We start from the raw sequence: 288358 nt of genomic DNA, 5'->3' as shown, positions 1-288358 counted from the left end.
AAAGTAATTGAGACATTAAAGACACCGAAGTAGAGCCCTGCACTCCCGCGGGAGTCCCGCGGGACCCGCCGCAAAGCAGTGCGGCGCGGGACAAATTTTGAAAGCTCATTGCGGGCGCGGGCGGGACCGGAAGTGCACACATGCGCGCACAGGTGGGAGCGCGCACACATGCGCGCGCAGGCGGGAGCGGGAGTGCACATATGCGGCGCGGGCGGGAGTGGTGATAAGCTGCAGTCCCGCTAACTAAAAATGTGTTTGAAATAAAATTTATAAATTATTAATTTATGTCTATCATATATAATTTGTGCTGGATATTTTATTTGGCATTAATAAAAACATTTTAAGATACCTAAATTTGCAGAGAGAGTCAGATTGCCAGAGGAATGGCATCTTAAATTTGCCATTGATCATCCTAACGGGAAATCCTTTGATCACTCTAATGACTCGCAGTTCACACCCAGCTAGCAAGAGAACCATGAGTGAAGTGATTTACTGCTTGCGTTAGTCTACAACTTTAATCAAAGAGACAGGTTACACAGTGACGGTAGGCTTGACTCAATGCTATCCCAGAAATCCTTCCTGTAATATGCAAATTTGGCTGTCCAATCAGAGGCGGCCAAATTTGCATATTACAGGAAGGATTTCTGGGATAGCATTGAGTCAAGCCTACCGTCACTGTGTAACCTGTCTCTCTGACTAAAGTTGTAGACTAACGCAAGCAGTAAATCAATTCACTTCTCTTACTAGCTCTGCTTTGCGATATTAAAAAACAAAACATTGTTACAAAGCAAGCCCATTCACTTTTTTATGCTGATCAGAGAATTACAATGGTTTCTCGTATGATAAAAATGTGCGATTCGCGATTAAATATTTTAATCGCTTAACAGCCCTAATTATTATTATTAGAGACAGTACATGCTGAATTCAGAAACAAGGTAAATAATAACGGGAGCTGTAGATATTTATGCTCAAATCCACTCAAAGTAGGGGGCGAGGCACCATCACGCTGTGTCAAGACAAGAACTTTCCTGAGAAATAAATGCGAACGTCTGCATCATGCGGGATTTACGGGCGGGAGCGGGACAAAATATGGCAGGCGCGGGCGGGAGTGGGACTGAAAATCATAATTTTTTTGTGGGTGCGGGTGGGAGCGGGACTGAAAATCATAATTCTTTGCGGGCGCTGGCGGGAGTGGGACTGCACAATGCGGGCGCGGGCGGGACTGAAAAATCCTACCCACGCAGACCTCTACACCGAAGCATCATATCACATGACGTTACGCATAGCTAAGGCAGGTAAACCCACAACATTGCCGAAACATTACTCCTCCCTGCTGCTAAAGATGCGTGTTTGGTAATGATTGGAAGAAGCTGCTGCTGCCAAGCTAAATGCGATCCCAATGTCTGACAATACTATCCAGCGCTGCATCTCAGACATGGCATCTGATGTGAAGGAACAGGTGCTGGATGGGATTCGTGACGGCCCTTTCTTCTATGGATGAATCGACAGACGTCGCTAACCATGCTCAGCTAATGGTGTACGTGCACCATGTTAAAGAGCTCAGTATCCAGGAAGAGTTTTTGTTTTGTCATTCTCCATCAGCTCACACTGCAGCAGAAGAAATCTCCAAGTCTTTGAATTATTTTGTTCAGGAGAGTCATACTGATTGGGGCCGCTGTTGTGGAATATGTACTGATGGTGCAAGGGCAATGCATTAACCCTTTGGTGACTGACCCCTTGAAAATGGTTCCTCCAGGAACGATGACGTTTCAGTTGTCAAGACAACGGAAAAACTAAAATACAAGAGCATTTTGTTTTGTGCACAAGAGCATTGTGACATATCTTTCTGTTTTTGTATTTTAGTTTTTCCGTTGTCTTGACAACTGAAAAGTCATCGTTCCTGGAGGAACCATTTTCAAGGGGTCAGTCACCAAAGGGTTATTAAAGCGAGGCGGCCTTTCGATTTCATAAAATCGGTGAAATTTAGTTCCCTCTGAAATTTGGTCATCGTGATACATGTTTATTTCTGTAATATCTCACAAAAAAGCAGGCCATTCTGTGGCTGGGAAGTGATTTAACTTGAGGGGATTCCAGATCAAATAATGTGCATGAAATCACTCGCTTTGCACAGTCAAATAGACAGAGGAAGTCCATGTGCGCATGCGCAGGTTTACCACCACCTTCTTTTGGGTTTTACTGCAGCTGGCATCCACAGTGTTGCATTACTGCCATCTACAGGTTTACCTTGACCGTGCACTGACAGTTACATCATTCTGTTGCTAAATGAACAGCTGATCACACCGAGGTGCTCACTGACCGCCGATATTTGTTAGTTTGGTCCTGCGTTTCCTTTCCTTCGCAACATAACGTCTTTTCTTCTCGCTGCCAGTCTTTCATGTTTCATTCACATCCTGCATTTTTCTCTCGTTTCAAATTTGTATCCCACAATGCCTTGCATGAACGGGGAAAGCCCACCACATGATGCAGTATCTTGAATTGGGTCATGGTGAAGCAGGAAAAAATAGCGAAGAATTTAGGGCCATATGGCCCTAAATTCATTAACTGTTCTGTTTAAAAAAAAAAAAAAAACCTAATAAAATTGGAAGTCTGTGATTCGAATTCAGTAGCTTTCGGTCCATTAAACAAAAATAACCGGGTGTTGGAGAAAATTCTTTTTATGACCTACACTTGAAAAATCTGAAAGGCAGTACAGCTTTAATGCAGTCCGCTTTCGGCCGATTATATTGCAACTGGATGAAATATTTTTAGGTAAGGGTGGCCCAGAATTTAAGCATAAGTTTGGCTAAATGTAAGATGTTTTTTTTTAACCCATGTTAAGGCCTCCAGAATGAAATTACCTTCAAAAAGTGTGTGTTCTAAAAAAGCTTTTAAATGTTTAAAAAGATAAAGATTCAATTTGTTTAAGATATTTGTTTAAGATATTTAAGATATCAGCCCATGTAAAGCACCATTGTTGAAAAAACAACACGTGCAGAATCAGTTAGTATTTGCCAAGGAACACATCGATTGGCCTAAAGAGAAATGGCATAACATTCTGTGGACTGATAAGAGTAAAATAGTTCTTTTCGGGTGTAGCGGTCATTGACAGTATGTCAGACGATCCCTGGGTACTGAATTCCAGCCACAGTACACTGAACACAGTCAAGTATGGTGGCGCAAAAATCATGGGACTGGGGATGGTTTTCATACGATGGTGTTGGGCCCATTTATCATATACCAGGGATCATGGATCAGTTTGAATACTTGAGATCATCAGAATACTTGAGATTATGTTGCTGTATGCTGGAGAGGAAATGCCCCTGAAATGGGGGTTTCAACAAGACAACGATCCCAAACACACGAGTAACTGAGCAACATCTTGGCTCCAGACAAAAAGGATTGAGGTAATGGAGTGGTAGCTCAATCCCCTAACCTCAACCCCATTGAAAACTTGTGGCGGCGTGACATTAAAAATACAGTTTCTGAAGCAAAACCCAAAAATTCACAGGAACTGTAGAACGTAGTTCGTTCATCCTGGGCTGAAATAGGTGTTTATCGGTGCCAGAAGCTGGTTGACTCGATGCAACGCAGATGCGAAGCAGTTATCAAAAACAACGGTTATGCAACTAAATATTAGTTCAGTTTGAGATTGGGAAGAAAATGTCAACACTGCCATTTTTTTTTTAACAGATTGATATTCCTTTGCTTTCTGTAAAAGAAATACACAGACTTCATAAAAGTTGCTAATGCTTTGATTTGGAATTGAACATGTAAAGCTTCCAATACATTTGAAATAGGGAAATAAAAGCTATTAAAAATATTTCACTTTATTCACTTACAACCAAACAAAAAAAAAAAACAAACCCTCAGTATTGTTTATTTAAACATAACTCTAAATGCAAATGATGCAGCATTGATGCAAGAATGTAGGAAGGTTTTTTTTTTTTCTTCCCCAGATCACTTTAAGACCACTTATGACAGACCTGGGCATTTTACGGCCTGCGGGCCGCATCCGACCCTTTGGTTCATTCTGACTGGCCCGCGTAAGGTTAATTAGAAATTACAAAATAAATGTATTTTCTAATTTTACCTCATGCATGGACTGAATGAGCATTGCTTTTATTTTGAAGTTGTGTTCAACAAAAACGCAATGTGCGTGACATGAACATGACATGAAATCCCACGAAACCTAATCCCGTGATGACTACTTCCGTAATTTGTCCAGACCAACCACAAACTTGTACGTCATCCTTCAAATGGTCCAGCCAATCACATAGTGTGACGTCACCAGCAGGCGCCGGAGCCCGAGCCGATCTGTAGATCTGATACCTACACCGACTCGACACGGCATCATTAGTATAATATGATGCATCTTGCTTGATATTTGGAGTAGAAAGACAATATTGTGATGTCTTTATTGTGTTTTGGGGTGAATGTGACTGAAAAAAAAAAAAAGGTACAAACGTTCACATTTTGTTAACCATTGTTTTGGGAAATTTGATTGAATAAATGACATTTTTTGTAAGCCAACCTCGTTTTCTCCATACTCTTACCAGTCTTAGCAGCTTGTAAAAACAATGTTATTTACTGATATAAAGAAATACAATTAATATTATGCAGAATTTAATTCAGCCTTTTGGTCCGGCCCTCCACAAAATTTTCTGTTTCTCATGTGGCCCCATGGAAAAAATAATTGCCCACCCCTGCCATACGGGATAACATCATTGAGTATTACCTTTCATCCAGATCCTGAAGCCCAGCCTTCACACCGTGTTTCTGTTCTCTGATGCTGTCGAGCAGCTTCATTAGCTGGTCTTTCTGAGAAACCACTGCTTCCTCCAGCAATAAAAAACTGACAGTAAACAAAAAACAAACAATTTTGTTTTGAGAAGTAGCAGCAGTAGATATTCTAGATAACTGAGGAGGCATACCACAAACTGCCAAAGAGGTTCCACACTTTCACAACTTGCAGCCGACACAACTGACTGCAAACGCAACAGCAAACCCGAAAACGAGAAAGAACCAACCTGTTTCAAAACACCCAAACATCACTGGCATTCATAGAAAACACTTGCGGAAGCAACACTGTGGCCTTTCAAAAAAAAAAAAAATCTCTCAGCTGCTGAAGAACTTTCTCTATGTAATCTTGAATCACTCAGAATCCACACAGCTAATCACCTGAAAATCTTAAAACTGTACGACAAATTAGCAAAAGGGACTAAATGGCCAGTCTCAAACGAGTCAGTAATAGTGAACCCGATATTTGTGATCCACAGTGCACAAGTTTTCAGTGGAGATCGCACAAAAATGTCCAAAATTTATGTATTTACAGCAGCGTTTCTCAACCTTTTTTCAGTCATGGCACCCTTCAGAAGTATGCAAATTCTCAAGGCACCCCCATATAAAATATACAGTCACACTGACCATACGCTGACCCCGGCAGTGACATTGTGACATGGGAAAGGGGGCCGTGAGACAAATTTTGATGATGCATGAGGCGGCGATGATTGTTTTTTGGAATTTTAATTCATTTATTTCAATGTTAGAATATATAATTTTTTGACGGCACCCCTAACAAAGCCAGACGGCACCCTGATTGAGAAAGGCTGATCTACAGTACCAGCCAAAAGTTTGGCCACCCCTACCAGGGCTCGAAATTTGTGGTGGTCCGGTCGCCCGAGGCGACTTAATTTGTCATTTGGCGGGTAATTCCTGTCACTAGGCAGCCCGGCTGGCTAGTTGAAAAAAAAAAAAAATTTATATATGAAGCGAAGATTCAGACTAGGGCTGTGCGATATATCAAATATACTCGATATATCTCCGAAAATTCTGTGAGAGATACATCAAATTATTATATCGTAACTATCGAGTATTTTATGGTCATCTGCCGACTTGTGTTTGTTTCGGGTTTGTTGCATTTGTTTAAAACCTTTTCCGGTGGTTTTCTCCCTGTCCCTCAGGCAGTAACATGAGAGGCTGCCTAAGGGTTAAAAAAAAAAAAAAAAAACAAAAAAAAAACGTCACACACTCGCCAACCAATTCTGGGCGACATCTAGGTGCTGAAAGGAACTTGCGTTGCGGGAAGATTTCCTAGTTTCAGTTTACTGCACTGACTCAGTTCGTGCAATCGCTGGTGCTGCATAGGCTACCGTGTAAGCTCTGTCAATTTCAGCGACAAATTAAAAATGGAAGCGGACGAATTGGTTCCTAAAAGAACTAGTAAGGGGTCAGTCATCTGGCATTTTTTTGGATATCGCAAGGAGGACGTGGAACAGCAAATGCCAGTTTGTAAAGTGTGCAAAAAAAAAAAAAAAAAAGGATCAAAATACTCAGGTCTTGAAATAAATGCACATTAGTCATGAGCAATGGTAACTACTCTCTTTTGTGTTATTTTTGACAGAAGTAAATTTCATACATGAACAAATTTTGGCGAGTTGATTTTCTGTTTGGCGAGTTACTCTGGAAGGTCACTAGTCCAGCTGGCCGGTTAAAAAATATGAATTTCGAGCCCTGCCTACTCATTCATAGGTTTTTCTGTATTCTGACTATTTTCTACACCGTAGAAAAACACTGAAGACATCAAAACTATGACGCAACATATGGAATTATGTGGTAAACAAAAAGTGTTTACAAAAACAAAATGTGTTTCATATTTTAGATTCTTCAAAGTAGCCAGTGTTTACCTTGATGACGCTTTACACACTATTGGCATTATCTTAACCAGCTTCATGAGGTAGTCACCTGGAATGCTTTTCAATTAACAGGTCTGTCTCGTCAAAAGTTAATTAGCGCAACTTCTTGCCTTCTTAATGCGTCTGAGATCAAATAATACATAATAAAATACAGTAAATAGCTCTATTCCACAACTGTAGTCATCCATGTTATGTCAAGAACCGCTCAGCTAAGTAAAGAAAAACGACATCCATCATTACTTTAAAGGAGAACTGAAGGCAAATTTATCATCAAAATTCTATTACTCATTTTATTAAATATAGGAATGCATTCTTGATATCTATTTTGTCACTTCTATAGCAAGTTATGAGTGTTTGAAATATGCTCTGTAATATATATATCAGTCCATATGTCAAAGCAATGGCCGTAAACAAGATTCATTGAGACCTGTGCGAGACATCATAGGACGGAAGTAAAACATACAGCGGAAATCAAAGTGACCAACATCTGCCAACGTTGTCAAAAGACACACACGCCCTCTTTCGAATGCTGATGTGATCAAGCTGGAAGTTTTATTTGTTTTGATAGCAATCAGTTTTCAAAATGGCAGCACTGACACCTGGCTGACACTTCACGTTTCGAAGTCTCGCACAAGTCTTGAAGACCGAGCGGATAAGCGACGCCTGCCGTGTATGGAATCAATTTTGTGCCAAAATGTTCATACAATACTTTTGAAATATCAAACAAAAACGACAAATCAAAATACAAAAAAAGAAAAAAAGTCAATTTTTTTTTGACTGGCAAACAAATTATTCGTGTAATCGTGCAAAATATCAGTCTATTACTCTTCAGAAACCTTTTATTTTTGTTCCGCGTCTTTCTCAGTTTTGTTTGACGTAATTTATTTTGGTTGCGATTCCAGCTTTCTCGTTTGCGCTCCCTGACTTTTTGCTTGCAGTTTTGGCACAAACTTCACGTGTGGGTGGGCTGTCCAGGAATGCATTCCCATTGGCTAACTTGTGTTTGACTGACAGCTACGCTCAGCCATTCCCTACTCGGATTCTGGCGGACTGTTTGACGAGTGACCGATCCATTGACGGTAAATAAGGATCGAGTGGACTTCAGTGGCGACTATGATATTGAATTAATTCAACAAAGTGTAAATTCAATATCATAGTCACCACTGAAGTCCACTCGATCCTTGTTTACCATCAATGGATCGGTCACTCGTCAAACAGTCCGCCAGAATCCGAGTAGGGAATGGCTGAGCGTAGCTGTCAGTCAAACACAAGTTAGCCAATGGGAATGCATTCCTGGACAGCCCACCCACACGTGAAGTTTGTGCCAAAACTGCAAGCAAAAAGTCAGGGAGCGCAAACGAGAAAGCTGGAATCGCAACCAAAATAAATTACGTCAAACACAATTGAGAAAGACGCGGAACAAAAATAAAAGGTTTCTGAAGAGTAATAGACTGATATTTTGCACGATTACATGAATAATTTGTTTGGCAGTCTAAAAAAATTGACTTTTTTTTTCTTTTTTTGTATTTTGATTTGTTGTTTTTGTTTGATATTTCAAAAGTATTGTATGAACATTTTGGCACAAAATTGATTCCATAGCCGTGGACCAAACGAACTCAACATGGCTAAAAACCGAACAGGCCGATAAGCATAATATTTAATTGCAATTAGCTGCCGATATGAGTTACAGTACAAGGTTACTAAAACCGAAAACGTAATTGAATAACACGTTAATTAAGAAATAAAGCAAGTTTAAAAATTACTTCAGTTCCCCTTTAAGACATGAAGTGACTTACTTAATACATAAAAGGAAAAAACACTGAATTAGAAGGCGTGTCCAGACTTTTGACTGGTACGATACGTGTCTGTCAAGTCTGGAGGCTTGGCTGAGATCAAAGTGAGATCAGTAGAATTAAGAGTCAAAAACACAACTTTGCAGCAGATGATCAGAGCCCGGGGTGGATGGAAAGCCAATGCACAAATGTTTGTGAGGTTCTGGGATTTATACAGAGGTGCCACAAAGTGTTGCTGCCTCGCCTCATTCAGTGCTGGTGAAAAAGGAGGCCAAGAGTGACCTTAGACCTTTTTTTTTTTTTTTAAATGTTGAAAGAAAAGTGATCTCATGATACAAGAGCAAAGGTTTAAATAACTTATTTTTTTCACGGCCCAGTTTCCATCAAATCATGAGCTCTGATTGGCTGGCGAGTGGATCCGTATCCTACGATACGGACCCCGGTTACGGACCTCTGGCGACTCGCTCGTTCACAACAACAAACATAGTAGCATTTTTTGTCAACGTTTCTTTTTTTTTTTTTTAAATAAGATTTATTTATAAGATTATCAAAAATCTTATAAATTTTTGCCAGCATTTATCAGCATAATAGCATTCATTTTACCAGCATGGATAGCGATAACAAGAGTGTTCACAGTGAAAGCGAGTTTTACTACCCTGAGGAAGAAGAAATAAAATAAAACATTTCAGGAGAAAGATAAAAACCTCTAACTGTTGCTAACGCTGAGCAAAAACATGGCTGAATCCTGAATGACTCCTATTTGTATAAATAGGGGACTACATAGGCGGCAAAATGTAGTTTTTTTTCCTGCCATGGAAGTGCACTTGTATACCAAGGAGGAAGCCATTTGCATTACAGCCGTGAATGAGGATTCAAAATGGCGGCTCGGCTCGGTTTTCCCTTTCGGGCGCTCTCGTTTTCTGTTAGAATTTGGTAAAGAAAAAAATTAATATATTATTTAAAAAAACCTGTAACTGTTGCTAATGCCGAGCAAAAACATGGCTGAATGACTCCTACACTTGTGTTCAAAATAATAGCAGTCCAACACGACTAACCAGATCAATCACTGTTTTTGGTGGAAATTATATTACTACATGGCAAATAATTTACCAGTAGGTGTAGTAGAGTCATAGAAAACCAACAGACCCAACATTCATGATATGCATGCTCCTGAGTCTGTGTAATCGAATAATTAAGTGAAAGGGACGTGTTCAAAATAATAGCAGTGTGGAGTTTAATTAGTGAGATCATTCATTCTGTGAAAAAACAGATGTCAGTCAGGTGGCCCTAATTTAAGGATGAAGCCAGCACATGTTGTACATCCATTTCTCTCTGAAAATCTGAGAAACATGGGTCGTTCCAGACATTGTTCAGAAGAACAGCGTGCTTTGATTAAAATGTTGATTGGAGAGGTAAAACGTATACTGTAAAGAAGTCCAGAAAATGATGGGCTGTTCAGCTAAAATGATCTCCAGTGCTTTAAAATGGACAGCAAAACCAGAGAGACGTGGAAGAAAACAGAAGACTACCATTCGAATGGATCGAAGAATAGCCAGAATGGCAAAGACTCAGCCAATGATCAGCTCCAGGGTGATCAAAGACGGTCTGAAGTTACCTGTGAGTACTGTGACAATTAGAAGATGCCTGTGTGAAGCTAATCTATCGGCAAGAAGCTCCCGCAAAGTTCCACTGTTAAAAAAAAAAAAAAAAAAACGTGCTGAAGAGGATACAATTTGCCAAAGAACACATCGACTGGCCTAAAGAGAAATGGAAAAACATTTTGTGGACTGATGAAAGTAAAATTGTTCTTTTTGGGTCCAAGAGCCGCAGACAGTTTTTCAGACGACCCCCGAACACTGAATTCAAGCCACAGTACACTCTGAAGACAGTGAAGCATGGTGGTGCAAGCATCATGATATGGGGATGTTTCTCTTACTGTGGTGTTGGGCCCATTTATCGCATACCAGGGATCATGGATCAGTTTGCATATATCAAAATACTTGAGGAGGTCATGTTGCCTCATGCTGAAGAGGAAATGCCCTTGAAATGGGTGTTTCAACAAGACAACGACCCCAAACACACCAGTAAGCGAGCAGCATCAGGGTTCAAGACCAACAAAATGAAAGTTATGGAGTGGCCAGCCCAATCCCCGGACCTTAATCCGATAGAAAACTTGTGGGGTGACATCAAAAATGCTGTTTCTGAGGCAAAACCAAGAAATGCAGAGGAATTGTGGAATGTTGTCAAATCATCCTGGGCTGGAATACCTGTTCACAGGTGCCAGAAGTTCTCAGAAACCATGGTTATACAACTAAATATTAGTTTAGTGATTCACAGGAATACTAAATCCTTAAGATATTTTCAGTTTATACAGTAAATATTTGGAGTTTGTAATGAAAAATGCAGACACTGCTATTTTTTTGAACAGCCCAATGTTCATTTTTCTTCATTTTCTGTAAAGTAATTAAAATATTGATACATTTTTCTTCATGTTTTGATGTAGAATATAATGTGCATTGTTCCCAATGCATGGAAATAAAAACTATTATAAGGATTTTGAGCTTTACTCATGTTTTTAAAAACACTGCTATTATTTTGAACACAACTGTATTTGTATAAATAGGGGACTACATAGGCGGCAAAATGTAGTTTTTTTTTTTCCCTGCCATGGAAGTGCACTTGTATACCGAGGAGGGAGCAGTTTGCATTACAGCCGTGAATGAGGATTCAAAATGGCAGCTCGCCTCGGCTTGGTTTTCCCTTCCGGGCGCTCTCGTTTTCTGTTAGAATTTGGTAAATAAATACATAAATATATTATTTATCAGCTTAAGGTCAGTCTGTATGGTGAAATACTGTGACCTCGGCCTTGAATACTGACCTCGGCCAATACTTTCGAGACCTCGGTCACGGTATTTCACGATACGGACCTCCCAGCTGGTAAATAACATACATGTCCTCTGTCATTCTGGAGACAGTATTCGACCCCTGCCGGAGCAGCAACTTGCTTTGATTTACCTGCTCAAGTAAGCTTCAGAGGGTGGTTTATGGCCTTCCCAGGCAGGCAGAAAACGGAGTTTATATAAATAAGTGTCAACCTTTCTTGGTATGGTTTATGGCTGGAAAGGAAAGTCATACTTTAGGGGTTATATCGCTGGACAAGTTCTTTATATTGCATGTGGTAAACCCAGAAGATGGCTTGATCAGTCAGTCATACTTAAATCACACACACAGTTTGATCTTTTTCATAACACTTTAGTTTAGTGACCGTCTCCTCACCCTGTTCAATTATTCACAGCAAATCATCATGACTGTTGCTGCTGATACTTTTAATCTTGATATTGGTAACAATTGCTTTATGAGGTTTTTTTTTAAACATAAAATAATTTCATAATGAAATCTTTCTACTGCTGTTGCAAGACAGTTTATAAACTACACTGCAAAAAAGCTTAAAATGACGCAGGGCAATGTGCTGGTTCAGGAATCATTTAATCCACTATCCTTTCTGAATTGTTTGAACTGATACCAATCCCCATAGCTGGGATGCATCATCGTTTCGATACATTTTATTTCCTAATGCAGGATGTCCTAACCACGTGTTAGTCGGTTTACGAACCACCCGGCAGCGAGTTTGGAAAAATCACACAAAGTCATGCGTGGGTCAGAGGTCGTGACCGCGGAGCCACAGCAAACATGGCGGATCGCCCAGATCGAACGAAGAGTCCTAAATCGAGACAAATTGAAATATTTAGAAAAATAGTTTTATAAAAATGGAGAATTGAAATATTCCAAACCTAAACACACCTGTGAGCTTGAAGGCTCTCGAGTGCTTGCTTCTGTGTCGGAGGCCGCCGGTTATGCCATGTTTGTTGAGACCTCGCTCATTATAATATACTATTCAAAAAAAAGTAGGGGATATTTTATTTTGAGATCCAAATTTTCACATATACAAAGGGATACGAAAGCATGTTGTATAGTTCCTTACTGAGGAAGCATTTCCAAAGAAATTCATCACCCAAACACATCAATGACACTCTCATGATCAGCACGGGATGCTACTGATGATCAAGGGGGTCGTGCCACAAATTTGCATGACTCTGAATTGGAAGGTTAGAGCCACTCCAAAGGAAGATTTTGAAGAGAAAGCATCAGATTATCAGTGGTTGAAGTCGTTAATTAAACAGAGACCATGCACCGTCTAACACAGGATGAGAGGTTACGTGCCCTTGGCATGCTACAGGTTGGCACAAGACAGGTCGTGGCAAGAGCATTGAATGTTTCCCAGTCTGTCATCAGCAGATTATGGTCCAGACATCGTGCTACAGGGTCTGTTCAGGGTAGACCACGATCCGGTCGACCAAGGGCAACAACTCAGGCTCAGGACAGATTCATCCGCACTATTGCCTTGAGAAATCGTATGGTAACAGCAAATCAGATAAGGTCTCAACTTCAAAGGGATACTGGCTTGGTAGTGAGTGGCCAGACCATCAGGAATCGACTGCACAGATTTCACTTACACGTCCGACGTCCTCGTGTCATTCCCTGTTTGAGGGATCGTCACATTAGGGCCAGACTCCAATGGTGTCGTCATCATCAACGCTGGGATAATCGCCGATGGTACCACGTAATGTTCTCAGATGAATCGAGGTTCACTGTGGACTTCCTGGACAGACGCAGGAGGGTTTGGCGCCGACGTAACGAACGTTTCCATGACGTTAACTTCATTAGACATGATCCGTATGGGGGTGGCTCTGTAATGGTGTGGGGAGGCATCACTGCTGCCGGCAGAACAGACTTGCATGTTGTTGCTGGACGTGTCACAGGGCAGTACTACCGGGACAACATCTTGGCACCCCACGTTGTGCCGTTTGCACGTCGTTATGGCCGCCGTTTCATTTTCCAAGATGACAATGCCAGATGTCATAGGGCCAGGATCGTTACAGATTACCTCCATCAGCAGAATATCACCAGATTACCATGGCCAGCACTCAGTCCGGACCTTTCCCCCATTGAGCATGTCTGGGACATGCTTGGACAGCGGCTACGCCAACGTCAACAACCTCCTGCCAATGTCCAAGAACTTGCTGCAGCATTGCAACAGGAATGGAATAACATTCCCCAAAATGACCTGGGACGTCTCGTTAGGAGTATGCCACGCCGAATTCGAGCTTGTCTAGCCAACCGAGGGGGTTTTACCCGCTACTGACTCGGTTTCAAAATGGTGGTAAATTTGCTGTGTGACCCTGTGTTTGTGTTGACCCGTATTCTGGAGAATCTGTCCTTTACTGACTGTACACAGGGTTTCGAATAAATTGACAAATGTTTCCTTAATGTTTTTCTGTCATTTGTTTCCTTCCTGACCTCATGATCTGCATTTCATTCTACTTGTAAATCCAATATCCCCTACTTTTTTTGAATAGTATATTATAAATGAGGATAAACTTTGGCCGTTTCCGTACCCAAGTGTAAACATTAGCATGCTGTGTTTTTCCAGCTCATTCTCCTCCACAGGCATGAGGCAGTGGGCAATACACCGTGTGATTCAAGTACCTGGGGTTATTCTAGCTCCACAGGGTACTATTCATCTTTTTAAATACATTGACCTGTGTCACTTTAAGACAAATTTTAATAAGCAAGTTGTTTCACTAAAACAGACGACTATATTAGGTGGGCCATTTTATGTGTATTGCTCCCAGAAATGAGGTTGGGTCCAGTTCCTAGAGTACCTGTGGTTTCTGTGGTCAATCAGTTGACAGTCTCTACAGGTGAGCTGTTCACAGGTGACACAGAAGAACTTGAGTCGCTCCCGTTTGTGTGAAGTACAGCGCAAGCTTGTACTCGAGCCTAAAGAAGAAAAACATGTTAAGCAACCAAACAGGAGTTTAATTAAAAGGTCATACCCTATTACATATCGTGTCCAATTATTCGTAATCCCTACCTTCAGTTATTCAATTATAACAGAATGACTATGATAATTTTATATAGTACTGTACTTGTATATACACTTTTATAAAACATTTTACTGCTGAAAGGAGTTCTTATCGTTGCCTCACCACATATCCCCGTTGTCTTATTTCTCTTTTCTTTACTTAGATAGGACTACGCTCAGGGCTCGACATTAAAAAGTGCATATCACGGGTAAATTCAGGAGCAAGATCAATGTAATTCTCCTATTTTATATTAAACTTTGGTCAAATGTGTGTCACATTTTGCATTTTGTGCAATTTTTTTTCCTTGCACAATACCAGAAAAATTCAGTTGAAATCAAGCCATTTGAGGCGAATTGGTCCGCTTCTGAAAAAACTTGGCATTTGGATTTCCCGGCAAACATAGATTTTCTTGACGTCATGTGTGGGACGCCTCCTTCTGAATCCTACGTCAGCGCTGGTTTGTTTATGAGAAAACGACCTGGTGGTTTTCTGCAAATTTCTTCAACGTTATCACGTAATTATTAAAATGGTTAACAGATGTATCGTACGAGGGTGTAGCAACACCAATCTTGATGGGATTAGTACTCATCGTTTTCCAAAAGACCGGACAATGAGGGAGAAATGGGAGCGCTTCGTGCGAGGCACCCGGAAGCCGAGGACCAAAGCAGAGCCGAGAAAAAGACCAAGAAAATCAACAATTCATAAGTTGACTGTTGCCAGGGTACGAAATAATTCTGACATCTCATTATATTCTTCATCCAAAGGTGAAGTAACACTGTGCTCAGGTGACAATTCCATAGATTTCAATGCAAAAATCACTAGCTGCTAAACTTGGTCTACACAGGCTGTGCACTGAAACCGTGCAAGCTTTCTCAGCCTGCTGGTGGTTCCGCAGGTGACGTCACGAATCTGGCTCCAAACTCCCTTGGGATCTTTTCAGATGCGTTTTTTTTTTTTTTTTTCTGCTGTAGACAGATGGCCTTGTGCAAAATTACCCTTCTGGATGAATGTGTAAAGGGACATACTTTCGTATTAAAAAAAAAAATTGGTCCAGGACATGCACTTTAAGGACTGCCCGATTGCCCGGGGCAAGTGAAACATGCATCTGGGCAAGTGGGATATGTCCCCGACATGCCCAACCGGGCAAGTTGGAATGAGCATATATTACGAATTAGCACCACAAAAATGAGGCTTTTTGATCTTTTTTTATTTCAGTTCCTAAAAGCATCCCTCACTCCGTATCCACCATTACATCTTGGCTGTTTTCTTAGTCTCGGTTTCATTTACTGCTTTGCAAGTTATTTTATATACCCTGCTGTTGTAGTATGGTACACGTACTGTTTATAGATCCCTTGTGCATGACATCACGTGATAATTACAGCTGGGGTCAGACAGACACCGTCCTTCATGCAAGCAAGGCTTAATCGGTCTTCCATATGGTTAATTTTTGCGCTGTTTTTGCTTGTTCAAACAGAGAAATAGATAAAAGGCATTACCGTCTCCCCGCTATCAAGAAAAATGTTAACAAATGGAAGCAAATGCTTCAAGAACAACGAGGAAATGAGTGGTTAAAGAATACGAGGAGAGGAGCTCAGCCTGAAAACTCCAGAGAAATTCACGATTGCATTTAAAATGCATTTTACAAAAACAAAGTCGGAAGTGAGTATGGAAGAGTTTACTTAAGAATCTCATTTTATTTTTTTCTGCTCGCATTTGAGTTGGCTCCTTCATGAAAGTGTCTGATTTTCTTACAGGTGAAGCTGCTTCCTTATTCGACACAGAAAACCCAGATTGGTTTCAAACAACTCTGGTATTAAAAAAAAAAAAAAACTCAAAGAGCGACATGCACAATAAATCCTGAAAGAACAGAACAGATTAAGAGCAGAGAGAGCTGGAGCTTTGTTTCTGTTATCAGAGGAACACAGTCCTGTGCAAAATATTTATATATACATTTTTTTTCTGGTTACATCATCCACCTCTAGGTTAAAAAACCTCCCACAAACACTGCGCTGCGTCATGACAGACTGGCTGCACTGATTCAGTTACAGGTTGCCAGCTCTGTATAAAACACCCACAACCTACACACTAAACAATGACTTTAAACTCAAACATTATTCTGTCTGTCATGACGCAGCGCGTTTTTTTTTTTTTTTTTTAAACCTAGAGGTGGATTTAAAAAAAAATTGTATATTCTCAAACATAGTACTGTTCAAAACTCTTGGCACCCTATTGTTTTTTTTCATACAAACTTCGTTATAGATTTCTATTTTATGATTTCTACATTATCAAGTAATTACGGTTGCCGACAAGGGTCAAACGGACGGCAACGGCCCAATACATCTCAGTTCGAGAAAACAGCTTCAAGTACAGAAACGATGCAAAATCACAAACTCAAACACAAGTCTAAACGAGGTCTAAATGAAAAAACGTGCTGCAAAAAACAGACAAATGCATCATCAAACGCGATGCAAATCGAGAAATGATCTGCAAACGAAAAACGCTGCATTACCCGTCACTACAAACGGAGATGCTCCAAACCTGCAGGGGGAGCTCTCAGCGCAACAGCTCAATAGAGACACACACGGGATGGAGAGAGACAGAACAGCTGACTGAACCACAACGGTGGATGAAAACACAGCGGGAACGGTAATGTGACTTTTACTTGATAATATATATTTATTATGTTTATATCACTGTACAACGCTCTATTAAGCCGTTACGCTGAGAGTGCCCCCTGCAGGTTTGGAGCATCTCCGTTTGTAGTGACAGGTAATGCAGCGTTTTTCATTTGCAGATCGTTTCTCTATTTGCATCGCGTTTGATGATGCATTTGTCTGTTTTTTGCAACACATTTTCTTCATTTAGACCTCGTTTAGACTTGTTTGAGTTTGTGATTTTGCATCGTTTCTGCACTTGAAGCTGTTTTCTCGAACTGAGATGTATTGGGCCGTTGCCGTCCGTTTGACCCTTGGTGGCCACCGTAAGTAATAAACCTACAGTCAGATAGTTCTACACAAACAGACCGAACATTACAACAGCTGTATGCATGTGAAATGGAAATAAATCGACGAAGGCAGGAAAAACTATTTTGGATAAAATTGTTATTGTCCCTTACAAGTAAAAAGTAATCAATAACCAAACTATCAAATAAACTTCATCAATAACCAAACTTCAACACAATGTGTGATCATTTTATGTTGCAATTTACAACTATTCTATGGCTTTCCTAAATAAATAAATAAGTAAGTAGTACTCGCAAAATAGGGGGCAAGTGGAAATTAACCCTCACTTGCCCCCCAGGGCAAGTGGGTTTAAAAGTTAATGTCGAGCCCTATATGCTTATGTACAGCAGGAAATCAACTTAAACTGCTAACCTCAGTTTAACAGAGGCATCAACAGACTCACGACAAAGTTTATCCATGTTCCATAGGTCGCGTTAACCGACAATTGTCCGTCATTGATGGATTTTTTTTTTTAGCTATGAAAGAAAAATCTGAAGGCCGTCCGTCATTTTGACGGATGTTTACCGTTACCATTACCAATAACAATAATAGTCTAATAATAACAATAATAAAACATAATGAAACACACAATTGAAATGATTGGCAAGTTGTGGCAGAGTTTTCTTACATACAGTATACATAGTCTTCACTGCCGTCACTTTCAATCTGAGCCGACGTTGCGGCGTCTTGATGTTCAGTGCATAGGCTACTCATGTATACACTGTAGCCACTGCGCAAGGCTGTTCCCCCCATCGCGCTCCTGACCGCGCTAGGACTTTTCTAACCACTAGCACAGTGAGATGGATTAATGTTTCCCTTCTCTGCAGAAGACACGTCATTTTTGCTATTAAAAAAAGAGATGCATTGGGTTGTGTCGTTTCCCTGCCTGTACGTCTTAATGCAATAGCGCTCATTTAGGCTAGTTGTTTTCTTGTTTTTAAAATGAAACAAATGTCGATTTATTGTATTCTTCCCCAGCAAGCTTAGGAAGCTTAGGAACATCACTGCTCGAATATCTGCTAAACTATCATTTTAATGAGAGCACGGGTAGACAAACTAACATTTAAACATAACTTCATTTTATTTAAGACCTTCCGTGTCAGGTTCCAGGCTCCGCCGAGCCGAGACGCGGGGTGCAGCTGCACCACTGGTGCAGAAAGACCGCATGCTGCAGGATTTCCTCCCTATGAAGAGAGTACTAGCAGGGTCGGGAAATCCAACTTTCAGAGGCTCTTGCCGGCTTCTGATCACTTCCCTGGGAGAAATGTTTCCCGACTTCAGAACTTTGGCTGAAGTGGCGCTGGTTATTCCAGTCTCCAGTGTCGCAGCAGAGCGCGGGTTCAGCCTTCAGAATAAAATTAAAACGTCAATGAGAAGTCGTCTGTCCGAGGCAAAGACGCAAAATTGAATGACAATTGCCTCGGCAGCAGTCTCCATTGACGACTTTGATTATGCACAAGCGAGCTCCCAATTTAAATCCATGCGGGCCAGAAGGAAGGTTTGAGCTCACGCAAACAGGTCAAATTAGATTGTCACTTAAATCGTTGTAGTGGACTGTTCATATTTTAACTGCAATTGCCTTGCTACGTTGTAAAATAACATTTTCCGTATGCCCGTTAAGGCACAACAGCCGCAATGTTTTTAGCGGAGGGAAAATGGGTTCACAGTGACCGAACGTCAGAATCTCTGTTCATCTTTTTGCATCATAAATACATAAATAAATGATTAAATAATACAAGCTTGTTCTGTGAATTAATTTTTAAATGAAAATGAGTCCATGAAAACACAAGTTATTAAATATATAGCATTTATAGCCTATATACATTGTCATTTAAAAGTTAAAATAAAATGACAGATAATAATGGACAATGACGGAATTTTTACGACCCTGTCCGTCAAAATGACGAACAATGAAAAAGTCTAACGCAACCACTGCCATGTTCACAGATGTGCTATGCAACCGCTGTATTTTGTGTGACTCAGATGAAATGAAATGACCAGTGTGTAGTTAGTCTGAACAAGTGTACTGGATGTCCTTGAGTAACACTCTCAGGGAAAGGGTTTGTTTGTTTTTTTTGTGTCTTGATCACATTATGTGGGTGAAATATGATATTGCTCGCAAGCAACGCAAATTGAAAGCAAAAGGACAATTTTTAAGCACTTCAGAGCAATGGGATAATAATGAAATGAGAAGAAAGACAAGTTTATTATAAACACGAGAATAACTCAATATAGTCATGGATGGGTCATGAAGAGTCTGGTCAGAAAATCACGTTGGTTTGCTGTCTGCAGGTTTCTCTCAATTTATCAATATGGAATCCAGCCACATTAAATGGGTGACCATTCTATAAAACACCACTTGAACATCGCTTTGGATTAGAGCGTCTGCTAAATGTCTGTAATGCAATGCAATGTAAAACAACAGCACTCTTCTACTTCTAATAGAAAATAAGAGTGAATGATTTTAAAATATATGCATTGATTTAAAGGGCAACAACTGAAAATCATTGCAACAATCATAAATCTATTTTTTATTTATATATATATATATATATATATATATATATATATATACACATACACATACACACACACACACACACACACACACATATATATATATATATATTTTTTTTATCTGATGTGTAAATAATTTAATATACAGGGCAATTTGCTAATCATTATCTCCAGATGTAGGATTTGGGTATCTATGCTCAGTGTTGTTTCAAAATTCCCAAACATCTTTCAGAAATCTAACATTAACCTGATTATTGTAGAATTATTAGGCATCTAATCAAGATCACAAAATTGTGCAATTACAGCCAAGAAACCTCTGTCTGTCACACGTACACTCAAGCACAGACTTGAGCACACAGTGAAATTTAACCTCTGCATTTAACCCATCCGAAGCAGTGAACACACGCACAAGTGAGCAATGAGCGCACACATGTACCCAGAGCAGTGGGCAGCTATGCTACAGCTCCAAGGGAGCAGTTGTGGGTTAGGTGCCCTTGCTCAAGGGCACTTCAGCCTAACCTTCAGACCATGGCTGCCCCATGTTAACCTAACTGCATGTCTTTGGACTGTGGGGGGAAACCCACGCAGACACGGGGAGAACATGCAAACTCCACACAGAAAGACCCGCGTCGGCTATAGGGCTCGAACCCAGAACCTTCTTGCTGCGAGGCGACAGCGCTAACCACTACACCACCGTGCCGCCCCAGGCCTATTTCAAATGTCCCTTTTCTGTTTGAAGTGCTGGAGAAAGTGGTTGTGGTTCAACTGCAGGATCTCAAGCTGATCAAACTGTAAAAAAAGTTCCGCTTTGGCTCTGCACACAGCACCAAAACTGCCCTGTCCAGAGTTACAAATGACCTGCTGAAGACAGCTGACTGTGGGTCACCATCCATCCTCATTTAACTGGATCTTTGTTCAACATTTTACATAATAGATAACAGATTTAACAATACACAAGCTCATGCCATGTTTATGTAGCACGACCGGAGATTGTATTTCATGATCAGAGTTGTATTATTATTATTATTACTTCACTATATTTTACAGTGGGCTCCTAGTATACAATCCCCAATAAGTTTGATTTGGATCTCATGTGACCAGAACACACACACACACACACACACTTGTAGTTCTAATGATGCTTGGTGAACTTCAGGCACTTCATTTTGTGATGGGCAATTCCATGTAAACGTCAACCTCACCATGCAAAAATAAAGCAACATGTAATACATCAAAACCACTCCCAGAGATCTCACCTAGGCCTGTATTTTACAGATGTGAATAAGTTGAACCAATTTGTAACCAACCTAATGTGTCACTGTCAGTCTTTCTTTCTTATAATGTAAAACCCAAGCTAAAATCAACTTTGATGATGTACAATTCTATATTATTGCCACAAGCCACAGAAATGTATGCTAAAATCCACAAAACAGCAAAACAATAGCCATCCTAAATATTATTTAAGAACTTTGATAGTTTTAGCTGATATTTAGAGAGTTTTTCAAAGGGTTATGGTGGTTAAATTGCTGATTTTCTAAACATATGCCATGTCTATTTCAGACGCGTCACATCCATAACGGAATTTCGTCACATCCATAACGCTGACTTTTCCTTCCAAAACTCCGCATGAAATACAAAATATTTTAAACAAAGATTTTTTAATATTCACCTTGGACCCCTCTATCAAATGGATATCTCCATTTCGACATTAGGTTTACGATTTCACAGAGTTTGATAAAAATGTACAGTCACCCAAGAAAAGTGATACTTTTTCTGTCACGTCCATAACGCATCTTTTATTGGCATTTTCTGGCATGCCCTAGATGTACTATGGGAATTGTTCTTGTTCTATCACTTCTCCAGTATGGTACAGCCTTAAAATATGCAACACCTGTTTAAATACTGGGAGACAATAAAACATGCACTGGGTCATTTGTTGCCATTTTGAGTTCAAGTGTCACGTCCATAATGCTGGAATTGCTCTGATGCTCTCATGAAGGGCTTCTTTATGCAACACTTATGGACAGCTTGTTTTGAAAGTTGCACTGAACAGCTGATTTTCAAACTTTGCAACCACAAGAAATCAACTAAATTGTGCAATTCAAAACATGTGGGCTCTTTTTTTTTTTTGCCTCTGTCATTTCTAACCGTGTAAGGGAAGAGTGTGCTCATTTCCAGTTGTTTGAGACATTAAACTTTTTTTTATGGACTTAATTGTGCTTAGAGATATTTTAATTGATTGTGAATCAATTAAAATCCAATTTGTGCAGGTCAAAAACTTTGTCTCTCTTGCTTTAAAACAGGGGTTCTCAACCTTTTGCAACCTGGGCCCCACCAAAGCTGGTTCATTGCAGTTGGGGGCCCCTCTTCTCGCCCCGCCCCCATCCCCCCCCCCCCAAACACACTCACCCGCAGTGACGCCACCCGACCTACAGCACCTTATATCGACCGATAGATAGATAGATAGATAGATAGATAGATAGATAGATAGATAGATAGATAGATAGATAGATAGATAGATAGATAGATAGCTAGCCCTGGGCTAGATTATTATTATTATTATTATTATTATCATTATTATTATTAGTAGTAGTAGCAGCAGTAGTAGCATTATCCATAGTAGACTAGCAGTAAGAAAACAACAAAAACAACAAATTATTTGGGTAGAGCTGAAATGGGGAAAGCAAAAATACAGTGTGGGGTAGTAGTCTTTAAAAAGACTGTTTGGGTTTTGCGCTGTATCGATGGATTGATGATAGTAGACTAGCGAGAGTCGGCACGAGTTAACTCGGCAAGAAACCAGACTAGTGTGTGTGTGGCAAGCACTCACACGGTGGCCACGGTATGCAGACTCACTCACGTGACGTTGCGTCATGTTCGCGTCACGGGCTTAAAATAACCTACACACAAGATTTTATGATAGATTGATGATAGATTTTATAATAGTATTGATTTGTATGTAATAGTCCAATGTCCTGCATTTTGACATGGGTAAATGTGTTGCATCTGCTTAGCTACTATAGCCTGTTAGCCCCAGATTTTTTTTTTGCCTCCATACATGAAGCCTACTCGCGACCCCCCTGGAGTACCTCCGCGCCCCACCAGGGGGGCGCCCCGGTTGAGAACCACTGCTTTAAAAGATTAAAAAGTAGGGTGGTGCATTGTGTAGCACTGACTCAAAGCTCCAGGGTCCTGGCGTCAAGCCTGAGCTCAGGTTATGTTGTATTTAAAGGAGAACTGAAGGCAAAATTTTTATGATTGAAATTCTATTTCTCTCATTTTATGAACTATAGGAATGCATTTTTGATAGCTATTTTGCCACTGCTATAGCAAGTTGAGTGTTTGAAATATGGCCGTAAACAAGATTCGTTGAGACCTGTGCAAGACTTTGTAGGACGGAAGTAAAACATACAGCGGAAATCAAACCCTGTGTCTGAAATCGATCACTTGTTCACTACGCCCTACATAAGGAATTACTCTATATTGGACTATATAATGAGCTCATTGGTAAAATGGAAAAAAAAAAAAACGCTTTCGGACACTAGTCCGTCGCGCTGGTATTTACGTCATTACTGTCGTACAATTAAACCGTGCCAGATCAGTTGGCTGGTGGGTTTTCAAAATAATAAATACACGCATGTGTTTTGGTGATAAATCTATTGGCCCTTTTCCACTACCCTTTTTCAGCTCACTTCAGCTCGCTTCAGCTCACTTCAGCCCGACACGGCTCGCGTTTCGACTACCAAAAACCAGCACGACTCAGCTCGCTTCAGCCCTGCTTAGCCCCTAAAACTCGCACCGTTTTGGAGTGGGGCTGAAGCGAGCCAAGCCGTGCCGAGTGAGGCTGGGGGCGTGAGCAGACACTCCCCTGTGCACTGATTGGTGAGGAGGAGTGTCCTCACATGCCCACACACGCCCCGCGAGCACGCTGGGATCTGTAAACACCGCAAACCCGGAAGAAGAAGAATTATGAATTACGAGAATTTCTGAAGCCTTATGCGCCTCGCCTCATCTATACGCTCTTGCCAGTATCTGTTGGCGTTGTCGGTGACAACAAGCCACAGCACCAAGACCAGCAACACTAACGACTCCATGTCCTCCATGTTTATTGTTTACTATCCGGGTCGTGAGACTACCGCTTAAAAGATCACTGAATCAGTGACATACAGAGCATCGTGGACGAGTTCGCGGAGCCCAAGGCTCGTCGTATGCCCTTCAAATAATGCGCGCAGTAGGCTATTGATGTTTTATTATGAGCCATGTACAGTATGTCGCCTAATGTTTTTTTGTTTCTGAGTTACATGTTCGTTTGAAGGACTTAATGTACAAAATAACATAGTTGCACCCCGGAGTGTTGAAATTGGTAAACACAGTGCATTCAGTGAGGTTTGCACCGCCCTCCGTTTATTTCTGACTCTTCCTGTCACCGTTGCAACCTCTGAGCGCTCATTCGTATGCCCTTCAAATAATGTGCGCAGTATAGGCTATTGATGTTTTATTATGAGCCATGTACAGTATCCTAATGTTTTTTGTTTCTGAGTTACATGTTCGTTTGAAGGACTTGATGTACTAAATAACATAGTTGCACCCGGTAGTGTTGAAATTGGTAAACACCGCAGTTGCGGACATTTTGTAGCCTAAAATGATGTTATGATAAGCTTTAATAAAGGGCCCGGTCATTTGCCCCGCCCCCGGCCCGGCTCTGACTTGTTCCGCCACTGTCACTGATGTCACTGTTTGCGCTGCTTAACGACATCACGTGACGTCCACCCACTTTCGCTAACTCCACCCAATGTGTCCACCCACTTCCAGCCAGCACGGTTCAGCGCGGTTGTAGTCGAAATGCAACTTCAATAGCCCCGCTCAGCTCGACTCAGCACGGCACGGCTCAGCCGCGTTTGTAGTGGAAAAGCGGCATATATTATACCGAGTGCATTTCCCACATTAATAAATACAAAGTACCTGCATCTTTCAGTTCTTTTAAATCAAGGCTGAATACTTTCTTCTTTGCTGCTGCCTTTTATTAAAACAAATTTGAGACTTGTAATTTGATTTCTTTCAGCACGACCGCAATGCATGATGGGATATATTGCTTTGGTAAGTGACCATCATTGTATACTACTTTTCGTGATGCACTGTGGGATACTTTGAGCGCACTATATAGGGTGTAAATAATTCTCACTAAGGTTTTGGAAAGCACTACAAAATGGCGTCCCCACTATATGGTGCCCTGCATAGTGAGTAGGGAGTGATTTCGGACACAAGGAAAGTGACCAACATCTGCCAACGTTGTCTTTCGAATGCTGATGTAGTCAAGCCGGAAGTTTTGTTTGTTTTGATAGCAATCAGGAAAGTTGGGGAAAAAAAGTAGGCAGTAACCATCATTTAAACTTGTTTTTGTGCAATATTTCATTTGGAAAACAGTTTTCAAAATGGCGGCACTGACACCTGGCTGACACTTCACGTTTCGAAGTCTCACACAAGTCTTATGAAGATCACGCAGATAAGCGACGTCTGCCGTGGACCAAACGAACTAAGTTCAACATTGCTAAAAAACAAATAAGCCGATAAGTATAATATTTAATTGCCAATACGAGTTACGGTATAAGGTTACTAAAACCGAAAACGTAATTGAATAACACGTTAATTAAGAAATAAAGCAAGTTTAAAAATCACTTCAGTTCCCCTTTAATGCACAGTTGCTCCTTGTAATTCCCTGCCTACAACCAGTAAAAACAAAAACAAAACAAAAAACACAATCCACCAAACACACCCCCTCAAGCTGAAATCTCAACCCATCAACTTGGAGTAGTCTTCCCAACTACCAGTACCATGTACACGGAGCAACGTCGAAATCAACATGGCCACCCACACTGAACAGTATAACGTCCCCCTTCTCTACTTGTAAATTCGTTGATAGCAGTACGTGTCTTTAGATCAGTTAATATACAGGCACAATACTTGGCTAAATCTACAACACTGACCTTATTAAATCACTGTTTTGAGAAGGGAATCAAACATTAAACTTATCACTAACATTGGCTGGTTAGTTTGTTACTAATGCTACTCATTTTTGTCCGCTACTGTCCAAACTGTTGCCTGAATGTTTGAAGTTTACTGTAGTAGTATACTAGTACTGTACCAGTGGCCACTCATGAAATCAGTCCTGTAACTCTAAAAGCACCATTAAAGGTTACTTTTATGATCTTTACTTGCTCTGACAGATGAAATGAAAGACGTGTTCATGGAAACATCCATGTCTTCTCCTCCCCCCATTTCAAATGCTGAACTCCCTACATAGGGAATTACTATATAGTGAGCTCACTGGTAAAATAATAAAAAATAAAATAAAAAAAATAAAAAAAAACCTTTCGTACACTACTCCATCGCGCTGGTATTTACATCATTACTGTCGCACAATTAAAACGTGCCGATCAGCCGGCTGGTGGGTTTTCAAAATAATAAATACACTTTTTTTTTTTTAAAGATTTTTTGGGGGGCTTTTTCCACCTTTATTGGATAGGACAGTATAGAGACAGGAAATGAGCGGGGGAGGGATCGGGAAATGACCTCGAGTCGGAATCGAACCCGGGTCCCCGGATTTATGGTATGGCGCCTTATCCACCTGAGCCACGACGCCCCTACGCGCATGTATTTTTGTGATAAATACATATTATACTGAGTGCATTTCCCACATTAATCAATACAAAGTACCTGCATCTTTCAGTTTTTTTTAAATCAAGGCTGAATACTTTCTTCTTTGCTGCTGCCTTTTATTAAATCAAATGAGACTTTTGATTTCTTTCAGTGTGACCGCAATGCATGATGGGATATATTGCTTTGGTTAATGACCATCGGTTGTACACTACTTTTCGTGATGCGTTGTGGGATACTTTGAGCGCACTATATAGGGTGTAAATAACCCTCACTAAGGTTTCGGACAGCACTACAAAATGGCGTCCCCACTATATAGTGCCCTATATAGTGAGTAGGAAGCGATTTCAGACCCAGGGTACAGGTAATTAAAAATCACTCGCTCCTTAATTCGACAGTGGTTTGAAATTACAAGTGTATAAACTACTTCTGGATTTTAGAGCCTCCTTCTTATAATTCTAGACATAATATAATGTTTTACAAGCTGTTTGAAAAACATTTGGTGAGATGGCACACCAAGGCCATGTCACGGTTTCATCTTATCAACACGCTAGAGAACAGTCAGAGCTTTTTTTTTTTTTAATCAATAAACTCGACATGAGGACGGGTTGAACCTACAAACCTGATTGAGACTCCTGTGGTATGACTGTATGGTTGCGCGTCACCTTCACTCGCTGATGAGCTGATACACAATCTGAACACAGAGCTTCCTCGCACTCCTTACACCATCCACTAAGGGCAGCGTCGTCACATCCTCCACACTTCAGACAGACAGAAAGAATGCATTCAACATGTCAACAAGTTGAGTGACAACATATAAGAAAATAAAACATTTCAAAGGCCATGGATTGATCTGGTTCATATCGTACTTCTGAGTAACAGTCTCATTTGCGAGCCCCTAATGTTAGTTCTGCTTCCAATGTTTTGGTCTGTAGTGTACATACTGCAGTAATAAACAATCAAATCCTGACATTAATATTATCGGACATCGAGATAAAATTTTACAGTTTTGTTCGCTGGAATGTTAAAGTACTATAACTCGCATTTACAGCTCAAAAAGGTATATGGGACCGTCTTAGAAACTGGTCTCTCATTTGGGACATTACGGTCAAAAAAATACATTTTCTAATTTTACTTTTTTTTTTACATTTACCTAACACTCAATGTTTCTTTTGTCATGTTTAATAAGAATAAAAGATAGCATCTTGCTTTATCTGGCCTCCACTGTGGAAAATATTTTTGATTACAATTCAAATGCTTTTGTAAAATTGATTTACATATAAAATAACTCCATCATGAATTAAAGCTCCTTCACAGAGGAGTGAAAATATTGAATAAATTTCCTCTTTTTGATTGCTTGGGTTAAAAATGGCAAGTTATGATGACTGAATTGATTATTCACTTAAATATGAATAATATGATACATTTTGGGTATTTGATATGGCGAAATAGGACACAATGGAAAAATCAAGAACACACCGGAAAGATGAGAATAACGGCGGTGGTAAAAGAACAGCGACTGCACCGGCTGAAGGTCGCGTGGGTCTCTGCTGCGGCGCGCGAGCAACGGGACATCACTACCGCACCGGACGGAGTGCGAGGCAGAGGCGGGGCAAAATGACTGGCCGTAGATTCTATCAAAAGCTCGCTCTAAATTGACCATGGTTGCAAAATATTGGCCAAAAATACACAAACACTACGAAATATGAAAGAAAGATGAAAAAGAAACATTCTATTGCCTTATACTGCAAGACTAAAACAAAATAAAACTGTCAAAACTCACCTTTTCAGTGATAACGTCCGAACAGATCACCCGCGTAACAAAGACCGCAAATGGAAGCACGATCAACTTCTAACTGCTGGAGTGGAAAATTCCATTCTACACATGCAAATTGTTAATGTGTGTCCTTCCCCGCACACACAACACGCTACGGTAATAAATAGACCACAACTCGTTTTATAGCTCAGAAATTCATACAAGACCAGCTACCATCGGAACATATTCTGTAAGAAACATATGTGGCAGATCACAAAATCCAGGGACACATGTCGGCCCGGGGGCATTTTGAGTTATTGACAGATTCAGAAAGTACAGTTTCTAAGCTTTCCAATGATGCCTTCCATGTGGAGATCTGACAATATTTGAAGAATGTGTGGCCTTTTGAAAAAGTGTATACTTCTTAAAACAGAAAAGGGAGAAAATCGCCCTCAAAGTTTTCCATCTCAGCTACTCTGGGTGTAGGGCGGGCACATAATGCTGCTCATTTGCATGACATTAAGGAAAGCCCTACCCCCTACTAGCTAGCACGATACTACTTTCATGTCAACAAAGATCACCACGTCAATTTTCCTTCCATGCAAAGTATGCCCAACACAATTATGAAGTACAAAAATAAGTCCTAAAGTATACTTTAACGTTTTGTGGTTGAAAAATTACTCACACTGTAAGAAAGAAAGATAGCACGATGATGACACAACTAAAGGCCAATTTATGCTGACAACCCAGTCCTCACAGACGGTGTCGCAGACAGTGTCTGCGTAGCCCCCCCCCACCTTCGCAGACGCTCTGCGCGCACCTCCCAAAAATTGTGACCACCGCAGAAGCCTCGCAGACAGCGCCGCAGACAAGAGGGCTCTGATTGGTCCGCTGTACACGCACTTCCGCTTCTCTACTTTCCCGGTTTGGTTTGTTTTCACGACCGGCATTTTTAAAAACACGAGTGAAGATGGAGCAGCACGAAGAGCGGTTGATTGAGGAAGTACGGACATCTATACGACTCCAGTTCTAGTCATTATAAAAAAAAAAAAAAAAGTTCTAGTCATAAGTAACCGGAGGATAAACACTCCACTAACCACACCCACCAACTACTCCTAGCGACTTCGCACCCCCTTGCGTTGTGCCGGTGAATAACATCGCGCACGCCTATTATCCCCGCTCAACAATAAATTACAACTGTCTGCAAAAAGCTATCTGCGAAAGCCTTGTCGCACGAGCATGCAGAGGCCTTAACACAACACTAGTTTCATGTAAAGCCTCGGTCACAACCAACCGTACAGTACGCGCTCCTACAGCTGGTCTACACGCAAAAAACGCAAGAAACACACGGAGAGCGCGCATGAAACGCACGATAGCGCGTGTGATGTGCTGATTTTCGAGCCGCAGACCGGCCGCAGAGGTTCTTTGTCATGTCAAACAAACTCTACAGGCGCTTACGTTTTTTTCAGGTTGCAAGACAAACTTACGGCCAACGCGCGTCTTTCTCCGTGGAAAAAAAAAAAAGCAGCGATTTGGGAAACGCCAAAAATCACACAGCCAAAAAATCGTACGTCCGGTTGTGACCTAGGCTTAACCAAACCACAACACTCTCCGTTACATGCAAAAATAACCACACAGCCTTAGATTAATAAACTCACCCCATCAGAAAGAGAAACGGCGCCTTGCACACACCAATGCCTCCGATGGAATGTAATCCTAGAACGGTCCGTGTATCATCCAATCATTCAAGTATTCCATTCAATCTGGAAAACGAGGTTGCATGTTTTTTTTTTGCTAGAAACGGTTATCTCCGATGCAAATACCGAGTGTCTGTTTGCTTCGCGGTGTTTCAGCTCCTCTGCGCTCTGTTTAGTAACTCATTCCATAGTGAAATCACACGCCTGTATGCAGGTTAAGTAGCCATGCACTCAACTCGGATCATACAGCTGATTCGCGGGGAAAAAAAACAAAAGACTTAAATCATCATGTGAATGGCCCATATGGTAATTACCCACACCCCCCAGCAGGCTACAGTCCTGACAAAAACGAGACAATTTGCAACAAAAAATGTATGCTTTTCTAACAAAACAATCTATTATCTGAAATACTGATTGCATTCTTCAAGATCTCAACTTGCACATGATGGAAAAAAACAAAAATCACAAATTTTGAAAAAAGAATGCTTCTTTTGCGATCATCTCAGATTCGTTTCGGCCGACACGTGTCCCTGGATTCGGTGAGGGGTCACATATTCTATACCTAACTTTCAGCTTTCGTTTTAAAAAACAAAAATCGCAGATTTATAACTAAATTTTTATATGGCGTAGTGATTTTAAGTTACTACTTTTGGTGAGGTAGTGACCTCGACCCTGAGGCTTTCCGTTTAGATCAAAACACACGATCGTATTGGTTTTGGGTCTGCGGAAAATGGAGTCGGGTGGTTCTCCACTATAGTTGCAAATTGGGATATGGACCTTGAGCAAACTAAGTTCATAAGGCAGAATTCTGGTAGCCAATTTTGGAGTTTTATCAAAGTATCTTCTTATTCCTCGATATGGCAAAATTCAAGGTCAAAGGTCAAGGTCATTTCAAGGTCAAGGTTGCCCTTGTCTCTGAAATGCCTAATAAATCCATAATCTCTGACCAAAATCAAAATGTAATTGACCCCAATTACAAATCTGGGCCTTATTATAAATAATTCTATTTGAAAATGCATATTTATCACAATAGAACAATAAATATATGTATTAAAAGGGTGCAGCGTTTGTGTACTGACAGCATGTTTGTGTACTGACATGTTCAAAAATAAGACAACGAAGTTGATTATTTGAGCAGAACAGTAAAGATCAATCATTCAACCAGGTAGTAAGTAGGGGAAGCTGGAAGTAAAATTAACAGTTTGTAAAAGGTGAGTACCGGGGGGGGGGGGGGGGGGGGGGGACGACACCAAATTCAAATTTTTAAGTCAGTACACAGACACTCTCAGAAATTGACTAGGCCTAATCAGAAAACCTTTAAAGATATCCTGGTAGGATACATGTACTAGGTATAGGCCTATATACTAGTAGGTTGACGAAAGGGATCGAGAGACATCAAACTGTCATCCTATCAAACTGGTCAAAACACAATAGTCAGTACACAAACAGACCCCGGTGTGAGTGTATGGACAAATAGTTCATCATCTGGTCACCAGGGTGCAGATGTGTATATGATGCCTGTGCATTGTAGTCTAGTTGAAAGGTCTTCTAACTCACATTCATGGCACAAACATGTTTTCATGACAAAGCTGGGCCTACATCATTCTAGAAGTGTTAGTGTATTGACTGCTATTATAAATTCTGTTAAAAATTGCCATACAAACCTGAACAATGCTGGAAAACTACCACAGTATGAAATTCAATGTTTCCCTCCCTTGAACTTGTGGGATTCCCACAATGCACTGCAGTCATCTCATTAGAATAGTTCTGTCCATTTTCCCCAGGTGTCTCTAGTAGTTAGTACTGTTAGTGTACTGACTTAATTACTTGGGACACCAAAAATCAATTTCTTGGCAGAAAAATTTCTGACTAGTATTGGAAATATTTTCAAAATGTGCTTTTCTTCATGCTGCATGGACAATATTGATCATATTTAAATGGGTGACACAAAATAACACCAATAAATATTTTTCAGTAAGGGTTTATTTTCCTTCTGGGATGTATGAGACATGCATTTTGGACCCCCTTGGGTACTTCCAATGAAAAATTCTACCAACACTATTATATTTGAATGGATAAAATTTAATATCAATTAATTTTTATAATCAATAGGAAGGCATATGAACACAGACACCCTGATTTTATTTAAAGGCCTGGTCTCAGAATACTTGTTACGTGAGGTGACACCAATTTGCAACTATAGTGGAGAACCACCCAGTTACAAGGGGGATCAAATATTTTGCATGATGTTTTATTACGGTTATGATTATTCTGTGAGCGCATCAATCCTTAGGTGTATAAAGTTACAACTTAAAATACAATTAGTGATAACTGTAGACTTTTCAGTGGACTACAACCTTTTTAAGGGAATGCGATGTAGTCAACCATTTATCATGTCCCAGATCAAGCCGCCATTTTTCCACAAGTTTGCAGAGTTTTTGCCAAATTCTGAATATTCATATCAAAGATTTAGTTTTATCTGTATTATTTCTTTCATTTTATTTCAAATTAAAACCAACATCACCATTCAAAACCGTATAGTTTATTGACAGTATATTTAGTGGGCTACCCCCACAGTACCCGGTTTCTCAGACCCATATCCTTAAAGCTGTTGGAGGACTTGAAAGTAAAACAATCTGCAGCAAAATACATTTTGTGCTTATTAAGGCCACTTTTTGACATCAAATGTTTATTAAATCATTAAAGCAGCTTATATTATTTTTACTCGTTTAGAGCAAGTTACCCTAGGCTGACACTTGCACGACTTTTGGCCACGATTTTGTCGTGGCAAGTCGTGCCATTTTGGGGCACGAACTGGGAGGCTCCTGCACTGTTCACGACTAGTTCACGCATAGTTCACGACGAGTTCACGCATAGTTCACGACGAGTTCACGAATGTATGCCCGTCCACATTCACGAACTGGCACGACGAGTTCACGCATAGTTTACGCACTTCCCGCATTGGCACGACGAGTTTGCGCAATTCGGACGGTGTCGTGCCAACTTGGGCACGCCTGTGTCATGCACAACCTCATCCTCATCAGATACCCACATGCAATTTCAGAAGTGGACCGCGAAGATCCGGACACACATGATCTGATCCCTGGTGGATGGAGGACTGACCGACACCTGCAGGGGCTGCTGCCTCTAACCGGCCATCATACCCAGAAGGATGCAAAGGATCAGCGAGACTACCTGTCACATTACTACATGTCCCCTGCTGGTGCTGTCCCTTGGCAAGAAAGAATGGTAGTAGCTTCATGAGCTGCATCCACAGTTGTTCCATTTTTTAAATAAAAGAAATGAAACTCCCCCCCCCAAAAAAAAAAAAGTCATGAAGGAATAGAAAATAAAAGACATTAAAGAAAAAAGCAAGAAAAAAAAAACAAAAAAAACTGCGAATGGCGAGAAGTGTCCGGGAAGCCCTATATATACCCCCGCACCGACGCGAGCGCCACTGTCGCGCAGTAGTCGTGAACTGCTCGTGAACTCGTAGTGAACTGCTCGTGCCATGCGCAAACTGTTCGTGAAGTGCGTAAACTAGTCGTGAACTGCTCGTGCCATCAATGTGTGACCGTGTCAGTGGGAAGGCACGGCCACGCTGCGACGCGCACCAATTCGTGAACATGTCGTGAACTACTCGTGAACTCGACGTGAGCTGTTCGTGAACTATTCGTGGCAGTTTGTGACAGTCATGGCATAGCGCGCACTTCCACGCACTGGCACGCATCCTCCCGCATCGTCCCGACGAGTTCACGACGTGATCACGAACAGTTTGCGCATAGTTCATGACCCGGTCGCGAAATTTTGTCGTGACCAAAATTTTGAACATTTCAAAATTCTCGTCCCGGCATGGCACACAGTCACGACGGGTTTACACACACTTCACGCCAGTTTACGACTAGTTTGCGCACTGGCACGACTCGAGTCGTGCCAATGCGTGCCACGGAATCGTGCAAGTGTCAGCCTAGCCTTAAATCATTTACGCACTTTCTCAGGGTTCTGTCTGCTATTTTTGCACTAATTAAATTTTTACATCTCTTTGAACGAGTGTACAACAGTAGCACAAGAATTTCAGTGGATACAGATGCTTACAGCACTCATGCACAGGACAACAAGACTCCAAACTTGATTATATATGCTTTTTTTTTCCTTCTTCCTGAATGCACTCTCAAATACAAAATATATTTCACCTTTTTAAAAAAAAAAAAAAAATTGTACCAAAACAAGACAATTTACCTTGATATTTAACACTATGAAAATACACTAGAACATGCAGTGGATCTACACAGTACGATTCTGTACAACTACACAAACATCTCAAGTCTGTCATTGGACCTTCATCTCCAGTTACACTTAAGCTTCAGTTTATCAAGCATGTTGCGTGTAGCTTGGAAAGGTCGGCGATACTTAATGCTAATATTATCTGATACTAGTCACAATATTAGGTTTCTGCTGTGCTTTCTACATTTCTATATCAAACCAGTACAGATTCACTGAACTCACTGTACACTGAATTTTTATTCCTCTCATATAATACAGTACCGGTGTGTGTGTGTGTGTGTGTGTTTGTACACGCCTACACTACCGTTCAAAAGTTTGGGGTCACCCAGACAATTTTGCGTTTTCCATGAAAAGTCACACTTTTATTTACCGCCGTAAGTTGTAAAATGAATAGAAAATATAGTCAAGACATTTTTCTGGCCATTTTGAGCATTTAATCGACCCCACAAATGTGATGCTCCAGAAACTCAATCTGCTCAAAGGAAGGCCAGTTTGGGAGCGTCGTGGCTCGGGTGGATGGGGCACCATGCCATGGATCCGGGGACCCGGGTTCGATTCCGACCCGGGGTCATTTCCCGATCCCTCCCCGTCTCTCTCTCTCCTGCTCATTTCCTGTCTCTACACTGTCCTGTCCAATAAAGGTGAAAAAAAGCCCAAAAAATATCTAAAAAAAAAAAAAAAAGGTCAGTTTTATAGCTTCTCTAAAGAGCTAAACTGTTTTCAGCTGTGCTAACATGATTGTACAAGGGTTTTCTAATCATCCATTAGCCTTCTGAGGCAATGAGCAAACACATTGTACCATTAGAACACTGGAGTGAGAGTTGCTGGAAATGGGCCTCTATACACCTATGGAGATATTGCACCAAAAACCACACATTTGCAGCTAGAATAGTCATTTACCACATTAGCAATGTATAGAGTGGATTTCTGATTAAAGTGATCTTCATTGAAAAGAACAGTGCTTTTCTTTCAAAAATAAAGACATTTCAAAGTGACCCCAAACTTTTGAACGGTAGTGTAATTCATGACGGAGGTCGTTTCTCTTTACTTAGTTGAGCGGTTTTGGATATAATATGGATTACTACAATTGTTGAACAGGGCTATTTACTGCATTTATTATTATTTACTGTTTGATCTCAGACGCATTAAGGCGGCAAGAAATTGCACTAATTAACTTTTGACGAGGCAGACCTGTTAAGTGAAAAGCATTCCAGCCCTGTGTCCGAAATCGCTCCCTACTCACTATATAGTGGGGACGCCATTTTGTAGTGCTGACCGAAACCTTAGTGAGGATTATTTACACCCTATATAGTGCACTCAAAGTATCCCACAGTGTATCATGAAAAGTAGCATACAACCAATGGTCACTAGCCAAGGCAATATATTCCATTATGCACTGCGGTCACGCTGAAAGAAATCAAATTAAAAGTCTCAAATTTGGTTTAATAAAAGGCAGTGGCAAAAAAGAAAGTATTCAGCCTTGATTTAAATTAAAAAAAAAAAAAAAGAAGCCGCAGGTACTTTGTATTGAGGGTCATTCCATGTCAAAATCAACCAAAATTAAAAGGTTTTCCCACCTCAAATTTTTTATTTTGATAATTTTTCTTCCAGTGATAGATACACATATATGATGACCAAAGCCCAAATATTAGGTCTCTGTGATGATCTATGAGCTCATTTCAGCCCAGTTTGCATAAGGAGGGGTCAAAATTACCATTTTCACCTGTGATCTGGAGCAAAATTAAAAAAAATATATATATATATATATATATATATATATATATATATATTATATATATATATATATATATATATATATATATATATATATATATATATATATATAAAAATAAAATTATGATGGCCATATCTTCATTATTTTGCTTGTACTGCAAGTTTGGGAGGTATATTTTAGGATTTGGGCATCATTATCATCAGCTTTGAACGTGTGTATGAAGGGCAGCATGTTAAAAATAGAAAAAATAATTTACCCAGTCATGATTGTATTTTCTAGTAAGTTAGAGTGCTTATTATGAAAAAATTACACCACAGCTGTTCATATCTTTAACACCATACTGTTGTGGACCAACTTCTTATGCCCTTCATGTATTTGCATGGCTGTAGATGTTATCTCTCTTAAAAGGAAGGAACACGCAAACTTCACCCAGAATGAAAATGCCAAATTATGCCTTATTTTAAGGGGTCAAAATCTATGGAGGGACACAGTACATAGCTGGTATTTTATATATTTAAAAGTAGGTTAATAATATCAAATAATACATAATTAGGTATGTAATAGCTTTCCTTCTTAGAAAAATATTGGCATAATTTATACACAAAAAATGCTAATTTTCTCTTCTGAGCAAACTTTGACCTTGCATAAATAGTTAATTATGATGATCTGGGATCTAAATTTGGGGTAATTTATTTTTAGCTTTGCTGACTTCAGCAGCAAAGCTGTTCAAATAGCTTAGTCCGGCGTCCGTCTGTCCGTTAACAGGGCATGTTTTGACACCGTAAGAGCTAGGAGACTAATATATGGCCTGAATATACCTTGGGGGACCACAACCTAGCTCACCAAAAACTAGGTCACTGTGACCTATTTTACTGACTATCGGCCAAAGTTCGTTGTTTTGGGGGCAATTTACATGCATTCCCAATGGGGAGGATTTGGGCCTGTATTTCAGTGGCCTTTTCAAGTTGCATTTACTTTGCGATATGATTTAACAGACTTTGACAAGACCTTTTGACCTATATGACCTACTTGACCTTATTTTCAAGGTCACAGGAGGGTTTTAAATCAAACAATAAAGTCTTTATAGTGGCTTCTAGGTTGAAATAAAGCATGTAGTCACGGCAAATCACCACGTGATGGCATTGGGGGTATCGTAAAAAGGCTTGCTGCTCGGGCAAGCCTCCAAGCTACAACAAGTAACCACATTCTCTCGCCTATTACGCTCTATGAACGGGCTGTCAGGGAAATCCAAGGTATCAGGTTCTTGTACGTCTCTAAGACTACGTTCAGACTGCACCCTGAAACGACCCATATCCGATTTTTTTGCCCATATGCGACCTGTATCCGATTTGTTATTGACAATCGGAACGACACCGATCCGATTTTTTCACATGCGACCCAGGCCGCTTGGATATGTGGTCCTAAATCCGATGCATATCCGATATTTTCACATGCGACTGCAGTCTGACCGGACAGGTTGCATTCATGCGACCTACACGTCATCAACAAGAGACAAACGTCACTATTCTGCGTTGGCTAATCCTGCCTCTTTGGTGGAAAACAACATTTGTACAGTTTTCAGAATTTAAATAGACTTTTATAGAATTGATCAAGCTAATGGTGGATTTGGTAGGGACCTGGATGTTAGTCTGTTAGCCTGATTAAATAAAACAGTTTCTATAACTGATTTATAACTTAAACCATCCTGTATTACAAGATTATAAGATTGTTCTGGAAATTTCCAGTAATTTGATACCTTCGGTCTCATTAGTCTGCTGTTAATCAGATTATTGTGCGAGTTCCGCCGCCGCCACAAAAACCACATCGCCAGGTCTCGCCTCATCTCCATAGCAAACTGCACTGGTGTTCATGCACCTTGAGCCAGCGCTGAGAGGCGCTGCAGAATTCAGCTGGCTATAAACAATCTAAATATTTATAAAAATGTAGAAAAAGTTTATTAATATGACGAAATAAATATGTGCAAATTATTAAGCCTGAATTAAGAGCTTGGTAATACAGCGGCCGTATCCCAAATGACTGCCTACTGAAGCTCGAGTGCACTATATAGAGTTTAAAAATCCATTACTTCCTAGTAACATGTAGTGCACTTATATAGAAATTAGAGACATATTTAGGAGTCAACCCTCGTTACCAGGCTACACGTTTTCATTTCAGTTCAGAAACAAAAACACACACGAGACCTCACACTTTAACACTAACCAGATAATTAAACAAACAAACAAAAAAAAGAAATCATTAAACATGAAGAGTGCGCTTTTTTTTTTTGTTTACGTATTACGTAGATGTGCTTATTGCGTGTCAATTTGCGCATGCGGGACACTTTTGGGTCGTCTTCCGTTCATATTGAAGATCGCATACAAGTCTCATATAATTGGTAATGTGAACGGCCTAACAAAAAAATCGGATTTCACAACAAATCGGATATGGGTCGTTTCAGGTTGCAGTCTGAACGTAGTGTAAGGAAGATGTAGCAGAAGCATCACAGGCCCAAGAAGAACAGTACAAAGAAGCAAAGAAAGTGCCTGGCATTAGAAGCCATCACAGCTTCATACCTGATGGGCCTAACCTGAGAATGTACAGGATCTCTGCAGATATTTCCATGACAAGTGGGACTCTAGCACATTCTACTGCACATCATGATATCCAAGAATACAAGCCTGGTGTATATGTGGCAGCCGTCGACAACCAGGTCTGGTATATAGGAAGTGTGCTAGCGGTAGACGAAGACAAGGATGATCTACTCATCACTTTCACGAGGCAAACACAGAATCCTTGCATGTACAAATGGCCCAGGCAGAAGGACGAGTGCTGGGTTCCTGTGGGCCATGTGCTGTGCTCACTGCCACTTCCCAGTACAACTACAGGCAGACAGTACAAGTTCCAACAGATGGACATTGACAAAATCAGAGACAGTTTTAAGTTGTTCACAAGTGCGCATGGATGAACTCTTAGAAACACTACCAGTGTATAGACTGGCATTAGTAATATATAAACGTGACTTGTTTTGAACATTACCTAGAGTTTTTTGGAAATTATCATATTTTGCTGTGATAATTAATGCATGTTGATCAATGATCTGGCTTGTACTGAATTTATCTTTGATAGTTAGATATGTCTGACTTGAAGTATGGCTAAACTGTTAGTTAATAAACATTGTGTTGAACAAAAACAACAGTGTTCCCTTTTTCAGAGGATTTCTAGCAGTTGGTTAACGTCAGACTCCGGGTCCAATTGTCTTGTTGTAACTTCAAAAGGGAGAGCATTACATCTTCCATTTTTTCACACATTATTACCAAGGCACATATTTTCAAGCACAAAAAAACTGAAATTGCAATAACGTGCCCCTTTTGAGAAATGTACCCAATTTTGACAAAAAGAGCACTTTTCATTCTGGGTCCAACTTCAGGGGTTAATAAGTCAGTGACTATAGACACTGGGGCCTCGAGTTCGTTTAATATGCTTAAGTAGTTTACTGGCAGTGTACATTAAAAATTTTAGGTCTCTATCATCACTAAGCTAAGAGTAACGAAGAAATCAAAATCGTAAAAATACACTAGCGAATTTTTGTTGGTGATTTTTTTTTAAATTAATTAATTAATTAAATTTATTTATTTAAATACCACCCGAGGGCTAAACTGGACAAAAAAAATATGTAGACAATGATGGTTAAAATCAGGAGAGGACCAACTTTTCTGATAATAAAATCTGTGTCATAGGCCTAACACTTCTGCAAGTACTTTTTCTAGATGCACAAATGCCGCTTTTCCACTACCAACGCGGCTGAGTCGGGCTGAGCCGTGCGGTGCCGAGTTGGGCTGAGTTGAGCTGAGTGGGGCTATTGGAATTGCATTTCGACTACAACCGCGCTGAACCGTGCTGGCTGGAAGTGGGTGGACACATTGGGTGGAGTTAGCGAAAGTGGGTGGACGTCAGGTGATGTCGTTAGGCGGCGCAAACAGTGACATCAGTGACCTTTTAAGCGGTAGTCTCACGACCCGGATAGTAAACAATAAACATGGAGGACATGGAGTCATTAGTGTTGCTGGTCTTGGTGCTGTGGCTTGTTGTCACCGACAACGCCAACAGATACTGGCAAGAGCGTATAGATGAGGCGAGGCGCATAAGGCTCCAGAAATTCTCGTAATTCATAATTATTATTCTTCCGGGTTTACGGTGTTTACAGATCCCAGCGTGCTCGCGGGGCGTGTGTGGGCATGTGAGGACACTCCTCCTCACCAATCAGTGCACAGGGGAGTGTCTCCTCACGCCCCTAGCCCCACTCGGCTCGGTTTGGCTCGCTTCAGCCCCACTCCAAAACCGTGCGAGTTTTGGGTGCTGAGTAGGGCTAAAGCGAGCTGAGTCGTGCTGTTCTGAGGTAGTCGAAACGCGAGCCGTGTCGGGCTGAAGTGAGCTGAAAAAGGGTAGTGGAAAAGGGCCAAAAGTTGCTCCAGAATTGAAGCATTCAAGAAGGAAATGACCCCTACTTCAAAAACAAGGCTGAATCTCAACAGTTAGCAATAATTAAGCTTAAATACTTGGCCTTAGTACTACCAAGGCATGCTACTTGCGGTGTGCAAAGTTTAAGCAAAATCAAAAATTTGAGGTGGGGGCTCTGGTTGAGTTGACATGGAATGACCCTTGATTAATGTGGGAAATGTGCTCAGTATAATATGTATATATCACAAAAATACATGCGTGTATTTATTATTTTGAAAACCCACTAGCCAACTGATCTGGCACGTTTTAATTGTGCGACAGTAACGACGTAAATACCAGCGGGATGGACTAGTGTCCGAAAGCTGCTTTTTTTTTTTTTTCATTTTACCAATGAGCTCACTATATAGTCCTCTATATAGTAATTCCCTATGCAGGGAGTACTGAACAAGTGAGTGATTTCAGACACCGGGCAGGTGATTACCTCATGAAGCTGGTTAAGATAATGCCAATAGTGTGCAAAGCGTCATCAAGGTAAACAGTGGCTACTTTGAAGAATCTAAAATATGAAACTAACACTTTTTTTGTTGACCACATAATTCCACACATGCTCCAGCTGTTATTTCATAGTTTTGATGTCTGCAGTATTGTTCTACAATGTCAAAATACACAAAAGCCTATGAATGAGTAGGAGTGTCCAAACTTTTGAATATGTAGAACATTTAGAGCTAATAAGTTACGCTCTCCTTCAGCTTGCCGTACTGAGGCTTTAAGTATTAACTGTCTTAAGTGGTTTTCTGTGAGAGTGTAACCAGAACGTGGATATCGATTGCCACTTAGTGGTGCTTGACAGTTTGTGAACCCTTTAGAATTTTCTATATTTCTGCATAAATATGACCTAAAACATCATCAGATTTTCACACAAGTCCGAAAAGTAGATAAAAAGAAGCCAGTTAAACAAATGAGACAAAATATTATACTTGGTCATTTATTTATTGAGGAAAACGATCCAATATTACATATCTGTGAGTGGCAAAAGTATGTGAACCTTTGCTTTCAGTATCTGGTGTGACCCCCTTGTGCAGCAATAACTGCAACTAAACGTTTCCGGTAACTGTTGATCAGTCCTGCACACCGGCTTGGAGGAATTTTAGCCCATTTCTCCATACAGAACAGCTTCAACTCTGCGATGTTGGTGGGTTTCCTCACATGAACTGCTCACTTCAGGTCCTTCCACAACATTTCCATTGGATTAAGGTCAGGACTTTGACTTGGCCATTCCAAAACATTAACTTTATTCTTCTTTAACCATTCTTTGGTAGAATGACTTGTGTGCTTCAGGTCGTTCTCTTGCTGCATGATCCACCTTCTCTTGAGATTCAGTTCATGGACAGATGTCCGGACATTTTCCTTTAGAATTCGCTGGTATAATTCAGAATTCACTGTTCCATCAATGATGGCAAGCTGTCCTGGCCCAGATGCAGCAAAACAGGCCCAAACCATGATACTACCACCACCATGTTTCACAGATGGGATAAGGTTCTTATGCTGGAATGCAGTGTTTTCCTTTCTCCAAACATAACGCTTCTCACTTAAGAAAGTTCTATTTTGGTCTCATCCATCCACAAAACATTTTTCCAATAGCCTTCTGGCTTGTCCACGTGATCTTTAGCAAACTGCAGACGAGCAGCAATGTTCTTTTTGGGACAGCAGTGGCTTTCTCCTTGCAGCCCTGCTGGAATGCAGTGTTCTCCTGATGGTGGACTCATGAACATTAGCCAATGTGAGACAGGCCTTCAGTTGCTTAAGGCCTCTGCATGCTCTTGCGACAAGGCTTTCGCAGATAGCTTTTCGCAGAGAGTTGTAATTTATCGTTGAGCGGGGAGTAAATAGGCGTGCGCGATGTTATTCACCGGCACAACGCAAGGGGGGCGCGAAGTCGCTAGGAGTAGTTGGTGGGTGTGATTAGTGGAGTGTTTATCCTCCGGTTACTTATAATGACTAGAACTTTTTTTTTTATAATGACTAGAACTGGAGTCGTATAGATGTACGTACTTCCTCAAATCAACCGCTCTTCGTGCTGCTCCATCTTCGCTCGTGTTTTTAAAAATGCCGGTCGTGAAAACAAACCAAACCGGGAAAGTAGGGAAGCGGAAGTGCGTGTACAGCGGAGTGGACCAATCAGAGCCCTCTTGTCTGCGACGCTGTCTGCGAGGCTTCTGCGGTGGTCACAATTTTTGGGAGGTGCGCGCAGACCGTCTGCGAAGGTGGGGGGCTACGCAGACACTGTCTGCGACGCTATCTGCGAGGACTGGGTTGTAAGCATAAATTGGCCTTTAGAAGTTACCCTGGGGTCCTTTGTGACCTCGCCGACTATTACACGCCTTGCTCTTGGAGTGATCTTTGTTGGTCGACCACTCCTGGGGAGGGTAAAGGCCTCTGCATGCTCTTGCAACAAGGCTTTCGCAGATAGCTTTTCGCAGACAGTTGTAATTTATCGTTGAGCGGGGAGTAACAGGCGTGCGCGATGTTATTCACCGCCACAACGCAAGGGGACGCGAAGTCGCGAAGTCGCTAGGAGTAGTTGGTGGGTGTGGTTAGTGGAGTGTTTATCCTCCGGTTACTTATAATGACTAGAACTGGAGTCGTATAGATATAGGATGTCTATGCGTACGTCTATGGATGTACATACTTCCTCGATCAACCGCTCTTCGTGCTGCTCCATCTTCGCTTGTGTTTTTAAAAATGGCGGTCGTGAAAACAAAACAAACCGGGAAAGTAGGGAAGCGGAAGTGCGTGTACAGCGGATGTAGAGTGGACCAATCAGAGCCCTCGTCTGTGACGCTGTCTGCGAGGCTTCTGCGGTGGTCACAATTTTTGGGAGGTGCGCGCAGAGCATCTGCGAAGGTGGGGGGGCTACGCAGACGCCATCTGCGACGCCATCTGCGAGGACTGGGTTGTCAGCATAAATTGGCCTTAACAATGGTCTTGAATTTCCTCCATTTGCACACAATCTGTCTGACTGTGGATTGGTGGAGTCCAAACTCTTTAGAGATGGCTTTGTAACCTTTTCCATCCTGATGAGCATCAACAACGCTTTTTCTGAGGTCCTCAGAAATCTCCTTTGTTCGTGCCATGATACACTTCCACAAACGTGTTGTGAAGATCAGACTTTGATAGATCCCTGTTCTTTAAATAAAACAGGGTGCCCACTCGCACCTGATTGTCATCCCATTGATTGAAAACACCTGACTCTAATTTCATCTTCAAATTAACTGCTAATCCTAGAGGTTCACATACTTTTGCCACTCACAGATATGTAATATTGGATCATTTTCCTCAATAAATAAATAAATGACCAAGTATAATATTTTGTCTCATGTGTTTAACTGGGTTCTCTTTATCTACTTTTAGGACTTGTCTGAAAATCTGATGTTGTTTTAGGTCATATTTATGCAGAAATATAGAAAATTCTAAAGGGTTCACAGTCTTTCACGCACCACTGTATGTTGCATTCATCCTGGATAATGATTGGCTGATGGACAGAACCTTATAAAACTACATTTAACTGTGAGTTCAGGGAGAGAACTTGGACATTTTAAAACATTGTACCAAAAGCTTTGCAAATTAGTAACAACAACAACAAAAATCACCTTACCTTTGGGGCAGAGTCCTCAAAAATGAAGCAATCTGTAACTTCAGACAGGTTGAAAGCCTGCCCACACATTGGGCATTCTAAAGGGAGAGAGTCTGATAAATAACACTATTCCACATAGCAACCTACAAACTTGTTTAAATTGGCCTCGGGTAAACTAAGCCAACATGTTACTGTCAGCTGAGCTGATATTCAGTTATTCAGTACAACAGCACTCTTGCTTGTGCGTTATTGCTTAAAATGATACATCACAAACATATCTAAACAATTCTACAGAAAGCTTCAACATTAGCGTGAGTGACACTGAGCACATTTGTCCAAAAGCATATGCTGTCATAGTAACTGAGCAGGGCTTAAGATCAGCTTCCTTTGTTAAAGGTAGACTGCCTTTCAGATTTTAAGTATAGGTCATAAAAAGAAATTTTCCCCGACACCCAATTATTTTTGTTTAGTGGACTGAAAGCTACTGAATTCGAAATCACAGACTTCCAATTTTATTAGTTTTTTTTTTTTTAAATAGAACAATTAATGAATTTAGGGCCACATGGCCCTAAATTCTCCGATATTTTTTCCTGCCTGTGATGACCTGGCGACTTGTCCAGGGTGTACCCCGCCTTTCGCCCATAGTCAGCTGGGACAGGCTCCAGCTTGCCTGCGACCCTGTAGAACAGGATAAAGCAGCTAGAGATAATGAGATGAGATTTTTTCCTGCTTCACCATGATGCAATACAATATACTACGTCATGCATCACGTGGTGGGCTTTTCCCGTTCACGCAAGGCATTGTGGGATACAAATTTGAAACAGGAGAGAAACATGTACGATGCAAGTGTGCGAATGAAACGTGAAAGAGCGACTACAGTAACAGAAAGCGAGAAGAAAAGACATTATGTTGTGAAGGAAAGGAAACGCAGGACCAAACTGATAAATATTGGAGGTCAGCAAGCACCTCGGTGTGATCAGCTGTTCGTTTAGTGACAGAATGATGCAACCGTCAGTGCACGGTCAAAGGTAAACCTGTAGATGGCAGTAATGCAACACTGTAGATGCCAGCTGCTGTAAAACCCAAAAGGTGGTGGTGGTGGTAAACCTGCGCATCCGCATACAGACTTCCTCTGTCTGCTTGACTGCGTGAAGTGAGTGATTTCATGCACATTATTTGCTCGGGAATCCCCTCAAATTAAATAACTTCCCAGCCTGGTTTGAGATATTGCAGAAATAACCATATCACAATGACCAAATTTCAGAGGGAACTAAATTTCACCCATTTTATGAAATCGAAAGGCCGTCTAGCTTTAAGCGAAATTGTAGAAAAGTATCGAGGTTTGTTGAAACACATAAGCTTATCACATTAATTCACTGAGTGGATGTTCCACCAGGAATATCAACAAGCCCTTAAATCTTGTAATAGTGTGTGTGTGAATATCTTACTTTCACAGTTCAGTGTTAGACCCGTTGTTTGCGTTTATGCCCCTGCTGTCAGTTATGCTATAGACATGGCTACACCTTTACTGGGGAGATTTGCAAACATGATGGATTTTTTAAATTTTTTTTTAAATGACTGTCATAAATGGCTAAGAAAAACGAGATGAACAATGCTTTCACACTTGTTAACCAGACTGGCCATCATGATCTGCCAGTTCTGAGTTCCCAAGGCATCCAGTGACATCAGATTCAATCAAAATACGTTGATTAAAAGTTTTGACCCAGGCACCCTCATTACCTCCGTTTCCACCAAATCAGTTCCAGGGCTGGTTCGGGGCCAGTGCTGGTGCTGGTTCACAACTCGTTCAACTTGCGAACCAGCTGAGAACCAGTTTGCTTTTCCATAGCTCGGGGTGCTAAGGGGAGCCACGTCATTACGTCACTGTATACATCAGTTACGTTGCTGCGTTTGCATAAACCTTGGCGCAAACATCGAAGCAACAACAACAAGGAGAAGAAGAAGCAGCAACAACAATAATGGATGACTGCTGCTTTACTGCATCCATGATATCTCGTCACTTATTTAGAAATGGCGCCCTCTCGCGGTCTTGCTATTGTTGTTGGTCTTAACAACTCTCTCCCCCCCACTGACGTAAGCGGTTCTTTCCTCTAGCCCAGCAAAGAGCAGGTGCTACCCTGGAACCGGGTTTTCTGGCCCAGAGCCAGTTCTTTGTCAGTGGAAACAGAAAACCCGGTTCCAAACCAAGCACTGGCCCCGAACCAGCCCTGGAACTGATTTGGTGGAAAAGGGGTAATTGATAGCTTAGATAACTAGATCAATACCCATTCCAAATTTACTTTTTAACTCAATTTTGCGGAATGTTAAACTGACAATTCAGTCATTTATTTGGTAGGTCAGTATTTTTTTGTTTATAGAGCAATTCCATGCATAGGTCATCCTTACCATAAAGAAGAAGAAGAAAAAAAAAACGTTGTGCACACGCAAACAGAACTGCTGTTAAAATATTCACTTAGGTCCATAATTTATTGTATATAACACCTCTAATCTAAATTTTATAAATAATTGTAGGTTTTTACATCATAATACAGGTGGTGCACCAATACAGAAACAAGTTTTTTAAATTACAGTTTCAAGATTAGCGTTAACGTACTCAAACTTTCAACAAAATGTTATCATTTGGCAATTTCCAAATCGACAAGAGCATCATAAAACGTGTTTGGTCAGTTTGCTTTAACAGTACAGTTCCATAAATTTAAAAGCCATTTGTTGAGGAGTTCCACGGTCAAGTCACGTCCATGATGTTTTAATGGATAAGTTTATGCTGGTCAAAAAGGGTTGACGCAAGAAATGTTCAAACTTTCTGTGCAAAACTTGTTTACATCAACGTTACGTGTGATGAAGAAATCCTGCCTGTTTGTTACTTTTAAATACTTCAATGACGCGTTATAGACGTGACGTTATACGAGTTTGTTTTGCTAATGAGCCCGTAAAACCTACGTAGAACAGCTTAAAATCAAACCACACATATATAACGTGTATTCCAGTCGGCAGCGTAACTATTTTAACAGTTTTCCTCCGTTTCAGTGAAACGCAAGGTCATTAACTTACAATCACAATCATGGGTAAACGTTACAAAAGTGTTTAACATTTAGCCTACTCATGATTGCGATAATGAATATTTTCAGCAATCAACATCTCAAATGATAATGAAATGCTCAGTGCCTCTTCTCATCTCTGCCTTTCGACTGCATGTTTTCAGTCTTTGTTTCCTAGCAGACAGCCATCCTGAAATGCGCAAGGAACCCGATTGGTTTAGGCGTGGAAGCAGGCACCTTCTAATTAGCTCACGCTACCTGTCAATCAAGCTCAAGCTTTGACAGCTTCGCTCAGAGAGCATACATCTTGGGTGGGTTATGATCAAGTGGTCAAGGTTCTTAGTCCTGCTGTGGACAACAGAGGAAGATGCCACTTTGCCAAAGCAGTGCTGGTAGATTGATTAATTTAGTTAACAAATTATTAGCTACAGACTTAGCTATAGAGATCTTGCAGTCACGTGACCGGAAAGTACACAACCGCCATCGTGTCGGTCAAAAACACCGCTGAATACTGCTGCACTGGTGTACAGAATGGATCAATTCCAACCGACGGACTACACGGCTCATTTTTCTAATGAACAGATAACTAGATATATGTCTAAAATAAACGATCTACAGATTTGTGACCCTTATGGCTTACCGGACGGAGTTTTCACGACCGGATTTTGAACTGCCAGCGGAATACCCGGACGTGTATAATTACCTCATTAACTTTCCCTCGCTGTTCAGTGGTGAAGCACTGCGTGCTTATAAATCTCTGCACAGTTTTCTTTACAGAAATTCAGGATTTGTCAGCGACTCAGATGTGGCATCTTGTAAACAAGAATCCTCATTGGATGGGTAAGTCACTTAAGTATTGAGTATAGCACTGACCAGCCGATTATAGAATAGAATAAGGTAATTCCAAATCGTCCGTCTTGTTTACATGGATCTGGCGTTGGAGAGGTAGAGGCTTGGCAGTGGAGGTTTGAGTGGCTGTTTTCTGAACTTAGTCAACAGGCCGGCTCTGCAGCCTCGCTTTTGCTTCCGCTCCCGGCACCGCCTCCTTCGCTTTACTTCCGATAACAATCCATGGAGACCCCGCTGGTCTCGCTATCTCGTCCGGAATGGTTTTTTTTTCTCGTCCGGAATGTTGAGCATGCGATGGAAATCGCTACAAACCGTCATTTTCTGCTGGAAACCAATGCCCAGTAAGTCCATACGGTTGTAGTGGATATTGAAGTCCGGTACAGACGAACAACACGCAAAAATACACACAAAAAACATAAAAACCGTGCACAGGTAGGGAGAGCTTGTAGCCGCAGCCGTTGTAGTAGAATTGTATATAGTAGGGTTTTCCAGAAGAAAAGGTAGAAGTAAAAGCAGAAGTAGAACCAGAAGTAGAAGTCGGAATATGGCGTTTGACCGACAAGATGGCGTCTGTCACAATCTGGATCGGCTGTGACTTCACATGCAAGTGCTCCATAGGCCTACGTGAATATACAATATAAAAATTTTTTTCTCCTATCCTATTAAAATAAATAAACGAGATAGATCGATAGATAGATGCATTACACTGTTTAAGACCTTGTTGTCCTCAGTCCTGTACTTTGCTTATTGTACAGCGGTGGTCTATTAGAGTGAGTGAAATATTTAAATAATATTGGCTTTGAGTGGTATGCCAGATATATTCCATTCAGCTAACATGATATTGAACAAGTCGGAAAGGAATTCAATATCATGCTAGCTGAATGGAATATATCTGACAGACAACGAAAAAAAGCCAGCCAATATCATTATTATAGTCAAGTTTATTTGTATAGCGCTTTTAACAATAAACATTGTCACAAAGCAGCTTCACAGAATTTGAACGACTTAAAACATGAGCTAATTTTATCTCTAATCTATCCCCAGTGAGCAAGCCTGTGGCGATGGTGGCAAGGAAAAACTCCCTCAGACGACATGAAGAAACCTCGAGAGGAACCAGACTCAAAAGGGAACCCAGCCTCATTTGGGCAACAGGAGACAACATGACTATAACATTAACAGTTTTAACATGAAGTCAGTTTCGTTGATGTTATAAACTCTTCATTGATGGAAACTTGAGTGCAAAACTGCTCATGACAACTGCAGTCCTAAAGCTAGCAAGTCAACTGTAGTCCTCAGCCATAAAAGCATTACTGTAAGTGTCCAGAGCGTCTTCCAAGTGCGACTTTCAACTGTCCATATGGGGCCGTCCTCCACATGAGCGATGTGATGAGACTCCAACCAGACACAGGGCACCAGGATGGATCAGGCAGGTCCGAGGAGTAGAAGAGGTCAGCATCTCGATCCCAGGACCGACATGTGACTCAGAGGGACAGATGGGGGCGAAAACACAGGTTGTTAGGTATGGCCTATGTCACCTGAATAAGTAGGAACAGTATACATATTGCGCTGAGTACAAGCAGGGGCTCTGGCAAAACTAACTATGACCGCATAACTAAAAGGGGAGAGCCAGAAGGTAACACAGGCATGAGGGAGCCCCGGGACATAAAGCAGCAGCCACTACACTGTCAACAAACTCGAGTGAGCAAGCAAGTGGGGGACTGACAGCATCCATACATCCCAGTTTACCAAAACACTATGTCTGAGGACCCTCCAGATCTACACCTTTACCTCATAAACACCATTAACAAAAGGCTTGACTAAACAGATATGTTTTCAGCCTAGACTTAAACGCTGAGACTGTGTCTAATTCCCGAACATTACTTGGAAGGCTGTTCCATAACCGTGGGGCTTTGTAAGAAAAGGCTCTGCCCCCTGATGTAGCCTTCATTATACGAGGTACCAGCAGATAGCCTGCACCTTTTGATCTAAGTAGGCGTGGCGGGTCATAAAGGACCAGAAGTTCACTCAGGTACTGTGGCGTGAGACCATTCAGTGCTTTAAAAGGTCAATAGTAGTATTTTATAATCAATACAAAATTTGATTGGGAGCCAATGCAGTGTGGATAAGACAGGGGTGATGTGGTCATATTTTCTAGTTCTAGTAAAGACTCTTGCTGCTGCATTTTGAACTAACTGGAGCTTGTTTATGCACTTATTGGAACATCCAGACAGTAAGGCATTACAATAATCCAACCTGAGCGGTAACAAAAGCATGAACTAGTTTTTCCGCGTCATGTAGTGACATTAAATTTCTTATCTTAGCAATATTTCTGAGATGAAAGAAAGCTATCCGGGTGATGTTATCAATGTGAGTTTCGAATGAAAGACTGGGGCCAATAATCACTCCGAGGTCTTTTACTGCTGCACGTGAAGAAACAGAAAGGCCATCCAGAGTCACTGTGTAATCAGAAAACTTACTTCTAGCTGCATGTGGTCCTAGTACAAGTACGTCAGAGTTAAGCAGAAGGAAGTTAATAAGCATCCAGTGTCTAAAGTCCTTCACACATTCCTCAATTCTATTAAGCTGGTGTCTCTCATCAGGTTTTGCAGAAACATACAACTGTGTGTCATCAGCATAACAGTGGAAACTAATACAATGTTTACGAATAATATCACCCAGAGGTAACATAAGAAAAGCGCAGTGGACCCAAGACAGAACCTTGTGGAACACCAAACTTTACCTCAGTATGTCTAGAAAACTCACCATTTACATCAACATACTGACAGGGATCAGTTAAATAAGAGCTGAGTCAGGAGAGGGCCGTTCCCTTAACTCCCACAGCATTTTCTAGTCTATCCAGAAGAATGGAATGATCAATGGCATCAAAAGCTGCACTAAGGTCAAGCAACACAAGCAGCGAGACACAGCCCTGATCAGACGCCAACAGTAGGTCGTTTACTACTTTAACCAGAGCCGTCTCTGTGCTGTGATGAGGTCTAAATCCTGACTGATGCATTTCATGGATGTTATTCCTATGTAAAAGATGAGTATAACTGCTGTACCACAGCTTTTTCAAGGATCTTGGAGATAAAGGGGAGGTTTGATATTGGCCAATAATTGGACAGCTGACAGGGATCGAGGTCAGGTTTTTTAATCTGTTTTGATAACTGCTAGTTTAAAGGATTTGGGTACATAGCCAATCCTAAGAAAATAATTTATTATTTTTAGAAGCGGTTCGATTACTTCAGGTATTATCTGTTTGAATAGACGTGTAGGTAAGGGATCTAGTACACAAGTTGAGGCTTTTGATGCAGAGATTAATTAAAGTAATTCATTTTCTCTAAGGGGAGTAAAACATTTCTAATTTGCTGATCTGACACAGTTATGTTGTTAACTACAGGGTCACTTACATCGTCTGACAAATTAGTAGTTTGAATTTTTTGTCAGATATTCTCAACTTTGTCATTAAAAAAATTAATGAAGTCGTTGCTACTACATACTACAGGTGTGCATGTGTCTATAGTGGACTTATTCCTGGTTAACTTTGCTACAGTATTAAATAGGAATCTAGGATTATTTTTATCATCATTATGTATACACACACACACACACACACACACACTTCATAACATTCTCGAAGGCCGCTAGCTTACCTACGACTTGGTGCGGTTAGCGCGGCAGTCCAGTTACCTTCTAGCTGGTGTACTGCTAGCAAAGGCCAATACTAGCACAGTCAAGCTGAATATTATTTTCCCTGCGTAATTTACTTAGTTCCTTTTAAAATCAACATCTACATACAACAGAGTGGCCTGGCAGCCAAAATTCTCTCAAAATCTTCCACTTTTAACAAAGCAAACCTCACGGCCATGTTTGCTTACAAACTCTCACAGTCAGTCGCTAGCGTGGAAGTTTTACATCTCCAACGTGTCTCTTTTCCAGTTTTTCGATGTCCACTGGTATGTTTTTCTCTTGTAAATATGCGTGAAGAATATATAATGTTGTTTCGGTAGCCTTTCGAGTGTTCAGCGGGTCTTTAGGTTTCAGTTTATTTATTTAGTGCTTAAACCTAGCACTGGATTAGCCTCGTCTTCTCTCTTTCCCGACGGACAAAGAAATGATTGTGCGCATGCGCAGCAGAAAAGTTCTGTCATTGGATCTTCGCATGAGAGCCGACGTGTTGTCTTGACAATGTGCAATATTATAACAATATTGCACACTAATTCTCGATTGGGGAGAGTGGCATAATGCATGGAGGATAAGCGGTATTATAACAGTCCACGCCATCAATAAACCCGCTAGAAGGGAATAGAATACATGCTTTTATTCCATGGAAAAAGTGTCCTGTATGGATAATTAATTATATATATATATATATATATATATATATATATATATATATATATATATATATATATATAAAAATTTAAAAAATTTAATTGTATCCTCCTGGTTCTTCTGTGGAGAAAAGGGTAAAGGTAACTGGTATTTAGCAGACACATTTATCCAAAGCAGCGCAAGCTCAAAACAAAAGGCTTTGGGAATCAAACCCAGGCCAAATAATTGTCAGACGACAGCGCTACTCCGCTCCAACACACCTGATGGAATTCTGTAGGCACAGAGTAATGCAATAACTAGCTTACTGGGTTTTCTTTTTTTTTACCATTTCAATTGTTTCAGGTTAAAATTCACTACTCAGGGTTGTGCTACTATAGTTTCTGGAGGCCTGGTTCAGACATGTCACATCCATAACGCAAGTTTTCCCCAAATAATTTCTTCCAAAAAGTATAAATATTTTTCAAAAACATTGTGTTCATTTAAATTTAAAAATTCACAGAGTTTGTAGAAAACCTGTAACCTCCCATAAAAGTTTGCCTGGTTGATGTCGTATCCATAACGCTGATAAAATGCTGACATTTTTACGATGGAAATGAGTATATGAATGTTAAGGATGTGTCTGTACTCAGCTGTAGAGGTTACATTAAAAAAATGTAATTAAATAATACCATGTTCATGTTCTGAGGCATTTTTTTAAAAAAATCAATGAGTCCAAATGTCATACCCATAATGCTGGAAATGCCCTGGGGCAAAGTTTGATTATCAACTTGTCCAGTTATGACAAAACACAAAAAATAAACTCCTTTATACTCAGAGCCGGCCCGTGGCATAGGCAATATAGGCAAATGCTAAGGGCGCTGCGTCCATCCAGGGGGGCAGAAACGGGGGGAGAAAAATTATGACTTCCACTATTCTGAAAACGAGTCAGCATTATAATGTCTTAGCCTAATTTAATTGTACAGCAAAGCATGTAGTCAGGGTGCGATTTGTCAAAAAAAGCGGGGTGGGGTGTGGTGGTGGTTGTTAATCATGAAACAATAAGCGCTCAACAGTGGTTCGCCCTGTCTATAGTGTGTCTTCGGGCGCGCAAGTGCGCATCCGCGGCTATTCTCTGTTTTGGCCATGTAATAGCCTAAGTGCAAAGTGTGCCCAGGGGCGCCAAGGGCGACCAAAACCCCACCAAAAAGGAGGGATGGAGTTAGGGGTGGGCGATATATCGAGATTTGCGATATATCGTTATGTTTTATGAACACGAAAAAGATTTTGGCATATCGTATATATCGAGATAATGCTCTAAATTAATATGATTTCGCCACTGTGCTTAATTTCCTTCACTGTGCTATGGTGCTGCCCGCCCCGCCTCCTTCGTGTGTTTGTACTCCCTCCCCTCGCGTGTAGGCGGCGTGTTAACTCATTCAACATGGCGGCACCCACAGAAAGCCCGGAGGCGGCAGAACTCGCACCAAAAAAAGGACAAATGGCTCCATTATATGGAGATATTTTGGTTTTAAACCGTCGGACGAACAACAGAAAGAGGTCTACTGCCGGAAATGCAAGAAATTGGTGGCAACCAAAGCGTCGAGCACCACGAACCTGTTCAACCATTTACAGGTACGCCACAAACTTTTGTACGAGGAGTGTGCCAGGCTGAGAGTTAATGCAGTGAGATGAGTTTGAGTTTTGTTTTTAAGGAAAAGGAAGGGAATATGTATCATTTCTATAAGTCAAATTATTATTTATGAAATGAGGTTTTTTTTTTGTTATCTTAAATGTTTAAGACACACTTTATAAGAACTGCCTACCCTCAGGTTTTATGTTTGTAATTAAAATAAGGCAATACACTACTTCCTTGGTTTGATAATTCATGTTAAAAATGGTGCACAAGCACTTTGTTACTAGTACCTGTCTACCTCTAGGCACTTGGCTGCCTACCTGTTTGCACTTCAATAAAAAAAAAAAAACACCTTGCTGAATTTGGTGTGTCTGTTTTTTGGGGGTTGTTTTTCCTGCATAGATATCAAGATATATATCGTATATCGAGATGTAGCAAAAATATATCGAGATATTTTTTTTCTCTCCATATCGCCCAGCCCTAGATGGAGTTATTGAATGGAGATGTTACCAAGTGCATCAGTGGTGTACAGTGTTTTCAACCACTGTGTTGCCGAACTCTAGTACCGCGGAACACTAGTGTGCCGTGAGAGATCACCAAGTGTACCGTGGAAAATTATAGAATGACTGTATATTGTAAATATTGGCAACAGCGTTTTAGTTTCAGTCAACATTTTCTATTGGTGATGTGCCTTGAGATTTTTTCATTGAAAAAAGTGCGCCCTGGCTCAAAAAGGTTGAAAAACAAGTGTAGCCTACGCAGTAGTGGTCGGTGATTTCCTTATGCCTACTAAAAATGCACAATGATAGGTTATAAGGGGGGGCGGGGGAGCGGTGTTCATCGGGGAATGAGAATGGCTATCCACTGCAAATAAGTAGCCCAGACTACAAGTGCTTAAATGAAGAAATCCAAACTCTCGGGTGCGCAAGGGCGCAAACGAAGGCTACAGGAAGAAACAAATAGAGCGAAGTTGTAAGTCTGATCTAATCTCTCATATCAACCATTATAGTGGCAAATTAATATTTTAGACGCCTGAATCAATGTCTGCCTAGCTAACTAGATGCAAACAGCAATAGACTTCAATAACAAAGTACCCATAATAGCACTTTTGTTTGAAAATACAGCCCATTGATGTCCTAACAGGGTGCTTAAGTTTGCACAATTTAGAAATGTAGAATTTTTTATTCATTTAATTTGTTAATTCTTCAGAGATGACTTAACTTTTAATAGCAAAAAAGAAACTAAAAATAATTTCTTGTTTATTGTCCATGCACTACACTTTGAACAGGGTGCGGAAGAGTTTTTGCCCATTATATGGAGATATGTATTGAATTTGTGTGGTCATTTTACTTTGTGACACTTTATGTTAATAATGATAACAATAATGAAAAAGATAAAAATGACTTCTTGTTTATTGTCCATGCACCGTACACTGTTTAATAGTAATAGAATAGAGTGATTAAAGTGTTATTTAGATGTTAAGAGGGTTTTTTTTTCCTGGGGGGGGGGGGGGGGGGGGGGGGGGGGGCGCCAAAACTCATTCTCGCCTAGGGCAGCCAAAGACCTAGAGCCGGCCCTGTTTATACTGACAGATAATATCCACACAACTTGATTATTCACCACACATACACAAGCATAGTGAAATTCGCCCTCTGCGTTTAACCCATCTGAAGCAGTGAACACACACGCGCACAAACACATACCCAGAGCAGTGGACAGCTATGTGACAGCACCCAGGGAGCAACTGAGGGTTAGATACCTTGCTCAAGGGCACTTCAGCCCATGGCCACCCCATTTTAACTTAACCGCATGACTTTGGACTGTAGGGGAAACTGGAGCACCCGGAGGAAACCCACGCAGACACGGGGAGAACATGCAAACAGAGAAGATCCACGGTAGTGTAGTGGTTAGCGCTGTCGCCTCACAGCAAGAAGGTTCCGGGTTCGAACCCAGCAGCCAGCGAGGGCCTTTCTGTGTGGAGTTTGCATGTTCTCCCCGTGTCTGCGTGGGTTTCCCCCACAGTCCAAAGACATGCAGTTAGGTTAACGTGGGGCGGCCTTGGGCTGAAGTGCCCTTGAGCAAGGTACCTAACCCCTGACTGCTCCCCGGGCGGTCTGGTGTGGCTGCCCACTGCTCTGGGTGTCTGTGCGCGCGTGTGTTCGCTGCTTCAGATGGGTTAAATGCAGAGGATGAATTTCACTGTGCTTGAAGTGTGCATGAGACAAATAAAAAGGTTTCTTATTCTTCAATTCCTGAAAAAGCGAATCATCACTAACCAATACTGGGCTCTCTAGGATACTTACTGAGAACAACTGGTGTAAGAAGCTGCACAGGAGAATCCCAATTAGTTCCTTTAAGGAAAGCAACTTGAACCTACAAAGCTGAAATCGCTTAATGCTTGTAGGTGTAATTAATGATTGTGTATTTAGGATTGGATAAGTGATCAATCTTTAATAATTACATGAAATCAGTCTCATTAAATTTGAAGGTTAATAATTAAAATTAATCAATCCTATTGAATCGTTTAATTTGACTCATTTGAATTGAATCATACCATAGAATCAGTCTCATTTGAATCGTTTGAAGTGAATCATTCAGTGAATCGAATCAGTGAATCATTTAGTGAATCAGTGACTACGTTTACATGCACATCCAAATCGAGCTGCTGTCGGTAATCGAGCTAAGGGTCCCAGCAGGGGTGCCAGAGAAATCCAATCCTACATGCACACGATGAAATCGAGCTATTGCGTGAGGTGCATTGTGCACCCGAGCCACAGGTGGCGCTACACGCCCCATCGTGTTGGTACACTTCCGGTTGTCGTCATGAAGAAGAGCTATTCAAAAGTATAAACAAAGTTATCAGCAGTGTTGCCAGATACTACTGACGTTTTCCAGCCAAAAACATGTTCAAATCCGCCAAAATGCACTTAAAACTGCCCAATCTGGCAACACTGGCAGTTCCGTGTTCACAAGTTCCGTGCTCAAGCTGTGAGGCTTGCTCTAACAGACTGTAAGGCTACAAACTGTCCTGCGCAGACCACTGTTTTGTAAGACAACTTATTTTGCACAATTGTATATTTTTCTAAAGTCCATTTTTTGCTTACAAAAAATATTTTTTTTGCTTACAATTTAACGTGTCTTAATAAACACACAAAGTTCAATTGTTTTGCTTTTATTGACATTCTTCAGATGTTGCACATTTTTATATATATATATATATATATATATATATATATATATATATATATATATTAGGGCTGTCAAAAGATTAATTTTCTTGATCGCAACTAATCTCAGAAATTTCATAGTTAATCGCGATTAATCTTGATTTACTTTGCATGTGTAAAATTGATATTTTGCAGTAAGACCGTTCGAATCTAAAGTTAAACCCACAATGCAAAGTATTTCTGACCATTGTGTCTTAAATTGGAATAAAATGAAGACAGAGACAAAAGCAGAATTTATCTTTTGGCCTTTTTTATTTCAAAAAGAGTGTAGAGAAAGGAAAACAAGTATTAAGAATGAATGACTGGCTACTTTGGAGAAATTGTAAATAAATGAACACAAGAAAAAAAATCAGAAAAAGCGCCACGTAGACCCACTTGTCTCTACTTCAGATTTGACTATGAACAATGTAATGTCACCATAAAAAAATAAATAACCATACAAAGCACTTCATAACTTAAATTCAAACAAACCATTCAGAGGTCCAGAAAACCGTTGCTTATCCATCACAAAAGAGGACTAAACTGAAGACAACAGCGTGTCCTTCCATGCCAATGCCAACGCCTCGATGGAAACCACACGCTTCCGCTCGAGCTGCCTACGGATGCGTAGAAGGAACAAAAGACTAGCAAACTCGAAATAGCGCATTTAACTGAAAATGAGTTTAATTAATACAACCAGAGGAGCTGCATGTGGATGGTAGAAGTGCAGAAAATGCTGGTAAACTCTGATCGCGATTAAAAAAAATATTCGCGATCACAATTTACATTAATCTAATCGCGATTAACGCGTTAATATTCCCAGCCCTAAAATTATAATTATATATATATATATATATATATATATATATATATATATATATATATATATATATACACACACATATATATATATACATGTATATATACATATATATATACACACACACACACACACACACACACAATGACTTGTTTATGTACACAATTCACAGCTATGCAACAGCTGTACAGATGTATTTGGTGATACAGTAAGTGAGCTAAATTTTAACAGTGCAAACAATGCCACAAAAAGAAAAGATTCATGCCGTTGTCATGATTCGTTGTCATGCCGACCGAGGCTGTTGTGTTTCCCACTTGTGGTCTCGTCACTCCCGGAAGGGGCAGTGCTGAAGTAAGTAGCTGGACTACGTAGCTCGATAGGGTATACATGCACTAAGTAGCTCGGCAGAAATCGCATAATCTAGGTTGTGTAGCTCGATTCCGAGAAATCAAGTTTGGTTCAATTTCAGCCGAATTAAGGTGTATACATGGCATTTTGAACTTCAATTTCAGTCGAGCAACGGCAGAAATTCGATTCTTTTTATGTGCATGTAAACGCACTGACTGAATCATTTAGTGAATCATACCATTAATCCTGGTACTTAACAATAAATTACCAGACAGCTAAAATGGTATCTTCCAAATTATTATTGATCACTTACCATATTACATAAATTGTCTACACCTTTCCTTGAATTCTTTGCGATTGGGCAACTTCAAAATATCGAAACAGCAGATGAATACACACAGCTTTGATAATAAATGAATTTATTATTATACAAAGATCAAAAATGGATAATCAGTTGGAATACATACAGTGAGGTGTGTGTATATGAATGTGTGTGTGTGGGTGAAAGAGAGGGAGAGAGAGAGAGAGAGAGAGAGAGAGAGAGAGAGAGAGACACCTTGGGTCTCTCTTGAGAAGGTTGGCTCTTGTGGCTAACTCCATGTGTTTGTGGGGGAGGAGTTAAGGCCCAAGGAATGTGGTCTGTGCAAGGACGAGCCAGGGTGTGTGGAATGTTTATCTGATGGGTTGATATATATCAGGCCTGCTCAGGCCTGCTGGGCACGTGTTTTCTAAGTAACAAAAGAATTCCACACTCATAACATTATCAAACCCCCTGAAATCTTAATAAGGTCAAAATGTGTGTTAAGGAGATTGAGGATATTAGTAAAAGAATGAGAGAGAGAGAGAGAGAGAGAGAGAGAGAGAGAGAGAGAGAGAGAGAGAGAGAGAGACACATGCACAAACTTATGGATTAACCAATTTTAAATCAACAAACAAATGATAGAGAACCAAAATTCAGTGTATACACTTCATTTAACTTCAGATAACTTCACATTAAGTGAATAACTAATTCCTAAGACTTAAAGGCGTCACGCAGTGGCGATAAAAGTCGCATTATTCTGCACCAGAATGCTTTCGAGATTCGAAATAAATTGACCGTCGATTTTTCAAAAGCTTCCCGCGGTTGTAATCGGTCCTTATTTGATCATGCCTATCACTTGAAATTTTCCGCGTTCGCAGCGCCCCCTCTCGGTCAGTGGAACAGCTGCGTGACGTCATACCAGTAACCACTCAGTGCAGTTGCAATGACGGACACACCAGGAAATAGGAGCGATGCTGAGGAAATTAGCTTTGATTTTACCGATACAGAAGAAGAAAATGGCCCACAAGTAGAGATTTTGACAGCTGAATGTCCTGGTGGTATCCAGCCTTACAGATTTGAACCTGAGCGCTCATCTTCAGAAGAAAACGAGGACAGTTCTGACGACGACAGAAACGAAGACGAGAATGAAGACCGGCGACTTGAAGACTTGTTTTGGTTGGTTTCTCTGACTAAATCACTACTTATGTGTATTTTTAAAGACCATTTTCACTTGAATTAGAATGCTGTGTGATTAATCTATGATTATGTGTAATACTTATAGCTGTAGGGGGTGAAAGTATAGCTAGAAAGATTGAATTCTAGCAACTTGACAGCTTGCGATCTCGCAAAACGCAGTGGGCCTTCTGATACAGTAGACCCCTTGATATTCCAGTTTTCATCATTTTCCTTTTATTGCGGTTGATTTTAACTTGATATTCAGTATGTTATAGGCTGGGAGTATTGAGCTTTGTATTGTATTGTTTAGTAAACGTACAATCGTCAGTAATAAGTGATAATTATAAGGCAGCTCTGTGGCATAAATCTTTCAATTAATCTTCTGTCATCCATTTGCTAAAATTATGTGCCACGTGTTATCAAGACAACACTTCATGTGACAAAGAAAGATATGACAAATACATAAATGTATGAAAATCATTTTGTACAATTAATGATTGATACATAGAAACACTTAAAACATGTGTGTGGCAGCGGGGGCGTGGTCAAGCGCCGGTCTGTGACAGGAGGGCGGAGCCAGGGAAGGTGAGTGGCAGAATCATTACACCTGACGGTAATTAACCTGTGTTTTGTGTGTTTTCCCAGTAACCGCGCCCTATTTAAGGAGGCAGAGGGAGAGCAGAGAAGAGCTCATCCCGGGACAAGAACACAGTGTGTGTTTCGCTATCAGATTAAAACTGGCGGTTATACTGAAAAGTCTGGCAATAAAAAGCCTATTTGCATCTGAAGCGTTGTCCTGCCGTCCTCTGTGCTCCACCCACACTTCAGAGAGCTCTACAGTACAGTGGTGCCAAAACCCGGGACAAGGTGGAGCACCAACCTCGCAGCCCCATGGAATCCTCCCCGTTCGCGGACCTGGTCCACGCCCTCGCCACGGCTCAGCAAAGCCAGCACCAGGCACTCGTCACGCTCCGAAAGGAGCAAGAGCGGCACTTCGAAGCCCTGGTGCTGGCCCAGCAGGAAGATCGCGAGGCGTTCCGGCATCTCCTCGCGTCAGCGGGGTCCACCAGCGCCCCGGCCGCGGGCCCGTCTCCCCTCACCGTGACCAAGATGGGCCCGCAGGACGACCCCGAGGCGTTTCTCACATTGTTCGAGCAGGTCGCCGAAGCCTCGGGGTGGCCGATGGAGCAGCGCGCGGCGCGCCTCCTCCCCCTCCTGACGGGAGAGGTGCAGCTGGCCGCGCTATAACTCCCCGCCGGCTGGCCTACGCGGACCTTCACCGGGCCGTCCTCCAGCGCGCGGAAGCGCTGCGCCCCACACGCTGGAGGACGGCCCGGCGAAGGTCCGCGCAGGCCAGCTGCGCCTCTCCCGTCAGGAGGGGGAGGAGGCGCGCCGCTCCATAGGCCACCCCGAGGCTTCGGCGACCTGCTCGAACAATGTGAGGAAACGCCTCGGGGTCGTCCTGCGGGCCCATCTTGGTCACGGTGAGGGGAGACGGGCCCACGGCCGGGGCGCTGGTGGACCCCGCCGACGCGAGGAGATGCCGGAACGCCTCGCGATCTTCCTGCTGGGCCAGCACCAGGGCTTCGAAGCGCCGCTCTTGCTCCTTTCGGAGCGTGACGAGCGCCTGGTGTTGGCTTTGCTGAGCCGTGGCGAGGGCGTGCAGGTCCGCGAACGGGGAGGATTCCATGGGGCTGCGAGGTTGGTGCTCCACCTTGTCCCGGGTTTTGGCACCACTGTAGAGCTCTCTGAAGTGTGGGTGGAGCACAGAGGACGGCAGGACAACGCTTCAGATGCAAATAGGCTTTTTATTGCCAGACTTTTCAGTATAACCGCCAGTTTTAATCTGATAGCGAAACACACACACACACACACTGTGTTCTTGTCCCGGGATGAGCTCTTCTCTGCTCTCCCTCTGCCTCCTTAAATAGGGCGCGGTTACTGGAAAAACACACAAAACACAGGTTAATTACCATCAGGTGTAATGATTCTGCCACTCACCTTCCCTGGCTTCGCCCTCCTGTCACAGACCAGCGCTTGACCACGCCCCCGCTGCCACAATGTGTTTTAAAAAATAATAATTTTTTGCTATCAATACCTAGCCATGACCTTGAAATCAGATCCATTGATAACAGTCACAAATAGTGTTCAGTGTTCGCTGTTACAGCCAAACACAATACACCGATTAGGCATTTTGTATCACAGAATATTAATACATCATTTCATAGTGTTTTGAGTGTTCAAAACTATCCACAAACTGAATAAATCCACAAAATCCGCAATGTAAACAACTCTGGTAAACGCACGCTATAGAGAAAACATGGGGACAGGCCAGCATCACCCAAGGGAGGTTACTGGTATGACGTCACACATAAGTTGACCTAGTTAACGGCTGGCTGCCTAAATTTGGCTGTGCGCGCCAACTTTAAATGCTTGTAGCGGGCGCATTGTGACACTGAGATCGCGGGAAACCGAGGGGCTTGAATAACCCACCAAACCCGACATTTTGACACATGATATAGCCTGATTGCTGAAATTACCGCACGACGCCTTTAAACTTTTGCCCAATGCCGGTTCTTACTGCAAAAAGTATCGTCTTCTGTAGGAAGGCAGAGTCTGTGTAGAAATGGCAGGCTGGAGAGGTTGTGTGGAAGCGCTTCGGTGGAGGAGAGAGAGAGAGATTGCTCTGAAGTTTTCTTTGAAGCTCTTCGTAGCTCGTGAGAAGAAAGTTCTGATCAGACAGGGTTTGGACAGTCCAGCCGCTCCCAACACCAATAAAACTGCCTATTTGGTTGCAGTCTAGTACGTACTGAAAGAATAACTGAAAAAAACGGTTTATAACTCAAGTTAAAGCTCGCGTGTTTCCGGAGTCCACTGTGATCAAGGGTGGACAGAAGGAGGAGAACGTTCTAAAACATGTCTCTTGCAAGAAAGAGTCGTGGTTTCGGACGGTCCGATGGTGAGCGTCCCTCTATGGTCTGTTCTCCGCTGAGTTCAGACACCAGAGACGAAGAAAATGGAGTTTCCAAGTCTCTTATGTGAACCTGAGGAATGTGATGTACGTGATCCCGCCCAGGCGTGACGTAGGTCTTAGACACAAGATGGCACATGGTACCTACATGCTGCTTGATAGATTGAAATTAAGTGGATGGGAGCGAAGATCAACTCATTCTCAGTTAAGAAAATAATTGTTTACGGTTGTTTTAGAGAGATTGTCATTTCACCTGCAATTCTTGTACACCCCGTTCACACTGAACACCACTTATTTAGCACCGTTATACTGCAGTAGTGTTGCGTGGGAATGGGACCAAAATGGGAAAGCTGAAACATTAATTTATCCCCTGGCAACCTAGTAACATTAACGATAATCTTTTGCCGCAGCTCCAGTGGGAACCGGACCCACTGGATTAATGTGTTGAGACATCATGACGGTGATGTAAAAGATTATGTGGTGATATTGCAACGGAACTAGTGACACGCATTCACACTGGCTCACTGTAAAGTGACTGGTGACAAATTCAAAACAACAAGGAAGGAAAAGATCAGATATGACTGGAAATTGGAATGAATACTAAATCATAACCGGTCTTGCATGTTTTATTGTCTCATGGAGGTTTATGCTCTGTAGCATCCTGTTAAATAGTCAGGTGGGAATACACAACTTTACTATTATGGATGACTGAGTGGGATTGAAAATGCATCTCTCTCATGTTGTTTTTATCTGACACATTCATGGGTTTTGTCTGTGAGGGGGGCTGCAGAACATAGACAGCATGTGAAGCAGAACAAGAGCGCTCCGGGAGCACAACATCCCACGCTGGCAACTAGATCCAAGTGCTTAATACACCCTCATGAAACCGTCAAAGTACAAGTTTGGTATTCAAAGGCCATAACTCTGGTAAAATGCGACTGAATTGAACAAAATTACAATATGAATATTACAGACAAAGAATCCTGTCAAGTTTTGTGAAATTCCTCCAAAAATTGTGAGAGGAGTTGATTTCAGAAGGTCAGTACCCTTCCCGGGACGGACGGACAGACATTGCCATGACATAATCCCTCTTCGAGCCTTTCGGCCAGCGGGGGATAAAAAAGGAGGATAAGAAACCAAGTTTAAGAATGCAATTTGTTAATTTTTTAAAATATAACTTAATTGATTTAATAAAACACTTTATTTTTGTAGTAGCAAGTTAAGACTCAACTGCGAGGTATTTTATTAAAATGACCTACCTGATCTACATTTATACTGTTTTTTTCATGTATAACCACACTCGCATTAAAACAGAGCAATGAAGTTGATTTTATTAAAAATAACGAGACTGACAGTGACCGCATAGCTCACCCCAGCCCTGTGTAGTCCAGAAGGAACGATCTACAGTGAACTGGCAAACTGAATGCTTAGGAGTCAACGTTCCACCATACTTTAGATAATGTAGCTCCTCTTAAAAGGAAAATGGTCAGAGACAAAAAATTAGCAGCCTGGTATAATGATGACACTCGCACTTTAAAACAGACCACTCGAAAATTGGAACGTAAACGGCGTCAAACAAAATTGGCAGCGTTCAAATTAGCGTGGAAGGAGAGCTTCCTGAAGTATAGAAAAGCTCTTAGTGCTGCGAGATCAATATATCTCTCCTCCCTAATAGAAGATAACAAAAATAATCCTAGATTCCTATTTAATACTGGAGCAAAATTAACCAGGAATAAGTCCACTATAGACACATGCACACCTGCAGTATGTAGTAGCAACGACTTCATTAATTTTTTTTAATGACAAAATTGAGAATATCCAACAAAAAATTCAAACTACTAATTTAAGGTCAGACAATGTAAGTGACCCTGTAGTTAACAACATAACTGTAGCAGATCAGCAATTAAAATGTTTTACTCCCCTTAGAGAAAATGAATTACTTTAATTAATCTCGGCATCAAAAGCCTCAACTTGTGTACTAGATCCCTTACCTACACGTCTATTCAAACAGATAATACCTGAAGTAATCGAACCGCTTCTAAAAATAATAAATTCTTCTCTTAGGATTGGCTATGTACCCAAATCCTTTAAACTAGCAGTTATCAAACCCGATTAAAAAACCTGACTTTGATCCCTGTCAGCTGTCCAATTATTGGCCAATATCAAACCTCCCCTTTATCTCCAAGATCCTTGAAAAAGCTGTGGCACAGCAGTTATGCTCATCTTTACATAGGAATAACATCCATGAAATGTATCAGTCAGGATTTAGAACTCATCACAGCACAGAGACGGCTCTGGTTAAAGTAGTAAACGACCTACTGTTGGCGTCTGATCAGGGCTGTGTCTCGCTGCTTGTGTTGCTTGACCTTAGTGCAGCTTTTGATACCATTGATCATTCCATTCTTCTGGATAGACTAGAAAATGTTGTGGGAGTTAAGGGAATGGCCCTCTCCTGGCTCAGGTCTTATTTAACTGATCGCTATCAGTATGTTGATGTAAATGGTGATATTTCTAGACGTACTGAGGTAAAGTTTGGTGTTCCACAAGGTTCTGTCTTGGGTCCACTGCGTTTTTCTTATATATGTTACTTCTGGGTGATATTATTCGTAAACATTGTATTAGTTTCCACTGTTATGCTGATGACACACAGTTGTATGTTTCTGCAAAACCTGATGAGAGACACCAGCTTAATAGAATTGAGGAATGTGTAAAGGACAGACACTGGATGCTTATTAACTTCCTTCTACTTAACTCTGACAAGACTGACGTACTTGTGCTAGGACCACATGCAGCTAGAAGTAAGTTTTCTGATTACACAGTAACTCTGGATGGCCTTTCTGTTTCTTCACATGCAGCAGTAAAAGACCTCGGAGTGATTATTGACCCCAGTCTTTCATTCAAAACTCACATTGATAACATCACCCGGATAGCTTTCTTTCATCTCAGAAATATTGCTAAGATAAGAAATGTAAATGTCACTACATGATGCGGAAAAACTAGTTCATGCTTTTCAGGGCTCTACATTAACTTTTGAAACCACTTATCCTGTTGGGCAAGTTGAAAGGAAATTTACTTGTCCGAAGAAATATTTGAGGAAAAAAACAAAAACAAAACACTATTTGTAACCCAACAATTCACAACATATGCATAATATCTATGAATCAAAAGTAATCAATACTTGATATACTGAGGCAAAAGTTCAAAAATATAGTAAAAAGACTGATTGATATCATAATTCACCAATTATTATGCTGAAGTTCAGAAGCAATATATTCCAATAGAGTAGAAATTATGAACATAAAATTTTAAGAACAAAATAACTATACTATGAGATCCAGAAACACTAACCATTATATATACACACACAGACCAGTAACAATCACAAAAAGTAACATTATCATAAAATTTATGACTTGATGAGATCACTCGTTTGGATAAGAGAAACAAGTAATGCTACAAATAAAAACAATTGATAAAATTGACCAATACTGTAAATCACTGATTATTATACACTGAAATCTAGTTATCAAATGACAAGATAATATACCTTATGAAAACCTCCACACCTCTATTGACTCACAATAAAGAAATCATTTCAACAGAATTACTTTAACACAAAAATCTATTCACTGCAGAAAAAAATTGGACTCCATCAATCATTAATTTATGAGAAATTGAAAACCAGAAAATTAAAATTATATATATTTTCATTTTTAAATTATTAACTTTGAATATATATCCTCCACTGATTAATTGTTGTTGTCTAATTATTCAGTGTGGCTCCTGTATGGTATTTAATGGTCAAAAAAAGATTAAGAATTTCAAATAATCCATAATTATATCTAAATTATAGAGCCCTATGTTTCAAATCCCTAAACTCCCATTACTAATTAGTTAATTAATACAGCCAGTAACCTAATTAGCAGCCATTTGACAGCTTGGTATTTCATAGATAACTTTCCCCACCCCTACCTCACTCCCTCACTACGTTTACATGCACATCCAAATCGAGCTACTGTCAGTAATCGAGCAAAGGGTCCCAGCAGGGTGCCAGAGAAATCCAATCCTACATGCACAGTGTTTAAATCGAGCTATTGTTATGAGGTGCATTGTGCACCCGAGCCACAGGTGGCGCTACACGCCCCATCGTGTTGGTACACTTCCGGTTGTCGTCATGAAGAAGAGCTATTCATGAGTATAAACAAAGTGACTACAGGCGGAAATTAGCATGTACTGCTATAACCTGGGACAGACATCTGTCCTTACCACAAGGATAATGTTTAATTTGTACACTGTCCCTTTTAAAAATAAAATAAACTCTAAACTCTAAGGAGAGTGTTTGTAGTTTGTATGTATGAACAGAAGTGTTCCTAATAAAGTGGGTGGCTAAGGTGAAGTGTCATGCCGACCGAGGCTGTGTTTTGTTTTGTTTTTCGACCGAGGCTGTTGTGTTTCGTCACTCGTCACTTCCGGAAGGGGCAGTGCTGAAGTAAGTAGCTGGACCGCGTGGCTCGATAGGGTATACATGCACCAAGTAGCTCGGCAAAAATCGCATAATCTAGGTCGTGTAGCTCGATTGCGAGAAATCAAGTTCGATTCAATTTCAGCCTAGCTAAGGTGTTTACACGGCATTTAGAGCTTCGATTTCAGACGAGCTACGGCAGAAATTCGATTTTCTCTATGTGCATGTAAACGCACTGCCTGTCAATCCACACGCCTGTAAGCGCACATTCCAAGCCCAGCACACCCCGCCACACACGCTCGGCTATATAATTAACACCATCAACAACAATTCGGAAATTACCACATACTCAACGTAAATACACAGTTGAATAATGATCCCGCCAACAGAAATGTCAACAAATTCACGTGTATGACACAATTAAAACCAATCATAAACGACCGTTTACTTTTCAGCTCAAACACACGAAGCGGTATTGGCCGGTTTCGCAAGTGGAATATTGCGCATGCGCACATCGCTCTTTCTGAATAGAAACATCCGGCGATTCATCAAAACGATATGTCGAGTGAGATGCTTCGGAAACCATGTGAATAAACTGATAAATTTGATGTGTAACCCGAATATCGGCGTATTTTGGCACTGGTCAGATCAGACAAGTAACTGAGACGATGAACTTGTCCGACATAAAGTATCACTTGTCCCGGACAAGCGTTAATGTCGAGCCCTGGCTTTTGTTACCTCCAGGTTGGATTATTGTAATGCCTTACTGTCTGGATGTTCCAATAAGTGCATAAACAAGCTCCAGTTAGTTCAAAATGCAGCAGCAAGAGTCTTTACTCGAACTAGAAAATATGAGCACATCACCCCTGTCTTATCCACACTGCATTGGCTCCCAATCAAATTTTGTATTGATTATAAAAATACTACTATTGACCTTTAAAGCACTGAATGGTCTCGCACCACAGTACCTGAGTGAACTTCTGGTCCTCTATGACCCGCCATGCCTACTTGGATCAAAAGGTGCAGGCTATCTGCTGGTACCTCGTATAGTGAAGGCTACATCAGGGGGCAGAGCCTCTTCTTACAAAGCCCCACAGTTATGGAACAGCCTTCCAAGTAATGTTCAGGAATCAGACACAGTCTCAGCGTTTAAGGCCCTGTCCACACGGCAACGGATTCAGGTGAATCCGATACAATTGTTTATCGTTTCGGCTTGGCATCCACACAGCACCGGCATTTTGGGTGCCCAAAACGAAATCTTTTGAGAACGGGTTCCAGAGTGGAAAAATCTGGCAACGTTGCCGTTGCGAAGTTGTCTGGATGAGTAGAACAGATTTGTTTACGATGACGTCACAACCACATGACTGTGAGTGCTTCACGCCGGGTAGAAGTGTAACGAACTCGATGCGAGTTGTCAACAAATCCTATAACTTGGTTCATGAAACGCGCTTACAAAATATTTTCACTGTGAATATTTATTGTGTAATGGTGCAAAGTGAGAGAGAGAGAGAGAGAGAGAGAGAGAGAGAGAGAGAGAGAGAAAAATAGTCCTTAGGGCAGAGTCAATCCCGCCAGCAAAAATAGGGAAAAAAAAAAAAGGAGCGATCTCACCTCTTCAGATGTTGGTTTAAGTCCTACAATACATTCCTCAAAAATGGCATAGAAGAACAAATTAATCCATCAACGTGTAGCATTCAATTTATTCCGGACCATTAAAGACGCCACCTTCCGCGTAGAATCATATGTCATCCTCGCCGCCATATTGGATGGGTCAAAGCGGAGAATAAAGATGCCTCATTCATGTGCTGCGTTTAACTGTACCGACAGGTTTACCGTCCAAACGAGATCACATGGGATTACCTTTCACAGGTGAGACTGGAAAAATACTTTTCATTGCATTTGGTCATTATAATGTAATTTTACGAACAGATTTTTCTGACTTCGTGGCTAATATGAAGTCTCGCGCATAATAGTTTATGCGCATGCGTCCTTACTTCTTCTATTGTTCTGGTGTCTCCGAAGGGACCGTCTTACAGCGCCCCTAGAGGTGTGGCATGTGTATTGCATCGTTTTCAGCAAGCGTTGCGTTGCCATATGGACCTGATATTTCACTGATCGTTGCCCATGTGGACGCGATATTTTTTAAAATAACATCTCGTTGCCGTTGTGTGGATGTAGCCCAAGTCTAGGCTGAAAACATATCTGTTTAGTCAAGCCTTTTGTTAATGGTGTTTATGAGGTAAAGGTGTAGATCTGGAGGGTCCTCAGACAGAGTGTTTTGGTAAACTGGGATGTACGGATGCTGTCAGTCCCCCACTCGCTTGCTCACTCGAGTTTGTTGACGGTGTAGGTACCATGCGCCATCTTGTGTCTAAGAACTACAACTCCCAGCCCACTTCCGTGTTGACTACGTCACGCCTAGGCGGGATCATGTACATCACATTCCTCAGGCTTCACATAAGAGACTTGGAAGACCGCGTTTTCCTTTGTCTCCAAGTCTGATCCCGAGCGGAACGGACCTAAAAAGAGACACTCACCCTCGGACCGTCCGAAACCACATTTCAGCGCGTTTCCCTCTTCTGGTCTACTCTTGATCACAGTGGACTCCGGAAACACGCGTGCTTTAACTCAAGTGAGTTATAAACCGGTTCTTTCAGTTATTCTTTTAGTACGTACTAGACTGCAACCAAATAGGCAGTTTATTGGTGTTGGGAGCGGCTGGACCGTCCTAACCCTGTCTGATCAGAACTTTCTTCTCACGAGCTACGAAGATCTTCAAAGAAAACTTCAGAGCAACCTCTCTCTCTCACCGAAGCGCAAACTTCTCCAGCAGCCTGCCATTTCCACGGAAGAGACTCTGCTTTCTACAGAAGACGAAAGTTTTGCAGTAAGAACAGGCACTGGGCGAAAGATTAGTCTTAGGAATTAGTTATTCACTTAATGTGAAGTTATATGAAGTTAAATGAAGTGTATACACTGAATTTTGGTTCTCCATCATTTGTTTGATGATTTAAAATTGGTTAATCCATAAGTTTGTGCATGTCTTTCTCTCTCTCTCTTATTCTTTTACTAATATCCTCAATCTCCTTAACACACATTTTGACCTTAAGATTTCAGTGAGTTTGATAATGTTATGAGTGTGGAATTCCTTTATTACTTAGAAAACACGTGCTCACTAAATCATGAGGATTCACACACATACCAAGATTGCAGATAACAAACACACTTTAGCTAGACCATAGGGCCTCCCCCGATGCGCGCACACATACCAAGATTGCAGATAACAAAATTCCTGTGTCTCACATAGCTCACAAGCTAAAACTGCACACACACACACAGTTTACAGAAGATTTCAATTCTGCTGCTATTAAATTGTTCAATTTTTCCTTTTCTTTTTATTAAAATTTTTATTATCTTTGTTATAATAAACTCCACTATTATTGAAATTGTGTGTGGTGTCTATCTGCTGTTTCGATACTTTGAAGTGGCCCAATCGCAAATAATTCAAAAGGTGTAGACAAATTTTATGTAATATGGTAAGTGATCAATAATGATATACCATAATTTAGCTGTTTGGTAATTTAACCAGGATTAATGGTATGATTCACTAAATGATTCACTGAATGATTCACTTCAAACTATTCAAATGAGACCGATTCGATGGTATGATTCAATTCAAATGAGTCAAATTAAACGATTCAAATTAAAACGATTCATTAATTAAAAATTCATTTTAATTATTAACCTTCAAATTTAATGAGACTGATTTAATGTAATTATTAAAAGATTGATCACTTATCCAATCCTAAATACACAAAATCATTAATTACACCCACAACGGTGTAGCGGCTGCTGCTTTATGTCCCGGAGCTCCCTCATGCCCGTGTTACCTTCTGGCTCTCCCCTTTTAGTTATGCGGTCATAGTTAGTTTTGCTGGAGTCCCTGCTTGTACGCAGTGCAATATGTATACTGTTCCTACTTATTCAGGTGACATTGGCCATACCCAACAACCTGCGTTTTCTCTCCCCCCCCCCCCCCCAATCTGTCCCTCTGAGTCACATGTCGGTCGTGGGATCAAGATGCTGACCTCTTCTGCTCCTCGGACCTGCCTGATCCATCCTGGTGCCCTGTGTCTGGTTGGAGTCTCATCGCATCGCTGCTGTGGAGGACGGCCCCATATGGATAGTTGAAAGTCACACTTGGAAGACGCTCTGGACACTTAGTCATGCTTTTATGGCTGAGGACTACAGTTGACTTGCTAACTTTAGGACTGCAGTTGTCATGAACAGTTTTGCACTCAAGCTTCCATCAATGAAGAGTTATAATATCAACAAAACTGACTTTATGTTAAAACTGTTAATGTTATAGTCATGTCTGTTCTTGCCCAAATGAGGATGGGTTCCCTTTTGAGTCTGGTTCCTCTCGAGGTTTCTTCCTCATGTTGTCTGAGGGAGTTTTTCCTTGCCACCATCGCCACAGGCTTGCTCATTGGGGACAGATTAGGGATAAAATTAGCACGTTTTAAGTCGTTCAAATTCTGTAAAGCTGCTTTGCGACAATGTTTATTGTTAAAAGCACGATACAAACAAACTTGACTTAAGTGGGCCACCTTGCGCAATAAAACGTTGTAAACTATATACAACAGCTATATCCACCCTAGGAATACCGACCTATTTGCCAGAAAGAATCCAAAACGGCGAGGAATTGACCGAGAAGAAGCAATTTTTGTTGAACTGCTCATTAATTAGTCAATAACTTCATTAATAATTGTAATTAAGCAAATCTGGGTAGAAGGTTATATGACCCCAAGTACTCCCACCTTCATGCCAGAAAGAATCAAAATCAGGGAAGAATTGAGGGAGAAGAAGCAATGTGTGTGGAAACTGCTCGTTAGGACTTAATTACTCCATAGCTTCATTATTAACTGCAATTATGCAAATCTGGGTCGAAGCCATATGCACCCCAGGCAGACCCACTTTCCTGCCAAAAAGAATACAAATCGGTGAAGAACTGAGAGAGAAGCAGCGTTTTTTATGAAACGTGGACGACGGACAACACGATGGCATGAGCTCATTACCTGTCAGCCGGCTGGGAAAAAATAAACTGATTACTGTAACTGTGATCATATGTAAAACAAGTAAATGCAGTAAAGAAACTCACTTCATTCAAAGGTTTATATTGCTAAATATTTTTTGCAAGTCATTCTGAATCATTTATTATTTTGCATCATGTGTTGTGTTGGTTTTGCATGTCATTCTGAAACGTTTCATCATCATCATGCGAGGGTTTGAAAATATTGGTGGAGAACAAACCTGGTGAGTTACACATGCCAGCGAGAAACTGGTATTGCATAAAAGGCATAACTGATATGTGAACTGTATGAAAAGGGAAAACCCAATGATGAAAGTTTGGATCTACAGACTGACCCAGCTTTTATTATTTGATTTAATTAAAGTCTCTTTTCTACAACTCCTCAACCTTTGATTCTCTCTTTTGTGAACAACTTTCCATGACACATTCTTCATAAACTGACTGTTTTTAGCACTTTACACTGATATAGAAAAGCGGTAGCAGTTCAACACCTAAAACTTCGCCATTCCCAGCATTCTCATCTTATAGCGGAGCTCCCCTATATGCAAAGCGCATTTTTGATGGCTTGAACATACGACATCTGTACGAACATGTACCACCACAAGGAACCCAACTGTTAGTGCAAGGCAATGTATCTCAAACACCTGACAAAGAAATGTGTATCTTTATTTACACAAGGTAGATGGGTTTTAAAATCCAGCACTTAGTTTTAATTTGCTTTAAAAAAAAATACTGTGGGATTATTTACTAACACATTTTATGGAAAATATTCGACAGTTTCGTATAAAACTAGTTAAAATAGTTTTATTAGTCCACTTTATCTACTTTTAGGATGTGTGTGAAAATCTGATGTTTTAGGTCATATTTCTGCAGAAAATTCTAATTCTGTGTACAGTGGTGCTTGAAAGTTTGTGAACCCTTGAGAATTTTCGATATTTCTGCATAAATATGACCTAAAACATAATCAGATTTTCACACAAGTCCTAAAAGAAGTAGATAAAGAGAACCCAGTTAAACAAATGACCCGGTTTCCTCCGGGTGCTCCGGTTTCCCCCACAGTCCAAAGGGGGAAAGTTGACTGTCGGTGTGAATGTGAGTGTGAATGGTTGTTTGTCTCTGTGTGTCAGTCCTGCGATAACCTGGCGACTTGTCCAGGGTGTACCCCGCCTCTCGCCCACAGTCAGCTGGGATAGGCTCTAACCTGCCCGCAACCCTGTAGAACAGGATAAGCGGCTACAGATAATGAGATGAGATGAGATTTAATTTTGTGCTGGAAAACGAACGTTTGGAATCTAAAATGTTTTTGTACTGACCTGATAATGGAGAAATCATAAAATAGAAATTTATAACAAAGTCTGTATGAAAAAGAAAATGGGGTACCTAAGACTTTTGCACAGTACTGTATATAGTTTATATACTACTACAGTGGTGCTTGAAAGTTTGTGAATCCTTTAGAATTTTCTATATTTCTGCATAAATATGACCTAAAACAACATCAGATTTTCACACAAGCCCTAAAAGTAGATAAAGAGAACCCAGTTAAACAAATGAGACAAAAATATTATACTTGGTCATTTATTTATTGAGGAAAATAATCCAATATTACATATCTGTGAGTGGCAAAAGTATGTGAACCTCTAGGATTAGCAGTTAATTTGAAGGTGAAATTAGAGTCAGGTGTTTTCAATCAATGGGATGACGCCCTGTTTTATTTAAAGAACAGGGATCTATCAAAGTCTGATCTTCACAACACATGTTTGTGGAAGTGTATCATGGCACGAACAAAGGAGATTTGTGAGGACCTCAGAAAAAGCGTTGTTGATGCTCATCAGGCTGGAAAAGGTTACAAAACCATCTCTAAAGAGTTTGGACTCCACCAATCCACAGTCAGACAGATTGTGTACAAATGAAGGAAATTCAGACCATTGTTACCCTCCCCAGGAGTGGTTCACCAACAAAGATCACTCCAAGAGCAAGGCGTGTAATAGTTGGCGAGGTCACAAAGGACCCCAGGGTAACTTCTAAGCAACTGAAGGCCTCTCTCACATTAGCCAATGTTCATGAGTCCACCATTAGGAGAACACTGAACAACAATGGTGTGCATGGCAGGGTTGCAAGGAGAAACCCACTGCTCTCCAAAAAGAACATTGCTGCTCGTCTGCAGTTTGCTAAAGATCATGTGGACAAGCCAGAAGGCTATTGGAAAAATGTTTTGGGGACGGATGAGACCAAAATAAAACTCTCTGGTTTAAAGGGATACAGAAAGGACCAACACAAGTTCATTTATTCGTAAAGATTATAATATTTTGTCCACCAATACACGGCAGTTTTTATCAGTAAACACATCGTTTTTTTTACAAATCGACACAATAGTTCGAAATATCACAGATTCAAGCACCCCGCCGAAAACCGTTCTACTCGCCAGGAAGAAGCCGGATATGACGTCAGCGCAGTAACCAGGAAAATTCTCGGATGAATGTTTACATTCCTTTATACGCGTTGAGTTGCAGAATCGTTTTTTTTTTGTTGTAGATTCCCCTACATATTATGTGAGAATGCCAAATCGATGTGTTGCTGCAGGTTGCTGTAATATTCCTAGTCACAATGTGACACTTTTTAGGTTTCCAAAGGACTCGCATATGAGGAATCTATGGACAAAACAAGTACAACGAACCTGTGCTCAATGTAACATTCACAAAATATTATGTTAAAGGGATAGTTCGGGATTTTTGACATGAATCTGTATGGTATCCCCATCAATAGTGTTGTGCAAACACACTGACTTACCCCTGACAGCATCCTGTGAGTCCAGTTCTTGTCCAGTTTTGGTCCAGACGAAAGTAGTCCGGCAAGTTTGTTGGGGTCACGAAAGTAAAACGTTTTTTGTCTCAAAACAGTATGTGTTCAAAAGAGTGATATATTTGCATCACAAAACCGTTGCCAAATAAAAAGTCAGACCTCGCAATCGCTTGGCACTATTTTCTCTCCCTTCTTATCACTGCACGCTGCCGGCTTCATCCAGCTGCAGCTCCAGCTTCAAGGATAAGCTGGAGCTGCATAAGTAGGAGTCCCGGTGGGTGGTTTGTATTCGATTCGTTTATATCCCGACCTTGTCAGCTGTCAGATTTATGTTCATGGAACCGGTAAGCTGGTAAATAATTTTTTTTTTTTCTTTACCAAATTCTAACAGAAAACGAGAGCGCCCGAAAGGGAAAACCGAGCCGAGCCGCCTCACGGCTGTAATGCAAATTGCTTTCCTCCTCAGTATACAAGTGCGCTTCCATGGCAGGGAAAAAGAAACTACCACTGCTGCCTATGTAGTGCCCTATTTATACAAATAGGAGTCATTCAGGATTCAGCCATGACACGGAGCAAAACATGGCTGAAAGGACATTGCATGGAGCAAAAATCATCACCAGACACTTCGAGTTCTGTATCAGGCACATATGGTTCAAATTGATATGGTTGAATATCTCTAGGTTGAACCTGTGAAAGTTCTCTTTCTTCTAACCCATTATCATCAGATAATTCTTCTGAAAATTCGGACAAATCCACGCTAATTTCACTGACATCCGAGTCAGACATTGCTTTTCCTTGTTGTTTACACGGAGTGGATTACTGCGCTGACGTCACAATATGGCGCCCAGATTATCGTATGGCAGCAAAAAAAAAAAACGAACTGGGATAGCGATTACTGCCGATGTTATTGTTAAATATCTTGGATTTTGTGATTTGGATACTAGCTTGCCGTATATCAAAAGAAAGCAAATTTTCAGTGATTCATTTTGCCCTGCGTCATGCGTATTTTACGCAATTTTAAAATAAATGACGCAGATGTTTTGCTTGTGGTGCGTATTTTTGACGCAAGGTCGCACTCGGAACATCCTCGAGTTACTTCTCTTCATTCAGGATATAGAGCGAAGGGATGTAGCTCGAGGTTGTTCCGAGTGGCAAGGTCCTAACGACGCTATATTTTTCTCGTTCAACATGACTGAACTGTTATAATGCTTCATTTATCGACTACTATAGTCTTTTTTACTTGGCGGGCCTATATTTAGCTTCGTTTAATTCCGTCAGCAACGTGTCGGCAATTTCATTGGCTGGAAAGCTTCGGCATATGCAAATCCTTTCCAGCCTCGATTTGAAGCAATTGAAAATAGCTCTCTCGTACTAATCGATAAAATTTATGTTTGCCAAAGCATTTCTTTGCCTTAACCTCTGCAGTGCATACTGCTGGCTGTGAAAGGGGCTTCTCAGTGCAGAACCAGATTCTCACTAAAGGCAGAAACAGACTAACCATTGAAAAGCAACATCACTTGATGAACATAAAAACAAGCATCCTTACTAAGTCAGACATGATTGAGATGAGTCTGGATCATTTGAAAAAAAACAAGCAAAGAAGAATTTTCTCAGTGAAGAAATGTTACAGTAGCTAAACCATAAACATGATAAACGTCATTATTAATTGTGAAAAAGTTAATCTTGTCTGATGTCACAAAAGTCAAGTGCCAAAGATATTGACACTTTTTTTTTTTAATTTGAATTCTAGTCAAAACAGCCATAATAACTATTCTGTTTAATTCCATACTTTTTTCTTTTTTTATTCTGAAAATTGTTATTGTTTGCTTAGATGAATAGCTCACACAATTGTTCACATGTTGGAATTAAATGATTTAAGTGTAAACAGTGATAACTATTGTGTTTTTTTTTGTTTTCAAAGTGTGTATTGTAATTTTGACTCACTTTGGAAATTTTTGACTCACTGATTTAATATGTGGTGAGTCAATTTGACTCCTAGTCATTAGGAGCAAAATGAATCACTGAATTTTATGCTAGATCGCGATATGGAAACAGTTTTAGGACAAATTTTAATGTCCATTCCCCTTTAAATGAGAAGCGTTATGTTTGGAGAAAGGAAAACATTGCATTCCAGCATAAGAACCTTATCCCATCTGTGAAACATGGTGGTGGTAGTATCATGGTTTGGGCCTGTTTTGCTGCATCTGGGCCAGGACAGCTTGCCATCAGTGAAGGAACAATGAATTCTGAATTATACCAGCAAATTCTAAAGGAAAATATCAGGACATCTGTCCATGAACTGAATCTCAAGAGAAGGTGGGTCATGCAGCAAGACAATGACCCTAAGCACACAAGTCATTCTACCAAAGAATGGTTAAAGAAGAAGAAAAAGTTAAATGTTTTGGAATGGCCAAGTCAAAGTCCTGACCTTAATCCAATGGAAATGTTGTGGAAGGACCTGAAGCGAGCAGTTCATGTGAGGAAACCCACCAACATCCCAGAGTTGAAGCTGTTCTGTACGGAGGAATGGGCTAAAATTCCTCCAAGCCGGTGTGCAGGACTGATCAACAGTTACCGGAAACGTTTAGTTGCAGTTATTGCTGCACAAGGGGGTCACACCAGATACTGAAAGCAAAGGTTCATATACTTTTGCCACTCACAGATATGTAATACTGGATTATTTTCCTCAATAGATAAAATGATCAAGTATAATATTTTTGTCTCATTTGTTTAACTGGGTTCTCTTTATCTACTTTTAGGACTTGTGTAAAAATCTGATGTTTTAGGTCGTATTTATGCAGAAATATAGAAAATTCTAAAAAGGTTCACAAACTTTCAAGCACCACTGTACATTATGGCTAGGAAACCACTACAGTTTGCGCCAATTACAGTGGCCCCATTGTACCGAATCTGCACATCTTTGGACTGTAGGGGAAAACGGAGCACCCAGAGGAAACCCACGCAGACACAGGGAGAACATGCAAACTCCACACAGAAAGGCCCCTGTCGGCCACGAGGTTCAAACCCGGAACCTTCTTGCTGTGTGGCAACAGTGATGACCGCTACACCACCATGCTGCCCAAGCTTACACACACACACACACACGTTCAAAAGTTTAGGGTCAGTTCGAAATTTCCTTGCTTTCCATGAAGAAAAAAAATGAAATGGAGTTTGAATAGAAAATATTACAAAATGAATAAGATATAGTTATTGACAGTTAGAAATTATTTTTATTTGAAAATGTTTTCCCCCAAAATTTTACTTTTGTCAAAGAACCCTCCATTTGCAGCAATGACAGCTTGACAGACCTTGGGCATTCAATTTGTTGAGGTAATCTGATGAGATTTCACCCCACGCTTCCTGGAGCACCTTCCACAAGTTGGATTGGCTTGATGGCCACTTTTTACATACTATTTGGTCAACCTGCTCCCCTAACAGCTCAGTTGGGTTGAGATCCACCCAACCATTACACCACCGTGGTTGGGCGGCACGGTGGTGTAGTGGTTAGCACGGCTGCCTCACAGCAAGAAGGTTAGCGGCCGGCAAGGGCCTTTCTGTGTGGAGTTTGCATGTTCTCCCTGTGTCTGTGTGGGTTTCCTCACGCTGTCTGTGCTCCGGTTTCCCCCACAATCCAAGGGCATGCAAGTTAGGTTAATATGGGACGGCCTTGGACTGAGGTGCCCTTGAGCGAGGCACCTAACTCCCAACTGCTCCCCAGGGACTGTTAGCATGGCTGCCCACTGCTCTGAGTACGTGTGTGTGCTCATTGCTCACGTGTGTGTTCACTGCTTCAGATGGGTTCAATGCAGAGAGGAAATTTCACAAGTGTGTGATGAATAAAGTTGTAAAAGGGGAAAAAAAATTAAAGCCGCAAGCGGCCTCGACGGGCCCTCGCGCCAGCGGCCAAGGGGGGCGGGGGCATGCGTCCCCGCGAAATACCTTCCACAGCTTCTTTGGCAAGAGACATTACTCCCACAATGGTGACAAAGCACAGAATTGGACACAGAGTACACGGTGCGCTGAGATGTTGTCATGGACAGAACATTTTATGCCATGGCTTCCCAACCAAATTAATGTATTTACCTCATCAGTCACCAAGCTATAGCTACATAGGATTGTCTTCTGTTAGACATCTATTAGTCTGTATGTAACGCTACAACACTTGCTCCCGACTGCCTACCCATTCCCCACAAGTCATGTGTGTTTAAGGCAACCAAAACAACATACTCCTGGTGCCTCATGATTGTAAAGAGCTCTCCTGCAACTGCTACAGTGCAATGAGCGCCCCCAGTGGTCCACAAGTCATGTGTGTTTAAGGCAACCAAAACAACATACTCCTGGTGCCTCATGATTGTAAACACCTCTCCTGCAACTGATACAGTGCAATGAGCGCCCCCAGTGGTCCACAAGTCATGTGTGTTTAAGGCAACCAAAACAACATACTCCTGGTGCCTCATGATTGTAAACACCTCTCCTGCAACTGCTACAGCGCAATGAGCGCCCCCAGTGGTGAAAGTTCACCAAATTTGGTATACATGTCAAGGGACCTATGAAGAGTTGTTTTGTAAAGTTTGATCAAGTTTGACCAATCAGAAGCCGAGATATAAATTGTTGCCTGAAAACAGCGCCCCCAGTGGCAAAAGTTCACAAAATTTGGCACATATGTCAGGTGACCTGTTAAGAGTGTGCGTATCAAGTTTGATCAAGATTGAGAAAATAGAAGATGAGATATTGATTTTTGAAGAATAAATTTTTTGGTTTCTCCCATGTCAGTAGGTGGCGCTATGCTACAACACTTGCTCCCGACTGCCTACCCATTCCCCACAAGTCATGTGTGTTTAAGGCAACCAAAACAACATACTCCTGGTGCCTCATGATTGTAAACACCTCTCCTGCAACTGCTACAGTGCAATGAGCGCCCCCAGTGGTCCACAAGTCATGTGTGTTTAAGGCAACCAAAACAACATACTCCTGGTGCCTCATGATTGTAAACACCTCTCCTGCAACTGCTACAGCGCAATGAGCGCCCCCAGTGGTGAAAGTTCACCAAATTTGGTATACATGTCAAGGGACCTATGAAGAGTTGTTTTGTAAAGTTTGATCAAGTTTGACCAATCAGAAGCCGAGATATAAATTGTTGCCTGAAAACAGCGCCCCCAGTGGCAAAAGTTCACAAAATTTGGCACATATGTCAGGTGACCTGTTACGAGTGTGCGTATCAAGTTTGATCAAGATTGAGAAAATAGAAGATGAGATATTGATTTTTGAAGAATAAATTTTATGGTTTCTCCCATGTCAGTAGGTGGCGCTATGCTGCACATGAGCGATTATTAGTTGGAAAAATAAGTGTCTACAACAGCAACGTACTATCACAAGGTAGTGGTGTGAAGGAGAAGCATTATGGAATTATTTACCAAAAACCTGTTTTGGAGCAATTGCGTTGGCCAAAAACAGCGCCCCCCATGGACGAAAATTCCCAAAATGAGGTGTACATGACATGGGAGGTAGTAAGAGGGTGGCCGTGAAGTTTGACCAAATTTGAGGAAAGATTGGATTTTTTGCCCAAAAATAGCGCCCCCAGTGGCGAAATATCACAGAAATTGGGTAACATGTCAGATGCCCAATGAGTGATTTGCGTGTGAAGTATGAGCAGTTTTGAGCAATTTGAAGATATGTTATGAATTTTTAAGCATGTAAAATTTTGCATTGAAAATTGATTGACGTATAACTTCTGAACGGTTTATTCTACGTGAAACGTATTTAGGAACTTTTGTCAGCCATGTCTGTAGATGATGTGTATCAATTTTGGTGACATTCCTATGAACGGTCTAGGAGGAGTTGCGCCGTTTTCGTGGCCATGCATTTCGCACAAAAGTGAAATTACCTTACTTCCTGTTGGGCGTGGCTAATGCATTGGCATTACATTTTTGTCCGGATTAGTGAGATACATATGCGTACCAAATGGCATGCCACTACTACAAACTACATGGCAACCAGGCACCTTAATGTGGGAGGCCAAAATCACAATGAGTTAGGGGGCGCTATAGAGGCCCTGAGGCCCGCCTGGATCTGGGCTTCTGGTTCTCAGTAGCGGTGGGAGTCTAAGAAAAAGGAGCCAAATTTCGTGCGATGTCGACCATGGCAAGCGCCCCAAAAAGGGTCTTGTAAAGAGTTTGCTTGCCAAGTTTGACAAATCAGAAGCTGCAATATCATTTCTGCCATAACCCGCACCCCCAGGGGCGAAAGTGCACAAAATTTGGCGTACATGTCAGGTGAGCTATGAAGAGTTTGCGTATGAAGTTTGATGACAATTGAGTAAACAGAAGATGAGATATAGATTTTTGAAGAATAAATTTTTTGGTTTTTCCCATGTCAGTAGGTGGCGCTATGCTGTACATGAGTGATTATGAGATGGAAAAATAAGTGTCCACAACAGCAACGCACTATCACAAGGTAGTGGTGTAAAGGAAAAGCATTATGGAATAATTTACCAAAAACCCGTTTTGGAGAAATTGCGTCGGCCAAAAACAGCGCCCCCCATGGACGAAAATTCCCAAAATGTGGTATACATGACATGGGAGGTAGTAAGAGGGTGGCCGTGAAGTTTGACCAAATTTGAGGAAAGATTGGATTTTTTGCCCAAAAATAGCGCCCCCAGTGGCGAAATATCACAGAAATTGGGTAACATGTCAGAAGCCCAATGAGTGATTAGCGTGTGAAGTATGAGCAGTGTTGAGCAATTAGAAGATTTGTTATGAATTTTTTAGCATGTAAAATTTTGAAGTGAAAATTGATTGACGTATAACTTCTGAACGGTTTATCCTACGTGAAACGTATTTAGTAACTTTTGTCAGCCATGTCTGTAGATGATGTGTATCAATTTTGGTGACATTCCTATGAACGGTCTAGGAGGAGTTGCGCCGTCTTCGTGGCCATGCATTTCACACAAAAGTGAAATTACCTCACTTCCTGTTGGGCGTGGCTAATGCATTGGCATTACATTTTTGTCCGGCTTAGTGAGATACATATGCATACCAAATGGCATGCCACTACTACAAACTATATGGCAACCAGGCACCTTAATGCGGGAGGCCAAAATCACAATGACTTAGGGGGCGCTATAGAGGCCCTGAGCCCCGGCCAAGTGTGGGCTTTTGGTTCTGAGTAGCGGTGGCAATTCTCGGAAGTGGCGCCAAATTTCGCGCGTTTTCGCCCATGGCAAGCGCCCCGAAAATGGCCCAACAGCGGAGAAAAATAAAGAATAATAATAGTGAACTCTTACAAGAACAATAGGGCCTTCGCCCTATAGGGCTCGGGCCCTAAAAATGATCCAGTGACTGTGCTGGCCACTCCATGACAGACAGAATGTACAGCTGTCTGCTTCTTTTCCAAATAGTCCTCGCATAGTTTGGAGGTGTACTTTGGGTCATTGTCCTGTTGTAGCACAAAATTGGTTCCCATCAAGCGCTGCCCACAGGGTATGACATGATGTTGCAAAATCGAGTGATAGGATCCTTGAAGAAGGAAGGCTTTCACCTTGTACAAATCTCCCACTTTACCACCACCAAAGCAGCCCCAGACCATTACATTGCCTCAGATGGTGTCAAGCGCTCCTGCAGCATCTTTTCATTTAGTCTGCATCTCACAAATGTTGTTCTTTGTGATCCGAACACCTCAAACTTGGATTTGTCGGTCCATAAGACTTTTGTCCAATCTTTCTGTGTCCGGTGTCTGAGATGAGCAAACAATCTTTTCTTTTTATTGGCCATTCTCAGATGGGGCTTTTTCTTCACAACTCTCCCTAGAAGGCCAGCTTCCTGGAGTCACCTCATCACTCACTACGTTTACATGCACATAGAGAGAATCGAATTTCTGCCGTTGCTCGACTGAAATCGAAGTTCAAAATGCCATGTATACACCTTAATTCGGCTGAAATTGAACCGAACTTGATTTCTCGGAATCGAGCTACACGACCTAGTTTATGCGATTTCTGCCGAGCTACTTTGTGCATGCATACCCTATCGAGCTAGTTGTCAAGCTACTTCCGGAAGTGACGAGTGACGAGACCACAAGCGGGAAACACAACAGCCTCGGTCGGCATGACAACAGTAGTAGCGAGCAGCAGAAGAGGTCAGGAGGAACAAACGAAGAAGAGAAAATGGCGATGTAGAGCTCTCTGAAGTGTGGGTGGAGCACAGAGGACGGCAGGACAAAGCTTCTGGTACTAATAGGCTTTTTATTGTCAGACTTTTCAGTTTAACAGCCTACTTTTATTCTTGAGAGAAAAACACACACGCGCGCTGTGTTCTAGTCCCGGGATGAGCTGTCCCCTCTGCTCTCCCTCTGCCTCCTTAAATAGGGCGCGGTTACTGGGAAGACACACAAACAGGTTAATTACCGTCAGGTGAAGTGATTCTGCCACTCACCTTCCCTGGCTCCGCCCTCCTGTCACAGACCAGCGCTTGACCACGCCCCCACTGCCACAGGCAAGCAGAAACGTGCACTTCTGGAGCAATGAGGAGACAGAGTTCATGCTCATTCAGCTTAAGGAGTTGAATATATTAAAATTCATGGACGGGAGAAAAACGCGCAATGGAGAACACGGAACTGATAACTTTGTTTACACTCTTGAATAGCTCTTCTTCATGACGACAACCGGAAGTGTACCAACACGATGGGGCGTGTTGCGCCACCTGTGGCTCGGGTGCACAATGCACCTCACACAATAGCCCGATTTCATTGTGTGCATGTAGGATTGGATTTCTCTGGCACCCTGCTGGGACCTTCAGCTCGATTACCGACAGCAGCTCGATTTGGATGTGCATGTAAACGTACTGACTGTAGATGTTGAGATTGGTCTTTTTCAGGTCCCATTTAATGAAGCTGCCAGTTGAGGACCTGTGAGGTGTCCGTTTCTCAAACTACACACACTAATGGATTTATCCTCTTGCACAGTTGTGCATTGGGGCCTTCTATTGCAGTTAGAGCTGCTCTGTGAAGGGAATAGTACACAGCATTGTAGGAGATATTCAGTTTCTTGGCAATTTCTTGCATGGAATCGCCTTCATATCTCAAAACAAGAATAGACTGCTGAGTTTCAGGAGAAAGCTCTTTGTTTCTGGCCATTTTGAGTCAGTAGTTGAACCCACATTTGCAGATGCACCAGATACTCAACAAGCCTGAAGAAGCCCAGTTTTATTGCTTGTGTAATCAGTGCAACTGTTTTCACTTGTACTAAGATAACTGCAAAAAAGTGTTTTCTAATGATCATTTAACCTTTTAAAAAGTGACAGACTTGCATTAGTGAACACAGCATTCCACTGGAACTCAGGACAAATTGCTGCTGATAATAGGCCTCTCTAGGTTTATGCAGATATTCCATTTATTAAAGGAGATACGCAGAACCATGGCCTCACTTTTTGTTTATAAATGCCTTGAGACTTCAAGAATGGCACAGGAATAGTTTTAAGCATTAACAAATGGGTCAGTCCATGAAATGGGGTTACCAAAATGTGACATAGAGGGAGTCACTTAAAACAATTTACAACTGAAAACAACTTTCATTTCCATGAAGCATTGACCATATAAGAAAATATAACATAGTTGTTAAGATAACTCCTGCTCTACAATGTATGATAAAATCCATAACTATTTACCCGGTTGCTAATGTAACAAGGACACGAACAAGCTTTTAAAAATAAAGGAAAAAATATTGATAAAATCAATTTTTTGCTTTTATTTGCTTACTTTAAACATTAACACTGAATAAGAATTCATTAGAAATATTAGTTCAACATCATAAACACTGAAAATATGAAATACCAGTATTTCACAAACTTCATAAAATCTCTAAGATTTGAACAATAACAAGTCATTAACAGGAAACAATTTCATCCTCATGTTATACAAGTCACAATAACATAGTAGACTTCCTTATCACATAATATCCCCAACTGTCGGTCGAACGCAACATGGTTTTAAGCGTAACTTTGCTGGACACGCTGATAATATCACCTACCTGCTCTTGCTGGCCGCCATTTTGATGCCATTGATAGCGACGAGAGCACGTGTTGTGGTGTGTGAGATCCCACGAGAAGTTATCTCGCGTCAGTTCAGCTGACCTAGATTGAGTAAATAGGTCTCGCAGGTTGTGAACGAACCAGGAAGTGAGTGGACGCTAAGTTAGGATGTGAGAAAAAACATCGATAATTTCTTTTATTGCCGTTTGTTTAAATTTCTTTCTACCTACATCGTTTTATAGTATATTCTTCTTTATATTAAAAACATCAATCATGATTTCAACTCGTTTTATCATTTTTTATAAGCCTGGTTTCTAACGTAACACGGTAGGACATCACAATGTTACGTTCACAACCTATTTTTAGTGGATGAATTCGAAGCTAAATAGTTTATAGAACCTTCTTAACTTTATTATGTGAGTGTAAAACTAAATTGCAAGTACCATGAAACTAATTTTACTGAAATTCTCAGAAAGTAATGGTTTATTTAAGCTCAAAGTCAGCAAATATTCCATGTCACCCGTGTCCAGTCACAGGGGAAGAAAATGTTTCACATTTCTTTATTTCAAAAGAAAACTTCATTTTTTTTCATTTATTTTATTTCTTCAAACAATATTTATGGATAATCTGCTAAATATTTCTTTAAATCATGGAAATTAAAGATGAAATGATTATGTAAACCCGGACCAATGAAAAGTAACATCATTTCATGGACTGACCCAAATCTAATATAGTAATTTTTACAATTAAAATGATTCATATAGGTTTATGAATCATTTATAGTAAAAATATGAATCATTTTAATTGTAAAAATTACTATATTAGATTTGTTAATGCTTAAAACTATTCCTGTGCCATTCTTGAAGTCTCAAGGCATTTATAAACAAAAAGTGAGGCCATGGTTCTGCGTATCTCCTTTAATAAATGGAATATCTGCATAAACCTAGAGAGGTTTCATGACCAGTCTGAGTGATTGACCTTGACATCTGTGACGTCACAACAGGAAGTCTATCGGTCTCGTCACCATTTCCGCTATACTAAAACACAGAGCTGACTGCAACTCCAATCCTCCATTTTGAGCTAATTTATCGCCATGCCACGTAGATGTGTTGCTGGCAGGTGCAGCAACGCGACAGAAGGTGGATTTACATTGCATTCATGGCCCAAGAATGTTCAAACTACAAAGACTCAGGTGCATTTTGCGAGTAGTTCACGGGCACATTGGGCACCTACAAAGTGGTCTCTCCTCTGCTCTGCACATTTTACTGAGGACTTGTACGAGACCTCTGATCTGTTGAGGAGCGTTGGCTATAAGCCCGTATTGAAAGAGGGTGCAGTACCAACAATTAAAGGAAAAGAAAACTACAAGAAAATGAAAAGTTCAGCTGCACCAGTTCTCCTGGAGCGTGAGCCGAGCAGTAATGGCAGAGTACTCAGTATGGAGAAAATGGAGAATGAGTGGACCAGTCGTCAGATTTCTCCACTGGATATGTATTTTTCCCCCCCTGTTGGATATGCTTGCCTCAGCAGCAATATCTCGCCCTTACATGGAAGAAGCGGATGAACCAAGAACTGAACGAAGAACTGAAAGTCAGATTATTTCAAAAACAAATCGGCCACAGGATCGGCCTTCAAGAAGCAAGAACACAGATGGGTAAGATGCGACTCTCATTTGTTTACTTGCATTTAGATTAATACATGTAACTTGTATCGTGTGTTTAAAGTTACCGGTATACGATTATTTCATTTGCTTCAGAATGTGATGGTCTCAGTTCATCTGATTATTTAATTAGGCTTTTGTGTTTTATCAGTGAAAATGCATGCATGTTGCATAAGTTATAACACCTATCCTGTTTTAATGAGCGTCACATGAGACTGTCAGTTCAACTCCATCCAATTCTCTAGACGGCTTTGTTCTCTGGCTTTATTTCGTAAGGTGGGGGCCTCCGTGGCTGACGTGTTACTATCGAATTCACTTTCTGATGGTTTGAACTGATACAGTTCTACGTGTATAGCAGTAGCATGTACATGCACGACAATTTCAGGACTATCACAGTCAGATGTATTACTATATGAGGAATCCGAAGACTCTCCAATAAATCTGAACGAAGAGGCCATTGCAACCACTCTCGTCTGCCAAGTCTGGCTTTTGGTCTATCTATCTGTCTTTTGTCTAGCTGTCAAAGGCCTCAACCTTAAAACCGGTTACCGCTGTGACGTCATGCACCCAGGGCTGGCTGGCTCGCTCAGCGGGCCAGCTTGAATGCCAACTTTGTGGTCGATTTTAACTCTCAAAAATATATATTTTTAATTCCCATTTATGCAGCATACAAGAGTCAAGGATGGAGATACTATCCACTCAGAAATGTATGTAAAAAATAAAGGTTCTGCGCATCCCCTTTAACAGTCATTTCCAGCTACTATAGTCATTTACAACATTAACAATGTCTGGACAGTATTTTTGATCAATTTGATGTCATTTTAATGGACAAAATTTTCTTCTCTCAAAAATGAGGACATTGTGAATTAGTGGTGTTTTATCTGCTTCTTACTGGACTGTTCATTCAGTATGGCACTGCTTTAACATCTTACAACAGACAGGAGCTCTTGGACATTGGATCACGAAATTCTGACAGTTTTATTGCCAATCTTCAACTCATCCCGGAGACCTCCAGAACACCGGAGGCTGCTCACTCCTTCCAGCCAGGCGGAAGTGCTCGCAGACGGCGTTGGGACCGTAAACAAAGGCGGGGTAATAGAGGGGGGCTACGAGCTAAGCTAAGGCTAACACCACATCGGCTCCCTTTACCCAGCATTTTCCTTGCTAATGTCCGGTCTCTGGCGAACAAAATGGATGAACTACAACTCTGCATCACCAACAATAAACAGATTATGGACTCCAACATCATGATCTTTACAGAGACATGGCTAAACAGCAGTATTCCAGACAGTGCTATTGAGTTAGCAGGACACCACACTCTCCGTGCAGACAGGACTGTAGATGACTTCGGCAAAACCAGAGGCGGAGGTTTGTGCATTTACATAAATAGAGCTTGGTATACAAACTCTGTTATAGCCGAGAGACGCTGCTCACCTAATGTGGAGGAGTTTCTCATGGTTAAGTGTAGACCTTTTTATCTCCCATCAGCTCACATCAGTTATAGTTACTGCTGTATATACACCACCAGACGCTAATGCTAAGCTTGCAGAGAATTGCATGCAGCCATTAGCAAACTGCAGGAAATGCACCCAGAGGCCAAGTTTACATTAGACCGTATCTGTCTCGTTTTCTTTGCGGATGTACTGTCCGTTTACATTAAAACGCCGGGAAATGGGAATCCGCCAGGGTCCACGTATTCAATCCAGATCGTGTCTGGTCCGGTGCTGTGTAAACATTGAGATACGCGGATACGCTGAGCTGAGCTCTAGCTGGCGTTGTCATTGGACAACGTCACTGTGACATCCACCTTCCTGATTCGCTGGCGTTGGTCATGTGACGCGACTGCTGAAAAACGGCGCGGACTTCCGCCTTGTATCACCTTTCATTAAAGAGTATAAAAGTATGAAAATACTGCAAATACTGCCCATTGTGTAGTTATGATTGTCTTTAGGCTTGCCATCCTTCCACTTGCAAGTGGTAAGTGACGCGCATACCCGACATGCACTGGGATCACACACACAGCGGCTCAGTCCCGAATCACTGCTTGTGCACTTCACTCGCGTGCTCTGTGAGCTGTGCAGGGCCGGAGTGCGCACCCTCCAGAGGGCACTCACTGTTCAGGGCGGAGTGATTTGGAGCGCAGGATGCCTGCGGAGCCGAGCGTATCCGTGTATTGGCGTTGCTGTGTGCACGCGAATCGTGTATTGGCATTGCCGTGTGCACGCTAATCGTTTTAAAAACGTTAATCTGATGATACGGTCTAATGTAAACCCCACCAGAGGTTGCCTTTATTTTTGTAGGTGACTTTAGTCACTTCAACTTGAAGACAGTACTTCCCAGACTGCATCAACATGTTACCTGCCAGACAAGAGGAAATAAGACATTGGATCATGTTTACTCCAACATAGCTGGAGCTTACAAAGTTACACCCCTCCCCCATATAGGACAGTCAGATCACCTTTCTCTGTTTCTCACCCCTAAGTACTCACCACTCATCCAACGTGTGAAACCCATAGTGAAGACAAAAAAGTGTGGCCAGAGGGGACAGCCTCGGTGCTACAGGACCAATTCAAACACACAGACAGGAATGTGTTTGCCATTCAAGCAACCTGTCACTCCCACACAGACAGTGACTACGTTTACATGCACATCCAAATCGAGCTGCTGTCGGTAATCGAGCTGAAGGTCCCAGCAGGGTGCCAGAGAAATCCAATCATACATGCACACAATGAAATCGGGCTATTGTGTGCGGTGCATTGTGCACCCGAGCCACAGGTGGCGCAACACGCCCCATCGTGTTGGTACACTTCCGGTTGTCGTCATGAAGAAGAGCTATTCAAGAGTGTAAACAAAGTTATCAGTTCCGTGTTCTCCATTGCGCGTTTTTCTCCCGTCCATGAATTTTAATATATTCAACTCCTTAAGCTGAATGAGCATGAACTCTGTCTCCTCATTGCTCCAGAAGTGCACGTTTCTGCTTGCCTGTGGCAGTGGGGGCGTGGTCAAGCGCCGGTCTGTGACAGGAGGGCGGAGCCAGGGAAGGTGAGTGGCAGAATCACTTCACCTGACGGTAATTAACCTGTTTGTGTGTCTTCCCAGTAACCGCGCCCTATTTAAGGAGGCAGAGGGAGAGCAGAGGGGAGAGCTCATCCCAGGACTAGAACACAGCGCGCGCGTGTGTGTGTGTGTGTGCACGTGTGTGTGTGTGTGTGTGTTTTTCTCTCAAGAATAAAAGTAGGCTGTTAAACTGAAAAGTCTGACAATAAAAAGCCTATTAGTACCAGAAGCTTTGTCCTGCCGTCCTCTGTGCTCCACCCACACTTCAGAGAGCTCTACATCGCCATTTTCTCTTCTTCGTTTGTTCCTCCTGACCTCTTCTGCTGCTCGCTACTACTGTTGTCATGCCGACCGAGGCTGTTGTGTTTCCCGCTTGTGGTCTCGTCACTCGTCACTTCCGGAAGTAGCTCGACAACTAGCTCGATAGGGTATGCATGCACAAAGTAGCTCGGCAGAAATCGCATAAACTAGGTCGTGTAGCTCGATTCCGAGAAATCAAGTTCGGTTCAATTTCAGCCGAATTAAGGTGTATACATGGCATTTTGAACTTCGATTTCAGTCGAGCAACGGCAGAAATTCGATTCTCTCTATGTGCATGTAAACGTAGTGACTGAGAGCTATGCTTCCTCTGTACTGGACTATAGACCCCTTTCACTAACGTCACCCGAAACCGGAGGTAAACAGACCCTGCGCCATTTTGGAAGACCAACAAACTCGTGATAAGGGGATAATGGAGCACTTGCATGTGACGTCACAGCCGATCCAGATTGTGACAGACGCCATCGTGTCGGTCAAACGCCATATTCCGCCTTCTACTTCTGCTTTTACTTCTACCTTTTCTTCTGGAAAACCCTACTATATACAATTCTACTACAACGGCTGCGGCTACAAGCTCTCCCTACCTGTGCACGGTTTTTATGTCTTTTGTGTGTATTTTTGCGTGTTGTTCGTCTGTACCGGACTTCAATATCCACTACAACCGTATGGACTTACTGGACATTGGTTTCCAGCAGAAAATGACAGTTTGTAGCGATTTCCATCACATGCACAACATTCCGGACGAGAAAAAAAAAAAAAAACATTCCGGGCGAGACCAGCGGGGTCTCCGTGGATTATCATCAGAAGCAAAGCGAAGGAGGCGGCGCCGGGAGCAGAAGCAAAAGCGAGGCTACAGGCAGAGCCGGCCTGTTGACTAAGCTCAGAAAACAGCTACTCAAACCTCCACTGCCAAGCCTCTACCTCTCCAACGCCAGATCCATGTAAACAACATGGACGATTTGGAATTACCTTATTCTATTCTATAATCGGCTGGTCAGTGCTATACTCAATACTTAAGTGACTTACCCATCCAATGAGGATTGTTATTTTCTTGTTTACAAGATGCCACATCTGAGTCGCTGACAAATCCTGAATTTCTGTAAAGAAAACTGTCCAGAGATTTATAAGCACGCAGTGCTTCACCACTGAACAGCGAGGGAAAGTTGATGAGGTAATCATACACATCCGGGTATTCCGCTGGCAGTTCAAAATCCGGTCGTGAAAACTCCGTCCGGTAAGCCATAAGGGTCACAAATCTGTAGATCGTTTATTTTAGACATATATCTAGTTATCTGTTCATTAGAAAAATGAGCCGTGTAGTCCGTCGGTTGAAATTGATCCATTCTGTACACGAGTGCAGCAGTATTCAGCGGTGTTTTTGACCGACAAGATGGGGCTTGTGTACTTTCCGGTCACGTGACTGCAAGATCTCTATAACGGCAGCGGTATGTGAACCCACGAGAATAAAGTGGAGTGGCAAACGACTTAAACAAATCTGAGCTGTTTTATTTATGATTTATTGGCCCAACAGTAGACTTGAAAGAAACCTGTGTGAGACTTGGCAAAAAACTGTGGATATAATGGATAAGTCTGTGCATGATCTGCGGACACTTTGAGGTAAGCAAACGCAAGAAATTCAGATTTAAAACATGCTAAAGTGACCCCAAGTTGATAACTATGAGGAGCAAGCCTCCCAGACTTCTACAATTTAATAATAATAATAATAATTTAGGATGGTTTGGGGCTTGCTCGCTGCTGCCAGGTTGGTTGTTGAGTAGCCTGACTTTTTTTTTTTCCTTGCGTGTGGCATCATTGTTGACGCGAGGTTGTTTTTTGAACATGCCAATGCGGACACGATTTCCCCTGATGAGTTATGACTTCAGACGCGATGCGTGTGTGGAGATGTGGAGTCCGCGTGATATGTGCGTAAGATAGGCTTCTCATGTGTTTGGAGATCCGCGCTCCGAGACAAGCGCAAGCACACACACCCCCAAGGGAAAAAAAAGGGGCCCCCTGAAAATATCGGCATAGTTCGAACACTGAGTGTAGGCACTGGGTGTAAACAACAAATAGTTTACACTGTCTGGGTAGCAAACAGATGGCAGAATTGGTGTCAGGTCCTCCTCATGTTTCCATTCTCCCTTGCCCCGAGTCTTATCATATGGGTTAAACCCATCAATCACAGCCAGTTTCTCCACATACCGTGCCCTTTCTGCAGCTGGTAATGTACTCACATAACCAGAATTATCATCCATCGTGTCACTTTACTCTCGCTCGTAGTTTGTTTTATATTGTGAGTGCATGTACTTGGTCTTCCAATAAGGCACCTAACAAAATCTCGTGGCGCGGTGACGTCATGTGAAAGGGGTCTATATCTCCACCACCATAGACAGCGTCACCATCCAGAAAATGATCACCTTGTACCCAAATCAGAAACTCTGGATGAACAGAGATGTCCATCTACTGCTGAAAGCTCGCAACACTGCTTTCAGATCAGGAGATGTACAAGCCTACAGTACAGCCAGAGCTGACCTGAAGCATGGCATCAAGAAGGCCAAGCACTGCTACAAACAGAAGGTTGAGGAGCATTCCTCCAACTCCCGACGTATGTGGCAAGGCATTCAGGTCATCAGTGACTACAAGTCCATCAACCCTTCCCACCCATCCTCTGATATCTCCTTTCTCAACAAGCTCAACAATTTCTATGCTCGATTTGAGAAGGACAACCAGGAGTCTGCATCCAGGGCAAGGCTGACTACAGACCACCAACCCCTAACACACTCCCCCACTGATGTTAAAGCAGTGCTGAGCAGGATTAATCCACATAAAGCTGCAGGCCCTGATGGCATCCCCGGACGTGTGCTCAGAGCATGTGCTGGGGTCCTGACGGACTTATTCAACATGTCTTTGGCCCATGCTATCGTTCCGACCTGCTTCAAGACCACCTCCATCGTGCCAGTACCAAAACACTCCACTCCAACATGTCTTAACAACTACTGTCCAGTAGCACTCACTCCCATCATGACAGTGTTTAGAGCAGCTGGTCCTGACAAATCTCAAATCCTGTCTTCCTCCCACCCTGGACCTCCACCAATTTGCCTTCCACAAGAATAGGAGCACAGAGGATGCAGTCTCCCTAGCACTGCACTCTGTCCTCTCGCACCTGGATAATGGCAACACATACGCCAGAATGCTGTTCATAGACTTCAGTTCAGCATTTAACACAGTCATCCCCTCTAAGCTCATCACCAAACTCACAGATCTGGGCATCAGTGCCCCCACCTGCAACTGGTTGTTGGATTTTCTAACCAACAGGCCCCAACATGTTCGTTTAGACCAGGGTTTCCCAAAGTGTGGTGCACGAGCTGCCACTAGGGGGTGCACAAGATAAAAAAAATTTAATGGCGATTTTTAACTCTTCTTCTACACTGTAACGGTTCTGCAGTAGTTTGTGGCTTCATTTAAAACTAAACATCGGCAAAGACTGGGAGATGTTGAGAAAGATTTGAGGCTGAGACTGTCTTCAATTACCCCAAACATCGGAGAGCTCTGTGCCAAGATGCAGGCCCATCCGTCGCATTAATATTGGTATGTATTTGGCTAAATGGCATTGATCTTGCTAAAAATATATACTGCTACTGAAAATAGGACCTATATAGCCTACTGACCCACCCACCGTCCGTCTGTCTCTTGCTGCAGACTGAGCCGCCAGCGCTGCACTTCACAATCAGATGGATCCTCTTCTTTATCTGTTCCTGATATGCTCCTTAATTGTTGTATCTCTTTAAAATGCATATGTTCATAATTATCATTGCTATAGAGATCTTGCAGTCACGTGACCGGAAAGTACACAGCCGCCATCTTGTCGGGCAACAACACCGCTGAATACTGCTGCACTCGTGTACAGAATGGATCAATTTCAACCGACGGACTACACGGCTCATTTTTCTAATGAACAGATAACTAGATATATGTCTAAAATAAACGATCTACAGATTAGTGACCCTTATGGCTTTCCGGACGGAGTTTTCACGACCGTGTCAGTGGATATGGAACTGCCAGAGGTGGAATACCCAGACGTGTATAATTACCTCATTAACTTTCCCTCGCTGTTCAGTGGTGAAGCACTGCGTGCTTATAAATCTCTGCACAGTTATCTTTACAGAAATTCAGGATTTGTCAGCGACTCAGATGTGGCATCTTGTAAACAAGAAAATGATCCTCACTGGATGGGTAAGTCACTTAAGTATTACTAGTACTGCACTGACCAGCCGATTATAGAATAGAATAAGGTAATTCCAGCTGTAATTCCAAATCGTCCGTCTTGTTTACCATGGATCTGGCGTTGGAGAGATAGAGGCTTAGCAGTGGAGGTTTGAGTGGCTGTTTTCTGAGCTTAGTCAACAGGCCGCTCTGCAGCCTCGCTTTTGCTTCCACTCCCGGCGCCGCCTCCTTCGCTTTGCTTCCAATAACAATCCACGGAGACCCCGCTGGTCTCGCTATCTCGTCCGGCATTTTTTTTTTCTCGTCCGGAATGTTGTGCATGCGATGGAAATCGCTACAAACCGTCATTTTCTGCTGGAAACCCATGTCCAGTAAGTCCATACGGTTGTAGTGGATATTGAAGTCCGGTACAGATGAACAACACGCAAAAATACACACAAAACACATAAAAAACGTGCACAGGTAGGGAGAGCTTGTAGCTGCAGCCGTTGGAGTAGAATTGTATATAGTAGGGTTTTCCAGAAGAAAAGGTAGAAGTAGAAGGCGGAAATATGGCGTTTGACCGACAAAATGGCGTCTGTCACAATCTGGATTGGCTGTGACGTCACATGCAAGTGCACCATTTCTACTGTTATTATATGTTAACTTTTTTGCAAATTAAATTCACTCTCAATTCATTTTCATAACCTTGTAATGACAGGGTTGTGTTGCTAGTGTTTTAAACACGGATGAAAATCATATATTTTCCCCATATCTGGCTGGTAGACTACATGCCTCAATGTGATCTCCCTTTGTAATGAATCTGCGCATTTACTGTGTTGCAACGTTTTAAAACTGTTACATTTCAATCAAATTCTATCTAATTCAAATACGAGAGCGCATAATATGTTAATGTGATTCGATGTTCTCATTCGAGCACGACGTGCTGCCTTTGTGAGAAAGCTTTGGTGTTTTTGTTTTTTTTTCACTTTTGTGGTTTCCTGCAGATGTGGCAAACGATGTTTGTTATTTTAGCACGATTAAAGATGCTGCCTTTATAAGAAAGCATGTGTTTTTTGAAACTGGGGAAATGGGGGTGCATCGACCTGGTTGGAGTATAGAAGGGGGTGCGCGGCCAAAAAAAGTTTGGGAACCACTGGTTTAGACCATCACTGCTCCTCCACCCTCATACTAAACACTGGCATACCACAAGGCTGTGTGATGAGCCCATTCCTCTACTCCCTTTTTACTCATGACTGCAGACCTGTACCTTACACGAACACCATCATCAAGTTTGTGGATGACACCAGTGATGGGCCTCATCAAGGACAACGATGAGTCAGCCTACAGAGAGGAGGTGGACCGCCTGGCTGTGTGGTGCAGCGAGAACAACCTGCTGCTCAACACCAATAAAACCAAGGAGCTCATCGTGAACTTCAGGAAGAATGTTGACACACATTTTTTTTATATATATTATATATATATATATATATATATATATATATACACACACACACATATATATACACACATTAGGGCTGCACGATTCTGGAAAAAATGTGTACCACGATTTTCTTGATAAGAATTGATATCACGATTCTCTGCACGATTTTTTTTTTTAAACAAATTTAAATCTTTATTCAACTCAAATCTCAAATTCAATTTACTATTCAATTTGCATACCAAAAATATTTAAAGTAAAATACAGCACAACTAATACGGTCAAGGCAGCTGTGGTAATGTGCAATGTAGGGCTGTGCGATGTCCCCTTAATTGGCATCGACGATGTTTACAGTGCAAACATCGTGATGGACGATCATATCGTGGGCGGGGGGGATTTTAATACCACATTATTAAATATATTATTAAAAGTATTAGATACTCATCTGAGGCTTTGGCACGTAAAGAAAAAAAAGCGCTAGGTGATGTGGAATATTTGGCCTTGATAACGGATATGTGGTCCAGCTGCAACATGATGCCCTATATGTCAGCTACCGTACATTATGTGGACCGAGAGTGGGCAATGCAGTCCAAATGCCTGCAGACGAGTTTCATGCCAGAGACACATTCAGTGGACAATTTAGAAGACGCATTGCGCGAGACACTTGCCGAATGGAAAATAGAGGAGAAAAAGATCGCCTGCATAACAACGGACAATGGAGCGAATATTGTCACAGCCATCAGGCAATTGAAATGGCCGTGGTTAAGTTGTTTTGGGCACAATTTGAACCTGGCCATAACCAACTCGCTTGCGCAACAGAGGGCCAGTAGAGACCGAGCGTTTGGAGTTTGCCGAGCAGTCAACACTGCGTTTGCGCACAGCTGGCTTCAGAGAAATGAGCTGCGCAAAGCGCAGGTGGAAATGAACCTCCCCGAGCACTCACTGATCACGGCAAGATATTAATCTGCTCTAACAATGAAAGACTAGTATTCAAACTATGAGAAGAAACTACACTTAAGCTATTACTCATTGTTTATTTACACCATATCAATTGAAGATGTGTTTCGGCCTTTAGTGCGCACTTGAACGCGCTAATTTTTCCAATTTATTAGTGTTTGAATTATTGCACCAGCTTTTAAAATCATGATTTAATATTGTTTTTTTTTAACTGTCTTTACATTTATCAGAATCACCTTCATTCTTCCATTTGGTTTGACATTATGGCTTAGAGTGGACCATTTTGAGTCTGAAAGTAGGCCTATTTACCAGATTAAAGTTATTTGACTTCTGCCGAAGTCTGCGCTTCACTGCCGTTTGATAAGGTGCAATATTTCCCGACTGAAGTCGTTAATAGTGGCTATTTGTTTGAACATGACATGACAAATTTTACATTAAAAGTATAGTGTAGGCTAAAAAATGAAGTCAAAATTTATTATTAGTAGCATACTGTATTTGTGTAACCACATGTCATGTTCACTAGCATGTCCCTGCACCATAGCCTACGTGAACAAGCGGTAATAGGATATTACTTTATAATGATTTATATAATTATGTATTTATATATAATGTTATATAATATATTTATGAGTGATTCCACGCTTATGGGTACTGAAATGGGGACATGAACTTATTTTTAAAAATTCACCTAAAACCATTTCTTTTTTTACCATCAGGTCACAAAACATGTAATCTTTAATGAATGATATGTTAAAAGATAACTTTAATTTTCTGAGATGTAATAAAAACATATTTATATGCCAAAGTCAGAACGTAACAGAAGTGTTGTGGACATATAGATTCTCAATTTTAACAATGTAGAATTACTTTTTGAAACATAGGAAGGTGATGTTTTAGCAAATATAATTAATAAACATGTGTAGTAGAATAAACATGCACATTCTTTCAATAAGATTAACATGGTATAGAGCTAGATTGTAATTAATTTGTAACAGACGCGAGATGGACAATCGTAACAGAAGTAATGTAACAGACATCATTTTGGAACTCATAGGCTTGACTTTGGCATATAAATGTTTTTATTACATCTCAGAAAATTAAAGTTATCTTTTAACATATCATTCATTAAAGATTGCATGTTTTGTGACCTGATGGTAAAAAAAGAAATGGTTTTAGGTGAATTTTTAAAAATAAGTTCATGTCCCCATTTCAGTACCCATAAGCGTGGAATCACTCATATATTAAACAAAACTAACTAACTAAACTAACAAAAAACTAACTTTTTAGGTTAAATAGGCCCAGATGATACCGTATATGCATGTTTATGACAGGAGGGGGCGTGGTATCACGATGGTGGCTCTCCATCGTGATGGATGACCACCATCGTCGATGGACGATGGCATCGTCTATCGGCACAGCCCTAGTGCAATGTGTACAATGTCCATGGCTATAACCTCCATGAAGTTCACCTAGAACAGATATTCACACATTCTGTTAGCCAGAACACCAATAAAATAAAATAAAAAACGCAGAGAAGACCCAATTACTTCTAAAATGAACTGCAATGAACTCTATGAAGTTCACCTACAACAGGCATTTACACACATTGTGTTAGCCAGAACACTGTAATAAAAACAGAGAAGACCCATTGACTGAACCATAAACAACAATTATGACAAAAGGTTGCCGTCATGCTCTACCGTGTTTATGGGGGCCATATCTTTAGCTAGGTGGTAAGCGATTGCTGCAGTTATTTCCTTTTGCCTGCTGCAGCTGGGCAGATATGGTGTCGCGTTGCGTATAGTCTCCGTTATAGACGTCTGTTTTTTTGGACATTCATTTTCAGGGGTCTTATTTTGTACAGTTTCATACTGCACTTTGTGGTGGCGTTTGAGGTGGCTAAACAGGTTGGTCATATTGCCCTGCTTTGCTGCTACTCGGGCAGAACATATGGTGCAGTGTACATCGCACTGGTTGTCGTCTGGTTTAAACCCGAAATATTGCCACACCAATGGTTGTCTGTGTCTATGTGTCAGCCCTGTGATGACCTGGCGACTTGTCCAGGGTGTACCCCGCCTTTCGCCCGTAGTCAGCTGGGATAGGCTCCAGCTTGCCTGCAACCCTGTAGAAGGATAAAGCGGCTAGAGATAATGAGATGAGATGAGATGAGATGAGATATTGCCACACCAAAGAATGCGAACCTCTCTTAGGAACAAACTGTGTTGGACGACTTGCCTGGCTCTCTTCGCTAACACCTGGGTTTTCATCATCCTCCATTTTCCTCATGCAGACTTCGCATATCTCTTCACTCACTCATGCTGCTGTGTTTCGAAAAAACAAGCATCTCTTTCTGCCTTGCTTGCTGCTGAATCACGTAACATGCAAGTCCATTCATGATTGGTTTAGGGAGAAAGCCTGCTGCTACGCGCAACCACATGACATGCAGGTGCATTTAGGATTGGTTGAGGGAGAAAGCAACTACAGTGGACTTTACGGGAGCACAGAGGGAAACTAAAGTGTGACGCGGCTCGTGATGGGAAAAAAAAAAAAAACTTAAGAATCGTCTCTAATCAAAAAGTGAATCGCATGTAGGTGTGAACCGAGATCGCGGTTTTTTAACGATATATCGTGCAGCCCTAACACATACATTCACATCAACAGTGCAGCAGTGGAGCGCGTGACTAGCTTCAAATTCCTGGGGATCCATATCTCACAGGACCTCACCTGGACAACCAGCTGCTCTAACTTGGTCAAAAAGGCTCACCAGCGTCTCTTTTTCTTAAGGACTCTGAAGAAAAACCACCTCTCTTCAGACATCCTGGTGAACTTCTACTGTTGTACCATCGAGAGGATCCTAACCAACTTTATTACAGTGTGGTATGGGAACTGCTCTGCCTCGGACCGGAAGGCACTGCAGAGGGTGGTGAAGATCGCCCAGCGTGCCGTGGGAGCCTCGCTTCCTGCTATTGATGTCTACAGGAAGCGATGTCTCAGGAGAGCCATAAATATCAAAGACTCCTGTCATCCAGCACACAAACTGTTCACTCTCCTGCCCTCTGGAAGGCGCTACGGGAGCCTTCGGACCAAAACCACCAGGTTCAGGAACAGTTTTTTTCTTTCAGCTGTCTCACTGCTGAACTCCACCCCCCCACGGTCCCCTCCCCTCCCCACACACACACACCCCAAACAAACTGAATTGACTTGAACCGACTTCATTGCACCATCACTATTTGCACTACTGTTTATTCATACCGTGTTTTGTATATAGGTCTGTCTGAGAAACTGGGTACTGTGGGGGTAGCCCACTAAATATACTCTCAGTCAATAAACTATACGGTTTTGAATGGTGATGTTGGTTTTAATTTGAAATAAAGTGATGAAAGAAATAATACAGATAAAACAATCTTTGATATGAATATTCAGAATTTGGCAAAAACTCTGCAAACTTGTGGAAAAATGGCGGCTTGATCTGGGACATGATAAATGGTTGACTACATCGCATTCCCTTAAAAAGGTTGTAGTCCACTGAAAAGTCTACAGTTATCACTAATTGTATTTTAAGTTGTAACTTTATACACCTAAGGATTGGTGCGCTCACAGAATAATCATAACCGTAATAAAACATCAGGCAAAATATTTGATCACCGTTGTAACTCCATTTTCCGCAAACCCAAAACCAATACGATCGTGTGTTTTGATCTAAACGGAAAGCCTCAGGGTCGAGGTCACTACCTCACCAAAAGTAGTAACTTAAAATCACTACGCCATATTAGTCTGGCTAACGCAACTTCAAAGCTCTGCGAGCATTTGGTCTGGCAAAGATATTAAGCCCAACCATTTCCCAAAGCGTGTGGTTGACCCACCTCCCTGAAATGCCTCAGTTTGCTACTGGTCGAAGCCAGAAAAGGCTGTGACGAAGCTTAAACCAATCACATCGCTCTTTCCTCTGACGTATGTGACACGACGGCAACTGCTTGAGTAACAGGAAGATGATAAATACCTCCAGGGCTGCTCTTTGCTCCGTTTTCAATGAGAACTTCCCGTTGAATGCTTTCAATACAGCATCTACCGCTGTGTCAAAGGCTTGCCGCTGCTCCATGTTCGTAATGTTTCTAGTGAATGAAGCGCTTCTGGCATAGATTCTGTAAACAATCTATGGCTTCCGGTCGCAGTTCTACTACGTCAGTGCCTTGAACACGCCTCTACCCAGGGCCGTTGGAGATGCTCAAAGTTGATTGGCTCCTGATTTTTCAGGAGCTTGGAAGAGCTGTAGATAGCTTGCCTGGCCAGACTAAGCTCGCAACAGGCCCTCGTGTTGCGTCACGCTTAGGATGGGCGGGCCCAGGCTAACGCCATATAAAAATTTAGTGATTTTGTTTTTTAAAATGAAAGCTGAAAGTTAGGTATAGAATATGTTTCTTACAGAATATGTTACGATGGTAGCTGGTCTTGTATGAATTTCTGAGCTATAAAATGAGTTGTGGTCTATTTATTACCGTAGCGTGTTATTTGTGTGCGGGGAAGGACACACATTAACAATTTGCATGTGTAGAATGGAATTTTCCACTCCAGCAGTTAGAAGTTGATCGTGCTTCCATTTGCGGCCTTTCTGTTACGCGGGTGATCTGTTCAGACGTTATCACTGAAAAGGTGAGTTTTGACAGTTTTATTTTGTTTTAGTCTTGCAGTATAAGGCAATAGAATGTTTCTTTTTCATCTTACTTTCATATTTCGTAGTGTTTGCGTATTTTTGGCCAATATTTTGCGACCATGGTCAATTTAGATTGAACTTTTGATAGAATCTGCGGCCAGTCATTTTGCCCCGCCTCTGCCTCGCGCTCCGTCCGGTGCGGTAGTGATGTCCCGTTGCTCGCGCGCCGCAGCAGAGACCCACGCGACCTTCAGCCGGTACAGTCGCTGTTCTTTTACCACCGCCGTTATTCTCGTCTTTCCGGTGTGTTCTTGATTTTTCCATTGTGTCCTATTTCGCCATATCAAATACCCAAAATGTATCATATTATTCATATTTAAGTGAATAATCAATTCAGTCATCATAACTTGGCATTTTTAACCCAAGCAATCAAAAAGAGGAAATTTATTCAATATTTTCACTCATCTGTGAAGGAGCTTTAATTCTTCATGATGTAGTTATTTTATATGGAAATAAATTTTACAAAAGCATTTGAATTGTAATAAAAAAAAAAAAAATTCTTCCACAGTGGAGGCCAGATAAAGCAAGATGCTATCTTTATTCTTATTAAACATGACAAAAGAAACATTGAGTGTTAGGTAAATGAAAAAAAAAAAAAAAAAAAGGGTAAAATTAGAACATTTATTTTTTGACCATAATGTCCCAAATGAGAGACCAGTTTCTGAGACGGATCCATATACTGCAAATATCTAGATATCATACCATTGCACTACAGTTCATTCATATTGCACATTTTGAACATACTGTAAATATCTATCATATCATTATACCATTCCATACCCTATAATTCCTGTACATTTATATTTATGTATATTACACTTATGCTATTTACTGCTATATAATTCTGGTTAGATGCAATGTGCATTTCGTTGCCTTGTACCTGTGACATGTGCAATGACAATAAAATTGAATCTAATCTAATAACTGACCCCAAACTTTTGAACGGTAGTGTATGCGCACTATGATTGCGCTCTAATCAGGAACAGGTACATGTGCATTGGTGCTCAGAGCACATTACCATGGATGTGACAGATGTAACCAGACAACTGTTTGACATATCAAGTTTAATATTTGATCATAACTATATAGCAACAATGTAAAGTGAAAGCGCCGGTTCCCAGCTGTCCACCAGGCACCCAGCAGAGTCACACCATAATAAATGATAAATGGTGGTGTTTCTGGTGCATGGCATACGGAGTCAAAGAAAGGAATAAACATGTATCGTAACTGTGATACATCTCTCATTATTGGCCTCACTGTCGCAAGATAATGCAGTAATTTATTGACGCAAAATACACGACACTACACAATTCGATGATTCATATGCTTCATATTATTCTATTCAGGTTGATTTTGTGCCCTTGTAAATATTTTGCTCATATACTTATCAGGAGCTCTGCTTTTAGGCAGTGCCTATATACCACACACACACACACACACACACACACACACACAATCACTTACTACACATCTCAGTCTGATTAAAAACAATTTATTTTATTGTTCCAAGCTACTTTCTGAACTATAGAAACCCAATTTTCAATGGCCTTACACTTTTCAGATCAGTAAGGTCTCTTGCACTTACATACACACACAATTTTAACATAATACACTAATTAAAAACCATGTAATTGAATTTAAAGTAACAAGAGTGTAGGTACCATGCGCCATCTTGTGTCTAAGAACTACAACTCCCAGCCAACTTCCGCGTTGACTACATCACGCCTGGGCGGGATCACGTACATCACATTCCTCAGGAATTCACATAAGAGACTTGGAAACTCAATTTTCTTCGTCTCTGGTGTCTGAACTCAGCGGAGAACAGACCATAGAGGGACGCTCACCATCAGACCGTCCAAAACCACGACTCTTTCGTGCAAGAAACACGTTTTAGAGCGTTTTCCTCCTTCTGTCCACCCTTGATCACGGTGGACTCCGGAAACACGCGCGCTTTAACTCAAGTGAGTTATAAACCGGTTTTTCAGTTATTTTTTCAGTACGTACTAGACTGCAACCAAATAGGCAGTTTATTGGTGTTGGGAGCGGCTGGACCGTCCTAACCCTGTCTGATCAGAACTTTCTTCTCACGAGCTACGAAGATCTTCAAAGAAAACTTCAGAGCAACCGCTCTCTCTCTCTGTCTCTCTCCCACCGAAGCGCTTCCACTCTCCAGCCTGCCATTTCTACAGAAGAGACTCTGCTTTCTACAGAAGACGAGAGTTTTGCAGTAAGAACCGGCATTGGGCAGAAGTTTAAGTCTTAGGAATTAGTTATTCACTTAATGTGAAGTTATATGAAGTTAAATGAAGTGTATACACTGAATTTTGATTCTCTATCATTTGTTTGTTGATTTAAAATTGGTTAATCCATAAGTTTGTGCATGTCTCTCTCTCTTATTCCTTACTAAAATCCTCAATTTCATTCTTATTATACATTTTGACCTTATTAAGATTTCAGTGAGTTTGATAATGTTATGAGTGTGGAATTCCTTTGTTACTTAGGCCCTGTCCACACGGCAACGGATTCAGGTGACTCCGATACAACTGCTTATCGTTTAGGCCTGGCGTCCACACGGCACCGGCGTTTTGGGTGCCCAAAACGCAATCTTTTTGAGAACGGGTTCCAGAGTGGAAAGATCTGGCAACGTTGCCGTTGTGAAGTCGTCTGGATGAGTAGAACGGATTTGTTTACGATGACGTCACAACCACATGACTGAGTGCTTCACGCCGGGTAGAAGTGTAACGAATATCACCAGGAAAAAGCCTTACAGAGCACTAGTGAGAGTGAAACACGAGCTTGGATATTATTATTATTATTATTATTATTATGTTCAGTGTTAGTTCACAGTAGTAATGCAAGAAGCAGAATAGTGACAGTAATAGTGAAGCAAAAACATGCAATTGTACAAACACTGCAGCTCTACAGCAAAATATTCATTTATGAAATGGTCTGATTCTTAACACCAGTAGTGCCAATGATCTTCTCATTGCGATGCGAGTTGTCAACAAATCCTATAACTTGGTTCATGAAACACGCTTACAAAATATTTTCACTGTGAATATTTGTGTAATGGTGCAATCCCGCCAGCAAAAATAGGGGAAAAAAGGAGCGATCTCACCTCTTCAGATGTTGATTTAAGTCCGACAATACATTCCTCAAAAAGGGCGTAGAGGAGCAAATTAATCCAATTTATTCCGGACCATTAAAGACGCCGCCTTCCGCGTAGAATCATACGTCATCCTCGCCGCCATATTGGAGAGGTCAAAGCGGAGAATAAAGATTAGCTGCGTTTAACTGTACCAACAGATTTACCGTCCAAACGAGATCATATGGGATTACCTTTCACATGTGAGAAACAACAAATTAATTCCATCAACGTGTATCATTCACTTTATTCCGGACCATTGAAGACGCCGCCTTCCGCGTAGGATCATACGTCATCCTCGCCGCCATTTTGGAAAGGTCAAAGCGGAGAATAAAGATTAGCTGCGTTTAACTGTACCAACAGGTTTTCTGTCCAAACGAGATCACATGGGATTACCTTTCACAGGTGAGACTGGAAAAATACTTTTCATTGTATTTGGTCATTATAATGTAATTTTACAAACAGATTTTCCTGACTTTGTGGCTAATATGAAGTCTCGCGCATAATAGTTTATGCGCATGCGTCGTTACTTCTTCTATTGTTCTGGTGTCTCCGAAGGGACCGTCTTACAGCGCCCCTAGAGGTGTGGCATGTGTATTGCATCGTTTTCAGCAAGCGTTGCGTTGCCATATGGACCTGATATTTTACTGATTGTTGCCCATTTGGATGCGATATATTTTTAAATAACATCTCGTTGCCGTTGTCGTGTGGATGTAGCCTTAAGGCCAATTTATGCTGCCAACCCAGTCCTCGCAGACAGTGTCGCAGACAGTGTCTGCGTAGCCCCCCCACCTTCACAGACGCTCTGCGCGCACCTCCCAAAAATTGTGACCACCGCAGAAGCCTCGCAGACAGCGCCGCAGACAAGAGGGCTCTGATTGGTCCGCTGTACACGCACTTCCGCTTCCCTTCTTTCCCGGTTTGGTTTGTTTTCACGACCGGCATTTTTAAAAACACGAGTGAAGATGGAGCAGCACGAAGAGCGGTTGATTGAGGAAGTACGTACATCTATACAACTCCAGTTCTAGTCATTATTAAAAAAAAAAAAGTTCTAGTCATTATAAGTAACCGGAGGATAAACACTCCACTAACCACACCCACCAACTACTCCTAGCGACTTCACGCCCCCTTGCGTTGTGCCGGTGAATAACATCGCGCACGCCTATTATCCCCGCTCAACAATAAATTACAACTGTCTGCGAAAAGCTATCTGCGAAAGCCTTGTCGCACGAGCATGCAGAGGCCTTTAGAAAACACGTGCTCATTAAACCATGAGGATTCACCTCCCCCAAGATTGCAGATAACATTCCACACTAGACCCCGAAGCCGCCGCCAGGCGCCGCTAAAACCGCCATTTAGAATTTGAGCCGCCGCCAGCCAATAATTTTGTAAGCCAATTTGAGCCGCTATCTAATAAAATTTGGCTGAGCCACTAAGAATTGTGTACATCAAATAATGGGTTTATCCACATCATGAGCTACAAGAAAAGTGACACAAACATGATCAACTGTACACACTACTAGTAACACAATAGAGACGTATACACTGTAGAGATTTAGAACTGATATCACAGCACAGAGAGCCACCACAAGCTTGCCGTTGTGACTACCTGTCTGGCTTCCCGCCCCTCACACCGTTACCACGATACACTGGGGAACCCGGGAACCCACCCAGAGCATCAATCGACTCCGATATCGACGAGATGGCTGCATTCTTTACCGCTGCTGAGGGAAAGTGTAAAGGTATTTTTTTTTGTTTGTTTCACATACTTCGAGATTTGATAAAAATAAAAATAAAAAAGTACTCCACCACTCTACTTTCATCATAGTAAGATAGCTGCCAGTCCTTCACTGGTCATTGCTAGTGAGAGTAGATAGCTAGATGCCTTCCTCGAACAATCCAGACTAGCTTATTATTAGCATTGAACTACAATCTTGCTAGATTTATATTTACAATGAAGTAAGAGACCAGGGGACCTGTGGTAAATATGATTTCACGTTAAATGACCCGTGTGTGTGTGTGTGTGTGTGTGTGTGTGTGTGTGTGTGTGTGTGTGAGAGAGAGAGAGAGATAATAATAATAATACATCTAAGTACTTATAATAAATAAATGTAATAAATAAATAACTTATAATCAATAAATGCTATCATAAATACACCATTTGTTGTAGTACAATCAGTTTTTTAACCAAACTGTGTTGTGGAAATAGCCTATGTATCTGTGTAACCAGTACACTGCATCTTATAATCAATTGAACGTAGACCATAGGCGTGAAGAAACAGTATCAGCCATTTGTAGCCATAAACATTTTGGTGGCTGCAGCAGCCATTAAGGTTTTGGCTGAGTCAGCTAGCCAGCCAATAATTTCATCAGCCAGCCATTATCCTGAAAACAAACGGCTTCGGGGTCTATTCCACACACCCTGGCTCTTCCTTGCACAGACAACATTCCAAACTTAACTCCTCCCCTACAAACACGTGGAGTTAGCCACAAGAGCCAACCCTCTCAAGAGAGACCCAAAGGTGTGTCTCTCTCTCCCTCTCTTTCACACACACACACTCATATACACACACACACACACACCTCACTGTATATATTCCAACTGATTATCCATTTTTGATCTCTGTATAATAAATTCATTTATCATCAAAGCTGTGTGTATTCATCTGCTGTTTCGATACTTTGAAGTTGCCCAATAGGGCTGTCACGATTACCGGTGTACACGCTAAAATATTTTGACGGTGACCATAACCTTCTGAGTGTCAAAACCGCGATAGCTTCCATTTTCGCGAGACTTTGAACTTTCGTGCGAGTTTTCCCGCCGACGCCACTCAAGTTCACTCACTCACTGTCCAAAGTTCAAGCATGGCGGAAGGAGGGGACTGTGGTGGTCATCAAGATGAAGACATCTATCCGCCTTCCAAGCGGATAAAATCGGAAGTGTGGAAATATTTTGGATATTTCAAAAATTCGGAGGGACAACTTGTTGATGACGGTGCTCCTGCATGTAGAGTGTGCAGAAAAAAGGTGTCAGCGAAAGGCAGCAATACATCAAATCTAATGACTCATCTGCGAGACCATCATCAGCAAGTGCAAGGCAGGTTAACGTGTATGTTTTAGCTGAAATGCGCAAAGTAACTTTTGACTTTTGAAGAGGGAAAATGAAACAATTATTTCCGACTGTCAATAATGTTAGACCTTGATGATAATCTTTATTGTCGAAAGACGGCCACTGCTAGCAGTTTTAAAATGCATCTAGCACTAGCTGTGGTTAGCGCTATTCTGAGGTAAACATCACCATTCTAAGCTAAGTTACACAGCTAAACTTTCATTCGCCACAAGACGGTGAAAATGGATCAGTGAAACACACGAAGTAATGTAAATATATTAATGTTGACAGCATTTCAGATGAGACATTTGTTTACACGGTTAGGTGGTTGTTTGTGCTTCTGAGTGGTTTGTTGGGTATAACTTGGTAGTAGTGCACCCTGTGCAGATTTTATGATAATGCTTCTTCCATAACCAGTTTTGCTTTACCATGATGTTGAAAATGGCAGTTTTCATTAGAATTTATTATTTTTTATATATATATAAAAATAAAACATTATATAATAAACACTGCACTTTTTAACCCATTGCTGCATGCTCCCTATTTCCACATACTGTACTTGCATCTCCAGGTCAGGATCCACTTGTCCACAGTCCAAACTTGAAAACCTGAACCACGCCCACTCAACCTGAGCCACGCCCACTCAAATAACCGTGATAATACCGTACACCGCGATAATTTTGGTCACAATAACCGTCATGTTAAATTTTCATACCATGACACCCCTATTGCCCAATCACAAAGAATTCAAGGAAAGGTGTAGACAATTTATGTAATAGGGTAAGTGATCAATAATAATTTGGAAGATACCATTTTAGCTGTTTGGTAATTTATTGTTAAGTACCAGGATTAATGGTATGATTCACTAAATGATTCACCTGAGTGATTCACTTCAAACAATTCAAATGAGACTGATTCTATGGTATGATTAAATTCAAATGAGTCAAATTAAACGATTCAATAGGATTGATTCATTTTAATTATTAACCTTCAAATTTAATGAGACTGATTTCATGTAATTATTAAAGATTGATCACTTATCCAATCCTAAATACACAAAATCATTAATTACACCTACAAGAGTACCTGAGCCCTGTACTAGGTTTTTTTTTAAATTGTTTTATAATTGAATATTAAACTATGTGACTTTTAGAGTTGATTACTTAATTCAATAAGTGTCATAAATAATAAATCAATCAATTCTACTGGACTGTCAAATGCTTTTTATCATGGATAAATACTAACTGAAGCATACAGGTTGCTTTTTCTTCTAAATTATGGTACAACAGAAATGTTGTAATGAAAACAAGTTTCAGTTTTCACCCATACTGGAGCGCCAATATTTCAGTATGTAAAGGTTGTATACAGGTTATCCTTCAGGTCTAGTTCACCATCAATTTTGTTGAGTTTAAGCTGTGTATCATAAATTCAGGGCGTTTTGTTAGCATTTGAAAATGCTTTCATAGACCATGAATGCTGTGCGTGTCTGTGAACACCACATTTTCAAAAAATCATTTTGCAAAAATAAGGCAGAACACCATCGCAAATTTGGATGTGTTAAAAACAGACATCTAATCTTTCTAAAACAGTCAATTTTATGTTGGTGGATGCTGTCATTTTTTTTGCTATAACATGCCAAAAACGTCACCAAATTAATTTTTTCCATTTTTAAAGTTTGATATCTTCCAAACCGGCAGCACGGTGGTGTAGTGGTTAGCGCTGTCGCCTCACAGCAAGAAGGTCCAGGTTCGAGCCCCGTGGCCGACAAAGGCCTTTCTGTGCAGAGTTTGCACGTTCTCCCCATGTCCGCGTGGGTTTCCTCCAGGTGCTCCGGTTTCCCCCACAGTCCAAAGACATGCAGGTTAGGTTAACTGGTGACTCTAAGGCCCTGTCCACATGGCAACGGATTCAGGTGACTCTGATACAATTGCTTATCGTTTAGGCCTGGCGTCCACACGGCACTGGCGTTTTGGGTGCCCAAAACGCAATCTTTTTGAGAATGGGTTCCAGAGTGGAAAGATCTGGCAACGTTGCCGTTGTGAAGTCGTCTGGATGAGTAGAACGGATTTGTTTACGATGACGTCACAACCACATGACTGAGTGCTTCACGCCGGGTAGAAGTGTAACGAACTCGATGCGAGTTGTCAACAAATCCTATAACTTGGTTCATGAAACGCGCTTACAAAATATTTTCACTGTGAATATTTATTGTGTAATGGTGCAAAGTGAGAGAGAGAGAGAGAGAGAGAGAGAGAGAGAATAGCCCTTAGGGCAGAGTCAATCCCGCCAGCAAAAATAGGGAAAAAACGGAGCGATCTCACCTCTTCATATGTTGGTTTAAGTCCTACAATACATTCCTCAAAAAGGACGGGCGTAGAAGAGCAAATTAATCCATCAACGTGTAGCATTCAATTTATTCCGGACCATTAAAGACGCCGCCTTCCGCGTAGAATCATACGTCATCCTCGCCGCCATATTGGATAGGTCAAAGCGGAGAATAAAGATTAGCTGCGTTTAACTGTACCAACAGGTTTACCGTCCAAATGAGATCACATAGGATTACCTTTCACAGGTGAGACTGGAAAAATACTTTTCATTGTATTTGGTCATTATAATGTAATTTTACAAACAGATTTTCCTGACTTTGTGGCTAATATGAAGTCTCGCGCATAATAGTTTATGCGCATGCGTCCTTACTTCTTCTATTGTTCTGGTGTCTCCGAAGGGACCGTCTTACAGCGCACCTAGAGGTGTGGCATGTGTATTGCATCGTTTTCAGCAAGCGTTGCGTTGCCATATGGACCTGATATTTTACTGATCGTTGCCCATTTGGACGCGATATATTTTTAAATAACATCTCATTGCCGTTGTCGTGTGGATGTAGCCTAAATTGACCGTAGGTGTGAATGTGAGTGTGAATGGTTGTCTGTGTCTATGTGTCAGCCCTGTGATGACCTGGCGACTTGTCCAGGGTGTACCCCGCCTTTCACCCGTAGTCAGCTGGGATAGGCTCCAGCTTGCCTGCGACCCTATAGAACAGGATAAAGCAGCTAGAGATAATGAGATGAGATCTTCCAAACCACTCATCACAGAGGGGCAGTTTTAGAATACAAAGTACACAGTATATATGGGAAGGTGTATGTGCAATATCAAGCCTCTGTCTTTGAAATTGCACTTTCCAGTCCTTCAAATGTGCTGCCAGAGTGTAGTGCAGAATTTCTGAGCAAGTTCAAGCCCCCAGAATTCTATGATAAACCAAAAGCACACATGTAAAAGTCCATATTCTACAAGTAGTGGTGCCAGATTTTGGCCCTTGAAAAAGTGAAGGACCTGGCTTAAATACTGTGGCTCCCCAAAAAGCTCTGCTCAAAACGGGTCCGAGGTTAGTTGCAAAAATATTTTTTTAATGACAAAACTATAAGGAGTTGGGAGCTAAAATTTGGGACTTTTCCTATAGAGTGCTTCGAGGTCAGCGCGAACCCGGCGGCGGCCATATTGGAAGTCAAAGGTCGCTGTGTCAGTGCATTGTTGTTGTTCAGCGAAGCAAAAAGGGGTGACAATGCCGAATACGTGCGTCATTGTTGGCTGTAGTAGCCGAGGGGAAAAGGGTGGCAAAAGCTTCCACAGACTCCCTAAAGTCGTGACTAACCAGGGAATTGCAGCACAGGAGAAAAGCAAGCGGAGGAGACGACAGTGGCTGGCTGCCATTAACCGATCAAATTTAGGACAACTTGACTGTATCCGGATTTGTTCTGATCACTTTGTGACAGGTAGGTTAATATTGTCTTGAATTTCGTTCTTTCCCTCAGTCTCGTGGCCGCTTCAACATAAAACAACAGGGAAGCAACATGGGAGCAACCTTCCCCAAGTCCAGCAATGCAGTTGCAATGTGCACACAAAATAGCATGTCTCTTGTCAACTATCATCCAGGGGTGTAGACTAGGCTGGGATAGACTCTGCGAGTGTAACACTTTCTCTCTGATCACTTTTGTCTCTCCGTCTTCAGCAGTAAACACCGACACATCGCGGACCCAACCGGACACAAATCTATCGTATGCTTCCATACTCTTGTAGTTCTGGAAATCCTTTAGTTCACAAAATGGACTTGGGTGAAACACTAGATAGTTCACAAGATCTATTGCCGCTTTTCCACTACAAACGCGGCTGAGTCGGGCTGAGCCGTGCGGTGCTGAGTCGAGCTGAGTGGGGCTATTGGAGTTGCATTTCGACTACCACCGCGCTGAACCGTGCTGGCTGGAAGTGGGTGGACACATCGGGTGGAGTTAGCGAAAGTGGGTGGACGTCACGTGATGTCGTTAAGCGGCGCAAACAGTGACATCAGTGATCTTTTAAGCGGTAGTCTCACAACCCAGATAGTAAACAATAAACATGGAGGACATGGAGTCGTTAGTGTTGCTGGTCTTGGTTCTGTGGCTTGTTGTCACCGACAACGCCAACAGATACTGGCAAGAGCGTATAGATGAGGCGAGGCGCATAAGGCTCCAGAAATTCTCGTAATTATTCTTTTTCCGGGTTTGCGGTGTTTACAGATCCCAGCGTGCTCGCGGGGCGTGTGTGGGCGTGTGAGGACACTCCTCCTCACCAATCAGTGCACAGGGGAGTGTCTGCTCACGCCCCCAGCCTCAGCTCACTTTGGCTCGCTTCAGCCCCACTCCAAAACCGTGCGAGTTTTGGGTGCTAAGCAGGGCTGAAGCGAGCTGAGTCGTGCTGCTCTGAGGTAGTCGAAACGCGAGCCGTGTCGGGCTGAAGTGAGCTGAAAAAGGGTAGTGGAAAAGGGCCATATGTATGTCACATGCGGCAACAAGCTGGGGTCAGCTTTCCATTCCTTCTCACTAACAGTGTATGGATCTGCATTCCCAATGAAACGTACCTTCTCAGCATAACGCTCCCGTACCTGCTTATCTAAACTTTCACAGTAGTGCTCCATCACTTCAGATGTCTAAATTCTTAAAAAAATTCAAGCTTTTAAGCCCTCTAACGCGGAAACGAATCGCTAAATGTGTACTCTATGATGTGGAACTCTATGATGTGGAACTCTATGATGTGGAACTCTATGATGTGGAACTCTATGATGTGGAACTCTATGATGTGGAACTCTATGATGTGGAACTCTATGATGTGGAACTCTATGATGTGGAACTCTGGAGCGAGTGACTTCCAAGATGGCTGCGCACGCGCAGTGTTACTATTTTTAGCATCATCTCGGAGCCCTCTATTGGGAAGTGTGTGAACCTCCTGGAATTTTTTCAGCCAAACCTGAGATGGTCGAGTGGAATGACCCAAGAGTAAACCTGCTGCTCTCGGGTTTAAATTAAACAGAACTTATGAATCCGAGTTAGAAACACGAGCATGGCGTTTACCTGTGGAGTGTTTGTCCTCAGAGGTGTTCAGAACACAGCCTTTACACATCATGTGGAGACACGGGAGAAGTTTGGGCTCCGTGCTGGAGCTCAGTTTTATTGTACAAACCGCACAGGACTCGGCTCTCTCTCCAGCCGCAGAGCCCGGCTGTGTGCGCCCCTCCTGCACACTCGCACCTTCTCTTTCCTCCTTCATTCTCCCGGACACCAGAAACAAAACCTCCTTCAAATAAACCACCTCCAAAACGCTCGCTCTTCCTCCCAGACCAGGCGCTCACTTCACTGTTGACCGCTGAAAAAGCATAACTTCACTCGTTCTTTTCCTCTGTCCCGAACAGGTTTCTGCCCTTTTGCTGAAGACCCGGTGCTGAGTGAACCCAGCCTGCCCCAGCGCTTACACCCGCGATAACCGCTTCACTTTATTATTCACTACAACACTACCTGTGGACTTTTTGTTTAGTTTCGCGTGCACGATTTGCAGCACGCATGCGCAACATTCTTGCGCATGCGTACATCTGATTCACTTGAGTTCGGAAACTACAGTGGGCGGGAACAAGGGTGAGGAATCTGTCAATCAGGTTTTGCATCAAGTAACAAAGTAACTGTTCATTTCCATTAATCTTAATCTCTCTCTCTCTCTACCTCTCTCTTTCCATCTACCTCTGTCTGTCTTTGACTGTCTATCCCTCTCCCTCTGTCTTTCTGTCTCTCTGTCGACCTCTCTCTTTCTTTGTCTGTCTGTCTACCTCTCTCTTTCTGTCTCTCTCTATCTTTCTACCTCTGTGTCTGTCTGTCTATCCCTGTCTCTCTCGCTGTCTTTCTATCTGTCTGTCAACCTGTGTGTGTCTGTCTACCTCTCCCTCTCTCTCTTTGTCTGTCTGTCTCTCTCTCTCTACCTCTCTCTCTGTATGTCTGCCTCTCTCTCTCTCTCATTAGTCAATCTCAGATTAACATTAGCTGTAGATCTTTTTTTTTTTGCATCAGTCAACCTAAAGTTTAGCTTGTTACCACCCAGTTACTAAGGCTCCCCAAATACCACACGTTTTTTATTTGTTAATGCAATTTTTGAGTGACAATCAAAACTTATTATATAAGACATCTAATGATTTACAGTGTCTCTGCCTATGCAGACTCTACCACCCCATTTACATCTCCAGGTTATGCCACCTGCAGAAATTTTCTGATGACTCGGCTGTTGCTGGATGTATAAGTGAGAGATGTATAAATTTAGTCCTGGGTATGACTTTAAACTGCAACCTGTGGTGAGTCTCAGGTCCAGGAGGACTTGAGTATTGGGGAAAGTGAAGTTACCCCTTAATCACCATTGCTTTCAGGTCTGCTCTGACCCGGAGTGGTAGCACCTCCCTGGGTTTCAGCTATGGGTTAAAGAGTACATCACCAATAAGGCACTGGCAGCAGGGTGCTTTTCGGTGCAATGTGGCAGATGAACTCAACAGGGTCAATGGCACACCACTAGATGGCATGAGGAAGAGCCACGCAGATGGCCAACAGATGGCATCACTCAGCAAGTCAGCTGTCACTGCAGGGCAATTTCCATACCTGTCAAGTCTGTGGCACTTTTGTGCACCACTTGGCATCAGGTCTGGAGGTCCGGAGAGTCAACACAATGGGGGCACGACATCATTTGTCTTATCTTACCGTGCAAGGCGCTTCGTTAGGAGAGGAGAATAGCATACTTGAGCTCACAAGGCCAGACATTCCATAGCAGCTCAGCTGGGCCGTTCATGCCACCGCTGCGGGCGGCTCTGTTCATCCTAATGAAGCAGTCATCGTTGCTAGCAATGGACAGCTGATGACGAAGTGAGGGACGGGAAAGAAAGTACAAAGCTCTTGTAAACAACTTTGTGGAATGGGCTGGACAGAATCACCTGCAGCTGAATGTCAACAAGACCAGATAGATGGTGATCAACTTCAGGAAGAAGAGGATGGCTTCACAACCACTGTGCATTCTGGGAGAGGATGTGGAGGACTACAAGTACCTGGGTGTTACCATCAACAACAGACTGGACTGGAAATCCAACACGGAAACTGTGTACAAGAAGGGGATGAGCAGACTCTACTTCCTGAGGAAGCTGAGATCCTTCAATGTGTGCAATAAGATGTTGGAGATCTTTTATCAGTCTGTTGTGGCCAGTGTGCTTTTCTTTGTGGTGGTTTGTTAGGGAAGCAGCATTGGAGCCATTATTTTCTTCAGCTTGTTGGGAAGCTAGGGTCAGAGCACAGGATCAGCCATGATACAGCAGCCCTGGAGCAGATAAGGTTAAGGGACTTGCACTCCAACCTTCTGATCAGTAACCCAGAGCCTTTAACCAGCACTATCTGTCACCACATTAGACTTTCTTTATAGGCCTACCGTACTTTTTTAAAGTTATTGAGATTTGGATTCAACTCATTCAATTCAAGAAAGCAGTCAGAAAGGCTTAATTAAAGTGAAACAGGATCAATCTTAATTATTAATATAATAGGCCTAAAACTGGTGTAACAAAATCTAAAAATCATTGATCCCTTTTACGATGCTTCATGATTCCTGGGGGGGGGGTCCCTGAAATTTGAGAAGCAATGACATAGGGGTTGTCACTATAGAAAGATATTTGGTCTGAAATAAATTTAATGTACGGTTATTTTATGGACAACACAGTGGTACACTGGTTAGCATTGTCACCTCACAGCAACATGGTTCTGGGTTCAGGACTGGGGCCTTTCTGTGTGGAGTTTGCATGTTCTCCCGTGCCTGTGTGGGTTTCCTCCCACCTTCCAAAGACGTGCAGATCAGCTACTCTAAATTGCCCATAGGTGTGAATGTGAGTGTGAATGGTTGTTCTTCTCTGCGTTAGCCCTGTGATAGATTGGCGAGCTGCTCAGGGTGGACCCTGCCTCTCGCCCAGTGTTAGCTGGGATTAGCTTCACCCACAACCCTGATGGATAAGTACATAATGGATGGATGGATTATTTTATGAACAAAATGTAATCAAATATTGTTTAAATGTGTGCCATAATATCTTGTCTAATTTTTTGTGTTAGTGAAAAGTTTACCAAATATGTGTTGTGTATGCAGTTTGTATTAATTGTGTCAGGCCAGTAAAGTGACCAGTACAGCTGGCTTGTAACTAGAAGAGAAGTAGTTATACTGTTATCTTTTTGTAGATGATAATATTTAAACTGGGGCGGCACGGTGATGTAGTGGTTAGCGCTGTCGCCTCACAGCAAGAAGGTCCGGGTTCGAGCCCCGTAGCCGACGAGGGCCTTTCTGTGCGGAGTTTACATGTTCTCCCCGTGTCTGCGTGGGTTTCCTCTGGGTGCTTTGGTTTCCCCCACAGTCCAAAGACATGCAGGTTAGGTTAACTGGTGACTCTAAATTGAGCGTAGGTGTGAATGTGAGTGTGAATGGTTGTCTGTGTCTATGTGTCAGCCCTGTGATGACCTGGCGACTTGTCCAGGGTGTACCCCGCCTTTCGCCCGTAGTCAGCTGGGATAGGCTCCAGCTTGCCTGCGACCCTGTAGAACAGGATAAAGCGGCTACAGATAACGAGATGAATGGAATATTTAAACTGGCTCATTATGATGAAAACATACAATCAAGCGTTTTGGAATGAACACCTTACGGCTCAGTTGTTTTGTCTATCATGCTTGTTGAGATTCATATTGAGAAAGAGACTCCTTCACTAATGTCGCTCATGAGAGATGTTAAAGAGAAAAGTCAATGTTGTGAATAGGAATATGCACAGAATTCCCAAAGACAAAAAGGGCCATTGTAAGAACAAGCAGCAGGAAATGATAACACAAGGCTTACTGGAACGTGAAGGACACCGCTAGCTCTCTGAAGATAACTGACTGCCATAAGGAAAATGAACATGACAGCCCCACAGGATACCTATAGCGTGTCTTATTGATAACATTTTGTAAATCACTTGTGTGTGCAGATTATATTAATTGTGTCAAGCTACAAAGAACCAAGCAGGAAAGAAGAAGAATCAAGAATGAAGAGACTAATCCTTGTGCATAAAATAATGTATACTTTTTCAGATTCACTAACTTGCTGTAACCAAGAAGAGTCTTCTGTTGGTTTACTGGGTAAATGTTTACAAGATTATAAGTTACATTTATGTGTAAAGTAGGAAAGCTGCTGCACTGGAACATAGTTGTTGTAGCTACGAAAAGGCTACACTGACCCCTGCTGTAAACACAAACTTACTGCTGCTGTGGCACAGAGTCAAACCTCTGAAGCTATTCTGAGAGCAGAAACATATGGTCAGCATAACTATTGTGGTATCATGATACTTTCTAAACAGAGTACTGGTACTTTTTTAACAGAGTAAGACACCCTAGTATGCAGGTAGGAGGCAACTAAGAAAGATTTCCCCCACATGTCCAAAGACATGCAGGTTAGGCTAATTGGTGGCTCTAAATTGACCGTAAGTGTGAATGTGAGTGTGAAGGGTTGTTTGTCTCTGCGTCAGCCCTGTGATGACCTGGCGACTTGTCCAGGGTGTACCCCGCCTCTCGCCCATAGTCAGCTGGGATAGGCTCCAGCTTGCCTGCGACCCTGTAGAACAGGATAAGCAGCTACAGATAATGGATGGATGGATGGATGGATGTTAACCCCGAACTGCATGCAAGTAAATTTTAGATACTCACTGAAATGTTCCAGTACTCATTTCAGTAACATGTCATTTTACTGGATGCCAACATATATTTTTGTATTATTTTACATACTTATTTATATTTTTACCATGGTACAAAAGTGTATTAGTATGTATAAAAGAGACACTTGTCAAAAAAAACCCAACAGAGCGTCATACAAACACAATAATTGCAGATATCATCATCATTGTACAAAACATATGATGAGAAGGTTAAATCGGAAACATTTAACCAACAAACCTGCAGCACCAAAGCATATTAGTAAATATTAAAAGTTGCTTCTTCATATATCGTTCACTAAGTCATGTGTATATGACCGTTACAATGCTGGCAGTTTTTAGCCATTCAGGTTACAGGTGTGGCTGAGATTTTGTTTTGAGAATCTGATAAGTGAATGATAAGGCAGAGGAATTCTGAACAGGAGCCTGCAGGGGCAGCAACGCACCTATACAAACTGGGAGGGGCTGATGGGAGCTCTTTGCTTCGCTTAGCTTATTCACTTGCCTGGGTTTCAGAGTAACAGGCAAGTGCATTTAACACTTTTGTCTTTCTGGAGCAGCCCATACTGAGTGCTGGCAAAGGAGTTCACTAGCTTCCAAAAGTTCTCAAAGGTGATTCCTTGCCCCTCTGCCACATCCATCTCCTTCAGCATCTGGTTAAGACCTTCCTGGTCCTTGGGAGCCTGTTAAAGAAGCAAATATAAAAAAAGTTTTACTCTTGTCATGTTCATGAAACGGCTTGTTAGCTCACATGCTTGCTGAAGACACTACAGCAAGTCCGTTGTGAACGTCTTACGTGAATCAAAATCTTTTGCCTGGAAGTGGGTGCAATTCTGAATATCATATAGTAAGGATTGTAATCAAATCTTACTTTAGGAGAACAAGAGCTTACTGTAATAAATGCTACCTACCACTGAAGGCAGCTCTTTAGAAAGCATGCCCTGGAACTCCTCTACAGTCAGGGTGGGACCTTCGTTAGCAGAGGCTGCATGGAACTGGGTTACTATGGTGTTGATGGCCAGTTCAAGATCTGTGTACTAAAGAAAAGGAGTCTTTTAAAGTTTCACAAAATAGTCAGTCAGTGCTACTACAGTATTCCACGTTTATAACTTGCAGAGCAATATTCAGAGTCAGCATCGTTTCAGTTTAAATTTAAAACAGCACTGCTAGAAATTCTTAAATATCTTGTATATAGGAATATTCAATGCACATCTCTTTATTAGATCTTTAAACAAATACTAGTTGTTTCTACTCCCTTCAAGCTTGAAATGAACTTATTCTACTGGCAGTTCATTTTGCTTATTTCAAGCATTTATTTCTAAATAAATGGCCCTCACACACACACAATTCTACATTGAATCTAGACTGAAAACTTCAAGATCCATCACCGGGTTAGGCTGCTGTCTGATCCCGTGAGATTGCATATCTTCTAGTACTGTGATGCTACTTTAAAATCAACCACAATAACTTTTGTAGCTTACTCAGAAAAACACCCAAAAGATTAACAGCTGTTCTCAAGTCATACCCCAAATTCTTTTGTAGTTGGATAAGCTCTCCCTGTGCTATAATCTTTTAACATGTGCTTCAAAACAGAAAAACATGAACTACCGAGTGAGTATTTGATAAAATTATTGCTGGACAGAAACGTTATGGCCATAACGCCGAAGACAATGTTGGAATTTGATTTTTGATGTACGGTAATCCTGCCCTTTTCCTAATAGTCAAAGCTCAGTTCTGATGCACTGATGTAAAACAGGATTCATGCCTTCTTGCTGTGTTACTCGTAGAATGACCAGGGGGAAGGGCTTCTTTACCTAACCAGGTAACTGAGCCTAGACAATGAAACTCAGGAAGCAGCTACACCAGGTTGAGCTTGAGTCTTCGCAACAAAGCAGTACTATTTGCTTTATGGGCGTGGGCCAGCAACCAATTCTAACTCTGGTATGGCCATAGTAGTAGAAATCTGCCCTAAGGTGAATCAGATCACAGCTTTTGTTCAAACAACAACATTATATGTGTGATTCCTTATTGTATGTAAATAAGCTTGAGGATAATATGTGTTATGGAAAGAATTGTTTTAAACTATGAGGGGGGAAATCCTATAGGTACTTTGAGGATTATTATAGTGTTTGCTTTAGACAAGCAAGCCTAAAGCAAAGAGGTGGGCTATTTATGCTGTTTTTCATAGCATGCATTAGCTACAGGTGGAAGTGGTTCTAAAAGTTTACACACTGATTCAATTCTAATAATGAAATCCACTCTGATCAAAGTCTGATCAAGTCTATTTCAAAGTGCTGAGCAGACTGATTTAGGAAACTAGTTTATGAATCATTAAAGCCTGCAACTGCAAAGATGTTAGAGCAGGGAAGAAAAAAAAATACACAATAATTTACCTTTGGTGCCATTCCGTCCGTTTAGTCTCCTGATGTCGAGGGAAACTACGTGAGTAAAGAGTGACAGTGTTTTCTCACCGCCCTGTGTGTGTGTGTGGAGACTCTCCTTATCTTCCTCCCTTTCCACGTCAGTCCTTCTGACTTTAATGACGGGCTTCACGAGTCACTTCACTGAGTCGATTCTTTTGAATTATTATATTAGAATGATGTTCGTGTGCTGTGTGACCGAGTTCTGATTCTTTTGATTCAAAACAAAAAAAGTTGTTCCCTTATGAAAAAGAAGTATACTTCAAGTTCATTTTATTAAATATACTTAAGTAAAGTTAAATTTCCTTCAGTATACTTTTGTGTACCAAGTATACTGATATCAATGTACTTACAGTATACTTGTAAGTAAACTAATCTAATACTTCTTGGGACTAAATTGGCCCACTTTTAATTTATAAAAAGTATAAGTCCAAGAGAAGTAAACTTTGAGTATACAACTATTATTTTTTATTTTGTACTGCAAGTATACCACAGGTAAACTTATATACTAATAGTTTACTAGTTCTATACTTGTAGTCCACTCTTTAGTTTACAAAAGCATACTTCATAGTATACTGGAAATATACTGTGAGTTTACTTGTTTTATACTTCTAGTCCACTTATTAGTTTGCTAAAGTATTCTTTGTAGTATACTGGAAATATACTGTGAGTTTACTTGTTTTATACTTCTAGTCCACTTATTAGTTTACTAAAGTATACTTCGTAGTACTAGTGCATCTAAAAAAATTAGAATACCATGAAAAAGTTCCTTTTTTCATAATTTAATTCAAAAAGGTAAACTTTCATATATTCTATATTCATTACATGTAAAGTGAAATATTTAAAGCCTTTTTTTTATTTTGATGATTATGGCTTATAGTTCATGAAACTCAGAAATCCAGTATCTCAAATTATTAGAATATTCCTTAAGATCAATCAAAAAAAGGATTTACAATACAGAAATGTCCAACTTCTGAAAAGTATATTCATTTATACATTCAATACTTGGTTGGGGCTCCTTTACCATGAATTACTGTATCAATGCGGTGTGGCATGGAGGTGATCAGTCTGTGGCACTGCTGAGGTGTTATTGAAGCCCAGGTTGCTTTGATAGTGGCCTTCAGCGTATCTGTATTTTTGGGTCGGGTGTTTCTCATCTTCCTCTTGACAGTACCCCATAGATTCTCTATGGGGTTCAGGTCAGGCAAGTTGGCTGGCCAATCAAACACAGTAATATCATGGTCAGCAAACCATTTGGTAGTAGTTTTGGCACTGTGGGTAGGTGCTAAGTCCTGCTGGAAAAGGAAATCAGCATTCCCGAAAAGCTCGTCAGCAGATGGAAGCATGAAGTGCTCTAAAATCTCCTGGTAGATGGCTGTGTTGACTTTGGACTTGATAAAATACAGTGGACCAACACCAGCAGATGACATGGCACCCCAAATTATCACAGACTGTGGAAACTTCACACTGGGCTTCAAACACCTTGGATTCTGTGCTTCTCCACTCTTCCTCCAGACTCTAGAACCGTGATTTCCAAATTAAACGCAAAATGTACTTTCATCTGAAAAGAGGACTTTGGACCATTGAGCAACAGTCCATTTCTTTCTCTCCTTAGCCCAGATAAGACACTTCTGACATTGTCTCTGGCTCAGGAGTAGCTTGATATTAGGAATGCGAAAGTTGTATCCCCTTTCTTGAAGATGTCTGTTCATGATGGGTCTTGATACACTGACACCAGCCTCAGTCCACTCCTTGTGAAGCTCTCCCAAGTTCTTGAATCAACTTTTCTTGACAATCCTCTCAAGACTGCGGCCATCCCTGTTGCTTGTGCACCTTTTCCAGCCACCCTTTTCAGCAATGACCTTTTGTGGCTTACCCTCCTTGTGGAGGGCATCAGTGATCATCTTCTGGACAACAGTCAAGTCAGCAGTCTTCCCCATGATTGTGGTTGTGTGTACTGAACTAGACCGAGAGATACACTGTGTTCATACTGTTTTACTCAAACTCGAAATGAAATATACTAATATTTTGAGATGTTTTTTTTTTGTTTTTGTACTGTATGCCATACTGATTAAAATTAAAATAGAAAAAATGCTTGAAACATTTTAGTTTATGTGTAATGAGTCTATAATATATAACTTTCACTTTCTTAAATAACTGATGGAAAATATTGAACTTTTTCACAATATTCTAATTTTTTGAGATGCACTAGTATACTGGAAATATACTATGAGTTTACTTGTTTTATACTTCTAGTCGACTTTTTAGTGTACTAAAGCATACTTTATAGTATACTGGAAATATATTATGAGTTTACTTGTTTTATACTTCTAGTCCACTTTTTAGTTTACTCAAGTATATTTTGTAGTATACTGGAAATATACTATCGGTTTACTCGTTACACACTTCTAGTCCACTTTTTAGTTTATAAAAGTACACTTTATACCATATTGGAAATATACTATTAGTTACTGGTTATATACATCAAGTCCATTTTTTAGTTTTGAAGTATACTGCAATTACCCTTCTAGGTATATGATTAGTTTTCTAGCCCTAACCCTTACCTCATGCACACTACCAGTACACAACTTAAGTGTTTTGTATCTGAAGGTACAATGAAGTTATAAAGGTAAGAATTCACAAAATAACAACAGATACTCAGGATTAAGAACATAATTCATTTTCTTTAAAAATCAAAATTTAAAGCAACATTGTATTAAATGACAAAGTATAAAAATATGGCAATAAAAGAAATATTTTATAGGCTACTATCAAAAGGATAAGCGCAAGTACACTTAAACATAAGGCATAAATATTTTAATACTTTATTACACTTTTGTTAAGTATATCTTGATCAAAAGTTTAAGTATAAGCTTAATATACTTAGACTTTTCTATATACTTTTCAGTATAAGCCAAGATACTTATGTATAACTTTATTAAGTATATCTCTGATAAGTAAATAAAAAGTAAACTGAAAGCATACTCTCTTATTTTAAGTTTAGGAGAAGTATACTTGAAGCACACTTGAATAAACTTCTTTTTTGTAAGGGTTGGCTTCACAGATGAATTAATTTATACTAGTATTTTATTTAATAGTTTTCTATTTGGAGCAGCACGGTGGTGTCGTGGTTAGCGCTGTCACCTCACAGCAAGAAGGTCCTGAGTTCGAGTCCCGTGGCCGGTGAGGGCCTTTCTGTGTGGAGTTTCTGCCTTTCGCCCGTAGTCAGCTGGGATAGGCTCCAGCTTGCCTGCGACCCTGTAGAACAGGATAAAGCGGCTAGAGATAATGAGATGAGTTTTCTATTTGTTCTGGTGATAGGCTAACAGTTGCCTGAAGTTCACAGTCTACAATTTTATTGACTTTGGTTTTCCAAAAAATCTTGGACAACAACAACAGTGAAATAGTTCAAATGAATGAGACAACAAATCGATTCTGGTTGTAAAATGGTAAGTGGTAAGTTTGGTCAGGAATTGTTTGTGATGTTCTTCTGCCATGTCAAAGCACAAGCCTAAGATGGATTTGGTAATCCTGAGATATGTTTTAGTGCAGAAGTGCAGGACGAACAGACTCAAAAATTCCTTTGTCCCTCATGCCATCAGACTGTACAACTCCTCTCTGGGGGGGGGGGGGGGGGGGGGGGGGGGGGGTAACAGGAGGACAGAGGACGGGAAGGAGCAGTAGCCTAGTCTAACAATAAGCAATACCGGACAATGTGCAATATAAAGTGCAATATCTCTCCTGCTGCCCCCCCTCCTTCCTCTCTTCCCCATATCTTATTTTTATATTTGTAAATACTTAATTTATTTAGAACTTTTCTCTATTTCTTTTCTCTGTTTATCTGTAATGATGCTGCTGGAATCTTAATTTCCCTGAGGGAACCCTCCCAAAGGGATCAATAAAGTTTTATCTAATCTAATCTAATCTAATCTAATCTAATCTAATCTAATCTAATCTAATCTAATCTAATCTAATCTAATCTAATAAGAGAATCCCACTGGGAAATCCACAAAGCCAGGGGTCATGAAAAAGTAGAGCAATAACTCAAAACCCAACAAACCCAACCACATTCTTAAAGAATATCTGAAAAAACAATGACATTTTCAAATTTTATAATGAAAGCACAAACCCTATAGTGATTAACATACTTTTATATGATTTATTGGGTTAAAGCAACAATGCTGTTCTTCTAGATGATGGTGGACTTGTACTGGAATGTGATTAGAGTGGCCTCTGTCTTGCACAGGTCTCAAACTATGCTTTCAAACATTCATACGTATGAGGTATGGCACTGGTCTTCATCAGCTCTGTCAATGAAATACACACACACACACACACATGAAAACAGAAAGGTCCCATGATATGATGTGATATGATCCCCATGATATGATATATTTAAATAATATTGGCTGGCTTTTTTTTCATGGTATATCAGATATATTCCATTTTGCTGCCCTGCGATAACCTGGCGACTTGTCCAGGGTGTACCCCACCTCTTGCCCATAGTCAGCTGGGATAGGCTCCAGCTTGCCTGCAACCCTGTAGAACAGGATAAGCGGCTACAGATAATGGATCGATGGATTCCATTTTGCTAGCATGATATTGAACAAGTCAAAGACGAGTTGAATATCATGCTAGCTGAATGGAATATATCTGATATACCACGAAAAAAAGCCAGCCAATATTATTCTTATTATACATACACATTTCTTTTGGGTGTTCAACGTGTCTTTCTCTTACAAAATTCTCTCAAAATCTTCCGTATTTAATGAAGCAAACCTGGCGGCCATGTTTGGTTACAAATTGTCACAGTCACTCGCTAGCATGGAAGTTTTACATCTCCGACATGTGACGTCATGTTGTCTTGACAACCATGCAATGTCGTAAACCATATTCAACGCTCATTCTCCGTTGGGTAGAGTGACGTAATACATGTAGGATAAGCGATATGATAACAATATTGCATGCTATCAAACAAAATGAACGAAACCTGCTAGAAGGGAATAGAACACATGTTTCTTTTCCGCTGGAAAAGTGTCCTGCATGTATAATAAGATATGACATGGTGTACCTTCTGTGTCAAGTGTGAAAGTGACTTCACTACCTGAGCTCAGAGTTGCTGCTGTGTGAATCACTCCAGTCCTCATTAGTTACAGGCTTCTCACTTGCCATGGACACACGTCTCCTCATCAGTCTTATCCTGTCAGCATTCTGATTGATGTGTGATGTCATAGCCACATCTGACAAATTCTCTTGCTCCTCGTCACTGGAGTCACTGTGACACAATGTACAGTATTTTGTTTAGATGGTAACACATGGGGTGGCACAGTGGTTCGCATTGTTGCATCACAGCAAGAAGGTTCTAGGTTCGAACCTGCTGTGTGGACCTTTCTGTGTGGATTTTGCATATTCTCCTCGTGGGTGTGTTCTGGTTTCCTCCCACTGTCCAAAGACATGCGGGTTAATTGGCTACTCTAAATCTCCCATAGATGCGAATGGATATCTGTCTCACTGTGTTAGCATTGTGATAGATTGGCGACCTGACCAGGACATACCCCGCCTCTTTCTCGGTGTCAGCTGGGATTGGCTCCAGCTCACCCACGACCCACAATGGATAAGCAGTATAGAAAATGAACGCATGATTGAATGGTAACACGTGTTTGCTCCTAACACAGTTTCAGTTGTTGCATTCTTGATCAAATGAACTCATTCATTCATTCATCTTTAGTAAGGACTTTATCCTGATCAGGGTCATGGATCTAGAGCCTATCCCGGGCACTGGGCACAAGGACATACCTTAAAAGTGATGCCAGTCCATTGCATGGCAAAGTGCAGTTGTACCTAGACACAATTATTTATTCTTAGGGGCAATTTAGCATAACCAATACAATGTTTTTGGAAGGTGGGATTAAACCACAGAATCTGGGTCAACCCACATGGACAGAGAGAGATCATTCATAGAAACTCCACATAGACAGTAACCCAGGCTTAGGATTGAACCAAGGACACTGCAGTTTCGTCACATTGTCACCTTGAATGAACTCAAATAGCACAATTATCTATACAGTATATTTCAAACAATAATTTTTTACAACTTAAAATACAGAGGAACGAAGCAGTATTATTGTAGTATAACCTATAACAATACAGAGTCACACAAAAGCCAACACAATACATAAGCATGAGAACTGTGAGTACCTGAGAACTATTCACTCATGCCCCTTGAATTTGTGAATGGCATCAGCATAAAAACATAAAATCATAAGATGAATATATTTTACCAAAGCAGTGTTAGTTAGTCCATAACTGCATTAAAATTTGGTCAAGGACCTTTGAAATGTAATGTTGAAATGTCATTTCTGATTTGTTTTCCTTATGCTTTTGAGCACCAAATGTAAACTTCAGCTTTCGCTAAGTGCTAGCTTGTGCTAAGTTCAATAACAGTTGACTCACAGCTCATACTGGGAGTCTTCTTGGAATGTCAGGGGCCCCATACAGACAGCACAGATGTTCCCCATTACCCTGAAGCAGTGCATGCAGAAACACCCTGAAAACAAATATGTATATACACATACAGATATTTGAGAGGTTATATACAGTACTGTGCAGAAGTCTTAGACACATGTAAATAAATGCTGTAGACCAAAAATGGCTTAAAAATAATAAAATGAAATGTTTCAACATTATCTCATCTCATTATCTCTAGCCGCTTTATCCTGTTCTACAGGGTCGCAGGCAAGCTGGAGCCTATCCCAGCTGACTACGGGCAGAAGGCGGGGTACACCCTGGACAAGTCGCCAGGTCATCACAGGGCTGACACATAGACACAGACAACCATTCACACTCACATTCACACCTACGGTCAATTTAGAGCCACCAGTTAACCTAACCTGCATGTCTTTGGACTGTGGGGGAAACCGGAGCACCCGGAGGAAACCCATGCGGACACGGGGAGAACATGCAAACTCCGCACAGAAAGGCCTTCGTCGGCCACAGTGCTCGAACCCGGACCTTCTTGCTGTGAGGCGACAGCGCTAACCACTACACCACTGTGTCGCCCGTTTCAACATTATATATACAGTGGGGCAAAAAAGTATTTAGTCAGCCACCAATTGTGTAAGTTCTCCGACTGAAAAAGATGAGAGAGGCCTGGAATTTTCATCATAGGTACACTTCAACTATGAGAGACAGAATGGGGGGAAAGAATCCAGGAAATCACATTGTAGGATTTTTAATGAATTAATTGGTAAATTCCTCGGTAAAATAAGTATTTGGTCACCTACAAACAAGCAAGATTTCTGGCTCTCACAGACCTGTAACTTCTTCTTTAAGAGACTCCTCTGTCCTCCACTCGTTACCTGTATTAATGGCACCTGTTTGAACTCGTTATCAGTATAAAAGACACCTGTCCACAACCTCAAACAGTCACACTCTAAACTCCACTATGGCCAAGACCAAAGAGCTGTCAAAGGACACCAGAAACAAAATTGTAGACCTGCACCAGGCTGGGAAGACTGAATCTGCAATAGGTAAGCAGCTTGGTGTGAAGAAATCAACTGTGGGAGCAATTATTAGAAAATGGAAGACATACAAGACCACTGATAATCTCCCTCAATCTGGGGCTCCACGCAAGATCTCACCCCGTGGGGTCAAAATGATCACAAGAACGGTGAGCAAAAATCCCAGAACCACACGGGGGGACCTAGTGAATGACCTGCAGAGAGCTGGGACCAAAGTAACAAAGGCTACCATCAGTAACACACTACGCCGCCAGGGACTCAAATCCTGCAGTGCCAGACGTGTCCCCTTGCTTAAGCCAGTACATGTCCAGGCCCGTCTGAAGTTTGCTAGAGAGCATTTGGATGATCCAGAAGAGGATTGGGAGAATGTCATATGATCAGATGAAACCAAAATAGAACTTTTTGGTAAAAACTCAACTTGTCGTGTTTGGAGGAGAAAGAATGCTGAGTTGCATCCAAAGAACACCATACCTACTGTGAAGCATGGGGGTGGAAACATCATGCTTTGGGGCTGTTTTTCTGCAAAGGAACCAGGACGACTGATCCGTGTAAAGGAAAGAATGAATGGGGCCATGTATCATGAGATTTTGAGTGAAAACCTCCTTCTATCAGCTAGGGCATTGAAGATGAAACGTGGCTGGGTCTTTCAGCATGACAATGATCCCAAAGACACTGCCCGGGCAACGAAGGAGTGGCTTCGTAAGAAGCATTTCAAGGTCCTGGAGTGGCCTAGCCAGTCTCCAGATCTCAACCCCATAAATCTTTGGAGGGAGTTGAAAGTCCGTGTTGCCCAGCGACAGCCCCAAAACATCACTGCTCTAGAGGAGATCTGCATGGAGGAATGGGCCAAAATACCAGCAACAGTGTGTGAAAATCTTGTGAAGACTTACAGAAAACATTTGACCTCTGTCATTGCCAACAAAGGGTATATAACAAAGTATTGAGATGAACTTTTGTTATTGACCAAATACTTATTTTCCACCATAATTTGAAAATAAATTCTTTAAAAATCAGACAATGTGATTTTCTGGATTTTTTTTTTCTCATTTTGTCTCTCATAGTTGAGGTATACCTATGATGAAAATTACAGGCCTCTCTCATCTTTTTAAGTGGGAGAACTTGCACAAATGGTGACTGACGAAATACTTTTTTGCCCCACTGTATATAAAACAGCAGGGCAGCACGGTGGTGTAGTGGTTAGCACTGTCGCCTCACAGCAAGAAGGTCCTAGATTCAAGCCCAGCGGCTGGGGAGGGCCTTTCTATGTGGAGTTTGCATGTTCTCCCCGTGTCTGCGTGGGTTTCCTCCGGGTGCTCCGGTTTCCCCCACAGTCCAAAGGGGGAAAGTTGATCGTAGGTGTGAATGGTTGTTTGTCTCTGTGTGTCAGTCCTGCGATAACCTTGCGACTTGTCCAGGGTGTACCCCGCCTCTCGCCCATAGTCAGCTGGGATAGGCTCTAACTTGCCCGCAACCCTGTAGAACAGGATAAGCGGCTACAGATAATGAGATGAGATGAGATTTAATTTTGTGCTGGAAAACGAACGTTTGGAATCTAAAATGTTTTTGTACTGACCTGATAATGGAGAAATCATAAAATAGAAATTTATAACAAAGTCTGTATGAAAAAGAAAATGGGGTACCTAAGACTTTTGCACAGTACTGTATATAGTTTATATACTACTACAGTGGTGCTTGAAAGTTTGTGAATCCTTTAGAATTTTCTATATTTCTGCATAAATATGACCTAAAACAACATCAGATTTTCACACAAGTCCTAAAAGTAGATAAAGAGAACCCAGTTAAACAAATGAGACAAAAATATTATACTTGGTCATTTATTTATTGAGGAAAATAATCCAATATTACATATCTGTGAGTGGCAAAAGTATGTGAACCTCTAGGATTAGCAGTTAATTTGAAGGTGAAATTAGAGTCAGGTGTTTTCAATCAATGGGATGACAATCAGGTGTGAGATGGCGCCCTGTTTTATTTAAAGAACAGGGATCTATCAAAGTCTGATGTTCACAACACATGTTTGTGGAAATGTATCAGGGCACGAGCAAAGGAGATTCCTGAGGACCTCAGAAAAAGCGTTGTTGATGCTCATCAGGCTGGAAAAGGTTACAAAACCATCTCTAAAGGGTTTGGACTCCACCAATCCACAGTCAGACAGATTGTGTACAAATGGAGGAAATTCAAGACCATTGTTACCCTCCCAGGAGTGGTTCACCAACAAAGATCACTCCAAGAGCAAGGTGTGTAATAGTTGACAAGGTCACAGAGGACCCCAGGGTAACTTCTAAGCAACTGAAGGCCTCTCTCACATTGGCTAATGTTAATGTTCATGAGTCCACCATCAGGAGAACACTGAACAACAATGGTGTGCATAGCAGGGTTGCAAGGTGAAAGCCACTGCTCTCCAAAAAGAACATTGCTGCTCGTCTGCAGTTTGCTAAAGATCATGTTGACAAGCCAGAAGGCTATTGGAAAAATGTTTTGTGGACGGATGAGACCAAAATGGAACTTTTTGGTTTAAATGAGAAGTGTTATGTTTGGAGAAAGGAAAACACTGCATTCCAGCATAAGAACCTTATCCCATCCGTGAAACATGGTGGTGGTAGTATCATGGTTTGGGCCTGTTTTGCTGCATCTGGGCCAGGATGGCTTGCCATCACTGATGGAACAGTGAACTCTGAATTATACCAGCGAATTCTAAAGGAAAATGTCAGGACATCTGTACATGAACTAAATCTCAAGAGAAGGTGGGTCATGCAGCAAGACAATGACCCAAAGCACACAAGTCGTTCTACCAAAGCATGGTTAAAGAAGGATAAAGTTAATGATTTGGAATGGCCAAGTCAAAGTCCTGACCTTAATCCAATCGAAATGTTGTGGAAGGACCTGAAGCGAGCAGTTCATGTGAGGAAACCCACCAACATCCCAGAGTTGAAGCGGTTCTGTACGGAGGAATGGGCTAAAATTCCTCCAAGCCGGCATGCAGGACTGATCAACAGTTACCAGAAATGTTTAGCTGCAGTTATTGCTGCACAAGGGGGTCACACCAGATACTGAAAGCAAAGGTTCACATACTTTTGCCACTCACCGATATGTAATATTGGATCATTTTCCTCAATAAATAGAAGACCAAGTATAATATTTTTGTCTCATTTGTTTAACTGTGTTCTCTTTATCTATTTTTAGGACTTGTGTGAAAATCTGATGATGTTTTAGGTCATATTTATGCAGAAATATCGAAAATTCTAAAGGGTTCACAAACTTTCAAGCACCACTGTATATACTCTATCTAACATTTCCTGCAGATATCACCATCATGTTCCTTCTTTCCAAGCCTAAAGCTAAAGCCGAAAGTCATCAAGCTAATCAAGGCTTTCTGGATCCTCTGAATACTAAAGCAAAAGGTTTTACACTCCATATGATTGAGGTTGCGGATACCTGGGTTGTAATATTCAAGGCAATATTTCCTTTAACACGAATACTAATATGACCTGTGCAGTTCTGAGTAGAGCAGGTGTACACATTAGAGCGGTTTTTGACCTTCACAGCTTTCCCACAGGCCAGGCATGACTTATCATACAATCCCAGGAATCTGGCTATGGTGACTCCACCTGGCACACTGCAAGCATATACAGACACATAAATCAGACAGTGAAGGCTCTACTATATACAATGCACACACACAATTGCCAGATCTGGCAGTGCTCCTTGATTCCTAAACTCCTCATGCACAGACAATTATAGAGTAATCACAGCTTCGTAATTAACAATTCATTATAAAAAACACGGATTAAATCATTTTAAATGACACAACTAACAGGTACTATTTAATTCTGGCTGCGGTTGTTTACTGAGTCATATTATCTGTATGCATCATTCCCTTAGCCACCCAACATTAAGCTGTTCTTAGAGCATGTTTTCCACCAGAACAGTATCTACTTGTGTCTGACTAATCATTAGCTAATTCCACTTCAAACAGTATATGGTGTGACTCACCGCAGTGCCAAAGTTTGCAGTACACTGCCATTTCCCTGGTTCTCCTGTTCCCTGGCCACCACCCGCAGCAAAGCTTTCCCCAGCGAGCCACGCTGAGAGAGGATACGACTGCGGAGTTGCAGAATCCTCACCTGCAAAACGTGAAAAAGGATACACACTTATCTGTAACCTGACCTTGAAATCACAAAATTCAAGAGAAAACAAAGAAATAATTATTAGGGGAAAAAAAGAGAAAAAAACCCTCTGGTTGCATAAGTATTCACACCCTTTTATAATGGCTGCCCTAATTGTGTTCAGGTAACCATTCAATAAAAATTATGTCCAAAAGCCTCAGGAAAAGTGATTTTCTGATTTACTCTAAAAAAAAAAAACATTGCTTGTAGGATTTCTTTGACACTATTATGCTGGTGTAGCTATGGTTCACAAGGAGCTGACAGTGGAATCTTATTGTCTAAAGGAGAATGGTATAAAAGAATACCAGGGTACTGGATGTAAAATGGAGCACTCTGAAGATTATTATCAATAAGTGGAGAAACATTTACCAAGATCAGGACAACCCTCCAAATTTCTCTGTTTTGTTTTTAAAGGTGAAAATATCTGACATCATTTATCTTGCTTTCTGGCTTTACATCACGAACCCCCCCGCTATTTCAATAAGGGGGAGTAAAGATTTTATATCCATTGTACCAAATAGTTTAGTTTACACACCTGATGTTTTGTCTCTTATCTGATTCTTCTTCTTCTTCCCTTGGTTAGTGGTATTCTAACTTTTTGGAACTCATTTTGTGAGACAACAGGAACAGATTCCAGAGTTAAAAGCAACTGGCAAAAGTGACTCGATCTTTGTTGGCCATCAGAAACCAACTCAACAAGTAAATTTTATGTTTCACCTAATATACAGTAGATTTAAAATACCAGTGTACGGTACTGATTAGCTAGATAGATAGATAAAATATTTAATTTATATACGGTACGAGTCAAAAGGATACACCTTCTAATTCAGTGGGGTTTTTTTTCTTTATTTTTATTAATTAAGACACTTCATGTCTTAAAGTAATGATGGATGTCGTTTCTCTTTACTTAGTCGAGCAGTTCTTGACATACAGTAATATGGATTACTACAGTTGTGCAATAGGGCTATTTACTGTATTTTTATTATTTCCTATTTGATCTCAAACACATTAAGAAATTGCACTAATTAAATTTTAACGAGGCACACCCGTTAACTGAAAAGCATTCCAGGTGACTACCTCATGAAGCTGGTTAAGAATTATAACATTCTTGAAATAGCTGAAATACATTTGTTTTCCTCCTTCACTGAGGTCAATAATGGATGCAGCTAGATGTAAAAAAATGTCAACGTTATCACACACCAGTATTGATAGTCCACAGCACATATAATCCACACAAAACAGAATACTGTCCCATTAGCCTATGGTGGGAAAATACCTTTCTCAAAATAAACAAACCTCGAAAAGAAATTAAACCAAATAAAAAATGAATGTGACTCTCTCTCTCTCTCTCTCTCTCTCTCTCTCAAAAAAAGGATCTTCTGAGCCAAGATCTTGCTAATTATGCTCATTATGCAGCCATGTTGCATACAACTGCTAGAGAATGGGATAAAGTGGTACACTAGATGGCCAATAGTATGTGGACACCTGACCATCACACCCATATGTGGGCCTTACCCAAACTTTTGCCACAAATTTGAAAGCACACAATTGTCTATAATGTCTCTGTATGCTGTATCTTGAAGATTTTCCTTCAAGTGGCCTAATACAAACATGTTCCAGCATGACAATACCCCTATACGCAAAGCAAGCTCCATGAAGACATGGTTGCCAAGGTTGGAGTGGAAGAGCTTGAGTGAACTGAACACTTTTGCAATGAACTGGAACATTGACTGAACACTAGCCCTTCTCTCCTAACATCAGCATCTGACCTCATTAATGCTCTTGTGGCTGAATGGGCAGAAATCCCACAACCACTTTCCAAAATCTAGTGGAAAGTCTTCCCGGAAGAGTGATGGCTGTTACAGCAGCAAAAGTGGACCAACCTTGGAATGGGATATTCAACAAACACATATGTGTGTGATAGCCAGATGTCCACGTACTTTTGGCCATATTGTGTATTATGAATGCAGGAGGTTTCATTTTTTTTTAAATGTGAAGGTTGTATCATTCACCACCACTGATTTAGCTAGGTGGTTTTGCACCCAAAAAATCCATTATAATGTCTGATCACCCAAACGGTTTTCCAGTGAGGACAGAAATCTTTAGCTAAGATTTTTGAATACTGTGAAGGGGATTACCAAGGAAAGAAAATTTGTTGACTATTGCAAAAAAGAGGGGGGGGAAAAAAACCTTAACTGCGGTTATGTGGCTGGTGATGGTGGTCTTACTTTTTCCCGCTGAGGGTGGTAACGTGCGCACACAAACCTCTGCAGTCGTTTCGCATAACTTCCAGCAAGCACCACGAAAAAGGCAAGACCATAAAGAAAGCCTGTGAATTAGCATAAAGTGTGTTACACACGTAATACAGGTTAAAATGTAAACAGCAGATCATGAGGGTAGTGGCTAAGCCAAGCAGTTCTCTTCCAGTGAGGGTAGCCATCATTTTTGGGCTGGGAAATGTCAACAAAAAGCCTATAATGAAGAAGCCAGATAGCTGGATGCATTGCAAGACTATATTACATATTGTATACATTGTGAGCTCTATCATAAAATTGAAACTGTCAGTCAATTAATTAATCAATCAATCAATCATAGCTTTATTTATCTTCAATATGTACAATGAGTCAAAGACTCGTAACAACTACATTCGAACTAATAAAAGATCTAAATTAAAAATATACAAATCCAAACATTAAACTACTATAATAGTTAAATATCCATCCATTCATCCATTATCTGTAGCCGCTTTATCCTGTCCTACAGGGTAGCAGGCAAGCTGGAGCCTATCCCAGCTGACTACGGGCGAAAGGCGGGGTACACCCTGGACAAGTCGCCAGGTCATCACAGGGCTGACACATAGACACAGACAACCATTCACACTCACATTCACACCTACGGTCAATGTAGAGTCACCAGTTAACCTAACCTGCATGTCTTTGGACTGTGGGGGAAACCGGAGCACCCGGAGGAAACCCACGCGGACACGGGGAGAACATGCAAACTCTGCACAGAAAGGCCCTCGTTGGCTGCTGAGCTCGAACCCAGGACCTTCTTGCTGTGAGGCAACAGTGCTAATCACTATACCACCGTGCCACCCATAATAGGTAAATATCAAATACTGTATATATTATTATATCGGTGGCACGGTGGTGTAGTGGTTAGCGCTGTCGCCTCACAGCAAGATGGTCCGGGTTCGAGCCCCGTGGCTGGTGAGGGCCTTTCTGTGTGGAGTTTGCATGTTCTCCCCGTGTCTGCGTGGGTTTCCTCCGGGTGCTCCGGTTTCCCCCACAGTCCAAAAACATGCAGGTTAGGTTAACTGGTGACTCTAAATTGAGCGTAGGTGTGAATGTGAGTGTGAATGGTTGTCTGTGTCTATGTGTCAGCCCTGTGATGACCTGGCGACTTGTCCAGGGTGTACCCCGCCTTTCGCCCGTAGTCAGCTGGGATAGGCTCCAGCTTGCCTGCGACCCTGTAGAACAGGATAAAGCGGCTACAGATAATGAGATGAGATGTCTTTAAGTTGAGAATATAACTAAATACAATTTAACTCTATTGTTCACAAATATTACATTTGCACAATGTGCTACTAGTAAGATTAATTTTCTTCACGGTGCTTTTAAACTTGATTAAAGAATCAAGATGTCTCAGTTCTGTAGGGAGATTGTTCCACATACGAGTCACCAGATAGGTAAATGATCTGTGAGTCCATTTGCTGTTCGATGTTGGTTGTGCTAGTCTGAGGTTACCCCCTCTTAAATTATAAACTGTATATTATCACCCCATATAATACAGTAGATTTAGCAGGAACATCACGTAGGCCACAATTAGCTGAATGTTACCTATATTGTACCTAGTGACCATCATTTTTATCTTATAAATAATTTGTATGTTATCATAAAGTAACACACAAGACTAGGCTGAATAAAACTCCAACCATTTAAAGAACTTAATCTATCATGCATCAACAGTTGTAGCTCATAAAAATACATAGTTACATACAAAGTATGACTTTAAAATGTCACTGCAGGTTTACTTCCTGTTCCTCAGCCATGGCAGGCATTCATTTATTGTTCTAGAAGTTCATCATTTTGATAAGTTCCCCTCGATCACTTCTCCTTCATTATTTTTGGACTACTCCCAAACTTGACACCAAATTGGCATAAATATTGACAGCATGTGTAGTCCCAATCCTAACCACTAGATGTCCTTAGATATCTGTTGGTCCATTCACACACAAAGCATTCATACTGTATGTACCTATGAATAGGTAGACCATGTATTCTGGCTCCAGAGGTTCCATAAGGCACTTCTTGTTCAGTATTGTAATATTCCCTTTCTGCAGAATGTCAAAGGAGGCCAGAATATCCTTAAAGATGTCAGAAGCATATCCTGAGCCACTCACTTGTAAGTCCACAACCAAAGGAGCTGGAGAAACATACAGTATTAAACAATTATTAGAAGACTATGCTATTTAGAAAAGGAGGAAACTGAGATTTCAAATTGTGCCAAGTATCGACATTGACAAGTTGGTGAAATCTCATTCTCACTCACTTCTTCCAGCTTGTCCCACTTATGAGTGTGGGGTCGCTGCCATGTGGACCCTATTGATGCACATGCCATATATTAATTGAAGCATAGTTTTACGCCAGATGCCCTTCCTGCCAAAATCCTCTCACTTCCAAGTTTGGGAAACAACCATTCACACCTATGGATAATTTAGAGTAGCCACTTAACCTAACTGACCGCCTGTTGGCCTAGTGGTTAGCGTGTCCACTTCTTGATCAGGAGATCGCCAGTTCTACTCACGGTCGGGTCATACCAAAGCCCATCATAAAAATGGTACCTACTGTCGTCTGGCAAGGCACACCGCGATACAGATGCGAGTGGGGAAGTCAAACTCTCGCCGTTATCAGAGGACTAGCCCCCCACTATAACCCTAACTGTATAGGCGAGAAGCCAAGGGCTATCGAAACGGAGGTTGGCGCTGCACCCATATGCCTTAAAGAGCTGGTTACTACTTGGACAGGAGACTGCCTGGGAAGACCGATCCTGGCGTGAGAGGACTTTAACTTGACTGCATGTCTTTGGACTGTGGAGGAAAACGGTGCACCCAGAGGAAACGCATGCAGACACAGGGAGAACATGCACACAGAACTCCACATAGAAAGGCCCCCATCAAACCCAGAATCTTCTTGCTGTGAGGTGACAGTGCTAACCACTGCACCACCGTTCCGACTGGTGAAACCTCATTGTATTGGTAATTATTTGTGTCACAACATTTTAAAGGAGCAGTTTGTAACTTTTATAGTATATTCCTTCCCTGCTATGATCAACAAATGTCATTGACAAGCCTTGTCCTATCCCCCATCTAGAGGTGTGTATCAGGGCTGGGAACCCATGGGACCCACCAATTTTCATTTGAGCAAGCAGTCAGATGTAAAAATTGCAGCACAAATACGTGCAACATAATGTCGTTTTTTGTTGTTGTTATTGTTTTTAATAGAGCCACGTACAACCCCGATTCCAAAAAAGTTGGGACAAAGTACAAATTGTAAATAAAAATGGAATGCAATAATTTACAAATCTCAAAAACTGATATTGTATTCACAATAGAACATAGACAACATATCAAATGTCGAAAGTGAGACATTTTGAAATTTCACGCCAAATATTGGCTGATTTGAAATTTCATGACAGCAACACATCTCAAAAAAGTTGGGACAGGGGCAATAAGAGGCTGGAAAAGTTAAAGGTACAAAAAAGGAACAGCTGGAGGACCAAATTGCAACTCATTAGGTCAATTGGCAATAGGTCATTAACATGACTGGGTATAAAAAGAGCATCTTGGAGTGGCAGCGGCTCTCAGAAGTAAAGATGGGAAGAGGATCACCAATCCCCCTAATTCTGCGCCGACAAATACTGGAGCAATATCAGAAAGGAGTTCGACAGTGTAAAATTGCAAAGAGTTTGAACATATCATCATCTACAGTGCATAATATCATCAAAAGATTCAGAGAATCTGGAAGTGCGTAAGGGTCAAGGCCGGAAAACCATACTGGGTGCCCGTGATCTTTGGGCCCTTAGACGGTACTGCATCACATACAGGCATGCTTCTGTATTGGAAATCACAAAATGGGCTCAGGAATATTTCCCGAGAACATTATCTGTGAACACAATTCACCGTGCCATCTGCCGTTGCCAGCTAAAACTCTATAGTTCAAAGAAGAAGCCGTATCTAAACATGATCCAGAAGCGCAGACGTCTTCTCTGGGCCAAGGCTCATTTAAAATGGACTGTGGCAAAGTGGAAAACTGTTCTGTGGTCAGACGAATCAAAATTTGAACTTCTTTATGGAAATCAGGGACGCCGTGTCATTCGGACTAAAGAGGAGAAGGACGACCCAAGTTGTTATCAGCGCTCAGTTCAGAAGCCTGCATCTCTGATGGTATGGGGTTGCATTAGTGCATGTGGCATGGGCAGCTTACACATCTGGAAAGACACCATCAATGCTGAAAGGTATATCCAGGTTCTAGAGCAACATATGCTCCCATCCAGACGACGTCTCTTTCAGGGAAGACCTTGCATTTTCCAGCATGACAATGCCAAACCACATACTGCATCAATTACAGCATCATGGCTGCGTAGAAGAAGGGTCCGGGTACTGAACTGGCCAGTCTGCAGTCCAGATCTTTCACCCATAGAAAACATTTGGCGCATCATAAAACGGAAGATACGACAAAAAAGACCTAAGACAGTTGAGCAACTAGAATCCTACATTAGACAAGAATGGGTTAACATTCCTATCCCTAAACTTGAGCAACTTGTCTCCTCAGTCCCCAGACGTTTACAGACTGTTGTAAAGAGAAAAGGGGATGTCTCACAGTGGTAAACATGGCCTTGTCCCAACTTTTTTGAGATGTGTTGTTGTCATGAAATTTAAAATCACCTAATTTTTCTCTTTAAATGATACATTTTCTCAGTTTAAACATTTGATATGTCATCTATGTTCTATTCTGAATAAAATATGGAATTTTGAAACTTCCACATCTTGCATTCTGTTTTTATTTACAATTTGTACTTTGTCCCAACTTTTTTGGAATCGGGGTTGTAAATCCATTAGAAACTTCTGGAGCAGATGGAATGGTGAGAATTTCTTCAGGAGTTGATGAGAGTAGCAAAAACAGTCAGTACACTTCTACCTCTAAATAACTACACCCCCTCTGTTGCAACTATGTCACATAGTGTTTGTTTGTTTGTTTGTTTGTTTTTGTTTGTTAAGGATAAAGGGCCAAGCCAAGCAGTTCTCTTCCAAGCTAGAGCTCATTTCTGGGCTGTAAAAATGTAGATGCATTGGATGGCTTTATTGCAAGTTTTTCAAGATATCTAAACTCTCTTTCATATATTATTAACTGCTCCTTTAAAATGAAATTTGAACATTGGAAATATCAATGATGAAAAGGTGTTGTGAGCATGTCACTGTCTATTGGAAATAAGGCTTCTTCTTTTGGCTACTCCCATTAGGGGTCGCCACAGCAGATCATCATGATCTGCATATTTTGGTTTGGCATAGGTTTTTACACCGGATGCCCTTCCTGACACAACCCTCCCCAATCTATCCAGGCCTGGGACTGGCACTAAGTATGCACTGGCTTGTGCAACCTCAGCGGCTGGGTATTTTACCTAATCTGCATGTCTTTGAACTGTGGGGGAAACCGGAACACCCAGAGGAAACCCACCCAGACACGGGGAGAACATACAAACTCCACACAGAAAGGCCCCCGTCGGCCATGAGGTTCGAACCCGGAACACTAACATTATAGTAAGATGTCAGATCTAAACTTTGGTTGAATTAAGCCCTGTCTGCTAAGAAGGCAGGCGTATTTTAGAAATGATCATATGATCTAAATGTTATCATGTATTTGAATTTGTTTTTCTCAAATATGTCAATTTTTTGTTTAAATAATCATCAATATCAATTTCCAATTATGTAGGCAATTTACAAGGCCTGCATAGAATGTATCAGAGTATTTAAGAAGTGAGCAATCCAAAGCCTCTTACCGCTAGCCACAATCTCTTCTTGAGCATGGTAATGCAGAACATCAAACACCCAGAACACCATGAGGTCTAAGACGATCACCACACAGCCCATTACCACGTGCTTAAGCATAGACACCAGGTTGGTCACGATTCTCTGCTTCTCTCGAGCCGTCAACCGCAAACTATCTGAGACAGTATGCAGAAGTGATTTATATAAATGTTATAATCTACAGATCCACAGTTTTGGCTCCTCTTTAACAATTATTGAGCCTGGCATTGTTTGTCTTTATCTTTTTTACATCAACCAAACACACACAAAAATTCTCACAGGGTGTGATGTAGGTCAGAGCCTCTTTCTCACTGAGGGGCAGAACTGCTGGTTTTCCTTGTCTAGAGAACTTGTGGTCCATCTCTACAAATTGCTCTGTTATGTAGAAGTTGTCAAAATCGTCTACATGAAGGTAATGGTTTTTGTACAGGACTGCCCTGTTCACAAGTGCAAAATGTACAAACAAGGTATCACACACTACACAGTCAACAGATTACACTGTATTATACAAGTACTTTCATTTACTTCATGTAAAACGTGCATACAGTAGGTAATAAACACATGCTTCGGGGTTTCTGCAGAACCATTTCTATAATAACTAAATAAATAAATAAACCTCAAACTGTATGTATGTATGTATGTATGTATGTATGTATGTATGTATGTATGTTCAATTTGCCTCATAGAAAGCCAGGTTTATTTTTTGCCTGTTTGAGTGAGTGTACCACCGTATTAAACTCCTGAACCTCAACAATGTATTTTCTAATTCTATTTTTTTCCAAGGACTTTTCTGGATCTTTATGTCTAAAGGACAGTAATTCACAGACTGAGGTCTTTGTTAACTACTAATGGCAGACTCACTGCAGGTACATGAACAGCAGCAGAAACAGGCCCACGTAGGTCAGTAGACCCATGAGGTCCAGGACATGCTCTCGGTCCCTTGACACTTCCTCCATGATCTTCTGAACCATATGCTGCACAGACTGACTGCTGTTCAGATCCATCTCAAAGTGCACAGAGGCCGACATGTTGAACTCAAACTCTTTCTTCATTTGATTGAATGCTGCAATAATTGCTAGAGTGAAAACAAACCAATTAATAAAAGACCCAGCTTTAACCATAAACCATATATACAGTGGTGCTTGAAAGTTTGTGAACCCTTTAGAATTTTCTATATTTCTGCATAAATATGACCTAAAACATCATCAGATTTTCACACAAGTCCTAAATGTAGATAAAGAGAACCCAGTTAAACAAATGAGACAAAAATATTATACTTGGTCTTCTATTTATTGAGGAAAATGATCCAATATTACATATCCGTGAGTGGCAAAACTACGTGAACCTCTAGGATTAGCAATTAATTTGAAGGTGAAATTAGAGTCAGGTGTTTTCAATCAATGGGATGACAATCAGCTGTGAGTGGGCACCCTGTTTTATTTGAAGAACAGGGATCTATCAAAGTCTGATCTTCACAGCACATGTTTGTGGAAGTGTATCATGGCATGAACAAAGGAGATTTCTGAGGACCTCAGAAAAAGTGTTGTTGATGCTCATCAGGCTGGAAAAGGTTACAAAACCATCTCTAAAGAGTTTGGACTCCACCAATCCACAGTCAGATTGTATACAAATAGAGGAAATTCAAGACCACTGTTACCCTCCCCAGGAGTGGTCGACCAACAAAGATCACTCCAAGAGCAAGGCATATAATAGTCGTCAAGGTCACAAAAGACCCCAGGGTAACTTCTAAGCAACTGAAGGCCTCTCTCACATTGGCTAATGTTAATGTTCATGAGTCCACCATCAGGAGAACACTAAACAACAATGGTGTGCATGGCAGGGTTGCAAGGAGAAAGCCACTGCTCTCCAAAAAGAACATTGCTGCTCATCTGCAGTTTGCTAAAGATCACGTGGACAAACCAGAAGGCTATTGGAAAAATGTTTTGTGGATAGATGAGACCAAAATAGAACTTTTTGTTTTAAATGAGAAGCGTTATGTTTGGAGAAAGGAAAACCCTGCATTCCAGCATAAGAACCTTATCCCATCTGTGAAACATGGTGGTGGTAGTATCATGGTTTGGCCTGTTTTGCTGCATCTGGGCCAGGACGGCTTGCCATCATTGATGGAACAATGAATTCTGAATTATACCAGCGAAGTCTAAAGGAAAATGTCAGGACATCTGTCCATGAACTGAATCTCAAGAGAAGGTGGGTCATGCAGCAAGACAACGACCCGAAGCACACAAGTTGTTCTACCAAAGAATGGTTAAAGAAGAAGAAAATTAATGTTTTGGAATGGCCAAGTCAAAGTCCTGACCTTAATCCAATCGAAATGTTGTGGAAGGACCTGAAGCGAGCAGTTCATATGAGGAAACCCACCAACATCGCAGAGTTGAAGCTGTTCTGTATGGAGAAATGGGCTAAAATTCCTCCAAGCCGGTGTGCAGGACTGATCAACAGTTACCGGAAACGTTTAGTTGCAGTTATTGCTGCACAAGGGGGTCACACCAGATACTGAAAGCAAAGGTTCACATACTTTTGCCACTCACAGATATGTAATATTGGATCGTTTTCCTCAACAAATAAATGACCAAGTATAATATTTTTGTCTCATTTGTTTAACTGAGTTCTCTTTATCTACTTTTAGGACTTGTGTGAAAATCTGATGATGTTTTGGGTCATATTTATGCAGAAATATAGAAAATTCTAAAGGGTTCACAAACTTTCAAGCACCACTGTATAATCTAATACTGTATCTAGATCTTTTATATAGTCTTTGGTCTTAACTGACTACGTTACTACATCCTAAAAGAACAGGGTGCAATAAGGTTTGGGGAGAACAGGACGAAGAAATTGTAGAACTTACGGTAAGCCAGTTTTCTCTTTAGATGGTTTCCAATATATGAGGGTAAGAGACATAAGAACTCGCCAACTGTTGGGATTAAGATGAGGAGAAATATTACATCGTATTGCATTAAATATTGGAAATATTTTGAAGTCAGTGATTAAAAAACAGATAAGGTAAAAGCACATAGTACTCTCCATATCAGTAAACTTTTCAGATGACACTTGCACTTTCTGAGTTAATATTAAGAACTTCTGGACATTATTCGTATTCTTATTTTTACTTTTCAACCCCTGATATTTCCTATGCAGCAGCATTCAAGCTGTAGAGCTCTGTTTGTCTGAGGCTGTGTTTGTACTCTGAGGTCATGTTTGGATTTAAAGGCAGCACTGGCACTAAGTTAGTCTTGGCGCAGAGGCAGACATAAAACAATAATTTATTCAAAATGAGAGCGTGCTGGCAAAAGACGGAAGTGAATGAGTCATGGCCAGCCAGCACAAGAATGAGAAGGGAAATGAGAAAACCATCGTGCAGGCTCGGCGTTTAGGGCAGCTCTTATACTAAAACATTGATCCCTACATGGATCACAAATTTTAAACCATTTATGGTGGCTGACACGTAGCACTAACGGCTGCACAAACCTACTACAGCCACTGACCCTGAATGTATTCTTACATGGTGATGTTGTAGGGGCATTATTATGAAGACTTTAATCTAAAGTGCTGTACTATATAATACAACATGGTACATTGTGTATGTAAACACACAGTAATCATATATACATTTTTTATATTACAAAACCAAGTTGGAGGAGGGGCGGCACGGTGGTGTAGTGGTTAGCGCTGTCGCCTCACAGCAAGAAGGTCCTGGGTTCGAGCCCCGGGGCCGGCGAGGGCCTCTCTGTGCGGAGTTTGCATGTTCTCCCCGTGTCCGTGTGGGTTTCCTCCGGGTGCTCCGGTTTCCCCCACAGTCCAAAGACATGCAGGTTAGGTTAACTGGTGACTCTAAATTGACCGTAGGTGTGAATGTGAGTGTGAATGGTTGTCTGTGTCTATGTGTCAGCCCTGTGATGACCTGGCGACTTGTCCAGGGTGTACCCCGCCTTTCGCCCGTAGTCAGCTGGGATAGGCTCCAGCTTGCCTGCGACCCTGTAGAAGGATAAAGCGGCTAGAGATAATGAGATGAGATGAGATGAAGTTGGAGGAGAAAAAAACAAGGAAAAAACAAACTTCACCACAGTAATGAGTCAGAAAGCAATGATTAGAAGCTTCCTGTAAAGATGTTAATTTTAGGACTGCAGAAGGTCACAATAATATGTTTGTGGAGAGGCTGACCGCGCGTGAGGCCACAGAGAGGTCTGAAGCCATCCAAGATGTGGCAGAGGAAAGAGAACACTGAGAGCAGCTCCATACAGTCAGCACGGCCCTCGTCAAACACTGTGTTACATTTCTTATACGGTGTTCCCATCTTCTCATTACAGACATCGCCGATGCTCACCAAGAAGTGTAGCACGTTCCTCAGAGAACGAGCTGAAAAAGGTTCGAATAAGAGAGGACGAAGTGGTTACCATGGAATACTATGAATCATTTCAGGAGTCAAGACTGTTTGCTTTGTCCATCTGTCACTGAAGTACACTGAAATTCACTCACAGACATGGCGTACAGACTCAGTAAGAGCTCTGATGAAGTTCTGCACTCTGCCTGCCAGTGAGTAGGCGTTCCTGCTGACCTCCCTTACCTTCTCCAGCACAGCTATGTTCACAAATCAGAAACACAAAGGCACCAGTGTCAGTCATTTTTGAATTACGGAATACCCTTTCCTTTCAGACAATAAACTTAGATGTATTGTATCTCAAATAAGAGAACGAAGAGCACCATGCTCATTTGCTCTTTGAATTTAGGAACATATAATAAAGGCTAGTGAAGGCATGACTTACGCAGCAGAGGAGTGGCAGCTCGCTGCATGAGTTCCTGGGTTTGGTTCATGGCTAACTCGGCTCCGCATACTATACTGGCTGCTGCTCGGTCAAAGTTTTCCAGAGTGTTGTTCAAGGGGCCTTGAACCACAAGGGTGATGATGAGGAAGAGCAGGATTTTTTTGCCCTCCCCTTCAGAGGTAGAATACACACATGAGGAGAGAGATCTAGAATTATCCTATCCACATTCACTAGACATGAGCAATTGCGCGCTCTGATTAGCTACTCTACTACTAGGATATCAGCTCATATACTGTGAGTAGAGAAAAACAAAATGGCGGAGCGTGCTGCTCAACCAACTGAGGACGAAATAAAAACTCTACTTGAAAACAAAACCACATAAAAGCAGCAAAATATGGAATAAAAGTATTTGATGGTAAGAATTTACTTTTTATTTTTCAAGAATTATTATTATTATTATTATTATTATTATTACTGGCGGCATGGTGGTGTAGTGGTTAGCGCTGTCGCCTCACAGCAAGAAGGTCCGGGTTCGAGCCCCGTGGCCCACGAGGGCCTTTCTGTGTGGAGTTTGCATGTTCTCCCCGTGTCCGCGTGGGTTTCCTCCGGGTGCTCCGGTTTCCCCCACAGTCCAAAGACATGCAGGTTAGGTTAACTGGTGACTCTAAATTGACCGTAGGTGTGAATGTGAGTGTGAATGGTTGTCTGTGTCTATGTGTCAGCCCTGTGATGACCTGGCGACTTGTCCAGGGTGTACCCCGCCTTTCGCCCGTAGTTAGCTGGGATAGGCTCCAGCTTGCCTGCGACCCTGTAAAACAGGATAAAGCGGCTACAGATAATGAGATGGGATGAGATGAAATTTGCAAAAAAAAAAATACTCTCTCAAAATCCAGTGAATGTGGAAATAATAAAACAGTTATTCTATCAATCTCATCGTACATGGCTTATGGCCGACTCGGCGCTACGCACCTCATCAGATATCAGCTCATGTATGATTCAATTTCGTGGAAAAACTGTTAAACATTCAATGGGTCTAATGAATAGTTTTATGAAAGTAAACAAGTGAAGGGGATTTGTCATTGAACCTAAGAAAGAGTGGCACTAGTTACAGGGGCGCAGATAGGATTTTTGAACTGGGGGGACTGAGCTGTCAGCAAATTATTCCATTTTGTGTATATATATATATATATATATATATATATATATATATATATATATATATATATATCTGTGTGTGTGTGTGTGTGCATATATATATATATATATATATATATATATATATATATATATATATATATATATACACATACACATATATACATACATACATACATACACTACCGTTCAAAAGTTTGGGGTCACTTTGAAATGTCCTTATTTTTGAAAGAAAAGCACTGTTATTTTCAATGAAGATCACTTTAAACTAATCAGAAATCCACTCTATACATTGCTAATGTGCTAAATGACTATTCTAGCTGCAAATGTCTGGTTTTTGGTGCAATATCTCCATAGGTGTATAGAGGCCCATTTCCAGCAACTCTCACTCCAGTGTTCTAATGGTACAATGTGTTTGCTCATTGCCTCAGAAGGCTAATGGATGATTAGAAAACCCTTGTACAATCATGTTAGCACAGCTGAAAACAGTTGAGCTCTTTAGAGAAGCTATAAAACTGACCTTCCTTTGAGCAGATTGAGTTTCTGGAGCATCACATTTGTGGGGTCGATTAAATGCTCAAAATGGCCAGAAAAATGTCTTGACTATATTTTCTATTCATTTTACAACTTATGGTGGGAAATAAAAGTGTGACTTTTCATGGAAAACACAAAATTGTCTGGGTGACCCCAAACTTTTGAACGGTAGTGTGTATACATGTTATTTCACCTCCCTCACTGCCATCACCAGGAACTACCTGCAGGCCAGGACAATGATAACATTTTAACATAGCCTATGGAAATCCAAAGTTTACACATTATCATCACGCACAGAAATTGCAAAACTGCAAAACTAGTTTTAAAACCGCTAAGTTCCAACTGTTAAACACAGCGAGAGGCTGGGCTACGTGTGTGTGTGTAAAGTGTAAACCAGTGCATCCTGACTTTCTAACTATGCCTGTGTGTTGCGTGAGTGGCAGTCAGTCAACAACTCTTCGCAAAGTTTCCTTATGAAACAATATGCTCGCTGAAATTATGGCAGGGAACGCCAGATTAACATTAAAACTGCCTTCTGAGCACTGTATCTACAGGCTACCACCGAAAGAAGGAGGCTACCAGAAAGGCATCACTCCGTACGATTTTACTTTCACTACGACATTACTTTGAACAGACTATCAAAAAATTGCAAGGTGATATGATAAAGTAAGGCACAGTTTACTTACAGTTGGTTTTTTTTGAAAAAATGATGCAATCGTTTTCTGCCTTTTGGCACCCTTCATCATGCCGTGTGGGGGTCCTGAACTAGGAGGCGCTGTCCCCGATATGCCTGTCAAACTTGTTGTGGGTAACCATAGCAACCAAGCTCGAGCTCGCAACCCGTGCAGTCTGCGCAGTTGCAACTATGTATGCACTGCTGTGCACCTCAATAAACCGAATGGTAATTAGTCTTTTGATTTTTCCGTGAGGTTTGCCTTATGCAAAGAAAGACAGCATAGACGTTTTTTCCTCCCTATAAGTGGGGGGGACCGAACGAGATGAATTTAAATCTGGGTGGGACGAATCCCCCCCCCATCTGTGCCTGTGACTAGTTATTGTGTAACATATATAATATGCATAACATACTCAATCACATAGAGTTTAATGCAACTCGATGTATGATGATGATGGAAAGGATTGAAATGATGGAAAATGATGGAAAAGATTCTTACTTGAGCACAGCATGGGAAGCATGAGTGTAATGTTGGCACGCACACTAACGGAGAAACCCATTCCGAAGGCTGTGAAGGCGGCCATGGTTACCGTGGTGATGATGCAGTACCAGAGTGCATGCTTCTGTATGTATATTGCTGTTACACCATAAATGAAGACAAGCAGCAGACCAAGCAAAAAGGCTGCAAGACTGCGCCAGGCACGACTCCATGCTGAACTGCGGAAGATCCTGAGCACCTGGCTGTTGAGTCTCCTCCTGTCAAAACAGAAACAAAATCAAAAGTTAAAGTGGAAACAATTTTAATTAGCCAGCTATATGTCTTCTGTAATACAGTATCTTTGTCTTCTCTACCTCCTCATCAAAACTCAGACTCACCTTGCCTTTTTAGGACGCAGCTCCTCAACCTTTATGTAGAAACCCATTTTTAATTGTTGTATTTTTTATAGCTGGTAACGCACACCCAATGTCACTGACCCCTTTCTGAGAACGTTTTCACTCAATTCAGTAAAGTACAGTTTTCTGGTATGTAAATGTATGTACAAGTATTGGTTGATTTATATTCAAACTGAAACGAAAACATCTGAGAACACGATTACATCACTTTTCAACTGACACCATTTTGAATGTGCTGAATTTTCCACTGGACAGCTGGGGATTTAGAAATGGAGGAACCTAGATGGAAACGTCGAAAAAAAGCACCACATTCAAGTACGTTATTTTCTTAAATGCCGTTAATTTGGAAGTTAGTAGTCTAATATTCTTCAACTTAATCATTTGACAATGTATTTTTTTTTATTTACATGTAAAGCACTGGAGAAGGTCAGTAAGCTTATCCTGCCTGACGTGGCTCACAGATTCCTGTTCGGACCAACATCTGATTTCCCCTTGGCCAGACTTTTAATCGGAGCTGCATTCGGATCCATCAGTGGGACTGGTGAGAGCACACTCTTGTGTCTTGCCTGAGAAATGTAAAAATTTGGGGATATGAATCTGAAAACGAATACACATTATACACGTTTTTGTCATCATCTTTATTCCAGCTTTGTTTCTTGGACTCATGTACAACATTTCACTGAGCACCTTTCACAGAGTCATAGTTGGATATGTTTTTATAGGTACAGTATGGCTCTCCTCTTTCTAGTACTTTTGTACACTTGGTTTACTGTGTGGAAGTGTGGACTGAAATAAGCTGCGAATGCTTATTTAATGATGTATGTGTGCTTTTAAAGCACTGTGTGTCCTAGGTGGGATGCTGTCTTCATATTTTCGGTGCTCAGTTCTTCTGATGTTTCCCAGCATTCTTGGCTCTCGTGGACAGGCTTATATAATGTTGTTCATAATACAGTGTCTCTATCAAGGTAAAAACTGGTTTGAAATGTTTCCTGTTGTGTGTTATGCAAGTTGGACTTTTGTTTCTCTACTATGATTTTCAGTGAAATATTTTCCCTGGTCGAATAGTGATACATAACCTGTCCTTCCCTAACAAATCAAACACATTTACTTTTAACCATCTCATCTCATTATCTCTAGCTGCTTTATCCTGTCCTACAGGGTCGCAGGCGAGCTGGAGCCTATCCCAGCTGACTACGGGCGAAAGGCGGGGTACACCCTGGACAAGTCGCCAGGTCATCACAGGGCTGACACATAGACACAGACAACCATTCACACTCACATTCACACCTACGGTCAATTTAGAGTCACCAGTTAACCTAACCTGCATGTCTTTGGACTGTGGGGGAAACCGGAGCACCCGGAGGAAACCCACGCGGACACGGGGAGAGCATGCAAACTCAGCACAGAAAGGCCCTCGCTGGCCACGGGGCTCGAACCCGGACCTTCTTGTGTGAGGCGACAGCGCTAACCACTACACCACCGTGCCGCCCATACTTTTAACCATCCCTTACAAAAAAAAAGTTTATTCAAGTGTGCTTCTAGTATACTTCTTTTAAACTAAAAATAAGAGAGTATGCTTTCAGTTTACTTTTTATTTACGTATCAAAGATATACTAAGTATACACTACCGTTCAAAAGTTTGGGGTCACTTTGAAATGTCCTTATTTTTGAAAGAAAAGCACTGTTCTTTTCAATGAAGATCACTTTAAACTAATCAGAAATCCACTCTATACATTGCTAATGTGGTAAATGACTATTCTAGCTGCAAATGTCTGGTTTTTGGTGCAATATCTCCATAGGTGTATAGAGGCCCATTTCCAGCAACTCTCACTCCAGTGTTCTAATGGTACAATGTGTTTGCTCATTGCCTCAGAAGGCTAATGGATGATTAGAAAACCCTTGTACAATCATGTTAGCACAGCTGAAAACAGTTGAGCTCTTTAGAGAAGCTATAAAACTGACCTTCCTTTGAGCAGATTGAGTTTCTGGAGCATCACATTTGTGGGGTCGATTAAATGCTCAAAATGGCCAGAAAAATGTCTTGACTATATTTTCTATTCATTTTACAACTTATGGTGGTAAATAAAAGTGTGACTTTTCATGGAAAACACTAAATTGTCTGGGTGACCCCAAACTTTTGAATGGTAGTGTACTTGGCTTATACTGAAAAGTATATAGAAAAGTCTAAATATATTAAGCTTATACTTAAACTTTTGATCAAGATATACTTAACAAAAGTGTAATAAAGTATTAAAATATTTATGCCTTATGTTTAAATGTGGCGGCACGGTGGTGTAGTGCTTAGCGCTGTTGCCTCACAGCAAGAAGGTCCTGGGTTCGAGCCCCGGGGCCGGCGAGGGCCTTTCTGTGTGGAGTTTGCATGTTCTCCCCATGTCCGCGTGGGTTTCCTCCGGGTGCTCCGGTTTCCCCCACAGTCCAAAGACATGCAGGTTAGGTTAACTGGTGACTCTAAATTGACCGTAGGTGTGAATGTGAGTGTGAATGGTTGTCTGTGTCTATGTGTCAGCCCTGTGATGACCTGGCGACTTGTCCAGGGTGTACCCCGCCTTTCGCCCGTAGTCAGCTGGGATAGGCTCCAGCTTGCCTGCGACCCTGTAGAAGGATAAAGCGGCTAGAGATAATGAGATGAGATAAGATGAGATGAGATGTTTAAATGTACTTGCCCTGTAGTTGTGCTTCAACATTGTTGACTCTTGGGTATATCTGTGGTTCCATATAAGGTTTTTTTTTTTAATTTCTCCTGAGTGGGATAATACATTTTTTTTAATTTATTTATTTTCTTTAGAGCTTGGATGTCAATTTCAGTTGTCATTGCCATGTTTTTATACTTCGGCATTTAATACAATGTTGCTTTAAATTTTGATTTTTTAAAGAAATTGAATATGTTCTTAATCCTGAGTATCTGTTATTTTGTGAATTCTTACCTTTATAACTTCGTTGTAACTTAAGATACAAAACACTTAAGTTGTGTACTGGTAGTGTGCATGAGGTAAGGGTTAGGGCTAGAACACTAATCGTATACTTAGAAGGGTAATTGCAGTATACTTCAAAACTAAAAAATGGACTAGATGTATATAACCAGTAACTAATAGTATATTTCTAATATGCTATAAAGTATACTTTTATGAACTAAAAAGTGGACTAGAAGTGTGTAATGAGTAAACCGATAGTATAGTATCCTACGAAGTATGCTTTTGTAAACTAAAGAGTGGACTACAAGTATAGAACTAGTAAACTATTAGTATATAAGTTTACTTGTGGTATACTTGCAGTACAAAATAAAAAAAATACTGGTTGTATACTCAAAGTTTACTTCTCTTAGACTTAAAGTATACTTTTTATAAACTAAAAGTGGGCCAATTTAGTCCCAAGAAGTATTAGATTAGTTTACTTACAAGTATACTGTAAGTATATTGATATCAGTATACTTGGTACACAAAAGTATACTTAAAGAAATATACTTTTTTTATTTAAGTATACTTAATAGAACGAACTTGAAGTATACTTTTTGATAAGGGATAGAGTGGAATATTTAAATAATATTGGCTGGCGTTGAGTGGTCTATCAGATATATTCCATTCGTCTTTGATTCATTCAATATCATGCTAGCTGAATGGAATATATCTGATATACCATGAAAAAAGCCAGGCAATAATAATAATAATAATAATAATAATAATAATATTATACATACACATTCCTTTCAGGTGTTCAATGCGTCTTTCTCTTGCAAAATTCTCTCAAAATCTTCTGTAATTAACAATGCAAACCTGGCGGCCATGTTTGTTTACAAATTGTCACAGTCGCTCGTTAGCGCAGAAGTTTTATGTCTCTGACGTATGATATCATGTTATCTTGACAACCATGCAATATCGTAAAGCATATTCAACACTCATTCTCCATTGGGTAGAGTGACATAATACACATAGGATAAGCAATATGATGACAATATTGCATGCTATCAAACCAAATGAATGAAACCTGCTAGAAGGGACTAGAATACATGTTTTTATTCCATTGGAAAAGTGTCCTGTATGTATAATAATACTAAATATAGACATCATGATATAAGACATTAAATCTTAAACGGAGAAATTTGTAGGTTAGAGTGAGTAGTTATACATACATACATACATACATATTATTTTTAAGAGGGTTAAGCTCACTTGCTAAATTGCTAAATGTGGTAAATATTATATCCTCTCAGGTCCAATCGCCAATATCCAACATAATGTCGAGGATGTGGTCTTCTCTATGGGCTGCAATATAGACCTGCAAATTGGGCACAGTAAGATTATGTGGAGGACTGTTTCTGAACCATTTTTTCAGGTGCTACAGGAGATCGTGGTGAGTTCAAAGTAAAATGTTGTTTCTACTAGCCTGCTCTTCGTTTTCCGCAACCCCGATTGACTAAAAGATATTACATTTGCATAATCCATCCATCCATCCATTATTTGGAGCCACTTATCCTGTCCTACAGGGTCGCAGGCAAGCTGGAGCCTATCCCAGTTGACTACGGGCGAAAGGCGGGGTACACCCTGGACAAGTCACCAGGTTATCGCAGGGCTGACACAGAGACAAACAACCATTCACATTCACACCTACGGTCAATTTAGAGCCACCAATTAGCCTGACCTGCATGTCTTTGGACTGTGGGGGGGAAACCGGAGCACCTGGAGGAAACCCGCGCAGATACGGGGAGAACATGCAAACTCCACACAGAAAGGCCCTCGCTGGCCACGGGGCTCAAACCCAGACCTTCTTGCTGTGAGGTGACCGTGCTAACCACTCCACCACTGTGCCGTTCATTTGCATAATATAAATGAAAATAAAACCACTAGATTAAACAAGCTTACGAAACTAATGATAGCTGAAGGATGTAATTGAATGAAGCTGGATGTTCTTCATTCGTAGGTGAAGATAGTTTACTCATATAAACGTATGCTGTCAAGTGAACTACATTGCCTTTATATATTAGAAACATCCAAAGAGTTCTTCATCAACACTGTCCTAACAAGCCCGTACTTCTCTCCCCGACATTAGGCTGACAATGTGCAACTCCAGAGAGAGGCGCAGAATGTGAGTCGACAGTTCCAGGGCATCAGGGATGAGGTGATGGGCCAGTATGGCTACGATTCACTTGGTCAGAATCTTACAGCTACAGGCAACAGCACACAGGAGCAGTACACTGCAAAGACCATGATGCGCTGTGAATGTGAGTGACGCACACATTGTTGCGTCATTTAGCCACATTTTGTTGTGTCTATTAACACTGCTCCTTGTTGTGAATATACAGTATCAGTTAAAAGTTTGGACACACTTACTCATCACTAGGAACGTCCAAACTTCTGATTGGTACAGTATACACCTTGTCATGTTGTAATGGACAGAATGCTGTGTACAGATGTGGTAAAGCTGGGCATTGATCGCTGCACAGAGTGGTTCAGTGATACATGGCTGAAGTGCATGGACACTGTTAAATCCCCTATCATCAACCATTTCCTTTGTGTGCCTATGAAGTTCGATTTTCTCTGTAATATTATGAGAGGTAAGTAGTTATATCAATCACTGTGTCATGATTGTACATCTATCTCATAAGATGGATTATTGCGTTTAGTTAGATACAGTGCTTTACACAATTATTGGCACCCTTTGTAAAGATTAGTAAAAAGGGTTAGAAAAAAATCCAACTTTGGTGAAGTAGCTTCATCTCATACTGAAGAAATGAGAAAAATCCAACCTTTATTTGAAATAAATTTACTCAGGGCGGCACGGTGGTGTAGTGGTTAGCGCTGTCGCCTCACAGCAAGAAGGTCCTGGGTTCGAGCCCCGGGGCCGGCGAGGGCCTTTCTGTGTGGAGTTTGCATGTTCTCCCCGTGTCCGCGTGGGTTTCCTCCGGGTGCTCCGGTTTCCCCCACAGTCCAAAGACATGCAGGTTAGGCTAACTGGTGACTCTAAATTGACCGTAGGTGTGAATGTGAGTGTGAATGGTTGTCTGTGTCTATGTGTCAGCCCTGTGATGACCTGGCGACTTGTCCAGGGTGTACCCCGCCTTTCGCCCGTAGTCAGCTGGGATAGGCTCCAGCTTGCCTGCGACCCTGTAGAAGGATAAAGCGGCTAGAGATAATGAGATGAGATGAAATTTACTCAGAGAAAAACAAATACTCCAGTTAATCAGGAAGTCATGGATTACAGCTTGAAAGTTCCTACACACTCCAGTCAACTCAAAAATGTACAATTTAAATGAGAAACATGCTTTAGTTATATTGTGTTCAATATAATTTCCGGGGTATCAATAATAGTGGCACATGTGGTTTTTGTTGAAAATAATTATTTCATAATGAGGGATTTGTTTTTCACTGAATAAATGTATTTCAGGGGGAGTGAGGTAGATGTAGGACGTGTTTCGCACAGGCTCCGCTGGAATGTGACTTTTTTTTTTACACTTTTATATTACACTTTTTATTTGTTTTGCCGGCGTTAAGCTCTATTATTGCAGCCTTTCACTTTATGTAAACTTTTCTCGCTTGTGGGCACTCTATGATGGCAAGCCGTGGGAGAGGCGATGCTACTAAAGCAGGCCGCAGCAAGTCCCGGCTATCAACTCAACCACAATCCCCAGATCAGCCAGATGCTAATGCCACCTTGTTGTTGAACATGAGGGAGATGATGGATGAAATGCGCTCGGACATCCTCAGTAAGTTTGAAACCACCATCTCGGCAGCAGTTAAAAGAGAGATTGTGGCAGCTTTGGAGCCCTTTGAGAACAGACTCGCTTCGTATGGCGAAGCGATCGCGGACCTCGAGCGCTCGGCGAATGCTAACGACAGGGAGCTATCCGACCTCCGAGCTAATGTTAGCAAGCTAACCACCACTGTTGACTCCCTGTCAAAGAAGTGCAAGGACCTGGAGACTCGCTCAAGGTGGAATAATGTTCGCCAAGTGGGCTTGCCTGAGGGTACAGAGGGTCCTCATCCCACCGAGTTCACGGCCCAGCTCCTACAAGACTTACTCGGTCTTGACAATAAACCTATGCTGGACCGGGCTCATCGCACTCTACGCGCCAAGCCTAAGGATGGCAAGCCCCCTCGTCCACTCATTATTCGGGTGAGCCTGTTTCAAGCCCGGAACCAAATTCTGCGCTGAGCCGGAGAAGCTTTCCCTCTTTCCTACATGGGCAGGAAGATCTCGATCTTCCCCGACTTCACCCCGGCGGTGGCTAAAAAGCGGGCCGCCTTTGCTGCAGTAAAAAAGGAGCTCCATTCCTGCCCGAACGTCAGGTTTGGTCTTTTTTACCAGGCAATGCTACGCATCACTCTGCCCAGCAGACAGACCCACAGGTTTGAGGATTCAACATTGGCGCTGAACTTCATTGAAAAGAATATTAAAAAGGGAGTCACCCCGGACACTATTTAGCTGACATGTTAACTTGATGTTTTGCTGTTATTGCTGCTGGCCTTGAGGACTACTTTGCTCCTCACCAGGCTTGCCTTGGTTTCTTAATGTGTTCAGTGAGCTACAGTTCTGAGGGGACGCTGATTTTGTTTTCTTGTTTACTCCTTGCTTTCTCGAGTTTCCCTAACTTGGCTTATGGTGGCTATTTGATTGGAATACAGGAATACCTCAGGTAAAAACTGTAGCACCGTAGGTGCCCTTTTGATTTATCACAATTGATTGTGAGATGCTGCAAGTTTTTTTGTTTGTTTGTTTGTCTCTTTTCTTCACGTTATTGTTCGATAAGATTGTTTTATGTATCGATTTAATAGTCAGCTTTAGCTACCCGGCTTAATTCTTAGTACATTTATTACAGTGTAATTTCATTGACGTAACTTCATGTCACATTTCCAACGCCTAAGTAGTTGTAGTTCATTAGTTGTTTGGTATAGGTTTTTTTCAGAACTATAACAGGTGTGACAGATTGGTTGCTTAAGGGGGTACTTTGCGTGCATCTCGTTTGGGGGGATGCTTCTGCTAAAGTTCGTGTGGGTGGGAAGGGAAAGGCACGGGCGCAGATAGAGGGGGGGACGGGGGGGATTCGTCCCACCCAGATTTAAATTCACCTCGTTCGGTCCCCCCCACTTATAGGGAGGAAAAAACGTCTATGCTGTCTTTCTTTGCATAAGGCAAACCTCACGGAAAAATCAAAAGACTAATTACCATTCGGTTTATTGAGGTGCACAGCAGTACATACATAGCTGCAACTGCGCATACTGCACAGGTTGCGAGCTCGAGCTTGGTTGCTATGGTTACCCACAACAAGTTTGACAGGCATATCGGGGACAGCGCCTCCTAGTTCAGGACCCCAACACGGCATGATGAAGGGTGCCAAAAGGCAGAAAACGATTGCATCGTTTAAAAAAAAATGACTGTAATTAAACTGTGCCTTACTTTATCATATCACCTTGCAATTTTTTGATAGTCTGTTCAAAGTAATGTCGTAGTGAAAGTAAAATCGTACGGAGTAGAGAAGCCTTTCTGGTAGCCTCCTTCTTTCGGTGGTAGCCTGTAGATACAGTGCTCAGATGGCAGTTTTAATGTTTAATCTGGCGTTCCCTGCCATAATTTCAGCGAGCATATTGTTTCATAAGGAAACTTTGCGAAGAGTTGTTGACTGACTGCCGCTCACGCAACACACAGGCATAGTTAGAAAGTCAGGATGCACTGGTTTACACTTTACACACACGTAGCCCAGCCTCTCGCTATGTTTAACAGTTGGAACTTAGCGGTTTTAAAACTAGTTTTGCAGTTTTGCAATTTCTGTGCGTGATGATAATGTGTAAACTTTGGATTTCTATAGGCTATGTTAAAATGTTATCATTGTCCTGGCCTGCAGGTAGTTCCTGGTGATGGCAGTGAGGGAGGTGAAATAACATGTATACACACTACCGTTCAAAAGTTTGGGGTCACCCAGACAATTTTGTGTTTTCCATGAAAAGTCACACTTGTATTTACCACCATAAGTTGTAAAATGAATAGAAAATAGAGTCAAGACATTTTTCTGGCCATTTTGAGCATTTAATCGACCCCACAAATGTGATGCTCCAGAAACTCAATCTGCTCAAAGGAAGGTCAGTTTTATAGCTTCTCTAAAGAGCTCAACTGTTTTCAGCTGTGCTAACATGATTGTACAAGGGTTTTCTAATCATCCATTAGCCTTCTGAGGCAATGAGCAAACACATTGTACCATTAGAACACTGGAGTGAGAGTTGCTGGAAATGGGCCTCTATACACCTATGGAGATATTGCACCAAAAACCAGACATTTGCAGCTAGAATAGTCATTTACCACATTAGCAATGTATAGAGTGCATTTCTGATTAGTTTAAAGTGATCTTCATTGAAAAGAACAGTGCTTTTCTTTCAAAAATAAGGACATTTCAAAGTGACCCCAAACTTTTGAACGGTAGTGTGTGTATATATATATATATATATATATATACACACACACACACACACACACACACACACACACACACACACATACATATATACACAAAATGGAATCATTTGCTGACAGCTCAGTCCCCCCCAGTTCAAAAATCCTATCTGCACCCCTGGGGAAAGGTGTGTGTGTGTGTTATGTTTGTTTCTGTTTTTCTTTCTTTCTTTTTGTTTTACATCAGTCAAGTTTTTGTTTTCAGTTTTGCTTCAGATCATCACTATTACATAATACTATTGTTACCTAGCCATGATTCCATCTAATGTAACAACATCATCCAGTGGGTGTGACATTAGATTCACGAGTTTTAACTGCAAAGGGCTCAATAATCCTATAAAACGAAGTAAGATACTGCACCATCTTTACCATCTTGGGGCCCATGTAATTTTTTTGCAAGAAACTCACCTCAAGGTCTCAGACCACTCTAAATTGAGGAGGGGATGGGTAGGTCAGGCTTACCATTCCTCATTTCAAGGCAAATCTAGGGGTGCAGCTATCTTGTTACATAAATCTGTTCCCTTTGTACATTCAAGTACTATCTCTGACCCTAATGGTAGATTTGTTATAGTTGCTGGTCAGATTCATAACACCCAGGTGGTCTTGGCTAATATTTATGCTCCCAATTTTGACGATGATGCTTTCTTTAAACGCCTTTTTCTAACTCTCCCTGATTTGTCATCACACCACTTAATACTAGGTGGAGACTTTAATTGCTGGCTTGACCCTCAGCTGGACCGTTCCTCCCTCAGAGCTTGCGCTCCATCGAAATCAGCTAAAGTAATCCAGTCCTTTATGGAAGAATTTGCTGTCACCGACGTCTGGCGCTTTTGTAACCCTTCTAAGAGGGAATATTCATTTTTCTCTCATGTCCATCACACTTTCACCCGCATTGACTATTTTTTGGTTGATAATAGATTTCTATCATCGGTATCTAATTGTAAATATGATGCTATTGTTATTTCCGATCATGCCCCTATTTCTATGGATATTTGCATTAAGAGCTTTAATACGTGTGTGCCATAGCGTCTTAATACACGCCTTCTTTTAAATGAGGATTTTGTTAACTTTGTCCCACAACAAATTGACTTCTTTGTGAGCTTGAATAAAACACCTGATGTTTCTGCCTCAGTACTTTGGGAGGCCTTAAAGGCATACATCAGGGGGGAGAAAATCTCCTACGCAGGATATGAGAAGAAACTCAGGAGGGAGAAATTAACTAAGCTGATGCAACGCATATCTGAACTCGACAGGTTGTACGCTACTTACAAAACTCCAGAGCTATATAAAGAGCGCCTCTGTCTACAGTCAGAATTCGATGCCTTAACGACACACCGTACCACTGAACTTCTCCTACAAACGAGGTCCCAGTTCTATGAGCATGGAGATAAGGCTAGTAAATTGTTAGCACACCAATTACGTCAGGCATCTACATCTCACCATATCCCTCAAATTCAGACTAATTCGCGTATCACCACTGAACCCATGGAAATTAATAATGTGTTTAAGGAATTTTATATGTCTCTCTATTCATCTGATCAAGATACCACTCCTGATTTTGACACTTTCGTTGAAAATTTGGACATTCCCTCACTCAATCAACCAGCTGCGGAAGAGTTAGAGAGGCCTATTACTATCGCTGAACTTAATACAGCTGCATCATTTCTGCAAAATGGGGAAAGCCCTGGACCAGATGGCTTTCCTTCCGAATTTTTCAAAAAGTTCTGGCACAAGCTTGCCCCTTTGTTACTGGATATGTTCAATGAATCATTTGAATCTGGCCGCCTTCCCCAAACTCTCAATCAAGCCTCCATTTCCCTTCTCCTAAAAAAAGGCAAGGACCTGTTAGCCTGCACCTCTTATCGTCCAATAAGTTTATTGAATGTTGATTTTAAATTGTTATCCAAACTATTAGCATTACATCTGGAATCCATCCTCCCTTCCATCATTTCCTTGGGCCAAACAAGGTTCATTCAAAATAGGCACTCCTTCTCTAACCTTAGATGTTTGTTCAATGTACTTTACAATGTCTCCTCTTCTGACACCCACGAAGCTGTGATATCATTAGACGCCGAAAAGGCATTTGACAGAGTTGAGTGGGATTACCTCTTCTATGTCTTGGAGAAATTTGGTTTTAAGAATAGTTTTATTTCATGGATTAAGTTGCTTTATTCAGCCCCACAAGCCTCAATCAGGACGAATAATATCCAATCAGAATATTTTCGCCTCTATCGCTCTACTAGATAGGGTTGCCCTTTGAGCCCTCTATTATTCGCAATCGCTATTGAACCTCTCTCGATAGCCCTTTGGTCCAACCACCTTATTACAGGCATATTTAGAAATGATATTCAGCTGAGAGTTTCCCTTTATGCAGATGACCTACTTTTATATGTTTCCAACCTGCCTGTCTCAGTTCCTGCTGCTCTTGCCACTCTTCATTCATTTGGTCAAATTTCTGGATATAAGTTAAATTTAAACAAAAGCAAGATATTTCCCATTAACCCCGCTGCTAAGAAGTATCCCCTGGAAAACTTTCCCTTTAAAGTTGCTCAACATAGTTTTGTATATCTTGGAATTCATGTTACGCACAAATTTGAAGACCTCTACAAAGCTAACTTTGCCCCCCTATTGACCCGAATCCAGAAAGACTTTGAACGATGGTCTCTGCTTAATATGTCTTTGATTGCACGTGTCAACTCTGTTAAAATGAATGTACTCCCAAGACTCTCCTACCTGTTCCAATGCATACCACTCTTCCTCCCTCACTCTTTTTTCCGTAAACTAGATAGCCTGATCTCTAAATTTATCTGGAACCAGAAGGTTCCTACAGTAGGCTGCGCAAACAATATTTGCAAAGGCTGAAGCCACTGGGAGGGCTGGCCCTGCCAAATTTTAGGATCTATTATTGGGCCACCAATATCAGGATTCTTAAGCACTGGCTTCAAAATGAGGCTTTTGATCCTTCCCCAGCATGGCTGATTATGGAGGCAAGTTCAGCAAAACCAGTGACCTTGAAAGCCCTAGTGCACTCCCCTATCCACTCCTCCACTTTTCCCTACACCAAGAATGTGATTGTTAAGGCCTCACTTAGGATTTGGGTCCAGTTTAAGTGCCACTTTGGTCTACAGACATACTCTATTTATGCACCACTAGCAGCTAACCATGCTTTTCCTCCTTCCCTCATAGACAGTTTTTCTTAAGGTGGACGAATCTTGGTATTCATAACTTCAAAGACCTGTATATTGATAATGTTTTTCCTTCTTTTCAGCAACTTTTAGTTAAATTCTCACTTCCTAAGCAGCACTTCTTTAGATATTTACAAGTCCGCAGTTTTGTTCAGGGCACATTCCCTAGCTTTCCTAATTTACCCTCTGACTCCACTTTGGATGGCTTCCTGACGCCAATTCCTACTCTTAAAGGCTCTATCTCATATATCTATAATCAAATTAATCTTTTACGTTCAGAGCCCCTAGGCTTAATAAAGTCACTCTGGGAGGAGGACCTGGGGGTGGAGTTATCAGAGGAAGTCTGGACAGAGATTTTGAGACGGGTACATAAATCTTCTATTTGCGCTAGACACAGTCTTATTCAGTGTAAAGTTGTACCTATTACACTAAGGCTCGACTGGCTAAAATTTATGATGGTGTAATTCCAACTTGTGATAGGTGTCAGCAATCTCCTGCAAACCTTACACATACAGTTAGGTCCATATATATTTGGACACTGACACAAATTTTGTTTTTTTACCTGTTTACTGAAATATATTCAAGTTATAGTTATATAATGGACATGGACATAAAGTCCAGACTTTCAGCTTTCATTTGAGGGTATCCACATTAAAATTGGATGAAGGGTTTAGGAGTTTCAGCTTCTTAACATGTGCCACCCTGTTTTTAAAGGGACCAAAAGTAATTGGACAATTGACTCAAAGGCTATTTCATGGGCAGGTGTGGGCAATTCCTTTGTTATGTCATTCTCAATTAAGCAGATAAAAGGCCTGGAGTTGATTTGAGGTGTGGTGCTTGCATTTGGAAGATTTTGCTGTGAAGAAAACATGCGGTCAAAGGAGCTCTCCATGCAGGTGAAACAAGCCATCCTTAAGCTGTGAAAACAGAAAAAAACCCATCCAAGAAATTGCTACAATATTAAGAGTGGCAAAATCTACAGTTTGGTACATCCTGAGAAAGAAAGCAAGCACTGGTGAACTCATCAATGCAAAAAGACCTGGACGCCCACAGAAGACAACAGTGGTGGATGATCGCAGAATAATTTCCATGGTGAAGAGAAACCCCTTCACAACAGCCAACCAAGTGAACAACACTCTCCAGGAGGTAGGCGTATCAATATTCAAATCTACCATAAAGAGAAGACTGCATGAAAGTAAATACAGACGGTTCACTGCACGGTGCAAGCCACTCATAAGCCTCAAGAATAAAAGGGCTAGATTGGACTTGGCTAAAAAACATCTAAAAAAGCCAGCACAGTTCTGGAAGAACATTCTTTGGACAGATGAAACCAAGATCAACCTCTACCAGAATGATGGAAAGAAAAAAAGTATGGCGAAGGCGTGGTACAGCTCATGATCCAAAGCATACCACATCATCTGTAAAACACGGCAGAGGCAGTGTGATGGCTTGGGCATGCATGGCTGCCAGTGGCACTGGGTCACTAGTGTTTATTGATGATGTGACACAGGACAGAAGCAGCCAGATGAATTCTGAGGTATTCAGAGACATACTGTGTGCTCAAATCCAGCCAAATGCATCCAAACTGATTGGTCGGCGTTTCATAATACAGATGGACAATGACCCAAAACATAAAGCCAAAGCAACCCAGGAGTTTATTAAAGCAAAGAAGTGGAATATTCTTGAATGGCCAAGTCAGTCACATGATCTCAACCCAATTGAGCATGCATTTCACTTGTTAAAGACTAAACTTCAGACAGAAAGGCCCACAAACAAACAGCAACTGAAAACCGCTGCAGTAAAGGCCTGGCAGAGCATTAAAAAGGAGGAAACACAGCGTCTGGTGATGTCCATGAGTTCAAGACTTCAGGCAGTCATTGCCAACAAAGGGTTTTCAACCAAGTATTAGAAATGAACATTTTATTTACAATTATTTAATTTGTCCAGTTACTTTTGAGCTCCTGAAATGAAGGGATTGTGTTTAAAAAATGCTTTAGTTCCTCACATTTTTATGCAATCATTTTGTTCAACCCACTGAATTAAAGCTGAAAGTCTGAACTTCAACTGCATCTGAATTGTTTTGTTCAAAATTCATTGTGGTAATGTACAGAACCAAAATTAGAAAAATGTTGTCTCTGTCCAAATATTTATGGACCTAACTGTATGTTCTGGCATTGTCCATCTCTACATAATTATTGGGTTGAGATTTTTAATACCCTGTCAGAGGTAGTTGGGGGAAAAAAATAAAACCAAATTCTCTGAGTGCACTGTTTGGGGTTGCCCCCCCTTCCCCTTCCCTTTCTAAGTCCAAAAAGGATGTACTTGCTTTTGCTACCTTGCTAGCCAGAAGATTAATTGTAATTAATTGGAAATCAACGATTCCGCCCAGTCACGCCCACTGGATTAGAGACGCCCTTTATTTTCTGAAGTTGGAGAAAATTAGACTGTCTTTGACTGGCTGCTCCAGTAAATTTGGGAAATTATGGGGCCCATTCTTTCAATTCATTACGAGGACAGATCTTTCACTCGCCCCTAACTGACTAACGCAACTGAGGCAGCTAAGAGAGGTGCCATTACTCTGACTTGGGATGTCTGTTGCTATGTTTATTGCTGTTTACTGTTACCTGACTGATGTGCCTGTCCCTTTTTTTTGCTTTTTTTTTCTTTCCCCCTTTTTTTTGTTGTCTAAAAAGAATGTATATTTAACTCTTTGTAAATGTTTCAATATAATTGTATACGTCTGCAAAACCCAAAAAACAAAGTTAAAAGAAAAAATAAATAAATGTATTTCAGGGGTGGCATGGTGGTTAGCACTGTTGCCTCACAACAAGAAGGTCTGGGTTCGAGCCCAGTGGCCGGCGAGGGCCTTTCTGTGTGGAGTTTGCATGTTGTCTGCGTGGGTTTCCTCCGGGCGCTCTGGTTTCCCCCAAAGACATGCAGGTTATGCTAATTGGTGGCTCTAAATTGACCGTAGGTGTGAATGGGAGTGTGAATGGTTGTTTGTCTCTGTATCGGCCCTGCGATGACCTGGCGACTTGTCTAGGGTGTACCCCGCCTCTCGCCCATAGTTAGCTGGGATAGGCTCCAGCTTGCCTGCGAACCTGTAGGACAGGATAAGCGGCTACAGATGATGGATGGATAAATGTATTTCAATTAAAGGTTGGATTTTGCCCAATTTTTCAGTGTGAGATGAAGCGACTTCACCAAAAGGTAGATTTTTTCTAATCCTTTTTCTAACCTTTACAAGGGGTGCCAATAATCATGGAGGGCACTGTACATACCATAGATTTGATTTCGTGTTGCATCTTCTTCTCAAGGTTGTCAGTTTCTATTAACAACTAGGTTTTGCATGATCCTTTTACTACGGTACAGCATTTACTGGTTTAACTGTGTATTCACCTCAGTAATGACTCCATGGTGTAAGGAACAGATCCCAGTGGAGGGAAACTTTGGACAGACCTTTGACAAGCTCGATTCCTACATCAGTAAACTCGGGGAAGAGTTTACCACCAACGTGGTCCTTGAGGTACAGTGGGCTGGAACAGTTTCACCTACGCCACAATCCTTTCGTTCGTGTGCTACATTCTCATAATGAACATTAAAAATTCTCAGAAACATATTCATGCACTAGCGTGAGTGAATCCTGACTGGAGTCAGGAGTATTAGATGCCATGTTATTCTTGTCCTCTGAAATCTGCAGAAAATTGAGGACCAGCCCATGTTTGGAGACACAGTTCTGCAGGATGAATTTCGCAAAGACCTAGCCAGGACATTTAAGGAGAAGAGAAACACTGTTAAGCAAATATCAGGGATTGTGCAGCTCCTCCTCTCCTTCACGTTCATAACTGTTTTCATTTCGTATGTGTACACATTTTCACCCCGTCTCCTATTACACGTTCATCTTCAGTTTAAACCGTAGAATAAAAAAAACCCCTTTGTTCAATAAAAAAGGAATTCTCACAAGAAAAATATGTAAAAATAATCTCAGAGATGTATACTCTATGTACATAATTTACTGCTATCCATAAAGAATATTTTAAAGTGGTCATCCTTGAAAAACATTATTACATATTACATTATAGATTAATATTTGATATTATTTGATTTTCAAGCTTACCTTTATTTTTAGGGCTTTTAGATACGCACGACAATACACCAGAGATATCCGCTTTGACAATGTCTACATTACAACCTACTTTAGACAGATTGATAAGCGGCGAAAGAGAGGGGTAAGATCCATTTTTTTCCCCTTAAAATATTCATTTATCTTATTTTCCAAACTGACTAAAGCTACTTTTTCAGGGTAAGAGGTATCTGCTGCCCTTGAAGAAAGCAGAAAAGAACAGTTTCATCGAGCCCTGGAGCTTCAGAATCCATTCCAGTGAGCTGCAACCTGTGGTACGATCTTTAAGAATATAGTACATGCTGTATTATAATAATTATATAATATTATAAGTAATAAATATCAATCAATCTATCAATCTCACCTCGACAGACAACAAGCCTGGTCAAGTTTGTATTTCTGGCTCTGTTTGTATGCGTTCTGCTAGCCACTGATAGAGTCCTTTACCATATTTTCGACATCATCCGTAGGCATACTTTTACAGAGCATTCTTTTACAAGTGAGTGTAACGCACAAATGTGAAAATATCCCTACTTTTAATCAGTATACCTGTCAAATGTTCAGAAACGTGTGCCTATTATCTCCTCTTGTTTTACAGGTAGTCATGACATAGAGATTGACATTACAGGAGAATCCATGTTAGCTAAGCTGCTGCGTAAAACTATCGGGGCCTTCAACACCTCCTCGAACATCGATGTGCAGTCCAGTAATTGGCGTAGGTGTCTTTCTAGTTTTGTAAATTACCCTTTCTTTACACTGCTACAGTGGTGCTTGAACGTTTGTGAACCCTTTAGAATTTTCTATATTTCTGCATAAATATGACCTAAAACATCATCAGATTTTCACACAAGTCCTAAAAGTAGATGAAGAGAACCCAGTTAAACAAATGAGACAAAAATATTATACTTGGCCATTTATTTATTGAGGAAAATGATCCAATATTACATATCTGTGAGTGGCAAAAGTATGTGAACCTTTGCTTTCAGTATCTGGTGTGACCCCCTTGTGCAGCAATAACTGCAACTAAACGTTTCCGGTAACTGTTGATCAGTCCTGCACACCGGCTTGGAGGAATTTTAGCCCATTCCTCCGTACAGAACAGCTTCAACTCTGGGATGTTGGTGGGTTTCCTCACATGAACTGCTCGCTTCAGGCCCTTCCACAACATTTCGATTGGATTAAGGTCAGGACTTTGACTTGGCCATTCCAAAACATTAACTTTATTCTTCTTTAACCATTCTTTGGTAGAACGGCTTGTGTGCTTCGGGTCATTGTCTTGCTGCATGACCCACCTTCTCTTGAGATTCAGTTCATGGACAGATGTCCTGACATTTTCCTTTAGAATTCGCTGGTATAATTCAGAATTCATTGTTCCATCAATGATGGCAAGCCATCCTGGCCCAGATGCAGCAAAACAGGCCTAAACCATGATTCTACCACCACCATGTTTCACAGATGAGATAAGGTTCTTATGCTGGAATGCAGTGTTTTCCTTTCTCCAAACATAACGGTTCTCATTTAAACCAGAATGTTCTATTTTGGTCTCATCCATCCACACAACATTTTTCCAATAGCCTTCTGGCTTGTCCACGTGGTCTTTAGCAAACTGCAGATGAGCAGCAATGTTCTTTTTGGAGAGCAGTGGCTTTCTCCTTGCAGCCCTGCCATGCACACCATTGTTGTTCAGTGTTCTCCTGATGGTGGACTCATGAACATTAACATTAGCCAATGTGAGAGAGGCCTTCAGTTGCTTAGAAGTTACCCCGGGGTCCTTTGTGACCTCGCCGACTATTACACGCCTTGCTCTTGGAGTGATCTTTGTTGGTCTGCCACTCCTGGGGAGGGTAACAATGGTCTTGAATTTCCTCCATTTGTACACAGTCTGTCTGACTTTGGATTGGTGGAGTCCAAACTCTTTAGAGATGGTTTTGTAACCTTTTCCAGCCTGACGAGCATCAACAACACTTTTTCTGAGGTCCTCAGAAATCTTCTTTGCTCGTGCCATGATTCACTTCCACAAACATGTGTTGTGAAGATCAGACTTTGATAGATCCCTGTTATTTAAATAAAACAGGGTGCCCACTCACACCTGATTGTCATCCTATCGATTGAAGACACCTGACTCTATTTTCACCTTCAAATTAACTGCTAATCCTAGAGGTTTACATACTTTTGCCACTCACAGATATGTAATATTGGCTCATTTTCCTCAATAAATAAATGACCAAGTATAATATTTTTTGTCTCATTTGTTTAACTGGGCTCTCTTTATCTACTTTTAGGACTTGTGTGAAAATCTGATGCTGTTTTAGGTCATATTTATGCAGAAATATCGAAAATTCTAAAGGGTTCACAAACTTTCAAGCACCAGTGTATCATGGTTGTCCTTAATATAATTTTGTGCACATTATTCCCTGCATTGCCTTGTGTGTCACGTGGTCCTAAGGCATATTTTATTTCTAAAAAATAGACGACATTAAACATTCATTTGACCTCTGGCTGACCTTAATAATGTGTTCTGATCCAAACCAGAAAGCAACTTAATTCTAGGAACAAGCTAAGAACATGCAGGCACAGCACATTTATAGCTGAGTCCTCGGAGCTAAGGCTTGTGCACTTCCACTGATCTGGATTTAGTTAATGAGCTATTAGCTTTGAGAGGTGGAACATTATCCATTTAGAGTCCATTCACAAGATAGCTCCCAGCAAGACTGTGCACCACTTCCTGTATTGCTCATTGATTTAATATTCTGTGATTGTGTGATAGTCTATGATGTGATTATGCAAAGGTTTTCAGATTCTTCGGATATATCCAAGAGAGCTCTTAGCATGTCTGTTACGTCTGCATGTGTTAAAATGAATACTACATGCATTTACAAGTCACAGGATTTGGAGCCCTGTCTGTCCTGATGTGTTTAGCAGGGCTGCGATTTGATCAAAAGTTTCTGTATTGCACAGTGTAAACACAAGCTCAGAACTCAGTCTGACCTCTGTCTAATCAGGTCTGTCCCTTACATGTTGGTAATCAAAGCTGGACAAGTCTGCATACATTTCTACTGGATATTTTAAATAGGGAAAGGCCCATGCATAGCCATACCACTGCAAAAAAAAAATATATCTTAACAAGAGAAAGACTCTTAAGGGAAATTTTATTTAATATTTCTCTTTATGAGATTATTATATAACACATAACAGGTCAGGGCAGCACAGTGGTGTAGTGGTTAGCATTGTTGCCTCACAGCAAGAAGGTCCTGGGTTCGAGCCCCGTGGCCGGCGAGGGCCTTTCTGTGTGGAGTTTGCATGTTCTCCCCGTGTCCGCGTGGGTTTCCTCCGGATGCTCCGGTTTCCCCCACAGTCCAAAGACATGCAGGTTAGGTTAACTGGTGACTCTAAATTGACCGTAGGTGTGAATGTGAGTGTGAATGGTTGTCTGTGTCTATGTGTCAGCCCTGCGATGACCTGGCGACTTGTCCAGGGTGTACCCCGCCTTTAGCCCGTAGTCAGCTGGGATAGGCTCCAGCTTGCCTGCGACCCTGTAGAACAGGATAAAGCGGCTAGAGATAATGGATGGATGGATATCAGGTCATTAAACCTTTTTCTAGAATTTTTAATACTCATTTCAATCTTAAAATTGTCTTATTCTATTGGCAGATAATTTAGCTTCTTTCTAGAAGGAAATGCTAAAAATAAGGAAAATTATCTGTCAATAGAATATGATACTTTTTTAAAGAGACATATGGCTTGACCATGCTTATAGTCTAGATTTCTACTTGGTAAGATATAATTTTATGCTTGAAGCTGGTGTTGGACCTTACTGACATTGGCTGTGTCTGAAATAACTCACTCATTCACTACTCCCTATCTAGGGAATTTTATATAGAGGACTATATAGTGAGCTCATTGGTAAAATGAAAAAAACACTTTCGGAGACTATTCCGCCGCACTGTTATTTACGTCATTACTGTCGTACAACTAAAACGTGCCAGATCAGTCAGCTGGTGGGTTTTCAAAATAATAAATACATGCATGTGTTTTTGTGATAAATACATACGTATTATACTGAACATATTTCCCACATTAATAAATACCAAGTACTTTGTGTCTGTTGCATCTTTCAGCTCTTTTAAATCAAGGCCGAACACTTTCTTCTTTGCCGCTGCCTTTTATTCAATCAAATTTGAGGCTTTTGATTAATTCCTCGCTCTGCACTGTAACTTTTATTCTTGTATTTTATCTGTCTTTTAGCTTTTTTTCTATTCTCTTACTATTTTCAATTGTACTTGAATGTCCAGGGGCGGCACGGTGGCGTAGTGGTTAGCGCTGTCGCCTTATAGCAAGAAGGTCCGGGTTCGAGCCCCGTGGCCGGCGAGGGCCTTTCTGTGCGGAGTTTGCATGTTCTCCCCGTGTCCGCGTGGGTTTCCTCCGGGTGCTCCGGTTTCCCCCACAGTCCAAAGACATGCAGGTTAGGTTAACTGGTGACTCTAAATTGACCGTAGGTGTGAATGTGAGTGTGAATGGTTGTCTGTGTCTGTGTCAGCCCTGTGATGACCTGGCGACTTGTCCAGGGTGTACCCCGCCTTTCGCCCGTAGTCAGCTGGGATAGGCTCCAGCTTGCCTGCGACCCTGTAGACGGATAAAGCGGCTAGAGATAATGAGATGAGATGAGACTTGAATATCCATTTATAATGTGTTTCTTCCTCCGTCCATTCACCCCAACACCCTTTTTTTCCCCTTTCGGCGCGACCGCAATGTATGATGGTATATATTGCTTGGTTAGTGACCATCGGTTGTACACTACTTTTCACGGTGCATTGTGGGATACTACAAGTCCACTATATAGGGTGTAATAATTCTCACTTTTCATTGGGACAGCACTACAAAATGGTCACCTCACTATATAGTGAGTAGTGAGTGATTTTGGACACAGTGATTATCTTTTAGGCCTACACTTACTTCCTAAATTTCCCCAGCTTAGTTCATTTTTATAATTATTTGGTAATTAAAAAAAGCATTGTAGTCCAAGTATGTGAACTAGATTTGAAGGCCAGAAAAAGAGATTCTCAAAATCTAAGAGTAAATATCATATTTATACAACTGAGTGCAAAAATGTACATGAATTTGCATTCATTCATCTTCAGTAACCACTTTATCCTGGTCAGGGTTGCTTTGGATCTGGAGCTTATGCAGGAAACACTGGACATAAGGTAGGGAACCTTGAGGACTCTGATTCACACCTAGGAGGAAATTATCTTCGCCAATCCACCTAGTGGCTGTTTTTAAACTGTGGGAGGAAACAGGAGAACCCAGAGGAAACTGGAAGAACATGCAAAAACTCTATACAAAAATAATCCCAGCTCAGGATTAAACCAAGGATCCTAGACCTGTAAGGAGGCAACGCTACTTCCTGTACCACCGTACTGCCCTTTTACAAGGCTTTAGAACATAAACAAACAACTGGTATCACAGATGTTCCTTCAGTATCACAAGTAACACAACACGTTTTATTGATGGGAAAAAACAGAATGTTATCACTTCAAAAGGTTCACTGTGATATATCCATCCGTTATCTATACTGCTTATCCGTCAAGGTTGTGGGGGAAGCTGGAGCCAATCCCAGCTGACCCTGGGAAAGTCATCAGTCTATTGCAGGGCTGTGATATATACATACTCTCCTAATAAATTGCCCACCTTTACATTACATTACAGGCATTTAGCAGACGCTCTTATCCAGAGCGACATACAACATACCCAGAGCAACCTGGGGAGCAGTTGGGGGATCGGTGCCCTGCTCAAGGGTACTTCAGGTGGTGCAGGGAATCAAACCAGTGACCTGTTGGTCCCAAAGCTGCATCACTAACCATTAGGTCATGGCTTCCCCTCCTTTATAACTACTTCCAAATTTTTATCTCTCCTTGGAGCAGCTTTTGGATCTTTGGCCCTCCTGTAACCTATTTAATCCTATACATGCTTCCTGCCATATTTGGTCTGACTTTGCCAGATTGCTTGGCAGATCTTTTCCTATTTCTTCCTACTGTAACTATTATAACTTTGCCAAATATTCATCTTTTTTAAGCTCTCATCTGGAGACTGAGAGGGCAATAAAGAGTGGGGGGGGGGGGGAAGCTTTTTGTCTTTCAAAATATTGAGTTTCTCTTATGTTGGCAATTGTTGTCATGTTGCAGGATACACTCATGTATTTCATTTTGAAATTCTATTTTTGTAGATTTATATTATTTTAATAGAGGTAGATTTTGCTGTTAACAAAGTGGGGAATGCAAACCTTTGCCCACAACTGTATGTTGGTGGTTGTAGGTTTAAAAAATGAGTCATTCTGCAGTCTTAGAAGATTGGGTCATTGAAACTGTTTACCAGCTTTTCTGAGATGAGGACAAAATGGATCTCTCTTTTTTTTTGTGTGTGTGTGTGTGTGTAGAGTGTCTCCCACAGCCTCGTGCCCTGAGCCAGGCTGACTACCTGTGGAGTGCCCTCCCAATGCTGCTGATGGGCCTCATGTGCTGCCTGCAGGTTTATACAAACCGCCTACGCAGGGTCATCACCACCTTCTACTTCCCCAAGGTAACACTATTAGTTTATTTCAACACATATTTTAATATCCTCACTTACTTCTCAGGATTAATATATTTAAATATTTGTTAAGTGGTCCTTTATTAGGAACTTTATATCCATTCTCTGCACAGAGCAGCACAAATGACTCATTTTGCTGCACATGGAAGCTCTCAGTGCTAAGTGCTAATTGGTTTTAGTGTTCCATAACAAAGAGTCGCAATATGAGATGAACAGAATTTAATTTCGCACTGTATCAGACACAAAACACTCACACAGTTAGTGCCTCTTATACGATGCCCCAATATAAGTCCCAATATAATCTTTCGACTTTCACATAGAAATATGAGCAGGAATGCAGTCACAAATACTGACAGTATATCCTCTCTAAACATGTTAATATTCTGTCATTTATTCCAAATCATATTAAAGAATAGAGTTTGTCAATGTTCCAGATCTATAACGAGTTGCATTCTGCTATACAGGGAGTATTAACCAGTCCTGATAATTATCTATGAAAATTAGAAAAAATACACCTCATTATACAGCTTCTAGCAGCAAATAAATAACAAAGGGTGTCTTTCTATGCATGACTGCCCTCCCCAATGATTACATCAGCTCGGCCAGCAGCTGGTGACGCACAGGAATTGGCCAATGACGACCAAAAAAAAAAAAAAAGGCCTGCTGAAGTAGCTCTTTAAGGAATTGCCTGAGTCTTTCATTTTAGCCACATTATAGTTAAGGTCAAAACAACTCAGGAGAAAAAGTACAGTACCAGTCGAAGGTTTGGACACGCCTTCCAATTCAATGATTTTTCTTTATTTTTATTAATTAAAAGACACTTCATGTCTTAAAGCAATGATGGATGTCATTTCTCTTTACTTACTCAAGCAGTTCTTGACATAATACGAACAGGGCTCATCTCATCTCATTATCTGTAGCCGCTTTATCCTGTTCTACAGGGTCGCAGGCAAGCTGGAGCCTATCCCAGCTGACTACAGGCGAAAGGCGGGGTACACCCTGGACAAGTCGCCAGGTCATCACAGGGCTGACACATATACACAGACAACCATTCACACTCACATTCACACCTACGGTCAATTTAGAGTCACCAGTTAACCTAACCTGCATGTCTTTGGACTGTGAGGGAAACCGGAGCACCCGGAGGAAACCCACGCGGACACGGGGAGAACATGCAAACTCCACACAGAAAGGCCCTCGCCGGCCACGGGGCTCGAACCCGGACCTTCTTGCTGTGAGGCGACAGCACTAACCACTACACCACCGTGCCACCCCGAACATGGCTAGTTACTGTATTTTTTTATTATTTACTGTTTGATCTCAAACACATTAAGAAGGCAAGAAATTGCACTGATTAACTTTTGACGAGGCAGAGCTGTTAATTGAAAAGCATTCCAGGTGACTACCTCATGAAGCTGGTTAAGATAATGCCAATAGTGTACAAAGTGTCATCAAGGTAAACGCTGGCTACTCTGAAGAATCTAAAATATGAAACATATTTTGTTTTTTTAACACTTTTTTGTTGACCACATAATTCCATATATGTTCCATATGTTATTTCATAGTTTTGATGTCTTCGGTATTGTTCTACAATGTAGAAAACCATCAAAATACAGAAAAACCTGTGAATGAATAGGGGTGTCCAAACTTTTGACGGGTACAGTACCTTCAAGAAAGATCCATTACCACAACTGGATAAAATTAAAGCTCTTATTATCTAATTCAAAAATCTAATTCATAATGGCATATTACAGTAGTTATGAACAGAGGTGGACAGTAACAAAGTACATTTACTTGAGTACTGCACTTAAAGAAACAGTCCACCGTACTTCCATAATGAAATATGCTCTTATCTGAATTGAGACGAGCTGCTCCGTACCTCTCCGAGCTTTGCGCGACCTCCCAGTCAGTCAGACGCAGTCAGACGCGCTGTCACTCCTGTTAGCAATGTAGCTAGGCTCAGCATGGCCAATGGTATTTTTTGGGGCTGTAGTTAGATGCGACCAAACTCTTCCGCGTTTTTCCTGTTTACATAGGTTTATATGACCAGTGATATGAAACAAGTTCAGTTACACAAATTGAAACGTAGCGATTTTCTATGCTATGGAAAGTCCGCACTATAATGACAGGCGTACTAACACCTTCTGCGTGCTTCGGCAGCGCATTGATACGGAGCTCAGATATCAATGCGCTGTCGAAGCGCGCAGAAGGTGTTAGTACGCCTGTCATTATAGTGTGGACTTTCCATAGCATAGAAAATCGCTATGTTTCAATTTGTGTAACTGAACTTTGTTCATTTCACTGGTCATATAAACCTATGTAAACAGGAAAAACGCGGAAGAGTTTGGTCGCATCTAACTACAGCCCCAAAAAATACCATTGGCCATGCTGAGCCTAGCTACACTGCTAACAGGAGTGACAGCGCGTCTGACTGCGTCTGACTGACTGGGAGGTCGCGCAAAGCTCGGAGAGGTACGGAGCAGCTCGTCTCAATTCAGATAAGAGCATATTTCATTATGGAAGTACGGTGGACTGTTCCTTTAAGTACACTTTTTGAGTATCTGTACTTTACTTGAGTATTATTTTTTTTGGAAACTTATGACTTTAACTTCACTACATTTGAAAGGCAAATATCGTACTTTTTACTCCACTACATTTCTGTCAAGGTCCTCATTACTATGAAGCAGCTTTGAAAGTGGATTTTTTTTCTTTTCTTTTCTAAAACGATTGTTTTTTTCCCAGGTGACACTGAGACAGCCGATCAGTAATCACTAGGGTCACATCACGTCCATAGACTGTATAAAATCAAGTTCAGTGATTTCTCAGCAGCATTATTTGAACACACTCAGTTGATGGCAGAATGGAAGGAGGCGGTTCTTCTGGGGAATGCACGCACTCATGACTTTACCTAGAACCCATGTTTCAGTTTTCTGAAAGGATTAAAGATTCGTTTCATTTTAAATGTTTGCGTTGTTTGCTGAAAACAAACCATATCCATCCATCCATCCATCCATCCATCCATCCATCCATCCATCCATCCATTATCTGTAGCCGCTTATCCTGTTCTACAGGGTCACAGGCAAGCTGGAGCCTATCCCAACTGACTCTGGGCAAGAGGCGCGGGGTACACCCTGGACAAGTCGCCAGGTCATCACAGGGTCGATACAGAGAGACAAACAACCATTCACATTCACACCTACGGTCAATTTAGAGCCACCAGTTAGCCTAACCTGCATGTCTTTGGACTGTGGGGGAAACCGGAGCACCCGGAGGAAACCCACGCGGACACGGGGAGAGCATGCAAACTCCACACAGAAAGGCCCTCGTTGGCTGCTGGGCTCGAACCCAGGACCTTGTTGCTGTGAGGCGACAGTGCTAACCACTACACCACCATGCCGCCCACAAACCATATCATGGCCTACAAAAACTCGCCATCCAACCTGCGGAAGCATATTGAGGGATATAAACGTTTTATTCCAAGAGAAAGCTTGCAGTGAAGTTGTCTGTGCTTTTAGAGCTAGCGATAACGTTGCAATAGCTATACGGTCTGGTTAGTCAAATGACTTTCTATGGATTTGTCCGCCAAGTTGCCACAGGCTTGTCCACGGCTAACGTTTACACATAGCTAGTTAACTTGGACACTGTTAGTTAGCATGTAAAAATGGAGTTACGCTAAGATGAATAATACTAACTTATCTGAAGTCCTTTCAGAAATGTGTTTTAGCATAATCTTGCCAAATAAACGGAATGTAGAAATCTTTCTTTTCTAGTAGCGTTAGCTACCCAATATGATTTTGAGTTTGAGAAGAGTTTGCAAGCATGTCAGGTGGGGTTTCACTGACTAGCTAGCTTAATGTTAAACCACCATAATGGCACAGCATGGGTTCATTTCGTGAATTCACAGTTCTGTCTTTGGTACCGGCATTAGGTTTTGTAAGCGCTGTGACAATAATACAACGATGCATTGACAGAAAATGTACTTTTAATACTTAAGTATTTTTTAAAAGCAAGTACTTCAGTACTTTAACTTCAGTAAAAATTTGACTGGACAACTTTCACTTGTATCAGAGTAACATTTGACCAGTGGGAGCTGTACTTTGACTTAAGTAATGAACTTGGGTACTTTGTCCACCTCTGGTTATGAATGTAAACTTGTCTATCAAGTATAGTAAAGGTTCTTGCTTATGGAAAAGCATTTTACTTTTACTTTAGCCTGCAGACCTTGCATTTGTTTCTTGGGTACTTATTGTTATTTCCTTCTAAATAAATAATAAGACCATTAAAAGTACCAGTATTGCATTGCATTTGATATAGCTCGCTTGCAGAATGGTGGAAAGCTCTTACATTAAAGAACAGGACTTGGCTCAGAGTACCGTTCACAGGTCTTAAACACTTGGTGTGCTGCAGTGGGTTTCGCCGAGTTCAGGAGAATTAGCAGACCATGCAGCATGAGCACAGCTAAATCCCTTTCATTGTATTATCTCTTACACTGTTCATTTGTGTACAGCTGAGCCATCTGTGTTAATTCCACTCTTGTGGGCTTTGTTGTACAGGGAGAAATATGTATGCGCATGTATTATAATAAGCAGAGAGCGTTTTACACTAATAGCTTTCGACACATCGTGTTCTGAGGACCCGCGTGTCTATGAGAAGGATTAGAGGCTTCATCAGGCTTGAAACAGCTGCAGCATCAGTAACACTATTACACATACACAGAACAGATCATTGCTTATACCATTGTGTCTCACCCAGTAGCTCATTCCGTTTATTGACAAATAAAAACAACTTGAATCCATTTTTTCTAGCTTTAAAGCATGTTTGAGCTTCATTATGTTCCTTTCTTATTATATTTTACTTTATTGTCTTCTCTTATGACTATTTGGTTCTTCCATATGATTGTGATCTGCTTGGGCTCTTGGTCCCGGACAGAGAGAGAAGAAACGGATTCTTTTCCTCTATAACCTCCAGAACCAGAGACGCATTACTTTTATCAAGCGGATGAGCAAACGGCTCAGGCATCAGCGACAAGCACCAAAAACGGTGTGTATGCAGTCACACTCCAATTATTACTAAAAAGGACCAAATACACACACACACGCACACGGTTTTAACTGAAGATTCTGCTGACACAGTTTTAACAGTCTACTTTATCAAGATTTATATCTAAGTTGTATTCTTATACGGGGCGCCATGGGGGGGGGGGGATATTAGGACAATTCTAAGGGCCCAGCATTGACAGAGGGCCCTCAGAGGATAATATTAACATCATTACCATGAGTAAATTAAATTAACTTAAAATAAATAAATAAATAAATAGATTTGTCTCTTAAAACGAGCAAATACAACAACCTTCTGGTTTGGTTTTCCATTTTCCGCAAAATTATTAGAATAGATAGTCTTTATGGGCGGCACGGTGGTGTAGTGGTTAGCGCTGTCGCCTCACAGCAAGAAGGTCCAGGTTCGAGCCCCGTGGCCGGCGAGGGCCTTTCTGTGCAGAGTTTGCATGTTCTCCCCGTGTCCGCGTGGGTTTCCTCCGGGTGCTCCGGTTTCCCCCACAGTCCAAAGACATGCAGGTTAGGTTAACTGGTGACTCTAAATTGACCGTAGGTGTGAATGTGAGTGTGAATGGTTGTCTGTGTCTATGTGTCAGCCCTGTGATGACCTGGCGACTTGTCCAGGGTGTACCCCGCCTTTCGCCCGTAGTCAGCTGGGATAGGCTCCAGCTTGCCTGCGACCCTGTAGAAGGATAAAGCGGCTAGAGATAATGAGATGAGATGAGATGAGATGGTCTTTATATTTCACCCCTCTCCCTATTCATTACATGGTACAGTCGTGCGTAGGCAGAGCCAGAGCGTGACACTGCGTTGGGTTTGTTGCTTTCCAATCCAGCACTAACGTTAGCTGGACATGGTAGAAGCAGAATTGAAAGTGAACCATCAGTAGATTGACACCATCACGAAGAAGTCGGGTTACCAGAAACGTAAAGGGGGGTGGGGGGTTATATTCTTTCATAAGGCCCAAAATTTCTAGCGGTGCCCCTGTTCTTATACATTACAAATTCAATAGAGTTTAGTGTAAAACATTCAGGGAGTCATGCATAGGATACCTCGAAGGCTATGGAGCTGAGGCTTTAATTAAGATCGCTACAGTACATACTCTTTTACTTTCTTCTAGATTATCATCAATTTTCCACAACAAAAGAAATATATCCCAGTTTAACTTATCTTCTCCCTTCTCCTTTTTCTTGCTATCACTCTGTTCTCTTGCCTTCATTGCCCACATTCTTTATCTCTCTTTCTCTCTGTTTGACACACTATCATCTGTATCATCCTTCTCATACCTTCTCGCTAACTCTTTCTGTCTTTCTCAGGTGTTGTCCGTGCTGCTGTCTCCACTGGAACGGTTCGGGTGGGGTGTGTGTTGGTGTTGGGTGTGTGTGGAGAGTGTGTGGCAGCGGCGGGCTGTGTATTGTTCTGTTGTGGGCTGTAAAGCGCTTTACTGTGCACAGTGCTGGAGGGATTTGGAGAAGCACTGTGTCTGTTCCTTACACCAGGATAGAGAGTCTCAAGGCAGTGGCTCGGACACAGACACAGTGTACTATGTTCATTAATCATATAGTCACACATAGGAAAAAATGTTAACTTTTACCCAAATTAGCTATGTTATCTTTTTGTTAAACACTCCCATTAATGAAAAAGCATGCCATTTTTGTGTGTGATTCCTATTTATAAGCATTAGCACACCTTGCAGGTGGCCTAGGGCCTGGATTCTGTATTTATATGATTAGAGCAAATTATATGGGATAAAACACTTTGGGGTGCGCTATTATAAGAAATGATCTACATTGGGGAGGTGTGATGTTACACCAAAGGTGATTACTTTCCAATACAAGCACAATTGAGATATTTTATTCCTTTTATACCACAGCAATTTGTTAGTTATAATTTTGCTTCATTAATGAAAAACATGCTTTTTAACTGTTTGTACTTACATTTTAAAGTTATGGAACATCCATGAGGAAATTTCCTTCCTCTTATCATTTATGGTATAACAGCAATAAACAGTCGTTCCCTCACTAGTGTCTCTTTTTTCTCTTTCTTGAAGTTCATCTCATCTCATTATCTCTGTCTCATTATCTTCCTATCTGTCTGTTTCTCTCTGTCTGTCTCACACACACAATATATACATATGTGTGTGTGAGACAGACAGAGAGAGAGAGAGAGAGAGAGAGAGAGAGAGAGACAAACAGATAGGAAAACTCCAGGCTTCCTTCCATCCATTATCTGCAGCCGCTTATCCTGTCCTACAGGGTCGCAGGCAAGCTGGAGCCTATCCCAGCTGACTACGGGCGAAAGGCGGGGTACACCCTGGACAAGTCGCCAGGTCATCACAGGGCTGACACATAGACACAGACAACCATTCACACTCACATTCACACCTACGGTCAATTTAGAGTCACCAGTTAACCTAACCTGCATGTCTTTGGACTGTGGGGGAAACCGGAGCACCCGGAGGAAACCCACGCGGACTAGGGTACGAGTTACCCCCTAAAAATGAAAAGTTCCTCCGATCATGATGCATTTTTGTTTTTATGTTCCTTTTGGTAAGAAAACACTCTGGGTGAAATATTTTGACAAAATTCAAAAGTTTAATGGTGGCACCAGGAGCTCAAAGTTATGGAAAAAGCTGCTATTTTATGACTTTTATGACAAAATTTCGATCACTTTTCATGAAACATTATGGCACCTTATAGAGTATACCAAATCTCTTAGATACACATTTTTAGTACATATTCTAAATATATTATCAAGCACAGTTTGAGTTTTAGCTGTTCATTGAATCATTGTTCAACTACTTTTAAACAATACAAATGTATTATGAATCACATTAATGCTTCTCAATCCTTTGCAAAGGTTCTTAACATGATCTCTGGCTCACAAGAAATCAATAAATGGAGTCCAACATTGTGATTCAAACCTTACGCGAAAACATAAAATAAGCGTTTTTTGGCAAAAAATGGACCTCATGGTGCCACCATTAGACTTTTGAATATGGTCAAAAAATTTTACAGGATGTCTTTATTGGTGAAAAGGAACACCCAAACAAAAATGCATCAGATTTTATGAAAGTGAGGGCAACTGATGCACCCTAACGCGGACATGGGGAGAACATGCAAACTCCGCACAGAAAGGCCCTCACCGGCCACGGGGCTCAAACCCGGACCTTCTTGCTGTGACACGACAGCGCTAACCACTACACCACCATGCCGCCATTTCTTGAAGTTAATAAGACAAAAATAGCCCAGCTTGTCATGTAACCAAGAAACTGCCAAGTGAAAAATCCTCTGTTCTCCTGAAAACTTTCCTGTGGCAGAAAACCTATGATGTAACACAGTGCTGACACTGAAGACTCCTTCCAGAATTGCTTAATGAATACAGAAGGCTTCATCAGATCTACAATGTATACCTTTTCTTTGTTTACAATATTTGTTTAATAATGTCCTTGGAGAAGGAGGTGTTACAAGAGGAACAATAAGCTATGAAGGAGCACATTAATATAAACCTATTACAGCTGGAACTCATGTCCCAACGGTGCTGTTTAAATTAAATGAACTTTTTGGCCAGTCAGATTCCAGACTTCAACAGCGCTGTAGTACAATTTATTATAAAGATTAAGAATATTAAAATATTTTCCCAACCCAATGTGAAACATACGGAGCCCCTAAAGTCCCATAAGTCATAACATTGTGGGAACAATTTATTTATTTTGCATGTATAAGATAATTTACTATAAATCATGTGTCTCTAACTCTTCAAATGTGAACTGTCCAAATGAACACTGCCATGTTTCAAACATATTTATGGAGCCCCTAACATCCCGTAAGCGGATATTATTTATTATGTACACACTAATTATTATCTTGTGGGAGCAAATTATTTATCTTGTGCACACGTTATTTATCATGTATGCACAACTTATCTTGTGGGAACAAATTGTTACCTTGTGTGCCCAAGTTATTGTCTTGTGGGAACATGTTATTTATCTTGTGTGTACAAGTTATTTATCTTGTGCGCACAAGTTATTGTCTTGTGGGAACATTATCTTGTGCGCGCAAGTTACGGTATTTATCATGTGCGCACGTTATTTATCTTGTGTGCGTAAGTTATTGTCTCGTGGGAATGTTATTTATCTCGTGGGAACAAGTTATTCATCTTGCGCGCACAAGTTATTCATCTTGCGCACACAAGTTATTCATCTTGCGCGCACAAGTTATTCATCTTGTGCGCACAAGTTATTGTCTCATGGAACATAATCTTGTGGGAACATGTTATTTATCTTGTGTGCGCAAGTTATTTATCTTTTGGGTGCAAGTTATTTATCTTTTGGGCGCAAGTTATTTATCTTTTGGGTGCAAGTTATTTATCTTTTGGGAACAAGTTATTTATTGTGTGTGGGCGCATGTTATTTATCTTGTGTGCGCAAGTTATTGTCTTGTGGGAACATATTATTTATCTTGTGTGTGCAAGTTATTTATCTTGTGGGAACATATTATTGTCTCGTGGGAACATGTTATTTATCTTGTGCGCACAAGTTATTTATCTTGTAGGAACAAGTCACTGTCTCGTGTGAACATGTTATTTATCTTGTGTGCACAAGTTATTTATCTTGTAGGAACAAGTCATTGTCTTGTGGGAACATGTTATTTATCTTGTAGGAAGGTATTTATCTTGTGTGCACAAGTTATGTATCTTGTAGGAACAAGTCACTGTCTCGTGGGAACATGTTATTTATCTTGTGGGAACAAGTCATTGTCTTGTGGGAACATGCTATTTATCTTGTGGGAACCAGTCACTGTCTCGTCGGAACATGTTATTTATCTTGTGGGAACAAGGTATTTATCTTGTGCACACAAGTTATTTATCTTGTAGGAACAAGTCACTGTCTCGTGGGAACATGTTATTTATCTTGTGGGAACAAGTCATTGTCTTGTGGGAACATGCTATTTATCTTGTGGGAACAAGTCGCTGTCTCATGGGAACATGTTATTTATCTTGTGGGAACAAGTCATTGTCTTGTGGGAACATGCTATTTATCTTGTGGGAACAAGTCGCTGTCTCATGGGAACATGTTATTTATCTTGTGGGAACAAGTCATTGTCTTGTGGGAACATGCTATTTATCTTGTGGGAACCAGTCACTGTCTCGTCGGAACATGTTATTTATCTTGTGGGAACAAGGTATTTATCTTGTGTGCACAAATTATTTATCTTGTAGGAACAAGTCACTGTCTCGTGGGAACATGTTATTTATCTTGTGGGAACAAGTCATTGTCTTGTGGGAACATGCTATTTATCTTGTGGGAACCAGTCACTGTCTCGTCGGAACATGTTATTTATCTTGTGGGAACAAGGTATTTATCTTGTGCACACAAGTTATTTATCTTGTAGGAACAAGTCACTGTCTCGTGGGAACATGTTATTTATCTTGTGGGAACAAGTCATTGTCTTGTGGGAACATGTTATTTATCTTGTGGGAACAAGTCACTGTCTCGTGGGAACATGTTATTTATCTTGTGGGAACAAGGTATTTATCTTGTGCGCACAAGTTATTTATCTTGTAGGAACAAGTCATTGTCTCGTGGAAACATGTTATTTATCTTGTGGGAACATGTCATTGTCTCGTGGGAACATGTTATTTATCTTGTGGGCACAAGTTATTTATCATGTAGGAACAAGTCATTGTCTCGTGGAAACATGTTATTTATCTTGTGGGAACATGTCATTGTCTCGTGGGAACATGTTATTTATCTTGTGTGCACATGTTATTTATCTTGTAGGAACAAGTCATTGTCTTGTGGGAACGTTATTTATCTTGTGGGAAGGTATTTATCTTGTGCACACAAGTTATTTATCTTGTAGGAACAAGTCACTGTCTCGTGGGAACATGTTATTTATCTTGTGGGAACAAGTCATTGTCTTGTGGGAACATGTTATTTATCTTGTGGGAACAAGTCGCTGTCTCATGGGAACATGTTATTTATCTTGTGGGAACAAGGTATTTATCTTGTGTGCACAAGTTATTTATCTTGTAGGAACAAGTCATTGTCTCGTGGAAACATGTTATTTATCTTGTGGGAACATGTTATTTATCTTGTGGGAACAAGTTATTTATCTTGTAGGAACAAGTCATTGTCTCGTGGAAACATGTTATTTATCTTGTGGGAACATGTCATTGTCTCGTGGGAACATGTTATTTATCTTGTAGGAACAAGTCATTGTCTCGTGGAAACATGTTATTTATCTTGTGGGAACATGTTATTTATCTTGTGGGAACAAGTTATTTATCTTGTAGGAACAAGTCATTGTCTCGTGGAAACATGTTATTTATCTTGTGGGAACAAGTCATTGTCTCGTGGGAACATGTTATTTATCTTGTGGGAACATGTCATTGTCTCGTGGGAACATGTTATTTATCTTGTAGGAACAAGTCATTGTCTCGTGGAAACATGTTATTTATCTTGTGGGAACATGTTATTTATCTTGTGGGAACAAGTTATTTATCTTGTAGGAACAAGTCATTGTCTCGTGGAAACATGTTATTTATCTTGTGGGAACAAGTCATTGTCTCGTGGGAACATGTTATTTATCTTGTGGGAACACGTCATTGTCTCGTGGGAACATGTTATTTATCTTGTAGGAACAAGTCATTGTCTCGTGGAAACATGTTATTTATCTTGTGGGAAGATGTCATTGTCTTGTGGGAACATGTTATTTATCTTTTTGGCTGTACCCCGAACCAGGTTAAAAAACAGAGGAGAACGTGCCTTTGCTGTAGCAGCCCCAAAATTGTGGAATGCTTTGCCACTCCACATTAGACAAGCCCCATCTTTGTCTCTTTTTAAAACTATGATAAAAACCCACCTTTTTTATTTGGCCTTTGGATACTGGATGGTGTGTTGATGTGATGTAGAAGTGTTGGGTGGGTTATGAGTTTTTACTTATTTTATACTTATTTTACTGTTTTTACTTATTTTATACTTATTTTACTTATTGCTGATTTTATTCATTTATTTATTTTTGTCTACTGTTTACTGTTGTGGTGTACAGCACTTTGGAAACCCTGTGTTTGTTAAAATTGTGCTATATAAATAAAGTGGATTGGATTGTGGGCACAAGTTATTTATCTTGTAGGAACAAGTCATTGTCTCGTGGGCAAAAGAAAAAATATATATATTTTATATTGGGGCTCCGTGCAAGGTAAATAAGTTCCTCCCACGAGATAATTACCTTTTTTGTTTAATCATCTTTTGGGACAATATCTTGTGCACACAAGATAACTTTTTTTTTAAATGACCTTACGGGATTTCTAGGCTCCGTACAAGATAAATAACCGGTGCCTAACTTGTTTCCACAAGATAATGAACTTGTGCACAGAAGAAGAAGCAGAAAGCCCGTCACCTTTCGGGTCTCCGTAGAAATCAGTTCAAAGGTCGGATAAAGCTGCCCGCGCGCTGCTCAGCCAGGAAAGGGTTAAGCAGCAGAAGGAAATCCCGCCTCACTGACGAGCCACAGCGACCTTGTAAACAGTGAGTGGAGCCGAGCTGCAGAGCCACTGGGTCCCAGCGCGGCGAGACGCTAAGATGAAGCACACTGAGCTGGAAAGACTCGTTTCCTGCCTCCCAGGAGCGACACGCACAGCAGCGGAGACATTTTGAATGGGAGATGAGGAGGGAGGGACTGAGTGAGTGAAGGCGCGAGCGCTGGGCCGAACCGAGCTACAGCCTTCAGTTTGGACCGCAGGCTCAGCAGGTGAAAGGTGCAAACAGTCACTAAAGAGTTCTTTTCCACACCTGCCTTTATTCCCGGATATATAGCGTGTCCCTTAAAGTCGTAGCCCACACTCTGACATCTGGATGTAGTCATTGTGGAAACATCTGGCAGCTTTTCACTCCTTTCTGTGACCCCGAGTGGAAACACGGACAATGAGCCACGGTTCCCTCCGGGTGTTTCGGACCCTTGTGACTGTGCTGCTGTTTGAGGGCAGCCTTGTCCTCACGTTTCGGGGGACACTCTGTCTCACTGCGAGCAGCGCAGGGAGTCTCCGGCAGGAGAGGGCGTGGCCTTCAGCTCTACCTGAGGAGGTCTTCAGCACTGACAGAGGGACAAAGACACCCAGCCAGGATGATGTGCTGAGCAGAGCAGCAGCTCCTTCTGCTCACACAGGTAACGCACACTAGGGTGCATCAGTTGCCCTCACTTTCATAAAATCTGATGCATTTTTGTCTGGGTGTTCCTTTTCACCAATAAAGAGATCCTGTAAAATTGTTTGACCATATTCAAAAGTCTAATGGTGGCACCATGAGGTCCATTTTTTTTTTGGCCAAAAAACGCTTATTTTATGTTTTCGTGTAAGGTTTGAATCACAATGTTGGACTCCATTTATTGATTTCTTGTGACCCAGAGATCATGTTAAGAACCTTTGCAAGGGATTGAGAAGCATTAATGTGATTCATAATACATTTCATTTCATCTCATCTCATTATCTCTAGCCGCTTTATCCTGTTCTACAGGGTTGCAGGCAAGCTGGAGCCTATCCCAGCTGACTACGGGCGAAAGGCAGGGTACACCCTGGACAAGTCGCCAGGTCATCACAGGGCTGACACATAGACACAGACAACCATTCACACTCACATTCACACCTACGGTCAATTTAGAGTCACCAGTTAACCTAACCTGCATGTCTTTGGACTGTGGGGGAAACCGGAGCACCCGGAGGAAACCCACGCGGACACGGGGCGAACATGCAAACGCCGCACAGAAAGGCCCTCGCCGGCCATGGGGCTCGAACCCGGACCTTCTTGCTGTGAGGCGACGGTGCTAACCACTACACCACCATGCCGCCCTAATAATACATTTGTATTGCTTAAAAGTAGTTGAACAATGATTCAGTGAACAGCTAAAACTCAAACTGTGCTTGATAATATATTTAGAATATGGACTAAAAATGTGTATCTAAGATATCTGGTATACTCTATAAGGTGCCATAATGTTTCATGAAAAGTGATCGAAATTTTGTCATAAAAGTCATAAAATAGCAGCTTTTTCCATAACTTTGAGCTCCTGGTGCCACCATTAAACTTTTGAATTTTGTCAAAATATTTCACCCAGAGTGTTTTCTTACCAAAAGGAACATGAAAACAAAAATGCATCATGATCAGAGGAACTTTTCATTTTTAGGGGGCAACTGATGCACCCTAACACACACTGTACAACATCTTTTGTATCTTTCACCTGTAAACATAGGAATTCTACTCTGTACCTTCACAAAAGATTTAAGATAGCCTACATGAATGGACAGAAAAAGCTTTGAAATGTAAAGAGGCACTGAATGCACATTTTCTAGATTAAAAAAAGAAATGCATACTTTTTTTTCCCCCCCGTCAGTGTATTGTCGCTGAGGTGAGTTACAATAGACATAAGTCTACACACCTCTGTTGAAGTGACAGGTTTTTGTGATACGAGAAAAATGAAACCAAGAAATGTTCTGTCGGATCTTTTTTCACCTTTTAATGTGATAAAGCAACGAACAAAATTCAAGTCAAAAACAAACTGACATGTTTAGAGGAAAAGAAGAATTTGAAAAAACCTTACGATAATCTTGTCGCACAAATGTGCGCGCACTTGTGCGACTGAACTTGGAATTAATCAATCGCATTCAAACTCCTGTTCAAAAGTAATTACCGTAACGTCTCAAATTTGCCAAAATGTACATATAGTTACACCAAACCACGTGGCGAAATGTATTAAAAACGCCATACTCACTGTGAAGCATGGTGGTGGCAGCATCGTGCTATTTTGCTTCTCTTCAGCCGGGCCAAGGGCTCAAGTCAAGCTAGAATGAATAATGGTGCACACTCTTGTGCGACTGAGCTCAGAATTAATCAATCACATTCAAACTCCTGTTCAAAAGTAATTACCGTAACATCTCAAATTTGCCAAAACGTACATATAGTTACACCAAACCACGTGGCGAAATGTATTAAAAACGCCATACTCACTGTGAAGCATGGTGGTGGCAGCATCGTGCTATTCTGCTTCTCTTCAGCCAGGCCAAGGGCTCAGGTCAAGCTAGAATGCTGCGCACTCTTGTGCGACTGAGCTCGGAATTAATCAGTCAATCGCATTCAAACTCCTGTTCAAAAGTCATTACCGTAACATCTCAAATTTGCCAAAATGTACATATAGTTACACCAAACCACGTGGCGAAATGTATTAAAAACGCCATACTCACTGTGAAGCATGGTGGTGGCAGCATCGTGCTATTTTGCTTCTCTTCAGCCGGGCCAAGGGCTCAAGTCAAGCTAGAATGAATAATGGTGCACACTCTTGTGCGACTGAGCTCAGAATTAATCAATCACATTCAAACTCCTGTTCAAAAGTAATTACCGTAACATCTTAAATTTGCCAAAATGTACATACAGTTGCACCAAACCACGTGGCGAAATGTATTAAAAACGTCATACTCACTGTGAAGCATGGTGGTGGTAGCATCGTGCTATTCTGCTTCTCTTCAGCTGGGCCAAGGGCTCAAGTCAAGCTAGAATGAATAATGGGTGGCTCCAAATACCAATCTGTTTTGGCACAAAACATGCAGGCCTCTGTTAAACAACTGAGGTTGAAGGGAACTTCCAGGACAATAACAACCCAAAGCACAAATCTAAGTCAACAAAGCAATGGCTTCACAAAAAGATCAACATTTTGTAAAGGCCCGTTCAGAGACCAGATCTAAAGCATATCGAAAACCTGTGAAATGTCTTTTGAAGAGGGCTGTGCACAGGTGATCTCATCACAATTTGATAGATTTGGGGCATTTTTATAAGGAAGAGAGGAATAAAATGGCCAAATGTAGATGTGCTAAAGTTTGTTTGACACTTATCCAAAATTACTGAGTGACGTATTCCAAGCAAAAATTGTTTTTAACAAAGTACTACTGAAGGGGTGTGCACACTTCTGCAACCAAGTTACTGTAGGGTCCCCCCCCAATTTGTTTTTCACATGAAATTTGTTGGTTTCTGCTGTATATCACATTAAAGATGGAAAAAGATCTGGTATAATTTATCAAGTGGTGTGTGGTGGTGTTTTTTTTTTTTTTTAAATAAACATTAGAAAAACCCAAGACAATGTCTTGCAAAAGTATTCATCCCCCTTGGTGTTTTGTCGCATTACAAGCTGGAATTAAAATGGATTTTTGAAGGGTTAGCACCATTTGATTTACACAACATGCCTACAACTTTCAAAGGTGCAAGGTTTTTTTGTTTTGTTTTTAAATTGTAACACAAACAATTCAGATGAAAAAAAAATAATCTGGAGTCTGCATAGAATTGCCCTGTATTTAGTGCCATCCATCTTTCTTTCAGTCCTGACCAGCTTTCCTGTCCCTGCAGGTGAAAAACATCCCCACAGCATGATGCTGCCACCACCATGCTTCACTGTAGGGATGGTGTTCTCAGGGTGTTGGGTTTGCACCACACATGGCATTTCCCATAATGGCCAAAAAGTTCAGTTTTAGTCTCATTTGACCAGAGAATCTTCTTCCATGTGTTTGGGGAGTCTGCCACATGCTGTTGGGCAAACTCCAAACGTGTTTGGTGTGGGTTTATTTATTTATTTTTAAGCAATTACTTTTTTTTTTTTTTTTGTGACCACTCTTCCATAAAGCCGGACTCTGTGGCGTATATGACTTAAAGTGGTCCTATGGACAGATACTCCCATCTCCACTGTGGATCTTTGCAGCTCCTTCAGTTCTCTTTGGTGTCTTTGTTGCATCTCTGATCAATGCCCTCCTTGCCCGGTCTGTGAGTTTTGGTGGGCAGCCTTCTCTTGTCAGGTTTGTAGTGGTGCCATATTCTTTCCGTTTTGCTATAATGGATTTAATGGTGCTCCATGGGATATTCAAAGTTTGGGATATTTTTTATAACCCAACCCTGGTCTATACTTCTCCACAACTTTGTCTCTGACCTGTTTGGAGGCTCCTTGGTTTTCATGTTGCTTGCTTAGTCGTGTTGCAGAGTCAGGGTCCTTCCAGAACAGGTAGATTTTATACAGACATCATGTGACAGATCATGTGACACTTTGATTGCACACAGGTGGATCTTAATCAGCTAATTATGTGACTTATGAAGTGAATTGGTTGGACCAGCTCTTATTTAGGGGTTTCATACGAAAGGGGGTGAATACTTATGCACACTCCAGATTTCTGGTTTTTTTTTTTTTTTATATATAAATTGTTTGTGTCACAATAAAGCAACAATTTTCACCTTTTAAAGTGGTCGGCATGTTGTGTAAATCAAATGGTGCTAACCCTCCAAGAATGCATTTTAATTCCAGCTTGTAATGCGACAAAACAGGACAAACACCATATCGAAAACTCAAAATTAACAGCAAGTCTGATACGGTTAAAACCCCAGACCAGATACACGCTCTTGTTTCTTTGCCCTCATAGCACTTTCCAGGAATTTGGATCTGGTGGATCACAGAGCAAAATATTCAGGTATCTGATTAGGTCTGCAGTCCGTGTACACATGCTTTTACTGAAAGGAATATTGCATTGTATAATTCATGGGTAACAACAAAGCTTCTAATTTAATTTTTAAAAAGAATATACTATCAAATCTGTTTGTGTGACTAGTATGAGCCAAGCTTTAGCCTTCAGTCACAAACAGAATTTGCTGACCACAGATGGCCACTGTTATTTTTCTCTCACTCACTCATTCTCACACTCTCTCTCTCTCTCTCTCTCTCTCTCTCTCTCACACACACACACACACACACACACACACACACACACACACACACACACAGCTGCAGACAACACACACGTGCCTATTAGTTCCACAGAACAATTTACAATGAATGTCATTGTAAATCTTATCAATTGATAAAAGTTTAATACAATAATATTTAATTTAATATAATTATAGATATTGCAGTATGAAAAGCTGTTTTGTTTTTATGTCACAAAATGTAAAGCTCAGCAACAGCTGTTCAGCAGTAGAAATGGGTAGAAACAGGTGGGGCGCGCACACACGCACACACCAGAAAGTAGTGTATTATATCGACAAGTGTTTTACTAGGAAATGCGCCACTCTTTCATACGAACTACAACCGGGACACTGAGTAACATATATATTTTCCAATATCTTCACTCGTAAGGAAATCGATGAATTGTTTTGATTAACGTGCATAATTTTTGTTTGTGATTGCGTCTATATAATAAAAAGAACATCACACGTTACCTTGAAGATGTGAAGCTTCTCATGTTGGAAAAACTCACATTTTTCATATGAAATACATCTCAGACCTGAGTGACATAATTCCTGATATTTCACTCCGATGACGTTACTCCCAGTGTTTTCCCACTGACTAGAAGCACTTTGTTAAAACGGCAAACCAGTCCAGAATTAAAATTCTTTTGATTTAACTTGCGTATTTATTTATTTTTTATTTTTGTGTGTGTGGATGTCTCATCTTATTATCTGTAGCCGCTTTATCCTGTTCTACAGGGTCGCAGGCAAGCTGGAGCCTATCCCAGCTGACTACGGGCGAAAGGCGGGGTACACCCTGGACAAGTCGCCAGGTCATCACAGGGCTGACACATAGACACAGACAACCATTCACACTCACATTCACACCTACGGTCAATTTAGAGTCACCAGTTAACCTAACCTGCATGTCTTTGGACTGTGGGGGAAACCGGAGCACCCGGAGGAAACCCACGCGGACACGGAGAGAACATGCAAACTCCACACAGAAAGGCCCTCGCCGGCCACGGGGCTCGAACCCGGACCTTCTTGCTGTGAGGCGACAGCGCTAACCACTACACCGTGTGTGGATGTGTCCATATAATATAAAGAACGTTACATGGTGGTACGGAGATATGAAGTTTATCTTCTCGTATTGAAAAATATTTCACTCGTTCACTGCGCTCACTCGTGATGTATACATTCACCAAAGATAAACTTCATAATCTTTGCACCACCATGTAATATCCTCTATGTATTTGCAATATTCTGCTTATCAGAGAAAACGCTGAGAAATAACATCATGAATAGACAGTAACTTTAGCAGAACTTTGATCATATATACAGTACCAGTCAAAAGTTTGGACACTTTCTAATTCACTATAGAAATAGAAATAGAAATTTCTCATTTCTAATGGGGGAAACCGGAGCACCCGGAGGAAACCCATGCAGACACGGGGAGAACATGCAAACTCCACACAGAAAGGCGCTCGCCGGCCACGGGGCTCGAACCCGGACCTTCTTGCTGTGAGGCGAAAGCGCTAAGCACTACACCACCGTGCCGCCCCCTAATTCCCTTTTTGTTTTCTTTATTTTTATTAATTACAAGACACTTCATGTCTTAAAGTAATGATGGATGTCGTTTCTCTTTACTTAGCTGAGCGGTTCTTGACAATATGGATTACTGCAGTTGTGGAATCGGGCTATTTACTGTATTTTTATTGTTTACTGTTTGATCTCAAACGCATTAAGAAGGCAAGAAATTGCACTAATTTAACTTTTGACGAGGCAGACCTTTTAATTGAAAAGCATTCCAGGTGACTACCTCATGAAGCTGGTTAAGATGATGCCAATAGTGTGCAAAGCATCATCAAGGTAAACGCTGGCTACTTTGAAGAATCTAAAATATGAACTTCTTTTAAAGGGGTACCAAATATAATATATACAGTTGCTGATGTGACAAAGTAACGTATTCTTAAGTATTCTATCAAATTTATATACTAGAAAACAACTAAATATCTTGGTAATTGTAAATATAATAGACGGTACGCTAAACGGCACAAGAGTCGCCATTTTTAAAAGACCGTGACGTCAGCCCTACCCACTGCACTAGGAGAGAAGCGTGTAATCATGGCGTCGGGCGCATCAAGTGAAAGCGACAGCTCTGTCGAATCATACGAAGAGATCCCGCAAAAGACACGTCTGGAGGATCGTTATGCTTTCCATCGGTCCTGTTATTACACCCGAAAGCAACACACTGTGGCATTGTGTAGCCGATCACTTACAAATCATCCTACTTTCCGATTCACACGTGCTAGTCCCAACCTCAATGAGCCAACACAACTGGGCACATACATACGTCATGAGTGTTACGCAGAGAAAATGAACGTGCTTTCTGATTGGATAAAATTAATATCATGGCGGGCTGTTCAAACTGCGGAAATAGTTTGCTCGAGCTACTTTCAAAACACTATAACTTTCCAACCTTAGAACAAAAAACTTTTGTAAGTATTGAATAAGGTTCGTTAATGTGTGTTTTATTGTTATATTTACTCTATATATTGCCCTCTGTTCCCCTTTAACCTCCTAGGGCTTAGCGGTCACATGCGTGGACAGCACTTTATGGAAATTCGGAACAAGAATCCACATATGTGGACATACTTTTTCTCTAAAAGTACATCTTATCAAAAGATGATGCTTAGTTTTTATTCTAATCAGGTTCTAATAAGCCCAAATAGCAAAGAGAAATAAAAAAATGCATGTAAAAAAAACAGCTTGGGCCTTAGGACAGACCTGGGCATTTTACGGCCCGCGGGCCACATCCGGCCCTTTGGTTCATTCTGACCGGCCCGCGTAAGGTTAATTAGAAATTACAAAATAAACGTATTTTCTAATTTTACCTCATGCATGGACTGAATGTGCATTGCTTTTATTTTGAAGTTGTGTTCAACAAAAACGCAATGCGCGCGACATGAACATGACATGAAATCCCACGAAACCTAATCCCGTGATAACTACTTCCGTAATTTGTCCAGACTAACCACAAACTTGTACGTCATCCTTCAAACGGTCCAGCCAATCACATAGTGTGACGTCACCAGCAGGCGCCGGAGCCCGAGCTGATCTGTAGATCTGATACCTACACCGAATGGACTGATGATCATCTGTCAGCTGTGCTTCGCATCTCCACCTCAGACATTCAACCTGACTTTGATGCACTCGTTAAAGCCCAACAGAGACGAGATTTCTCTCACTGAACAAATAAAAACCTGAAAAACACCAAATGAGGTGATTAGACTACAAATGCGGGCATCATTATTATAATATGATGCATCTTGCTTGATATTTGGAGTAGAAAGACAATATTGTGATGCCTTTATTGTGTTTTGGGGTGAATGTGACTGAAAAAAAAAATGGTACAAACGTTCACATTTTGTTAACCATTGTTTTGGGAAATTTGATTGAATAAATGACGTTTTTTGTAAGCCAACCTCGTTTTCTCCATACTCTTACCAGTCTTAGCAGCTTGTAAAAACAATTATATTTATTGCTTTATATGAAGAAATACAATTAATATTATGCAGAATTTAGTTCAGCCTTTTGGTCCGGCCCTCCACAAAATTTTCTGTTTCTCATGTGGCCCCATGGAAAAAATAATTGCCCACCCCTGCCTTAGGAGGTTAAACACCTTTCTTTACCACATAATTCCCTGTCTGTTCCATGTTATTTCGTAGTTTTGACATCCTCAGTATTGTTCTACAATGCAGAAAATAGCCACAGTACAGAAAAACCTCCTGAATGAGTAGATTGCACACTGCAATTTCTATCCTCACGATCCCATTATCTCTTCTCATTTGAGCTCCCAACTGTATTGTGCAGTATTTCTTGGGAGCTGTAGTGCATTCTGGGTAATGAAGAAAGAATTGCATTCTGGGACTGCTCAATTTACAGGTACTTAAAGCAGATTAATATACGCAGATTCTGTGGTAATATGGTAATATTAACGCACCGAACAATAGATTTGGTCATCAGGCAGTGAATATAGTCCATGGTGTATGTTAATGTCTTTCTGCCTCAAACCTCTTCCCACTTCTCTTCAATTTCTCCTTCAGCGTATTTCTAATCACACAAACACAACACTCAGCAATATTGCTTGCGTTTGAAGAGTGGTGTAAATGTGCACAGTTAGCAAAAGCACCTCGCTCAGTTCACCCGCCATTATTGTTTTGAAAGCAGCATTTATATGCACAGTGGATATAAAACGTGTACACACCCCCATTAAAATCACAGGTTTTTCTGATGTAAAAAAAAAAAAAGACCATGATAAATAATTTCAAAACTTTTCCCACCTTTTAATGTGACCTATAACCTGTTCAATTCAATTGAAAAACAAAGAAATCTGTTAGGGGGAAAAACATAAAAAAAAAAAAAAACGTACAATAATCTGGTTGCATAAGTGTGCACACCCTTCAACTAATACTTTGTTGAAGCACCTTTTGATTTAATTACAGCGTTCAGTCTTTTTGGGTTCACACCTGCCATCAATTAAACTGACTCTGATTAACCCCAAATAAAGTTCAGACATTTCCTCAGTTGCATCCTCCAGCAAAAGCCAGCGTTCACAGAGAGCTTACAAAGCGTCAAAGGTATCAGTCAGGAGAAGGGGACAAAAACATTTCCACAGCATTAGATATACCATGGAGCACAGTGAAGACGGTCATCAAGAAGTGGAGAAAATATGGGACAACAGTGACATTAGTGAGAACTGGACGTCCCTCCAAAATTGATAAAAGGACGAGATGAAAACTGGTCCGGGAGGCTGCCGAGAGGCCGACAGCAACACTGAAGGAGCTGCAGGGATTTCTGGCAAGTGCTGGTTGTGGACTACATGTGATGACAATCTCCCATATTCTCCACATGTCTGGACTATGACGTAGGGTCGCAAGACTGAAGCCTTTTCTTACAAAGAAAAACATCCAAGCCCGGCTAAATTTTGCACAAAATACATCAACTCTCCCAAAAGCATGTGGGAAAACGTGTTATGGTTTTGACGAAACCAAGGTTGGACATTTTGGCCACAATTCCAAAAGGTATGTTTGGCACAAAAACAACACTGCTCATCACCAAAAGAACCCCATACCCACGGTGAAGCATGGTGGTGGCAGCATCATGTTTTGGGGTTGTTTTTCTTCAGCTGGAACAGGGGCTTTAGTCAAGGCGGAGCGGATTATGAACGGTTCTAAATACCAGTCAGTTTTGGCCCAAAACCTTCAGGTGTCTGCTAGAAAGCTGAAGATGAAGAGGAATTTCATCTTTCAGTTTGTCAATGACCCCAAAAAAGTTTTGGAACGGCCCAGCCAGAGCCCAGACCTAAATCCAATTGAAAATCTGTGGGGTGACCTGAACAGGGCTGTGCACAAGAGACGCCCTCGCAATCTGACAGATTTGGAGCGCTTTTGCAAGGAAGAGTGGGCAAATATTGCCAAGTCTAGATGTGGCAGGCTGATAGACTCCGACCCAAAAAGACTGAATGCTGTAATTAAATCAAAAGGTGCTTCAACAAAGTATTAGTTTAAGGGTGTGCACACTTATGCAACCAGCTTATTCTACATTTTTATTTTTTATGTTTTTTCCCCCTAACAGATTTGTTTTTCAATTGAATTGTTCAGGTTATAGGTTTTTTTACATCAGAAAAACCTGTCATTTTAACGGAATGTGTACACTTTTTATTATTTTTTTTAATATCCACTGTATGGGGCGGCACGGTGGTGTAGTGGTTAGCGCTGTCGCCTCACAGCAAGAAGGTCCTGGGTTCGAGCCCCGTGGCCGGCGAGGGCCTTTCTGTGCGGAGTTTGCATGTTCTCCCCGTGTCCGCGTGGGTTTCCTCCGGGTGCTCCGGTTTCCCCCACAGTCCAAAGACATGCAGGTTAGGTTAACTGGCGACTCTAAATTGACCGTAGGTGTGAGTGTGAATGGTTGTCTGTGTCTATGTGTCAGCCCTGTGATGACCTGGCGACTTGTCCAGGGTGTACCCTGCCTTTCGCCCGTAGTCAGCTGGGATAGGCTCCAGCTTGCCTGCGACCCTGTAGAAGGATAAAGCGGCTAGAGCTAATGAGATGAGATGAGATCCACTGTATGCTCAGGGTATTCATATTTCCAACATGCATGTTTTTGTCACCCTAGACGCCGATGCTCCGTTGTGTTACACGTCACGCTTCAGGTTCCTGAATGCCAGCACGCTGTGTAAAAACGCACGCTTGCACAGCTTTGTTTGGTTCGCTGTAAATAACCAGAGCCGGCATACTGATGGATCTTATTAACAGTAATATTGCAGAATCTCTTTGTAAAAGTCACTTCTGACTCGTGTTTGTTTCCCATTTCATCTTCTCCTCCCCCAGTTGTCTGCTGACTTCTGGCTGTCACTCTCTATAGTCAGATTCTTTTGTGCTTGAAGTAGGAGCGTGAGGACTTTTGACATGCGTGAGCCAGTGAATGATGCATGTGTACAAATATCCCCAATACCCTTTCACAGTGCTGACAGGATTGTCAGGGTGACTCACAGCAGTTCAGGAACATGTTAGAAAGTATTTTTTTCCATCTCTTGACTCAATTATGATTTCTTCATTTTTAACAAAACTAATCCTGTACAGGCACTGTAGCTTTAATGGTATGTACTATAGTATGTAGTGTATATGGAGGTGTGTAACATTTTTAAAACAGTTTTGCTTTATATTTAAAATAGCACGTGTTTTTAAAATTCTCTTTGCAGTCAAAATTAACAAATGAACTCCTTGGAAACTGTTACAGTTGTCATGGATCAGAACACACAGTGAAGAGGTGGCAGTCAGGTTAAGACTGTTTGTAGAGCACTCACGGTGAGATCATTATTGAGACTGGCTGGAGTTCTGGGTCTGAAAGACGTCATTGTGACTGAAGTAGAGCAAAACTAAAATCTAACGAGCACCCAGAGAAATGAGAAATACCTGAGATTGCTGACCAATAAGCTATAAACAGGTATATTTTTATTATATAATTTGCATGCTCATTTTTTATTCTCTTTCTCGCTGCAGTGGCAGGTCGTAGCAGAGGAGTGAAACCATTGGGGAAGACGAGACCTTTTGTCATTGTGGATGGACGCAGGAGGAGCCTGAGGAACGTTTTACAGGTGAGGGAAGTGAATCATTGCATTCTGTGGTTACGCACAAGATTATCAGTTCATGCCGAAACAGTCTGTAAAATGGTTTCTTAGCAAGCACAGAAATCCCACCCATTAGTTTGTGGGCCTTTATCACACCATAGCTACCAGCCATGCATGTAGTTTCTGGGATATTTACATCTCAAATAATATAACATTTTTTTTGAATATGTATGTATGTAAGTAATACACACACATACATACATACATACTGGGTGCGATTTGCTGGGGGGGATGGTGGGGATCATCCCCCCCTCTGGTTTTTATCTCTACTGAAAAAAAATCCTCGGGGACAACCCCGTCAATAAAACAAACAAACCAAAAAAAAGTTGACATGACAGGCATGTTGTGACAGTTTTCTATGGTCTACATTGCACTCACTTTCAAAATGACCCGAAGTGGCAGCTTTGATGTTCACGAACGTCCCCAGCAAATAGATACATTGTAGATAATAACTATCTTTGCGTTCTCGCAGGGATGCAAACAGCGCGCCTTTTGGCGGATGCCGCCTTTTTCACGGCCGAGTTGTGTGTGTGTTTTTTTTTTTTTTAGGGGGGGCGTTGGAGTGTCTGATTATAGTTTCAAAGTAAATTCTGTATTAAAATTACTAAATAAGCAAATCCATTACAGTCCATGAAACAGGAAGTATAAGGATGAGAAAAAAAAAACCAGTTTAAATTGGAAAGCTGCGCACAATGTGAAAGAGCAAACTGTTCATTTAGTATTCATGTATTTCAGTGATTTTCGAGTCACTGTCCATTTAATCCGGAAGGAGAGAAACATCACAGCAACGCGACAAGCAATGCGAACTTTGTTGTGTTAGTGTTCGTGTATTTAGTCAGAGAGATAGGAAGATGAATTTACTATCTCTGGTTTAGTGTTCGTTTTCATTTAGTGTTATTCATTTGATATCATCGGATGTTATTGAGCTGTTAGCCTATTGTTACCTTAATTTTGTGACGTTTCATGATAAAAAAAAAAAATCCCCCCTTCTGGTTTTTTGACAAATCGCACCCTGCATACATATACGCATACATACATACATACATACATACATACATGGTGTTTTCAAAAAAAGTTATATTTTAGATGTAAATATCCCAGAAACTACATAGTCTAGGCAAATGAAAGTGAACAGGCTTAATGTTGAGCAATATAAGATTTATTCCTTGAAATTTGAATGAGAAATTCAAACCATTTCACATATATTTTCAATATGCACGCTGCCTGAGACACAGACCCAGCCTTCCTCTTTGAACTTTTTGTGCCGTGTCCAAATCTGCATTGCAGTTGGTGCATTTTTAGAGAATTCTCTCATAAATGCACGCTGCACAGTCTTGTTCGACTGTGTTTGAGCGTACTCGAACACACAATGCCTTTTCTTTTCGAGTGAAATAGCATTTTTTATACCGAAAAATATAAAAAACAAAAAACATGAAATTTTGACCTGTTTCCACACATGCTGTTAATTTGAGGTCAACTGAATGAGAATTGGCAACATTATTAGATTGTGAAATTATGTAAAATGTTTTGAAACACTGTGTGTGTGTCTGTCACTGGATATGAGGAATCGCGTGCTGTGATTGGCTACTCTACTACTAGGTTATTAGCTCATATACCGTGAGTAGAGAAAAACAAAATGGCGGTGCATCTTGCTGAACCAACCAAGGACGAAATAAAAACTCAAAAACAACCCCCAAAAATACTTGAAAAAAAGCAACAAAATATGGAATGAAATTAAGGGTAAGAACGTATCCCCCCCCCCCCCCCCCCCCAAGAATAATAATAATAATTATTATTATTATTATTATAGCAGCATTTTTTTTTCACAAATTGCTCCAGTCATTTCGTTGGTTTGTTTACATTCATCTTTAAAATTTGTTGAAATTATTATATATATTATTTATTTATTTTTAAAAGACTGTTTCAAAAGCTCAATGAAGTTTGAAAATTACATAACTGAAATGTCCAAGGAAGAATTAAATAAATGTCTAAAGTTATTATATACCTCGGCAAGATGGCACTTTCTCCAAAAAAAACAACACCAAAAGTCAATTTGTGCAGCCATCGATAGGTTTTTAAGAAGTCCGCCTTAGCAGAAATAATTTTGTCGGATGTTTTGTATAAAGTTTTTATTTATCGAATTTGCAAATAATAAAAAATGCTCTATTTTTCAAAATCCAGTGAATGTGGAGAGATTAAAAAGGTTATTCCCCTCAATTTTGTCATGCATGGCTTATGGCCAATCATTTATCAGCTCATGTACGACTTGATTTTGTGGGAAGCATCAGCAGCAGTAAGTGCAGAAACGGTGTGGTGGATTTTTTTATATATATATACAGTGGTGCTTGAAAGTTTGTGAACCCTTTAGAATTTTCTATATTTCTGCATAAATATGACCTAAAACATCATCAGATTTTCACACAAGTCCTAAAAGTAGATAAAGCGAGCCCAGTTAAACAAATGAGACAAAAATATTATACTTGGTCATTTATTTGTTGAGGAAAACGATCCAATATTACATATCTGTGAGTGCCAAAAGTATGTGAACCTTTGCTTTCAGTATCTGGTGTGACCCCCTTGTGCAGCAATAACTGCAACTGAATGTTTCCAGTAACTGTTGATCAGTCCTGCACACCGGCTTGGAGGAATTTTAGCCCATTCCTTCGTACAGAGCAGCTTCAACTCTGGGATGTTGGTGGGTTTCCTCACATGAACTGCTCGCTTCAGGTCCTTCCACAACATTTCAATTGGATTAAGGTCAGGACTTTGACTTGGCCATTCCAAAACATTAACTTTATTCTTCTTTAATCATTCTTTGGTAGAACGACTTGGGTGCTTCGGGTCATTGTCTTGCTGCATGACCCACCTTCTCTTGAGATTCAGTTCATGGACAGATGTCCTGACATTTTCCTTTAGAATTCGCTGGTATAATTCAGAATTCATTGTTCCATCAATGATGGCAAGCCGTCCTGGCCCAGATGCAGCAAAACAGGCCCAAACCATGATACTACCACCACCATGTTTCAAAGATAGGATAAGGCTCTTATGCTGGAATGCAGTGTTTTCCTTTCTCCAAACGTAACGCTTCTCATTTAAACCAAAAAGTTCTATTTGGTCTCATCCGTCCACAAAACATTTTTCCAATAGCCTTCTGGCTTGTCCATGTGATCTTTAGCAAACTGCAGATGAGCAGCAATGTTCTTTTTGGAGAGCAGTGGCTTTCTCCTTGCAACCCTGCCATGCACATCATTGTTCAGTGTTCTCCTGATGGTGGACTCATGAACATTAACATTAGCCAATGTGAGAGAGGCCTTCAGTTGCTTAGAAGTTACCCTGGCATCCTTTGTGACCTCGCCAACTATTACACGCCTTGCTCTTGGAGTGATCTTTGTTGGTTGACCACTCCTGGGAAGGGTAACAATGGTCTTGAATTTCCTCCATTTGTACACAACCTGTCTGACTGTGGATTGGTGGAGTTCAAACTCTTTAGAGATGGTTTTGTCACCTTTTCCAGCCTGATGAGCATAAACAGCACTTTTTTCTGAGGTCCTCAGAAATCTCCTTTGTTCGTGCCGTGATACACTTCCACAAACGTGTTGTGAAGATCAGACTTTGATGGATCCCTGTTCTTTAAATAAAACGTGTTACCCACTCACACCTGATTGTCATCCCAGTGATTGAAAACATCTGACTCTAATTTCACCTTCAAATTAACTGCTAATCCTAGAGGTTCACATACTTTTGCCACTCCCAGATATGTAATATTGGATCATTTTCCTCAATAAATAAATGAGCAAGTATAATATTTTTGTCTCATTTGTTTAACTGGGTTCTCTTTATCTACTTTTAGGACTTGTGTGAAAATCTGATGAGGTTTTAGGTCATATTTATGCAGAAATATCGAAAATTCACAAACTTTCAGGCACGTGTGTGTGTGTGTGTGTGTGTGTGTGTGTGTGTGTGTGTGTGTGTACAGTCAAGCCCGAAATTATTCATACCCCTGGCAAATTTTGACTTAAAGTTACTTTTATTCAGTCAGCAAGTTTTTTTTTTTTCTTGACTGGAAATGGCATGGGCTTCTCCCAGAAGATAATAAGACGATGTACAAGAGGCATCATTGTGGAAAAAATATTTCTCAGCTTTTATTTACATTTGAACAAAAAGTGGCATGTCCAAAATTATTCATACCCTTCTCAATAATCAATAGAAAAGCCTTTATTGGCTATTACAGCAATCAAACGCTTCCTATAATTGCTGACCAGCTTTTTGAATGTCTCCACTGGTATTTTTGCCCATTCATCTTTAGCGATGAGCTCCAACTCTTTCAGGTTGGAGGGTCTCCTTGCCATCACCCTGATCTTTAGCTCTCTCCACAGATTCTCAATTGGATTTAATTCAGGACTCTGGCTGGGCCACTGCAAAACGTTAATGTTTTTGTCTGCTAACCATTTCTTCACCACTTTTGCTGTGTGTTTTGGGTTGTTGTCGTGCTGAAATGTCCACTGGTGCCCAAGGCCAAGTTTCTCTGCAGACCGCCTGATGTTGAGAATCCTGATGCACTGCTCTTTTTTCGTGGTGCCATTTACTGTGATTAGGTTCCCTGGTCCATTGGCTGAAAAACACCCCCAAAGCATTAGGTTCCCACCACCATGTTTAACAGCGGGAATGGTGTTCTTAGGGTTGAAGGCTTCTCCTTTTTTATGCCAAATGAAGGACACATCATTGTGGCCAAACAATTCAATTTTTGTTTCATCTGACCATAAAACAGAAGACCAGAAGTTGTCTTCTTTGTCCAGATGAACATTTGCAAAGGCCAAGTGGGCTTTTGTGTGCCTTATCTGGAGAAGTGGCGTCCTCCTTGGTCTGCATCCGTGGAACCCAGCAGTGTGCAGTGTCCGTTGGACTGTCTGCCTTGAGATCTTGCCACCAGCAGAGCCCAGATTCACCAGGATGGCCTTGCTGGTGCTCCTTGGATTCTTTTTCACCTCTCTCACTATCCTCCTGGCCAGCACAGGTGTCACTTTTGGCTTCCGACCATGTGCTCTGAGATTTTCCACAGTGTGGAACGTCTTGTATTTTTTAATAATACTTTGCACTATAGCCACTGGAACTTTGAAAACATTTAGATATGGCCTTGTAGCCCTTTCCTGACTTGTGAGCAGCCACAATGCGCAGCCGCAGGTCCTCAGTGAGCTCCTTTGTCTTAGCCCTGACTGTCCACAAACCAACTGCGGAGAGCTGCTGTTTTTCACCTGTTGAGTTGATTAAAATGGCTGTTCCCAATTAATCAGGGTAATTAGGATGCTTTAGAACAGCTTGGACTATTTGGAATGGTATAGAACTTTGGATTTTCCCATAGACTGTGACAGTTTGCAAAGGGTATGAATAATTTTGGACATGCCACTTTTTGTTCAAATGTCAATAAAAGCTAAGAAATAATTTTTTCCACAATGATGCCTCTTGTACATCGTTTTATTATCTTTTGGGAGAAGATATATAGTGCTGTCGCCTCACAGCAAAAAGGTCCGGGTTCGAGCCCCGTGGCCAGCGAGGGCCTTTCTGTGAGGAGTTTGCATGTTCTCCGCGTGTCCGCGTGGGTTTCCTCTGGGTGCTCCGGTTTCCCCCACAGTCCAAAGACATGCAGGTTAGGCTGGGCAGACACTGATTTTTTTTTTTTTTTTTTTCCAATCGTGGTATTTAGCTGCTGCTCACACTGTACGAGTGAATCGCAGGGGTAAACAGCACGTAGCTTACGATTCCTGTTCTCACACTATACGATCCGATGCTCGGATGCGATCTGACTGCTCACACTGTACTTCCATACTTCCAGATTCTTGTATCCGGAACTGCAACGTGAATAGTGTTGTGACGTTCGCGAACGAACCGATTCTTTTGAACGGCTCCTAGGCATGAACGATGAGAACCGAGTCTCGAGCTGGGGGAGCCGTTCTTTCTGTCGTTCTTTTTCTGTACTGTGTTTCAGATAGTTTATAATGTTATGTGATATTAATGATAATATTGTGGGAAAACTACTTTGCATGGACGTTCATTTAATTTATTCTATCGTCATTTTGTTTGTTCCATTTTTGTGTATTTTATTTATTTATCTGTTTGTCTAGTTGTATCTGTTTTGTATCTCCGACTTATATTTTTGTAAAACAAGTGTTTTTCTATAAAATATTCTTGCGTTCTTGATAACTATGTTCTTGAGTGGGTTCTTTTTTTTTTTTTTTAACAGAAAAGCCATTCTGCATGGACATTCATTGAAGCCCTCATTGTTTTTTTTTAATGGTTATTTATGAGCGTTTAGGGGTTACAATAATGTAAGTCTAGGTTGCTTTATATAAAAGGTATGTCCAGAAAAATTGATGTCACTGTCTAAGCAGAGGGATCTGGCTTCTTTAGACGCTGTCTTCTTAAAACTGAATAAATATTTAAAAAGAGCCAAATGAGCCAGTCTTTTGAACGGCTCTTTTCAAAGAACGGATCACAAAGATGCGGATCCCATCAAAGAGCCATAAATCCCATCTCTAATTACGTGAAGAAGAAGAGGAGACCGGAAGTGCTGCTCAGTGTTTGTTTTCTCTTCCGTATCTGTGTTCGCGCATGTGTAGTGTGACAGGTTGAGGTAAATCGGCTCGTGACACTGCTTCAACAGTGCAATAGCCTCACGAGGGGCGACCAGGATTTCAAACAGGTTTGATTTTCATCCGATCGATCGGGAGGAGGTCGTGAGGTGTTAATCGCTTGTCGTTACCCCATGTATACTACACGATCCGAGACGCACGATTGAGCCAAAACTCGGCCCGATCTCCAAAATAGTCGCACGAGTGAAAATCGTGTCAAAATCGGGCCAAAAATCGCACAGTGTCTGCCCAGCCTTAGGTTAACTGATGGCTCTAAATTGACCGTAGGTGTGAGTGTGAATGGTTGTCTGTGTCTATGTGTCAGCCCTGTGATGACCTGGTGACTTGTCCAGGGTGTACCCCGCCTTTCGCCCGTAGCCAGCTGGGATAGGCTCCAGCTTGCCTGCGACCCTGTAGAACAGGATAAAGCGGCTAGAGATAATGAGATGATATATATCATCTCATTATCTCTAGCCGCTTTATCCTGTAGAACATCTCATTATCTCTAGCCGCTTTATCCTGTAGAACAGGATAAAGCGGCTAGAGATAATGAGATGATCTATATCATCTCATTATCTCTAGCCGCTTTATCCTGTTCTACAGGGTCGCAGGCAAGCTAGTGAACATGTGGACATTATAGTATGTTGTACATAATCTTAGAATAACATGTAAATAAATGTTGCACATAATCTGATAGCATGTACTTCCTCCAAGATGCATGAAGTCAGCCACTGTTTATTTATTTATTTTTTTAAAACACTGCTCCTCATGCATGTTGTGTCCCAGGACAGTTGAAGACACTCGGAGGAAAGTCCTAACTGCTCTCTTCCACATATCTGAGCTCTCATACATCCACAATTGTCTAGTGTTCCTCTGATTGGCAGGGGAGTGAGTAATTGTGATCCCTCCCACGCGGAGAGTGGGAACAGTTTTTGCTCTCTAGGACTTCCGGCCACAGCTGGCTGAGGCTTCGTCGGGATTCAAAAGTGCAATATTCCCAACGATAGGGAGAACGTGTTTGTTTTCTGTCTGCTAAGAATTTTTATTTTTCTTGGTGGATTAGATTGTATAAAACGAACAGCACAAAATGAGTCAGTGTAGAAAATCAGTTTCGAGCTCTGTGACTTAGTATCTGGGGCTCCAGCAGGATCATCACAGCCAGATTTAATCACGTAAGCAATGCCTGCTCTCAGTTGAGCAATAGGTAGATTGCAGATGATTATGCGAACTGTCAGCTGTCATGTGTAAAGCTGTAAATTCCTGGGGTTAGGAAACCAGCACTGATATCCAACAGATAATTACCAGTAATGCCAAGATTATACAGTATATCGTCATTAGTTTATTTCTGCTACTTTTATTATATGCATACATTGTGCTACAAATGACATCACATTCATAGGTTCAGAATCTATACACATTATATGAGCTGCTAGGCTACTTGTATATCAAACAGATTTATCAGCACATTACAGAATGCTATTCTCAGTGAATTGGACATTGTTGTTTTGTCAGTGGCACATATACACATCACAAATTTTATAAAATACTTTTTTTATTATTATTTCTACACCGACTCCGGGGGGGGGTATATACTGGTTTACCTCTGTCCATATCTCCGTCTGTCCAAAACACCCTTTTTCTCAGCAGCCACAAAACTTAGCCACTTGGTATTTGGTACCGAGCTTCAGCTTGGGGCTCTATACCGTGTATACCGTTTTCAGGTCTGTCGCACATCAACTTCTTGTTTACCGACTGAATGTATTTACAAAACACACAGCGTGGATTTACAAAATTTTCGTAACACTTTTCTCAGCAACTACAAATCACAACTGCTTGATATTTGGTACCGAGCTTCAGCTTGGGGTTCTATACCATGTATGCCGTTTTCAGGTCTGTTGCACATCGACTTCCTGTTTATTGACTGATGTATTTTCGAAAACATATAGGGTGGATTTTGACACTATTTCAAGAAGCAAAATGCTGTTTCAAAATGACTGTTTACCAGGATGCTGTTTGAAATCCCTGGGGAGAGACACTGCTCTTTACTTGTTTCAGGGTTAATTATTTGTTGAAGTCAACATTCATAATAAGTGTCCTATTCCTTCGAGTGCTTGCATTCTGATAAGTGAGAGCGGGGGGGGGATATGTAACTCGACTGATTCATTTCAGAAAGGGCTTGGTAATTATGTATTAAATCCATTTAAGAATTAAGACAATGGACATTTGTTACAAAGCAGTTTTACGGAAATCCGGATAGAGGTGTGGATTTAAATCCCGAATGAGCAAGCCAGAGGCGGGAACGACGAGGAAAAACTCTCTAAGGCGACAATAATGAGCTGCAACTGCATGGTGCTGTGGCCTTGCAGGACTCTGAACATCTTAAAGTTCATTATTAATTTAGTATGACCTTTTTTTATATTTCTATATTTTGACCTATAATGACACAGTACTTGGCTCTAATCTGCATTTGTCATTTAGGATCAGGTTTATATGAACGTATTAGGTATTAGACCCTATCGTAATGGGGTCATTGCAGGTTTAAAAAAATAATAATACGGAGCTGAGGGATTGGGGCGGGATATTCCAAGAAAAAAACCCTCAGAATTTCAGATTTAAAAAGTCACAAATTTATGAGAAAAATACTAGGATATTCTTGGAGATTATAAAGTCATACATTTGCGAGGAAAAAAAACCCTCTGGGATTAAAATATGTCACAAATTTATGGGGGGGGGACTTGTGTTCTCTGAGAGAACAATCATGGCTCCATCTTTTTTTTTTTTCTTTTTCTTTTTCTCCCTACAATGGCCCCAATATGCCGTCATATAGTTTTTTTTTTTGTTTTTTTTTTTAATTTGAATTTATTTTTTATATACTTGTACATAATTCCTTTAACTAAACACAGCTCCAATGTAAATAAATAAGGTTTATCTTTTTTGGATTCTGTGTATAATAAAGTTTAAACTAAACTAATTAGGTGTTAGACCCTATTGTAATAGGGTCATTGCAGGTTTAAAATAATTAATAATAATAACTAATAATAATACGGAGCTGAGGGTTGGGGGGGGATATTCCATGAAAAAAAACCCCTCAGAATTTCAGAGATTTAAAAAGTCACAAATTTATGAGAAAAATACTAGGATATTCTGAGATTATAAAGTCATACATTTGTTGGGAGGGGGGGACTCTGGGATTAAAATGTCAGATTTATGAAGGAAAAAACGTTGTATTCTCTGAGAGAACAATCATGGCTCCATGCTTTTTTCTTTTTTCTTTTTTTTTTCTTTCTCCCTACAATGGCCCTAATATGCCGTCATAGGTTTACCCTTGTGGTCCTACGGTAAGTGAGAGTACCATTGTGTTCCTCAGGGGTGTGTGTGTGTGTGTGTGTGTGTGTGTGTAATATAACAGGATATGATATCAGGGGTCTTCTCAGCTGCACAGGACATGACTATCCCCTTAATGTTGCTTCCACTTCCTCTCCGCTCAGATCATTCTTATTTGAGGAAGTCTCTGGTTTAAAAAAAATAAATAAATACAGAGCGCCTGTTTCCTTCCTGCATTGCAGGAGGGCAGAAAAAGGGAAACTAGCCAGCAGATCCACCTCTCATCACTCCTTGTTCCCTCATTAAAAAAAGTAGAGAGTGAAGACATGACTGAGCAAGTGCTCTGCTTTCAGGAACTGGATCAGACCCTGACGTTCATTCCAGTTTTCTGCTTTGCTTTAGAACTTTGTGCAGAGGCAGCGCAGGCGTCAGCAGTGCGAAATCAGTCACGCACGCATGCACCATGCATCATAAACCGAATAGAAGATTATGAAAGCGGTTTCTAGACTTTTCTTTTTGACTACTTTCAAGCTTGAACTTGTGTTAGTCTATTGGCAGATAGTTTTGCTCATTTGAAACATTTATTTCTTGAAAGAAGCAAAACGATCTGCCAATAGCATAAGAAAATGTAGCAGTAGTAATAATAACTTGCTTTTATATAGTCCCTTTCCCAATTTCAAGGTCGCTTTGGAAAATGTAAAGCTTTGAATGACTAAGAAGGTCTCATTATTTTAAATAACGCGTACCACAGCTTATTCTCAGAAAATAAAGTACATTATTGTACCTTTAGGGGTGCACTGGCTTGTCACTGGAGCAGTACCCTCTAATGGCCCTTTTCCACTACCCTTTCTCAGCTCGCTTCAGCCCGACACGGCTCACGTTTCGACCATCTAAGAACAGCACGACTCAGCTCGCTTCAGCCTTACTCAGCACCCAAAACTCGCACGGTTTTGGAGTGTGGCTGAAGCGAGCCAAACCGAGCTGAGTGGGGCTAGGGGCGTGAGGAGACACTCCCCTGTGCACTGATTGGTGAGGAGGAGTGTCCTCACATGCCCACACACGCCCCGCGAGCACGCTGGGATCTGTAAACACCGTAAACCCGGAAGAAGGAGAATTACGAATTACGAGAATTATGAAGCCTTATGCGCCTCGCCTCATCTATACGCTCTTGCCAGTATCTGTTGGCGTTGTCGGTGACAACAAGCCACAGCACCAAGACCAGCAACACTAACGACCCATGTCCTCCATGTTTATTGTTTACTATCCGGGTCGTGAGACTACCGCTTAAAAGGTCACTGATGTCACTGTTTGCGCCGCCTAACGACATCACCTGACGTCCACCCACTTTCGCTAACTCCACCCAATGTGTCCACCCACTTCCAGCCAGCACGGTTCAGCGCGGTTGTAGTCGAAATGCAACCCCAACAGCCCCGCTCAGCTCGACTCAGCCCGACTCAGCCCAACTCAGCACGGCTCAGCCCAACTCAGCCGCGTTGGTAGTGGAAAAGCGGCATAAGGTACTTATTTGTACCCTTTACATACTGCTTGGGAACATATCTGTACCTTTTTGGCCCTTAAAAAGGTACACATGGTTACCTTGAGGTCCAATAATGAGCATTAGTACATTAGTGTAGATTGTACCCTGGGGGATGGAAATTGACTCCTACTGTACCCCTGTTTCTGACCGTGTAGGAACTAGGAGATAACTTTGACCATCGTCAAGATATTTTCACTTGGTGAAATGTCAGTTTTACAGTGCTTGCTTCATGTCATACTTGTAAGTAGAAGTTCCCCACATGGTCCTTACTCATCTGGTTGTCGATGTTTGTTTGTTTCAGCTCTCGTTAGCTTGGAGCCCGTTTCTGAGATGCCGAGGGTGTGTATGTGTGTGTCAGTGAATCAGGCTGCTTATGTAACCATGGCAACTGTGGTCTGTTTTTAGATTGTTTTCCAAAAATGAGGAAAGGTGGATAGCTCTGTGTGTGTGTTCAGAGAAAGAGGAAAGGTGGGGTGATGCCGTGGGTGTCGGTATGTACATGTGTAATTTATTAGGCTTTTCACTTCCTCTCTAACTGACACCCATTCATGAACAAAGTCTGCTGCTTTGGTCCACCCTGTGCCTTTAACAATTTAATCGTCTCCCAATGCCAAGTCTGACCTCAGTTGATGTGGAATTGGGCGAACCCCCTCCCAATTAATCTCTTAAACTCTCTGATGCCGGATCCAAACGTACATTCCTCACTTCGGTCACTGCATACCTACTTCTCGTGTTTGGTTTTACTGTAGTTACTGAAGAAATCATAGGATTTACTTGATAATATCTAAAGTCCTTCCCGCACCATATGGCACATAGGGCGGCGCCAGTCTCCATTTCGTAGCCCTCGGCCTCTTGCTTATTACATAGCTAGGGTTACAGTGGTGGTGGTGGGGGGGGCTAGTCCTCTGATAACCGTGAGAGTTTGACTCCCCACTCGCATCTGTATTGCAGCGTGCCTTGCCAGACGGCAGTAGGTACCATTTTTATGACCGTCTTTAGTATGACTCGACCGTGAGTAGAACTTGCGATCTCCCGATCGAGAGGCGGACATGCTAACCACTAGGCCAACTCAGTTACTTAATAATATGGCGAGACTTTAATGGGTTAATGCAGCTCCTAATACATGTTCTCTTAACTCCAATACATGCTTGTGTGTATTATCTATTAGATAACAATATTTGGAACAGGTTCACTCATATACACTGTGTGTTCACAAGCAGTAACAAGCTGCTTGACTTGCTTGATAAAGGCATAAATGACTTCTCGGAAAAAAGAACTGAAATTTAAATAAAATGTGACCGGCATGCTGTTATAGGAAAATAATCAATGCTGGGGTGGTGTGGCGTGACCTGATGCAAACCAGAAACCTGTAACAATCATGAATTTGATTATTACATTTAATGTTTACATTTAAGTTTCTAGAGGTAATCACTTTAATTATAGCAGCTTGAAACTGTCATATCCCCACCATCTGGACTTGGACCAAAAAAAAAAAATTGTCACTGAGAAACTGGAATGCACAAAGTCCTCTGTCCTGTGGTGAGGTTCCCTCTACCATGGAGGAAACCTTTAATGACTGTTCTAAAGCACTGACACCTAACACTCCTTCCACGAATTCATTACATTTATTTATTTTTTTCACGGTCCGGTTTCCATCAAATCCTGCGCTCTGATTGGGTGGCGAGCGGGTCCGTATCCTACGGTACGAATCCTGGTTATGGACCTCTGGTGACTCGCTCATTCACAACAAAAAACATAGTAGCATTTTTTTTTTGTCAACATTTTTTTTAAATTTTTAATAAGATTTATTTATAAGATTATCAAAAATCTTGGAAATTTTTGCCAGCATTTCTCAGGAGAATAGCATAAATTTTACAGCATGGATAGTGATAAGTGTTCACAGCGAAAGCGAGTTTTACTACCCTGAGGAAGAAGAAATAAAAGAAAACATTTCAGGAGAAAGCTAAAAACCTGGAACTGTTGCTAACGCCGAGCAAAAACATGGCAGAATCCTGAATGTCTCATCTCATTATCTGTAGCCGCTTTATCTTGTCCTACAGGGTCGCAGGCAAGCTGGAGCCTATCCCAGCTGACTACGGGCGAAAGGCGGGGTACACCCTGGACAAGTCGCCAGGTCATCACAGGGCTGACACATAGACACAGACAACCATTCACACTCACATTCACACCTACGGTCAATTTAGAGTCACCAGTTAACCTAACCTGCATGTCTTTGGACTGTGGGGGAAACCGGAGCACCCGGAGGAAACCCACGCGGACACGGGGAGAACATGCAAACTCCACACAGAAAGGCCCTCGCCAGCCACGGGGCTCGAACCCGGACCTTCTTGCTGTGAGGCAACAGTGCTAACCACTACACCACCGTGCCACCCCAGAATGACTCCTATTTGTATAAATAGGGGACTACATGGGCAGCAAAATGTAGTTTGTTTGTTTTTTTCCTGCCATGGAAGTGCACTTGTATACCAAGGAGGAAGTAATTTGCATTACAGCCGTGAATGAGGATTCAAAATGGCGGCTCGGCTCGGTTTTCCCTTTCGGGCGCTCTCGTTTTCTGTTAGAATTTGGTAAAGAAAAAAATAAATATATTATTTACCAGCTTAAGGTCGGTCCGTATGCTGAAATACCGTCACCTCGGCCTTGAATACTGACCTCGGCCCAGAGGGCCTCGCTCAGTACTTTCAAGACCTCAGTCACGGTATTTCACCATACGGACCGACCTTAAGCTGGTAAATAACCATATGTATTTATGTATATTTAAGTTATTCCACGAAATCGAGTCGTACATGAGCTGATAGCCAACAAGGCGCGTATTACTGAGTCGTCTATAAGCCATGTACGACGAGATCGAGCGGAATAACGGTTTTATTCTGTCCACATTCACTGGATTTTGAGAAACGGAGCATTTTTATGTTTTTGCAAATTCTATAAATAAAAACTTTATACAAAACATCCGAGAAAATCGTTTCCACTTGGAATGAAAACAAACCGGCGAAATGACAGGAGCAATTTGTGAAAATGCGATAATTCTTGAAAAAGGAATAAAGATATGCTCTTACTTTTATTCCATATTTTGCTTTTTTTGGGGGGTTCTTTTTCAGGTTTTTTTTTTTTTTTTGGTGCATTACCACCACCAACTGGGCTGGAGTGTGTAACAAGGAGATAATGGGGGGGGACTATATCCATCCATTATCTGTAACTGCTTATCCTGTGCAGGGTCGCGGGCGAGCTGGAGTCTATCCCAGCTGATTATGGGCGAGAGGCAGGGTACACCCTGGACAAATCGCCAGATCATCACAGGGCTGACACATAGAGAGACACAACCATTCACACCTACGGTCAATTTAGAGTCACCAGTTAGCATGTCTTTGGACTGTGGGGGAAACCGGAGCACCCGGAGGAAACCCACGCAGACACCGGGAGAACATGCAAACTCCACACAGAAAGGCCCCCGTCAGCTGCTGGGCTTGAACCCAGAACCTTCTTGCTGTGAGGCGACAGCGCTAACCACTACACCACTGTGCTGCCCTGGGTGGGGGATGACGACTGTATTCTTTTAGCCATTTCTGTTTCTTTTAAATACTTAACATTTTTGAGGTTGTGTTTTCGAGTGGTTTTTCTTTCGTCCTTGGTTGGTTGAGCAACACGCTCTGCCATTTTTTTGTTTTTCTCTACTCACGGTATATGAGCTGATAACCTAGTAGTAGAGTAGCCAATCTGAGCGTGCGATTCCTCATATCCAGTGAATGTGGATAGAATAGCAATGAATATACATTTTTCTTTGTTCAGTTACAACACATTTTTAGCCTTAGATTACAGCTAGTATCTGCCATGAAGGTGAATTCCAAGAAATGATTTGATACTATAGAAACGATAGCACATTAGAATAAGCGCTTTAATAGCAATCTATCAGTTATATTACAACGGGCACAGTCAGACAGTCAGTGCGTTTACATGCACATAGAGAAAATCGAATTTCTGCCGTTGCTCGACTGAAATCGAAGTTCTAAATGGCATGGAAACACCTTAGCTAGGCTGAAATTGAACCGAACTTGATTTCTCGTAATCGAGCTACACGACCTAGATTATGCGATTTTTGCCGAGCTACTTAGTGCATGTATACCCTATCGAGCTACGTAGTCCAGCTACTTACTTCAGCGCTGCCCCTTCCGGGAGTGACGAGACCACAAGCGGGAAACACGACAGCCTCGGTCGGGAAAAAAAAAAAACCCGCCTCGGTCGGCATGACACTTCACCTTAGCCGCCCACTTTATTAGTAACACTTCTGTTCGTACATACAAACTACAAACACTCTTCTTAGGTGGTGTTTACATTAGACCGTATCAGCGGATCATCAGATTAACGTTTTTAAAACGATTCGCGTGCACACAGCAACGCCAATACACGATTCGCGTGCACACAACAACGCCAATACACGGATACGCTAATCACATGACTAATTAGACGGCACGCAAGTTGAAATGTGTCAGTGCGGCTCAGCGCTTCCTCCTCAGCGGCTGCGCTCCAAATCACTCCGCCCTGAACAGCGAGTGCCCTCTGGAGGGTGCGCACTCCGGCCCTGCGCAGCTCACAGAGCGCGCGAGTGAAGTGCACGAGCAGTGATTCGGGACTGAGCCGCTGTGTGTGATCCCAGTGCATATCGGGCATGTGCAAGTCACTCACCACTTGCAAGTGGAAGGATGGCAAGCCTAAAGACAATCATAACTACACAATGGGCAGTATTTGCATCTTACCATGAACAACATTAATAATGGCAAAGCATTATATTCATACTTTTATACTCTCTTTAATGAAAAACAAAAAGGTGATACAAGGTGGAAACAATAGCAGGAAGTGAAGTCCGCGCCGTTTTTCAGCAGTCGCGTCACATGACCAACGTGGCATAAACAACGCCAGCGAATCAGGAAGGTGGATGTCACAGTGACGTTATCCAATGACGACGTCAGCTAGAGCTCAGCACAGTGTTTCCTCGTATCTCAATATTTACACAGCACCGGATCAGATACGAACTGGGTTGAATACGTGCGCCCTGGCGGATTCAAGTTGTTCCGCCTGTGGAGTCGTTTCCCGGCGTTTTTAATGTGAACGGACAGTGCATCCGCGACGAAAACGATACTGATACGGTCTAATGTAAACGCCACCTTAGAGTTTATTTTATTTTTAAAAGGGACAGTGCACAAATTAAACATTATCCTTGTGGTAAGGACAGATGTCTGTACCAGGTTATAGCAGTACATGCTAATTTCCGCCTGTAGTCCCTTGGCAGGTGGATGTAATAAAAAGATAAATAAAATGTACAGGAAATGTCATCAAATCTGTCATTAGAGCAATTTGTAGTGATTTAGACCAGTAAAATTTCTTGTGAACACGGAACTGATAATTTTGTTTATACTCTTGAATAGCTGTTCTTCATGACGACGACCAGAAGTGTACCAACACGATGGGGCGTGTAGCGCCACCTGTGGCTCGGGTGCACAATGTACCTCACACAATAGCTCGATTTCTTTGTGTGCATGTAGGATTGGATTTCTCTGGCACCCCTGCTGGGACCCTTAGCTCGATTACCGACAGCAGCTCGATTTGGATGTGCATGTAAACGTACTGAGCGCTGCTCTAGAAAATAAATTGAAGTGATATGAATTTAAACTCTGAATAGCTAAATAGGATTATTCTGGTGTTGACTCGTATTCTGTTTTGTCTCAACCTTGATCTCCTTTCACACTACTGCTGAGTTAAGCACATGCACTTCAACACACACTTGCGGTTTCTGTGTGATGCTGTGCTGCTGTATTGTAAAGTCCGTGATAAGACTGCAGATCAGGGAGTATCGGAGTGTGCAGGCACACTTTGTTGCTTACCAGCATGACTACGCCTGAGAACATTCATTCACTGACCTATCAGTGTTCACACGAGAAGCAGTGCAGCTACAGAAATGGTGAAGGGATGAAAGGAATGTGGTTGTGCAATGACAGTAGGCTCGTTGCTCCATGAGCGAGAACACAAAGCTTTGTAGATATTTCCTCTTTCATTCCCTCATGTTTGTACAATTCTTGAACCGTTACGATGTGTTGCAAGCGCATGGATTTCTGTGGAAGCCAAGAGACCATCAGAGACAGGGAGCGGTCTATTTTATTACTGTCTGTCTCTGAAAATCAAATTCAAGTTCCAAAGCATTTGCTTTTGATCCAGACTGCTAAGCAAAGAATGCTTTAGTGTAATTAAGATCTAAACCAACGGCTGGCGGTAGTCCTTTTGGAAAAGAGACACTAGTAACACTGTGTCTTAATACGAGCTTTACTATCTCCATACTGGATTACTGGCTCATAACCACAAGACTAACGTAATAACCAATAAGTATGCATCTTCTCTTCAGAGTAAGTGGAAGGAAGACCGACCTTGTTCGCCCTGCATCCGTTCACTAATGTTACCCGCACCCTCTCTCTATTCTCGCTGAGCCTTGCTTATGAACCACACCCAGCGTTCATGCACTGCTGAGGTCATCCCGCCAGCTGGAATATGTGTGTAGGGACATTGCATCATGGACAGGAGGTGGGGTGTATGTGCGATAGTGAGACCGAGCAGTAAAGGGTGGTGCACACATTGGTGTAAGTGCTTGAAAAGCTCCAGAGAGTCAGGAGATTGCAGTACGGACATGGGAAATGAATGGGATACAGAGAATACAATGAGTGAAAGGGTCAGAAAGAAACTGCAGGAAGGAAAGGATGGATAAGATGTCGAGGAGGAGAAGTTGATGTACCGGTAGTGTGGGAGGTGTTATTTGCGTAGTGTAGTTGTGAGCATGTCATGTCATTAGTTCAGTCCCTTGACACCACTGATTGTCTCGTGATCATGTCTGAGAGATGCCTTCTCGCACTTTTTTTTTTCTCCTCTGCCTCTTTTTAATCAGTGTCCTCCTTATTCTTTTTCAGTTCCCATTTGATTTCCTGTTTCCAAGAAGTTTTCCCTTCTCTGCTTATTCCCGTCATCCATTACCTTGTCCCATGAGAAGGTTCTTGTTTCTCCCAAGCTTTTTTTTTTTTTTCTTCCCAACTGCTGATCTCAGGTTTGGGCTGTAGTCATATTTCCACCCTTCCCACAAAAAAGGGAGTACGGAATGATGCACGTTATTTCTCAGTCAACTTCCGCCCCCATAACTTCATGATGAATTGGACACACAGCTGCGGAAATGCCATGCAAAGCATCCTTTAATTGTTCATAGCAGTCTTTTTTTGGTCTCAGATTGTGATCAGTGATAACCGTCTCAATGGCCAGTTGCTGACACATCAGCCAAATATATCCAAAGTTCTCAGTGTTGAGATGAGGTCGATGAAAGAGTAGACTTGTACACCCTAAAAAGGTCCAACAGTTGGTTTTCCCCATTTGACCAGTACTGAAGTTGGATTGAAAGGCAGCTTAGTTTAAGCCTGTGGTTCCAAAGAGGAACGTGGGCCACTGACCATCCTCCTCCACTCTGTCTTGCTTCTTTCTCCAGCTGCTTCCAGGTGTAGCCAGCTGTCTGGATCTCTGCTGTTGTATTCCAGGGGTGACCTCTCTTTCTTTTCCCCTGGGGGTTCCACTGTAATGCCTGTCTTGTGACGTTCCTAGGTTTTCGTAGAGTATGGCCAATCCACCCCCTGGTTACCATGGGTGTTTATGTTCTTGTCAGCAACTCTTCATTGGTAATCTTTTCTGGCCACCATATCCTTAGGATTCTATGTAGGCATCTGTTGACAAAAGCCTGGTTCTTCTTTAGGAGTGTTTTTTGTTGTTTGCCAAGTTTCTACCCCATACAACAAAACAGCACAGCCCTGGTGGAACATAATGCAATGTTACAATGGCGAAGGGCACCACAAGCCCCACCAGCCAGTGTCCCTTAGGTGGGAGACAGAATCCTGGATTCCCCCCCAAAGTCCTTCCCACGCCATGTGGCGCATAGGGTAGCGCCGATCTCCATTTCCGTAGCCCTCAGCCTATTACATAGCTAGGGTTACAGTGGGGGGTTAGTCCTCTGGTAACCGTGAGGGTTTGACTTCTCACTCGCATCTGGATTGCAGCATGCCTTGTCAGATGGCAGTAGGTATCATTTTTATGATGGTCTTTGGTATGACCTGACCGTGAGTAGAACTCACGATCTCCCAATCGAGAGGCGGACACGCTAACCGCTAGGCCAACCCGTGGTCTAGAATCCTGGATTGCCTTCACAAATAAATCTGGGGAAAGTGGAGGGGCCAATCACGTGTTTATTGGTACGAAATGATTACAGGAACACTGACAAAGCAAGTTGGATTGAAAGCGAAACATTTACGCTAAGTTGCGTCGCTTGGATATTGTCTGAAGGGACTGTTTACTTGAATCAGGTGAATGTATTTATTTTCCTTGCCTGTTATTGAATGAAAAGCACAACACACAACCTTGTTAATACCTACCAGAAACCAGGCATAGCCATGCGTAGTGTAACTGTCGGCATCAGACTAGTTTCAAATGTACCCGTAAAAAGCAGTCGAATCAATGACCATCATTTAAATTAAATTAAAATGTTGGTGAAAGAGTGGTTTAAAAGCACACCAAGAGGTCAGTGATAAGTCTCCTGGTGCCGCTCAGGCTGGAGTATGTGATAATGGTAGTTTTCTTTTGAGATAGCGTCTGTGTAAAGTCTCAGTTCCTACGTGGACGGAGAGAAGAAAGACCGGAAGCTGAGGCGGCAGTGCAGGAGGAAGCTGGCTGGGTTTTCACTTTTTCATGAGTCTTTTTGTGTGGGGGTGGTGGTTATCAGTTTGTGTGTGTGTGTGTGTTAGTGCATCAACATATGTGTTGCAATCACTCGATCTGGCAGTTTTCCTTTTCTGGCTCCTCTGAGCAGGAAACCGGCTCATAAGTGGGGGAAATGTGATTTGTGCTAGACTCAGGTAACCGGATGACTGTAAGAGCGCAAAAAAGGAAAGAAGTTTGTTTATAATATAACACTGCACTGCCTGCCTCACTTAACTCTCTCTATCAGCAGCAAGATCAGCACATCTTTTATTCTTAATGGTGATGTGTATGGAGAAGAGAAGTGGATATTAGACGTCTCACCAGAGTGCACCAGAATTCATCAATGAGTTTAAATCCGTCTCATAGCACAAACTGAACCTGGTCCATTAAAGAGAACAACATTTCTGTATGTTAATGTGAACGAATACAGAGGATCATACTGCTAAGCAATTTATATACAGTAGCCTACCAGTCAAAAGTTTGGACACCCGTACTCATTCATATATTTTTCTGTATTTTGACTCTTTTTTTACATTAGAACAACACTGAAGACACCAAACTATGAAATAACCAGAGGTGGACAAAGTACCCAACTTCATTACTTAAAGTGCTATTCCACCATTGGATGTATTCTTTGGCATAAAATACAATATATTTTGACAACACACATAAATGGTATCACTAGATAGAGAAATCTTTTAGCTTCAAAATGATATATCAAACATAACTTTTTGACAACAGCAAGTATATTAATTTTGCGACCAAAGTCACCTACCCTTTTAATTTCCGCGCGTGATGTCATCGGCAGGTTCCCCTTCTTGTGTACCACGTGACGTGTGACGTGGCACATATTATCAGCAATGGCGGATAGAATGCGATAAAAATAATACCAATAAATCTAGCTAATACCAATAAATCTAGCTAACTGAAAGATTAACTCAATTTTTCGCAATTTTTTTGGCCCCCATATACGAGGAGAAATGACCCTCTCGCTTTGGGGGTTTCCTGGTCTAAAAATAGACCGACACGTGGTACACAAGAAGGGGAACCTGCCGATGACCTCACGTTTCACTACCGCGCGGAAATTAAAAGGGTAGGTGACTTTGGTCGCAAAATTAATATACTTGTCGTTGTCAAAAAATTATGTTTGATGTATCATTTTGAAGCTAAAAGATTTCTCTGTCTAGTTATGTTGTCATAAAATATATTGTATTTTATGCCAAAGAATACGGTGGTGTAGTGGTTAGTGCTGTCGCCTCACAGCAAGAAGGTCCTGGGTTCGAGCCCCGGGGCCGGCGAGGGCCTTTCTGTGCGGAGTTTGCATGTTCTCCCCGTGTCCGCGTGGGTTTCCTCCGGGTGCTCCGGTTTCCCCCACAGTCCAAAGACATGCAGGTTAGGTTAACTGGTGACTCTAAATTGAGCGTAGGTGTGAATGTGAGTGTGAATGGTTGTCTGTGTCTATGTGTCAGCCCTGTGATGACCTGGCGACTTGTCCAGGGTGTACCCCGCCTTTCGCCCGTAGTCAGCTGGGATAGGCTCCAGCTTGCCTGCGACCCTGTAGAAGGATAAAGCGGCTAGAGATAATGAGATGAGATGAGATGCCAAAGAATACATCCAATGGTGGAATGGCACTTTAAGTCAAAGTACAGATCCCACTGTTCAAATGTTACTTCGATACAAGTGAAAGTTCTCCAGTCAAATTTTTACTGAAGTACTTGCTTTTAAAAATACTTAAGTATTAAAAGTACATTTTTTTTTTTTTTTTGGTCAACGCATTGTTGTATTATTGCCACAATGCTGACAATGCCTCTGAAGCAACCTACTGGATTTACTGACTAGTTTGTAGAACCTATAGAATAAACGCCTGGTAGAATGTTACAAAATGAAACGCAACTGAACTGACCAAAAAAAAGCCACTGTCATTTTCTTCTTTTTTATTTTTTACTTTTTTTTTTAAATTTTATTATTTTTTTAACACTCCTACTCACCCCCACAAAGCAGCATGGTGGTGCTTTGACACAGCTGTGGCAGTGTGTGCACGCATGCATGTGTATGTTAATCATGAAGACAGTGGAATAGCTGTAAATGCAGCTTGCTCAGAAAATAATTATGCTAAAACAACATTTCTGAAAGGAGTTCAGATAAGTTAACGCTATTCATGTTAGCGTAACTCCGTTTTTAAATGCTAGCTAACAGTGTCCAAGTTAACTAGCTACAGTGCTGAGCGTAAATGAGTACACCCCCTTTGAAAAGTAACATTTTAAACAATATCTCAATGAACAAAGCAATTTCCAAAATGTTGACAAAGTTTAATATAACATCTGTTTAACTTATAACGTGAAAGTAAGGTTAATAATATAAACTTGGATTACACATTTTTCAGTTTTACTCAAATTAGGGTGGTGCAAAAATGAGTACACCCCACAACAAAAACTACTACATCTAGTACTTTGTATGGCCTCCATGATTTTTAATGACAGCACCAAGTCTTCTCGGCACGGAATGAACAAGTTGGCGACATTTTGCAACATCAATCTTTTTCCATTCTTCAACAATGACCTCTTTTAGTGACTGGATGCTGGATGGAGAGTGATGCTCAACTTGTCTCTTCAGAATTCCCCATAGGTGTTCGATTGGGTTCAGATCAGGAGACATACTTGGCCACTGAATCACTTTCACCCTGTTCTTCTTCAGAAATCCAACAGTGGCCTTACGTAGATGTGTGTTTATTCATGTTAGAAAAGTGCACGACGACCAAGGGCACAGAGCGATTGTAGCATCTGCTCTTTCAGTATAGAGCAATACATCTGTGAATTCATGATGCCATCAATGAAATGCAGCTCCCCGACACCAGCAGCACTCATGCAGCCCCACATAAGGACGCTGCCACCACCATGTTTCACTGTAGGCACCATGCATTTTTCTTTGTATTCCTCACCTTTGCGACGCCATACAGTTTTGAAGCCATCAGTTCCAAAAACATTTATCTTGGTTTCATCACTCCAGAGTATAGAGTCCCAGTAGTCTTCATCTTTGTCAGCATGGGCCCTGGCAAACTCTAGGCGGGCTTTTTTGTGCCTGGGCTTTAGGAGAGGCTTCTTTCATGGATGGCATCCATGCATGCCATTCCTCTGCAGTGTACGCCGTATTGTGTCACGGGAAATAGTCACCCCAGTTTCGCTTTCTTCTTTAGATAACTGCAGTGAACTTGCATGCCGATTTTCTTCAACCCTTCTCATCAGAAGATGCTCCTGTCGAGGTGTTAACTCCCGTGGACGACCTGGACGTCTCTGAGATGGTTGCAGTTCCATCTTTCTTAAATTTTTGTACCACTTTTGCTACAGTATTCTGACTGATAAGTAAAGCTTTGCTGATCATCTCGTAGCCTTCACCTTTGTGGTGTAAAGAAATTATTTTCTTTGGGGAATTCTGAAGAGACAAGTTGAGCATCACTCTCCATCCAGCATCCAGTCACTAAAAGAGGTCATTGTTGAAGAATGGAAAAAGATTGATGTTGCAAAATGTCGCCAACTTGTTCATTCCATGCCTAGAAGACTTGGTGCTGTCATTAAAAATCATGGAGGCCATACAAAGCAGTGTTTCCCCCAGCACTTTCCAGGCAAGGCGGCCGCCCTGGGTAACTCGACCGCCCGCCCTAGCAAGGTTCCAAGAAAAAAAAAATGCACTGTTGACAGGAATAAACATGTATCATCCTCTACCTGCAGGCTAGACCGGTACTTGTTTTTGATCAATGTTAACGCAGAAAAACCGCATTCACACAGGTATGTAGATGTGAACGGGATGAGTACCTGAAGCGCTTTTTTGGAGAGGTGGGGGAACTCGGTCTCCACAGACAGCCAGAAGTGTGCAAGTGACACTTCACTCATCTTTTTTTTTTTCCAAGTCCATGTTAGAGTTCAGTTCAACAAGGGCCTCTTCCTCTTGCACTGTTAGTGCATCACTGGATGTCGCTGGGAATGAGAATGGATTTCTCACCCACTGATTTGCTAAGGTCTCCTCTCCAAAATACTCTGCAAACTGCTCACGCAGCCCCTCCAAATGCGCAATGATCACCTGTTGTAGTGTCCAGTTGCAGCCCTGCCTTCTCCACAACATCTTCCAACGTCGGGAACATTTCCACCGAGCCCCGTTTAACATGAGCACACCACAAGTCCAACTTTTTCCTAAATGCAGAGACTCGATCGTGTGCCAAAAAGACATGGCTCTCTTTGCCCTGCAGAGAGGTGTTCAGTGCGTTTATTCGGTCAAAGATATCAGAAAGATATGCCAACATTGCAACCCAGTTCATGTCCCCCATATGCTTCACCAGTGGAGAACTGATTTCGGCAAGGAATAGGAGCACTTCCTCGCGCAAATCACACAAGCGGGTGAGGACCTTGCCCCGGGACAGCCATCAGACCTCGGAGTGCAGCAGCAGCTGTTGGGAGTGAGCATCCATCTCATTGCAGAGGATGGAGAAGAGAGGAGCATTCATGGCACGTGATTTAATTAGATTAACAATTTTTACTGCCTCGTCCAGCACCGCGCGCAACTCTTTTGGCATCTTCTTGGGCGCCAAAGCCTGGCGATGGATGATAGTGCTTCCAAACAGCGGCCGGGGCAACCACTTGCACCTGCTTCACCAAACCACTGTGGCGGCCTGTCATTGCCCTTGCGCCATCAGTACATATTCCACAACATCAGCTCCAATCAATACGATTCTCCTGCATGAAATCATTCAAAGCCTTGAATATTTCTCCTGCTGTAGTGTGAGTTGGCAGAGGATAACAAAACAAAAACCCCTCCTCGACACTGAGCTCTTTAATATGGCGCACATACGCCATTAACTGAGCATGGTTAGCGACGTCGGTAGACTCATCCAGCTGAATGGAGAAGAGAGGGCTCTCACGAATAGCATCCAGCACCTGTTCCTTAACATCCGATGCCATGTCTGAGATGCGGCGCTGGATGGTGTTATCAGGCATCGGTATGGCCTTCAGCTTGGCAGCAGCAGCATCTCCCATCGTCACTGAACACATGTCTTTAGCAGCAGGTAAGATTAATGTTTCACCGATGTTGTGGGGCTTACCTGCTTTAGCTATGTGTAACACCACATGATATGATGCTTCAGTTGCCTTGCCATTTACAGTGCTAAAAGTATGAATTACTTTCTGCTGTGACCGCAGTTCATTTAGCCTCCTGTCAAAAAACTCCCGGGGCTTGGTCACCAAACTTGGGTGTTTGGTCTCAATATGACGCTAGATTCGACATGGTCTCATAGCATCGTTAGCTAGCACCTCTTGGCAGACAACACACTGTGGCAGTGGAGCATTTTCAGATCCAGTCCATGAAAATCCAACTATTAAATAATTGTGGTCATACTTCCTTCTTTTTTTGCTTGGCCCAGACTCTGTCTCCTCACTCACTGTAGCTTTAGGTACTAAAAATCGATCCATTTTGTCTCTGGCAAAGGCTAGCTGAAGTTTGCTAAATGTCTGCAATAGTAACTTATTCTGGTTTATTTTTCCTCACGTTGTGCCCCCCCTGAAGAACTCTGGCGCCCCCTAGGGGAGGCACGCCCCACACTTTGAAAAGCCCTGGTGTAATCGAAGTTTATATTATTAACCTTAGTTTCACGTTATAAGTTAAACAGATATTTATATTAAACTTTGTCTTTTCAACATTTTGGAAATTGTGTTCATTGAGATATTGTTTAAAATGTTACTTTCCAAAGGGGGTGTACTCATTTACGCTCAGCACTGTATGTGTAAACGTTAGCCATGGACAAGGTGATGGCAGCTTGGTGGAGAAATCCATAGAAAGTCATTTGACCAACTCAAGTTGAACAACTGTCAGAGAAGTGTTTGGACCTGGAGGGACGATCGAAGCGTCAGAATTTGAGAATTGCGGGAGTCAAGGAAGGGGAAGAAAAGGGCCAGAAAGCCAGGGATTTCATGGCCCAGTTGCTTATGGAGGTTTTACAGCTGGATGAAAAAAACAGTGATTGACCGAGCCCACAGAGCCCTGAGACAGCGTCCCGGGGACAACGAGCCACCTCGGCACCTGATTCGAAGGGTGCACTACTGTCGCGCGCTGGAGAGCATCCTGCAAAAGGTCATGAAATCCCAAAGTCTCACATATCGAGGGCAGCGAATCCATGTCTTCAGAGACTTTCCACCCACTGTAGTTAAACGCAGAGCTGCCTTCACTCTGGCCAGGAAGTTGCTACGAGACCAGCCTGGAGTTAAATTTGGTCTCCTATACCCAGCCAAGTTGAGAGTGACACATAATGGTAAAGAAACCATGTTCGCAGACCCTGAAGAGGCCCGTCTGTATGCTGAACGCCACTTCAGTCAGGGTTGTACCTGAGGTGCACATCTAAGAGCATGGCCCATTCACTTCTGATAGGGACTGGAGGTAAATGACAGCTAGACCAGAGGTATTGTTAAAAACCACCTATGGACAATTACATAATACTAACATAGCCACAACCATGGTAACAATATTACTTTGACAGATTGGTCACTGAATTTGAGAGTATTAGGAACACAATGATGCCTTGATATTATAATCAGTTATTATCCCTGACTGCTATAGGCCTGGATTTCAGTTCCCCCCTCCCTATTATAATGTGAAATATTTTTTATTTAGTTTACTTATTTATTTGTCTTTTGCCTGCATGTCTGCTAGAATGCTTATTTCATTTGGTGGTTTGAACAGTTTAATTTTTGAAGAATTACAGTGCTCAGCGTAAATGAGTACACCCCCTTTGACAAGTAACATTTTAAACAATATCTCAATGAACACAAACAATTTCCAAAATGTTCACAAGACAAAGTTTAATATAACATCTGTTTAACTTATAACGTGAAAGTAAGGTTAATAATATAAACTTGGATTACACATTTTTTCAGTTTTACTCAAATTAGAGTGGTGCAAAAATGAGTACACCCCACAACAAAAACTACTCCATCTAGTACTTTGCAGTGTTTCCCGCAGAAAATTGCTTAGTCAAGGTGGTGAGTCTTCGGTGGGCATCACGTGCGGCACGGATAGTGGTCCGGGGGGTTGTCGGGCCGTAACGCGTCACACGTTGCACAGATAGTCCGGGGGGTAGTAGTACTACAATAATAACAAAGCTGTGTAGAACTGTAAAATAGGTATTTATTGAAATTAAATGTCACAACTACTTACAAAAACTGAGGTAAAATGGTTTCCTGGCCAATAAAAGTGCTCTCAGTACAGCAGCAAGAAAAAAGTAACAAAAAGTGCAGGTCATTTACATAAGGGAAAAACGGTTAGAAACAACATAGAGTGCAACATTTACTAGGCTACTTATGGCACATCTTGCAAGTCTTGTCCTTGCAGGCCATCCTTCTGGGTTTTTCAAAAAACAGCTTTTGTTGAGGAGGAAAATGCATGACCCTCTCTCATAACATCCAGACTAAATAGCTGCCCCTTCCTTCCACAAAAAAAGTTGCGTGACCATTCCCTGTTTTCCTCCGGTGGACCCAACGAGAGTAATCTCGCTGGGTGGACCAACAAAAATAACGGAAGGGTCCCACGAATGTAGCCTACAGCCATAATTTATATTGCCTACCTTAATACATTTATATTAGGCCTACTTATATTAGCACATGAACATTATATAGCATTAGGCTATATAATTATATTATTATATTATCTTACTTATATTAGTACATGAAAATTAAATTTCACTGTAACAGTGCAAATGCACCGTTTAGATGAGCAGTTACAAATACAACTTACCTTCTTATTCCACCGACGATAATGGCAACGTCTCGACTTTCCCGCTGAACCGTTGAATTTAAAATTAAAATGTTTGTAAATATGGCCTCGAGGACATATGGCGTAGTAATATATCCAACCACTAGGTGCCGCAGTTTAGTCTAGCTGTCAGTCCCTGCGCTGAAATGCATTACCACTTCGTTTTTTTTTTTTTTTTTGGACGCATTTTTTTTTTCTTGGAACCTTGCTAGGGCGGGCGGTCGAGTTACCCAGGGCGGCCGCCTTGCCTGGAAAGTGCTGGGGGAAACACTGCTTTGTATGGCCTCCATGATTTTTAATGACAGCACCAAGTCTTCTAGGCATGGAATGAACAAGTTGGTGACATTTTGCAACATCAATCTTTTTCCATTCTAATTTGAGTGAAACTGAAAAATGTGTAATCTAAGTTTATATTATTAACCTTACTTTCACGTTATAAGTTAAACAGATGTTATATTAAACTTTGTCTTGTCAACATTTTGGAAATTGTGTTCATTGAGATATTGTTTCAAATGTTAGGCTCAGCACTGTACATTATTTCCCTGGACGTTATTCCACAGCAGAGACAGCATGGCTTTAAGTCACTCAGACAAGGGGACACCTTGTTAATCCTAGGGGTTTATGAATAAGTGTAAGCCCCGGAGTTCTGTGTTTATTTCAATAAAGTCTGCTAAGACGTGGAAGTTTATATATCTTTTCAATGCTATTAATGGGGGATATTTGATCCCTTTTGTAACTGAATAGGTTTTGTTGGGAATTTAACAACTGTAGGGCTACTAGCTATTGTAAGATTAAGAGTTCAACCACAGTTGGTTGTTAGAGTTTCTTCTCTGTTAGAGAGGTTAGACTACGCATTTCTGATGTTTGTTTTTCTGTTTCTGTCTTGGGTGGGAATGGGTGGGTGGGAGGGCAGATGGAGTGTCATTTAACTGCTAATTATACGTATCCAGCAGAGTGGGGAGAGAGTCTAAGGCCAAGTTTACATTAGACCGTATCTGTCTCATTTTCTTCGCGAATGCACTGTCCGTTTACATTAAAACGCCGGGAAACGGGAATCCGCCAGGGTCCACGTATTCAATCCAGATCGTGTCTGGTCCGGTGCTGTGTAAACATTGAGAATACGCGGATACGCTGTGCTGAGCTCTAGCTGGCGTCGTCATTGGACAACGTCACTGTGACCTCCACCTTCCTGATTCGCTGGCGTTGGTCATGTGACGCGACTGTTGAAAAACGGCGCGGACTTCCGCCTTGTATCACCTTTCATTAAAGAGTATAAAAGTATGAAAATACTGCAAATACTGATGCAAATACTGTCCATTGTGTAGTTATGATTGTCTTTAGGCTTGCCATCCTTCCACTTGCAAGTGGTAAGTGACGCGCATGCCCGATATGCACTGAGATCACACACACAGAGGCTCAGTCCCAAATCACTGCTCATGCACTTCACTCGCGCGCTCTGTGAGCTGCGCAGGGCCGGAGTGCGCACCCTCCAGAGGGCACTCGCTGTTCAGGGCGGAGTGATTTGGAGCGCAGGATGCCTGCGGAGCCGAGCGTATCCGTGTATTGGCGTTGCTGTGTGCACGCGAATCATGTATTGGTGTTGCTGTGTGCACACTAATCGTTTTAAAAACGTTAATCTGATGATCCGCTGATACGGTCTAATGTAAACCCCACCTAAGGATGGATGCCTGCAACCACCCTACATAATGCATAATAATAACAGGAGGGATGATGTAACATTCTGCTCGTGGAATGTTAATGGCGTTAACGAGCCAGTTAAAAGAGGCAAAGTGCTCGCTCACCTCAAATCCTTGCAGGCTAATGTCATTTTCTTACAGGAAACTCACCTGAAGAACGACTCGCATGCTAGGCTCAGGTGTAGGTGGATACAGCGTATCTACCACTCCAATTTTTCAGTTAAGGCTCGTGGCACAGCCATCTTAATCCGTAAGGGGGTTCCCTTTAAACATCTGTCTACAATAGCAGATAAAGACGGGAGATATGCCGTGGTTGTGGGGGAATCTCACTCTGCATCTGTAACATTATTAAATATATATGGACCAAATAAATGGAAGTAAACAGGAAAAATGCGGAAGAGTTTGGTCGCATCTAACTACAGCCCCAAAAAAATACCATTGGCCATGCTGAGCCTAGCTACATTGCTAACAGGAGTGACAGCGCGTCTGACTGCGTCTGACTGACTGGGAGGTCGCACAAAGCTCGGAGAGGTACGGAGCAGCTTGTCTCAATTCAGATAAGAGCATATTTCATTATGGAAGTACGGTGGACTGTTCCTTTAAGTACACTTTTTGAGTATCTGTACTTGAGGTTTTTTTTTTTTTTTTATAAACTTAGTACTCCTACTTGGGGCGGCATGGTGGTGTAGTGGTTAGCGCTGCCGCCTCTCAGCAAGAAGGTCCAGGTTCGAGCCCCATGGCCGGCAAGGGCCTTTCTGTGTGGAGTTTGCATGTTCTCCCCGTGTCCGTGTGGGTTTCCTCTGGGTGCTCCGGTTTCCCCCACAGTCCAAAGACATGCAGGTTAGGCTAACTGGTGACTCTAAATTGAGCGTAGGTGTGAATGTGAGTGTGAATGGTTGTCTGTGTCTATGTGTCAGCCCTGTGATGACCTGGCGACTTGTCCAGGGTGTACCCCGCCTTTCGCCCGTAGTCAGCTGGGATAGGCTCCAGCTTGCCTGTGACCCTGTAGAACAGGATAAAGCGGCTAGAGATAATGAGATGAGATATTCTGTCGTTTCACATTATGAAGCTCCTTGAATGGTGCATATCATCAATCATGATTTCTTCTTCTTCTGCAGACTGGTCACCCAGACAGATTGCTGTGTGGGCTGCAAGTGGGAGACAGCCTCCTTCTGTTGGACCTGGAAAAGAACCAGTGAGTGTGCAATCACAGATCTGCAGCATATGAGAGCAATACATTATTAGTATGTCTATCTTATGTTTCATTTTGTTTATTTATCTGTCTTTCTATCACCTCAATCACTGTTCATCTTCTGGATTGTGCAGAGAGCTATTGCCTAAGCCGCCTAATGTCTTCTACTACCTGCCAAATGGAACCGGGGTGTCCATGGAGGAGGTCCAGGTGGTATGTTCATATTTTATTTATTTATTTATTTATTTATATACAGGTAGTCGTCGGCTTACGACTGCGTTTGGTTACGACTGACCGGTCGTAAACCGATCTGGTCGTAAGTCAGCCTATATTAAAGGTCCCATGGCATGAAATTTTCACTTTCTGAGGTTTTTTAACGTTAAAATGAGTTCCTCTGACCTTCTTAAGTCACCCCAGTGGCTAGAAATTTCATAATGTGTAAACCAAACTATGCCCAACATTTGAGAATGGCGCGTCAAAACGGCGCGTTGATGAGCTCTTCCCTTTACTACGTCAGCAAGGGAGATGATCCCCACGCCCCCCCCCCCCGGATTCCCACCCACTGTATGGATTGCCCCACCCAGTTGTAGTGAGGAGACCATAGAGGGAGGACACAACAACATGGCATCACCTAAGCAAGTGAAACATGGAATGTTTCAACACATGTACATGGATGTGACAACACAGAAAAGAGTCTGTTTTTACTGCCGACAGGAGAGCCCCTGAAGACGCAGTGGCTTAATTTTATTTACTTCAATAATACGCCGTCAAGTCTACCTAAGACGGTGTATGTTTGTTGGAAGCATTTTCCTGAGGAATGTTTCCACAACTTGGGACAGTACAGGGCAGGTTTTGCACATCAACTGTCACTGAAGCCTGGGTCCGTACCAAGCATCCCTGCCGCATCAGCAACAAACACCGAACAAGTAAGTGTATAACTGGTTGTTTTGCCGTGTTTTAAAATCGGTGCGTTAGCCTAGCAATGGCTACATTAGCTGTGCAGCTAACCGCTTCCTGCAGTTAGCCAGGTACTCTGCGCTACAAAACTAAAGAGCATGCAGCATGCTCTGTTAAACTGAGTTTAGTCTGGAAATTGACTGTAACTTATGAGCTTATGTTCCGAACACTCTCACTCTCTGTTCTCTGTGTCACGTTGAGTTTACGAAAGGAGTCCGAGGGAGAACGGGGTTTTGTCTTAGCAGCGTGGCTACAGGCGCTGATGGCAGCGAGCATGTGTGCGCGCAGCTTGGTCAAGCCCCCCACCCTCTACCCTTCCCCGCCTCCTGCTTCTCATTAGCAAAACGACGCACTGGGAAAAGCGCTGAAATGGGGCTTTCTCCCAGGAGGCTATATTTACGTGCCGAGGGTTCATTTCGAGAAAGGCTGCGGATATAACATCCGGAAGCCTCCACGAGCCTGTTTAAAGCATCAACAAACCACCATGCCATGGGACCTTTAAATGAACGCAAGTATATTGTGATGTGTAATGATATTGTAATCATCTTAAAGTCTTATTTTATCAACATTTTCTTATTTCATTACCTTGGCTCATTATTTGGTTTAAGTCAAACACTGCATACTACACTGCGTACAGTATAATTCGTTTAATATGTGCAAAACAAAAAATACGAAATACAGGTGTGAGAAATAGAAAACGTTTTAGTTTGAAACATAGCAAAATACAAATGTAAAACATAGCAAAATACAAAATTTAGTGACCGCTGGCATCACTGGTGCTTGGCTGTGGGTCGTCTACGTCATCAGCTGTTGCAGCGCTCGGGCTGGTGGGAGCATTTGCTCGTTTCATAAACCAGGAGCTGGGGCGGAAACTGTATGACGGAGTGCGCGAGGGAGCGCGAGAGAGACTGCGCATGTGCCTGGAGCTGGGGTGGAAACTGTTGTACGTGGCGAGAGGCGCTGCCGGGAGCTGGGGCAGAAACTGTCATACGCTCAGCTAGCTCAGCTGGGAAACACTTGCCAGTCATAACCAGACGGTCGTAAAGTCGATCGGTCGTAAGTCACATAGGTCGCAAGTCGACGACTACCTGTATATATATTTTGAAATTCATTCATTAATGTGCACATTAATTACTGGACTTTATATTCTGCAATGTAAAATGGTTCAATTGGTGTTAACAGTTTAAATAAAAGGCTTTTGGCGAATGTAAACCTGGTAGCACCTTGCATTTTACAGAAACGCTGACTTTTGCTTCTATCTCAAACTTTCCCATGGATCCTGTGAGATGTGTGTGTCAGATCGTTAGAAAGCGGGAAAGAGAAATGGCAGAGAAGAGTGAAATATTTAACTACACCTGCTCTCCGTTAGGCTCCGTGTTACTATCATGGCTCTGTGAGAGGGTTCCCCCAGTCCCGCGTGGCCCTCAGCGCCTGTGCTGGCTTACGGTAAGACGCCACACGTTAGCCTTCTATTGCTGTAAACTCGGTCTGCTGAGGTTTATTTGTTTCAAATTATTTTATTACTGCAGTCCTGTTGTTCATATAATTAAGCTGTATGATAGTTAATATCAAGTGTGCTTCTTCTGAAGTAAAATGGCTAAATAAATTTCTCTAAATTGCACAATTAATTATGTAGCAAAGAGTGCGCTTGTGCCTAAGAATCTTAAAGAGGCTGGAGACTGCTGAATATGAACTACCTGTTAGAAGTAAACGCTATTTGTAGGTAAGTACAGAGAGGAATATGAGTGTTTTTGAAAATGAAGTTTGAACAACCGTTATAAAATCTGATTCCGTTTCTAGTTTCAAATATTGCTGTAGAAGTACAGAGCTGCTGCCGCTTGCGTGTTGAAAATATAGTGTTGTGGTGCAGAATTGTACATCTTCAGTAATTGCAGCAGGGTAGCAGTAGATGCAGAACCTATTCCAGGAACACTGGGCATGATGTGTCCTTCAATCACAGGGTGCACTTTCACACACATTCAGAATAAGGGACAATTTACCATAGCCAATCCATCTCCTGACTCATCATAGAGAGTAAGCAAAGTTCAGGATTGAACCACCAACCCTGGAGCTGTGAGGCAGATATGTTACCCGCTCTGCCGTCATGACGCCCCAGAATTATACACACGGACGTAATTACCGGGTGGCACGGTGGTGTAGTGGTTAGCACTGTCGCCTAACAGCAAGAGGGTCCTGCGTTCAAGCCCAGTGGCTGATGAGGGCCTTTGTGTGGAGTTTGCACGTTCTCCTCGTGTCTGTGTGGGTTTCCTCTGGGTGCTCTGGTTTCCCTCACAGTCCAAAGACGTGCAGGTTAGGCTAATTGGCTACTCTATATTGCCCGTAGGTATGTATGTGTACTTGCCACCAGATGAGTGTTTGGGTCCCTCTGCTGTGCTATAATCAACAAAGAGAACTCATAGAAGATAGTTGATGGCTTCCTGGATTGTCAGCTGTCAGACAGACATAATTACAACCCCGATTCCAAAAAAGTTGGGACAAAACACAAATTGTAAATAAAAACAGAATGCAATGATGTGGAAGTTTCAAAATTCCATATTTTATTCAGAATAGAAGATAGATGACATATCAAATGTTTAAACTGAGAAAATGTATCATTTAAAGAGAAAAATTAGGTGATTTTAAATTTCATGACAACAACACATCTCAAAAAAGTTGGGACAAGGCTATGTTTCCCACTGTGAGACATCCCCTTTCCTCTTTACAACAGTCTGTAAACGTCTGGGGACTGAGGAGACAAGTTGCTCAAGTTTAGGGATAGGAATGTTAACCCATTCTTGTCTAATGTAGGATTCTAGTTGCTCAACTGTCTTAGGTCTTTTTTGTCGTATCTTCCATTTTATGATGCGCCAAATGTTTTCTATGGGTGAAAGATCTGGACTGCAGGCTGGCCAGTTCAGTACCCGGACCCTTCTTCTACGCAGCCATGATGCTGTAATTGATGCAGTATGTGGTTTGGCATTGTCATGTTGGAAAATGCAAGGTCTTCCCTGAAAGAGACGTTGTCTGGATGGGAGCATATGTTGCTCTAGAACCTGGATATACCTTTCAGCATTGATGGTGTCCTTCCAGATGTGTAAGCTGCCCATGCCACACGCACTAATGCAACCCCATACCATCAGAGATGCAGGCTTCTGAACTGAGCGCTGATAACAACTTGGGTCGTCCTTCTCCTCTTTAGTCCGAATGACACGGCGTCCCTGATTTCCATAAAGTAGTTCAAATTTTGATTCGTCTGACCACAGAACAGTTTTCCACTTTGCCACAGTCCATTTTAAATGAGCCTTGGCCCAGAGAAGATGTCTGTGCTTCTTTAGATACGGCTTCTTCTTTGAACTATAGAGTTTTAGCTGGCAACAGCGGATGGTACGGTGAATTGTGTTCACAGATAATGTTCTCTGGAAATATTCCTGAGCCCATTTTGTGATTTCCAATACAGAAGCATGCCTGTATGTGATGCAGTGCCGTCTAAGGGCCCGAAGATCACGGGCACCCAGTATGGTTTTCCGGCCTTGACCCTTATGCACAGAGATTCTTCCAGATTCTCTGAATCTTTTGATGATATTATGCACTGTAGATGATGATGATATGTTCAAACTCTTTGCAATTTTACACTGTCGAACTCCTTTCTGATATTGCTCCACTATTTGTCGGGGCAGAATTAGGGGGGTTGGTGATCCTCTTCCCATCTTTACTTCTGAGAGCCGCTGCCACTCCAAGATGCTCTTTTTATACCCAGTCATGTTAATGGCCTATTGCCAGTTGACCTAATGAGTTGCAATTTGGTCCTCCAGCTGTTCCTTTTTTGTACCTTTAACTTTTCCAGCCTCTTATTGCCCCTGTCCCAACTTTTTTGAGATGTGTTGCTGTCATGAAATTTCAAATGAGCCAATATTTGGCATGAAATTTCAAAATGTCTCACTTTCGACATTTGATATGTCGTCTATGTTCTATTGTGAATACAATATCAGTTTTTGAGATTTGTAAATTATTGCATTCCATTTTTATTTACAATTTGTACTTTGTCCCAACTTTTTTGGAAACGGGGTTGTACCATATGTGTGGGTTTGTGTGTGTGTGTGTCCCATCTTGATGAACCATGTGTCTGATCACTGCATGGCCTGTAGACCAAGGGACCAGGTCAGCTCAGAGTCCAGAGAGGCATTTCTTTCCATGAAATACAGAGAATAAAGACGATACTTTTACATCAGTTTAATAACATGCATTATGAGTATAAGGAGATGAGACACTTTTCACACTCAGAAGTATCATTTATATATAAATGTTGGGTTTAAGCTTGGACAGTAATACAATCTGACGTATGGTGGGGAACGTGAAATCAATATTAGTAAAGTAACTCTCCGGCTTATCTCTGCAGGGGCGTGATTGTAATCAATGCAAATTTGAGCTTTGAACTGCAGCCAGAGGAATATGATGAAGGCGTAAGGAGACGTGGTCGTTCAGAAGAAGAGAAGGAATTGCACACTCTCTACCCAACCCACCAACTGAGCTCTGAAACTGGGGGGTGTGGTGTTTCTCACACCTTTATACCACCCATTCAGATTATTCCACAAATATACAGGGTGAGATGTGGGGTGTGTGTGTGTGGGGTGGTTATGTTCTATAGTACTGAGGACCAAGTGTTCCCACAAAGATGGTCAAATCTGACAATTTTGACCTTGTGGGGACATTTGGATGGGCCTCACAAAGAAATTGCTGTTGTGTATGTGGTTTTTTTCTTAAAAAAAAAAGAGACAAAAAGCTTCCTTTTCATTACTGAGGTTAGGTTTAGGTGTAGGCACAACATATTGCAGTTAAATTAATAATTGTCAATGGAAGGTCTTCACAAGGAGAGTGAGAAGGGGGTGTCTGTGTGTGGCATCATAATATGAAGAGATACCAGTCTGCTATACTCATTTATTTCTCTGTGTTTGTGTTTTGTTTCATAGACTAAAAGAGATATTCTTTTAGAGACCAAATACATTGAGCTGGTGTTGGTGGTTGATCACAAAGAGGTATGTGTAGTGCCGAAAGAATGCTCTAGATAAGTTATTTTGGTCAAGTCAAGTTTAAAAAAAGCAAAAACCTCCACATGCATGTTCTCCCCGTGTCCACGTGGGTTTCCTCCGGGTGCTCCGGTTTCCCCCACAATCCAAAGACATGCAGGTTAGGTTAACTGGTGACTCTAAATTGGCCGTAGGTGTGAATGTGAGTGTGAATGGTTGTCTGTGTCTATGTGTCAGCCCTGTGATGACCTGGCGACTTGTCCAGGGTGTACCCCGCCTTTCGCCCGTAGTCAGCTGGGATAGGCTCCAGCTTGCCTGCGACCCTGCACAGGATAAAGCGGCTACAGATAATGGATGGGTGGAAAAAAAAAACCACAAACAGAACTATGAACAAACATCATGCAGTACAATAATCCATATTTGTTATTGCAGCACCATCTACTGGTAAATCTACTGGTAAAACTCTGTAAACATGACATTTACAGTAACGTATGATGCATGCTGTAACATTTTGTTGTCTGATTTAAATACAGTGGTTTGATGCTTTTTTTCATACATGTTTGTCACAGTACCTGAATTATCAGAAGAACAAGAAGACGATTATTTATCGTATGTTGGATGTGGCCAACCAAGTAGACTGGGTGAGTTCCTCTGTTTTGATAACGTTTTTCCATTTGTTACTTCTGAGTACAGTGATTTGTTTGGATGTTGAAATAAAAAATGTACAGCTATAATAGCATTCAGTCAATTTAAGAGTATTTTTACTCAAATGTAATTAAAAAAAGACAAGTATTTAAGCATCTAGACCCTTATAAAGTAAGGAGTACTGTATTATGTCCTTCAGGCTATTCAGATTTGGTTAATGTTGTCTTCTTCCTCTCCTGCACTGTGTGTGTGTGTGTGTGTGTGTGTGTGTGTGTGTGTGTGTGTGTGTGTGTATTTCAGTTCTATCGGCCACTGAACGTGCGTGTGGCCCTGGTGGGGTTAGAGATCTGGAGTGATCAAGATAAAATCCTGATCGATAAGAACCCCGGTGACACACTCAGCCGCTTTTTGGCATGGAGGAACAGAGAGCTGCTGCCACGATTACGCCATGACAATGCACAGCTCGTCATGTAGGTTCTAATCATTATGGCTTTGGAAGGCATAGACTGTGTCTGGTCAAACAATGCTACAGTGGCAGTATATAATGTTACAGCAGGATTTTATTGATTTTTTTTTTTTTTTTTTTTTTTAAAGGGGTGAGTCGTTTGATGGCACAACAGTGGGTATGGCCTCTCAGGCTTCCATGTGCACCAAGGACCGATCTGGAGGAGTTAATGTGGTGAGACTCTTCATAAAATTAAATTGGCCATCCAGATATCTTTAGTGATGTGGCGTGTTTTTTTTTTTTTTAAACCCACTAGTTTAAAATGACAAATACATTCAGAGATATTTGCATTTTTGAAGCTGGAGAACTTGCATCTCTATCACAGTTCCTGAGAGACTGCTGCTATGCTCGTAGTAAACAGTGTACTCTGGTTTTCTCATAGCCAGTGTGTGATGGTTCTGAAAGCTGCTCATTATAGCTGCTCATCAACGTCAATCAGTGCAGCATGTACAATGCTGGAAAAAAAATACAAATAATCATGACTGACCCTATGTTCATACCAAACATGGCGAGAGTGTCAAAATTAGCCCTGGCTGGCCTGCCAAAGACGCTGGTAAGTTCATGGATGCTCTGTGACCATAGAAGAAATGGGCGGCTACAAGGTCGTTCAGAATGCTTTGTCTTGTGAACTTTATTTAAAAGGGCCACAAAGCAAGCTAAAAATAAAACAATTGGGGGCGTCGTGGCTCGGGTGGGTGGGGCGTCGTGGCTTGGGTGGGGCGTCGTGGCTCGGGTGGGTGGGGTGTCGTGGCTCGGGTGGGTGGGGCGCCGCGCCGTGGATCCGGGGACCCGGGTTCGATTCTGACCCGAGGTCGTTTCCCGATCCCTCCCCGTCTCTCTCCCTCCCCTGCTCGTTTCCTGTCTCTGCGCTGTCCTGTCCAGTAGAGGTGAAGAAGCCCAAAAAATATCTTTAAAAAAATAAAACAATTTAAAACAGATTACCGTCATTTCAGAGACTGGGTTGACTTTTTGTTGTCTGCTGCTGGCCGAAAGGCCTGAAGGGGGATTATGTCGTGGCGACGTCCATCCATTCATCCGTCCCGGGAAGGGTGCTCACCTTCTGAAATCAACTCCTCTCACAATTTTTGGAGAAATTTCTTGAAACTTGGCAGGAGTTGTTATATGTCGGTATTACGCATATTGTAATTTCGTTCAATTCAGTCACATTTTACCAGAATTACAGCCCTTGATTAATAAATTATACTTTGTCAAGTGGGCACCCTGTTTTATTTAAAGAACAGGGATCTATCAAAGTCTGATCTTCACAACACGTTTGTAGAAGTGTATCATGGCACGAACAAAGGAGATTTCTGAGGACCTCAGAAAAAGCGTTGATGTGCATCAGGCTGGAAAAGGTTACAAAACCATCTCTAAAGAGTTTGGACTCCACCAATCCACAGTCAGACAGATTGTGTACAAATGGAGGAAATTCAAGACCATTGTTACCCTCCCCAGGAGTGGTTGACCAACAAAGGTCACTCCAAGAGCAAGGCGTGTAATAGTCGGCAAGGACACAAAGGACCCCAGGGTAAATTCTAAGCAACTGAAGGCCTCTCTCACATTGGCTAATGTTAATGTTCATGAGTCCACCATCAGGAGAACACTGAACAACAGTGGTGTGCATGGCAGGGTTGCAAGGAGAAAGCCACTGCTTTCCAAAAAGAACATTGCTGCTCTTCTGCAGTTTGCTAAAGATCACATGGACAAGCCAGAAAGCTGTTGGAAAAATGTTGTGTGGACGGATGAGACCAAAATAGAACTTTTTGGTTTAAATGAGAAGCGTTATGTTTGAAGAAAGGAAAACATTGCATTCCAGCATAAGAACCTTATCCCATCTGTGAAACATGGTGGTGGTAGTATCATGGTTTGGGCCTGATTTGCTGCATCTGGGCCAGGATGGCTTGCCATTATTGATGGAACAATGAATTCTGAATTATACCAGCGAATTCTAAAGGAAAATGTCCAGACATCTGTCCATGAACTGAATCTCGAGAAGGTGGGTCATGCAGCAAGACAACGACCCTAAGCACGCAAGTCGTTCTACCAAAGAATGGTTAAAGAAGAATAAAGTTAATGTTTTGGAATGGCCAAGTCAAAGTCCTGACCTTTAATCCAATTAAAATGTTGTGGAAGGACCTGAAGCGAGCAGTTCATGTGAGGAAACCCACCAACATCCCAGAGTTGAAGCTGTTCTGTACGGAGGAATGGGCTAAAATTCCTCCAAGCCGGTGTGCAGGACTGATCAACAGTTACCGGAAACATTTAGTTCCAGTTATTGCTGCACAAGGGGGTCACACCAGATACTGAAAGCAAAGGTTCACATACTTTTGCCACTCACAGATATGTAATATTGGATCATTTTCCTCAATAAATAAATGACCAAGTATAATATTTTTGTCTCATTTGTTTAACTGGGTTCTCTTTATCTACTTTTAGGACTTGTGTGAAAATCTGATGATGTTTTAGGTCATATCATTTAGGGTTCACAAACTTTCAAGTACCACTGTATCTCATTACCATAAATTTGCCTGAACTTTATTCTGATGCCTCCACCGTCCAAGATGCGCTGCCAATGATCTCACCACCGAGAAACACTGGCTGACCTAGAAAATGAATGACTTCCGGTCGTATTGACGCTCTTGCTGCTTTTGGTGTGAATATAGGGTGATGTAAGAGGGCACACAGCAGAACGAGATCCTCACCCATTCTCTTGTGCTGTAGGATCACCTGGTAAGTGTGCTGGGGGTTGCATCCACAGTGGCGCATGAGCTCGGCCACAACCTGGGCATGAATCATGACACCGCTGACCGAAGCTGTCAGTGCCAGAATGAACCACGCCTTGGGGGCTGCATCATGGAGCCGTCCACAGGGTGAGTGTTCTGGGTGGAATAGTGAAGGAATCGTGTACATAACAATAACCTAAATAGTTGTTTTCATGTCTGTTTACAGCTTCACGGTTTAAAAAAAAATTAGAATGACATTACTCTGTATGAGCAGTTGTCCAAGATTCAGTTCAACATGGTTTGGGTCAATTTGGAAACTGGTAGAATATTTCTTAAAACTGGCTAGTTAATAGGGTCCCTGTACGTAAGTACTGAGTAGCTCATCATTACTGAAATGTATTCAGATCTCTCTGATTTCTGCTATGAGGTGGTGGAGGCACCATCCATGCGTCTGTCCAACATGATCGTTAGTGTGATGTTGCAAGGACGCCTGGTTAGATGTTTGCAGGATTTGTATGGAATAATCATTATAACCAGCAAATGAATTGATCAAAAACAAGGTCAAGGTCACAGCAGGGTCAAAAGTCCAGAATGAATTTTTCTTCAATAGTTTTCTTCTTGTTTGTCATCAAGAGATGTCATGTTCAGGAGCTCAAAACCCACTTTGAGAACCTAAGATTTTTACCATAAGCCCTTCAGTAGTTAAATGTTGGATTTGTATGGACTACCACCAGATGAGCTGATTATATTTTGCCATTGATCCAAACGTGGTCAAGATACACAATATAACCAAAAGTATGTGGACACATGAGCATCACACCCACATGTTGGTCTCCTTAAAGGAGAACTGAAGGCAAATTTTATCATCAAAATTCTATTTCTCGTTTTATTAAATATAGGAATGCATTTATTTTTGATAGCTATTTTGTCACTGCTATAGCAAGTTACGAGTGTTTGAAATATGCTACGTAATATATCAGTCCATATGTCAAAGCAATGGCCGTCAACGAGATTCATTGAGACCTGTGCGGGACATCGTAGGACGGAAGTAAAACGTACAGCGGAAGTCAAAGTGACTGACATCTGCCAACGTTGTCAAAAGACAACTCTTTCAAATGCTGATGTAATCAAGCCGGAAGTTTTGATAGCAATCAGGAAAGTTTGAAAAAAGTAGGCAGTAATCGTCATTTAAACTCGTTTTTGTGCAACATTTCGTTTGGAAAGCAGCTTTCAAAATGGCGGCGCTGACATCTGGCTGACACTTCATGTTTCGAAGTCTCGCACAAGTCTCGTGAAGATCGCGCGGATAAGCGACGCCTGCCGTGGACCAAACGAACTAAATTCAACATGGCTAAAAACCGAACAGGCCGATAAGTATAATATTTAATTGTAATTAGTTGCCAATACGAGTCACGATATACAGTGCTGAGCGTAAATGAGTACACCCTCTTTGAAAAGTAACATTTGAAACAATATCTCAATGAACACAATTTCCAAAATGTTGACAAGACAAAGTTTAATATAACATCTGTTCAACTTATAACGTGAAAGTAAGGTTAATAATATAAACTTAGATTACACATTTTTCAGTTTTACTCAAATTAGGGTGGTGCAAAAATGAGTACACCCCACAACATAAACTACTCCATCTACGTAGTACTTTGTATGGCCTCCATGATTTTTAATGACAGCACCAAGTCTTCTAGGTATGGAATGAACAAGTTGGTGACATTTTGCAACATCAATCTTTTTCCATTCTTCAACAATGACCTCTTTTAGTGACTGGATGCTGGATGGAGAGTGGTGCTCAACTTGTCTCTTCAGAATTCCCCATAGGTGTTCGATTGGTTTCAGATCAGGAGACATACTTGGCCACTGAATCACTTTCACCCTGTTCTTCTTCAGAAATCCAACAGTGGCCTTAGATGTGTGTTTAGTCATGTTGGAAAAGTGCACGATGACCAAGGGCACGGAGCGATGGTAGCATCTTCTCTTTCAGTATAGAGCAATACGTCTGTGAATTCATGATGCCATCAATGAAATGCAGCACTCATGCAGCCCCACATAAGGATGCTGCCACCACCATGTATTTTTCTTTGTATCTTTGTCAGCATGGGCCCTGGCAAACTCTAGGCGGGCTTTTTTTGTGCCTGGGCTTTAGGAGAGGCTTCTTTCATAGGCTGCATCCATGCATGCCATTCTTCTGCAGTGTACGCCGTATTGTGTCACGGGAAATAGTCACCCCAGTTTGGCTTTCTACTTCTTTAGATAACTGCAGTGAACTTGCATGCCAATTTTCTTCAACCCTTCTCATCAGAAGACGCTCCTGTCGAGGTGTTAACTTCCGTGGACGACCTGGACGTCTCTGAGATGGTTGCAGTTCCATCTTTCTTAAATTTTTGTGCCACTTTTGCTACAGTATTCTGACTGATAAGTAAAGCTTTGCTGATCTTCTTGTAGCCTTCACCTTTGTGGTGGAAAGAAATTATTTTCTTTGGGGAATTCTGAAGAGACAAGTTGAGCATCACTCTCCATCCAGCATCCAGTCACTAAAAGAGGTCATTGTTGAAGAATGGAAAAAGATTGATGTTGCAAAATGTCGCCAACTTGTTCATTCCAAGCCTAGAAGACTTGGTGCTGTCATTAAAAATCATGGAGGCCATACAAAGTACTAGATGGAGTAGTTTTTGTTGTGGGGTGTACTCATTTTTGCACCACCCTAATTTGAGTAAAACTGAAAAAATGTGTAATCTAAGTTTATATTATTAACCTTACTTTCACGTTATAAGTTGAACAGATGTTATATTAAACTTTGTCTTGTCAACATCTTGGAAATTGTGTTCATTGAGATATTGTTTAAAATGTTACTTTTCAAAGGGGGTGTACTCATTTACGCTGAGCACTGTAAGGTTACTAAAACCGAAAACGTAATTGAATAACACTTGAATTAAGAAGTAAAGCAAGTTTAAAAATGACTTCAGTTCTCCTTTAAACTGTTGCCACAAAGTTGGAAGGCCACAATTGTCTAGCATGGCTTTGTATGCTGTAGCATTACAGTTTCCCTTCCCTGGAAGTAAGAGGCCCAAACCTATTCCAGCATGACAGTGCCTCTGTGCACAAAGTGAGGTCCGTGAAGACATGGTTTGCCAAGGTTGGAGTAGAAGAACTTGAGTGGCCTGCACAGAGCCCTGACCTCAACCTCACTGAACACCTTTGGGATGAACTGGAGCACTGAATACACTACCGTTCAAAAGTTTGGGGTCACTTTGAAATGTCCTTATTTTTGAAAGAAAAGCACTGTTCTTTTCAATGAAGATCACTTTAAACTAATCAGAAATGCACTCTATACATTGCTAATGTGGTAAATGACTATTCTAGCTGCAAATGTCTGGTTTTTGGTGCAATATCTCCATAGGTGTATAGAGGCCCATTTCCAGCAACTCTCACTCCAGTGTTCTAATGGTACAATGTGTTTGCTCATTGCCTCAGAAGGCTAATGGATGATTAGAAAACCCTTGTACAATCATGTTAGCACAGCTGAAAACAGTTGAGCTCTTTAGAGAAGCTATAAAACTGACCTTCCTTTGAGCAGATTGAGTTTCTGGAGCATCACATTTGTGGGGTCGATTAAATGCTCAAAATGGCCAGAAAAATGTCTTGACTCTATTTTCTATTCATTTTACAACTTATGGTGGTAAATAAAAGTGTGACTTTTCATGGAAAACACAAAATTGTCTGGGTGACCCCAAACTTTTGAACGGTAGTGTATGTACCAGGCCTCCTCACCCAACTTCAGTGTCTGACCTCACTGACGCACTTGTGACTGAATGATCAAATCCCCACAGCCATGCTCCAAAATCTAGTGGAAAGCCTTCCCAATGAGTGAAGGTAATAGTAAAGCAGGAAACAAATTCGGAATTACATGTTCAACAAGCACAAATGGGTTCGAATGGTCAGGTTTCCACATACGTTTGTATATTTTAAGGATATCGGAGACATGCAAATTAATAATTTGCGTGATCATGTGCTATAATTCAGGGAAAGCATAACACCTTAATGTATTTTTATGTTAATAGTAGCTATTAGAGTTCCGTATAGCTTTCTAACGGTGTACCATCACACCAATTATATAATTGCATGTGAAAATTGAATAAAAGTTTACTGAGGAAGCTAGTTACATCTATCTGAACGTCCAGCGTTATCAGATGATTAGTTTTCTCCAGCCACAGCTGTGCGTGTGTGGTGTTTTTGTTCACAGGTTCATGCCAGGTCAGCTGTTTAGCAGCTGCAGTGAGAAAGATCTCTCTCTGAGCCTGATGCACGGTGGAGGCATGTGCCTTTTTAATGTGCCGCAGCCGGAAAAGATGCTGGGAGGGCCTCGCTGTGGGAACCTGTACGTGGAGAAGGGAGAGGAATGTGACTGTGGCCTACTTGATGTAAGAAGCAGTATTGAATCTGTGGACGCTCGTTGTATTCAACAAAATTTACATAAGCGTGTGCTCGATAGGTTTCTGAAGTAATGGTTGTGTGTGTGCAGGAATGTATTGATCCGTGTTGTAATGCCAGCACCTGTAAGCTAGTTCCAGGTGCCCAGTGTTCCTCTGATGGCATTTGCTGTGAGAATTGTAAAGTATGTATCATTTTTATTTTTTAAATTTTTGTTACAATTCATACATGATCCATGTTCATAACAAATACAGTAAAACAGCTTTTTATTAATCTCCATATTTCCCTTATCTCCTGTCTCTCTCGTCTCATGTTTGCTTGCTTTTTCTCTCTCTCTCTCTCTCTCTCTCGGCAGCTGCGTGTTGCTGGATCATTGTGTCGAGAGCCTCTGGGAGAATGCGATCTACCAGAGTACTGCACTGGTGCCTCCCCACACTGCCCGCCCAATGTGTTTCTTCAGAATGGCGAGACGTGTCGGGATGGCACTTCCTACTGCTACAGCGGAGTGTGTACCACTATGGATGAGCAGTGTCATACACTGTGGGGAGCCAGTAAGTGAAACCTGTTCTCTTCTATGATCATCTGTAAGAAGTGGAGTACATTTGTGTTACTGTTCAGCCAGAATATGTGCTTCAGTGTACCAGATACACTCACTAGCCACTTTATTAGGAACACCCATCCACCTGCTGTTTTACGCAGTTATCTAATCGGCGAATCCCTTGACAGCAGCACAATGCATAAAATCATGCAGATACAAATCAAGCGCTTCCGTTAATGTTCACTTCCAACATCAGACTGGGGAAAAATTGGGATCTCAAAGTGTGACTTTCTTTCACTGTGGCACGGGTGTCGGTTTGAGCCAGATGGACTGGTTTGAGTATTTCCAAAACTGCTGATCTCCTGGGGTTTTCACACACCACCGTGTGTGTCTCTAGAGTTTACACAGATTGGTGCAAAAAATACTGAGCGAGCGACAGTTCTGTGGGTGGAAACGCCTTGTTGATAGAGGTCAGAGGAAAATGGACAGATTGGTTCAAGCTGCCAGGAAGGATATAGTAACTCATAGCAACTTGTTACAACCGTGGTGAGCAGAAAAGCATCTCAGCATGCAACAGCAGAAGAGCACACTGGGTTCCACTCCTGCCAGCCAAGAACAGGAATCTTAGAATCAAGAACAAGTTCCTATTAAAGTGGCCGGTGAGTGTATACTACAAAAGCTGTACTGTAAAAAATAAGTCTAAGGCACATGCAAAGAAATGCTGTAAAGCATTCAAAAATGAAATGAAGCATCGACATAAAAATGCTATAAAGAGTAATAAACTAATGCGTGGTTCACACATTGGCATTTCAGCCTTGTGTATGTATGGCGTATCAGAATACGTGGCAGTAAGAAAGGAACGTCACAGCATCGCCAGCTTGCGTAGCTAATACTCTAGGATGCGTAACACGATCTCCTTGTACGCCGGGTAGGGCTGGGTCTCTCATTATCTCTAGCCGCTTTATCCTGTTCTACAGGGTCGCAGGCAAGCTGGAGCCTATCCCAGCTGACTACGGGCGAAAGGCGGGGTACACCCTGGACAAGTCGCCAGGTCATCACAGGGCTGACACATAGACACAGACAACCATTCACACTCACATTCACACCTACGCTCAATTTAGAGTCACCAGTTAACCTAACCTGCATGTCTTTGGACTGTGGGGGAAACCGGAGCACCCGGAGGAAACCCACGCGGACACGGGGAGAACATGCAAACTCCACACAGAAAGGCCCTCACCGGCCCCGGGGCTCGAACCCAGACCTTCTTGCTGTGAGGCGACAGCGCTAACCACTACACCACCGTGCCGCCCGGTAGGGCTGGGTATCGATTCAAATTTCAAGAATCGATTCGATTCCGATTCTGAAGCTTCAGAATCGATTATCACGATTTGATGCGATCCGATCTCGATTCGATTCGATCCAATATCGATTCGGGTTAGTGTTATTAGAACCATTTTTGATTGTGTAGTTAAGCAACATATTAATACTTGTATTATATTGACATTCAACAGCAAATTAATCAAGTATTGGTAGTTAATGATGGCTGTAAGACTGGTGAAAATGATAATGATCAAACCCCCTCACAGAAAGGCGAATCAAGACAGCAAACAGAGGACGCCAGAGGTCTCTATACCTGCAACAATAGTGTCCAAATGGGACACTAACCTGGTGCATTATTAAGATTAAGAATTCACCCAAAAGCTGTTGCTGTTGCACACAAATGCATTTTTATTTTATAATGTGAAAAAAGAGATTCTTAGCCAGTGTAAATGTAAACAGATTGCTGGTTACTGGCTTCAAAGTAATCTAACGGTCATTATACAGTTTGTAAATAAGAACCAAAGATACAGCACCTTAGGAAACATAAGTGTCTCTCAGTTTTGTGTAAAATCTTCAAAATATAAAAAGTATAAAACATTCAATTGCCTTTAAAGTGCGAACATGTAAACAGGACATTTAAACTTAAAATTTAAATTTACGTTAAATTTTAAACTTAAATAAATAATAAACCTTAAATTTCAACTTCAGACTGTAAATAAAAACGCTGTTTCCTGTTAAAGTGCACACAAAAATAAATTCTGACTGGACCTTAAACTTGACCTGAGACAGACTGGGTAAACTGTCCATCAACTGCCATCACTTGGGTACAAAAAGATTCTTCTGCAGAAAAAGGAGCTCATTTACATGCCCAGGAGTAAGGCAGCTTCTTTTTGCAGTAATGATATCCTGCGGATGCAAATGGCGCGACTTTTGGCGGATGCCGCCTTTTTCACGGCTGAATTGTGCAGATCCGATTTATTTATTTATCTCATCTCACTATCTGTAGCCGCTTTATCCTGTTCTACAGGGTCGCAGGCAAGCTGGAGCCTATCCCAGCTGACTACGGGCGAAAGGCGGGGTACACCCTGGACAAGTCGCCAGGTCATCACAGGGCTGACACATAGACACAGACAACCATTCACACTCACATTCACACCTACGGTCAATTTAGAGCCACCAGTTAACCTAACCTGCATGTCTTTGGACTGTGGGGGAAACCGGAGCACCCGGAGGAAACCCACGCGGACACGGGGAGAACATGCAAACTCCGCACAGAAAGGCCCTCGCCGGCCACGGGGCTCGAACCCAGACCTTCTTGCTGTGAGGAGACAGCACTAACCACTACACCACCGTGCCGCCTTATTTATTTTTTTTTTTTGGGGGGGGCGTTGGAGTGTCTGATTATAATTTCATCAAAGTAAATTCTGTATTAAAATTACTAAATAAGCAAATGCCGTTACAGTCCATGAAACATGGGAAGTATGAGAAGAAAACAGTAAATCAGAAAGCTGCGCACGTTCGCGCAAACGTGTGCAGCTTTCTGATTTACTGTTTTCTTCTGACACTCCAACGCCCCCCCCCCTTAAAAAAAAAAAATCGGATCTGCATGATTCAGCCGTGAAAAAGGTGGCATCTGCCAAAAGGCGCGCCGTTTGCATCCAGACTGCGTGCATCCAGACTGCGTGAATTCAATGACGCGACAAGTGGGGTTAAAGTTCACCGGGAAGAATGTAATTAAAAAATCGATCTTTGGACGTACGAATCGATCTTCAGGAAATAATATGCAAATCGATTCAGAATCGGAAAATCGATTTTTTTTTTCAACACAGCCCTGACGCCGGGGTGCGGCGTATTTTTAAGTCTGCGCTTAAAAATCCGTAGCACATGCGTAGCAGCTTTGATGCGTCGCATGTACGGCGTAAAAACGAAAGCTACGCAGCAGTGACGTTGCTTGAACACTTATTACACCGTGCAAGCGCTTTAGTTGACGTGTCTGATGAAGGTGGCTCCGGGGCTGGCTGGGTGGATGCGGCTGATGTCTTCCCTTGCCCTTCTTGGGTTCTGACTTCTTTGCTGGCATGATGCTTTCTTGACCGTGACAAATGACAACGAATGCAATGTGGAGCCCCCTTTTATACCCACCTGTGAACACGTAACCAGCAACGTCACACGTAAGAACGAAACGCCACGCCAACGAAACGCATACGCCTCAGTACACCATAACTTTACGTCCCTTGAACCCCATACAAGCCACAGAAACGTCACACATGCGCCGTGTAAATCACAGGACTTTAATTCTGGATAAATTATGCCTCATTTCTTGGCGTTTGACCCACATGCTGCTTACGTGGCAAGATACGAGACGGTGTGATAGTAACCTAAAGAAAGTCAATATTTGGTGTGAAAACTTTGCTTTTTGGGGGAAAAAAACAAACAAACTTATAGGCTCGGGTACAATTTGTACAGTTTTGGTTGAAAATTAGCTGGCATGTTTTACTGAGCATCTGTCACTGTTCTCCTGGACACTCTGAATGTCTCACTTGCTTCTTTTTTTGCAAGCAAGTCCCAGTAGATCTGTTTATGTAATGCTTGGGAATATAAAATGTTTTTGTACTGACTCAATAATGCAGCCATAAGTCATCAAACAAACAGCAATAATAAAATTGGTACGAAAAAATATCGAGTGCCTCAGACTATTTATACAGCACTGTATATGCCAAACATCTGTTTATAGGTTACTGACAGTTACATATTTCAAATAGCCCTCATCTATTTCCTGTCTGAATTACTTCTGTTTGTTAGAGTGCAAGCGTAAGACTAATCTGTGTTCTAATTGTGGTTCTCTCAGACTCCACCCGTGCTCCTCCGGTCTGCTTCTCCTCTGTTAACAAACAAGGCGACATGTTCGGCAACTGTGGCCAGATGCCCGATGGCACCTATATACCCTGCTCAAATGAGTACGTGTCCTCAAGTACCTGACTCTGCTAGAATAGTCTCTAAACTCAGATAATGGCTACAAATCCAAAAAATCAAAGTGCTTTGCTTTGCTGCATATGATATGTCAATAAAGGACAGAAAGAAGAAAATTGGTTTGATTTTCTTGACGGATCAATTCAATTATGACCGAATACTCAGCTGAATGCTTACAAGTGATGTTTATAGAAATGCTGTGTTTTTGTTCTTTTTCCAGCGATGTGCAGTGTGGTAGAATCCAGTGTCAGGGAGGCAGTGATCGGCCGCTGATAGACTCAAATGCAAAGATTCTGAAAACCACGGTGAAACTGAACCACAGTGAATTCACCTGTCGAGGAGCATATTTTCACCTGGGTGATGATGTCTCTGACCCAGCCATGGTAGCTCAGGGAACTGCATGTGCTCCTGGCAAGGTCAGAGTTTTCACATTGCAGCTGCGCAAAACACACACACACTTACATGTACGTATATTTACATATAGACATTTAGGCAGTGGTAAAAAGCGGAGCTCCTGATGAGCATATGAGCAAAATATTTGCAAGGTCACAAAATCATCCTGCATCGAATAATTATTTAAATAATATTGGCTGGCTTTGAGTGGTCTGTCCAGATGTATTCCATTCAGCTAGCATGATATTGAACGAGTCGAAGACGAGTTTTGGTAGCCTTTCGGGAGTTCAGTGCATCTTTCTCTTTCAAAATATATCTTCCGCTTTTAATGAAGCAAACCTCGCGGCCATGTTTGTGAACAAACTGTCGGTCACTCGCTAGCGTGGAAGTTTTATGTCTCTGTGTCGCTTTTCCATACATTTAATGCGAAAAATTAAATCCGTGAAGAATATCCAGTGAGCGGCACGGTGGTGTAGTGGTTAGCGCTGTCGCCTCACAGCAAGAAGGTCCGGGTTCGAGCCCCATGGCCGGCGAGGGCCTTTCTGTGCGGAGTTTGCATGTTCTCCCAGTGTCCGCGTGGGTTTCCTCCGGGTGCTCCGGTTTCCCCCACAGTCCAAATACATGCAGGTTAGGTTAACTGGTGACTCTAAATTGACCGTAGGTGTGAATGTGAGTGTGAATGGTTGTCGGTGTCTATGTGTCAGCCCTGTGATGACCTGGCGACTTGTCCAGGGTGTACCCCGCCTTTCACCCGTAGTCAGCTGGGATAGGCTCCAGCTTGCCTGCGACCCTGTAGAACAGGATAAAGTGGCTAGAGATGATGAGATGAGAATATCCAGTGAAGTTTTGGTAGCCTTTTGGGTGTTCAGCGTGTCTTTTATCTTTTTCAAAATTCTCTCTAAATCTTTCGTTTTTAACGAAGCAAACCTCACGGCCATGTTTGTTTACAAACTGTCTCAGTCACTCGCTAGCGTGGAAGTTTTGCATCTCCGACGGCTCTTTTCCAGTTTTTTGATGTCCGTTGGTATGTTTTTCTCTTGTAAATATACATGAAGAATATATACCGTAATGAAGTTTTGGTAGCCTTTCAGATGTTCAGCACGTCTTTAGTTTCAGTTTATTTATTTAGTGCTTAAACCTAGCACTGGATCTTCTCTTTTTCCCTGCCGACGAAGAAATGATTGTGCGCGTACGCAGCAGCAAAGTTGTCATTGGATCTTCGCATGAGCTCCGACGTGTGACGTCATGTTGTCTTGACAATGTGCAATATTATAGCAATTTTGCACACTCATTGTCCATTGGGGAGAGTGGCGTACCGTAATACATGGAGGATAAGCGATATATCATGTCATCAATAAACCCACTAAAAGGGAATAAAATGCATGCTTTTATTCTGTGGAAAAAGTGTCCTGTATGTATAATATAGCATATGAACTATCGAATTGTACAGTATAGTGTATTTCACGTCAGTAAATTGCTGCATTGTCTTGTGGCAGTGTTTTTCAATAAAACTCTTCCTGCACTTACATGACCAAAACTGTCAATTGTCCAACAAGCTAGTGGACTAATAGAACTGTTTTTAACTAGTTTTATCTGGAACTGTTATGAATATTTTCCGTGAAATGTGTTCGTAAATAATCCCATGTTATTTAAAAATAAGCACTGGATAAAAACCCATCTATCTTATGTAAATGAAAGTACAAATTTTGTTGTCTGATGGTCAAGTGCTTGAGATACATTGCCTTGCACTTATGATCGGGTTCCCTGTTGTGCTACATGTTCATCGGTCATTAGGGTGCATCAGTTGCCCCCTAAAAATGAAAAGTTCCTCCGATCATGATGCATTTTTGTTTTTATGTTCCTTTTGGTAAGAAAACACTCTGGGTGAAATATTTTGACAAAATTCTAAAGTTTAATGGTGGCACCAGGAGCTCAAAGTTATGGAAAAAGCTGCTATTTTATGACTTTTATGACAAAATTTCGATCACTTTTCATGAAACAACATTATGGCACCTTATAGAGTATACCAAATCTCTTAGATACACATTTTTAGTACATATTCTAAATATATTATCAAGCACAGTTTGAGTTTTAGCTGTTCATTGAATCATTGTTCAACTACTTTTAAACAATACACATGTATTATGAATCACATTAATGCTTCTCAATCCCTTAACATGATCTCTGGGTCACAAGAAATCAATAAATGGAGTCCAACATTGTGATTCAAACTTTACGCGCAAACATAAAATAAAATAAGCGTTTTTTGGCAAAAAATGAACCTCATGGTGCCACCATTAGACTTTTGAATATGGTCAAACAATTTGACAGGATGTCTTTATTGGTGAAAAGGAACACCCAAACAAAAAGGCATCAGATTTTATGAAAGTGAGGGCAACTGATGCACCCTATCGGTCATGCATACATTTGGACGTCATACAGTCAAAGCCATCAAAAATCAGGTTGATGCATTTTTAAGTATGGGACTCCACGCCGCTATAACGTATGATACACTTGAGTGCTTGCCTGTATTTGTATACCAATACTTCATTGCTAGTAAACTTCATGTTTACTGTAGAGACATTTTGGTCAAATCTGTGCAAATAGATTGAACAGTTGTCTGTCTTAAAATGCAATTTGTAGCTTGTTTGAATTATTTTAGTTTAATAAGGCACCTATTGGCAGTGATGGATGGTTTTTCCCTTTTCATTTAGTAAAATATCTATTCTATACTGGCAGTGCAGTAATGTTTATTGTAATATCTATATATTCTTTCTCTCTAGGTGTGTTTAGACCAGCGCTGTAAGGATGTGTCCATCCTCGGTGTTGAGGAGTGCCGTGGGAAATGCAACGGCCATGGGGTGAGATGTTCTCACCTTCAGCTCTGCTTTCTTTTCTTTGGAAAAAATGTTCCAGTGTGCTTTTTTTAAAAAAAAAATAATAATTTAAGGAATCTTTCCATAATCAGTGGTGCATCTTTTGAAGTTACGCTACTTCATAAATAGTGCATTAAAATCGAATTTGTACATCTGATTAACATTTGGCACTGTGAATATACCATTCACTAGCTTTCCTAATCGCCCAGTCTTGTTCCAAATACGAAGAACTGCTTTCTAAGGAACAGTTTGTAATTTTTGGAGTCCCTTTAGTGCCTGCAAGCAAAATCCTAATTGTGATGCCTTTGACTTTCTCCCAATGAGCTCCATCTTTACTGTTAAAAGTCCACATACACTATATTGCCAAAAGTATTTGCTCACCCATCCAAATTATCGGAATCAGGTGTTCCAATCACTTCCATGGCCACAGGTGTATAAAATCAAGCACCTAGGCATGCAGACTGTTTTTACAGTTTGGAGCTGGCCCCTTCCTCTTCCAACATGACTGTGCACCAGCGCACAAAGCAAGGTCCATAAAGACATGGATGACAGTCTGGGTTGGATGAACTTGACTGGTCTGCACAGAGTCCTGACCTCAACCCGATAGAACACCTTTGGGATGAATTAGAGCGGAGACTGAGAGCCAGGCCTTCTCGTCCAACATCAGTGTGTGATCTCACAAATGCGCTTCTGGAAGAATGGTCAAAAATTCCCATAAACACACTCCTAAACCTTGTGGACAGCCTTCCCAGAAGAGTTGAAGCTGTTCTAGCTGCAAAGGGTGGCCCGACGTCATATTGAACCCTATGGATTAGGAATGGGATGTCACTTAAGCTCATATGTGAGTCAAGGCAGGTGAGCGATTACTTTTGGCAATATAGTGTATGCCTTGTGAGGTGGGTTTTTTTTTTTTTTGTAGAGAAAATGTGCTGGACGAAGAGTTTAATTTCTGGGTTGGAAAATGTAAGCAAAATCCTGAAACAAAGAAACTAGCAAGATGCATGTTACTGTAGATCTTACACTTTTGACTTCATATAGCCATGCCAAAGAGGGTCACTTAAGTTTGGTCACTTTATCTAACTAATATTTAACGTGTGTGTGTATACTTAGCTAAAACTATAATCGTGATAGCGGCTTGATATAAGATAAGAGATTCCTTTATTGAGCCCCATGAGGGGAAATTCAGGTGTTGCAGCAACTCAAGTATAGAGTAAAATATAGGTGTGTGTGTGTGTGTGTGTGTACATACAGGACATTTTTCTTCGATGGAATACAAACATGCATTCGATTCCCTTCTAGGAGGTTCCATTTGTTTGGTTTGATAGCATGCAATATTGTTAGCATATCGCTTATCCTACATGTATTACGTCACTCTACCCAGTGGAGAATGAGCATCGAATATGGTTTACGCTATTGCATGGTTGTCAAGACAACATGATGGCACATATCTGAGATGTAAAACTTCTGCGCTAGCGAGCGACTGTGAAAATTTGTAAACAAACATGGCCGCTAGGTTTGCTTTGTTAAATACGGAAGGTTTTGGAAGAGAAAGACGTGTTGAACACGCAAAAGGAATGTGTATGAATAATAATAATAATAATAATAATGGCTTTTTTTCATCCTATGTCTGCTATATTCCATTTATCTAGCATGATACTGAACTCGTCTTCGACTCGTTCAGTATCATGCTAGCTGAATGGAATATATCTGATCTACCACTCAAAGCCAGCCAATATATTTAAATTAGTGCTGTCAAAAATGTCGCGTTATTATCGCGTTAACTTGACTCAATTTTAACGGCGATAATTTTTTTATCGCGAGATTAACGCTCTGTGACATGATGTAGGTTTTTCATAAGCTTTTGAAACTGCCAGGAACTTGGAACAGAGACTTTGCTTAGAAAAACGATAGCAGCTAGACTGTAATGCCATGCCCCGCACAGCCAGAGTCCTCTGCCCTCCCCTCAAAGAACCAGTGCGGGCAGGGCGTGCTAGCCCCGCGCCTCGGGACGAAGAGCCACGGTGCTCGGCTTAGGTTTCGTTTTCCCATCGGCTGCTCCAGCCCGACTTTGCAGTGGCTGTGACAAGACGTGTTATGCTCTGCAATAAAAAAAAAAAAATTGGTACAAAGCAAGCCCATTCACTTTTTTATGCTGATAAGAGAGTTACAGTGGTTTTTCATGTGACAAAAATGTGCGATTAATCGCAAGTTAACTATGACAGTCGCGACATTAATCGCGATTAAATATTTTAATCGCTTGACAGCACTAATTTAAATGTAATATGGAATATAATAGAATAAGGACAGAGTTAAATAAAGACACAATTGCTCACAAAAGACAGCAACAAATATATCAAGTAGGTACCAACAAACTATCAATTCACCTTCCGTCACTTTTGTCTCTGTATGTGTAGGTGTGTAACAGCAATAAGAATTGCCACTGTGATGTGGGCTGGGCTCCACCTGACTGTAAATACTCAGGAACCGGAGGCAGTGTGGACAGCGGCCCTGCGCGCCAGCCCAGAGGTGTCTGCTAATAATGCATGCCTACTTGTTTGCTTTGCGTAAACTGTATATTGACCTCTCTCTACACACACTAGTATACTAATGTATTTATATACGTTTGTTTGTAGATTCCAATCCCATTCGTGTGGCTCTGCTAGTGATCTTTTTGTTTGTGCTGCCGGTGATACTCCTGTTCCTGGCACTCCGCTTCCCTCGCTGCCGCCGAAGGTTCTTATGTTTCAACAACACACCCTTCAGCAAGGCCAGACAGCCCAGCCGGTGAGAGAGACACACACACACAGAGAGAGAGAGAGGGCGAGAGAGAGAGATGGATGCTGTCTTGATATGATGGATATGTCTTAAAGTGCTGATGACACGAACATGACTCTATGCAATTTCTTAAATAAACTATACAACATGGCAAACATGTTAGATTTCTGTTATAATTACGTGAAAAGAAGCTGTTGTTACGCGAATATCCAACTTTTAATTGCACAGCGCAAGAAAACTGGGTCCGTGGCTCGTGGCCATGCTGTGACGTCAGCGGAAGAACACGCTGCGGTTCACTGGCTGTTCTACTCTGGTTCTACTCAATGGAAATGGCGCATGAAAACGCCGGTGAACTCTCTAGTGCTAGCTCTTCAACAACCAAATACTGGTACTTTAAGCAGTGATCATGATGGCATGATTTTATCTGATTTTAAATAAATGAGATTGATAATAATGTGAATGTTCACAACTAGTGCATACAAACTCTGCAGCTTCTGATTCAGCAGCTGCGTCATACTCCGCAAAAACATCAGCAAGAACCTACAATATAAATGGAAATGCAATACACCAAGCTCAAATGACTTTTGGAAAGTATAATTTTTAAATTTTTTTTCTACATATTCTTGAAGTCGGTCATCGGGGTACTTGCTACCGTTCCCTAACAACGCATGGCAAAGGGTAAAGTGTAGTGTTGCTACGAGTACTTGCTAAAGCCTCCGGTGGAAGATCCTCGATGTGCTGATAAGACATACAGTTCTATATAACACACAAGTGTCATGATAATCACAAAACAGATGCAACTTGTTAAAATACTTAATTTTTAAGCAATCATGTGTTGATCTCTTCCGAATAGAATCTATGATAGCCTACCCTCTTTACCCTTTGCCTCTCGTTGCTAGGCGGCAGTTACATGAAAGCCGCAAGCTTTCACAAGCAAATACATGACTGATATCACGCCGACTTTATGATTACATTTATGATTATCATGAATGTGTACTCTATGATGTGTACTCTATGATGTGTACTCTATCAGCGCTCTGGAGTGAGTCACTTCCAAGATGGCCGCGCAGACCGCAGTGTTACTATTTTTAGCGTCATGTCAGAGCACTCTATAGCTCTACGTACCTTTATCTTATGTCGTTTCTCAACACATGTTCTGACAGGAGGACTGTCTTTGGAGGAGTCGCCTTGTCCCAGGCGACTGCTGGATCCGGCATAGCTACTAGTAGACCCCCTCTGGAATACTGTAGGCACTGCTGATGGTAGTAACACACGTTTGTGCTGAACTGAACACCCAAGAGATTCTTTTAAGCTGGGAAGGGTGTCAAAACAATCCAAATCGAAGTGTTCAGAGCACAGGACAGATGTTGGTGAGGGCTCCCACTTGTCACGAGTGCGCCTGACTTGCTTCACCCACTTCGCATGCAGCTCGGGATCTCTGGGAAACTTGAATAAACTTACCCCATCCTTGTGGGTTTTGGAGCACAATGCGAAGGCATAATAACATTATATATATATATATATATATATATATATATATATATATATATATATATATATATGTGTGTGTATATATATATATATATATATATATATATATATATATATATATATATATATATATATGTGTATGTGTGTGTGTATATATATATATATATATATATATATATATATATATATATATGTGTATATATATATATATATATGTGTGTATGTGTCTAATAAAAATACTAATAATGATAAACTGAACACCTGCCGCATCAATAACAAACTGGTAAGTGAGGAGGAAGATTCTTTCGCTGACGTCATATAGCTCCTCCTCCTCCTTCGTCTCCTGGGTGCTGCAGCCCCGTCAAATTTGCCCAAATAGCCGCATTTTTTATCATAACTTGTAAAATAGGCGCCTTTGTGAATTAATATATGGATCATCGGGAATGACTTTTTATGTTATAAAACATCGCCAAAGATGTCAAAAACGTGTCATCAGCACTTTAAGGAACTGATGCTTTCATATTTGCTTTGACTAACAAGGAAACCTTTTTGACTCCCAATTTTTTTGTCTTGCCCATAACACAGTAATGTCTCTGTTCCTCATACTGAATATTGCATGAACCCTCCAGAGGAACACTTTGAGAGGTATTTGAGAAATATGTGCAGTAATGTTGAATATGTTGAACTTTACTGCACATATGTGTATGTAGTGTAGTGTATTACACGTAGATATTGTGTGCCTTTATGTGAAATTTGTTCTGGGAAAAAAAAGTCAGCAGTATGATGGCTATAGTGCAGGATGTGCTGCTAGACTGATTTTTGCAGTCTCTTGTGTAATAATAATTTATTATTATTATTAAAGGTTTCTAGACGTTTGTGTTGAAACACAATTCATTCAAAATCATGTCATTTTGATTCAGCTACAAGCCTTGTAACAGGGCAGTGACCTTAGCTATAGTGTTCATTTTCACTTGCTGTAGAGTGACTAGCTCGGACTGTGTGTGTTGATCCCAGAACCCCTGCCACGGAGCGAGTGAACGCACATAATGGAGAGCAGATCTTCCCGCTGAGGTACCAGTGGACCCCGCTGAATGACATCCCACTCACACGAGCCATTAGTAAGGTACAAGGTGTCGTCTCTTCTCTCTCCACTCTGTTTGAAAAGAGCAAAAAGCAACCTGAGGTCAGTTGTGACCCCTGAATACAAAACACAAACTGTTTTTCTTTTTGAGAAAGCAAAAATGGTCCAGTCATTATTCAGTCTTCTAAGGGAGTGATATAGTCAGATTTAAAAGGATAGTTTGGGATTTTTGACATGAATCTGTATGGCATCCCCATCAATAGTGTCGTGCAAACACACTGACTGACCCCTGACAGCATCCTGGGAGTCCAGTTTTGGTCCAGACGAAAGTAGTCCGGCAAGTTTGTTGGGGTCACGAAAGTAAAACTTTTTTCGTCTCAAAACAGTATGTGTTCAAAAGGGTGATATATTTGCATCACAAAACCGTTGCCAAATAAAAAGTCAGACCTCGAAATCGCTTGGCACTATTTTCTCTCCCTTCTTATCACTGCGCGCTGCCGCCAGGTGACAGCCACGGCTGCTTCATTCATTGTTTTAGTGATGGGAATTTCGGCTCTTTTTCGGGAGCCGGCTCTTTTGGCTCTTCTTACTATAAGGAGCCGGCTCTTTCGGCTCCCAAACGGCTCCTGAGGTTTTATTTTTTATTTAATTGCTGCAATTAACTAGTTAATTAATTACATTATTATTTATATTTTATCAATAGGATGTTTTCCATTTTATTTTTTAGTTTTTGTAGCCATTGTAAAGCTTTGTAAAGTATAGCAGTGTAACAATGTTCTAGCTATAGAAATAAAACTTACTTACCAATTAATAAATTATTTTCTCACAAACATAATGCAAAACTGTGTTATATTACCAATATAAAATACACAGAAGACATCAACTGTTTATCCTTTATGGCTTTATTTCACACTCGACCTTGAACAAAATGCCACAAAATAAATTATGAAGTATAAATCAGGCCTAAGAAACTATGAAGCAAAGTTGGAAATTATTTTAACAAACACAGAACAATGTGCAACAAAATATGTGGCACCTTGAGCGCATGTCAAAAGAGAAAAAAAGTGCCGCACTCTGCTCCACCAGTAATGAGAAGCCGCTGGAACAGCAAATATGCTCTTGTTATAATGACTGCTGTCTCGTTGTATACCGCAGATTAATCTGGCCATGCCAAGGCGGTTGCCGACCGAACCTGTCAATTTATGAGCGACAATTTATATCATGAGCTTTAGGAATTCACGGCAACAAAACAATGATCATGGTTGTCAAATAGACAATCATCCTTCAGCTGAGCTGAACTCTCTCTCTCTGAGGCACCTAAGGACAAAAAAACTAATTCGGCTCCCCAACTCGGCTCCCACCGAAGAGCCGGTTCCCGTCGTTCACTTCAAAGAGCCGGCTCTTTGAACCGGATCGTTCGCAACCGACACATCACTACATTGTTTACTGCTAGCAAAGTTAGCGACAACATGTCTGACTACGACGGTGAAATGTGTGCGGAGATTCAGCCACATCTTTGTTGCTACAGCCTGGATAGTCACAAGTGCGCACCATTTTCACAAATATATTATTGTATAGGTTATAGAAGGTGATAAATTTGTCGCTGTTCTTGCTCTCAAATTAGCTTGTTAGCGCCGCTGATCTGAACTCCTAATCACTGCCAAACAATGGGAAAGGTGTTGATTCCTGCGTAGATGTCAACATGACAGCGTGCAGTGATAAGAAGGGAGAGAAAATAGTGCCAAGCGATTTCGAGGTCTGACTTTTTATTTGGCAACGGTTTTGTGATGCAAATATATCACTCTTTTGAACACGTACTGTTTTGAGACGAAAAACGTTTTACTTTCGTGACCCCAACAAACTTGCCGGACTACTTTCGTCTGGACCAAAACTGGACAAGAACTGGACTCCCAGGATGCTGTCAGGGGTCAGTCAGTGTGTTTGCACAACACTATTGATGGGGATGCCATACAGATTCATGTCAAAAATCCCGAACTATCCCTTTAACTTGAAATATAAATTGGCTTCAATTCTGGTTTTAATGCAAATAAAGTTTGTGTATTTATGCCCAAGTTTGTTTGCATAAATGTGTGACCGGTCTTCATATTCTTGGAAGAAGACAATCAGCCTCAGCTGGTTAAATTAGATATTTTTCCTTTTTGCCTAATTCTGTTGTAGAGTCCTTTCAACCGAACTGCTATCTGAATAACTAAACAGAGACTGGTTTTGCAGAGCATCTCAACATTGATGCATCTAACCCACTCAGATTTTGTAACAGCTGTGATACTTCTAGGATCTCATACTGTACTTGTCCCACACACTGACTATTTAAGTTTTTCCACAAAATTGAGTCGTACACGAGCTGATAAGCCATGTACGATGAGATTGAGTGGAAAAACTGTTAAAGGACTGTTCTTCAAGCTTTTTTTTTTTCAAATTTGACATGATTTTATACAAAACGTCAGAAAAAATAATTTCCGCTTAGAATGTAAACAAAACCAGTGAAATGACGGTAGCAATTTGTGAAAAAATGCTATAATAATTCTGGGGGGGGGAGATGCATTCTTACCATCAAATACTCATCTCATCTCATTATCTGTAGCCGCTTTATCCTGTTCTACAGGGTCGCAGGCAAGCTGGAGCCTATCCCAGCTGACTACGGGTGAAAGGCGGGGTACACCCTGGACAAGTCGCCAGGTCATCACAGGACTGACACATAGACACAGACAACCATTCACACTCACATTCACACCTACGCTCAATTTAGAGTCACCAGTTAACCTAACCTGCATGTCTTTGGACTGTGGGGGAAACCGGAGCACCCGGAGGAAACCCACGCGGACACGGGGAGAACATGCAAACTCCGCACAGAAAGGCCCTCGCCGGCCACGGGGCTCGAACCCGGACCTTCTTGCTGTGAGGTGACAGCGCTAACCACTATACCACCGTGCCGCCCCCCATCAAATACTATAATCCATATATTGTATTATTGTTTTATTTTTGAGTAGAGTTTTTATTTCATCCTCGGTTGGTTCAGCAACACGCGCCGCCATTTTATTTTTCTCTACTCGCAGTATATGAGCTGATAGCCTAGTAGTAGAGTAGCCAGTCAGAGTGTGCGATTGCTCATATCCAGTGAATGTGGATAGAATAAAAGACAACAGACTGTAGTGACTCATTAATGGACTGTTTATTAAACTAAGGCTGAGGTAACACTACATCACCTGTTTCCTGCTTGTATTTGTTTTCCTTTTAGAGCTACACGGAGCATCTGGCACCATAGACTGAGCATGAATAGCTTTTATAGGAATTGTAAATACCTCATATCTCACACTACACAGCTGTCTTTGATGGGAAATGAAGCAGCTTTCACATTTTCACTTCTCTCCAAAGCACTGCTGGTTCAACATAAAAACCAATATGTTGCTTTTTCTAACTCACTTGCTTATAACTGAAACCTATTGACACTCGGTGTTTAAACATCATGTGTGCATCTGCTGTCTGCCTCTCTCTCTCTCTCTCTCTCTCTCTCTCTCTCTCTCTCTCTCTCTCTGTCGGTGTGTATGTGGTTAGGCTCAGACCAGGCCTGCTCCTCCTACTAAACCTCTTCCACCTGATCCTGTCTCTAAACAGCCTGTCCAGGTAAACTGTCCTTCTCTAGAGAGATTACTGGAGAAAGACAGGACTACACCTATAGGATCTTACTCTTATTCACAGTCCAGGGCCTCCATATACTGTATACTGATTAAGCACTCTATGGCGCTTTATGATGTGCAATGATAATTTCTCTTAAGTAAAAATACCTTACTGTATTTGTTTCAAAAGGTGTAGCTTTATTTTTTTTTTTTTAATTTCAGTTAATTTTCTCATATTTCTGGATTCCTGTTGTGAACTGATCCATATTATATTCAGTTACTACTAATAGTGTATTTGCTTAACACTTCCTCTGCTGCCGCAGTCGGCAGGGCAACGGCCTGCCCCTCCCAACAAGCCCCTCCCTCCTGATCCCGCCCCTTCAGAGAGCAAGACGCAGCGAAAGGTAGAGACGGGTTACAGCCACGCATGAGCACCTGTTCCCGTGCTTCGTCTAGCACAGCAGCGAGTCCTCATCTCCTCACTTGACGATATCAATCATGTCGCCTGCTTTCCGTCTCGAGCCTGTGCTCCAGTGTTGTGTAGCTTGTGCCTGAGTTCTGTGTGCCAGTGCTTGCGTTGCTGTAGCTAGATTACTATTTTGGGATGCTGGGTATGAATCAGATTGTTTAAGGCTGGGTTTCTCAGCAGCAACATAAGGCAGCTTTCTACTGTCTTCTTAAAAGACCTTATTGAACACAATGATTTATTTATTTATTTGGATTGTGAGCTCAAGGTGAGAAACCCTGCTTTAAGGGAGCATTAATTTGCTGCTGGTTGTCGTCCATATGATTTTAATTGTTTTTGTTTACTGTGAAGGGAGACCGAGTAAGTAGGAAAAGGGAAAAAAAGGACACCATGCAACCACAAGTAGATTTTCCTTAAGGTGTCGTTTCTTTTTATCATCTTTTCACTTATCACCCGTCATCTGGGATTAAGGTTATTTGGAATGCCTGTTGAAACCTTAAATCTTACTCTGTCACCTTTTACATGCCATGTGGTTGAAAAATAACGTAACGGAGCTTACATGCTTAACTTAATCAAGAGAATGCGTTGGTGTCCAGGACTGCAGAAATTAATGCATGGCCTGTGAGTCTGTGTGATTTTGATTTGGGATGGAGAAGTGTTGTGACATGAGAATAAAGTGGTGGTTGTGAGTGGAGGTATTTTGTTTCATCCGTTATTTATTTATTTTCCTCTGTTAAACTCCTGCGTCTTTCAATGGATCTTCAGTTGAAGGTGACGCGACCGGCTGCACCAAGCAAGCCTCTCCCCCCCGACCCTGTCCTGTCTGACAGACAGGTACCATCCGCTGCAGGCCTGCAGAGAGACGGTCCTCAGGCTCTGCGCTAGTCTTCTTTTTATCGTCCATGAACAGAATATTGGATTCTTATATTCACTCCTCCTCTTTCAGAGCCAGAAGCAGATTCCCCCCAGACCTCCAGTTCCCAGGAAACCTTTACCTGCAGACCCCTCTGGTTACCCTGCTCCTCTGCTGCTACTGCCCCCCTGTGAGCCATCAGGACACCACACAGCTTCTGCAGCTGCTTCTGCCAGCTTCAGCCCTTCTGCTGCTGTTCCTGCAAGGTGCGCGTACTAGTAGAGTTTGTGTCCGTTCATTGAGCTGTAGTATGTGAGGGCTACTGGTTTTGTGGTATAATCACGAAGATGTTTTGCCCCTCGTTATCAATTTTGTTGAACAGTGCCACCAAGCATTCAAAATGACTTGTGTAATTGAAAGCATTCAGAGTTAATGTGTATGTTAGGACTGTAAGAATACATTTTCCAGTTTTAATACTATTTCATTTATACAGTTTAATACTATTGGATTCACTTTAGTTTTTTTTATTTTCATCATATTTATTCTAATATTTTAAAGGAAACTTGTACAGTGGATATAAAAAGTGTACACACCCCGTTAAAATGATAAATTTTTTTTTTTTTACATCAGAAAAACCTGAGACCGTGATAAATAATTTTCCCACCTTTTAATATGACCTATAACCTGTACAATTCAATTGGAAAAACAAACAAATCTGTTAGGGGGAAAAAACACACAAAAAAACGTACAATAATCTGGTTGCATAAGTGTGCACACCCTTCAACTAATACTTTGTTGAAGCACCTTTTGATTTAATTACAGCGTTCAGTCTTTTTGGGGTTCACACCTGCCATCAATTAAACTGACTCTGATTAACCCCAAATAAAGTTCAGACATTTCCTCAGTTCCATCCTCCAGCAAAAGCCAGCGTTCACAGAGAGCTTACAAAGCGTCAAAGGGATCTCATTGTTGAAAGGCATCAGTCAGGAGAAGGGGACAAAAACATTTCCACGACATTAGATATACCATTGAGCACAGTGAAGACGGTCATCAAGAAGTGGAGAAAATATGTGACAACAGTGACATTTCCAAAACTGGACGTCCGTCCAAAATTGATGAAAAGACAAGACGAAAACTGGTCCGGGAGGCTGCTGAGAGGCCGACAGCAACACTGAAGGAGCTGCAGGAATTTCTGGCAAGTACTGGTTGTGGACTACATGTAACAATAATCTCCCGTATTCTCCACATGTCTGGACTATGACGTAGGGTCGCAAGACGGAAGCCTTTTCTTACAAAGAAAAACATCCAGGCCCGGCTAAATTTTGCACAAAAAAAAAATACATCAACTCTCCCAAAAGCATGTGGGAAAACATGTTATGGCTTGACAAAACCAAGGTTGAACATTTTGGCCACAATTCCAAAAGGTATGTTTGGTGCAAAAACAACACTGCGCATCACCAAAAGAACCCCATACCCACGGTGAAGCATGGTGGTGGCAGCATCATGTTTTGGGGTTGTTTTTCTTCAGCTGGAACAGGGGCTTTAGTCAAGGTGGAGCGAATTATGAACAGTTCTAAATACCAGTCAGTTTTGGCCCAAAACCTTCAGGTGTCTGCTAGAAAGCTGAAGAGGAATTTCATCTTTCAGCATGACAATGACCCCAAGAATATTTTGGAACGGTCCAGCCAGAGTCCAGACCTAAATCCAATTGAAAATCTATGGGGTGACCTGAAGAGGGCTGTGCATAAGAGATGCCCTCGCAATCTGACAGATCTGAAGCGCTTTTGCAAGGAAGAGTGGGCAAATATTGCCAAGTCTAGATGTGGCAGGTCGATAGACTCCGACCCAAAAAGACTGAATGCTGTAATTAAATCAAAAGGTGCTTCAACAAAGTATTAGTTTAAGGGTGTGCACACTTGCGCAACCAGATTGTTTTTGTTTGTTTTTCCCCCTAACAGATTTTTGTTTTCCAATTGAATTGTACAGGTTATAGGTCACATTAAAGATGGGAAAAGTTTAGAAATTATTTATTGTGGTCTCCGGTTATTTTAACAGGGTGTGTACACTTTTTATATCCACTCTATAGTATTGAAAAGGAAAAATATTTAAGATCCTGTATTGTTCCTTCTGTACTTCTTTCATGGTTAAATGCCCAATGCTGCTGGATGCAGCCGCGAAATATGCCATAATGGGATTTTTGCGTATTTTCAGTGATATAGTATGTTCAAATTACAGAGAAAAGGGGGGGGGGAGGTGACGCCCCCACGTAAAACCAAAAGTATGGCTTTACAGTGCTTATGATGCACAATACACACACCGTTCACTTTATTAGGAACACATGCATGTAGTCCTGTGGTAGCAGCGCGATGCAAAATGCTATGCAGACACAGGCAAAGTACTTCAGTTAATATTCACATCAGAATGAAGAAAAGTGTGATCTCCTGCGGTTTTAACCATGGCATTGTTGGTACCAGAAGGGCTAGTTTTGTGTATTTCAGAAGCTGCTGATTTCCTGGGATTTTCACACACAACACGGTCATCGACGCCATCATCTTCCTTTTATCATCAGGTTTTCTTGTCAGACGTTTGAGTCGATGCTTTCATTCTCTTTGATCTAAAGCATCATCATCATTCAACTCCTAGAGTTTCTTCAGTGCATCTTCAATGCACAGTGATGGTGTGACAAAAAAAAAAAACAACAACCAGTGAGCAACAGCTCTGTGGGTGGAAATGTCTTGTTGATGAGAGAGATCAGAGGAAAATGGTCAGATTGGTTCAAGTTTACAGGAAGTCTATAGTAACTCATCACTCTTTACAACTGTGGGGAGCAGAAAAGCAACTCGGCATGTGCGAAACAATGAATGTTGAGGTGGAAGGACTGCAACAGCAGAAGACCACATCGGGTTCTGCTCCTGTCAGCCAAGAACATGAATCTGAGGCTATTATGGGTACAGACTCATGCAAACTGAACATTGGGGGTGGAAGCCACCTGGTCTTTTTCCAGTCTTCTACTGTCCTGTTTGGGTGAGTTTGTACCTGTGTTAGTCTCTGATTCATGTTCTTGGCTGCCAGTAGTGGAACCTGATGTGGTGGTCTTTTTGTTGTAGTCCATCCAGCTCAACTTTTGATGTGTTGTGCAGTCTGAGATGCCTTTTTTTTTTTTTTTTTTTGCTCACCATGGTTGTAAAGAGTGATGATTTGGTTTACAGTAAATCAAATTTTCAAGTCATTCTGTGTAAACTCTAGAGACTGCTATGTATGAAAATCCTAGGAGATCAGTAATATTTGAAATACTCAAACCAGCCCATCTGGCACCAACAACCATGGTTAAAGTCACTGAGGCCATGCTTTTTCCCCATTCTGATGGTTGATGTGAATATTAGCTGAAGCTTTTGACCTGTATCTGCATGAATTTATGCTGCCACGTGATTAGCTGATTAGATAACTGCATGAACATGCAGGTGCAGGGGCGCCGCCAAAAATGTTGGGCCCCATGAAAGATTAGAATTTTGGGCCCCCCAACTTTGCCCACCCTCGTCACAATTGCACTATTGTCATTATTTGACTTTTGATAGCCCATGGACCTTGAGTTTGTGACTTTATTACATTTTATGTATTAACCAATGGTTGAAACCAATGGTTTAGAACGTGTGAACATTCCACACACGTAACCATGTCAAACACTTGACTGTTGTCCGTTATTAGTGTAACGTGTTTATTTTTTTTTCCACTTGCCATTGTGTGTAGTGGTGGGGAAATTCTGCGCTGGCCCTTTAAGAGTGCAGGTAGTTATGGGAACGAGGCGCTGGCCTCTTTCAGTTCGTTTTGGAAATGTAAGCGCCAATGCCACTGGACGTTTGCAGCCCGTCCTCAGCAGTGTATTTGTGTGTCATTTCTTCAGAATAAAAAGACTGGTGAACAACACAACGCAACGTCTGTTACATTAGCAACACTTTAATCTAGCAAACTGTATATGGCGCTCGCTCATTAAAAACTTCAATCCTAAAGCATTTATGGGTTGTATTGCTGCTTACCTCCTTCTCCAAAGGGGGGTTCAGTGGTTTGGTAGGGCGGCAGTCCCCCTGAGGCTGAATCTGTGCATATTTAGGGCACCCCATTAGTTATGAAATTGGTTATTAGCACTAGTTATTAGCACCAGCATAACGTAATATTTCATCTTGTTTATCACAAGTCAGTTCAGTTATTAAAATGGAAAAAATGTCACTGTACAAACTGTAAAAGTGTTCTCTTGATAGGCTAATCCAACCACGTTCATACTGTTCATTTACCATTCGCTAATATTTTGAACACACATGTGAGCGATAGCTACCTTTCTTTGGGAAAAACTGAGTGACCAGTTGCCTGCCTCTCCAGTCCCTCTCAGCTTTCAGCTGCCTTTCTTTACGTTTTTGACAGCCACGCTTCATATTTAGCGATCATAGACTGTACGCACTCCACTGCTGGCTGGCTGGCTGCTGCACCGCAACACAGCAGCAAGTAGCGTTGCACTGATCAGCACAGATTTAACGCATCGCGCTTCTACCAGAACTGGACCGTACCATTTCGCAAAAGGGGGAGGGTTAAATGACTATGTTGAAGAACTCAAGAAATAGACAACCTTGTTCAATTAGCTCATTTTACCAGATGGAATATTGCATTGTTGTTATTTCAAAAGTCTTATTAAAATCATCAAAAGCATATTATCAGCCCCTTAAAGGGCCCCATGGCAGTGCTGGGCCCCTAGAATTGTTCTAACCCTTCCCCCCCTGGCGGCGCCCATGTGCAGGTGTATAGGTATTCCTGTTAAAGTGGATTGCGAGTGATACTGAGTATATAGTGAACAGGAAGCCATTTGAAATGCAGCCTACCTATGTGTTGCAGGAGGCTTACAAAAATATATTCCTGTATGAAGGCAAGTTAAGAAGCGCAATTTGATCATTTGTTTAAAGTGGACCCTGGGTAATTTGCCTTGTAAATGTTAATAGATCAGAACAGTGAATGTTGAAAATACAGCAAAAAAAAAAAGGATTTGACATTTTCTCTCTTTTATCTAGACGTCCCATGGCGCCCCCTATTAGGGCAGCACACCAGCCCAGGAAGTTCCACACACCTCCCCAAGTGTAAGCAGTGGGCGCTGCAGTGCAGGTTCTGTGTGCTGTGGCCCAGGATTGTGCTGAGGATTGACACACTTCTAATTGCACTGACCATGAGAGACTCGGCACAGCTGAACCAATGCCATGCACCTGAACAAATCTATTTAAACGGAGTCAGCAAGTTCATTTTAACACATGGACAAATGCAAAATGATTATCCAGTCAATGCATTGATAATGAATTAAGGCTGAGACACTTTAGATGCCGATTCCTCAAGTCCTCTTTCATGTGCTAAACCGAGATGAGTGTCTGGAGGTTGAACATGGGTTAAGAACCAGTGTTCTACAGTTAAAGGGCTAGAAATCTACCCTGAATTTCCAGCCAGTAACGAAGAATTTTGTAACTCCAGTTGGTTTGGCAGTAGCAGTAGCTGTGCACTACTGATACAGAAATGATCTGTTTGTTACTGTCTTGAAGCACCATGATGACCTTGAGCAAGCTACTTAATGTGTTTTTTGTCCTAAGAAATTATAATTCTGTTAATTTTGTATTTTTTAAACAGAAGATGTAAAGAAGATTGAACTGATTGTACTGTGGAGGCCAGGCTGCACTTATCTCACTGTATGAATCTTACGTGTGTCTCACTCGGTCTTTAATTGTTGAAGCAGGAAAGAAATTAGATGCTGCTGGTCTGGACTTTTTGCCTTTTGTAAATAGTTAAAGTGTGAGAGGGATATTATTGTTTATTTTGCAAACTACAGTATTTTTATGCAATAAACCTGGAATCTGTTTTTTTTAATGGATTATTTTGTATTATTTGCAGTCACACATAAATCATTTTAAAATGAGGAAGCCATGGCCTAATTGTTAGAGAAGCAGCTTTGGGACCAAAAGGTATGCTCGTTCAATTCCCTGGACCAGCAGGAATGGCTTGAAGTGCCCTTGAGCAAGGCAGCTAACCCCCAACTGCTCCCCAGGCTATCAGAGGTGGACAAAGTACCCAAGTTCATTACTTAAGTCAAAGTACAGATCCCACTGGTCAAATGTTACTCCGATACAAGTGAAAGCTCTCCTGTCGAATTTTTACTTTAACTTAAGTACTGAAGTACTTGCTTTTAAAAATACTTAAGTATTAAAAGTACTTTTTTTTTTGTCAACGCATTGTTGTATTATTGCCACAATGCTGACAATGCCTCTGAAGCAACCTACTGGATTTACTGACTAGTTTGTAGAACCTATAGAATAAACGCCTGGTAGAATGTTACAAAATGAAAAGCAACTGAACTGACCAAAAAAAAAAAGCCACTGTCATTTTTCTCTTTTTTTTTTATTTTTATTTTTTTTAATTTTAACACGCTTACCCACCCCCAACAAAGCAGCATGGTAGTGCTTTGACACAGCTGTGGCAATGTGTACACGCATGTACTATGTGTATGTTAATCATGAAGACAGTGGAATAGCTGTAAATGCAGCTTGCTCAGAAAATAATTATGCTAAAATATATTTCTGAAAGGAGTTCAGATAAGTTAACGCTATTCATGTTAGCATAACTGTTTTTACATGCTAACTAACAGTGTCCAAATTAACTAGCTATGTGTTAACGTTAGCCGTGGACAAGGCGATGGCAACTTGGCGGACAAATCCATAGAAAGTCATTTGACTAACCAGACCGTATTGCTATTGCAACGTTATCGCTAGCTCTAAAAGTACAGACAACTTCACTGCAAGCTTTCTCTTGGAATAAAACGTTTATATCCCTCAATATGCTTCTGCAGGTTGGATGGCGAGTTTTTGTAGGCCGCGATGTGGTTCGTTTTCAGCAAACATTTAAAACTTACCGAATCTTTAATCCTTTCCGAAAACTGAAATATGGGTTCTTGGTATGGCCATGAGTGTGTGCATTCCCCAGAAGAACCGCCTCCTTCCATTCTGCCATCAACTGATCGAGTTCAAATAATGCTGCTGAGAAATCACTGAACTTGATTTTATACAGTCTATGGACTTGACATGACCGTAGTGATTACTGATAGACTGTCTCAGTGTCACCTGGGGGGAAAAAACAATCACGTTTTATAAAAGAAAAGGAGAAAAAAAAACATCTACTTTCAAAGCTGCTTTATAGTAATGAGTAACGAGGACCTTGATAGAAATGTAGTGGAGTAAAAAGTACGATATTTGCCTTTCAAATGTAGTGAAGTTTAAAAAAATATATACTCAAGTACAGATACTCAAAGTGTACTTAAGTACAGTACTCAAGTAAATGTACTTTGTTACTGTCCACCTCTGGAGGCTATGCTGGATATGTTATGTCGCTCTGGATAAGAGTGTCTGCTAAATGTCTGTAATGTCATATAAAAAGCTACAAAAAGGCTATTCTAAAGCACCTGAAACATACAGTGGTGCTTGAAAGTTTGTGAACCCTTTAGAATTTTCTATATTTCTGCATAAATATGACCTAAAACATCAGATTTTCACACAAGCCCTAAAAGTAGATAAAAAGAACCCAGTTAAACAAATGAGACAAAAATATTATACTTGGTCATTTATTTATTGAGGAAAATGATCCAATATTACATATCTGTGGGTGGTAAAAGTATGTGAACCTCTAGGATTAGCAGTTAATTTGAAGGTGAAATTAGTCTCAGGTGGATTTCAATTAATGGAATGACAATCAGGTGTGAGTGGGCACCCTGTTTTATTTAAAGAACAGGGATCTATCAAAGTCTGATCTTCACAATACATGTTTGTGGAAGTGTATCATGGCATGAACAAAGAGATTTCTGAGGACCTCAGAAAAAGCGTTGTTGATGCTCATCAGGCTGGAAAAGGTTACAAAACCATCTCTAAAGAGTTTGGACTCCACCAATCCACAATTAGACAGATTGTGTACAAATGGAGGAAATTCAAGACCATTGTTACCCTCCCCAGGAGTGGTTGACCAACAAAGATCACTCCAAGAGCAAGGCGTGTAATAGTCGACGAGGTCACAAAGGACCCCAGGGTAACTTCTAAGCAACTGAAGGCCTCTCTCACATTGGCTAATGTTCATGAGTCCACCATTAGGAGGACACTGAACAACAATGGTGTGCATGACAGGGTTGCAAGGAGAAAGCCACTGCTCTCCAAGAACATTGCTGCTCATCTGCAGTTTGCTAAAGATCATGTGGACAAGCCAGAACGCTATTGGAAAAATGTTTTGTGGATGGATGAGACCAAAATAAAACTTTTTGGTTTAAATGAGAAGCGTTATGTTTGGAGAAAGGAAAACACTGCATTCCAGCATAAGAACCTTATCCCTTCTGTGAAACATGGTGGTGGTAGAATCATGGTTGGGGCCTGTTTTGCTGCATCTGGGCCAGAACGGCTTGCCACCACTGATGGAACAATGAATTCTGAATTATACCAGCGAATTCTAAAGGAAAATGTCAGGACATCTGTCCATGAACTGAATCTCAAGAGAAGGTGGGTCATGCAGCAAGACAACAACCCTAAGCACACAAGTCGTTCTACCAAAGAATGGTTAAAGAAGAATAAAGTTAATGTTTTGGAATGGCCAAGTCAAAGTCCTGACCTTAATCCAATCGAAATGCTGTGGAAGGACCTGAAGCAAGCAGTTCATGTGAGGAAACCCACCAACATCCCAGAGTTGAAGCTGTTCTGTACGGAGGAATGGGCTAAAATTCCTCCAAGCCGGTGTGCAGGACTGATCAACAGTGACCGAATACGTTTAGTTGCAGTTATTGCTGCACAAGGGGGTCACACCAGATACTGAAAGCAAAGGTTCACATACTTTTGCCACTCACAGATATGTAATATTGGATCATTTTCCTCAATAAATAAATGACCAAGTATAATATTTTTGTCTCATTTGTTTAACTGGGTTCTCTTTATCTACTTTTACAACTTGTGTGAAAATCTGATGATGTTTTAGGTCATATTTATGCAGAAATATCGAAAATTCTAAAGGGTTCACAAACTTTCAAGCACCACTGTAGCTATAAAAATAGAAGTGCTCATTTACAGGTCTGATGGATTTGAGGTGGTCATACAACCCAAAAATACCAACTATTGTCCAAATTTCAATTGGAAGTTGTTGAAGTGCACAGAAGTGTGCACTATTCCGATTATGAACAGGTCTAAACTGACTTATTCAACTAAAGAAGTATGGATTTCTTTTTTTACAGAGTAAATGTCTAATAATGCCATTTACTATCTTCCTTTGCAGTCTGTGAACGAATGAATTTATTCCCCCTGTCATATAATGTCAGTGACGACACACTTAACTTGGGAAGAAAAGCTTCCTTATACTTGTAGCTACAAGTGTGAACTCTGTGGAACACAAGTAACTGCTCACATACAGAGAACAGATGTAGCGGACAGCCAGAACTACACAGTCCTTTACTGGCTTACTTAACTGGGATGATGGGTGTAATGAGAGGTCAGTACAACAGTATGCCATGAAATGGACATTTTGAAATGATTATATTCTAATTGTGATGCTATACTGTAGTGTATATGCTGTACACACTAGGGTGCATCAGTTGCCCTCACTTTCATAAAATCTGATGCATTTTTGTCTGGGTGTTCCTTTTCACCAATAAAGACATCCTGTAAATTGTTTGACCATATTCAAAAGTCTAATGGTGGCACCATGAGGTTCATTTTTTACCAAAAAACGCTTATTTTATGTTTGCGCGTAAAGTTTGAATCACAATGTTGGACTCCATTTATTGATTTCTTGTGATCCAGAGATCATGTTAAGAACCTTTGCAAGGGATTGAGAAGCATTAATGTGATATACATTTGTATTGTTTAAAAGTAGTTGAACAATGATTCAATGAACAGCTAAAACTCAAACTGTGCTTGATAATATATTTAGAATATGTACTAAAAATGTGTATCTAAGATATTTGGTATACTCTATAAGGTGCCATAATGTTTCATGAAAAGTGATCAAAATTTTGTCATAAAAGTCATAAAATAGCAGCTTTTTCCATAACTTTGAGCTCCTGATGCCACCATTAAACTTTTGAATTTTGTCAAAATATTTCACCCAGTGTGTTTTCTTACCAAAAGGAACATAAAAACAAAAATGCATCATGATCGGAGGAACTTTTCATTTTTAGGGGGCAACTGATGCACCCTAATAGACAAAGACTAAGTGTGTGTGTGTGTGTGTGTGTGTGTGTGTGTGTGTGTGTGTGTGTGTTTCTGTGGTGTGAAAATGCACATTTATATATGTACAAAACTATACATGTGTCTCCTCCTTATCTCCATCTCACGCTGTAATCTTAAGTCATTTTAGCTTTCCTGTGCCTGCAGTGTGTGTGTGTGTGTACATGCAGAGTTTTCATATGTCTGCAACAAAATGCACAACGATGGCAGGTCACTAATATATAGATTTAGGCACTGCCTAAAAGCGGAGCTCCCATCTGTTTCTGGGCTGTAGAATTTTCTTATATCCTAGCCAGTCTCTTTTGTTTTATTTCTTTACTGGCTAGCACTGGCCACTAGGCGGTGTGTATGACTGGTCATTACTAGCACTGGCCACTAGGCGGTGTTTGTATGACTGGTAATTACTAGCACTCGCCACTAGGCGGTGTGTATGACTGGTAATTACTAACACTGGCCACTAGGCGGTGTGTATGACTGGTAATTACTAGCACTGGCCACTAGGCGGTGTGTCATCTCATCTCATTATCTCTAGCCGCTTTATCCTTCTACAGGGTCGCAGGCAAGCTGGAGCCTATCCCAGCTGACTACGGGCGAAAGGCGGGGTACACCCTGGACAAGTCGCCAGGTCATCACAGGGCTGACACATAGACACAGACAACCATTCACACTCACATTCACACCTACGGTCAATTTAGAGTCACCAGTTAACCTAACCTGCATGTCTTTGGACTGTGGGGGAAACCGGAGCACCCGGAGGAAACCCACGCGGACACGGGGAGAACATGCAAACTCTGCACAGAAAGGCCCTCGCCGGCCACGGGGCTCGAACCAGTTTTGCCAGATATTGCTAACGTTTTCCACCCCAAAATATGTTCAAAACCAGCCAAAAAGCACCTAAACCCGCCCAATCTGGCAACACTGGCTCGAACCCGGACCTTCTTGCTGTGAGGCGGCAGCGCTAACCACTACACCACCGTGCCTAGGCGGTGTGTATGACTGGTAATTACTAACACTGACCACTAGGCGGTGTGTATGACTGGTGATACAGGTACACAGACAAACTACAAAAAAATCGACTCGATGGGTTTACCATTTTTTCTTAGGTATGGAGCTCCGCTATTATTGTGTGTGCGTGTGTGTTTGTTTGTCAGAGGGAGAGAGAGAGAGAAAGTGTGTGAGAGTGTGCTCATAGATGTTGCATATGCATGTGAGTGCATACTTGTGAGTGTGTATGCATAAATATGCATATGACTGTGTGTATGAGTGTGCACAGAATTGTATGTTATATCATCAGACTCATGATATCCAATATTTTGTAAAGTTTCAGATCAATCCATCAATGAATTGAAAATTTTTCTCCATTTCCTGCTCAGCCAGATGGTGGCGCTGTGCTAGGCATCTGAATTACACATGTGAATATCATCACAATCATAATACACAATATTTTGTAAAGTGTCAGATCAAGGCATTGCCAATTTCTGGTACATTTCCTGCTTGGCCAGGTGGTGGCGCTATAACAGGCAGGCCCATTGGGCGTCAGGTTATCATTCATTCATTCATTATCTCTAGCCGCTTGGGTCGCAGGCAAGCTGGAGCCTATCCCAGCTGACTACGGGAGAAAGGCGGGGTACACCCTGGACAAGTCGCCAGGTCATCACAGGGCCGACACATAGACACAGACAACCATTCACACTCACATTCACACCTACGGTCAATTTAGAGTCACCAGTTAACCTAACCTGCATGTCTTTGGACTGTGGGGGAAACCGGAGCACCCGGAGGAAACCCACACGGACAACATGCAAACTCCACACAGAAAGGCCCTCGCCGGCCCCGGGGCTCGAACCCAGGATCTTCTTGCTGTGAGGCGACAGCGCTAACCACTACACCACCATGCCGCCTTCAGGTTATCATAATAATCATAATATCTATTGAAGTAAGAAGTGTCCGACCATACAGTCAATGCACTGTGGCTTTCTGACACGTTTCCTGATAATGTGGTAAGATATTAAAATCATAAGGCCATTTCAACATATTACAAGATATAAAAAATCCCTTCGCAATTTAATATCAGCGACATCTTGGCATCACGTATAACAAATTTCACATGAATCTCATGAACCATCTAGGAGGAGCATGTTAAAATTCATCATGTGTCAAAACACACATATTCAAAACCCTATTCTTTCCTTGGCCAGTTGGTGGCGCTATACCAGACAGGCCCATAACGCCTAAAGAGTATCAGAATAAGAATCATATTACAAGATATCAAGTTCAATATTCAGCAATATCTTGGCATATTATATGTTATAATATAGGGATGAGCGAGTTCAGCAGTATCTGTATCCGTACTCGGAGTGGGCGGGGCCTAACCTGAAAGTGGGCGGGATTTAACCAGGAAGTGGGTCTGGTTGTCTTGAAACGGGCGGGGCTTTAACCAGTCTGTTATTTTAAGCATGCAATTGATATGGGTTGATCAGAAATTGTTATATTTATTGCTGATTAGAAAACTATTTACAGGACAGCATCAGCATTGAGCTTCAGATCAGTGGTTTTGATCACAATAGCAAACGAACTATTTACAGAACAAGTTTTGCAACAATGAATACAACACATGCGGTTGCAATTATGAAATGAAATGTAATGAACAACAGTTTTCATACTCAACATAACTTTCTTTTTTTAACTTTTAATTTTTTTATGATCAGTGTGATTTTTTTTTTTTTGGTTCTTTTTAATTTTTTTTATTTCCACACCAGGTGTGTGTGCGTGTGTGTGTGTGTAGCTTAATATTATTTATATCACTACTACCTAGAAAGTGTCAGACACTCAGTGCGTGAAGTAAAATAAAACTGGTTAGAGCCAACTGACGGTTTAAAAAAAAAAAACTCCAATGACCGGCAGAGAGAGAGAGAGAGAGAGAAAGTGTGTGTGTAGCTTAATTTGTAATACTTATACCACTACTACCTTTATTTTTACATGAATTACAGCAAGGAAGTGTCAGACACTCAATGCGTGAAGTAAAAAAACCGTTTTTAACCGACGGTTAAAGAAAAAAAATCTCCGACAGGCAGATACGCAACGCGAGTCACTTTCTACCAAGCACCACGTCTGAACGAACCCACGTTTACCAGAACTCTACTGGTTATAAGTAAGTACAAACTGAAATAAAAACAAACTTGAAGCAGAAGAAACCCGAAACGTTAACGGAAAAGAGCTGCAAACCTGAGTGACTGAGGGAGAGACAGAGAGCTGTTCTCTGTGTGAGTGAGCAGAGCGGTGTGTGTAGGGGAGGGGCGCTGTGACGCTGTGTGAGGATTTTCATTCAGTCCGAGCACAGATATTGACTCGTATTACTCGTATAATACTCATACTCAGCAAAAGTGCTTTATCCGTACCGGATACTTGTTTCAGCCGAATATCCGGCTCAACTCTATTATAATATTTCAACATATTACAACATATCAAAAATCCCTTAGCAATTCAACTTCAGCAATATCTTGGCATCATGTTTGCCAAGTTTGACATGAATTTGATGAACCGTCTAGGAGGAGTACGTTAGAAATGACCATGTGTAATTTCACTCCAAATGGCCTTATGACATCATCATTCCAAAGTTCTACCCATTCATTTCAATGGGAAATTGAAAAAGGGGCGATATGAAGTCCCTGAGCCATGCCCGGGGCCAAAAGTCTGTGGCTGAGTAGTGATGACAATGACTGATGTGTGTATCGAATTTCATTAGTTTTCGTGCATGGGAAATGCCTCAAATAAGGCCAAATGTGGCATAATAATAATAATAATAATAATAATAATAATAATCCTTCGAAAAACAATGGGGTTTTCACACCGTTCGGTGCTCGGGCCCTAATAAAAACAGAATGCAATGATGTGGAAGTTTCAGAATTCCATATTTTATTCAGAATAGAACATAGATGACATATCAAATGTTTAAACTGAGAAAATGTATCATTTAAAGAGAAAAATTAGGTGATTTTAAATTTCATGACAACACATCTCAAAAAAGTTGGGACAAGGCCATGTTTACTACTGTGAGACATCCCCTTTTCTCTTTACAACAGTCTGTAAACGTCTGGGGACTGAGGAGACAAGTTGCTCAAGTTTAGGGATAGGAATGTTAACCCATTCTTGTCTAATGTAGGATTCTAGTTGCTCAACTGTAGGATTCTAGTTGCTCAACTGTCTTGTCGTATCTTCTGTTTTGTGATGCGCCAAATGTTTTCTATGGGTGAAAGATCTGGACTGCAGGCTAGCCAGTTCAGTACCCAGACCCTTCTTCTACGCAGCCATGATGCTGTAATTGATGCAGTATGTGGTTTGGCATTGTCATGTTGGAAAATGCAATGTCTTCCCTGAAAGAGACGTTGTCTGGATGGGAGCATATGTTGCTCTAGAACCTGGATATACCTTTCAGCACTGATGGTGTCTTTCCAGATGTGTAAGCTGCCCATGCCACACGCACTAATGCAACCCCATACCATCAGAGATGCAGGCTTCTGAACTGAGCACTGATAACAACTTGGGTCGTCCTTCTCCTCTTTAGTCCGAATGACACGGCGTCCCTGATTTCCATGAAGAACTTCAAATTTTGATTCGTCTGACCACAGAACAGTTTTCCACTTTGCCACAGTCCATTTTAAATGAGCCTTGGCCCAGAGAAGATGTCTGCGCTTCTGGATCATGTTTAGTTACGGCTTCTTCTTTGAACTATAGAGTTTTAGCTGGCAACGGCGGATGGCACAGTGAATTGTGTTCACAGATAATGTTCTCTGGAAATATTCCTGAGCCCATTTTGTGATTTCCAATACAGAAGCATGCCTGTATGTGATGCGGTGCCTTCTAAGGGCCCGAAGATCATGGGCACCCAGTATGGTTTTCCGGCCTTGACCCTTATGCACAGAGATTCTTCCAGATTCTCTGAATCTTTTGATGATATTATGCACTGTAGATGATGATATGTTCAAACTCTGCAATTTTACACTGTCGAACTCCTTTCTGATATTGCTCCACTATTTGTTGGCGCAGAATTAGGGGGATTGGTGATCCTCTTCCCATCTTTACTTCTGAGAGCCGCTGCCACTCCAAGATGCTCTTTTTATACCCAGTCATGTTAATGACCTATTGCCAATTGACCTAATGAGTTGCAATTTGGTCCTCCAGCTGTTCCTTTTTTGTACCTTTAACTTTTCCAACCTCTTATTGCCCCTGTCTCAACTTTTTTGAGATGTGTTGCTGTCATGAAATTTCAAATGAGCCAATATTTGGCATGAAATTTCAAAATGTCTCACTTTCGACATTTGATATGTTGTTTTAACAAGTGTTCTAGGTGGGTGGAGCACAGAAGCACGGCAAGCCAGAACTGAGTTCTCAAAAACTCTTTTATTACAGCTTTTCAGCTTTACACTATACACGCACGCACGCAAGTCCAGGTTGGGGAGAAGCTCCCTTCCTCCGCTCTCCCTCTCCTCTTATAGGGTGCGGTCACTGGGGAAGACACACAAACACAGGTTAATTCCCGTCAGGTGCAGTGATTCCGCCCATAGACATATAAACATAGACGCCGCCTTCTGCGTAGAATCATACATCATCCTCGCCGCCATATTGGATGTGGCAAAGTGGAGATTCTTCAACCATCTCTGATATAGCGTCTAGACAGTAGCCGAGAATAAAGATGCCTCATTCATGTGCTGCGTTTAACTGTACCAACAGGTTTACCGTCCAAACGAGATCACATGGGATTACCTTTCACAGGTGAGACTGGAAAAATACTTTTCATTGTATTTGGTCATTATAACGTAACTTTATGAACAGATTTTTCTGACTTTGTGGCTAATATGAAGTCTCGCGCATAATAGCCGCTCAGTGAAACCTGTCTCCAAACAACGAAGTATTTCCTTCGTAACTACGCTGATTGTTGTTAGTTGCTTAGCTAACTTTTCACATACTATGTAGGTTTCCCAAAAATAAAGACATGAAAAAGCAGTGGGAGACAGCTGTGCGACGGGAAGGGTTTTCTGCTACTCCATCATCCATGCTCTGCAGTGAACACTTCAGAACGGAGGATTTTGACAGAACAGGTCAGACAGTTAGGATCAGAGAGGGAGCTGTTCCTTCAGTCTTCAGTTTCCCAGCTCATCTCCACCGGGTAGGTGTATAGTTATAAGCAGTGAGAATTAGATAATACAGTGCCACACTATGATGAATGTTTTTGAACGTATGATGAATGTTTTTAACCTTTCTGAATGTGAAGGAATCAGTGATGTATTTTGTTTTGGTATGACGTTAGAACCTGGCCGAACTCAGTTTGGCGGTCATTCAGAATATTGACAGGTATTTCGCACACTATTTATAACCATCACATTAAAAGTTATATATGTTGTTTTGATGCCTGTTTGTTTCCCAAATATATACATGTGTGTCTTAAGGGGTGAATAAAAGGCATCGAGTTAAATATTATTGTAGAAAGGTGCTTTATGAAGTTCAGTCCATTTACTTGCATTGGTTTACGGGGAAGATTTGCCACATCCAATATGGCGGACACTCTGACGTATCCCAGCAACGGGCCACCAGCTCAATGTGGCGTCTATGTTTATATGTCTATGATTCCGCCACTTACCTTCCCTGACTCCGCCCTCCGTTCACAGACCGACGCTTGACCACACCCCCACTGCCACAGTTGTCTATGTTCTATTGTGAATACAATATCAGTTTTTGAGATTTGTAAATTATTGCATTCCGTTTTATTTACAATTTGTACTTTGTCCCAACTTTTTTGGAATAGGGGTTGTATTACACGCCTTGCTCTTGGAGTGATCTTTGTTGGTCGACCACTCCTGGGGAGGGTAACAATGGTCTTGAATTTCCTCCATTTGTACACAATCTGTCTGACTGTGGATTGGTGGAGTCCAAACCCTTTAGAGATGGTTTTGTAACCTTTTCCAGCCTGATGAGTATTAACAACGCTGTTTCTGAGGTCCTCAGAAATCTCCTTTATTCGTGCCATGATACACTTCCACAAACATGTGTTGTGAAGATCAGACTTTGATAGATCCCTGTTCTTTAAATAAAACAGGGTGCCCACTCACACCTGATTGTCATCCCACTGATTGAAAACACCTGACTCTAATTTCACCTTCAAATTAACTGCTAATCCTAGAGGTTCACATACTTTTGCCACTCACAGATATGTAATATTGGATCATTTTCCTCAATAAATAAATGACCAAGTATAATATTTTTGTCTCATTTGTTTAACTGGGTTCTCTTTATCTACTTTTAGGACTTGTGTGAAAATCTGATGGTGTTTTAGGTCATATTTATGCAGAAATATAGAAAATTCTAAAGGGTTCACAAACTTTCAAGCACCACTGTAAACCACAGGTTCCTAAACCTGGGCCTGGAGTACGTCCTGAAGAAACCGAAGGAATCCTGTGTTTATGCCTCCACATAATGTCATCACTGGGGCCAAATAGTTCGCTTCATTGTTAGTTTGCTAAACCTGCTTGTTCCTGTGCACCTGTTGACACTCTTGGCTAAACTCATGGTTGGAGTTGGGCTGTGCACACAGGAGCCTGTTACTGAAGTACAGACACCTATGTGTGCTCGGTTTTATCTGTTAGTCTGGCCTCCTGTGGGTCATTCCATGCCAAATCAACAAATATCTGACAAATTTATGCTTGACCATCTCAGATTTCAATGAAATTTGGAGGGCTCAGAGATACTATTAAAAGAAGTTAATCCCCAAAATTTGAGCTTCCTATCTCCAATGGTTTCAGAGATACAGGCATTTGAATTTTTCAAATTTTTTGCATTTTGCTCAAAACATACACATTTCAAAGTGTAATATAATCTTTATTATGCAAGATAGAAACCTAAAATTTTGCACAGAAAGACTCAGTGTCTTCTACTACAAGCTTCAACTTAGAATTTCAATGGTCATTGTATATTAGATGGTGATTTTAACAAGGAAATTAAAAAGACAAATTTGCATTTTTTGCATTTTTAACTCATTCTGGAAGCTTGCCTGTGGCAGTAATGCTTAAACTAAGAATGTTATTCAAATCTACACAGAAATATTTACCAACTTCAGTTTTACCAAGTCTCCACTATTCCTAGTTTGTCTGTAATAGGGTTTTGAAATTCGCCAATTTCTAAAACATGCCATTTTCAGTAGCAAGAAATCCAATGTGGGATAGCAGTTAGGAACTTGTAAATTTTTTTCAGTAATCCCCAAGACCTATATTTTATATTTCCAAATTTTTGTTCTGTGTCTCTCAAGTATTTTTAAACTACAGGGGTTTAAAAAATCCATTTTCACCAAATTCAAATTTTTGATATATTTTCATATAACTGATATTTGAGGGTTAATAAATGCTTCAATAAGGCTCAAGTAGGTTAGGAGACATGTTTCTTCCTCAGTTTTAAATAAAATTTCAATTAATGCTCAGTATTAATTATTTGTAAATTGATTTTTATCTAAGACTGTGTAACATTAGCAATCAATGACCAGCTATTGTGTACCAGTCAACAGCCAGCCTTACCAATATCAACACAGCACAATAGGTGACCTTTGATATCAGAACAAGTGGCTCATATGTTTTAGAGTCTGTAAACTGCATACTTGTTCAGATAACATTATATTGCTTGGATTATATTAAATACATTGTAATGCAGAGCACTGAGAAAATTTACCAATGTTATTAACTGAATGTGTTTCTTTGCAAGGACTGGATATTTTGAATAGTTGACTAGGGAATTTAATTGTAGTTGCTTTCAATTTGAGATCAGTATAAATGAGTTTGTTCTTAGACATCTAGAAATGGCTGAACTTCCTCCCTGTTCTATAAGAATTGGACGAAAGAAACATTCTGACTGCCATAAACTAACATACAACAGAAATTGTAAGTTAAATACACTCTCTCAGTATAGTTTGGAGCAAATTTCATTAATTAATAAAATTTCATTTTAGAACGTAAAGTTTCTTCTACTCGTTGCAGCTTTGCTTTGCCATATGCAGCTTTCTGTTTGTGGCTATACTTGGCAATTTTCAGTGGAGAGCAACCAATTGACACAAGGCTTTTGTCAAGTGATCCAGCTACCTCACCAGTGTATTGTATGTTGGATCCACATCTACACACATGCACTCTTGTTCCGATTCTGTAGAACCTGCTGAATCTGCTTGGCTTAAATGTTCTTTCACTCTCTGTGAACATTTAGAACACAATTTTTGTCCAGGTTTAATATTTTTATTTATCAGTTTTGAAAGTGAATCTGCTGTTTCAGGAAGAATTTAACGTAATTCTGTTTTAACTTTTTTCTTGTGCCTTTCATATGGATCACAACAACTTTTCTGTAGCTCTTCATATTTTATCAGAAACAGTTTCTCATGATGCAGACATACTGTGTCTGTGCTTGAAATGTTCTCAAGTTCAGTTCTCTGTTTAATTAATGAAATTTGCTCCAAACTATACTGAGAGAGTGTATTTAACTTACAATTTCTGTTGTATGTTAGTTTATGGCAGTCAGAATCTTTCTTTAGTCCAATTCCTATAGAACAGGGAGGAAGTTCAGCCATTTCTAGATGTCTCGTCTCGTCTTCTTCCGCTTATCCGGGGCCGGGTCGCGGAGGCAGCAGTCTAAGCATGGAAGCCCAAACTTCCCTTTCCCCAGACACCTCGGCTAGCTCCTCGGGAAGAACACCGAGGCGTTCCCAGGCCAGCCGAGAGACATAGTCCCTCCAGCGTGTCCTGGGTCTTCCCCGGGGCCTCCTCCCGGGGGGACATGCCTGGAACACCTCCCCAGGGAGGCGTCCAGGAGGCATCCGAAAGAGATGCCCAAGCCACCTCAGCTGGTTCCTCTCGATGTGGAGGAGCAGCGGCTCTACTCCGAGCTCCTCCCGAGTGACTGTGCTTCTCACCCTATCTCTAAGGGAGCGCCCAGCCACCCTGCGATTTCTAGATGTCTAAGAACAAACTCATTTATACTGATCTCAAATTGAAAGCAACTACAAGTCCCTAGTCAACTATTCAAAATATCCAATCCTTGCAAAGAAACACATTCAGTTAATAACATTGGTAAATTTTCTCAGTGCTCTGTATTACAATGTATTTAATATAATCCAAGCAGAGGTGGAAAGAGTACTAAAATATTATACTCAAGTACAAGTACTGTTACTCTGATGAAATTTTACTTAAGTACAAGTAAAGTTACCAGACAAAAAATCTACTCAAGTAAAAGTAAAAAGTAGATCATTTAAAATGTACTTTGAGTAAAAGTAAAACGTTACTTTTAACAATGGGTGTTTTCTGCCTCCATTGTGTTGTGCAAAAATGAAAAAGAAGAGGAAACAAGGATATATGTACATCTCAACCCAGATGTTTTATTTAAAGGAAGTGTATCAAATTGAATGCTTAGGATAATGCTGCATTAAAACTGAAACAAACAAAAAAAGGTCAATACACACACTCATGTCGTTTACATCGCCCTGACCACACACAAAGCATTGTACATGAAATATGAAAGAGAAATGTTGCACCGAAATCTCGTAGCTTGCCTGTGTGCACTGTGTGTTACTGAACAATTCAATTCAAACATTATTTGTTTTGCTTAGTATTCCTTTCTGGCCTGTTGGATGTAGAATGGTAGGAGGACTGATCACGTCAGGTTGGCGAGCTAACTTGCTTGCATGATTAGCCAACCGAATAACAGACTAGTTACCGTTATGTTACAGTACCAACAGGTTGCTACTTCAACATTAGCAATGCCATCCACTATTTTTGGAACATAACCAGCCTATTGTCGGTTTTACTATGGAAAGGAAACATTATGATCAGGGGCGCAGATACGTTTTTTGAACTGGGGGGGGGGACAAAAAACTGGGGGGGACAAAGCTGCCAGCAAACCAACCCCAACCCCGATATGCCTGTCAAACTTGTTGTGGGTAACCATAGCAACCAAGCTCGAGCTCAAAACCTGTGCAGTCTGCGCAGCTCAACCAACCGAATATCAGTCTTTGTTTTGTTTTATGTGAGTTGTTGCAACTATGTATATACTGCTGTGCACCTCAATAAACCGAATGGTAATTAGTCTTTTGATTTTTCCGTGAGGTTTGCCTTATGCAAAGAAAGACAGCATAGACGGTTTTTCCTCCCTATAAGTGGGGGGGACCAAACGAGGTGAATTTAAATCTGGGTGGGACGAATCCCACCTGTCCCACCCTCTATCTGTGCCCGTGATTATGATGCCAATGACAATACTTACCTCAACATGCTTGCGCAGATTAGACATCGAATTTTTGTATGCCGCAATGGTTGTCTTCTTGGGCACACAATCTGCATTGCATAATGAAACTGTCACCCCTTTTCTCTACGAAGCTGAAGTGATCACGTATGTAGGGCCAGGGGTGCACTTCATTACTGGAAGAAATTGCGTTTTCTGCAGGGTCGTCCACCACAGATTCCTCGGTCTCCTCCATGTCCGCAGGGGCGCTTTATCAACACCCGTGGCCCAGGGGCTAGGCCCCTCATAGGCTACCTGTCAACCCTACCCTTACCGTTGGCCAGGAAAACACTCTTATTTTATTTGCAATACGTGTCAAGCATTTACAGTGTAAGCGCGTAATTAGCCTAGAAGCCTACGATAGGTTACGTTTGGCTCAGCGTAGCTGCGCAAGGCCCACGCTCACATCGCTCAACACATCCGACCACAGAGGGAGAGAAGAACGCGCGCATTATCATTACAGAGCCGGTTCTGATTATTACCACGGACAGGACAATGATACTGCGTAACTTTCACGCAGGGGCATGGCCAGAGATAACCACACAAGCGCGCGTGCGCTAATGTAGACCTATGTGTTGTAAACATAAAACACACACACCTACAGACAAGTCCTTTTAAAAAATAAAATACATAAAAATAGCTCGGCGGCATGAAAACAAACATTCACTGCAAGACAAGGTGCCCTAGAATCGCCATCAGTTTTTAAATATCTATATGGACTTTGTTGTCAGGATTGCACAGCATGAGATATCAAAACTGTACCCAGATACAGGCTTCAAGTTCAGATATTGCATTCCAAATGAGGTATCCACAAGAGAAATGCGTACGAAAGCACGAGCATCAGGAGAGGGTTGCATAACAGAGATTCTATACGCAGATGATCAGGCCATACTCGCTGGATCCATCGAGGAGCTTCAGGATATTCTTCAGTTGTATGATAAGACCTACACCCGCTTTGGTTTACAAATATCATATGTCAAAACAGAAACAATGGCTTTTAACGTCAATGAGGATATCAAATGTAAACCAAGTATCATTTCCCTTGGTGGCACTAATATTAAAAACGTCCGCACCTTTAAATATCTTGGTTATAATGTCAGCAACTGTGATGAATCCTCACACTTCCTGCATGCTAGGATAAGTGCTGCATTCATGAAATGGAATGAACTGAAACACGTTCTAACTGACCACCGAATACTACTAAAAACCCGTATAAAGTTCCTAGTGGCATGCGTTCGATCTCGTCTCCTGTACAGCACACAGGCATGGCAACTATCATCCAGTGAAATTCACAAAATTGAGGTAGTGTGGCACGGCTTCCTAAGGAAAATGATTAAAGGTGGATATAAACGAAAGAATGCCCCTGACCAAAAGAACACTACAAATGAAGATATAGACTGGAGCTACAAGATGTCCAATGCTGACCTCCGGAAACTGACAGGAACCCAGGATATAAAATTATCCTGCTACGTACAACAACTAAAATATATTGCTCACGTTTGCCGGATGGGCAATAACCAAGTGCAAAAGCAGCTCCTGTTTGACAAAAATGGTTACAAATGGACGAAATGGGAAAATCTGCTGGGCATAGACACCCAACAGATAAGACGTATGATGATGGACAAATCAAACTTTGAGCAACTGCTGCAACTGCTACAGCAGAAGCACCCCTAGAGAGTTTAACTTTTGACAGGGGAACATGATGATGATGATGATGATGAAGGTACTTGGCTCGGCGGCCACATGAAACGTAAACACCATGGACAGCGGCCAAACTCATAACTCTACAGACCGAAATACACGAAACCAAGTCCTACTAGGGTCTATTTTACCGATCTATGCTCAAGCATCATGCAAGTCTTCCTTCTCCTTGAATAAGACTGTGCATTCAACTGCCTTTTTGACATGACTGCATCGAAATACCACTTGCAACAATATTTCACGCACTCCATCAAGAAAAAAGTTAAACATGATGAACACGGGCATACTATTTTGAGCATACGATTTTTTAAAAAGAAACTAGCTACATCAAAGTCCTTCAATAAACCCATCCTTTAGCGCAAATGAGCTTAACCTAGTTCAAAGCATGACGCTAGCAGTAGCTGCATAAGGCAAAATCATGTGGCCTTTCGTCAACACAGCTAGCGAGAAATGTGGATCTGCGCTAGCTTTGTATTGCTATTCCCCTCAGTATGCTTACTCTGTCTGCTGCCCGAACTGTGAAAATTATAGGCTACAATCTTTTCATCAATTTCTTCAGTAGATGCCGTTTTAGACATTTTATTATCCCCATTGAAATATGCTATTATACTAACAGGATTATAACTCAAATCACACGACACGTATTCAAATCACAACTGATTTATTTTACTGTTGGACAGATCATAGCATATCTAGCCTAGCTGCACATAGCCTAGCTGCTGGTAGGCTGATAACTGATAAGTAGCTGATATTCTGAACAGATTGGTGATCCTTACCTTAAAAAAGTCTGTGACTTTAGGCAACGATTCTATCATTACCTGCATCTCTCTCTTTTTTTCCTTTTATGCGCCCCGCTAACATGTGAACGCTTCATCTTTCAAAGTCTCTAAATTTGTGTCTCAGTAGTCTGCAGTCTTTGGCGCGCTTTCGTGCGTGACGTTACATTTTGTTACATTTTATTCTGGTACAGTTGTGGGTGTTCGTTTCGCGAACCACATCCACCATGTCTCTTACAGCAGGCTACTGTGCGCTCATTTATTTCTAACCTTATTTCTATCCGTACATTAATGTAGGCCCACGATTCCGACAGTTTATTATTTTATTAATATTACAAGGCCCCTGATTGGCTGTGGCCCAGGGGTTTGAGCCCCCCCCCCCCCCCTTAAAGCGCCGGTGCATGTCCGCCATCGTCTGTGTGAGACTCGCACGCGCGACAACTGTCCTTCCCGTGATTCATTTCCAGAACGCATTTCCCCAGGGGCATCAGAAGCATTTTTAATGTGGGGGGGACACACTGGCGGGGGGTCCTCCGCCAGAAAAATTTTAATTAATTTTCAACAATAAGTCCTCATTCAACTAGTCCATATATTCATCAGCCTGTTTTTAAACCCACCGCTACACCTAAGATGAATGTGACACAATTTATCACCAACAATGACTTTATGGGTGCATTTTACTTTTTATTTTGTGTTTTCTATTTAGTTTTAGATGTAACACAACATGCCACTGGGCCAAGCAATAGTGACACTCAACTGTATGTTTAAAAATAAGAATATTCATAATTTCACACAATGAACAGGCATGACATGGCATCATGCAAACTTCATAACACAAAATCACACTGTGTCAAGCAACGGTGACACAAAAAATAACTTCACACAATGAACAGGTGCAATTTTGTTCACCACCAACAGTGACTTTAGTGGGTGCATTTTACTTTTTTCCGATTTAGCGATGCTCATAACAAAAATGGCATGGCATCATGCAGTCTTCATAACACAAAATTACACTGGGTCAAGCAATGACACATAAAAGAGAACTTCACACAATGAACAAGTGCAGTTTTGTCAACCTACATGCAATGGTGGTACTACAGTAACATTTACAGATTCATCTCATCTCATTATCTCTAGCTGCTTTATCCTTCTACAGGGTCGCAGGCAAGCTGGAGCCTATCCCAGCTGACTACGGGTGAAAGGCGGGGTACACCCTGGACAAGTCGCCAGGTCATCACAGGGCTGACACATAGACACAGACAACCATTCACACTCACGGTCAATTTAGAGTCACCAGTTAACCTAACCTGCATGTCTTTGGACTGTGGGGGAAACCGGAGCACCCGGAGGAAACCCACGCGGACACGGGGAGAACATGCAAACTCCGCACAGAAAGGCCCTCGCCGGCCCCGGGGCTCGAACCCAGGACCTTCTTGCTGTGAGGCGACAGCGCTAACCACTACACCACCGCGCCGCCCCATTTACAGATTAGTATAACAAATAGATTAGAACTCCTTCTTACATTGGTGCCACCACAATTTCTACCCCTTCATAACTTTTATCCCCCTTTCCTTCACAATCCACCTGGAATAACATCCATCTCTCTCCATCACTTTCCTCTCTACTATTCCTTCCCCATACACTGATTTCCCATCTTACTTTCCAGAAAACTGCCAAAGACCAGACAAAACAAGGAATCAATAAATATCATCAGAGCAGACTTGACCTCATTCTTGGCATTACAGTAAGGCAGGCCTACTGGGTTTGAATTAAATGATATCTAACGTTAAGCTAGCTGATACATCTCCTAACACTGACTAGCCAGCTAACTGCACTAACATTTCCATTGGGACAAAAAAACCCTGTCCTGTGGGGAAATTCTGACTGACTTTCCGCTTCTTTGTAAAGAATGTCCTTATGTCCATTGTGTCTGGGGAGGAGCAAATACTGCAAACAATTCATCATCAACCAAGAATACCCCATTAGGCTAAACTTATTTCACTGTTTAGTTGAACATTAATTTAACGTGTCCTAGGGTTAATTTTGAGGGCAGATAACAAAAGAATAAGGTTTTAGCAAAAGCTAGACATTGTGAGGTTGCAATGGGGCTGACGTCACCTCCTCCACTTTCCAGCAGCTGCACCAACATTTCTGTGCTCGCGCTGAGATTCACTTCAGTCGCGCGCGGTGAGCTGTTGTAGGGAGCGCCCGGAAAACCCGGAGTGGATTTTCAGTGCTCTGTGTTTTCTCTTATCGATCAAGTGGAATGGATTCTTTCACGAAGCAATAGAAACGGCGCTGGGTGAACTCATATCTCATCTCATCTCATTATCTCTAGCCGCTTTATCCTTCTACAGCAGAGGTGTCAAACCTGATCCATAAAGGGCCGTGTGGCTGCAGGTTTTCATTCCAGCCATGCAGCAGCACCCTGATTTGGCTTATTCAATCAACTGACACACCCACCCTTTAATCAAGGGTGGGTGTGGCTGCAAGTATTTGACTGTGTGAAGACAGTTCAGTTGATTGAATGAGCCAAGTCAGGTGTGCTGCTGCATGGCTGGAATGAAAACCTGCAGCCACAAGGCCCTTTATGGATCAGGTTTGACACCCCTGTTCTACAGGGTCGCAGGCAAGCTGGAGCCTATCCCAGCTGACTACGGGCGAAAGGCGGGGTACACCCTGGACAAGTCGCCAGGTCATCACAGGGCTGCACATAGACACAGACAACCATTCACACTCACATTCACACCTACGGTCAATTTAGAGTCACCAGTTAACCTAACCTGCATGTCTTTGGACTGTGGGGGAAACCGGAGCACCCGGAGGAAACCCACGCGGACACGGGGAGAACATGCAAACTCCACACAGAAAGGCCCTCGCCAGCCCCGGGGCTCGAACCCAGGACCTTCTTGCTGTGAGGCGACAGCGCTAACCACTACACCACCGTGCCACCCCGTGAACTCATATTTTATGTTAAATGTGGGGGGGTCCAAACGAAGAATTATGAAATGTGAGGGGGACACGCCCCCTTCACATTCAATGGTGGCAACGCCCATGCATCTCCCCTTCTCCGTTTTAGCCTTTTTTTAATTTTTTTATTTATTTATTTTTTACTCAGTAACGGTTGTGATGTAAAATGTACCGAAGTACACTACTTAAAAGAAAACATACTTAAGCAAAGTACACTCTTTAAAAATTACTTGAAAAAGTACAAGTACACAAAAAAGCTACTCAAGTACAGTAACGCGAGTAATGTAATTCGTTACTTTCCACCTCTGCGTAATATTATGTATGAGGATAACATGGTCCAAAATGGGCCTCATTAACTAATGAGATCAAACTGTTAGCAAGTTACAGGTTTTTATCTTTCTCCTGAAATGTTTTATTTTATTTCTTCTTCCTCAGGGTAGTAAAACTCGCTTTCGCTGTGAACACTGTCGTTATCACTATCCATGCTGTAAAATTAATGCTATTCTCCTGAGAAATAATATATTTATTTTTTCTTTATGAAATTCTAACAGAAAACGAGAGCGCTCGAAAGGGAAAACCGAGCTGAGCCGCCATTTTGAATCCTCATTCATGGCTGTAATGCAAATTGCTTCCTCCTCGATATACAAGTGCACTTCCATGGCAGGAAAAAAAAACTACATTTTGCCGCCTATGTAGTCCCCTATTTATACAAATAGGAGTCATTCAGGATTCAGCCATGTTTTTGCTAAGTTACAGGTTTTTAGCTTTCTCCTGAAATGTTCTTTTATTTCTTCTTCCTCAGGGTAGTAAAACTCGCTTTCGCTGTGAACACTGTCATTATCACTATCCATGATGTAAAATTAATGCTATTCTCCTGAGAAATAATATATTTATTTTTTTTAACGAAATTCTAACAGAAAACAAGAGCGCCCGGAAAACCGAGCCAAGCCGCCATTTTGAATCCTCATTCATGGCTGTAATGCAAATTGCTTTCCTCCTCGGTATACAAGTGCACTTCCATGGCAGGAAAAAAACTACATTTTGCCACCTATGTGGTCCCCTATTTATACAAATAGGAGTCATTCAGGATTCAGCCATGTTTTTGCTCGGTGTTAGCAAGTTAGAGGTTTTTAGCTTTCTCCTGAAATGTTTTATTTTATTTCTTCTTCCTCAGGGTAGTAAAACTCACTTTCGCTGTGAACACTGTCCTTATCGCTATCCATGCTGTAAAATTAATGCTATTCTCCTGAGAAATG

General features: G+C 41.5%; 4 protein-coding genes across 5 annotated transcripts in view; 2 read left to right on the top strand and 2 right to left on the bottom strand.

Annotated features, from left to right (window-relative positions):
* The window catches only part of trim33l (tripartite motif containing 33, like), a 132129-nt gene extending 18470 nt beyond the window's left edge, over window positions 1-113659 (bottom strand). Inside the window, exons 1-5 of the mRNA XM_060921860.1 lie at window positions 113181-113659; window positions 44171-44247; window positions 27208-27346; window positions 14209-14326; window positions 4736-4852 (exon numbers count right to left, since the gene is read on the bottom strand). Coding sequence (XP_060777843.1) covers window positions 4736-4852; window positions 14209-14326; window positions 27208-27346; window positions 44171-44247; window positions 113181-113376 — 647 coding nt within the window. The 5' untranslated portion in view covers window positions 113377-113659. The remainder of the gene's footprint in view (window positions 1-4735; window positions 4853-14208; window positions 14327-27207; window positions 27347-44170; window positions 44248-113180) is intronic.
* Window positions 113660-124360: 10701 nt separating this feature from the next.
* On the bottom strand, window positions 124361-148117 carry dcst2 (DC-STAMP domain containing 2). Its single transcript, XM_060920817.1, has 16 exons — window positions 148071-148117; window positions 147694-147950; window positions 144833-145003; window positions 144546-144647; window positions 144231-144425; window positions 142918-142983; window positions 140913-141126; window positions 140331-140488; window positions 140024-140188; window positions 136223-136390; window positions 134194-134294; window positions 131793-131923; window positions 131288-131415; window positions 126715-126808; window positions 125366-125536; window positions 124361-124568 (listed from the first exon to the last, which is right to left on the bottom strand). Exons 1-16 carry the CDS (start codon window positions 148115-148117, stop codon window positions 124532-124534), a joined length of 2205 nt encoding a protein of 734 aa, XP_060776800.1. The 3' UTR covers window positions 124361-124531.
* A 240-nt stretch (window positions 148118-148357) lies between these two features.
* On the top strand, window positions 148358-178047 carry dcst1 (DC-STAMP domain containing 1). The gene is made up of 16 exons (XM_060921859.1): window positions 148358-148403; window positions 148504-148629; window positions 148736-148810; window positions 148925-149053; window positions 152317-152456; window positions 153153-153324; window positions 153514-153657; window positions 164134-164255; window positions 164430-164587; window positions 164859-164958; window positions 165032-165127; window positions 165225-165351; window positions 165451-165567; window positions 171286-171428; window positions 176367-176477; window positions 177808-178047. Exons 1-16 carry the CDS (start codon window positions 148358-148360, stop codon window positions 178045-178047), a joined length of 2046 nt encoding a protein of 681 aa, XP_060777842.1.
* Window positions 178048-183956: 5909 nt separating this feature from the next.
* Window positions 183957-265981, top strand: adam15 (ADAM metallopeptidase domain 15). Of its 2 annotated transcripts, XM_060921856.1 has the most exons (25): window positions 183957-184659; window positions 196307-196401; window positions 227318-227394; window positions 227526-227604; window positions 229718-229794; window positions 232745-232949; window positions 233316-233381; window positions 233942-234013; window positions 234318-234487; window positions 234612-234696; window positions 237244-237392; window positions 241504-241681; window positions 241783-241875; window positions 242047-242242; window positions 246398-246506; window positions 246740-246935; window positions 249696-249773; window positions 252203-252314; window positions 252422-252572; window positions 255069-255177; window positions 258709-258777; window positions 259094-259174; window positions 260002-260070; window positions 260183-260355; window positions 265144-265981. In XM_060921856.1, the coding sequence occupies exons 1-25, from the start codon at window positions 184419-184421 to the stop codon at window positions 265211-265213; spliced, it is 3000 nt and encodes a 999-aa protein (XP_060777839.1). In that variant the 5' UTR covers window positions 183957-184418; the 3' UTR covers window positions 265214-265981. The 2 variants fall into 2 exon arrangements, with proteins under 2 accessions (XP_060777839.1, XP_060777840.1); XM_060921857.1 differs by lacking the exons at window positions 258709-258777; window positions 259094-259174; window positions 260002-260070 and having other exon boundaries at window positions 183961-184659.
* Window positions 265982-288358: the final 22377 nt, after the last annotated feature.

This window comes from Neoarius graeffei, chromosome 5 (assembly GCF_027579695.1).
Source record: "Neoarius graeffei isolate fNeoGra1 chromosome 5, fNeoGra1.pri, whole genome shotgun sequence".
Lineage (NCBI taxonomy): Eukaryota > Metazoa > Chordata > Actinopteri > Siluriformes > Ariidae > Neoarius > Neoarius graeffei.
This window is presented reverse-complemented; position numbering and strand designations above follow the sequence as displayed.

Bases quoted from the DNA above. Each gene is read 5' to 3' on its own strand.
- dcst1 (XM_060921859.1), top strand. From the start codon at position 148,358: ATGGAGGAACCTAGATGGAAACGTCGAAAAAAAGCACCACATTCAA. The intron at 165,128-165,224 runs GTACGATCTTTA...TCACCTCGACAG, and splicing joins CCAGTGAGCTGCAACCTGTG to ACAACAAGCCTGGTCAAGTT. The intron at 165,352-165,450 runs GTGAGTGTAACG...CTTGTTTTACAG, and splicing joins TACAGAGCATTCTTTTACAA to GTAGTCATGACATAGAGATT.
- adam15 (XM_060921856.1), top strand. From the start codon at position 184,419: ATGAGCCACGGTTCCCTCCGGGTGTTTCGGACCCTTGTGACTGTGCTG. The intron at 196,402-227,317 runs GTGAGGGAAGTG...CTTCTTCTGCAG, and splicing joins GCCTGAGGAACGTTTTACAG to ACTGGTCACCCAGACAGATT. The intron at 260,071-260,182 runs GTACCATCCGCT...CTCCTCTTTCAG, and splicing joins CTGTCCTGTCTGACAGACAG to AGCCAGAAGCAGATTCCCCC.
- dcst2 (XM_060920817.1), bottom strand. From the start codon at position 148,117: ATGGGTTTCTACATAAAGGTTGAGGAGCTGCGTCCTAAAAAGGCAAG. The intron at 147,951-148,070 runs GTGAGTCTGAGT...CTGTTTTGACAG, and splicing joins CTGCGTCCTAAAAAGGCAAG to GAGGAGACTCAACAGCCAGG. The intron at 134,295-136,222 runs GTACATACAGTA...GCTAATTCACAG, and splicing joins CATGGTCTACCTATTCATAG to GCTTTCTTTATGGTCTTGCC.